General features: G+C 40.0%; 6 protein-coding genes and 2 long non-coding RNA genes across 42 annotated transcripts; 4 read left to right on the forward strand and 4 right to left on the reverse strand.

The window, feature by feature from the left end:
- Window positions 1-5,504: 5,504 nt before the first annotated feature.
- FKBP5 (FKBP prolyl isomerase 5) lies at window positions 5,505-98,830 on the reverse strand. 6 transcript variants are annotated; one of them, XM_074348548.1, is made up of 12 exons: window positions 98,675-98,828; window positions 98,129-98,304; window positions 57,672-57,796; window positions 51,926-52,070; window positions 41,620-41,762; window positions 40,564-40,678; window positions 24,509-24,665; window positions 19,655-19,745; window positions 17,256-17,339; window positions 11,415-11,600; window positions 8,560-8,799; window positions 5,505-7,842 (listed from the first exon to the last, which is right to left on the reverse strand). In XM_074348548.1, the coding sequence occupies exons 3-12, from the start codon at window positions 57,774-57,776 to the stop codon at window positions 7,735-7,737; spliced, it is 1,374 nt and encodes a 457-aa protein (XP_074204649.1). In that variant the 5' UTR covers window positions 57,777-57,796; window positions 98,129-98,304; window positions 98,675-98,828; the 3' UTR covers window positions 5,505-7,734. The 6 variants fall into 6 exon arrangements, with proteins under 6 accessions (XP_074204649.1, XP_074204650.1, XP_074204648.1 ...); XM_074348549.1 differs by having other exon boundaries at window positions 57,672-57,799; XM_074348547.1 differs by lacking the exon at window positions 98,129-98,304 and having other exon boundaries at window positions 98,675-98,830.
- Window positions 31,741-35,631, forward strand: LOC141574232 (uncharacterized). Its single transcript, XR_012501089.1, has 2 exons — window positions 31,741-32,472; window positions 32,623-35,631. It is a non-coding gene; the product is annotated as an uncharacterized LOC141574232 (long non-coding RNA).
- Window positions 98,831-124,872: 26,042 nt separating the features above from the next.
- ARMC12 (armadillo repeat containing 12) lies at window positions 124,873-138,631 on the forward strand. Of its 13 annotated transcripts, none has more exons than XM_074348562.1 (8): window positions 125,974-129,871; window positions 130,321-130,381; window positions 130,842-131,082; window positions 131,780-131,925; window positions 132,112-132,246; window positions 136,463-136,636; window positions 136,750-136,821; window positions 138,266-138,631. In XM_074348562.1, exons 3-8 carry the CDS (start codon window positions 130,923-130,925, stop codon window positions 138,593-138,595), a joined length of 1,017 nt encoding a protein of 338 aa, XP_074204663.1. In that variant the 5' UTR covers window positions 125,974-129,871; window positions 130,321-130,381; window positions 130,842-130,922; the 3' UTR covers window positions 138,596-138,631. The 13 variants fall into 13 exon arrangements, with proteins under 13 accessions (XP_074204666.1, XP_074204665.1, XP_074204657.1 ...); XM_074348563.1 differs by having other exon boundaries at window positions 125,974-129,235; XM_074348554.1 differs by lacking the exons at window positions 125,974-129,871; window positions 130,842-131,082 and adding an exon at window positions 124,891-125,967.
- Window positions 138,632-139,703: 1,072 nt separating this feature from the next.
- LOC123615076 (uncharacterized) lies at window positions 139,704-156,215 on the reverse strand. 18 transcript variants are annotated; one of them, XR_012501103.1, is made up of 6 exons: window positions 153,883-156,215; window positions 150,288-150,500; window positions 149,544-149,891; window positions 144,654-147,088; window positions 139,919-140,371; window positions 139,730-139,843 (listed from the first exon to the last, which is right to left on the reverse strand). It is a non-coding gene; the product is annotated as an uncharacterized LOC123615076 (long non-coding RNA). The 18 variants fall into 18 exon arrangements; XR_012501106.1 differs by lacking the exons at window positions 139,730-139,843; window positions 139,919-140,371 and having other exon boundaries at window positions 143,363-144,757; window positions 144,902-144,985; window positions 145,310-147,088; XR_012501101.1 differs by lacking the exons at window positions 139,730-139,843; window positions 139,919-140,371 and having other exon boundaries at window positions 143,364-144,757; window positions 144,902-144,985; window positions 145,139-147,088.
- On the forward strand, window positions 147,412-149,536 carry CLPSL2 (colipase like 2; the record flags this gene model as incomplete). Its single annotated transcript, XM_010949142.3, has 2 exons — window positions 147,412-147,645; window positions 148,916-149,536. Coding segments are annotated over 2 exons (330 nt in total), but the record flags the coding sequence as incomplete, so codon positions are not given.
- A 1,643-nt stretch (window positions 156,216-157,858) lies between the features above and the next one.
- On the reverse strand, window positions 157,859-159,970 carry CLPS (colipase). The gene is made up of 3 exons (XM_010949022.3): window positions 159,815-159,970; window positions 158,580-158,702; window positions 157,859-158,133 (listed from the first exon to the last, which is right to left on the reverse strand). Exons 1-3 carry the CDS (start codon window positions 159,896-159,898, stop codon window positions 158,002-158,004), a joined length of 339 nt encoding a protein of 112 aa, XP_010947324.2. The 5' UTR covers window positions 159,899-159,970; the 3' UTR covers window positions 157,859-158,001.
- Window positions 159,971-169,092: 9,122 nt separating this feature from the next.
- On the forward strand, window positions 169,093-178,685 carry LHFPL5 (LHFPL tetraspan subfamily member 5). The gene is made up of 4 exons (XM_010949020.3): window positions 169,093-169,788; window positions 174,666-174,902; window positions 175,271-175,297; window positions 176,756-178,685. Exons 1-3 carry the CDS (start codon window positions 169,377-169,379, stop codon window positions 175,279-175,281), a joined length of 660 nt encoding a protein of 219 aa, XP_010947322.1. The 5' UTR covers window positions 169,093-169,376; the 3' UTR covers window positions 175,282-175,297; window positions 176,756-178,685.
- A 2,515-nt stretch (window positions 178,686-181,200) lies between these two features.
- SRPK1 (SRSF protein kinase 1) lies at window positions 181,201-242,823 on the reverse strand. Its single transcript, XM_074349069.1, has 16 exons — window positions 242,806-242,823; window positions 234,868-235,097; window positions 213,002-213,120; window positions 211,822-211,930; window positions 210,840-210,927; window positions 209,646-209,733; window positions 205,085-205,191; window positions 203,941-204,106; window positions 202,338-202,363; window positions 201,702-201,915; window positions 200,901-201,320; window positions 200,028-200,128; window positions 193,367-193,474; window positions 188,678-188,747; window positions 185,246-185,338; window positions 181,201-183,702 (listed from the first exon to the last, which is right to left on the reverse strand). Exons 1-16 carry the CDS (start codon window positions 242,821-242,823, stop codon window positions 183,518-183,520), a joined length of 2,142 nt encoding a protein of 713 aa, XP_074205170.1. The 3' UTR covers window positions 181,201-183,517.
- Between the last annotated feature and the right edge of the window lie 10,627 nt (window positions 242,824-253,450).

Below are 253,450 nucleotides of genomic sequence, written 5' to 3' on the forward strand. Positions count from 1 at the left end.
TTGCTGTTTCTGATTGCTGTTAAGTGTATAAAAACATTTCTGTATATTAATTTTGTATCCTGCAACTTTACTGCATTCATTTATTAGTTCTAATAGTTTTTTTGTGACACATTTATAATTTTCTGTATATAGTATCATGTCATCTGCAAAAAGTGACAGTTTTACTTCTGTACTAATTTGGATTCCTTTTCTTTCTATCTGATTGCTGTGGCTGGGACTTCCCATACTATGTTGAATGAAAGTGGCTAGAGTGGGCATCCTGATCATAGAGGAAATACTTTAAGCTTTTCACTACTGAGTATGCTGTTGGCTGCCAGTTTGTCATATATGGCCTTGATTATAATGAAATGTGTTCCCTCTATATCCACTTTGTAAGAGTTTTGATCATAAATGGATGTTGAATTTTGTGAAAAGCTTGTTCTGTATCTATTGAGATTATTATATGATTTTATTCATTTTGTTAATGTGGTATTACATAGACTGATTTGTGGATATTGAACCATTCTTTCATCCCTGGGATAAATCTCACTTCATTGTGGTGTACGATCCTTTTAATGTGTGGTTGAATTTGGTTTGCTAATATTTTGTTGAGGATTTTTGCATCTATGTTCATCAGGGATATTGGCCTATAATTTTCTCTTTTTGTGGTATTTTTGTCTGGTTTTGGTATCAGGGTAATGCTGGCCTTGTACAATGAGTTCAGAAGCATTCCTTTCTCTGCAATTTTTTGAAATAGCTGAAGAAGGATAGGCATTAATTCTTCTTAAAATGTTATGTAGAATTCACCTCTGAAGCTATCTGGTCCTGGACTTTTCTTGTTTGTTGGAAATTTTATTACTGATTCAAGTTTTTACTGGTAGTTGGTCTGTTCATATTTTGTATTTCTTTCTGAGTCAGTCTTGGGAGATTGTACGTTTCTAGGAATTTATCCATTTCTTCTAGACTGTCCATTTTACTAGCAGATATATATACATATAGATATGTGCATGTATATAATATACTAGCATATATTGTTTGTAGTAATCTCTTATTATCCTTTGTATTTCCATGGTGTCAGTTGTAGCTTCTTTTTCATTTCTGGTTTTATTTGCTCCCTTTTTTTTTTTTTCTCATGAATTTGGATAAAAGTTTTATCAATTTATCTTTTCAAACAACCAGTTCTTAGTTTCATTGATCTTTTTTCTTTTTTTTGGTCTCTATTTCATTCATTTCTGCTCTGATCTTTACGATTTCTTTTCTTCTACTAACTTTGGGTTTTATTTATTCTTTTTCTAGTTCCTTTAGGTGTGAGGTTCGGTTGTTTGAGATTTTTCTTGTTTCCTGAGATGAGCTTGTATTGTTATAAACTTTCCTCTTAGATCTGCTTTTACAGCATGCCATTAGATTTTTGAATCATTGTGTTTCCATTTTCTATTTGTGGTCATGTATTTTCTGTTTCCTCTTTGATTACTTCAGTGACCAATTTGTTGTTTAATAGCATATTGAGTTAATCTTACTTGAAACTTGTTGAGATTCTTGGATGTTTACATTCATGTGTTTAATCAAATTTAGGAACTTTTCAGCCACTATGTCCTGTGATACTCTCTCTGGCCCCTTACTTTCTCCTTCCTCTGGACTCTCATGATGCATATGTTCGTCCACTTGAAAGTGTCCTACAGGTCCCTTAGGCTCTGTTCACTTTTCTTCAGCCTTTTTTCTTTCTGTTCTTCAGTCTCAATAATTTCCACTGTCCTGTCTTAACGTTCACTGGCTCTTTGCCTTCTCAAATCTGCCTCTGACCCTGTCTAGTGAATTTTTCATTGCAGTTATTGTGCTTTTCAGCTCCAGAATTTCTTTCTGGTTTCTCTTTAGTTGTTGTTGTTTTTTTTTTCTTTAATGTCTGTTGATATTTCCATCTTGTTTACACATTGGTTTTCTTGACCTTCCTCATATCTACCTTTAGTTCTCTGAGCGTATTTAAAGCAGTTATTTAAAAATTTTGGTAGTACATCTGTTACCAGGTCTTTTTCAGGGAAAGATTCTGTTGAATTCTTTTTCCCTTTGAATAGGGCATGCTTTCCTGTTTCTTTGTGTGTCTTGTGATTTTTTGTTGTTGAACGCTGGCCATTTGAATCTAATGTGGTATTAACTCTGGAAATCAGATTATCCTTCATCCTCATGTTTTGCTAGTTTGTGTTGCTATTCATTTTTTGAGTGTTGTAGGCTATCTCTGTGCTGAGAATCAGTCTGATGCTTTCTCAGGTCTTTTTGGGCCTTTCCCTGGGCATGTGTGGTCACTTTCTAATTTTCCCTGTTTAGGCAGTTGTTTTGGGATGTCTTAGTCTTTAATGTCTGGCTCCTGAAAGGGGAAAATGTACAACATGAAGGGTGGGGTGAAGGTTGTTAGTCCTTTAAATCCCCTTAGAAGTCACCTGAACCAATGATGGGAGTGTGTGTGTGTGTGTGTGTGTGTGTGTGTGTGTGTGTGTGTGTGTGTGTGTGTGAAACAATGGCTGCCTGCCTCTTTGCACCTCAGTAACCATGCAGCAATCAGTATTCAGAGCATGGATCCCTGATATTCAGGGAACAGAGTCCTTTTTGCCCACCCTAGCTCCCACAAGTCGCTCTAGAAAACTTGCAGAGCTGCCTGCCACATGGCTGCTGGTGGTAGATGGGTAGCCGCCATTGTGCTAGGGACTGAAATTGGCATTGTCTGCCATTTACCACCTATGCCTGGAAGTTGCAAAGCTTCAACAGACTCCAAAATTCCAAAATAGTTACATCAGGCAGATTCTGCCGGTGTAATTGTTGTCTAGGTGGAAGGGAGATTCCTGGTACTTCCTACTCTGCCATCTTCCCAGAATCTTCACACTCAGGCTGAAGAACTGTGATCAGTGTGAGTGGACAGATTTCAGATCAGTGTGGCCTGAAGGCCATTTTGTATTATGCCTCCCTACCCCATGTCAAGTTGTTGCTGGTTCCCAACGCCTCAAAGACCAAAATCAGGTTGCAGGGATTGCTAGAAAACCATGTGGTTCTGGCCTCCACATCTCAAAATGAGTAACAAGAATGAAGGGGCCACTGAGACAGAGATGCAAGGCTGCCTGTGAGTAAGGACAGGACGCTAATTTGTTGAGCGTCTACTACGTACTGGATTGGGTATATGTACTAGATGCTGAGAGGGTGATGAGGGTTCCTTGACCCCTCAGTGGGGGTCACATGAGTTTACTGTGTTTAGCCTGGCGTCACCTTTAGGAAGACTTAAGTATCTGAAGTGCGCAACATCTATGTGGGTTCATGGTTTTAGACTGAAAAGATCTGAAGTTCTCATGTGGCAATGTGGTTATGAGTGGACATCAGATCAGGCTGTAGAGTAACTGGAACTAGTCGTCCCATCGCCAAATACCAATCATCAGCTACTGGTTCTTCCACCTTATCTCCTTGGTAAGAAACTTTTAAGGAGGTAATTTCTTGCTGTAGGCATTGTTTTGGCTTTAAAGTTACTTTATGAAAGCACATTATCCAAAGCAGACCCAGGCCAGAAATATTTAATGCCTCAAGAAAGGCTTAGCTACCTGTCAACTAAGCCAGGTTTGAAATACATGCCCCAGAATTCCTTCCTTGCATTCTTTTGGGTTAGTAAGGACCAGATGATCTTATGTGAGATTTGGAAAGTGGAAACAATGCAGCAGCCATTCTTTTATCTGGAAGGTGAGTGTAAAGAGGGTTTGTCTGGCACGTAGTAAGCAGTTAGTAGTTATTACCAGCTTTAGCTGTGGCTGCAGGACAGCTTTTCCTAGTCACTTTTCTTAGCAGCTGGTACCTACCCTACCCTCATCAAAACCTGGCAAATGACTGAAGATTGTATTACTTGCCCTTGATTATGTTAAAAAGGTGGGGGTCCCTCCAGACATGGACACTGAAGTGTTGGCTCTAACAAGCAGAGTGTGGAGGAAAACCTTTTGCCTTTTCTTTCTCCAATCAGATTCCAAGGTGATGGGTGGGGAGGATCTCGTATCTAGAGAAAAGGATCTGAAAAAACAAACCAAACACAGAAATTCTTTTAGCTCAACCCAGAGCATATGTTAAAAAGCAAAACATCCTTATCCTTTACATACTGGTCAATTTCCCACGTTTCCTCCAAAGTAGAATATGAGGCCTATGGCGACGTTGCTGTTTCAGTTCCACCAAATACGTGCGGATTTTAAGGAACCACCAACATCTCATTCCATATGCCGAGAGAATCATGCTTTAGACTAGAAAAAGACTGATTTTAAAAGTGTATTCCCAGGTGACCTGGATGATGGGGGGCTGATCACTTCATTCTGGATCCTCCCCATCCTTGATTCTAGGGAACTCCTACTTTGTGGACTGTGCTTGAGTTGTTTCATCTGTAGGTAGCAGTTAACTCCAACAGGTGTGGCCAAAGGTTGTCTTGGGAGTTACATTGTGATGTCCCTTTTTTGCAATGTATCGTTAAGGTCACACATGTAGATTATATGTAACTGTATATTGAGATGAATTATATAAATAGCAGGGTCAAAATTATTGTGCCTTCTCTATAGCTTTCCTCTACCTCCGAAAGAAATGTCAGACACATAGGACAGAAAAATCTGAAAGGAAGCACCGAGGATTCCTCTTATGTACACTCTTGTCAGTCATTGCTATTCAAACACGTAAGTAGCCAGTTGATGGAAATGACATACAGCTAGGCTGGGGAATTCTGAGTTTTGGGATTTTGATGAAATCAGCTCAAATTCAATGCATTTTGTCACCAGTGTTGGTGACAGTTTCCTGGATACATTCTAATGCACCATGCTAAAAACCACAAATTTATAGCCAGGAAACTCTGTTCACCTTCAAGATCCCTAGTTAATCACTATTCATTTAGGAAAAACATGCAAATAAAGGGAATTATTCCATTACCAAATAATTTAGCAGCAAAAGGAGAGGAGTATAATTAAAATCCAGAGATGAAGCAAGGAATTCAGAGGGAATAAAAGATGCCTGGAGTCTGTGTTGACCTGTCTGTAGACCTCAGTGGTACAACTGGAGACAGGTGTGCCCCCAGCCCAGCCCCACACCCCCTTTTTTCTGCACAGGATTCAGTGTATGTAGTATCATCTCCTATATGCTACATAAGGGGAAATACATGTTTAACACAGAACATCACCTGACATATGCTTACTTCCACTTTACATATTTATTAAAGAGCAGAATTAAATAGATTTCCCAAAATGAACCTACCTTACAGTCAGTTAAAATGGTGAAGGGTCCACTGATTAATGAAAAAACAAAATTCTCGTTTCTCTGACTTTTTTGGTTCATTTGAACAAAGATGCATGATTCCACTGCCTTTAGCCCAGTGTTGACTTCAGGTTGTGCATCAGAGCCAGGAGCTGAACAGTACTGTCTCATGACAATTTTCTGATATCTCATTTCTTCAACTCGGCTCCCACCATAGTTTTCCAACCAAAACAACCTTTCTTGAAGACTATTTAAGCAAAACCAAGTACAATGGGAAATCATTTGTTTTTCTGAATTTATTTAAGAACACCAAAAAAAGTGCATCTGGATAATTTTTTTTAAAAAGCAATTTATGTTTTTAATTCATTATATGCTGCCTCACCACTCCAAATGCAATCTGAGAGCTGGTTCAAAGACATTTGTTGATTTCTAGACAAAACTGTTGAAAATGACTGAATTTGATACAAGAATGTGTGTGAAGTTTCTTTTTCTTGAGAGGTGATGGACACTTCATAATCTTTTGCTCAGAACCACTTGCCCACCCTTTCCGCCCCTCCTCCCCACATTTTTTCCTGCCTATTTCCATGACCCGTAACACACACTTGGGAGACAATGGGCTAAGATAATCTAAGTTTTAGAATTTTTTGTTACCTGCGAAGAGCTAACTGGCCTTCTGGATCTAATTTCAATCTTGGCCTTGTTGGAGTCATGCTCTAGTCAACAGAGCTACAAATACTACACAGTTAAGCAAATAAGCAAAAATCAGCTTCTGCTCTTCATATTCCCTAGGTGAGATTGGGGGCTTTTTAAAGAAGTATCTTATGAGAAAAGAGAAACATGTAAATGAGAAATTAAAAGGATTTTAGTTAAAGGAGAAACTCACAATTCCATTTGTTCCATGGAGACAGAAACTGATATAAAAGGAAATGACTATATTTTTAGGTTTTTAACATGGTCTTAACCTAATGATGAAAATGTTTTGTTAAAACCACCATAAAAATAAAAACTAACCTAAAATATAACTGCCAGTGTTCTTTAGGATTTAAGAAAGTGAGATGTTCCAGGTTGAAGCAAATGTTTTCTCGGGTTGCCAGATGCATTCCCGTGAGTGTTTCTTACTTCTCAGGCTGTGGGACTAGAAAGCCAGGCTTAATCTTGCTTACCCGTAAGGACTAAAATTCAGCTACACGTACATATTTAAGATTTGCCCTAGTTCAATGCCCAAGTACTGGAGATTTTAGGCTAGATGTACCTGCATGGGAAGCTGTTCTTACCTCTCTTTCACAACTCACACCAGAACAGAGCAGCTATCAGCACAGGGAAAGCAAGCTACCGCATGTCGGACTTGAAAGAAAATCCTTAAGGGCATTGAGTTCTTTTTCAACCTCAGATTTGTTTTTAAAAATTAAGTTACTTAGTAGTAAAAAGTCAATTTTTTGCATGATAGAGGAGTGTAAATAAACTTTCATACATCAGTATACATATGTTTATGACACAGCAATTTAAAAACGACAACAAAAAAAGCTGCATGGATCCTAGGCAGATATGTAAATAAATTCACTCCAGGTCAAAGGTATGACAAGAACAAGTCTCAAATTCTTAATAATTTGGGGATCAGAACAGAAGGAAGAAACTGAGCCGTAGCAATGTGAGCAGGCAAACTGGACTCAACATAACTTCCTGGAAGGGACAGGAGGGAAGGGAAAAAGCACAATTCTGATTGTTTTCTTCACATTTCAGCATCTCAGAACTTCATCCAAAACAGGGAAAGCTAATCCAGAAACCCTCTCTGCTCACTATCACTGAAGCGTGTTTTAGGAATGACAGAATGCCCCCTCCGGAGACAGCCTGGGCAGGAGCCCACGCTCACAGGCAGGCTGCTTAACAAGGGGGCGTTTGGGAGGCAGCTAAGTCAGCAAGTGAGTGGCCTCTGAGGTTCTGGCTTTCAAGTTTGTGACGCTGCTGTGGACCTGAGGGGATACCTGGCCCCTCTACTGTGGGTTCTGTTGGTTAGAAATGCAACAGCTTGCATTTGGAGCATTTGAGTCACTGAAAACCAAAACCTCCCCCTCCTCTCCCCTGCCCAATTGTAGGAAAGGAGAAACTCATTAAGCATTTATTGGTAGGTTTCTGCAGTGTATTAAAGTTCAATCAAATGGAAAACCTGACAGACAGCCCCCAATTGTTAGAATTATCTCAAGGGACCCTGAACTGGATATTGCAAGTTGACATAACTGAAATGAGCTGGACTAGGCTGTTGGCTCAATCTCTCCACACCAACAGCCACCGCTTTGTTCCACCTGGAGTGGTCCCATGCCACCCCCTCACGGAGAGCTCTGGGCAGCAGCAGGGTGGTGGTTTTTGGGAAGCTACTGGTTTTGCCGTTTGCTTCCAGAATCACATAGACTATAACAAACTTTACATTAAACACTGTTTAGTCCTGAGTTGGGGGCATGCCCATGGAGGAGGGGCCGAGTTCACAAGGACTCGTCCCTCCCTGGCGTGATGTCATACGTGGCCCTCAGCTTTCTCTTCTTCCATTGATTGACTTTCTGTTTCTTTTTCATCGGTGACCCCTTCTGAATTCTTCTTGCCCATTGCTTTACTGGCCTCTTCCTGAGGAAGAAATAAATCAAGAGGGTTAGAGAAAAAAGAGTGTCCAATTACTTCTTAGCTCCTCTAGACTGTCAGGTATGAAATAAGAGGACGTTACAGGGCTTTATTCAGGTGGCCCGGCTGGGTAAGTCATGGCTCTGCTGCCAATAGCTGAGAGGGAGCTTTCGCTGTTCTTGGGTTAAAATGACTAGCTTGCCACAGGGGTCACCAGGGGTTCTGAGTGGAGGGGGAGTGAGGGACCAGAATATAGCGTTGATGTAGGGAGGTGGACTTCTCCCATCACGTTTGCCAAGTTGGCTCCCGAACCTCAAAGTAAAGGCAAAATAGCTGGGCTTCCCCATCAATCCATTTCCTGGGAAATCTGAAGTCTCAAAAGCAGGTATTATCTGGAGGGAAAAAACCCTGATGTACTTGATTTTTTAAAAAAACAGTAAAAGTTTTAGGACATTTCTAGGGAACTGACTTCCCTCATCCCTTGCATGGACATGCCAGGGCCTCACACCTATGTGCCTGTGGTAAGTAGAGTATGGTGGAACAGCCTTACTCTACTCCTGGATCCAAACCAGCCTCAATCAGATCCGAAATCACTTCCCCTATCCTTGGTGCTCGCGAGTTGTCTACCTGCACCTGTGTCCTGTGCTTCACCCTCTCAGAACAAAAGTCAAAGGCGCAAGGTCAGGTCTTGGTCCTCCTGAAGGCGGGGGGCTGTGCACATACCTTTGCATCTTGCTCTGCAAACTTCTTGAACATGTTGGCATATATCCTGCGGTCCCGCTCATTGTGCTCCTTGGCTTTTTTCTGGCACATGGAGATCTGCAGTCTTGCGGCCTTATTTTGGGGGTTTACTTCCAACACTTTCTCAAAGTCGCCCTTGGCTGACTCAAACTCGTTCATGAGCAGCTGGGCTTCGCCCCTCCTGTACAAGCCCTTCTCATTGGCACTGTCCAGTCCAAGGGCCTAGGGACAGACGGACTACGTTTTAGAAAGGATGCATGTACCCTGTGGGCATTTGAAGAGAAAAAGGTCTCTGGCCAAGGGAATTGGAAAAGGCGTATTGAAAAGACTGGGCTCAAGGTAATTATATACTACTGATCAAAATTTACAAATTATAGAAAATTCATTAAATACAGAAAGTAAAGATCCCAAGGAGACTTGGGAAGGGGGCTTTTGAGAAGTTCATTTTAAAGTTCAATGGAAGAAGTAAATGCCTAAGAATGGCTGAGAAATTTCTGGAGAAAAAGATATACTATTAAACTACTGAAATTAAAAATTTGGTTAGTAGTCCATGGACAAATGGGTCCGTGGAACAAAACAGCATTCAGAAATAGATTCATGTGTATGTGTGCAAAAAGATTTAATAATCACAAAGATGGTAATGTAAATCATATAGAGAAAGTATTAACTTTGGAATAAATGGGGCTGAGGCAGTGACTATCCATGTAGAAAATTAGTTGAATTCTTACCTTATGTCATATAAACGCAAAAATAAATTCTAGACCAACTATATTTACATGTCAAAAAAACTCCCATAAAATTGTAATAGGGTTTTTTTCTTTTTAAGCAAACCTTGATGGAGTAGGTTTTGTAAGTATCGAACAGGGTTATTTTTTATACTGTCAGGGTGAGGAAGACCTTTCTATCTAGAAAGAAATAGATTTTACTAGGTAAATATTAAAACTTTCTTTTCAGAAAAAGCTACCATCATCAAAGACAAGTGAGAACAGAGTCCCTACTGTCAGGCAAAAAGTTAATGTGCAGACTACCTCAATCAATAGAACACAATAATTTGGTTGAAGGATATGAACAGGCAATTCAAAGATGAAATACAAATGGCCAATAAGTAATGAAAAGATGTGCAACTTCATTAGTAACCAAGAAATAAAAATAAGAATTTTTTGTTGCTAACAATATTGAGAATGAAAACCACTGACAATATTCAATAATGTATAAAGTATTAAAATTTAAATATATTAAAATAACATCTTTGACCCAATATTTGCACTTCCAGGAATCTATCCTATAGAAACAATCCCACACATATTCAAAGAGACACTATATATATAATTTGTAATATCAAAACCTGGAAATCTACCAAAAGGGATTGGTTAAACTATGATAGATCCATACAACGGATACTATATTGACTTTAAAAAAATGAATTAGATGATGAACTGGTAATATGGGGAAAGATGTCCTTATTTTATAAATCTATATATCCTCATTAAAAAAATTCATACATGTTACTCTTATATGGAAAAAACAAAAGGAATATTTTTTTAATGATTTTTTTTCTCTTTTTTTATGAGGGGGAGGTAATTGGGTATATTTATTTATATTTGGAGGAGGTACTGGGGATTGAACCCAGGACCTTGTGCATGCTAAGCATGCACTATGCTGCTTGAGCTATACCCTCCCTCCCCAAAAGGAATATATAGGAAATGAATGACTGTGGTCTTGGGAGAGGGTCAATGGGAATTTTATAAATGGGCTCACTTTCTTGCATGTTTCTGTAATGTCAAATTTGAACAAGAACAAAGTTAAAATGTAATTAATAATAACACTGTCTTCTCAGGCAAAATTTAGCATAACATGATAGGGAACACTGATCCACAAAACTTGAAGTCTTAAAACTCAAAAATAATCTTACAGCGGGGAGGGGATAGCTCAGTGTTAGAGTGCATGTTAGCATGCACAAGGTCCTGGGTTCAATCCCCAGTACTTTTGTTAAAATAAGTAAGTAAATAAATCTAATTACTTACCCCCTCCAAAAAAAAAAAATCTTACAAAGAATGTATGAAATAATTGGGTTTTTTTTTATCCCTTTGTCTGTCTTTAAGATATATCCAATTATTAGCTTTTATCCATAATAAAATATACACTGTTCACTCAGTCCAAGTCTCTGACATAACAGCATTAGCTAGTATATAAAATAGCACAGTCATACATCACTACTGTCACTGGCCTCTGGTACTTAGGTGCTCCGTAACAGCGTTAACAATGCACACGTAATAAGGGAGAGGGCTGCTGGTGCTCTGTGGCTCTTTCAAGTTATGTGTTTTCTGAGTGAATAAATACGATAAAAAGTGACTTGCCAAGGTCCTGGGTTCAATCCCCAGTACCTCCATTAAATAAGTAAATACAAACCTAACTATCTCCCCCATTTCAAAAAGGAAAAAAAAAAAAAACAAAACTACTTGAAAAAAATGACTTGCATATCCCTGTAGGAGCAGTCACAGTCTGTTCTTATTAAACTGAATCTGAAGAGTTCTATGTCTAATGTGATACCAAATGTCACAGACTTAAGGTCATGGATAAAACCTGCTTAATTTTATCTAAATCTTTGTTCATAATGTATTATTATAAATAGTCTAAGCATCAGGAAATTATGACTATAATAAAAAATGCTTCTGCGCTTCTCAATTCATCCTGAGAAACAAATAACCCCAAACAAACAAAACTAAGCAATGTGGAAAACCCAGCCCCTGGATGAAAGGCAGCAGAGGAAGACTCAGTATGAGGAAGGAGAAAAAGATCTGGAGGAGCTTAAGTCATCTCACAGGCAGACACTTCACCTTGTCACAGCACTCGACGGCTTTGGTGTACTCTCTGAGCTTCAGGTAGCACATGGCCAGGTTCAGGAAGGCAGCGAGCAGAAACGATTCAGAGGCTTTAGATTCCTTCTCCGATAAGCCATATTCCATCTCTAACCAGGACACTATCTTCCCATACTGAATCACCGCCTGCATGTACTTGCCTCCCTGAGAGAGAAAAGCTAGTGATTACTTGCTGGACAGGCTCTGGGGGTGGGAGTGGGAGGGGTACAAAAGTAGTGCAAGCTCAGCCCCCCCCCCCAAGAAAGCCAAATCCGCAAAAGGACCCCCCCCCCCCCATTCTAACCAAGCCATTTGATCATTTCTTCCTGTTTCCAGGAGGTGGCTATCCAGGCACTTTTCCCAAGTCCCCACGACCCCGGAGCTGGTTTAGGACCAGGCACTGTAACGCTGGTCTCCAGAGTCCACCATCTCACCCTATCCAGGGGGCATTTCTCTCAGCAGGTGGGTATCAAGGCTTCTGGGTTACAGTCTTTGGTGCTAGTATTTATTATCACTTTCAAAAGGCTGGTGAGTAGTTGTAGACTGTGTCACTAGTTTACTTTTCCCTCTTCTTCTGACCATTAGCTCGGCACGATAGGTAACTATATTCTGATAAGTGCCAGTCCCCAGCCCAGCAAATCTTAAGTTATCTAAGGGCTGGCAACCTTCTCCTATGAAGGTGCAGATAGTAAATATTTCAGGCTTTGCAGGCTAGTCTCTGTTGCAACTCTGTCCTTGGTGGTACAGAAGCAGCTCCAGACAATATATAAATAAATGGGTGTGGCTGCGTCCCAGTAGAACCTTACTGTCTACAAAAACAGACCGTGGTCTGCTGACCTCTCATCTATAGACCATGGGAAGACAGAGGTGAATAGCAGCAGTGACGTAAGTAACTAAAACATGAATCACGTAAGTGTCAGCTAACTACACGAGAAAAACCTTTCTCTTAGTTGCATTTTTGCTCTCTTACCTGATTAGAATTCTAACAACTGTATAATTAATTAACATGAATTATATATATGGTCTATACAGGAAATACCAGGGCTGAGACAATGTTTATTGCCATTTTAGGATGAATGAAAGGAGTAAGAGCAGGTAAGACGGAGTACAGGGGAGGGATCTCTTCTACAGGAGGTGATTATAAGCTTGAAAACATGACACATCCCGCCAGGTGACAGAATTGCAGCCACACCTCATGGGCATTAAACCCAATGTCTGACCGACAAACAGGGTTAAGATCATGTCACTAGGATTTACCAGTCAAAGTGCGTACACTTCTCAGTCTCCCCACACACACTGCAGGCCTCACCCAGTGAGTAAGGGGAGGAAGATCACAGAGCAGGTCTATGAGAATGTTCCAGTTTTACAGGACTTCAAGTGGTTGGTATAAAAATGTGTTCCACCTGGAGAAAGGAAGCCCCAACACTGATTTTTGGTGATGAGGACGGGGTAGACCAGTTCCAGGTAGAGGGCCTGGGTCAGAATGTACAGATCTTCCTCAAGTTACAAGGGGTCACCTCCCAATAAACCCACGGTAAGTCAAAAATGCACCTGATACACTTGATCTACTGAACAGCCAGGCCTACTTTAAAGGTGCTCAGAACACTTACCTTAGCCTACAGTTGGGCAAAATCATCTAACATGAAGCCTATTTGATAACAAAGTGTTTAATGTCTCACATAGTTTATTGAATACTATCCTGACAGAAGCAGAATGGCTACACCGGTGGTTTGCCCTTCTGACCGTGGGGCTGATAGGAACTGCGGGAGGGGGTCGTACTGTGTATCGCTAGCTGGGTAAAGTCAAAAACCCCCAATTCCAAGCACGGTTTCTACTGAATGTGGAGAGCTTTTGCATCACTGAAAAGTGGAAAGATTGTAAGTTGAATCATCGTAAGTCAGGGCTGTCTGCACTTAGGTTTTGCTGCAGCCTTAGGCCCACCACTCAAGAATAGGGTCCTCACCAGCACCAGGATTGGCATTTTCTGTCACCATCTTTTCTCCCGCTGGAGTGAGAGCTCATTGAGGACAGGAAGCATATCCTATCCCTTTCGGAATATCGAGGGTTTAGCACAAGGAGGCCCTTAATGAAGATCTGCTGAGTAAATAGTAAGGTCAAAGGAATATAACTGTGGAATCAAAAGTTTTTCAGTCATTGGGAGCAAAATGGAGATATGAATGGAAATGAAAAGTGTCATTTCATTTAGGCTAGGTGAGAAGGACAGGCACCTTCCCTGTTTGCCTAGCTGCTGCTTCCCCTCTCTTCTCCTCCACCATCTTTATCAAGTATACTGTCCTAGGGAAAGAAAAGAGCCAGGGAGGAGAAAAACCCAGATCCTACCACTTCAGTTGGTTCTGACTTTCAGAATAGTAGAAGGCTATGGTTTCTCAAAACAACAACAAACCAGAATAGACTTCATAATATACATAAATGTTCCTTCACATGCATTGAGCACTTTAATTTCTTAAAAGCAATTTCATATATAATGTGACTTATATCTCAACTTCTAATGAGCAAAGGTCTTTGTAGTATTTCTGCTTCTGATGTACTAAAGAGTTCTCCACTAGGGTGCTTTTGCCCCAGGGGACACTTGGCAATGTTTAGAGATGTGCTTTAGTTGTCACAAGTGGAGGGCATGCACCTAGTGGGTAGGGGCCAGGGATGCTGCTAGATGTCCTATAACGCACAGGACAACTTCCCGCCAAAACAGAGCTACACAGCCCCAAATATCAACTGTGCTGAGGCTGAGAAATCTTGTTCTAAAACAATGAAGAAAGAGAAAGAGAGGCAGGTTTTGAGTTTTTTTTTTAACCTAAAAACGTAGAGTCAAAGATGACTTGTTTCTAATCAATAACACTGGTTTCTTGGTTCAGCAAGGGTGGTCAAAATATATCAAAGCCTGGTTTGTCTGCAAAGGGTTCCATGGTTGAAGGATGATCCTTAACTAGCTTGCTTTAGAAATGCTTTTTTTTCCCGCCAAGGAGCACAAGAGGGCGCAAGAACCCCGTATCACTGCAGTGTCCGCAGCTGCCTTACCTCTGCCTCCAAGTCAGAAAAGTAGGTAATGCTGTTGTCCTGCACATGCTGTCAGTTATGAGGGCAAAAATCATGTCTATTTAACTGACTTGCACAATGCCTGGCATAACATCACGGTGTTAAATGTGCTAAATAATTATTTTCAGAGCCAAATGAAGAGAGTCCTCTCCTACCTTTCTTCTCTTTAGTGTTCAGAGGTTGATAGTTTACAGTCTGAACACCAGAATCATTCCCAGTAAAAAGCTTATTACAATTCTGCCCTACTAAGGGGAGAGATTTACCCATTTAGAGGTAAACCAAAGCAACAGGTCAATGAAAATAGAGCTCCATTTCATTGTACGAATGGGGTGAAATACAAACCTACACTTCACACCATCTCTGCTCTCCCCTACACATCTGGCCCCTGTGCATATGCACAACGCACGTGCCAAGTCAAACACCCTGGAAGGATGAGGCCCTGAAAGGCAGTGTGGCAGATTGAAACTTGCCCTGAAGTTTGTAAAGGGAAGGTGTGCAGGAACTTATCTACCACCCATTTTTAAAGTCTTACGGTTAAAACTAGGATCACTGCTGGGATCTTTTACCTATAATTATGAAGGTGCCTCCAGGGATGTTTTGAGTAGTACAAAATGTTCAGAGACATTCTGGGAGAAAAGTCTTAGGTCAGCGGTTTTGAACCTTTCATTAATTTTCCCCCAATAGACTAATGTTTTGAAAGATTTTTGTCTATCAAATTGCATGTTAAAAATAATATGTTCCATATGTGTGACTGCTGATCCAGATTTTATCCAAAGATCAGTAATTTTAAGAGGGTTCATAATATTATGAAATACACAAATCACTATTGCACCAGTGTGATGCTAAGAAGCAGCACAGTCAAGTAATTGCGTAGATACTCGAGCACTGCTTTCTGCTGCTGATCAAATTCTGGCCATCTCTCTGTATATACTGTGGGTACAGCTATATGACACGTGGCTCTGCAGCATTCATTATCAATACTGTTACCCAAAGTTCTGAGTCATCAGCAGCAACCAATTAGAGCTTCTGAATAGCTAAGCTGTTTATTACACTGAGTTGATATAATTCTAGTCAAATGCCAAAAGCCTCACCTCCCCCCATGTTAATATTCTATTTAGAAGTTTTGGGAAATATAAAAAATACACTTGAAGACTTTTATGGACTCGCAAGTAGGTAGGAAACACAGTTTAAGACCTATGGTCTTAAGTACAGAAAATTTTTTTATTCGTAGGGTATTATGTATTTGAGTCTTTGGATCTTATCTGAATAGTTAAAGAAGTAGCCAGTACCTCAATTAGAAATTAAGAAAAATCAAACTTGTTCTTGAGAACTTAGAAATGCATAGAAGTTTAGGGCTGGAAAGAAAACTTGGGGATCATCTAATTTAATTCCCTCACTTTTCACATGAAAAAATAACTTCTTTGGACCTTAAATGACTTTAAATCATTTGGAGCCACAAAGCCCAGTTTTCCCAATACAGAGCTCATTCCACCATACCCCAGTGCTTTCTGGTGACCTATACGTTATTTTAGTACATATAGTAAACATTTATAAATAATTATATATTATCTGTACCCAGAATAAGAAGTGTTTTCAATCATGATCCAGTACCCACTCACACACAACGGAACAAGTTTTATGAAACAAAATTTATCCTTACTACATAATGCAATACACTTCCACTAAATTGATTTCATGACCCAATAATGGGGCTCCTCTCAGTTTAGAAAACAATGACCATACATGTGGCCCTCTGGCTGTGTAATTCTGTGTTGGTGACGGTCTTATGTAATTCTCTCGCTGTTTTCTGTGGGTTAACGCTGCCTCCTCTCCCTCTAGACAAGCATGTTACCCCAAGGACGGGTCTTACAGAAGCTTCTCCATAAAGATGTGCTGACGTACACTGATGCATCTGCTTTAGACTATTAAAAACATCATCTAATTTTTCTCTTGTTCATGGATTGCAGTCGCAAGTTAAAAAAAGAAACCTTGACAAAACTCCCATTCTTTCTCTCACACTCTCCTGCACTAAGCCCTTTCTGCTCCATACAGAAAAGTTACATATTTGGGGTTGGGGAAGCAATGGCTGGAGCGTTCTGATTAGAATCAAAGTGCTGTTCTCTTTTTTTCTTTATCTGAGAGTTTAAAATCTAAGTGAGGAGATAAATTCCTAGATTGTAAGAAAGGGTTTGCAATAATCAAGAAATGACAAGTATCATTAAGGAATTTCTGAGGATTCCTCACAAAATCAAGTGTGGGAGGGATCATCTTGGCCATTAGACGAAATTAACACACTCCTCCTGTCAGTTCCTTTTAAAGTCTGTGCGTGATCTCTTTTTATCCCCAAGACAGTGGAAAAGAAAATGATGTGAAACTTACCCCTTTGAGTTCTATTACTTGCTAACAATTATTCTATTCATTCTTTGTTTCATTCCACAAACACATGTTGAGTGCCCACCATGTACCAAGCGAGCTGCTCTAGGCCTTGAGTGACACAGTGGTGGGTGGGCGAGCAGACCTGGTCTGCCTTTGTGAGGGTTACAGTCTAGAGCAGAATGTGTAAAAGAGGCATTTGTGTTCTTTTTGTCACATTAATTCATTCTGTCTCACCATTTCTTATACTAAAAATGACAGACCTGTAAAAATTCAGGCTAATGCTTATCCAGAATGGTATTCATAGAATTCAGAACAAGGTATATCAGCACAACTCACTGATACTTGACTAAATTCTTTGAGATGGAAAGGACTGTACAAAGACTCACACACCTTGAAGTACACAGTTCCCTTCTCTTTGACAATGGCAGCCTGTTCCAATTTTTCTTTGGTATCCATTTCCCAGGATTCTTTGGCCTGTCGTATAAATTTGTGACAATGGTTAGATGAACAGAGATGGAAAATGCACCAGCTGATGCCCGTAAGAACAAACAATAGCTCTTCCTAAAGGCAACCCATACTTCAGAAGCCCCTGGCTTTTAACACTGTCTGCCCTTGCCAGGGCACCAGGCTAGAACTCACTTTCTATGATGACAGGGTGCTTGACCCGTGCTGCTCAGCAGGGAGGAGTGGGCACAAACACTGAGGAACAAGAACTGTTGAGCACTGTTAGAGGGAATCTCTAGAATTATGAGGTGAGGCCACACAGGGAGAGCCAGGGTCCCTTATTTCCCTCCTGCAGACTTCTCCACTAAGCTGCTATTATAATTTAGGCAAGCTGTTTCTCTCAAGCCTCAGTTTTTCAACTCTAAAATGGGAATACTCTTATAGTCAAGTCACAGTTGTATATTCATACACAATTAAAAAATTCCAGAACATGTAGCTGTTTCGCCACTCTAAAACAACCATATATATTAAAACCTCCAAGCTGCAACAACCTGCAGATGTATACTTGGGGAAGCTCAAGGAAAACATAACTGGGAGGGTGAAGGTGATGCAAAGAAAACAAATGATTTCACGATCGTCTGCTAATTTGTATTATGTGTATCATTTCTCCCCACCATTACAGACATCCATCAGGGACACCTGCACTTTCAATATGAGTGTCTGGATCAGTCAATACAACACTGGGGTCCTTTAGGGAAGGTGACAATGGCTGTGTCTGTGCTATACTGCAGAAGAATTAGGAAGCTTAACTGTGTAACTGTAAAATTCTCTACTCAAAGGACAATTAGTGGTATATTCCTGGCGTCATACCAGTGCTCCCCGCCTTAAAAGAAGATAATGAGTTACTAGTCTTTTTGGCAACACTATGTGATTCCTAACAATTTAGCTCTATTATTTAAAAATCTACTTAGTAAGGGCCCTCTGCATTTTTTATATTGTGTTTAGGCTCTATGGAGTGTAAATCTATTATTACAAGTCAGAGAACTAAATCATGTTGCCTCCAACAACAACACACACCTTCACAAAGCTTCAAATACACCAAGCAGTGCTGCCCATGGGGGCCGTGACTAGGCGCAGGTGCATTGTGGGTCCCAGTGAGAAGGCTTCTGAGTGTGCAAGGTCCACTGGGCTGTGATGAGGGGTTACTTTATTAAAATGGAAATAGGAAAGCCAGAGGTCTAAATGACCATATGCTAAGGGTTATTTTCTCTCTTTAAAAATAAAAACCACTTTGTGCTATGAAGGCAGCTTTGGAGGATCAGTGCTGAGCTAGCGAGCCTTCAGATGACATTACCCGACAACAAGCGATGGTCGTGACAAGTGCATGTTTGTTTTGAGGAACATATTATTAGGAACATGACCATTAGGGGACGATCACAAAGCAGTCCTCCCCTGACCTTCTTAGCCCAAAGTGAGAGGCCTACAGGACCGTGATTTCCTCTCTGAGTCTAATAAAAGAAATAGTCACGTTTCCAGTCCAAAGCTTAAAGTACAGAACGTGAAGCTGGCACTGTGGGGATAAAAAAGATACACTAAACGCAGCTCTCGAGGCCCCTGGGGGAGGAGGGGCTGGACATGACAGCAGACCTGAACAGGCACGTGTTCTGTGCCTGCCCAGTGCAGCCGCTGCTGGGAGCCCCGGAGTGGGTCTGAGAGGGAACTGTGCTCAAAGAGGCGTGTCATTTCTGGACCCCGAGGCAAATGTTCTTTTTTCTACTTGGGCAGGTATGAAAAGAGAAGGCCTCAGGTTAACAGGTTTATTCCTTGTGTCCCTTGTCACAGAGCCTGATGGCCTACAGAGCCCTGCATTTTGGATAATAACTTGCAGCCCCAGTGAAGGCCTCTTCACGACTCCCGTGAAGGGTACGATCCGTTCAGCCCTGGAAACTGCACCCCACTCCCCCAAGGAGCTGCTTGGCAGAACGTGAACCTTTTTGTCTTCAACCCAAGAAAAAAGTACAAAAAGAACAAGTCTAAGAACAAATAAGGGAACAAGTCTTGGATTCTACCCAAAAAAGTTAAAAAAAAAAAAAAGGCTGACACATAGGAACAAAACAAGAACACTGAGCTCCCTGGGTGTGTATCAGCTGTGCTGTATCAGCTGTCCTGTACTCCAGCGGTAGCAACCTCGACAGGAGACACTTGGTCATGAAAAGCATAACACACACAACACACACACACAAATACCATCTATCTACACCACCTGGTACTATCAGACGCCAACTTATAGGAAGTGAATGGAAAAGAAATCTGCCATGATTTCAGAGAAGTTGGTATTTTCTCACCTTTTCGAAGTTCTTAAGTGTAACTTCATATATAAGTTCAGCATTAGGTTCAATGCCAAATTTAGGCTTCCCTGCCTCTCCAAAACCGTATCTGAAATGGAGAGTAAAAAAATAAAACTTTAAAGAATTGGTGTATGTCCAGGCACTTCCTTGGGTATCTTGAGGCATCACATTAGCACAGAGCTATCATGTGCAAACTACACACATCCGAGACCCTGAAGACAAAGCAGATGTTGATCAGAAGATAGGGTGCCAGACAACACTGCTATGGTGTTTTAAGAAACCAAGCTTGATTGAGTTTTCTTCTTCACATTGATACGTAATGTAACACCTGTACTCCTTGGAACAGCTTGCTTAATGTGATTCTAAATGTCACTGCCTTTCTCTGCTTGATTTTGTATCTAGTTCTTTTTATAGAAAAGCCATTATTTGACTATTAGGACTCTTCCTGATGCTTTATCAGAAGGACAGAAGACAACCACTGTAATTGTTACAATGCTGTTTGGTAGAGGTATGTTTTTAAAGTGAGAAGTGCTCTTCCTTTCCAAAAGCACCACTTCCAGTCAGATAAACTGAGAGAAAGGTTCACACCTCAGGAAGGAAATACACTCTCACAGTAAGTCTTCAAGACTTTTAGAAAGCACACTAGAAAACAGCAATGATATAACAAATATATAATCAAAAAGGAGAGTCCCAGCAAGCTCTAACACTTCATCAAGAGAAATACTGCATTGTGTTCTCACAGCTCTCTGGCTGTAAAACTAAAACACTAAACCTTTTAGCCAAAACTGACTGAATAAAATAACTGGGAATATATACGTAAATCTGTTTTTTCGAACCATTTAAGTTTTTTAACAAATCCAAGGCATTCGAGGGAGCACACGTCCACTGGAATGGAAATTCTGGTGGAGCCTCCGTCTGTCTGGGTTAGTGGTTTTCCAGATGCAGAACAATGCACAAAATATTAGGAAAATATTCACTGGAACGTATCCTGCTCCCGTGTGTTTTAAGCCACACTACTCTTTGACTTATAGAATAGTATTGCAAAAAACTTAGTAAACCCAAACTTTCAGGCTATAAGCTGAAAAGGTACCAAAACCAGGTTGAAATGAATACTTAATACCTTCAGTTTTCTCCAGGGCAAAAGGCCTAGAGCGGAACATTCATCTCTTGCCACTCGCACCTCTTCTTTACCCCTTGCCTGAATTTTTCAGGAAGAAAATGCTTACTCACTTACCTCCATTGTTACACAAGAACATGGAAGCTGGAGCCAGAGAGAGGCGTAAAGATACAGTGAGAGCTGGTAGGAACGGGGTGGGGTGGTTTTAATAGCAGGGCAAAGGGTATCTTCAGCAAAGAAATAAAAGAGGACATAATTACCAGTGGCCAGTTGCAGGAAGTGGTGACTAGTTTTCTACTTTGGGCTCTTAGACCAATATATCTCCTATTTTGTTTCTGCCAGCTGGTAAATAAAGAACATTCCTCAACTGCTGGGAATCAGGTAGGCAGGTGAGTCCCTACTGAGCATGTGTTTACTGACAGCATGTTATATTTGGAGCCCTGTGCTGACAGGTACAAACCCAACAGATGATCTGGCACTTGCCTTAGTCTGCTAGCTCTCAGCGGGTGACTTTAATTCCCCCTCTCCATCAGGGATATCTGGGGATGTCTAGAGATTTGGAATCTGTCATAACTAGGAGGGTGCTACTGAAATCTAGTGGGAAAAGGCCAGGGACACTACCAAACAGCCTACGATGCACAGGACAGCCCCCACAACCAAGAACTATCTAGCCCATCTGGACCAAAATGTCAGTAGTGCTGAGGATGGGAAAAGCTGCCCTAGAGTAGCTTACAGACAGGGGGCTCATGGCTGGGGGCAAGGAGTTTGGTGGATCTGGGTCAAAGGAGGCACCTAATTGTCCTGGTTATCATTGATGGGATTAAAGAAGACTAAAGGATTTATTTCTACAATCTCTCCTGGGTTCAAATGAAGAAATTCTGTGAGATGTATGTGGAGCACATAATCCTGGGGAGGTGTAAGCTCACCTCGAACTGTCTGGGAAGCATCTAACCTGACTTCCTATTACAAGGAAAGTTGGCTGACTTATGCTAGATCAGGCTGGGCAAGGAAGGACCCAGGACACACAAATTGATCTGACTGAAAGACAGCACACCACAAATGGAATTCCAGGACTTAACCAAAAGACAAGCTGGGCTACAGTAACAGAAGCAATCCAGAATTAATGTTTTTAAATTAAGAGCTGCCTGCAAAGAGTAGAGATACAAATAATGACTTATTAACGACCATTAAGCCTTTACGTGCATACGAGAAGCACTTGTATCCTAAGTTCTTACCAACTGCTCCCTTTTTACAGATGAAGAAACTGAGGCTCAGAAAGAAGTGCTTCCTGAGAGTCACACTAAGAGGCAGTGGTAGAGCTGGGATTTAAATCTGGACTCTGCCCCCAGAAAATTGTTTAGTTTTTGACCCACACTGCCTCATAATTAGACACTATGGCTCTTGACAGCCTGTGTTATTGTTTGGCGTTGGTGCAAGACAGAAGATAAGAAAAGGAAGAAAAAAGTTAAAATGAGCCATACTTTACCCAAAACAAAAAATATTAAGTCAAAGTATTTAAAATAATATAAAGGACACTTCCCGATGAGAGGCGAGAAAATGGGTTCTCTGGAAGTATGTTTTGAATTTATTGTGAAAACATCCTGCAAAAGTACCTATCAGAATCAAGAGGAGGTATATGCCCTGGAAATCTTTTAGAGAATGAAATACAGATGACATTAAGAATAACAACATATATTTGCAACAGCCATATTTATAGCAACACGCAGATGTAATGTCTCTGTAAGTGGGAATCTGAGTAAGTCAAGCAAATTCACTGCACAGGCTCACAACACACCTGTGGGCAGGGATGCTCTACATACATGGATAACCTTACGCAGTGCATGTGTGGACGGTCTCAGGTTGCAGACTTTATATAACTCCTCAACATATTAAGCAGAAGCCTTTCTAACTATGCTAAGTTATTTCCATAAAACGTATGAAAAAAACCTTTTATACCTAGAAATTCATGAAAACTTGTCAACTACATTTATGCCTCAAAAGATCTGAAAAATCTGCCATATGTTAAAACAGAGTTTCCTTTTTCTTATGGTCTCAAGGTAAAATGGAAGAGAAAAACAGTCATCACAACAGCAATAAGAGCTAGTACACTGAGGGTTAGGGTGTGCCAGGCACTTTGATAAGTTCTTTACCTGCATTATCTCACTTAGGCCTCCACAACTTTAGGAGGTAGACACCATTTATCCCCATTTTACAGAAAGGGAAACTGAGGCTTAGGAGAGTCAAGTGCACACAGATGGATAGTTGGGAGGGGTGTGTGTGGGGTTAACCACTAATCATACAACAAACAGTTTAAACTTGCAAAGAACTATTTGCATTAATAAATATAAGGATAATTCCTGTTTCTCTTTGCCATTAAACTTGGGCCATCTGCTCCCACAACTGGTTTGTCAGCTAGGTTAAAATATAATGAACTGATTCATACAATACCTGCTCACAATGTATGCAGAACTTCTCTTCAAGGAGCTTAAATCTGCAAACATACATGGGTCATAAAAATCACTCTCTTTATATGAGTTTAGAACTACTGCAATTTTGGAATGCTGGAATAAAAATAAATATTATTTGGACAGGGAGGAGATACCCTCCTCTATGCACCACCTCATTTAAAAAGTTCTGTATAAAAAGAGAGAAATAGGTTCATTTAGGAGTGAACTACAAATACAGAGTAAATGCAAATAAAACACACTGAGATGGGAATACACTAGTGGAATATAACAGAATAAAAGAAGGTATTAAGTAAAGGCTGCCTCAGTGAAGGCTCTAAAGGGTTTGAGGTGTAGAGCATTTTGCAAGAATTTTCAAGTGGGTAGTGGCATGGCTAAAATGTCACTTGAGAAATACGATTATGGCTCAAGTGTGAGGGCAGAGGTAAATATGCCGCTGGATTACTACCGAGGCCACACAAAGGCAAGCGACTGTACAAAAGGCACAGTATTACCGATCGGTAAGTGCAGGTCATCAAGATTCTCAGTAACTAAAAATCCTACTGACTGAAATCCAAGGAGCCAGAGAGGGAGGAGACACCAGATAAGCAGATGCACTTTCATGCAATCAGAATCAAAACACCCTGGTTTCTCAAGGGTCTATTTCTCAAGATAGAAGGGTTGGATTCATGGTATAATTTTGGATCTAAAAATAATACCAAACATGTTTTCACAAGAGAGACTGTCAGTGTCTGATAGTTCTAAGCTTGGAAGTGCTAATGGATATCCTTATGATGGGAAAATTTCAGGCAAAAATGAGTCATCTCCGCTGCTTTAGATCCAGGAAGAACACTCTTTTTTCAGGGACTTTGTATAAGAACAAGTGGCACAAATTCAAGTGGCAATAAATCATCCAAATGCTCTTTCTACTTCCAACCCCCGTGTTTCACTGCCTCCTGCCTAATTTACGGAAAAGGGGAGGGTGGGTGAGAGAATCAAGTGAGAAGGGCCAATAGCTTCCTGTCTTGGCAATATGGAAGGTGAAACAAGAAAAGCAAAACTTGCTGGTCAGTCTTATCCTAAACACACATCAATCACGTAAATAGGCTTATAAACCTCTGTAATATTATAAGGCCCATTAATTCACTTCATGACTAACTGCAGCCTGATTTAATTGTTTCCATTGTTCGCATTAACTTCACTGAAAATACCAAAACGCTGAGTGAAAAAGCAAGGGTACCCCTGTTCTTTAGATAACTTCACCGTATACTGAACTGGTACACTGCTTACCGTGGTCCAAGATATAAAATACATTGTTCCTCACGCTGCATTTTCTCCAGAGCTTTGTCAATTCCAATTGGAATGTCGTGGTCTTCTCCTTCACCAACGATGAACCCTACATCTCTGCAATCAAACATCCTTCCTCCACAGCGGCCTTCCAGGTGGACTGAGGGAGAGGAGACAGGATGGTCAACAGAGCTGCTCGTGACTAGATAATTTAGGGAAGTAATAAGTGAGGACTTCCCCTTATTTCATCTAGAGACATACATGGTCTCACGTGAAATCATATTTCTTTCTGTTTAAGTTTAAACTTATAATTACTGATAACGGTATCAATAAGATAGCTTAGTGGATAATTAAGTGGAAACATAGGTTTAATTTAAACCTACTGTATGACAGAGGTTTCCTCACCTATAATACAAGATCAAGAGATACTAGGTTATTTAATAGGTAATTATCAAAATGCCACATATTTAATGTCAAACATATAAAGGCTTAAATATTTGTGACTGCATCATAGCTTTAGATGCTTGGGTTGAAAACAGCTGAATGGCTGTGATATACAAAGGTTAACTGAATACAGAAACTTTTTTTTTTTTTTAAGAGTCTTAACCTCATTCACAAATATGTTTGCATAGAAATGGAAAACCCAAAGGCAGCATCATCAATAACTAACATAGCTATATCCCTTAGTGGAGTAATAAATGCAAAATGTGAAGGAATCAATAGTCTACTACAACTTTACAAATCAAATTACTCAACTACCTCCTCTGAAATGTTAAGTGAAGAGGTCAGTTTCTTGGGGCCTACTTCTTCCCCACTCCACTCAGACTCACTCAGCTCATTCCAGGGGTAATTTCATATTAGAAAAGGGCCTTTTATTTTTTTTTTTTTTAAAGACAAAATAGGAAAAACAAATATAGATATGTATTTTTTTCTTGATTGGTTAAGACTTTTTTTCTGGGATAAACAATTCTCTGAAACTTTTCAACTACTTTTAATATTAAGGATAATCATTCCTTTCCATTTAGGTCTTTGACTCAGTATGAAAAATGAATGACTTGTATGACTGCATGACAGTCAACAAGCAATATGATAATTTGTCTTTATTCCTACTTCTGTAATGTAATGGCCTTGATTTGAGTGTAACTATTTCCTAAAATGCTTCTTTTCTAAGACTGGTTGCTCTACTTTAGATCAATAACTTGCTTTTAGAGAGACTGCAAATCACTTGTTCTGTTACATTCATTCTATGAGACAATTATTCTCCAAATACAAATTCAATTCCAACTTACTTTACTTTTGAACTACTTGATCTCAAAGGTCCCCTAAAGCTCTAAAATTCTACAATTCTATGACCCAGTATCAGAACTCTTGACATAGGCCAGAAACCTGCTTCAAAACTAATTCCTGTAGTTAATCATTTGATCGGGTTACCTTTAGCCCAGGCCTGGGAAATGAGAGAAACCCTGAAGAGTAAACAGCAGTGGCACAGACACTAGGGGCCAAAATGTCACATAGACATTTATGCTTTGAAGTTCTCTCCCCTTTTCTAAATCACTTGGATTAATACCATACTGATTTGCTCCCATCGTGGCCATAGGCTGGAGTCAAAGAAGCTTGGGCCAAACTCACGAAGGCCTGACTCTTGAGTCAGATGCTCTAAACAGGTGCAAGAGCTAGATTGGCTTTCAGGGTGGAGCTGGCATACAGAGATTTTGTTCTTTGCCCCATTCTCATATATGCAGATGACACTCTATTATATTCACTTTTGGAATGTTCTAGATAAAATACAACTTAGCTTGCAATACAGTGAAAGTTCTTTTGAAATGGAAAATAGTTTCAAAATAAATTCCAATTTTATTATTTTCAAATATATACATTCTAGAGAGGGTCTGCAGGGAATCCAAGGCTTAAGATATTTTTACTACAGTAAAAGCTGATGTTTCTAAAGAATTTGAGAGTTCTGAAAAGTTTGTGTTCTTAAATATTTTAAAATCTGCCCCCAAAGTTTAATTTAGACTAATGTGATGATACTTTTCATGAAAAGAGATTTCATTCAAAGTGAATTTCAGCCCACATATTGTGGAGTATATCAAGTATTGAAATTTATTATCTTAGTAGCTCACAATTTAGTTGACAGATCTTTTTGTGTGAGGTTTATTGTTAGAAGTACTTTCCTCCCTGAAGGAGAGCACATTTAGTGGGGGAGGAAACTATCAGTACATTCGTTGTGGTTTTTGGTTGATCAAGTCTCAATGTGTTTTCAAAACAGGAAATCCAGAGACTCTGCAAAGGATTCCTGCCTGTGTGTCAGTTTCCTAAGCAGGTTTTCTGCCTGATGCATGTACTTGATATTGAAATTATAAAAATAATCTCAGGAATTCTCTTTACATGTGATAACTCTTCATATTTGGGAAAGAAAAGATTGGTTATTAATAAACATGCTAAGAAAGACAAGTGAAGCAAGCAAGCAAGCTTAAAACAAAAGCTCACTGCAGCCGGTCTTTGAGAGAGACAATAAATGACAGGCCCAATGTTTGTGGCCACCTATTAGGAAGGTAAAAATTTGTAATAACTTTTATAAATACTTACTACCTTATACAGGGACTAATCTTTTTTCCAATAAAATGTCTTTTAAGTTGACCCTGAACAAGCACTACCCACAGTACCATAAACTCTTAAATTGATAAAATAATATGCATGCACACACACACATCTATATGTGTATATATAAAACCATCACCTTTTAATAATGACATTATCTGCAATGTCAGTGTAAGAGGAGGTATCATAGCCTCAGGGAGAATAGAGCCCATGGATTCTTTACATCTACAAGTAGCAAAGGCTATCACTCAGTTAACTGGTTTCTAAACTTGGAACACTGGTGTGACAAATTCTACAGGACTGCTGACAAGAACTCACACACCACCTTGGAGCCACAGAAATGCTTGCCTATTGCCACAGCAGGGCCCCCATCATGGTGACAGATGCAGACACATCTAGTTCCTACAGATTCAGGTTTTTTTTTTTTTTTTTTTTTTTTGAAGGTCTCAACAATTGCTACCAAAGAAAACTGTAGCAGCCCTGGCTGTGGAAGACCTGTGGTTGCTTTTGACCTTGTATCTCTTAGTGCAAATACTCACTTAATAAATATTTAATAATAACCATCATGACTCACTGGGAGCTCGGCCTCCAGGGCTCAGGAGGTCTGTTGCTAATTCCAACCAGCATGATTTACGGGAAGTAAATGATCTATGACGTGCCCAAAGAGAATAAAAGTACATACAGGATGCTTCTACTTAGGGCTTTTTTGGGAGAGAAAGAAATATGCAAGTTAAAAAGGGACAACATTTTCTCTTGAGTTAAAGTCTACGTAACTTAAAGAGGGGAGGTTCTCCAAACCCCACGAAGTCAAACCAAACCAAATTACCCGAGCTTTGCTGCGCAATCTGAGTGTAACCACATCAAGTGAGCCCAGTCTGCTGCAAAACATCACTTAAACTGGAGCTCTGACTTATTGTTCTCTTACTGCCCTAGAGCAATTTTGTTTTGAAGAGCACAGAACACCCTGTTCTGAATGTGGCTGGCACATGAACTCGATGTGCTGACAGCAATTTGTACTCCGATTAAAATGGGGGGAAAAGGAAAGAGAGTGCACGGCAGTAAGGGAAAAAAAAAAAAACTGGAATGCAAGAAACCAAAAGCTGTATAATTTGTATTTTAGGAAGCAAAACTGAGAGAGGTTCCATAACCTTAAAAAAAAAAAAAAAAGTGCTGTAAATGCTCCAGCCTAAAAGACATTAGCTCTGGTAAGTGTTTTTCCCTTTTCTAATTATAGTAGTTGGTGTCTGATAGCTTTGCACTCATTCCTGAAACAATTACTAGGTCATGGGGATCTGAATGGGAATGTTGTAATGGCATTACTACTACACAAGATGGGTCATTTAGCCAGAGAAAACCAGGTTGTGACAGGTTACTCCCTCTCGGCAAGGGTTTTCTCTGCTGCCTAATTCATGCCAAGTGAGTTTCTCTCTGCCTGCCTAACAAAGCAGGAGCATCCAAGAGACAGTGGGATCTTAACGACCCCCTGAAAAGGCAAATGGGGAAGCAGAGGCAGATTTATAAAATCAGGAGGGGCATATTAATCACTGATTAGAAGACAAACTCCTCATCAGGCATGATGGTTAATTTCCCCAAAACTGCCTCCTGTCCTCCTCTGCACCATTCTGTACTCTTCGAGATGAACAAATATCTAAGACTGCTTATGGCACTGAGGGGCCAGATGCTGACTGAGAGCAGGCATGGAACCTGGCTCCTTGAAGAGAATAACATTTATGCAGATGATTACATCTTAGTCTACACGGGAAGCATACACAAAGCAATAAATTCTACACCAACCCAAATCCTCACCACTCTTCTCTTTACACCAGTATAGCGCTTTAGTTAGACCTGGATTCCAGGCCCATTCCGCCACTAACTATTGTGGCTTTGGGCAAGGCCATTTAAATTATCTGAAGCTCAGTTTCTACATCTCTAGAACAGGGGAAATAACATTAGCTACCTCATAACCATTGAGAGGATTAGATTAAGTACTGAATTAAAGCTTTTAGCCCAATAGCTGGCATGCATTCATTTATGCGTCAGAGCAGCAACTATATGAAAATACTTTGTCACGTGTGGATATAGAGATGGACCCAATGAATGTTAGCTATGATTATTTTCCTGCAATTAGTGGTAAATTATACCAGATCAACCATGTTTTAGAACGTGGTATAAGAAACTACTTAAAGTCTCCACAGAAAGAGGTGTCAAAGTATGAACAAAATTCAAAGTGGGCAGAAGCAGTATCTTCTTTTGGATCTCACAGGGCCCGACACACAGTTCAGGGCCAGAAAGTAAATATTTATTTAATGATTAATTTGAAAACAGGACGTTAAGGAAAATTGCAGTAATTTTCACTCATTTATAGGAATTTTCCTTTTTGAATATATTAGCATTTCTATTCTTTTTTTGCCTGATAATTTTTTCACTTATGAAATTTAAAAAATTTATACCATTTTAAAGGTTATTTTCCATTTATAGTTATTACAAAATAATGTAATTGGCTCTATTCCCCATGCTGTACAATATACCTTTGAGACAATCTTATACCCAACAGTGTGTACCTCCCACTCCTCCACCCCTACTGTTGCTCCTATTTTTAATAAATTCCAAGAACTATTTAAATTCTTTACTGATACACAGCTTTTGTTCTTTAATACCATTCTAAAATAAATGGTCCATTGGCTAGATTTTTTAAATAACAAAAGCTTATTTTCTATTAAGACTTTACCCAAAGACTTGAAGATCCCTTTTTGGAAGAAAGGAGCTATATAAATCCAACATATTTGAAAGAATAAACACTATCCATTTTAGACCAAGTACCATACTACATCATTTTGTGAAAAATGGTTTCAAGAATTTAATTTCTCTTATTGGACAAAATTTGCCAGGACATTGATAAACACTTCAAAAGTATGGGAAAAACAAAACAAAAAAGCCCTCATACCTCTATCAGATCTCAATATGGGCATACATGAAATCTTTCCTCTGTTTAAAATTTTTGGACCATTTTGTTTTTTAATGTAATAATAGCTGGATTTTGTTGTCATCATTGTTTTATCCTTATGAGGATTTCTGCCCTTAATAGGTGGCTTTTTCCCCATTCATATTTTTTGTAATCACTGGCATGACTGATTTTATTCTTACCATCTTATTTTAGGTTTCCTACATAATGTTTTCTTGTTATTTTTTCTTTTATTACTTTTTCTAGATTGAGCAAATTTTCCTTGTTCCTCTACTTTCCCACTCTTCCCTGGGTGGTCTCGGAGTTCTACATGCTATTCTTACTTGTATCTAACGTTAAATTTTAAACAAATCATTCAATGTTATACATACACATGTACATTCATGTTTATCTATATTAACTAATCAGCATAATATCCCCTGGAGTAAGAAAATCACTTTCCTCTTCATTTTCCATCTGCACGACATTTTGTTTAAATGACTCAGAACGTAGCTCCGTACTATTAAACTATTATTATTTTTAATGTTATAGTTCTACCATTTCAGGGATCTTTCAAGATAAATTTCTAACTTCATGGTCATGTTATGGAAGTTACTTTTACGCCCACTAATGTTTCTTATGCTTTGAATCTTCAGTTCTTGGCTTTATTTTTTTGTGATGTTTTAGTATATCCTATAGTATTATTTTTTTCAAAAAGGGCACAAGTCTACAAATTCCAAAGTTAATTTTGTTCTCATACTTAAATGGTAATTTGGCCGAGTATAGAATCCTAGGTTCAAAATACTCACAGTGCTCAAAGCATTGTCTTTTAGTGTTTAGTGTCACAAATTAGAAGTTTGATGTCATTTTGATTCTCATTCCTTTGCATCTAGCTTGATTCTCCCTCGAAGAGTTCAAAATTTTCTTTCAAGCTATGGAATTAAGAAATTTCACCAGATACACACACACACAAACACACACAATGAAATACTATTCAGCCATAAAAAAGAATGAAATCTGGCCATTTGCACCAACATGGATGGACTTAGTATTATGCTAAGTGAAATAAGTCAAAGACAAATACCATGCGATTTCACTTACTTGTGAATCTAAAAAACAAAGCAAATTAACAAATATAACAGAAACAGAGTTACAGACACACAAACAAACAGGTGGTTGCCAGAGCTGAGAGGGGTAGGGAGGCAGGGAAACCAGTGAGGGAGATAAAGAGGTATAAATTTCACTAGAAAATAAGTCAGGGAATATAATTACAGCATGTGGTCAATATATGTAGGAATACAGTTAATACTGTAATTTTGTATGGTGACAAATGGTAACTTGACTTATCATGGTTATCGTTTTGTTAATGTATAAAAATACTGAATCACTATGTTGTACACCTGAAACTAATATAATAAGTCAATTATACTTCAATTAAAAAAATAAACTTCATCAGGATGTATCTTTAAAATGAAAAAGCACTTCTTACTCCTGTATGCCACTATAAACTAAGACTTTCAATCTTAAGGCTCTCCTATCTTCTCTAGGAAGTTTTCTTCTATTATGCGTTTGGTTATATACAAACTGTCTATCTTTGACTTATTATTCCAGTCTTCTAATTTTTCTTTCATTTTTCATCTCTTGGGTGTTTTGTTTTTTTTTCTTTTTGCTCTGTGTTCTGAGATATTGTTGACTATCTTTCATATTACCAAGTCAGGATTCTGGGGCTGTCCATTTTGATTTTCAACCCTTCCTCTGGATTCCAATTTTGGTAATCATATTCTTAACTTCCAGAAACTTTCTTCTCTTTCCTTGTCCAGAGAAGCTGGTTTTTGACTTAGAATTTTAATATCCTGTTAAATATCTATTAAGATAGTAATTAGTATTTTGAAAATCTTCTATTTCTTCTTAGTTCACCTCAGTGCTTGTTTCATGGTATCTGCTGATAATTCTGTATTGTTTGGTCATATGATAAAGGAAAGATTCAGAAAGATCAAGTGATTATAGTTACCTGACACAGTTTTTCTAAGCATTTGGATATACTTCCATGCTAGGCCCGTTCCCAAAGGAGGTGGGCTGACTGTGGAGCTCTCTGGGTGAAGATTCCACAAGTACCTATTGTGCATTTACTACGTGCTGAGCATGATGTCCACAGGAAGGCTGGGGATACCATTTTCCACTGGTGATGCAGGAAAAAGTTGTACTTTAGGAACCAAACACTTCAGCATATTACTGAAAGAGCAGGGCTGCTCTTTCACTTGTTTCCCCTTCAAGTCTGTTTTCAAAGTTCAAAGCTACTTTATGCTTTCATGTTATAGTCCAAGTCCTAACATGTGGAGTCTTCTGAGGCCCATCTCTATTTTATTTAAAAAATCTGGCCTAACTCACTTTAGCCTGAGAGCGAAAGTCACAGCCAGAGCCTATAGTAATTTTCAAGCCTTGGCTGCAAACTAGAATTACCTGGGGAGTTTAAAAAAACATGCTTGTGCCTGGAGTACCACCCTTTGAGATTTGAGATTCTTATTTAACTGGTCTGGGCTGAGACGTAGGCATCAGGGTTTTAAAAGCTCCCCAGGTAATTCTAAATTCAACCAAAGTTGAGAACTACTACACTAGAGGTCTACTGGCCCAGCTGTTCCATATTGTTTTATAACAACCCTGATGATTGCCCCATAGTCTGCTTTGGCTCCCTTGCACCAGCTGACTGAGCTTGGAGTTCTGCCCAAGCTCACTGAGAAGAACGGCATGTACCTCTGCAGAGGTCTTCTCTACACCTGTTGTGGGTTGGGTTTCCTGAGTCTAGTTTCCATCAGTCCAATTTTATCTACTTTACATATTCCAGAAATTCTTCCTAATTTCTGATCCACTTCTTGTATTCTTCCTTTTTTCCAGCACTAATATGGATTTCTTCCTCTTTTTTGAAATCATTCTCCACCCCTCACCTCCCACCATCTCTCATTTCAGCAGGATTTGGAGAGGGAAAGGGGGTGAGAGGGAAGGGTACTCCAACGACTTCAATCCCTGCAGATCACTCTGCTGAAATGTTCACATTAGAAAATACTGCCAATTGCATGCATTCTTTGCATTCAAATGTGGTTGAAAGCACTGTGAAGCAAGAAGCAAGAGAGCCACACACAGCTGGCATTTTGATGTGCCTACTCCAAGCACTAAGTTAACAAATCAGAAGATGTGAAAGATGGGAGCTGGGGGAAGAGAAACTGGTAGCTATTCACAACCTTATGTCAGACAGATTGGATTTTCTAAGAAAGCAAAGCTTAAAAGTAACAATTTAGCCACTACTGGCACCTAAACTAAAGTATGATGACTAAAGTATCAGTTATCATGATAATGTCAATTAGAGTACCTTAGAACAGTGTGACTTTTTTTTTTAATAGAAAAAGGACAACACAATAAAAATTACAAGATGGTCATCTTAATTGACACAAAAAAAGCACACTGGAACAGAATCTAAAAATTGATTTGCAAGCATAAGGATCTTGATAGAGTAAAAATCACAATTTCTTTAAGAAATTATAAATCCTGTCAAATTAATGTTAAGTTCTCTCTACCACATAGAAACAAATTATTAAAAGGAAGCAAAAGATCACAGGGAACTATATTCAATATCTTGTAGTAACCTATAATGAAAAAGAATATGAAAATGAATATATGTATATGTATGTATGACTGAAACATTATGCTGTACACCAGAAACTGACACAACATTGTAAACTGACCACACTACAATAAAAAAGGAAGCAAAAGATCATAATTCAATAAAAGGCTTTTGATTCAGTCCATAACTTTATTCTTCAAAAAACAAAAATCCTAGAGAAATATGATTTAGGTAAAATTACTATTAAGAAGATATATAACCAATACCATGCTGTCTTGATGACTGTAGCTCTATAGTATTGCCTGAAGTCTGGGAGAGTTATTCCTCCAGCCTCTTTTTTTTTCTTCAGTAATGCTTTGGCAATTCTAGGTCTTTGATGGTTCCATATAAATTTTATTATTATCTGTTCTAGTTCTGTGAAATATGTCCTGGGTAATTTGATAGGGATTGCATTAAATCTGTAGATTGCCTTGGGCAGTGTGACCATTTTAACAATATTGATTCTTCCAATCCAAGAGCATGGGATATCTTTCCATTTTTTTAAGTCTTCTTTAATTTCCCTCATCAATGGTTTATAGTTTTCTGTGTATAATTCTTTCACCTCCTTGGTTAGATTTATTCCCAGATATTTTATTACTTTGGGTGCTATTTTAAAGGGGATTGTTTCTTTACTTTCTTTTTCTGTTGATTCATCATTAGTGTAAAGAAATGCCACTGATTTTTGAATGTTAATCTTGTAACCTGCTACCTTGCTGAATTCTTCGATTAGCTCTAGTAGTCTTTGTGTGGACCTTTTAGGGTCTTCTATATATAGTAACATGTCGACCAATGGAACAGAATAGAGAGCCCAGAAATGAAACCACAAACTTTTGGTCAACTAATCTTTGACAAAGGAGGCAAGAATATACAATGGAATAAAGACAGTCTCTTCAGCAAATGGTGTTGGGAAAACTGGACAGCAGCATGTAAAACAGTGAAGCTAGAACACTCCCTTACACCATATACAAAAATCAACTCAAGACGGATCAAAGACTTAAACATAAGACAAGATACAATAAACCTTCTAGAGGAAAATATAGGCAAAACATTATCTGACATTCATCTCAGAAATTTTCTCCTAGAAGAAATAAAAGCAAGAATAAACAAATGGGACCTAATGAAACTTACAAGCTTCTGCACAGCAAAGGAAACCATAAGTAAAACAAAAAGACAACCTACGGAATGGGAGAAAATTTTTGCAAATGAAACCGACAAAGGCTTGATCTCCAGAATATATAAGCAGCTCATACAACTTGGTAAGAAAAAAAATAACCCAATCCAAAAATGGGCAGAAGACCTAAACAAGCAGTTTTCCAAGGAAGACATACAAATGATCAATAAGCACATGAAAAAATGCTCAATATCACTAATTATCAGAGAAATGCAAATCAAAACTACAATGAGGTATCACCTCACACCAGTCAGAATGGCCATCATTCAAAAATCCACAAATGACAAATGCTGGAGAGGCTGTGGAGAAAAAGGAACCCTCCTTCACTGCTGGTAGGAATGCAGTTTGGTGCAGCCACTGTGGAAAACAGTATGGAGATTCCTCAAAAGACTAAGAACAGACTTACCATATGACCCAGGAATCCTGTTCCTGGGCATATATCCAGAAGGAACTCTACTTCAGGATGACACCTGCACCCCAATGTTCATAGCAGCATTATTTACAATAGCCAAGACATGGAGACAGCCTAAATGTCCATCAACAGATGACTGGATAAAGAAGATGTGGTATATTTATGCAATGGAATACTACTCAGCCATAAAAACCGACAACATAACGCCATTTGCGGCAACATGGATGCTCCTGGAGAATGTCATTCTAAGTAAGCCAGAAAGAGAAAGAAAAATACCATATGAGATCGCTCATATGTGGAATCTAAAAAAAAAAAAAAACAAAACAAAAACAAACAAACAAACAAAGCATAAATACAAAACAGAAATAGACTCACAGACATAGAATATAAACTTGTGGTTGCCAAGGGGGTAGAGGGTGGGAAGAGATAGACTGGGATTTCAAAATTGTAGAATAGATAAACAAGATTATACTGTATAGCACAGGGAAATATATACAAGATCTTATGGTAGCTCACAGAGAAAACAGTGTGACAATGAATATATATATATATGTTCATGTATAACTGAAAAATTGTGCTCTACACTGGAAATTTGACACAACATTGTAAAATGATTATAAATCAATAAAAAATGTTTTAAAAAAAGAAGATATATAAGTAATTTGAAGACTGTTATTAAAGACAAAGACAGACTGAACACTGTGTTCTAGGTCAGCCCCAGTAGAGCCAAAAGGATTTGCTGGTGAACTGGATGTAGAATGTAAGAGAAGTCAAGGATTTATTTCCTTTAAATCTATTTAAAGGAAGCAAAACAAAAGATATAAACATAATACAGAAGGTTAAAAAAAAAATAAATTAATTGTCTACCATGTACTAGGCACCTTTCTTCATTTAACTGTCACAACAATCTGGGGGGGTAAAAGATTATTATTACCATTTTACAGATGACGAAACTGGATGCTCAAGGTGATTAAGTGCCTTGTCTAAAGCAATAGAAAAATCAAGTAGTGATTCCAAGATTCAAAGCTCACGTCTATCACTTCCAAAGCCTATGTGTCCCCTCCCCTGACTACTCACTGCACCTTTATACAGAAGTGACAGAAACTTGGTGACTCTTGTGTATCTATAATTACGTTATAATGGATGATCACTGTGTTTAGTTCTCTTTCACTGTAGGACTGGCTTTAGTTCTAGGATTTCTACCTGGTTTTGAATCTAAGTCTAAGGGTGATACTACAAAAAAAGGCAAACCGGTAAAGACTGAGAAGACTTCAAAGAACAAGGTGACCTTGGCTTCTGGCAGGGTCCACTTTTAAGTCCACCTTCTGCCCTCCACCCACACATAGCCAACTGGTTTCAAAGAGGGAAAGCAGGACACCTTAACCTTGATAACTGACAATACAATACATTTTTATAAAACTGATTTGTTCCAAAAAACCAAAAAGGGCTTTTGGGAGAAGAAGTAAAAATAAGCCATTTACTCTAAAATTTCCCAGAGAAGTACAATCTAACAAGATGAGAGACGAAAAAAATCAGTCATTGCCCTTTCTTATTTCAAAACAGAAAAACTAAAATTATATAAAGGATTATTCAAATACATTTAAAAAATTCCATTCATAGTGTGTTATTCTTCATGCAAAAAGGAAGAGGATATAAGAAAAAATACATGTATCTGCTCATTTCTTAAAAAAAAAAAAAAAAAAAAAAAAAGAAGAAACCAGAATCTAATGAGATTAGTTACCTACAGGAAGTAGGAAGGAACAGAGTAGAAATAACCAGGAAATGGGAATTAGTTAGTAGCGGTAAGGGGGGGAATAACACTTCTGAGTATATCTTTTCGTATAGTTTAGAATCTATTTAGAATTTGTTTCATAAACCCAAGAAACAAAGAAATGAAACCAACCAGACCGTGGGGGGAACCCCAAAGGGAAGGCAAACACGACAAATGAATTGAACTATATTACAAATGAACAACATAACCATACTGAAGGGAATGAGGATGAAAGAACTAACCTAAGGTGGAAAACAGGGCTTTCAATGCATGCTATAGGCTATGACAAAAGAAACTATACACAGATACTTCCTATGTAGGAAATTTGTTTTTCACAGGGATATAGGTTAGCAATTCTGAAACTACTTTCTGTATATACTACAATGGAGCAAACAAACAAATATATTGTGGATGATGAGAGCCAGGTTTCTCGAGTTGGAGAAAGTAGAGTCAAAGAACCAAAGAGAGAAGGTTAAAACAAGTGGGTGGTGTTGAACTGGAACTGAAAGTGTCACTATGTACTCATAATTTTTAATATACATACACAGACTAATATCAAAGTACATATATAAGTATATGTATGCATCTTGAGGTACATGTATTTCCTAGCTCTGTTAAGAGGTTCTAGAAGCAATAACATTCCATAGCATGAGTATACCTACCACTCAGATCTTGGTTTCTAAATACCATTCTCCAGTAAAAGGAATCAGAGCTCCTTGGAGAAATGGCTGATTCTAGGCCTGGAGGAGGGAAATGACAAAAATGAGCCTAGAGCATCCCGTGGTGCCAAAAGTAAGAAAGTGCTCAAAAAACAATGTTGAAAGGACAGGGGGTTCCAATGGCCAAATCTGGGACAATCTGAGCAACAAAAAATAAATAAGAGCAGTAATGAATAATAACCTACAGAATACAGTAATATCCATGGGTCAGTACTGACACAGACAAACAGGAGAGAACAGGCAGCTCTTCCTTACAACAGAATTCCAATTATGTGTAGAAGGAACAGTAGAAATAGAAAAGTCACCATTAGACAAATACCAGAGTAATTACTGTTGTATGCAAAAATCATTCATGAATGCTAAAATTAGTGTGTGAAGATTTGATGTAAAAGAAGATATTTCCATAGTCTCCTATTATTTCTCTCCCAATGAGATACTGAGTAATTACAAAGAGAAAAACAGTTAACTTTACAGTGGAGAAACATGGCAGACTCCACCTTAACCAAGTGACCAGAGTTAGTACCACCAGTAACGAAAAGTCAGCATCATGTACCTCCTGATAATGAAGAACTGAGACGGGCACAGCATCACTTGTGTGGTATTTTTCCAAAAATGCGTTACCTCAGTCTAATCAGGGGAAAACATCAGACAAACCCAAATTGAGGGATAGTCTACAAAAAAATTGGCCAGTTATCTTCAAAAGTGTTAAGTCATGAAAAACACAGAAGACTGATGAACTGTCATAGACTGGAGGAGGCTAAGGAGACATGACAACTAAATTACAATGTTGGATCCTGAATTTGATTGCGTACCGGAAAAAGGACATCAGTGTGGCAACTGGTGAAATTCAAGTAAGATCTAAGAAATAGTTAATACCATTGAATCAATGTTAATTTTTCTGTACTGTGGTTAGGTAAGATGTCAACATTAGGGGAAGCTGGGTGAAGCATATAAGGAAATTCTCTGTACTAGTTTTGCAACTTTTCTGTAAGTGAGAAATTATTTCAAAACAAAAAGTTAAAAAAATTACTCCCATCGAAAGTATTACCACAAGCAAAATTTGATTTAATTTATTTAGCTTGCTCCAAAGTTAACTCTATGATGGTAGTTTTGTGGTACTGCCTATGACAGGGAAAAGGTTTCTTTCAATTTAGTTGACAAAAACTGCCAGTTTTAAAATATAGGTTATAAATTGTTGAATCTGGGGAGTCACTGTATCATAGGGGAAAAAACTCTCCTTTTGAATATGTTTGAAATTTTGCAATAAAAATTTAAAAACATGTTATGGACAAGATTTTTAAGTGCTTGTTAATACACTGAAGAGAATTTTCTATCATTCCTATAACATTCATAAACATTTAGAATTCTATCATGGAGTGTTTAGGGCTAGCAGGACCTTAGAAATCAAGATGTCTACCCTGCATCACTGTATAAAAAAGAAGCTAAAGCCAGAGGGGCAAGAGTCAGCCAAAGCCAGAATCCTATCTCCTGACTTCTGGTCTAGGTATTCCTCCAACATTATATACATAAGCTCTTCTTCATTTATTCTAAAACTTATCATGAATGACAACCATCTAAACACTTCAAATACAACAGCACAGTGATACTTTTTATAACTGTTTCCAATTAAAAAAAAAACAACAAAACAAAATTTGAACTAATTTGCCAGACTTGTGAAAATGAAATATGGGTTCAGAGTAATATACCCAACATTAAAGATGAGAAAATCAACTATTCTAGTTTACTGTTTAAAATGAACTCTTCACTCTAAATAGGCTTTTTATAATAGTTCATGTTGCCATCCTTCTTTAGTGATTTTTTTTTAATGGAAGTATTTATGTTTTCTCACAACTCTCTTTCGAAGTACTTCAGCTCAGTAAATGACATCTTTCAAACATTTATCCATGCAGAAAGCATTTACTGAATACTAAATGTGTGCAAGGCACTACAGGTGATGTTGGAAACAAAAAGAAGATGATTCTGGTCCTCCAGCACTCATTCACTCACTGGGGAAATGGGCAAGTGACAAGTAGTGTACACAGAGGCACACATGTACATACCCCTCCCTCTGGGAGGGAGGGAGGGTGATTAGTATTCTAGTCCTCAGTAGTGTCCTTACTTTCAACTTAGCAAATGAAAAATGCAGTAGCTTCAGGTCACTCAATAAATGACAAAACAGAACTTGCACAGAACATGTCTAGGTCTCCTGACATAGAACAGAATAAACACTATTACCCAGTTCTGTTCTAACTAAAATGATAAACTGATTTTATCTTGACGGCAACCAGTGGGATGGGTTTGAGAGCCCTGAAGTGCACTACAATCTACTGCTTTATGTAGTAACTCTATAACCTTGGGTGATTTATGTTAACTTCTCTGAACTCAGTTTTCTCACCTGGGGATAATTAATCATACCTCAAAAGTCTGTAAGAAATAAATTAATAAATATGTAAGGCAACTACTATAGCTGTTGGCACACCGAGGAGTCCTTGGACTAAGAATTCCTTGATGGATGGGGCAATCTTTTATTCATTTTTTGAGTTTGTAGAGGCTGGTACAGTACCTGGCACACACAGGGTGAATATGTATTTACTAAATGAAGTCATTATTAAATAAATGTTGAATTAAAGACTATTCTTTATATATATATATAATATAATATATATATATATATATATTTTCAATATATTTGTTTCTATAAACAGATTTTAAAAAATGAATCTCCATTTCATCTGCATAAATGGAACCCAACTTTTAAGGACCAGTTCCCTCTAGCAGCAATACTTACTTTCTACCGTCGCTCCTTCGTTTGGGTTTGAATACCCTTCTCCTTTCCGTTTAATTCTTCGGATAATACCTCCATCTTCAAATAAATCCTCTCCTTTGAAATCAAGGAGCTCAATCTAGAAAGAGAAAAGGGATTTGGCTGATAACTGATCAAAAAAGCCAATGTAACATACCTAAGGCAAGAGCAACCAATTCTTTCGTTTTACAAAGTAAAACTGTTTTATATTTATCTGTGCATCTTAGTTATTGGAAAAGGAGGAAAAAAAGAACACTGCACTTTTCAGTACCTGGAAAGAAACTTCACGTAACGATAATGTCTAGGACTGCATCCTGTGGGGCTGCAGTGCAAAGACAGACAGGAAGTACTAGGAAAACTGCCTTGTGGGCAAAAAGCCAGAGTGACACAGTGCTGGCCCAAAACTGTTTTGTCTGACTCTAGAGGCCACTACTTTTCCACCCTGGATTCATGAAATTCCCTTCTTAAAATGTAAGAGCAAATCTTATGAATCAGGCCTACAACAAACCAAAGGTACATTTTATCTTGTTACAATGTTTAGGCATTTGCCTTCTTAATTTATAAATTAGTTTTGGCCAAATATGTATAATTCAACACAGGATGAATAACATATTATCACCACCTACTGCTTCTAATGAGGAAGTGAGATCTGTGACATTTATAAACCTTTGTAATACAAAAATAGCTTTACAACTTGATTTAGATATATTTCAACATTTATCTCCCACATTTCCACCCTGTCTTCTGGTGAATTTTGAGTACGTCATAACTCACACCACTGACCAGAACCTTCATTTCTAAGCCTGGTGTCTTTTGTTTATTTGGTTATGACCGTTTTGTGCCAGAGACACGTTTCTAAGAAAGCACTGGCACACACCCCTTGGGTTTGTGGGAAACAATTCAAGAAGCCAAGCTCCAAAATAAGTAAGTTGGATCTGATTCTCAATAGCAAGCTTAGCTCCTTGTTCCACTGCCTATTGCTTCGGAGCCAGCACTATAGTGGAGCAGATGCTAACAAGGCAACATCACACACATACTTGCCTCAAAAAAGAGAGTTGCATTCGAGGGAATTTTGGGGAGACTGCCAGCAGAGCCATATGCATATTCTGGTTTGCAGAGTAAATGGCAGATCTCTCCTTTCTTCATGGTAGCCACACCAATGTCCCATGCCTTGATAACCTGGCCTATGAGAAAGGAAAAGGGGGTTGAAAGCTATAGGCCATATTTTAAAAAGATTTAACTGTCATGAAACAAAAATCAAACAAATCTCTAATTCTTTATGCTATATACTACTCAGCTAGGCTATGAAAGAACTCGGTAAAAGCTATACACTGAGAAATAAATTGTGATTTTTTTTTTGAGGGCTGTTAGAGAAGATTCTCTGCTGAGAAGGATGCAAGTAGTATCAATTTCTAAACTGCTCAAAGATTAAGTCTTTGAAAAATGGTAGTAACATAATCTTTGACATGTGGCTGGGTTGCAGTTGTTGCTTAATTTATAATTTCAACCGCAATAGTAAGTGCATGTTTTCTAGGCAGTGATGGAACAAAAATAGTATAGCAAATGGAATTTGTCCTAAGGAGGCTTATAATTTAGTTGGGTAGACAAAAACAACAAACAAGAAACAACCGGTAAAGTATAAATTGCATTAAAAGGCCTATGAAACAGATTTTCTTCCTCAAAATTTAGAGTACAAAAAAAGTGGTTTTGTCTTTTTAAAGAAAACAAAATGATGTGTCACAAGAACTACAAAATTCAGAAATTTTTTTTTTCGGCCTTCTTCCAGGAAACTAAAAGTTAACCTTACTGCTTAACTGCAGAACTGTATTAACCTATATAATTTTAATTGTATCTTACAGTAAGCAGTTCCAAATCCTTTGGGAAACAACAGAAAATGTACATAATTTCAAGGGATAATATACAAATTTGAGGTGCTGTGTCAATCAAAAACTTAAGTATTCAAAGTGAGATCAGGTAAACAATGAACTCCAGAGGAAGTGACTTTTGAAGAGAGCTGTTACTGTGAACTGATGGTAGGATTAGGTCAGGGTAATTAGGATAAGGGGGACCCTATACTAAGGTATGTAAGCAGGGATGGACAAAGCATTTGTGACTCATGACTTCAACTTAGTCTTCATTAATTGTTACATTTCAAAATATCAGATATACTTACTTAGTTAAAAGTGTATCTACATGCCTATTATTAAAACACACAAAAGAGAGAAAGATATAACTGAAAGGTAAAGGGTCATCCATTCCCTCCTTGTAAGAAGCCACTGTTACGTTTCTTTTGTATCCTTTCAGTGTGTGCTGTTGCTTTTAAAAGAATTTAAGACACAAATGACAGCATCCTATACATTCAGTTCTGAACTGTTTTTCTCTATCAGTAGAAAGGAGGACATCCATTTTGGGGGTTAGAAGTGCAGCCTGCTTTAACTTCAGACCGCCCAGATTAGATACCAGGTCTGCCCCTTATTAGTTGTGTGAACTTGTGCAAGTTTCCTCATCTGCAAAATGTAGATAATCATAGTTTCTGCCATATAGTTGTTATAAGAATTATTAGATAAAATATGTCAAACACCTGGCACAGTGCCTGGCATATAACATGTATTTAATAAAGGACAGTCATCATCATCATCGTAAATACATACTGATCTACCTCTTCTGCAATAGCTTCATAATATTCTAGTCACTCCCATACTGAAAAATATATTGCCAACAGTTCTCCAATAAGGCTCTTTGTCCATGTATGTTTGCCTGTTTTGTGCAAGTATATTTGGAGAGTAAATTCCTAGAAGTGCAAAGGTGATGTGCATTTTCAGTCTGACAGATATTGCCCAACTGCCCTTCCCAAAGGGCTACATCAATTTATATGCCCACACATGGTTCTAATGTGAAAACAGTCTAGAGTCCTCAGAAGAAATGTAAGGCCTGCTGCTGACAGGCTGCTTTACCGTCACTGATGCTCTTCAAAGGCTGCTGTGGTTTTTGTGTGGGCCATTGACAGCTTTTTTTTAACTCTCAACTCTGATAGTTTAAGACAAACACCTTAAACATTCTTTCAGGAAATCTCTATATTGTAGGGGAACTACTGTACATTTATTAAAGACATTTAGCCAACTACCGAGGAGCAAAGGTCTCTCTAGGGACTAAGAATACGAAGGTGGCTGTTCCCTTCTTCCTTCCAAGAAACATGCAATGTAGTATGGCCAGTGGAACAGAAAGATATATGCACTGTTTTTTTTTTCAAGTGTCGTGAACACTAAAATAGAAACATGGGGCTTTTGCCTGGGGGTAGAGATTGGTGCAATCAGCAAAAACTTAATTCACAGATGGTATCTATGCTAGGCCGTGGAAGTTGGAAATATCAGCCTGTCAAATCCCCAGGAGCCCCTCACTAAATAAATCATGCATTTGCTTTTCTTCTCATTCAGGAACATTACAGCTTCTCTAACATGGAGCTTCAGACACTGAGTGAAACACACTGAGCAAAGAGCCACACTGATATGAACACAGGTATGTTTCTAAAACTGCCCATCTTGGGCATCTTTTCTTAAAAAGCATTTCCCCCTCATTAAAAAAAAAAATACATACTCAATATAGAAAGTATATAAAAGCACAGAGAATACAATAAAAAAGAACTTCTGAAACTTTGGCATCTGGGGTAAACTGTCCATTTTTTGGTTCATTTCCTTCCAATTATGTATGTCCACTTTGCATATTAAATTTTGATATATACATTATTAAAATTCTGGCCATAGTTTATTTGGTTTTGTAGCCTAGCTCTATATTGTAGCACATTATATGAACATTTTTCTTGTTAAAAGATGATAGCTGAAAACATGACTTTTAGTAACTCTATGCTATTCTATCTTTTGAATATACTATAATTTCCTGTTAATAAACATTTAGATTGTTTCTATTTTTTTTTTACTATTATAAAGTTAAAATGAACTACTGTATACCTAAATCTTTACATGATTTTTTTTTGCATAATAAAAGCATTTTACCTGACACAATCAGGACTGTGGTTGTAGGTTAATTTAAAACGTTGCTTTAAGTGAGGAATCATAAAGAAGAATTTATACATGACCTCAAACATTTTTTTTTAACTTCAAATATATCAAAGCTATTAATTCACTAACTTTGTGTTAGAAGGCCAAGGCCTTGTCTCTGAGTGTGGCTCCAGTGATAAGAGTTCCATGTCCTTTGAGCTTATTCAGTATATGTTACCGGGATTCTTCTGTAAAATGGGTGTAATTTTCCCTAAATTACAGGTATGTGACAACTAGAGAAGTTGCCTGCATACCAATTCAAATCATTCTATATAAAAATGCTGTTAAAAAACAACAACCAAAAATAATTCCATGTCATCTTTACTGTATAAATCACACTTATGGTATATCATTTGCCATTTACAAGTAGATTTCTTTAAAGAGGAGTAGGAACCAGAAGATACTTGTAAAGCCATCAGCAAGCGAATACTTCTAGTAAAAATGTATTCTAATGGCCTACTTATTTTGCCTTTTACCCACGCCTAACTCAAAGCCATTTATAAAATGCTTTTAGCAATTAATCTTATTAAGTCTTTGCAAAGATGTTTAACTTAGTTTCCAAATAATTCTCCTTTCTTACTACACTAATTTCAGTGTTTTATATACTATCTAATTAAATTATATAATGACAAGAAGTTATAATCACAATTATACAATTAAAATGGATATAAGGAGGTTTAGACTGATTTTTTAAAAATATATTTTCTTTTTTCTTTTTTTTTTTTTTTTTTTTTGGTGGGGAGTAGATAATTAGGTTTATTTATTTTTAGAGGAGGTACTGGGGATTGAACCCAGGACCTCGTGCATGCTAAACATGCACTCCACTGCTTGAGCTATACCCTCCCCCCTTAGCCTGATTCTTAGCACTAGTCTGAGGAAGGAAGAAGCAGCACCTGACATCTGGAAACTGCCTGACACTTACAGAGGCCTTGGTGATGTCTGAAGCTGGCCTGGGGCACACAGCTAGGCCATGCTATTCTTCTGTTGGACACAACAATCTCATAAAACATCAACATCAGACAGGGTCACTCTGAGACCATGAGAAAGTGAGACAAAACAAGAACACTTCAAAATTTTGTCTTAGCATGGACAAAAAAACAAGGTCCCTGTGCAACCTACAAAATACCAAACATCCCCCTCTCCTGGTGACATGAGTGACTGCTGCTTCTCTACAGGTACAGCTTTAGTCTCACTCCAGGCAGCCCTCTTCCTAGGTAAGATTTACTAAGACACCCAAAGGATCATCCACATCCTAACAACACCCAATCCAGAGCAAATCCCTTCTTCCTTAAATCCTCCCCAAATCAAAATACAAGCCCAAATCCTATAAAAAGTCCTTTCCAACACTCTTACTGAGACACCCACAGTTTCCCATGGTGTGTGTTCTCCCTCCCTCCGAGTAATAAATCCAGCTTGTTGGACTACAGCTGCGTTCCTAGTGGTCTGTGGCTGGAGGGCACTGACAAGGCTCACTCAACTGGCTGAAGCAGAGTGTGGGACCACACCAAAGAAGAAGGAAACCAGTGGCATCATTCAGTATATTTACAAGCAGAATGGAGCCCATCAGTTAGTCTGGAGTTGGTTAAGCAGGCTTCTACCATATTTCCTCAGAATCAGTTCCTAGAAATAGAATTACTGGTCAAAGCATAAACATTTTTAAGATTCCTGTTCTTTGGGATCTTTTGATTTTTAAGGTGTTAACTGTAGCTTACAATACACCAAGAATTTATATATGCAATTTATTCTTCCACTTCAACTGGACTTCAGCTTTACTAGCTCAAACATAATTTATCGATTTCAGGAGTCCTATTCCATTTGTAACAAAATCTGAAATAAGAATATATACTTATACAAATTTATAATATATCTATCCATAGTTCAAATGCTTTTTATATATACCCAACTGTAGGCATTTGAAAAATTTTAAAGTGAACAAAGCTTAGTATAAAAGCAATACACTGTACTTTTTCCTTTCTACAGAGTATTATATAACTTTCTGATTTAGAAAGATCAAAATCAAATTTTATAGGTTCAGCGTAGGGTCATCAGTTATAACAAGTGTACCATTCTGGTGGGGGATATTAAGAGAGGGGAGTCTATGCACATGTGGGGGTTGGAAATATATGGGAAATCTCTGTATTTTCCACTCAATTTTGCTGTCAGCCTAAAACTGCTCTGAAAAATAAAATTTATTTAAAAAATCATACAATACATTTTAACATATAACATTTCTTTTAATCACTATTTTCACTTATAATAAAGACTATAGTGACCACTTTACAACATTGTGTAAATTTTTTTACACTAATTTTTTTCTTTAATGACTTAAAATTTTTTAATTGTGGGAAAATACATATAACACAAAATTAACCATTTCAACCATTTTTAAGTGGATAGTTAAGTACAGTCACACTGTTGTGCAACCAATCTCCAGAACTTTTTCATCTTGCAACACTACCACTCTACTCATTAAACAACACCTCATTTCCTCCTGCCCCAAATCCCTGACAAGTTAATTTTTGTATATGATGTAAAGTAAGGGTCTAACTTAATTCTTTTGTGTGTGAATATCTAGTGTTCCCAACATCACCTTGACTATGTAACTTTAACTTTTAAAATTTTTATTGAAGTATTTTGATTTTACAACATTGTGTTAGTTTCAGGTGCACAGCAAAGTGATTCAGTTGTACATATATATACACTATACAACTTTCAAATGTATGTTTGCATTTGAAATCACTGATAATACTGATGTTGTCTTTCTTTTTTTTCCTGTATATTTTTTCCTCTAATAAATTTTATTTGGTTGTCTTTTTAAATGTCTTATACAGGGCCCTGAAAATCATCCCTACTCCCTACCAAAAGTATCTGGTTATGAATAGAACAAATTAATTTTTATTTTAAGATTCTTTTAAAGTGTTCCATATGTCTTATGTTATATTTTATTTTTGCCACTTCTCTACTTAATTACTAAGAAAACTGATCAGAAGATAATGACCTCTCCTTATCCTCATGGCTTAAAGTTTCAAAAACAGGGAGGAAAAATAATCCGTCCTGGGACAGCCTTAATGATCAACTCTGTTAGGCTAAAGTGTTAGACATAGACCGGAAGGGAGAAGTCATGTCTTGATTATTTTTTATTTCCCAAAGAACTTAACACCACAATATTATACTCAATAAAGGAACACAGTCCACACTGCAATATCTAATTTAAATGGAGTTAGAAATTTGTTAGCTTCCTTCAGTCTACTCAGCCCTGCCTAAATCAGATTCTCCTTAATATCCATTCAGCAATGAAGCTGGAAGCATTCTGCCTCTATTGGAAAGGGCCAGGTAAAGCCAAAGAAAGTACTTCCTTAAAAATTTGCCATCTTTCTGGCTCACACTTTCGGGGAGGGTTAGGAAAATTAAATATTTGGCCTAAAAGCTTTCCTTCCAAATCCTGAATGCTCCTAAACTGCACATTAAGAAAAAAAAAGTAAACATGTTAAGAATACATTTAAGTAGGAGAAAAAAGAATATATTTAAGTGGGAACAAGAGTATCAATAGAAATACAAAGGGAGCATTTGGCTAAACCACAAACAACCCACAGGAAATTGGCTGTATGGTTACCCAGTACTAGTAAGTGTATGTCACTAGTAAGTGTTATGAATGTTGTCGAGGCTTAAAATACATGGGAAAAGATACTTCAAATAAAAATAAAACTGTAAAAATATGAATTAGGCCCATGTAACAGTAATATTTTTGCTTTTGATAAATGTCATTAACTGTATTACTCTTGTAAGAATGTCTGGTGTACAGTAAGCACTCAGTAAATTCTGCTGGACCAGGATCTCCTTTGATTCTGTACCTAGTTCTGGGGCTAGTTTTAAACCTTAAGATCTAACATAACTTGAAAGAGACTGCTTGGGTTTGAATTCTGGCTCTGCCACTTCCTGTATAACTTTGGGCTAATTACTTAACCTCTCTCTGTACCTTAGTTTCCTCTTATGTAAAAAAAAAAAAAAAAAAAAAAAAAAAAAAAAAAAAACCAAACAAAAACAAAAGTGGTTAATTATAGTAAGTACCATAAAAAATTTAGTAAAGTGGACTTCATCAGAATTAAAAACTTTTGTTCCCTGAAAGACTAGTTAAGAAAATGAAAAGGCAAGATAGAGACTGGGAGAACATACTTTCAAAATACGTATCTGATTAAGTGCTTGTCTTGCTGAGTACAACTCAATAAAAAGATACTACTGATTTTTAAACTGGGCAAAAGATTTGAACAGATATTTCACAAAAGAAAATATACAAATGTCCACTAAGCACAAGAAAATATACTCTCAACATCACTAGTTATCAGGGAAATGCAATTGAAAATCAAAATGCAATACCGTTTCACAACCGTATTAAAATGGCTAAAGTTTAATTAAAAGACTGATAATATTAAGGGCTGACAAGGATGTGAAAAACGACCTCTCAAGTATTACTGGTGAGAATGCAAAATGGTACAGCCACTGTGAAAAACAGTATGGTAGTATTTTATGAAGGTAAATGTATGTTTACCATATGACCAACAAGTCCAATCCCAGGTATTTACCCAAAAATAAATTTACCCAACACATCTACACAAAGACAAGTATGTGTATGCTCATTATGTTATTCATAATAGCCCCAAATTGGAAACAACCCCAATGTCCAGTTTTTTGAATGGATGAACAAATTGTGGTGTTTCCGTACTGTAATACTACTTGGCAACTCAGCATGCATGAATCTCAAAATCATTATGCTAAGTGAAAGAAGTCAAACACCAAAGATGACATCTGATTCCACTTATATGAAATTCTGGAAAACACAAACTATAGTAACAGAAACCAGATTAGCGACTGCATGGCCCAAGGTCCAGGAAGTGACAAAAGGACGTAAGAAAACTTTTTGGGGTGAGGAAATTGTTCTATATGTTGATTGTGGTGGTGGTTACCCTTAAAAGGGTAAATCTTGTTATATGTAAATAGTACCTCAAAAAAAAAAAAAAACCACCTCTAAGAGTCTTAGACACAAATGTTAATATGACTGTCACCTAATTATACTAAATAAATTGTACAAAGAGTCTAAAAAATAATAATAGGACTCGTGTGAGGATTAAATGTGATGACATATGTAAGGCCCTTAGCTTGGCATTCTAAATACTTCAAAAAGGTATTAGCTATTAGTCTTTCAAACATAAACTTTCCCCTTTTACCCCAATATGCTAACGACGGACTAAATTAACAGGTATTTTTACTAATAATCATGAGTCATCATGCATTTAATAAGGTTATATTAATGTTAAAGGTAGACTGCTGATATTTACTTCATTATGGTTTAATCTCAATAGTAAGAGATAAGTATAGGTATGTGAAAAATCTAAAATGACTGATTTGTTTCTCTTCTCAAATCTAGGGGAAGAATATAAGAAACAGGATTCTTATCTTCGTAATTCCCAACCATGTTAGTCACATACCAAGAGCACCAAAAACAACTTCTTTGAAGTAGCCTTTTATCAGAAATCACCAGACCTTTCCAAGGGTAGGTGGGGAAGGGGTGAGGCTTTAGTTTTCCTGGACTTATATTAACTCAGCCACTAACTTCTAACAAGCCATATGGTCCACAAAGTTCAATTTGATGTATGGGCTATTATTCTTCTTCCAAGATAAAAAAAAAATTATACTAAATTAACTGAAGACATTTAAAAGTATTTATAAAGATATCAGTAAAAATCACATTTAAGACTTGAAAATAGTGGTTCTCAACTTTTTTTCCTCAGGACCCCTTTATAGCTTAAAAATTAAAGACTGTAAGGAGCCTTTTTTTTTTTTTTTTGTATGTCTACTGATATTTACAATATTTAAAAAATTTAAGTTACTTAGAAATTTGTTTAAAAATAACAATAACCTCATTTTATGTAAACATAAATTATTTTTATGGAACTATATTTTCCAAAACAAAAAATTAGTGAGAAGAGTGGTGTTGTTTTACAATTTTACAAATGTAAAATGTGTCTGACTTAATAAAAAACAACCAGATTCTCATATCTACTTTTGAATTCATCTGTTGCAATTTTGGTTGAAGTATATGAAGATGAATAATTAGAAAAGGTAGGAGCATTTAAAAAAAAAAGGTAGGAGTATTTTAGTAGCCTAATATTCATAATTATCTGATACTACTTTGAAACTGGACAAGTGGTAGTTTCAATAAAGGGTAGCTGCAGTATGGAATGTGAAACCATATTAATGACCTTTTCATATTATATTACATTAAAATCCACTGGTCTAGCTTACACATCAAATGGATCTTTTTAGTCATGCATGATTTTGTAACATTTTGCATTGGTCACTGGGAAAATGTTGTTCACTGAGTTATATAATCTTCCAAATGTTACCACATTTCCTTGTATAATATTTAAAAAATTACATTCATTAATACCTACTGATCTCATCAGAAGTCTTAAGTTTTGGGAAGCTGTCAAGCTCTGAGTGGCAGATACAAATTTTCCAGAACTGAAACTTTCACTTGAAAACTCAATGGTAACAAATATTGTCAGTTGTTTTCCTTTAAGTGACAGGCTCACTTCATTCATTTGCAAGAAAGTATCTGCCAAATACGGAATAATCAAGTCTGAATAATCATAGCTTGCCCTTTCAAATAAAAATGGTGCTTCATGAAAAAATGTAGCTGGTTCAGCTCTCAACTCAAGCAAGTGCACAAGTGCCTTTCTTTGAGATGACCGCTGTACTTGGGTGTGCAGAAGTGCTCTATGTGTGCTTCCTGTTCTGCCACAAACATAAAAACAATGTGAAACTCAAGGATTAGGATTTAATAGCCCTAATGTTTTTTATACTTTATCAAGGACATTCTTAAGTGAAACTGGTCTTCCTTTTTTTTTTTCTTATTTAAACAGTGAGTGAGGGCAGTGAAGAATATACTACTGCTTGTATAATTTGGTGCCATTGCCTAGATCTGTGCTAAGGCAACAGCAATTTTTTTTTTTTTTAACCAAAGCAGCTTTGGTACCATCAGTGCAAATGTCAACATAATGAAAAAAATAGATAACATATTAGTATTATTATGAAAGTAATTTTGACATTATGGACCCCCTAAAATAATCTCAAGGACCCCCCCCCCCCAGGGATCCACAGACCATAGTGTGAGAACTACTGCTCTAAAATATGTTTACTTTTGTCAAGGATAGGATCCACTAGCTCCTATATAATACAAATAGCAATAAATTTAAGCAAATCACAACTCAAAAAAAAAAACAAAACCTTCTTACCTTTGCCAAGACTAAAGACAAATGGTTCGTTTCTATCATGACTGGAATCAAACTTCTTCCCATTTGACAATTTTCCTTTGTAATGGACATAAACTTTGTCTCCAATCATTGGTGTTTCCTCACTATTCCCCACTCTTCTGATAAGCTAGAAAAGACCAAATGTCAGGGAAAAGGAGGTGAAACATTTTACTTCTAATCAAGAGAATAAAAACGTCACACAGTCTATTCTACATCACCCAGGCAGATTTACAAACTTTTACCTGTCCTTTCTAAAGGCTTCACTCCCAGTTCTCTCAATAATCCTCATTGTTAGCAAACTGTCCTGTGCTACTCTAAATCTTTCATACTATATTTAATTTTATTGTTAATCACACTTTTCTCTCAAAATAATTAACTAACAGTTCCTGCTGCATTGGTTTAATGCCCCATGCTTTCACACTAAAATCTCTCAAAACTCCACGTACAAACTGAATTAGACCAAAAAGATTAGCTGACTTTCACAAACATTCAAAAAGAAGTCTGAAGCAAAGTTTCAAAGGTGAGATTTTTACTTCCCTCCTTTGCTAAAATCATTAGCTTTTGACTAGATTCCACTAGTTTGGTTTAATTTCAGAAAGCCCAATTTCCTGTTATAACAGGTTATTTCTTACTATCTGAAGAATATTCAATGTGTGAAAAAAAAGTATCACTGCACAGTTTGATATGATACCAAATAACTTGTTTTCTAGTAAAGGAAATGCCAAAAAAGCTCCAAGTTGAAAAATATTTAGCTATCTTAAAATCCAGCATACTTAATTTTTGTTTTTGGCAGAGCAAACCACTAATGCAGTTGGTCAGTTCTGGGAAAAAAATCAAATCCAGGCATATGGTGGTATAATTTATTCTGTCAATCACTTATGCCTAATTAATCATTTTGTTAGATAACAGAGATGGTACCTAAAGTCCAATAGACATCTTCTGAGGGGAGGGGTTTGAATTTTTTTCCGAAGAATTCAATTATTTACTTCTAAATTCTTTTTTTGAGCCATGTCCCCCCCTAGGCCCACCCTCATATCACCACATAAACACTGTGAACTTAGATTCTACAACTTTCTTCGTCTACAAAAACCCAGACATTCTTTAAAGGAAAAAAATGATTACTGCAACTCCATAAGAAATCTGTCTGAACTAACCAATGAACTCAGTAAAGTTGCAGGATTGCAAAATCAACACACAGAAACCATTTCTATATGCTGACAACAAAATATTCGATAAAAATATAAAGAAAACAATCCCAGAAATGCAAAGCAAAACCACAATGAGGTAAATACACATACACACAATGCAACATTATTCAGCTATAAAAAAGAATGAAATCTTGCCATTTGCTACAACATGGATGGACCTTAAGGGCATTATGCTAAGTGAAACAGATCAGATAAAGACAAATACTGTGTGATCTCACTTACATATGGACTCTAAAAAAAGAAAAGAAAAAAACAACTAAGTTCATAGATACAGAGAACATAAACAAATTGGTGATTACCAGAGACGAGAGTTTGAGAGGAGGGTGGGAAAAAATGGGTGGAGTCAGAAGATATAAACCTCCATTTGTAAAATAAGTCACGGATGTAATGTACAGTATGGTGCAATAGTCAATAATATTGTATTGCATATTTGAAAATTGCTAACAGATCTAAAAAGCTCCCATCACAAGAAAAAAAAATTACCTATGTATGGTGACAGATGTCAACTAGACTTATTGTGATGATCATTTCACAATATATGCAAATGTCAAATTGCTATGTTGTATACCTGAAACTAATATAACGTTATATGTCAATTATACCTCAATAAAAAAAAATTCCATTCAAAACAGCATCAACAGCTATCAAATAATTAGGAATAAATTTAACCAAGGAGGTTACAATGAAAACTATAAGATTCTTATGAAAGAAACTGAAAAAGGTAAAAATAAATGGAAACATATCCTATGTTCATGGATCAGAAGAATTAAAAACGTTAAAATGTCCATACTATGAAAGACATCTATAGATTTAATGCAATCCATATCAAAATTCACTATGGTATTTTTCACAGAAACAGAAAAAAATGCTAAAATGTGTACAGACCAAAAAGGCCCCCAAAAGCCAAGGCAATCCTGAGAAAGAACAAAGCTGGAGGCATCACATTTCCTGATTTCAAATTATATTATAAAACTATTGAAATTAAAACAGAATGGTACTGCCATGAAAACAGGCACATAGACCCATGCAATAGAACTGAGAGCCCAGAAATGAATCCGAGCATATACAGTCAACTAATATTTGATAAGGGAGCCAAGAATACTCAATGAGGAACAGATAATCTCTTCAATAAATGGTGCAGGGAAAACTGAATAATTACATGCAGAAGAATAAAACTGGACACCTATCTTACACCACTCATAAAAATTAACTCAAAATTGATTAAAGACTTAAATATGAGATCTGAAAATCTAAAACTCCTAGAAGAAAACAAGGGGAAAAAGCTTCTTGACATTGGTCTTGGCAAGAAATTTTTGGATATGACACCAAAAGCACAAGCAACAAAAGCAAAAATAAGTGGAACAGCAAACTAAAAAGCTTCTGCACAGCAAAAGAAACAATCACCACAGTAAAAAGGCATCCGGTGGAATGGGAGAAATCTGTGCAAAACATATCTGATAAGGGGTTAATATCCAAAATATACAAGAAACTCATACAAATCCATATATTTAAAAAATCCAATTAAAAATGGGCAGAGAAAATGAATAGACATTTTCCCAAAAGATATACAAATGGCCAACAGGTACATGAAAAGACACTCCACATCACTAACCATCAGGGAAATGCAAATCAAAACCACAATGAGACATCATCTCACATCTGTCAGAATGGCTGTTATCAAAAAGTGAAGAAATAACAAATGGTGGTGAGGATGTGGAAAAAAGGGAACCCCTGTGCACTGTTGGTAGGGATATAAATTGGGACAGCCACTATGGAAAACAATATGAAGAGTCCTCAAAAAATTAAAAATAGAACTACCATTTGATCCAGCAATTCCACTTCTGGGTTTAAATCCAAAGGAAATGAAGTTACTACCTTGAAGAGATATCTGCATTCCCATGTTCACTGTGGCATTATTCACAAAAGCCAAGCTATGAAAGCAAATGAAGTGTCCATCAATGGATGAGTGGATAAAGAAGATTGTGTGTGTGTGTGTGTGTGTGTGTGTGTGTGTGTGTATCACACTGGAAAATCATTCAGCCATGAGAAAGAAGGAAATCATATTTGTTACAGTACAGATGTACTCTGAGGGGATTATGCTAAGTGAAATAAGTCAGACTGAGAAAGACAAATGCTGTGTGACACTGCTTATGTGCGGAATCTAAAAAAGCTGAACTCACAGAGAGAGAATAATGGGTGCCAGGGGCTAGAGGATGGGAGAAATGGGGAGAGATTGGTCAAAGGGTATAAACTTCCAAGTTATAAGACAAATAAATTCTAGGGATCTAATGTACAGCATGGTGACTAAGTTAACAGCACTGTATTATATACCTGAGAGTTGCTAAAAAAATAGCTCTTAAATTTCTCACCACAAAAAAGAAATTATTATCTGAGGTGATGGAGGTGTTAACTAACTCTACTGTGGTAATCATTTCAAAACATACAAGTGTATCAAATCATCACATTGTACACCTTCAACTTACATAATATTTCAATTATATCACAATAAAGCTGGGAAAAATCATTATAATTTTAAAAATTAAATTAAGAGGTTTTAAAAAAAAAAAAAAGAATCACTACTGCCCTTCTATGACTCAAAGGGAAAAAAAGTTTCAAAAAAATTTAATCTGAAAGAAAGCACATGATATTCTAAAAGTTCTCATGTTCATGAACTGCATGCAGTATCTGGGAGCCTGAGCCTCACATGGAGATTCTGCTTTTCTAGGACTATAACCAAGTAACTGGGCATATGGGATGAATGGCTACCAGGGCATCAGAGAGCTGTTCACATCTGCACATGACACTACTGTATTACTTTAGGTTTCCCCAGCAAGGTGAATTTAGTGTCAAAATCTGGAGTTGTCCTGAGAATACAATCTAGTCTCAATTCATGTTAAAAATGTAAGCTCCACAAAGAAATTTTATCTTCCTAAGCTAGTTTCTGACTTCCCAGATCTGCCTTGGTCTTTAAAAAAAAACACACACACACATACATATAAAATGGTTAATAAGAGAGAGTACTACAGGCATGGCACTGTGCTAAATGCTTTATGTAATCCTGACAACTCTTCGAGGTAGGCAGTATTATTATTCTAATTTTACAAATGAGGAAACTTCATCTCAGATAGGTTACTAAATTGCCCTAGGTCACACAGTTAATAGACCTATTTAAAATAGACCAAAGCCTCATGGTGAAATCTGAGGCTCTAGGCACTGATAAATGACTTAAAGGGCTTATAACCTAAAAATGCTTCTTACAGGCCTAAAAATCTTGTTAGATTTACTCGCTAGAACAAAGCAGGACCTGAGGCAAGCTGGGGACTGTGTTCTCTGCACGGGTGCTCTGAAAAGATGAAAGAGAAGAACTTAAACAGAGGTGGGGAGATGCTGAGAACAGCCTACAGAATTTCCACTGTCTCAAGAGGCATCCTGGAGTCTGGGATGAGGAACTCACATAGCTACAAGGTTGAGAACACTCTGAATGAAGATATCATGATATATATATATCTATAGCACAGAGCCCTTTTTCTACAGGTATAAGTCTTCAAATGTTGGCTTGGCACATGGCAAGCAAACAGTAAAACATGTATATTCAGAAGAGATTTGGGTGCAGAAAACTTTCACATAAGCAAGGTTATCCAAAACAAACTAAAAACTTATTTGCTGATGACATGAGGCAATAGTAAAACTCAGTTTAGTGGTAATATTTAGAATTCGTGAGATGATCTTCAGCAAAAAAAATTAAGTCAACTGTACAAACCTTGAATGTATAACAGTGTAGAAGAAAGAACAACTTAACATGACCAAAGCCATTTAACCTTTCTTTATTACATGGAATAATAACACATATATGTCTTTCATATATAATTGGAAGAATCAAAAGGTGCTCTGATTGTTTCATAAGACAATTGTGAGATACAAATAAAAAACACACGTAAAAATGCTTAATTACAGAGTGAAAAAAGTGTTTTTAAGGAGGAAAGTTGATTCAAAAAGTGAGATATGTTCTCTCATGAAACCACACAAAAAAATCTTCACTGTATACACTAACACTGTTTGTATGTAAAAAACAAATTTTTTTGAACTTTAAATTAGCTTTTCTTTTTCCTTTAAAAAATTTTTGTTGAATTGTTATTAGCTAGCTTTAATATACTTAAATAACACCTGTTTGTACGTTCTGCAAATAGGGAGACACAGTCTTCTGGAGTCAGACATAACTAGGACCTGACCCCAGATCTGCATTTACTAAGAAATATGATTTGAGGCAAGTTAATTTACCTAGCCCGGTCTCTATTTTACCATCTATAACCTGGATTAAAAACAAACCTCAAATCTAAAAACAAAAACAAAAACAAAAACCCAAACCTCATTATGAAGATGAACTGAGTATCTGGCACTTAGTAAGCCTCAATAAACATTATCCATTGCCACCTTCAGCCAAAAAAGCAAAAAAAGATTTTTATAAACAATCTTTCCAGATAGCAGATTTCCCTACACATCATTCACCCTTGTGGTCTCACCTTTAATACTCCTCTATCTTTTTTGGAGGTAATATCCTCTCCCTGTTCAGCAACAGCTGCTGCTGGGTTTTCTCCATTGTTCTTGGCACCTTCATCAGTAGTCATTGTCTTTTACAAGTAGAAACCTGCTGAGAAGAAACATATTTTAGCTAGGAAAAAACCACTTCTCTATGCATCTTAAAATGCCCTCAGGAACTGAGCTTTACCTGACCCAGGATTTCTTAGATCCAATAAGGTTAAACACTGAAAACAAAAATAAAAACATTTGCTAGGAGCATGTACTGATGTCATGAGGCATGTAAATAAAACATCATCCAACTCTTCAATTTCCCCTCCAGCTCTGGTCCCAAATTAGAGAGCAGTACAAGTCAGGTTTGGTAGTGATTATATTCCTTAGCATGATTACACATTGAGAAGTAGTCCTTTCAAAACTCTGAAAACAACCTCTCCTTACAGCCATATTCTTGACAGAGAATTAAGAACTTATCAGGAAATATGATGAAGGAATGACAATATATCACAGTGGTAAACAGAACAGCCTTCAGAAACTGACAGACCCCAGACTGAGTCCTAGCTCCAGCAATAACCATTTGACATTTGCAGACTTACTTAACTTCACTGAGCCTCAGTTTCACGTCCATAAAATGGAAATAGTGTTTGTTCATAGTTACTGTGAGGCACTAATGACATTACAGATGTTAAGAGATTAGCAGAGTCCTAACTTAAAAATGTAAACACTTATCGTGATTATTATTGGGTCTTCTACAGAGCCACATTTTTCATTTTCTGCTCAAAAGACCTACAGAATGAGCTTCTCCTCTACAAAAGCACTCAAGGTCCTCCACAACACGATCCTAACCTATCTTTCAGGTCAAGCTTCCACTACTTTCTTTTACTACCTTTCATGCAGCTCATGCTCTAGCCAAACCAGACCAAGGTCCCATAACAAGCCCCGTGCTTTCCCATCTCCATGCTTTTGGTCACTCTTTTTCTTCCCCATTTGTCCCACTCAAATGCTACTTCCATCGTACCAACCTTGACCTTGTACTTGGCAGCTGACTGCCCTTTTCTGTACTTTCTTAGCTCTTCCTTGACTTTTTACCTATAATATATTCATAAGAAGACACACTTGGATTTTAAAGACCCTTGAGAACAGGGTCATGCTTTGTTCATATTTACATTCTCTAGAATGCCTCTACCTTTGAGACTAGTGAGACAGAAATGGCAAGGAATTTGGAGTTCCTACGGCATCTGATGTTGCCTACTTTAGCTTCTCAAAGCCTTTTTCCTCTACTTGTGTAATTAGAATAAAAATATATCTTTTCACAGAGTGATCTTCTAGCTTAAATGGTATAATTTGATGTTAAAAGTATACTACTGCAATGTTAGTGCTTATTAATATTATCATTCACCCAAATGACAGGCACTTTTTTTCATGCAAGGCAAATACCAACAGGCTAATCAACAGACAAAATAAAACACACCTCATTGGCTGCTACCATGATGAATTCTATCCTGCTCTCCTGGTGAGCAGGGAAAGTCCAGACTTAATCACTTCTACAGCTATTCAAATTAGGTTAATAATGGACATAAGGCTCCCTAAGTCACCTGCGGGACCCTCTGGCCTACACGGTCAAAAAGAGCTATTTTACAGCTGTGAAAAATGTCTTACTGATACAACTGATAATTAGACAACTAAATATAGTTGATATAGTTAATTTCCAAATGACCTAAATTTACTTCAGTGTAAACAAAGACACAAATGAAATTTTGCTGTGCCCAAAAATCTTCAAAGAGAACACTAAAAACCAGGGGCTAAGCCCCTTTGCTTTATCTTCTAGTACAGTTTATGCCAAACACAAAAGATCCAAATGCTTGGCTCAGGATAAGGGAAAGGCCAGAACAAAGCATTCTCAAACGAACAACTACAAAAGTTAGGTACGCAGTTGTTGTATGTGATTCCGGGCAAGACAATTAGGAAAAGCAGATGAACAGAGCTGGCTCCCAGCTTCTGGTAACCTACACTTAGACTTCTCTGATGCATAGAAACTTGCAGAAGGCACCTCAAAAACAGGAGAAAAAGATCTTTTAAATATTTTGGACATCATGGACCAATATATCCTTGGAAAAATATATGTACACAAAAAAATTTCCCGCGGCTTTACATATACACTGGCAACCATCAATAAACCCCTAGGGAAATCTTGGATTAAATCAACAAATTAAAACCACCAGGCGAAAGGTTATTAGGAAACAGGACAGTCACACAATGTCAAAGCATGAACCTACAGATTATTTATTATTAAAAAAAAGGGAAAAGGGCCTTCCAATGAAGTGATTTGACAAATCTCCCCTTAACACAAGTGATCTACATCATGACCAAACTCTGCATCACCTATATGAACACAAATTGGTATCACTGTGCCTCCTGATGTGATGTAAGGGGAGGTATGCATGTGGTATTCCTACCAAAAAAAAAAAATTAACCTGAAACCAATCAAGAAGAAAAGACAAAACTAAGTTGTGGAACATTCTACAAGACAAGTGGCCTAGACTCCTCAAAATAATAATGTTATGAAAGACCAAAAAAAAAAAAGAAAAAAGAAAAAAGAAAACAAAACAAAAGAAAATGGGCCTGCTCTGCTTTAAAAAAGACTAAAGAGACACAACAATCAACTGCAGTGTGTGATCCTTGGCTGGATCCTGGATTAGGGGGACAAATTTTATGGAAGTCCATTTTGGAGAGAATAGAAAAATCTGGAAAAACAGACTGCACATTACCTTATTATTACTGTAAAATGTTAGTTTTCTGGGGTGGGCTGTTGTATTGTGGTTTTATACACAATATCCTCATTCTTTGGAAACACAAGCTGAAGTATTTAGGGGTGAAGTGCCACGATGTCTGCCATTTAGTTTCAAACCATTTGAGAGCGTGCATGCATGAACACAAGTATCACAAAAAAACTAAAAACAAAGCATTCAGAAACCATGACTACAACACATCCAAAGGCAATGCCTTTCTTTTAAATGTTCATCATTTAAGGATCAACTAAATTTTTAAATGAAAATACTGTCAATCAAAAAACAAATTCTTTCGATTCCAACCCTCCCCACTGGAAACAATGGCTTGCTAAAATTCAAAAAAATAGGGAACTTGTATAAGTTGATTTGCAAGTTTTGTAAATCTCATTTGGTAAAGAATTTGCTCTTCATTTTTGGTTTCTACCACTTCAAGGGATATAAGTAATCTCTGTAATTTCTGAATGGTTCTGAATAGTATGAAGCCCATATAAGGTAGTATGAATAATTAAAACAAAAAATAAACATGACACAAACTTTTTGAACTTTCAAAGAAAGATAATCTAAAAGAATAAAGAAATAAACTGAACTTTCCAGGTATCTTCCTTTAATTCCACTTATGCCATCTGGGGTATAGATTTTTGTAAGCAGACAAAACAAATACGTTAAAGAAACTTCTTTCTTGATCTAGCATTAGTTAAAAAAAAAAAAAAAGGCAGTAAGAACAGACAATTCCTAAAAACCTATAAGACATTGAGAAAGTTTCACTTTTTTCATAAGAGCCTTTTCTTCTTTCCCAGTCTAGGTTTATTCTGGATTTAAAATCACTATGTAGCTATGGATATTAATCTATGATAAAGCTCACTGTTTCGAACTGTCCAAAGGGGGAAATTGTTGCCCAGTGCCTCAGAGAGGGAACACACAGTTCGTTCTGTTATGGACATGCCAGATAAGCATGCACTCTCCAAAGTGCTAGTCAGCAAACACCTGAGATGTCACAGAAAAATGAGACGCTTAAAATTTCATCAACAGTATACGGAAAACTTCAGTTAACATAACTAAGTTGTCATATTCCCCCAAATAAGAAGTCACTTTAAAGCTTTATCCACTAATTCTCCATGTATATTACTTACTGTGTAGTTGTTCCCTTTCTTAAAATACAGGTATCTTGTATCACAGATTATCCTACTTACAGGAGAGCTTCCAGAAAGGAGACAAAAAAGAATATAGGAACTGGCTACTTTGCTGGAAGCACAGGAAATTACAGCAGCATTCTTTCTAAGTATACACGTGCCTGGACCACAAAGGCTTTCAGTCTCCTAAAACTAAAACATGAAAGAAAACACAAGGAAGGAGGTATATCTAAGGCTTGTAACTTAATACAGGGTAAGTGCAAATAAATTTGAAAATACCCATGTAAGGATGAACTGGAAAGCTCTCATTAAATTTCTTTTTTAAATTTTTTATATTAAAAATTATTTATTTTATTTTGGGTTTTTTTTGGGGGGGGGTGGATTTGGTTTATTTATTTTTTAAATGGAGTTACTGGGGATTGAAGCCAGGACCTCCTACATGCTAAGCATGTGCTCTACCACTGAGCTATACCCTCTCCTTCATTTACTTTCAACCCTAGGCCTCCCTCAAACATTCAAGTCCAGTTAACACAAGAGCATCAGAAGTAGTTATCTACTTGTAGACAAGACATAATGTATGAGGGAGAGAAATACGCATGCAGAGGAAATGAGATCAAATATTGAGAGACAATACACCTATATGAAACTGCACACTATATTTATTCACCTGCTTTCCCCCAGTTAATTTCCCTCCTCCACACTGGAGCAGGGAACGGGGAGATGACGAACAATACTCTTATACATCTCATACATTTATTTTTTCTCCTTTAAAAAAAAGATACACAAATATCTCATGTGAGAGAAGATACACAAATAGCCAATAAGCACATGGAAATGTGTTTGACGTCATTAGTCATAAGGGAAATGCAAATCAAAATCACAATGAGATACCACTTCACACCCAGGAGGATGGCTGTTATCAAAAAAGGAAAAATGACAAGAGTTGGTGAAGACGTAGAGAAATGGAAACTTCATGCATTGCTGGTGGTCATGTGAAAGGGCACAGCCTCTGTGGAAAAGTTTACTGGTTCCTCAAAATATTAAACATAGAATTACCATATGGTCCAGCTAGTCCACTCCTAGGTATGTATCCAAAGAAGAGAAAGCAGAGATGCAAACAGATACCTGCATACCAATGTTCAAAGCAGTATTATTCACAATAGCCAAAAAATGGGGAAAAATCCAATTGTCAATAAACAAAATATGGTATGTGTGCATAGATGTATCATATATTATTAAAATGAGTATTATTCAGCCATAAAAAGGCATGAAATTCTGATACATGCTACAATGCAGATCAACTTAAAAACATCAGGCTAAGTGAAATAAGCAAGACACAAAAGGACAAGTATTGTATGATTCTACTTTTATGTGGTACCTAGAATAGGCAGGTTTATAGAGACAGAAAGTAGAAGACAGATTACCAGGGACTGGGGGGAAGGGGACTAGACAGTAGCTGTTTACTGGGTACAGAGTTTGTGTCTGAGAAGATGAAAAAGTTCTGGAGAAGAGTGGTGACAGCTACACAACAATGTGAATGTACTCACTGTCAGTGCACTGTACATTTAGATATGGTTAAAATAGCACATTTTATGTTATGTATATTTTACCACATTTTTTTTAAAAAAGAAAGAAAAGGAAATCTGAGGCCGAAGTAGACAGTAATTAACTTAACAGAATGGTCAGCCAGACTTAACTTCTCTCTCTTTAATCCTCCTACTTTCCCCTTAACTGAGGATGCCTTTCACATTTTGAGCACAATTCCAGAGTTGAGCCTTCCCAAGTGACTCCTGCATCAGTTCTTCAGGGACCAAAGGCTCTGGGATGTCCAATCATGAAGACAGGAGAGGAGAGAGGATACTAAATGGAACTACCACTTTATAGCTACAAATTATTTCCTCCTTTATTGTATCTCTTAGATACATACAATGCTTTGGTAAACTCACTTTTCTTCTCAATAAGTACTGAAGAAAGCAAAGTTCATAGACCATATTTATAATTACTCCTTCTCTGACTGCTTACTTGGAAGAATTACTGTTCTTAAATAAGTAGGAGGCCAAGCATTATATTAGTACTAAAACAACAACCAATAAATCTAGAAAATATTAGATCATCCAAATGCCAAAGGTTGAAAGACAGTACTAAGTTATCAACTTTCCCCCAAGATGACACTGGAGTGACAAAAATATTTGTAAAGCTCTCAGCTCGAAAACAAGAAAAGTTGTATCACTGAACTAGAACGCAGATGAGATTAGTCTGAAGGAGAGAACAAAGAAGAGCAAACTGCCTTCTAAACACCAACTGCAAGAACAGCTTTCCCTAGGGAGCCTGGTCAGCATCAAAAAGAGCAGGAGAAAGCCAGAGGAATTAAGCAGAGAGGCATACCTGGGGAAGAGAGCAGACGCTGTTCAGATCAGTTAGGCCAGGTAGATTTCTCTCCCTCCCCAATGCACAAGGTGGTTCCCATTTTTCTCTGTGGAAGATGTAAGAATTTTCTTTATTCTTGGAATTTGGATATATCTCCAGGATATATTGTGGAATCTATCTTCTTTCCTTAATTCCTGCAGGGGCCTTAACATCCTGGTGCATAATTGCTGAAGATAAGTCTTTGGGGATTTCAGGAAAGTTCCTACTGTGTTCTTCAGTGTCCATCCTCTGCTTCTAGAAGTCTTATTAGACAGACTTCGGGCATCTTGGTTCTATCCTTCAGGTCTCCTAAACATGTTTTTCTGGGATAAACATTAGAATCACCTGGGAATCTTTAAAAAGCCACCGATGCCTGGACCTATTCTCAGAGAGTCTAGATTTAACTGGTCTGTGGTCAGAACATCAGTGTTTTTAAAAAGCATCTCAGATGACTCTAAGGTGCACAGGGCTTAGAAATAATGATTTTTCTCTCGAATTCCATCTCCATCTTTTAGCTCTATATTCTAAGAAATTTCCTTTGATGGAATTTCTAGATCACCATTTGGTTGTCAGCTATGTCCAGTGTGTCATTTAACTTGTTCAAAGAATTTTTTTAAATGTTTATTTCCGTATACTCTTTTATTATCTGCTCACTTTTTCTTAGCATGTCCTTATTTTATGGATGCAATTACCTCTCAAATATTTCTGAAGATTCTATTTAGAATAAAATGGGACATCTCCTAAGAATAAGTATCAGGCTAAAGCTTTCTTAAGGAAAAAATGCTGATTTTATGTAGCCCCTGGCATCTCCCAAGGGCACTGGGCAGTGGTAAAGGTTGAGAAGTTAAGAACTAGAAATGAGAGAAAGGCAGCATATTGTAGTGTAAAAGTTAAGTAGAAGGGGAATGTATAAGATGTAAAAGTGACAGGTGAAAATTTTGATACTTGTTCTAGCCTTACAAAGAGAACAAGTAAAATGCTTTAGGTGAAAGGGGAGTGGAAAGTGAAGGCTTAAGAAGAAAGAACTAGTTACAAGCTTAAATACACAGGGGAGTCACAGGGAAATGAAAAGTAATGATTTAAGAGTAGGAAGAGCAAAAAAAAAAAAAAAAAAAAAAAGAGTAGGAAGAGCACAGGCATAGATCTGTTCATCAATTAAACACTTACAGACTGCTTAAGTTATAGCCGAATCAACTATAGCTAAATGAAAGTATTCTAAAGCTTCTCCTCAAGAGGAATGTTTAAATAAAAAACCAACAAATTCACACTATAAAAATACTATGCAGTCTTTGAAAAAGATGAGATGAATCCATAGGGAAATCACTGATCTAAGAGTCTAAATATTCCAAAAGCATCAAAACAACTGCACTGAGAAAGGGTTTTATAGATGTCCATCCACTAAAAAAGGAATCATTGTAAGACATGAAATGTATTATGATACATAGGGCCCAGTGATGATTTCGTTCTCCGGGCTGTTTAAACAACAACAACAAAAAAGTCAGTTGATGATGTCACAAAGGGATAATACATGTGGTACAGACAATGTGGTATAACGTAATTACTTGCAGCAACCAACCATGCCTCCTAGTTGTTTACAGATTTTGGTGCATACAATCATTTTAAAGCACTAGGTTACAATTACACAAATATTACCCATTACGTGCCACAATGTCTTTTTCACCATTGTTTTTCCTTCGTGTTAAGACAGCTGAACTCTGGAAACACTAATATGGAACATGCAAGGTCTTAAGCACTCCACATAAACAATCTTCTAATGATGACACAAAAAAATGGAAAGACATCAAGATGTATCAGTAAGTGAATGGTGAGCTGCAAAAAAATTTGTAGTATGACCCTATTTTTAGGAAGAAAATAATGTGTATTTGCTTATATATACAAGGAGGACATATTTAACCATCATTAAAAGTGTTACCTCTGGAGAAAGAGATTGTGGGGAGAGGGGACAAGAAGAAATTCCCATTTTTTAGATTTCATTTTGTATCACTTAAATAGTTTAACACGAAGCATATATTACTTCCATGATATTTTTTTTTAACTTAGGACAAAAAGATGAAACATTTCTCAGTTGCACTTATCAGGACTTTTTATTATTTTTGTTCAATTTAATTCTAACATTTTAGAGTGTCTTCTATGTAGAGGAAGCAAACTCTGATTGAGCAAGGGGTGCTTGTGAGATATCCAGAAGGCAGTCAGAGACGAGGCCTGGCTCAGGAGAGAAGTCTGGGTTGACAGTAGACATTGAGGAGTTATCAGATTCTACCAGGTACTTAAAAGCATAGCTGCAATTACTTCTAAGAAAATAAAATAGTGGTTCTCAAAAACTTTTAACATCCAAACCTCACTTCTGATTACTAGGACTTGTGGCAGTACAGCTGAACAGTTTTAAAAACTCAAACCATCGCTGAAGAAGTCAACAATATCACTAATGACAGATTAAAAAAACTCACAGCACTTTCAAAGTACTATTGCTCTCACTGTCCTTTAATATCACACCACCGTTCAAATAACACCATTTCTTTTGAGGCAAGCACTAGAATCCACCTCTGGTACTTTCTTGACTTTACACACTGCCTCTTACCTCTCACTCGTAGCCTGCTTCACACCAAGTCACGACATCCCTTAGCTCAAAGGTACATCTGTCGGAAATTGTATTACAGTTGTGACAGAGACTGCTAGTAATTCTCCATATCCTTTTCCCCGCTTCTTCCTTAGTAATAAAACCTCTACTTGTTAACTAGACATGGAGCTTTCCAGAATGAAGCCCGTTTCCTCCCGTGCAGCTAAGTGTGGCCATTTGACTAAATTCCAACCAGTGGGATCTAAGGAAAATATATCCATAAAGGAGCAGGCAGCCAGCTCAGGGGGAAGAATACTAACATACATCTTAGTTGAAAGCTGAAAGATAAGGACTCATTTTCCCATTTAGTCAACAAGTATCTATTGAGAACCTACTATGTACCAGGCTCTGTTCTAGGCAATGGAGATATAGCAGTAAACAACAGAAAATAATTTCTATCTCCATGGAACTTACATTCTGATAAGGGTAAAGACGATAGGAGTGAGCCTCTATTACTTATTCATGTTTCTGATAGAAAAATTAAATTTCTACCTGTGCCACAGTGGTAGATTAACTTGGGTTGATTCATTAGGGCCAAACAGCTTGATTCCAAGTCTGCTGATGATTTCTAAGAACAGGCCAACACAGTAACAGATGGCAAAGGTCTGTAAACACTGTATAGGCAGAGGATGTGTCCTGTTCATTTTTGAAACCCTCCTCCCCTAACCTAGTGTAAGTGGATGGCATAAAAGAGGCACTCAATAAACACTGGAATGAATTGTGATTTTCAAAAGCAATCAATATAAAGATGGTAAAATGTGAGACTGGAAGGAATCAGTACTGAAATATCATTTCCAGTTGACTATATTCCTTCTCTAAATCTACTCTGAAAAATCTAATCTGGAGAATTACATCATACCTTAGAGTTCAACCACAGGGCAAAAATAATACTCTATTCTAATCATAGTAGTAATCAAGAAAACTCGAGCATAATTAATACATCCTGGAAGTGCACTGTAAGCATATGTTTGTGCATACATACAATAACAGATTTACTAATTATATCAGTTTGACTTAAACCTGGGCAGTCAAAAGCACAGGACCACACCTCGCTGTCAATCTCTGAGTATACACTAAAGAGTAATTGGAGGAAGAGATGACTCAGAAAGCTGGAATGCAGAAGGAAGAAACCTAAGATAAAAATTCTGTATAATATCGCACCCTCCTAAAGTCTCATTAAAGCATTGTAATATAAATTAAGCAGACTTAAAACACGTTTTCACTATATGTTTCCAAGGGTCCATCATGTATGTCCAAGAGTAAAACTGTCCAAGAATAGCATTTTAGGTCTGCGAACAAAGCCTAAAACGTAGAAGGAACAAAACCCTTGACCACCTTAATTCCCCACCATGAAAATGTGGAAGGAAGACAGGGACTGAGGATAGAGGAGGGAAAGAGTGCTGCTCCCAAGCCTGATGACCAGAGGCCTCTGTCTGGGCACTGGGTTTTGAGAACAAATGAATGTTCCATAACAGGAGAGGCTTGGTATTTGCAGAGAAGTCTGGGGAAAAATGGAATCTTTAGGACTGTAACAGATTCTATGCAGGAAGAAGTAAGGCAACTTTATTTTTGATGTGGCCCTACCATCTCCCAAACCCTGAGTTGGTACCGCCTCTGCATGCAGATCTAGTTACTGACCAGTGAAGTTTGTTAATGTGACTTAATCCATCTCTTCAGGGTCAGGCTCCTCAGGGCCTTCCAAGGTGACAAGTTAATTAATTAATCCTGTCCAGCAGATAAAGATTTGTCTACCTCCCTAAGTAAACACCTTCTTTGGAGTGACTCATATATTCCACATTTCCAGGACAAATTTTTAATTAAAGGTATATATGAGAGAGGATTGAACCATGCCTGAATTTAAACTCAAATCCATTGGTAACTAGCTATGGAATCTTTGGTTGTCATTCAGTTTCTACACCTGTAAATTTCAAGAGGTTAGACAAAAATGGTATCTAAGGTTTATTTCAACTCTAATATTTAATATTTAGAATAACTTTTAAAGAATAAATAGATGCTTCACTTCACTTTATAGGAAAATGAGGTCTGATATGTGGAAGGGAAAACAATTCCCAAGGAATGGAAAAAGTTACTCCGGTATCAGAGAGTTCACTTTCCATTGCAGTCCTCTGGGAAAGCATGATTAATTCTGAGGTTTATCCCCTTAGATACTGTGTTAGTTTTCTAGAGCTGCCACAACAAATTATCACAAACTCAATGGCTTAAAAAAACACACAAATTATCTTATAGTTCTGGAGGGCAGACGTCAGAAGTAGGTCCACTGGGCTACAATCAAGGTGTTAGCAGGGCTGTGTTCCCTCTGGAGGCTCCAAGAGAGAATCCCTGTTTTTTCCAGCCTCTAGAGGCTGCCCACATTCCCAGGCTCATGGCCCCTTTCCTCCATCTTCAAAGCCAGCAATACTGTATTCTCTGATCATTCTTTTGGAGTCACATCTCCCTTTGGCCACAGCCAGGGAAGTTTTTCTTTCTTAAATTTCTTAAGAATCTATTTGATTGTGTTGGGCTCATCAGGATAATCTAGGATAATTTCCCCATCTCAAAGTCTTTAACCATAATCATATCTGCAAAGTCGCTTCTACTCTGTAAGATAACGTTAACAAATTCCAGGGATTAGGATGTGGACATCTCAAGGAAGCCATTATTCTACTACCTACTATAGATACCTAGTCATCCAAACAAGATCATAATAATTTCTCCCAAGCCTAGAATTCTGTTGATGTCCTCCATTTTACACTTAGGGTTCTTTCAACAATCTCTCCTTCCTCTCCCTTTACTTATCATCCAGTTGGATAACAATGTTCTAATCTGACAATATGATTAAATCTAACATTTGAGATTTTTATATATATATTTTATACATTTTATATATATATATATAAAATTCTGAAAATTCTTCAGAATTTCAGAAAGCCCAAACTGGAACATTTATTCAGTTTCTCAATTGTTTAATAAGTTAAAATTTTAAGTAAACTTGATATATGTAATACATGTTTTCTCAATTCATCAAACTTAATCACTGAAAAATTATTTAAAAAACTGAGTCATTTATGTGATTCTGAAATTTGAGCAGCTTGCTATAAATGCTGAAGGACACACAAATACATTTTTTAAAATCTAGTAACAGTAAATTGCACATAAGTATTTAATTTTTAAATTTTGACATATGTATATATACATATCCACTAAGCTATCACTACAATCAAGATTATGAATATACTTGTCACACACAAAAGTTTCCTTGTATCCCTTTATAGTTCACCTCTCTCTGGCTCATGTCTCCAGCAATCTCTGATATGCTTTCTAAATAGTCTGTATTTTATAGAATTTCATATAAATGGAATGTCTTTTTCCATTGCTTCTTTCTCTTAACTGTAATTATACTGAGAATAAAATACACTGTTGCATGTATCAATAGTTTGTTCCTTTTATTGCCTAGTAGTATTCCAGTGTATGGAGATATGCAAATTATTTGCCTGTTGATGCACATTTGGATTGCTTTCAATTTTTGTCTATTACAAATAAAGCTACTATGAATACTTGATTACAAATCTTTATGTGGTCATATGCATTCATTTCTCTTAGATAAATGCTTAGGAGTGGAATGGCTAAATCACAGAGTAGGTGTGTATTTTAGGTCTTTAAGAAAGTGGCAATCTGTTTCCAAAATGGATGAACCATTTTGTATTCCCACCAGAAGTATGTAACAGTTTCAACTGCTCCACATTCTCACTAACACTTGGTACTGTAAGCCTTTTTAACTGAAGACATTCTAACATGTATGTAGTGGTATCTAATTGTCATTTTAATCTGCATTTTCCTAATGACATGATATTGATCATCTTTTCATGGGCTGATCAGCCACCCAAGTAGTTTCTTTGGTGAAGTGTCTGTTCAAATCTTTTGCCTATTTTTGACTGGGTTGTTTCCTTATTATTAAGTTTTTAAATTATTATTCTTATTTTTTATTGAAGTGTAGTAAGGTTTGTTTCAGGCGCACAGCAAAGCAACTCAGTTATACATATATATTTTTTCAGTTTCTTTTCCACTACAGCTCATTTCAAGAAACTGAATATAGTTCCCTGTGCTATACAATAGGCTCTTGCTGCTTACCCACTGCACATATAGTAATGTGTATCCATCAATCCCAAACTCCCAATCTATCCTTCCACAACCCCTTTCCCACCTGGTAACCATAGCTTGTTTTCTATGTCCGTGAATCTATTTCTGGTTTGTAAATACAACTTGTATCTTTCTTTTTTAGATTCCACATATAAGCAACATCATATAATATTTGTCTTTGTCTGATTTACTTCCTTCTTATTAAGTTTTGAGAGTTCCTTATATATTTTGAGTACAAGCCTTTAATCAGATATTTTGTAAATATTTTCTCCCAGTCTGTGACTTGTCATTTTATTCTGTCAAAGGTGGCTTTCAAAAAAGATGTTCTTAATACTGATACAATCCAATTCATCTTTTTTTTCTTTTATAAATCATGCTTAGTGTTGTACCTTAGAAATCTTTACCAAACACAACATCACAAATATTTTCTTCTAGAAACATCACAGATTGGGGCTTTACATTTAGGTCTATGATCAATTTTCAATTAACTTTTATATATGATATAAGGTACAGATTAAGGTACGGATTTAGTTTTTTGTATATGAATATTAAATTGTTGCACTATCATTTGTTGAAAAGATTAACCTCTTTCCCATTTAATTGACTTGGCATTATATTCAAAAATTCATTGATCATATTTTCTGTTCCATGGGTCTATTTGCTTACTTTACACCAATACCATTGTTTTCATTATTATACACCAATATCATTGTTTTGATTATTATAGCTAAGTTTTAGAAATCAGATAGCACTAAATCCTCTCTGTTCTTCACTAAAACTGTTTTGGAGGAACTCTCCTACACTCTTGGTAGGAATGTACGTTGGTGCAGCCACTATGGAGAACAGTAAGGAAGTTCCTTAAAAAACTAAAAATAGAATTATCATATGATCCAGCAACCCATTCCTGAGCATATATCTGGACAAAACTCTAAATTCAAAAAGATACACACACCCCAATGTTCACAGCAGCACTATTTATAGTAGCCAAACATGGAAGTAATAATAAATAAATGTCCATCGACAGATAAATGGGTAAAGAAGATGTAATACACACACACACACACACACAGTGAAATATTACTCAGCAATAAAAAAAGAATGAAATAATGCCATCTGTAGCAACACAGATGGACCTAGAGATTATCATACTAAGAGAAGTCAGTCAGAGAAAGACAAGTATTATATGGTATCACTTCCATGTGGAACCTAAAAAAAGGATACAAATGAATTTATCTACAAAATAGAAATAGACTCAGAAAACAAACTTACGTCTACCAAAGGGCAAAAGGCGGGGAAGGGATAAATCAGGAGTTTGGGATTAACATATGCACACTTCTATATATAAAATAGATAAACAACAAGCACAGGGAACTATATTCAATGTCTTGTAATAACCTATAGCGGAAAAAAAATCTGAAAAAGAACAGATCTAGATAAATATATATGTGTATAACTGAATCACTTTGTATACCTGAAACTAACACAACAGTTGATTGTAACAGTTGATTGTAAATCAACTATACTTCAATAAAAAGATACACATACACACACACATTTTACAAAGTGAAAAAAATTGTTTTGTCTATTCTAGGACCTTTGCATTTCCATATAAATTTTTAAAACTTGTCACTTTCTACAAGTTGCCAGCTGGGATTCTGACTGAGATTGCACTGAATCAGTATCTTTAGAGAAAACTGACAACAATATTGAGTCTTACAATCCTTGAACACAATATATCTTCATTTATTTAGGTTTTCTTTAATTTCTCTTGGTATAATATTTTACAGCTTCCAGTGTAGAGGTCTTGTGTATCTTTTCAGGAAATTTATCCTTGGGTAATGAGTATTTTTTATTTTACTATAAATAGTATTCTTTTAAAATTTCAACTTCTGACTGTTCACTTGCTAGTATACAGAAATACAATTGATTTTTCTATGTTGATCTTGTATCCTGCAACTTTCCTAAGTGCATTTAATTGTTCTAGGAGCATTTTTTAAAATCATAGGCAATCATGACATCTGTGAATAAAGAGTTTTATTTCTTCTCCTTCAATCTAGATGTCTTTTATTTCTTTTTCTTGTCTGACTGCACTGGCTAGAACCTCAAGTACAATGAATAGAAGTGGTGACTCATAGTGGACATCTTGTCTTGTTCCTGATCTTAGAGGGAAAGGCCTCCGTCTTTCAGTATTAAGTATGATTTCAGCTATTGGTTTTTCATAGATGTTTATCAGATTGAGGAAGTTCCTGTCTATTCCTAGTTTGTTGAGAATTTTTGCAGTATTGCATGTTGGATTTTGTTAAATGCTCTTTCTGCATCTACTAGTTGATCATGTGGTTTTTTGCCTTTACTTTATTAAACACGGTATGTGACATTGATGTTCAACCTTGTATTCCTGGGACAAATCCCATTGGTCATTTTATCCTTTTTATAAGCTGTTGGAGTCAATTTGCTAAAATTTTGTTAAGAATTTTGTCTTTTAACTGAACTGGTTAGATCATTCATAGTTAATGTAATTATAGACCCAGTCTGGTATAAACCTTGCTATTTGTTTTCCGTTTGTCATCTATTCTTTGTTTCATTTTTTCTTTCTTTATTTCTTGGATCTCTGGGTTTATGGTTTTTATCAAATTTGGAAATTTTTTGGACATCATTTCTTCAAAAAACTTTTCTGTACCCCTCCTCTCCTCGAGACTACAATTACATGTATATTAGGCCACCTAAAGTTGTCTCACAGCTCACTGATGCCTTATTTTTTTTTTTCCCTAGTCTGACTATCTCCTCTCTGACTTTAATTCTGGATAGTATGTACTGCTATGGCTTCAGGATGACTAATCTTTTCTCTTGCACTGTCAAGTTTGCTGTTAATCCCACATAGTTTATTTTTCATCTCACATATTGTAGTTTTCATCTCTAGATGTTTAATTTGGATCTTTTAAATTTATCTTACATATGCATTTAACATTCTCAATCTTTTCTCTGCTTTATTGAACATATGGAATATAGCCATAATAACTTAATATTTTTGTCTACTAATTCTATCTTTGTCATTTCTGGGTCTGTTTCTAATTTTTATTTTTCTCCTCATGGATTATATTTCTCTTGCTTCACTGTAAGTCTGATGTTTTTGACTGGAGGTCAAATGTGAATTTTACTTTGGTGAGTGCTAGATACTTTTTTCCTCCAGTTTTACTGAGATATGATTGACATACAGCACTGTATAAGTTTAAGGTATACAGCATATCACAATAAGTCTAGTGAACACCCAACATCTCATACAGTTAAAAAATTATAGAGATAGAAAAAAATCTTTCCTTGTGTTGAGAACTCTCAGGATTTGCTCTCTTAACTTTTCTATATAGCATACAGCAGTGTTAATTATATTTATCATGCTGTACATTATACCTCTAGTACTTATTTATCTCATAACTAGGTGTTTATACTTTTTGACTGCCTTCATTGAATCCCCGCCCCCCCAACTCCTGCCCCCACCTCTGGTAACCACAAGTCTGGTCTCTTTTTCAATTGAGTTTGTTTTTGAAGTATAATTGAACTATAACACTATATTAGTGCCTGTTACACAACATAGTGATTCTGCTATTTCTATACATTTCAAAATGATCATCAGGATAAGTCTAGTTACAATATATGAAGACATTACATAGTTAACTGACTATATACCCCACACTGTACATTTCATATCCATGCCTCATTTAATTTGCAACTGGAAGTTTGTACCTCTTAACCTCGTTCACCTATTTCCTCCTTCAGCTCTCCTCCCCTCTGGCAACCACCTATTTGTTCTCTGCACCTGTAACTGTTTCTGTTGCTATGTTTGCTCATTTATTTTTTCAGATTGCACACATAAGTGAAATCATACAGTATTTGCCTTTCTCTGTCTGACTTATTTCACTTAGCATAATACCATCTATGTCCATTCATGCTGTTGCAGATGGCAAGATTTCATTCTTTTTTATGGCTAATATTCCATTGTGTGTGTGTCTGTGCATGCACACACACACATATATCTCACATTTTCGTTATCCATTCATCTACTGATGGGCACTTAGGTTGCTTCCATACCTTGGCCACTGTAAATAATGCTGCATATGGGTACATAGATCTTTTCTGATTAGTGTTTTTGTTTTCTTTGGATAAATACCCCGGAGTGGAATAACTGCATCATATAGTAGCTCTATTTTTAATTTTTTTGAGGAATCTCCATACTGTTGTCCATAGTGGCTATACCAATTTACATTTCCACCAACAGTGCACACGGGTTCCCTTTTCTCCACATCTTTGTTAGCATTTGTTATTTGTTATCCTGTTGATAATAGAGTGCTAGATATTTTTGTATAACTATACATATGAAACTTTGTTCTGGGATACAGTTAAATTACGTGGAAATAGTTGGATCTTTCTGACCCCTGTTTTTAAGCTTTGTTAGAAGAGATCAGAGCAGTCTATAGGTTAGAGCTACATCTGCATCACTGCTGAGGCAATACTCTTCTGAGTCCCCTACCCAATATCCTTTGACTTACAAGGATTTTCCCCTCAGGCTGGTGGGAACACAAACTATTCTTAACCCTGAAAAAGAATAAGGGATCGTTCCCTCTAATCCTCTTGGGTAGTCCTTGGCTTTGGGTAGCTTCCACACAACATATGCACTAATCAGTAGTTATCTGAAGATGTAAGGGGCACTCTGCAGACCTCTGGAGTTCCCTCCTCGTGCAGCTCTCTCTTTCTTCTCCTCCTTGGACTCCAGCCCTGCCTCCTCAACTCAGGGAGACTGCTGGGCTCTGCCTGGGTTTCCCCTCCTTATGCTGCAGCCTAGAAACTCTTTCCAGGCAGTAAGCTACGATAATTGTAGGGTTCATCTGTTTGTTTCTGCTTTCTTGGGGATCATTGTCCTGTGTGGCCAGTTGTTCGGTGTTTGAAACTTCACATGCTTTTTTCTGGGGTTTTGTTTGTTTGTTATGTGATTACAGCCAAAAGAGTAAGTCCCATCTCTGTTATTCCATCCTGGCCAGAAGCACAAGGCCACAAGTATATTTTTAAGCCAGAAAAAAGGGAGATAGTAAAAAGACACAAGTATTATGAATGGAGTTTCAAGTGGGGAAGAAGTGTCTTATAAAATAAACATTATTTAGAACTAATTTTGACCGTCTGAAATTTGAAGGATATAGTTTTTCCACGACACTACAAAAGTCAAAGCCTGTAACTGATGATAAAAAATCTCTCTCATAAAATTGCAGGTTTTGTGCACATTTATGGAAATCTGGATAACTGTGATATTATATTTTTTCTTTAACCTATATAAAAAAATAGGTTTAAACTTCAATAATTGAAAAAATTATGATTTCACATTTCTAAATGCCATTAGCAAACATGCCACAATTTTTAAAAAATCGAGCTAAAAAAACTTTTCGTTTCTTTTGATTAATTCAACTAAAGAATACAGTGGAAATTATCTTAATACTTAATAATTCAAAGTCATAATGCTACAAAAAAGTTTGCTTGTGGTTGACAATGGTATTAATTGTCTTTAAGGGGGGTCTGTAAAACTTGCTTTTATTTTGGAACAAACCTCAAATGGATACCTATTGTATCTAAAACCTATAAAAAGTATTTCAATATACTGAGATTTTAACACTGCTTAAACTCGAAAGAAAGCCCCCAAACTATTTCAACACACACAGTCTGCAGTGGCACTTGCGAACAACTAGGAACAGCAGTCTGTCACTGGCATCACATGGCCTGCTTCTCTGGGTACCTATCGAAACTTGTAACTAGCCACAGCAATACCTGCAGATCTCTGCCCTCAGCATATGATTTCATAAGAAAACAACATTAACAGATGCAAAGAAATGGAAAGAACACAACAAGGGCAAAGAAGGCAGTAAAGAGCTCTGCTTGGATGACTTTTTCCCCCTCTCAAAATCACTTTCCATCAAAGTGGCTTCTGTGGCTCAGACTGCATTATCTGGCTCCTGGCCCTCATGCTAGTCAATCACCATTCATTCCATTTATCAATGGCAATTATACAAACTAGCCAGACTCCCAAAATTTTACCTAAAGGTTCTGAGGAAAATCTTAGCTAGGATGTGAGGGAGGGTTTTTAGTGGAGAGTTGAGAAAGTGGGAAGAAACTGTAGGAAACTGGAGACAGAAAGGAGAATCCAAGGAGCTGAGTATTAAATCCGAGACCAGCTCATTCTAACCATAATCTTACGCTCCAGCTCTTCACCTTCATACACACTTCCTGGAAAGTTAGGTAACTCAGATTTTTATTTACAGAACTAAGAGTTGCCTCTTGAGTTAAAAAAAAAAAGTATTCTATTAGTTAAACTTGAAGTTAAAAATTTTAAATTATAAATATAGTCATATATTACTGAAAGTGTGGGAAATAAAGAAAGGAAAAAAGAATTCACCACAATCCCAACATTACAATTTAGGAGTACTTTTTAAAAAATAAACTTTATTTTTTAGAGCAGTTGTAGGTTCACAGCAAAACTGAGTAAAACAGCCAAAACAACTGAAAAAAAAAAAAAAAAACAAAGTTGGGAGGACACACACTTCATGATTCCAAAACTTTCTACAAAGTGACAGTAATCAAGACAGTGTGGTAGGGTAAGAAAAGGCACATAGATGAATGGACTAGAACTAAGAGCTGAGAAATAAACTCTTACAGTAATGGTCAATTGATATTCGAAAAGGGTGCCAAGATAATTCCATGGAGGAAAGTACGGTCTTTTCAACAAATGGTGCTGGAACAACTGGATCTCCACATGCAAAAGATTACAAAGTTGGACACCCTACCTCACACCATATACAAAAAGTAACTCAAAATGGATTAAAGAGCTCAGTGTAAGAGCTAAAACTATCAAACTCTTAGAAGACAACATAGGCATAAATCTTCACTGACCTTGGATTAGGCAATGTTTTCTTATGTGAAACTGAAAGCACAAGCAATAAAAAAAAAAAAGATAAATTAGACTTCATGAAAATTAAAAACTCCTGTGCTACAAATGACACCATCAAGAAAGTGAAAACAGCACAACAGGAGAGGAAAATTTTGCAGATCATATATCTGATAATGAGACTTATCTTAGAGTATATTAAGAACTCTTTCAATAATAGACAAATAACCCAGTTTAAAAAGGGGCCAAGGATACTAATTGACATTTCTCCAAATAAGATTTACAAACGGCCAATCAGCACTTGAAAAGATGATCAACATCATTAGTTATTAGGGAAATGCTAATCAATGCCTTACCACTCCATACCCACTAGGAAGGCTATTGGCAAAGAGACAGACAGTATCAGGTATTGATAAAGATGTGGAGAAAGTGGAATGCTCATGCTTGGCTAGTGGAAATGTAAAATGATGCAGCTCCTTTAGAAAATAGTCCAGTAGTTCCTCTGAAAGTTAAACAGTTATCATTTGATCAACAATTCCAGGAAAAGTGAAAACATGTCCACACAAAAACTTGTACGTGAATGTTCATAACAGCATTATTCATAATAGCAAAAGAGTAGAAACAACCTAAATGTCCATTAAGTAATGGATGGCTAAACAAAATGTGGTTTATCCATACAATGGAATATTAATTAGCAATGAGAAGCAAACAAGTACTGATAACATACTACAACATGGATGAACCTTGAAATATTATGCTAAATGAAAGCCAGACACAAAATGCCATATTTGTATGATTCTATTTATATGAAATGTCCAGAATAGGTGAATCTATAGAGATAGAAAATAGACTGGTGATTGTGCAGGGTAATGAGGGAAACAGGAAGTGACTGCTAACAGGTATGAGATTTCTTTTGGGGCGATAAAGTGTTCTGAAGTAAGATAATGGTAACAGCTGTAAAACTGAATAATACTGAAAACCACTGACTTACATACTTCAAAGGGGGTGAATATTTTGCTATGTGAATTTTATTTCAATAAAGCTATAATAAGGATTATTCTATTGAAGGATGGACCATATTTCTAGATACTCATTGCTTCCAATTTCTCTATTCTACATAACACGGCTGTGAAGTTCTGTGCCTAGGCTTTTATCATATCATATAATTAGGGGTATGAATTCCTGTTTCAATAGGAATCCTGGCTTGACAACAAAGCAGCTGTAAGGGCTCAGGCAAGTCAGCTGACTTCTTTGTGCCTCAATTTCCCCATATGTGACATGAAGCTAATGGTATCCACACCTCTTGGGATTCTGAGGGTTAAATTAAGTAATGTACATGAAGGGCTTTGCATGGTGCCTATAACAGTAAACCTTCAACATTAGCAGGAGAGGTAGCTATTATAATTGTCATTCTACTTTGTATTACTTTCTTAAGTTCATTTCCAGAAGTGATATCACTAGCTCAAAAAACATGGACATTTATGTGTCTGAATACATTTTGCCAAACTACATTTCAAAAGGGCACATTAATTTCTGGTGCTAGTAGTAAATGTGTGAGAGAAACAGAGTAACCATGCCATCATCAACATTATGTTAAAATAAATTTTTGTTACCTTAATAGATATCCCACTTTAATCGTTCATTTCTGCCACTTTTGATCCTTTACAGCTTGAAATCCAATAGTTTTGTAATTATCATATGAATCCTATATACCATGAATATCTACTGAACATGAAATCTGCACAAGGCCCCATACTGGGGGCTACAATTGAAAACAAAAATGAGTAAGGCCAAGGATTTTATGTGAGGTAAGGCAAAGAAACATTTTAATTCAAGATAACTATGATCAAGTACAAGAGAGCTAAGTATTTATGAAGGTAGGGAAAAGAAAAGTTTATAAAATAAAGAAAAGATGGCAGTGTTTGAAGGATGGGCATAATTTCAACTGGCAAGGGTGTGGCAAGAGTAAAATCAAGGCTGGTAAAAGAACACAGCACATTCCAAGACTACGTGGCTTGAGTACAAAGTGGCTGGGGAGGGAGCGGTGCGAGAACAAGGTACAGGGTGCTCTGGGAGCACAAAGAGGACCCTCTAAAACAGAGCCAATGACCATGTGAGCCGAGAAGGAGGGTTTCTCCCAGGACAAACAGTGTGCAGAAAAACATGAGGACACAAATCATCATGACCCATCCAGGGAACTGCACGTAATACAATTTGGCTAAAGTGAAGGGTACATGTGGGAAGGAGGCAGATGATGCTAAATAAATAGGCAGAGGCCTGACTGTGAAGGACCTTGTGTGCCAGAATAAAGCATTTGAACTTTACTCCAAAGGAAATAGAGAACTGAAGGATTTTTAAGAAAAGAAGTGACAATAAGACTGGCTTAAAAAAACTGACTCTGGCAATACTCCAGTGAATTCCCTTCTACACAGAATAAAATCCAGTCCTTCTTACACTTAAAAGCCCACAGGCCGGTCAGTGGCTATCTCTGAATTTCTTATTGCTCCTCCTCTCACTCACACTCCTTTTGTGACACTGGCCTTCTCCAATATGCACCCCCTCAGGGCTCAGAAGCAGACACTTGCGGTTGCCTCCACCTGGAACTCTTGCCCCAGACAGCCACATAGTTTGCTCCCTCATTCCCAGGTCTCTGTTGAAACACTTCCTTATCAGATAGGCCTCCCCTGTTACTGGAAAGAGCAAGAAGCGACAGCAGTCAGTCCTACCATTTTTTACCTCCACTTACCACCTGACACATATATTTATTTGCATATTTCCTGTCTCTCTGTACCAGAATGTAAGTTCCAGGATGGATCCTCTTAATAACCTTGATATAGGAACTGTCATCATTTCCAGATAGTGAAATTAAGGGACACAATATTGGCAGTGAACAGTGGAACCAAGTAGAATGACTCCTGAGCCTGCACTCTAACTATTTCACGTACTGACTCCCAGTAAAGTCAAAGGTTCCTGACTTTGATTCTAGAATATTTCCTGTGAATAGGCTCCACTCTGACAAGCTCTAATGTAGCTTGCTCTCATTTCACACTATGTCCTTCCAAAAAGATACGGATTCTCAACATTTATTAGCCAAATTTCAAATGCCAGGAAACAATTTTTTGATTGAAATATAGTCAATATACAATGTTGTGTTAGTTTCTGGTATACAGCATAGTGATTCAGTTTATATACATATTCCTTTTCATATTCTTTATAAGCTATTACCAGGAATTGAATATAGTTCCCTGTGCTATACAGTAGGACATTGTTGTTTATCTATTTTATATATAGTAGTTGGTATCTGCAAATTCTGAACTGTCAGTTTATCCCTCCCCACTCTCCTTCCCTCTGGTAACCATGTTTGTTTTCTATGTCTGTGAACCTGTTTCTATTTTCTAAGTAAGTTGATTTGTATTATTTTTTTAGATTCCGCATATGAATAGTATCACATATTATTGGTCTTTCTCTGCCTGACTTACTTCATCTAGTATGATAATCCCTAGGTATCCATGTTGCTGCAAATGGCATTATGTCATTCTTTTTTATGGCTGAGTAGTATTCCATTGTATAAATATACCACAACTTCTGTATCCAATCATCTGTCAATGGATGCCAGGAAACACTTTTTAAATGATCAATTAAAATGCACAAGGTATCTGGACTTTTATCTATTCAACAATAAGCTATATTTTTTTGGACCACAGGTATTAAAACAAGATGAAAAGACTATGAAACTAGAAGCAACATAGCATATGACACCAAAACTACTTTCCCCAGATCTTTTTCAAGTATAAGTCAACTTCAGGGATAAAACTAACTTCATCTTCAAAATATACATCAAAGTTTTCTAAGTATTACTACTAAAGGAAGAACACAGTATCTATCTGGAATACATCCAGTAAATACAGTGTCATATGTAGAGTAAGAGAATGAAAGTGAGATCTCCGTAACATTTCTCCCGACTCTTTTCCTGCTCCTCAGATTATTTATTTCTTCTCTCCTTGATTTCTCTTTCACCCCATCCCCTATTATTGCAAGTACCTCTTTTCAAAATGTAGTTCTCAATCAACAGCTTTTCCCCTGTCAACCACTTCATATCAGACCTCATCCACTCTTAATTTCAGCTATCACTTCCACTAAGATAACTTCTAGATCTAGTTATCATTTCTCCATCTTCCCTTCTCCAGTTTTTAATCTCTAACTGCCAGGCTGCAGATACTTCAGGACCCTTTTATATCCCTAGTTTTTAAAGAAAATGGACTCTTTCAAAATTGGTTCCTTCTCTATCTACCTCAGTATCTGTATCATCTGGTTATTCTCCTAGGTTTATAACTTTAATATAATTTTTCTCCCTTTAATCAATGGGACCTACAACTATTCATTGTGTTTCCTATTATCTTACTTTCCAATTCCACAGCTGTCACCACATTCTTGGCTTTCTTCCTTTCCTTCCTGAATCACCACAGTTCTCCAGCAGACCTGCCTATGTCCAGCCTACTCACTCACTTCTTTCTACTCATTCTATACATACTGCCAGTAAAGAGGGGAAAAAGTACATACTGCCAGTAAAAGGAGGGGGAAAAGTACATACTGCCAGTAAAAAGGGGGGGAAAGTAAGTTATAGAATGGAATGTAAATTACTATTCTATTTGTAGAAAGAAAATGCATATACACTTGTAAATGCAAGAAATTATCTAGGAAAAAATACACCAATTAATAGTAGCTAATTCTGGAGAATGGGATTCAGGAAAAGAAATAAAGGATTTTTACTTTTTGTTCTATATGTGTGTGCACGTACCTCTGTATTTTTTAAAAAAGTAATCAGTTTATTAAATGTTCATTTTAAAAAAAGAAAGAAAAGGCTGAGCCCAGCGAAGACTCTTAACTTTGAATGAATATAACTGATCGTGATTATCCACAGTGCAGGAAATATGAGCTACGCAGAGTGCTTAATGAGAAAACTCATCCATTCAGTCAACAACCATTTATGAAACACTTAACTATGTGTCAGACATCGTGCCTGATGATACTGACATAATGGCGAACAAGGAAGACCTAGTCCCTGCTCCATTTTTCCTGTTTCCCCTGTGAGAACCATTCTGACTTCCAGGTCTGTTTTCATTATGCCTATCACGCCTATGGTCTCCCATGAAATAGCTACAAATTAATACAATAATTATATCATACAAAAACAAAGGCTTTAAATGTTATTAACTCCTATTTCCTTCATAATTAATTTTAAAGGTTATCAGAAGCACAATTTGTGGAAAGAACAATTCAGTAAGCAACGTATCAAATAAACAAATAAAAAGTAACTTAGATGTTAAATGAAATAGAAGGGAAATTAGCTAAAAAATTCAAAAGGAAAAAAATTACAGGAAATTTTTATTTTTTTCACTGATTTATATATATTTACTACAATTTTCTACAATAAACATGTACTATACAATAAGAAGAAAGTAAAAGTTATTCTTAAAAAGAACCTTCTGTTCCAACAACAGATCAGCTACTGCCTAAAGCACAACTCCTTATCCCATTATACCAGGCCCTTTATGGTCTGGCCTTGTCAGGAATCCTTGTTTTGTCAGCCCACAGCCCATTTTGCCTTCTGCTGGAAGCAGCATTCTGGGACTTTCCACTGGGGAACCGCTGCCCCTCACCTCCTGGGGTGGGCCTAGTCCCCAGTCTCTGTTAGTCAGCACTTCCTATTCCTGGGCCACCCCAACAGTTTAGAGGTAAACACATTACCGTAATAGATCCAAGCCCAAATCAATCCTGAAAAGAGGCTAATTTTAATGAGGCTATTAAAATGACTGTAATTGCTTATACATAATACAGCTAAATTTCCTGAAAGAACTTTGTAATAAATAGAATTCTCAATAATGTGGCCCCTGAATGTTTTGTGTGACTATAATTTCAAGTCACAAAACTGGCAGTGAAATAGTCTTCATGACCTCTTTTGCTGAAACAGAACAGCAACAAAAATATCAGGAAAAGTCCCATTTCTAAGAAGCTATTAAAAGTTCATACTGTCTCAAAGAATAAGAATGTTGAATCCATATAAATTATATCCTGTTAAAATAGCTAACTATAGAAACGGTAAGAAAATACAGGTTACCAATCATAAATGTTAGTCACATGTCATCTGACAAAAATCTTTTTAAATAACTTAAAAAATAAGGTAGTGTTTCTTGAGGCATTTAAAATACCACAATACCTTAAAAAAAAAAAAACACTTGGGATATATTTAACTTTTCAAATAATTTTGATCCATTAATCATTTTCTTTGCAACACTAAGAAAACTACAGAGTATATTAATGAATTACAGGGAAACAAAGTTCAACCCAATATAAGAAAATAAAACTTAACCATTAGAATTTCCTAAGAGTGAAATGGACTATCTTGTAAAACAGGGACCTCTCTTTTCCTGAAACTAAAGCTAAAACTAAAACTCTGTAATTCTCTGAAAATAAGACATCCTTGAAGAATTCGATTGATGTGCCAGCTGTTTTATTTCTTTAGAGTATAGCTGAACACATATAATAATCCATTGCATTTTTTTTCTAGCATTGCACAATTTTCCTGGCCCACAATGCACATATTGTATTTATTATCATATTTAAGCATCTGACAGCATCATTATAAGAATCCATATTATTCTCTTAACTAAATGCATATATAAATATTTCAGTCTTCAAACTGCCATGGATTTCAGTAGTTAAATATCATATATATTTTTTCCACAAAGTCTAAATACATTTCCTGAACATTTTTAGCTTTCAGTTTCCTGTTCATCAATGGCTACAATTCTAGAGGTAATACATAAATACACCCTAGTCATGCGTTATTTCCACTTTTGACAGCAGTGGATGTGAACATAGTATGACCAAATGTAACTTGGTGCATATAAATGGTACATGGCAGCTAACACAGCAACAGAAGGAATTAAGTTACAAAAATGGAAATATAAATTATATTCCTTATATAAGAATTCATATTTAACAACGTACTTTTATAACTTAAGAACTCAGAAACTTTCTCTCTCATGAAAAACTGATTAGCTTTATCAGACAAAAACAATGAAACCCATCCTGTTTCCTTTTTTCTCTTGCTTGCCAGGAAGCTCAGAGCTAAATTTACTGTTTCAGTACAGAAACTACCTTGTATCAGATTACAGGTGTAAAGATTTCTTTCCACTCCCTCATCCTGCTCGTTACTTCTCAAATGATTCATGCTTGATTTTTTTTACTGTTTTTAATGGGATTTGCCTTTTTTCTCTTAATTACAAACCATCAGATATTTTCAATGAACAGACTAATATAAATAAAGGAACTTAAAAGATTATATCGACACATCACTGAATAATCTGTTAACGCATATAAAATATAGGTTGTAAAATATCTCATTTCCCCCTTTTAAAGTTAATTATTTCACGTAATTCATGATTCACTTTTAGAAAAGCATTGGCAAGTTTTTAAAATACAAGAATGATAGAATGACACAAAGATCAAAACTAGTTACCAAATTAGAGACACTAGATTAGGAAGATTAGTAATTTTTAAATGTTTTAAGTTTACTAACAAAATTTGTCAGGCAAAGCTAGACAGTTACAAAATATTAACTCATAAAATGTACTAAAATCTTACATATTGTTATCAGCACTTTGGATGCAAAATAGACATTAGGTCTAAAAATATTTAAATAGCTTAGGAATCTAAAAAAAAAAAAAGAGGGAAACAGTCACACTTGTTTAGAAACTATGACACACAAGTATACACACATTCAGCATACAGTAATACCAAAAAGTTTTAAGTGGAGAAAAGGAGATATTAATAAAATGAACAAAAACAGTATTAAGATGTAAAGAAACTATAACCCAAATTGACAAACTTGCCAAAAACTAAACAAAAATATATCATGAATTAAACAGAAAATCTAAATACAGTCATATTAAAAATGGAAAGAGAAATGAACACATTTTGTAACAGACTACAGTCTGTAAGAATACAATAACATAATATTAAAGCTCTCCACTTTAAGAAGCCACAAATAAAAAAATAGAAAATGATAATAAATGGAAGACAGCCAAAATAATTTACATAAAAGTTACAAAAACCAACTGTCCCTTTCTCTCTCAACATATGAGAATTGCAAGACTTATACCCAAAGAAGTTAAATTACAAAAAACTTAACATTCTAAAAATGAAGTTAATAGCAAAATGTATTATTATTATTTACTATATAAAGTATAGTATATAGTATTATATATTATGTAGTTTTAATGTTATAAATATATACTATGTTATATGTAGTATATACATAATACAGCATTATATATAGTATATATAATATAGCATTATATACAATATATAAAACAGCATCATATACAGTATACTTTATATAGTATTGTTATTATTATATAAATTTGGAAGGAAAGACTAGTGACCACTCATAAACGTATAGTTTCATAGATTTCTTTCAAACAACAAAACAGTTCAACATAAGAAAATATTTTAAAAACAGCAACAAAATCCTATACATTATTTGAAGGGGCAAAGAGAAACTTACACACACACATTCAGCCCTTAAAAAAAAAATCCAAAATCTAATTTTGAAGCATTTCTCTTCCTTCCTAATAGCATAAATAGGAGTTAAAATTTGTAATAAAGAGTAAATTACCCACATACAAAACAAGTCACAGATCATAAGAGAAAAAAATCCCTTCTCCCTTCAGAAAAATGAAGACAGGAAAAAGAAACCAAACCATGGGAAATACAAACACAATACAATCTGATACAGAAGCACTGAGGCATGGAAAAAATTCTCCTGTATAGATATCTGTGTACTATACAATTCAACTTTGTCATTCACTGAAAATGATAAAGAAAAATTAGTATTTCAGTAAAAATGAATCTAGTTAGAAGTCTTTTTTTTTTTTTTTTTTTTTTGAAGGAATATGTCAGCATGAGCAGAGAGGTCTGGGACATCTTTATGTAACCCATGCCACTTTTTCTTTCTTTAACCATAGGAAAGAATATAGAGCATGAAAAGACTACCAGCTGTGAAATTATGCTTACAGTGATTAAAACGTAGTATTTGTACATCATGCAAATTTTCAAAATGGAGGGAGAACATCTTGCCAAAGTTAAAACAAGACATTTCACAGGAAGAACACTGATGTGACAGTGATTTGGTGATTAGGAACCGATATTATTTATACATGAGAAAAAATTATGTGCTCTGTAAAAAGGGTAGGGAGGACTTCCTGAAAAACTAGAGTATCCAGACACTAAGCTTAGGGCTTTAGAAAAAAGATATTCCATCACAATGCATCTAGGTAGGAAAATAATACAGAAGAGAGCAATGCTTAAGTAAGTTTCTCACTGTTATGTGTGGCATATTGTAAAATGTAAGAGACTGGAGAAGATGTAAACTTAAGAGAGTACTTGTAATAGAAGTACTGGGGGATTGGGTATGGATAGAAGTACAATACTTTCTGACTTTCATAGTAATCTTACTGTTCTGTCAATCACTCTGTAAAAGAACCTGTGTCCCAGCACGATAGAAACAAAAAGTCCAGTTTTTTTTTGAGAATGTTATTTACATTTACAACACTATTACATTTATAATTTATAACTGAAAATGAAAGAAAGAAACCCTTTTCTCCCTACAGCAGATTCTGGAGCCTTGGTTTTAAATATTACTTTAAGAACAGTAATTCTTGTCCAAGAAATGTAATAATGGGCTTCTCATTGAGAACAGGGTGAATTATTATCACATTATCCCTGGTAGTAAAATTATTTCTTAACTTGATGTTTAATAGCTGTTAGTAGAAAAATTACTGGAAATACTACTGTAATTCCCACCCAGATGGCTGAGAATCACACTGATGACCGTAAAAGCAAGCCCTGGTTTAGCTCTGAAAGGGACAGGCCTGCTAATTAATTAGCTGTGGATCTAGAGCACGTGACTTTACTTCCTCTGGACCTCAATGTCCTCACCTGTAAAATAAAATCACTGGACTAGAGGATATTTCCTTACCTTCTTCCCCCTTTCTCCCTCTCCCTGGCCCTTTCTACTTTATGACTCTGGTGATTTAGGATCCAGACTGTGATTTTTGAGGACAGAGAAGAAAATAGTAGCAGAAATCCACTAAACTTTGGAGAAAAGGAACAAGAATTATGTAAACAACTAGAATATAGGGAGAAAAAGAGAAAGTTAGCCAAAAACACGTTTGCAAAAAGAAATGGACCAAGTAAAGAGGCATAATGGTTCCGGATAGAGGATCATGAGCTAATTGTCAAAATTAGTATGTATGTATGAACAGTAGTTTCAGTCATACTGAAATCAGGAACGATAATGAGAAATGCTAGAGATACAGACTTAGAAATGTTATTTATAACACACAATAATTTCACTAATAACTCCAGAAATCCTCTCAAGTTACCCCAGTTCATATGGAAAAGATGCCATACTCCCTGGCATAATCGTTCATAACCTTGCCCTGACATAATCACCCACTGTTTTCCAATAGGTTATTCCCTCCAGACAATTTGGCATCATCATTTCAAACAAACCTACAGTATTTCACCTTCACTGTCACTCAATGTTCTATCTGAAATGCATTCTCCCTTCTCTCAACTTATAACAATTTGTCATACTGTAACCATGTCTGAGGCACCATTTTAAGTGCTTGACATGTATTAACTCATTTAATTAGCTCAACAATGCTAGAAGGGAGTCTAAGTAACTTGCTTAAGATTAAACAGTAGCAGAGCCAGGATTCCAACACAGGCAGTCTGGCTCCAAATGGCCTGTCCTCTTAACTTGCTAACTGGTCCTCTAAAACTCAAGTTCTGTCATCTTCCTGTTTTCATTTGCTTAGCAATTATTCCTGACTCTTAAATCCTCAAGAAACCACTCATTTGTCACTTACCACAGGACCTAGCTTGTTATTTATCTTTTGTGCACATTTTCCTATCTTTTCTAAGAACAGGATCTTGTCTTATTTATTTTGTAACAACACGACTTAGAACTCAACAGAACTGAAGCACAAAACTGCTTATTAATGAAACTATAATGGCATTTAATATTTATTGACGACATATACCAGACCGTGGGCTAAGTACTTTATATGTATTGTCTCATTTAATCCTCACAACTCTTAGGTAGGTATTAACACTGCCTGTCCCTTCTCAGTATTATAGACGAGGAAAATGAGGCTTACTTAGAGAGAAGCTTAATATTTTGTCCAGTATCACAAAGTGGTGGTGACAGTCTTACTTAAGAGTCTAGCCAGACTCAATCTCCAGCCCACAAGACACTGTGAAGAAAGAATCAGTCCTAACAGCAATTCGGTTCAGCCTGCACTTACTGTACAGCATTATGATGAACACCAAGTATTAAGAATTAGGGGCACAGTTGCTGACCTCACAAAACTCAGTGCATTAAGACTTCAGGACCAAACTTTGATATCACTGGCACAGTCACCATCATCAAAACTTAAGAAAAATTTTAACTTATATTTTAAAGCAAAATATCAAATAATCCTTGGAAACTCTCCCACACCATTCCTTCCCCCTACAGCACCCCCAATCCCTCTATCCTAGGACTTATCTAATTTCTGTATTATGGAGTGGAAGGGTCCCATTAATCCAAACAATATTTAGAATATCTAAATTTGATTTACTGATGACTCAGACTCAAGGGTCTATTTGATGAATTCCATGCCTATAATGAAATATGGGCCATGGATAGCTAGAAGATACTAGTAGCAAGAAAAAACAGCAAAAAGAGGGCTACGAAAGTCATACTGTAAAGGGAAGATAAGAAAAAGCAAGAAAAGTAGGAGAGTAGGCACAAACAGTAGAGTCCAGAATAAATCCAGTAGAGATGTAGATAGATGAAAACACTAAATCTAATTCATTTTCCGAATGCCGACTCCTTTATTATTTCTTTTCCTAACTTCTAAAGGAAATGGAAATAAATGTATTTGAAACAGCCACTGAAAAATCACTAAGCTACTAAAAATCATTAACTAGTATATAAATTAGGAGGTCTTTTTTTTCCTGAAAAATCACTTGCTTTAGCTGCAAAAAGACCTTAAAACACTATCTAATCTAAGCCACTCATTTTACCATTAAAATAATGCTCAGAAAGGTTAAGTAACTTTAACTTGGCCAAGATCATGTACCTACTTAGTAGCAACACTCCTGAATCTCATCCCAATGTCTATTCCAACCATGCTAGGTTTCCTAGAAATGGTGTATTTTTCTCTTCCATTTTCCACTCTTGATAACCACTAAATTAATTTCTGCATAAGTATCTCAGAATCCCCATATTATTTCTCCTTCTCTTTAAAGAAAATAATCAGATATTCTGGATTCTCTAAAACAATATAGAGTTTCATTCTCTTATCCCCAAAGTCAGTAATCTTAACTTGGGTGTTGATTTCTACTAAGAGGAAATTTAAACATTTCCCAGAAGAGCAGAAAGAAGAAAGACCTCCATAAACTGACCAAAAGCAAGCCAAGTTGATAGGCTATAATCCACCTGGAAAGGACTCAAGCCCAAGACCACTGGAGGCTGGATGACTGCTAAAAGGAAGTAGAATGCATATCACTTATTTTTTTGTTTCTATTTTATATCCTACCAACTAACTTTAGGTTCCTAAGTTTCTGACAAATGTCAATTCCTGGAGCCTTCAGAGAAGGGAAAGTACTGAGATGGAGTCATGTCTAAATCACGACATTTTCGGCAAAACAGCTTTTTGACGAGAACTATACTGGCCAGGAAATATATGAGGAATAGAATTTTCAGGTAAAACCACAGATTTTTATTTTTAGCTATAAAAACACTAGAAAGCCTGAAAATGTGATATATACACGATTTCCCCCACTGCAAAGCACCTGCAGATATTCCAGGTGGGAAGGGACTCATCCCAGCCATTTTTGTGGTCCAAGAAAGTCCACTGCTTATAACCCTTGATAAACTGTGGTCCTGCCAGTCACCATTCACCAGATTGAATTGAGTGATTTGGAAATCATCTATATCACTTTGGCTTAAATATAATGATCATCTGGGCCTTAAAAATTGCGTTTGCTTGTAAAACTGACTGAAGACTTCTTTGGAAGGGAAGAAAATGCCCTATTTTACTTTAGGAACACATTTTAATTTTGATACACATAAGGTTCATTATAGACTAGGGATAAGTCCCTGCTTTAACATGTTACCCAAATTAGGGCAATTGGAGTGGAAATGAAAAGGACAAAAAGATAAAAAGACATTATAAATTTAGAAACAAAGTAATTTAGTGACTCACTGAGCTTAAGAAGTAAAGGAAGAGTAAGAAATGACCAGTAAGAATAATGGTGTCACAAACAGCTAAAGAGGAAAACTGGGAAAAAGAAGCATTTTGGCTGGGGGTGGAGAGAGGAGGTGCTGGGATGCAGTTGCTACAGAGATGGTATTTAAATATACTTAGTTTCAAGACACAGGTGAAAATTTGGGCCTCAATTTTGGAAGGCCTTGAGTTTAGAAAGATATAGATTTGGGGCCTAAGAAAAGCACAGCAATGATTGAGTTTTTAGAGAAACAGAAAGTAACAGAAAAACATTTAGACAATAGCACTCCTCAGATACTACGCTCTGAAGATAATCTAACTTTCCAGATGAACAGTACCTTATTCTGTATAGAATATTCGGACTAATTTATTATAAATGAAAAGCTCAAAAATTAATCTATCTTTTCCAGGCTATGAATTGACAGAAAGGAACTAAGGATAAAAATTGTTCCATAATTACTAACTGTCCAAACTTAAGTCTCTGAGCTAAAACACACTGCTTTTCAGGTTTCTCTATAACAAAACTTTCGGGAAAAAAACTGACAGAAAAGTCTGGTGCACTAACAATACTACAATTTTACAAGATTTACGAGAATTAAACAATTTTAAAAGCACATTAACCAAAATATTGATAATTAATGTCTGGAGAATAGGTACATGGAGGTTCATTACACTATTCTTTCCAGTTCTGTGTATGTTTGAAACTTCCATAATAAAAAATCTAAAAAAGGCTACCTACAGATATTTTAAAAAATTCATCTAGTTAAGGCTTGACAACTCAGAGCAAAATTCTAGCAGATAAAAACTTTTCAAATTATGTTTCATTCGTGCTCAATAGACCAATGAAATTTAGTGTGTATGATAGACAGAAATGACCCCAAACTGTCATTTCAGAGGAACATGAGTATGTTCATTACATGGAGAAAGTCCTTTTATCCACATTGGTTGAGTTGGACATTTGTTATTTTTCTCTTCAAAGAACTTATGTTTGTTAAAGAAAAATATACAGACCCCATAAATGTATAGTTTCAGTTAGTAAAGGCAATATAAATGTTTATCCCCAGTTATTAATGATTAATTTGTTGAACCTGCTGTTTAATCCTCCTGTTTCTTCAAAACATCTTCCATTCCAGGAAATAACCAAATTTTTATGTAGATACCAAAAAAAAAAAAAAAAACTAATAAAAAAATGAATACCCATCAATTACATCTAATCCTGAATTGTGAAGAACACATATTTAACATTATATAACAATAAGTCAAGGAAAAAAGTTGAAAGTTTTAAACAATTAACATAGTTTAAGCTATTATTTAAATAGAATTAATTTAAATAAAATAATTCTATTCAGACTACAGCAGCACTAAAATAGAGAATACCAAATTCACCACTTAGATTTACCACTTAACCTGTGATCAAGCTTAGTTTACATGGTTTACAAGCACCAAATTTTTTTATTATAAAACACCACCCAAAAATGACAGCCAGATTTGTTTGCCTCTTCTCTAGTAAGTTCTAGGACAGTAAAGACTGTACATGTCTGTACAAAACCTTGCACACCAAGGTGTGCAACTCTCTCAATAAGAATTATCACTACTTCAATTCCCAGGAAGCTATCACTAGGTATCAGGCTCATTCCCCAGGTGATTTACACAGGATAACAAAATAAAGCATTGTTTCCTTGCTGCCAGTTCTGCCTTGAATCATTTTTAGGATCCTGTTTCTTCTAACAGAAACAGATTATCATGAAACTTCAGAGAGCAGCAGCATAGGAATATATATAGGGACAAAAGACTGTCAGTGATTCTCTTTTTCTACATCATTATTAAAGTGCTGCTTAATTTCAAATCAAGGTATTTCACCTCGTGCAGATAATAAGATCATTCTCCTCATCTTCCACAAATTTTTATAGCTTTTTTCTTCATCAAAGTAAAAGTTACATACCGTAAAATGCACAGATCTTAAGTATTCAGCTCAGTAAATTTGAACAAATGTATACACAAAAATTGGTGAATCTCAAAATTCCTCATACTAGTCTTGCAACTGTTCTGTAAGTTAAAAATTCTATGAAAATTAAATTACCTCAAAAGTGTACACTTGAGTTCTATTACCCAAATCAAGCTGTAGAACATTTCCATCATCACCTTAAAAAGTTCCCTTTTGCCCCTTTCCAGTCAACCACAGCCCTTACCCAGAAACCACTGTCCTGATTTCTATCACCATACCTAAGTTTTGCCTGTTCTTGTATTTTTTATAAATGGCATCATCGAGTAAATATTTGTGTTTGGCTTCTCTTGCTTTGAATAATATTTCTGAGCTTCATCTACATTATTGTATGAATCATTAGTTCATTCCTATTGTGAAAAAAGCTGCCATGAACATTTTTATCAGTCATTTTGTGGACATATACTTTATTCCTCTTGGTGCAGAAAGATTTCATTAAAAAAAAAAGGTTTCATATATAAATAAGCCTGTGAAGTCACAAGGTATAACTAGATTGGATTGATTTATACATGTACATATACATATAGTAAACATACACATAGTTACGTAAGTATATAATGCAAATATATATAACACAGATAACTACCTGTGTGTATATATTTATGTGTGTATACATCTATATGTCTGTGTGTATCTATGTGTGTGTGTGTATATGTATGTGTGTGTATACAAATGGATTTGGAGAAGTCCACCTGGGACCAAAGATTTTTTAAAAAAACTTACAAAGTTCATAGTGAAAATAAATTTAAGATGGCAAAGATCTCAATTTTATTTAATAAGTATTAATGTTTTAACCTAAGAATAATTCAAAAAGAGAAACAAATTTCTCTCCATGTAAGTTATCCTGTTTCACTTCAATGGAATACCTTCTCAGAAAAAAATTCCTTTCCCAAACTAGAATTTCAAACCATTAAATGTTACTATCCATCATGTAATAATTTTTCATGCTGGGGCAAAATCCAAAATACGTGTTAAGACTACAAGATTTTGTTTCATTGTCATCTTTTTAAAAAGCTAAACATAGAAATAATTCCATTGGCTAATATTTAACTTGGGTAAAGACCATTCCATCCTCATTTAGAATACGCTATATTCTGAAAAGGACTAGAATGTTTTCTCCATTCCAAAAAGTAGCTTACCGCCCTATTAAGTCTGTGATAGAGACACTTTGACCTTCAAATTCCATGTGTAATATTCAGCAGACAATAGAGGAGGATCTTTAATTTCCAGGGATAGGAATATTAAGAAAAATACACACAAATCTGATTTTTGTCGAGATCAATTTGAAATTCCCAACCCTGTTTTTGATAATCAGATTATCATTTTCAGGGGACTAGGAGTGGCTCCTCATTTAACATCATCTTTAAATTACCAAGACTGAGGCTGAATGCTACAAATGGCTCTGGAAATTTACCTCTGCCTGCTTTAGGAAGGGTTTGCAAGCACAAAAGGGAAAAAATAACCCTCTTCTAGCCTTTGATCTGTTTTCATCCTTTGTTCCTCCTTCCAAAAAAATGAGCAATTTCAAAGCCATACAATTCAAATATACTACATTTTTAATCTCTTTTTAAAACTGTTGAACTAGGTTTAATTGAATACATTTTTAATCTTTGAAAAACACTCTTAGCATCTGGACGTTCCCTAACTTTCACAGATGTGTATCTGTTTACTTAAAAACCCATTATTTCATTCTGAAAATACATCATTTTCATTTTTTCTAATAATTGTACCTTTTTCTAAAAGAAAAAAAACAACCTTCATTAACTGGTACAAAAATGACAGCAGCTCCAAAGAGCTATAATCCCCCAACTTTCATATCTTTTATCTGATTATTTTAGAAAACTAAAATAAAATTTGATTCTTATTTTTAAAATGTTTTTCTTCCAGACCAACAGTAGAAAACAGGTATACCAAATGTGTAGACCCCATACTCCCTCTGGTGGTCCTTCACTCTCATTAACCAGATGTTTTCCAAAAGACCAGAAATACTAAAATAAGTATAAAATGAACTTGTCCTATTTAAGGATTATAGCCTTATACGCTTAAATTTCAGCTAAGTACAGTTCAATTCTGGTCATAACAATGAGGTACAAATTATTTTGAGTACTTGAATTTTAGTGTTTCAAATACTACTGAAACATCCTTAGTAACTTGTTAGCTATGTACATAAGGTCCTACTATAACTCATTTTAGCTTCATTTGGCAGAACTGTCTTTTATACAATAAACATCTTACTTGCAAAAAAAAAAAATTCACACGTAAGTGGCTACTGTTTTTAAATCAATAGTTATGTGATCTACATACCAACATCCACTAGTCTCTGATGAGTGTAGATTTATTTTCCTTACACTTTTGTGGGTATAATGTCAGAAGTTAACAACGCACTGTAAAAAAAATTCAGAATGTAAAATAATAAAAAAAAATCTAATTACTAATCAGCTAGGTTAGAAAGTTCAAATAGTTTAAGAATTATAAAATGCACATATTTAACTGTTCAGCATCAAATAATTACAGAATTTAGTGTGCCAAAATACATACAATATAGATTCTTTACTAGGAATTATGAATAATTATATTGAAGGCCTACAGAGGATATTATTAATGACAGACACAACATTCATTTTACTGTTAAATAAAGCAGTATTAATGTCTAACAGTATCATGTGATTTATCCTCAATTTAGCTGGTTTAATATGTCCCTATTTTTTGTGGCTTTATTCATCCAAAAATACTTACCCACGTCCAGACTCAAAAGGAGACACACCTGAGGGTAAGTGACTTAAAAACACTCCCAGGGAAGGGTATAGCTCAAGTGGTAGAGTGCATGCTTAGCATGCACAAGGTCCCAGGTTCAATCCCCAGTACCTTCTCTAAAAATAAACAAACCTAGTTACTTCCCCCCCAAAACAAAACACTCTGTTTATTGTGTAGATGCAAGAATTCAACTTATGCTTAATTTTGAAACTGTAATGTGGTTGATAATTTTATGATGTGGTCTACCCCAAGTTTAAAGTGAACAAAAATCAGTAATTAAAATATGTAAAAACTGAACTTAAAATAGACTTAATTAAAAGTTCCTAAAATATACTTTTGTGTAAAATAAGACTATGAAATATAACTAATTTATGATATGTGGTATATTTAAGCATAACCATAGGATAAAGATTATAATACTTCTAATCGTACACAGTAGTTAAATATATTCCTATACATTTTAAAGAACAATTATATAAGTCATCCATAACAATGAGAGCCTCAGTCTCATAAGACTCCTTAGAATCTTATATAAAATAAAACTCACACTACACCAGCCACTATTCAATCTACCTTCACTAAGCATCAAAAAACCAATTCAACTTTTAGTAGCAGTAACTTCTACAGCTATTGAAAGAGAATGTTCTTCCTTCTCTAGATTGACTCATTCTAAGCTAAGCCTCCTTCAGGAAACTAAATAACCTAAAATACGTATCCTTTTCCAATCCAAGAATAAACAGAAAATTGAAGATTTCATTAGTTGCCTAATCCAATATTTAAAAATTCTCATGTTGAACTAGTTAAAATTATGTTTTAAAAAAGAAATTCACCCCAAATTTCCATAACTAAAAAAAAAACTGTAATGATTCAGAAACGTATTTGCTTTGTTAAATATCGGAAAGACAAAGACCTCATAGCATATAAGCCTGTTGTTTTAGAGAAATGAAGCATTTTATAGAGACTCTGATTTTTTTTTTTAAATTCCAGATAGTCACAACTAGCCTACTGGTTTCAGTTCACCTTTAAATGGTGGTACTAATTAGCTAGGTAAATAACTAAAATTCCATTCAAAGAAACACTAATAAAGTAGCATAATTAAATCAAAATTATAACTTTGAAGAAGTTAAAACTTACATCTCTTAAGTATAAATCAGCACAGACATCAAAAAAGACACAAGTAAAAAATTGAGTAATCTAAATCAACTGCTTCTCACAAATGTTAATCTTCATAATATATTTTGAAATAATTATTATATATTATTTTAAAACATTTTTTTCTATAGATGCTCTAAATTGGTCATAACTGTAGACTGCTAAGCAGAGGCCAGTTGGGAGACAGAGAAACAAAAAAATGTTAAGTTAAAGTATAACAAACAAAAATTTCCCACAAGAATAAGAAGTTTTTCAAGTCTATCCCTGCATTTTGATTCAGACGCCAAGAGGAAAAGCTAGTATACTTCTCTAAAGCAAAAATTCTCACGTGGGATTGGGGGTGGGGGAGATTCCCATAGATTATTAAAAATACTGAATCAGAATACGCCGTAAGTTTTCCCTTGTCTACAATCTAACAAAACGAGAAGACAATGAAAATACACACTCCTGTCTACCCTCAGAGAGGCAAAGAAAGCTCCCATTCAATGCTAAGCTTTATTCTACTCCTGAAAAGTAAATCCAAAACCACGAGCTCAAACTTCATGCAGAATTTGCTGAATGGCGGCCAAACGTTGTACACGCTGTCCTGAACCACACTCAATGATACCTAGAGTTCTGCATTCTCCATTTACAACGTGTACCTTACTGTGCTTTCGCCAGCACTGCAGAAACTGAATTTTAAATTGGGACTAAGTGTTCCTCCCGGCTCGTCAATGGAAAGAGGGCAACCTACACGCTGACAACCCCCACCCCACCGCCGATTTAAAAAAAAAAAAATCACTACTGGTTTTGACTCCAGTACTGTGGCGGGCACACCTTTTTAGACATCATTAAAGGAGAAGGCGTTATAACGTCCCGGAGTAAATTGAATACCGAGCCCTGAGACAACTCTTCACTGGCTTTCACCTGGATTTAGAATCACCTGTTAGAACTGCGCTGCACGAGCACTCTCTAAGAGGGCCTCTAAGAGCGGCCGAAAGCGGGATGCTGTTCCCATTCACTGGTCCGAGAGGCAGGTGAAGGCGGTGAACGTACGCCCACAATCACCTCCCGGGGAGCGCAAACTGAAAACGAGCACAGCGGCAACGGGACAGTCCGTTATCCTCCCCTTTCTAGGGCCCCGCCAGGTGTGCGAAGCTCCATCGTGCCCGCGGCGTCCCGGCGCACGGCTCACCTCCGCTCCACTTCTCCGGCCGCCCTGGCCCCGGAAGGCGAAGTTTCCCTCCCGCCCGCGGCAGCTGCTGCTCACGAGCGCCCGGCTCTCCGCGGGTCCCGCCGCCTGCTCCGGGAGGTCATGGGGGCCGGGCCTTGGGCGAGTCGGGGGCCGCCGACGGGAGCCGGGGCTAGGACCTGTCACCCGGGCGGGAAACAAAAGCCGGGTGAGGAGTAGCGGCCGCGACCCGCCTCGCCTCCGCGACCGGGAGCGTGGTGGGGGCCGGGAGCGGCTCCTGTGGCAGCCCAGCTCTGCGCCTCCCGGAGGGAGCCCCGGCCCCGCGGCTCGGCGGGACGCAGAGGGGCCCCGCGGTGGGGCTGGGGGCCTCCGGCGCGCCCGCCTCGAGGCTTCTCCGGCCCCGCTCGCCCCGACGCTCCGTCCCCAGGCGGGGGAGCCGCGTGAGGGGGCGGGGAGGCGGCGTAGCGGCGGCCAGACCGCTAAGGAGGGAATTCTGCTCACGGGGCTCCGCAGCCGCCCGCCCTATCCTTGCGGCCATGGCGCGGGTACCTGTCGCCACGGTTGCTCTTCGGTTCTGTCTCTCTCCGCCTCACTACCGCGCCGCTTGCTCCTCAGCCCGCCCAGCAGGCCGCCCGCGCACAGGACTCCGCCGCCGGAGACTGGCAGCGCCCGCGAACTGGCCCGAATCCCCGGGGCAGCGCCCGGCGCCGTCCCGCCCCCGCCGGCCGCAGGACCCGCCTTCCATAGGGCCCCGGGGCTGTCAGTCCGCCCCCAAAAGGCGCGCGGGCTGTGGCTCGGCCTGTCCGGATTGGCGGCCGCGCAGGGTCCATGCAAATGACGCCCCTCCCCCATCTATTTGCACCTCCGCCTTAGTGTAACCTCAGCCTCTCCACGCCAGTCCACGTGTCTGGCCCTTGCCCTTTGTGGGGGCTGGAGGGAAGGGATGGAGGAAACTGACCTACACTCCCTCACACCATCCCTTACCTCCGGAGGAACTAATGCCTCAACAAGCTAGTTGACTTTACATAGGAACTGCCCCTCTGAAAGCTCTTCCCTCCTTTCTGCCCACCTGATCTGCCTGGAGGATGGAGAGGGGCAGACCAGGTTGTTTGTGTCAGGTAGGCAGGCTTGGTTAGCCCCAAGAAGCAACCCTAGAAACTCAAAGTTGTCAAGTTGGAACTGGGGGAAATCCCATCTGGGGATTTAGCATGTAGCATTTACCTCTAGACACTCAGTGTCTGTGAAGACTACACTTTCCCATGGCTTTCCACCTTTCAAACATGAGATCCCAGGTGATTGCGACAGCAAAAGGCCTTAAAAGATGTTTGTGTTCTCTGCCCTCTGAGCAAACTCACCTTCAAAAGGGGCTCAGGCTTCTCCAATGAAATGGCCACTCAGAGATTCAGATGAAGGGGCTGAACTAGCTACACCTGGGCCTCAGGGAGGAAACAGAAACCTAGCTTACGGGACTTAATAGTTACCTATGGAAACCTAATGTCTCGTAGCCAAATTAGAAGCCACCTCTCCTAGCTCCACATCTGCTCTCTATACCGTATCACGTTGGTCATTTAGGTATTCATGAAGAGCTTCTTCCACAAATCACCATCCCTGCCTTCAAGAGATGGAGAGTGTGCAGAAATGACCACTAGAGCTGACACTGAAACCTCTTTAATTGCAAGGGCCCTGTCTCCATGCCTAGAAGCTTCCCTTTTTACCAGATCCCAGGGAGAGTTACTGAAACAATTTATTCGTGCATTAATTCAGCAAGAGAATGGTGTTTTAAAACTACTCTGCATACTAACATGAATTGATTAAGTACCTACTATGCTTTTTAACAGGAAATATTAAGCACTATGCCATGTGCAGGGTATACAGACGTGAGAAGACATTGTCCCAGCCCTTAAGAGCTTCAGCCTAGGAGACACTGACATCCACATTACATGCCAGTGCTCCTCACATTACAGAGACTGTGAGAGACATCTGCATAGGGAGTGGCTGTGCATCGGCCAATGGAGGGCTCCAAGGAGGGGGAGAAACAGCTCTTCCTGGGAGAGTCAGGGAAGGCCTCATTGACAAGGTGACGTTAGAGCTGAGTCTTAAAAGATAAAGTATTAAAAGATGGTGTTTGCCAGACGGAAGGAAGTGGAAGAGGAAGGAAACGAACTCCCACAGTGGGGGTTGGTGGTGGTAGGAATAATGTGAGCAAAAAGAATGCGGACCTGGAAAAGCCTAGTAATTGAGGGAACAGCAAGGAGCAGTGTGGGCAGAGCTGCAGGGCTGTGTGGCCATGTCACATGCTCTGGGTCCAAGCCCTTCCAGGAGGAAGACAGACCCGGGAGGCTGCCAGGCTGTGTTGTAACACACCGCAGCAAACAACAACAGGCCCTGTAGATACAGCTGCAGGCTCTTTTTTTCTAGGCCAGAGTCTGTGGGGAACAGTCAGTTCCACAGTTCCGATGGCAGCCTGGCTGGCCCCACCCACTCTCTTAGAAAACCACTCCGGTCAGTGCACTTGCCTTTCTCAGCATTTGGAAACACGTGTGCTTGCAATTTCCCTAAACATTGCTGCCTGTCAGAATTCAAAGATAATGTGAGCTATGGCTGCAGACACCTGGGTGTGGGATGAGCAGCCCTTTTCTAAAGCAGAGAGCAATTCTTTGCAAGGCCTGTCACCAAGGCTGGCTTCATGGCCATGTGACCTGTGCTTGGTTTAGTGCTGTGTTGTCACAGTCTTGAAAGTCTTAATTTTTTTTCACAAGGGGTCCCACATTTTCATTTTGTGATGGGACCTGCAAATTATTTTCCAGTCCTACCCGTCACTGTGAGTGATCCTGCTCCAACCATATCTCATTTTTAATACACTTGGCAATCACCTGGTTTATTCACATGCATTGTATCACTTGATTCTCACAATGACAATGTAGGGTAGGCCAGTGTTACCAGCCCTATCTATTAGTCGAGAAAACTGAAGGTTGGCAACCTTCTCCAGGTGGCACAGCTAGGAAGTGCCAGTTTGTACTTGAACTCAGCCCACCCAAGCCCTATTCCACCTGCTGCAGAACTACCTCCATGTTGGTTGTAAAATCTTTTCAAAGGCAGATTTGTACATGAAGGATATACTGTTTTAAGGGCCAACACCAGATTCAATGGATATCTGTCATTTCATGGCTGCCTCTTTTAAGCAGTTTTTCGCCAGTTTTGAAAATTTTTCAGCCATTATACATTCAAGTACTGTTTCTGTATCTTTTCCTCTTTCCTTCTGGGCCCCCAGTTGAAACATATATGAGACTTTCTCACTATATTCTTATCGTCTGTATTTTCTATCTTTTGAACTTCTATGCATTGTTCTGAAAGTTTCTTCTGACTCTTTTTCAGTTCACTAATTCTCTCCAGCTTTTAAAAAAATTCTCCTCTGAAACCTATCCATTGAGCTATTAAATTTGGTTATTCTATTTTTTTTTTTAAGTTCTAGAATTTCTATTTGGTTCTTTTTCAGATCTGCTATATCACTTCTTATATCTCTTAGTGCCCTGCTATAAGTTTCAAGCTTGGCTTTGCTCTTTTTAAACACAGTAAGTATAGTTGTTTTATGGTCTGTGTCCCTGGAGAGGACACAATCTGGAGTCCCTGCTGGTCCACTTCCATTATCAGTTTTTACTACTGGTTCTTGCTCATGTTGTTTTATCTCCTCGTGTGCCTAGTTATGTTTTGGACATTGTATTTGAAAAATCATTTGAGGCAACGATGAAAATATCTTCCACTAGAAAGGATTTCCATTTGTTTCCATAGGCATCCTGGGACACTAGGAAGCTAGGATCTCCTTAAGCCAATTTCAGGGTTTCTGATTTTCTGAGCCTCTCTGAAGACTTGAAGCTAGACCAGGGTCTGTGGGAGGGTTTCTTTATTTTTGGATCCCCCTTACCAATGCTACAGTTCTTTGAGGTCCCTGTTGAAGATGGGGAGGTTTTTTTCAGTTATATATTGTTTCATAGCAAACTGTCCCCAAATTTAGCAGCTTAAAACAGATGTCAGCAGACTTTTTCTTAAAGGGACAGATGGTAAATATTTTAGGCCTGCAGGCCATATAGTGTCTGTCACAATGACTCAACTCTGTCATTGTAGTACAAAACAGTCATAGACAATGTGAAAATGAATGGCCTAGCTATATTACAATGAAACTTTATTTATAAAAACAGCCATCCTCAACCTGATAAAGGGCCACTACAAAAACCCCACAACTAATCCCATACCTAATGGTGAGAGACTGGATACTGCCCTCAGAAAATAAGACAAGGAACAAGATAAGGATGTCCACTCTTGCCACTTCTATTTAATATTGTACTGGAGGTTCTAGCCAAGGCAATTAATTAGTCAAGAAATAAAAGTTAAAAGGCATTATGGTGCAGCCACTGTGGGAAACAATATGGAGGTTCCTCAAAAAACTAAAAATAGAACTACAATATGATCCAACAATTCCACTCCCGAATATATATCTGAAGAAAATGAAGACACGAATTCAAAAAGATGCATGCACCCCAATGTTCATAGCAGCATTATTTACAATAGGCAAGATGTAGAAGCAATGTAAGTATCCATCAACAAATGAATGAAGATGTGGTATATATATACAATGGAACATTACTCAGCAATAAAAAAAGAATGAAATTCTGCCATTTGCAACAACATGGATGGACCTAGAGAGTATTATGCATAGTGAAATAAGTCAGTCAGAGAAAGACAAATACTCTACATTATCACTTATATGTGTAATCTAAAAAATGTAACAAGTGAATGTATATAACAGAACAGAAATAGACTCACAGACATGGAGAACAAACTAGTGGTTACCAGTGAGGAGAGGAAAGGGGAGAAGGGCACAACATGGGTATGGGACTAAGAGATACATACTACTATGTATAAAATAGGTAAGCAACAAGGATGTATAGTACAGCAGAGAGAAATATAGCCATTATTTTGTAATAACTTTAGATGGACTATAACCTATAAAAATATTTAATCACTATATTGTACACCTCAAATTAAAATTAACATAATATTGTAAATCAACTTACTTCAATCACACACACACACACAGAGGTATCAGATTAGAAAGGAAAAAGTAAAACTATATCTACTCACAGATAACATGATCTTGTCTATAGACTGTCCTAAAGAATCCACTAAAAAGCTGTTAAAACTAATTAATGAATTCAGCAAGGTTGCAAGATACAAGATCAATAACAAATATCAATTGTATTTTATATATTTGCAATGAACAATCCAAAAATAAAATTAAGAAAAATTTTCCATTCATAATAGCATCAAAAAGAATAAAATACTTGGGGATAAATTTAACAAAAGAAGTGCCAAACCTACACTCTGAAAACTGCGAAATTTTGCTGAAAGAAGTTAAAGACCTAAATAACTGGAAAAACATCCTATGTATCAAAAGACTTTAAACATTGTTAAGATGGTGATACTCCCCAAATTGATCTATACATTCAATGCAATCCCATCAAAGTTCCAGCTGACTTTATAGAAACTGACAAGCAGATTCTAAAATTCATATGGAATTTGCAAGGGACCCAGAATAACCAAAACAATATTTAAAAAGAAAAACAAAGTAGGAAGACTCACATTTTCTGATTCCAAAACTTACTGCAAAACAACAGTAATCAACATTTTGTACTGGTACAAAGATAGACACATCCTTGACAATGAAATATCTTAGATCAATGAAATAGAATTGAAAGTCCAGAAGTAAACCTGTACACCTGTAGTCAACTGATTTTCCACAAAGGTATGAAGTATTGGTAAGTATGCGGAGACATTGAAACCCCTGTGCATTGCTGGTGGGAATGTAAAATCATATGGCCTCTGCAGAAAATAGTTTGGCACTTCCTAAAATGTTAAAAAAAAATTACCATAAGACCCAGCAATTCCACCTGTAGTATATACCCAAAGGAACTGAAAGTAAGGACTCAAACAGGTATTAGTACACCAATATATATATCAGCATTATTCATAATAGACAAAAGGTGAAAATAACCCAAATGTCTATCAACTGATGAATAGATAAACTAGGATGTGGTATATCCATAAGATGGAACATTATTTGGCTATAAAAAGGAATGAAGTACTGACAGATGCTATAGTATGGATCAACCTCGAAAGCATTACACTAAATAAAAAAAGCCAGTGACAAAAGACTGCATATTATATGATTCCATTCATATGAAATGTCCAGATCAGGGAAGATAAGACAGGAAGTAGATTAGAGATTGCTTAGAACTGGGAGTGTAGGGGAAGGAAGGACAGGAAGATAATAGGTAAAGGGTATGGGTTTATTTCTGAGGTGATGAAAATGTTCTAAAGTTGGCTGTGGTGGTGGTTGCACACATCTGTGAATATATTAAACCACTCAGTTGCATGATTGGGCTTCTAAACATGGTGGCTGGCTTTCGCCAATGGGCAAATGTGGAGATTGTCAGTCCTTCTTAAGGTTTAGGCCTGGAAATGACAGTGTCATTTCCACCATGTTCTGCTGGTTAAAGCAGGTCACAGGCCAGCCCAGATTAAAAGGGAAGGGAACCAATCATAGTGTGACTATTGAGATACACAGTTCATTGGGGCCCACCAAAGTAACAATCTATCCTAATCTGCCCTCTATCCCCTAATAACCTACTTCCTCCCCCATGCAAAATACACTTACTACCCCTTAAAACCCCCCAAATCTCACCCAACTACAGTACCAGGATTGAGCTGGAAGTCCATAATTTCATCATCTAAACCAAGTCCAGGTAATGAGTAAGGTTTCTCAAGTGATACTTCTCTGAATCTGATGACTTTTGAACTAGAGACTAGTTATCTTCCCCCTATGGGAAATGGTGAAGCAGAGAAAGGGAAATCTCAGTAGATACTCCGGTTCAAAAAGGAGGAAATGGCCAACACACAGCAGCCACAGGCCCATGCAATTCTGAAATCTAGTTGTGCACATGTCACCAATTCCTTGGTTAGGTCCCAGTTCTTAGGGAAGTAGGACTTCTTTTGTGGCAACTGGCTTCCCCCAGAGCCAAAATATGGAAACTGCCTTCTTAAGGCTAGAACCAGGCCCGGTGCAACATCACTTCCACCACATTCTATTGGGTAAAGTGGATCACAGGGCCTGTCCAGGGTGAAGAGTAATACACAGGGCATGAATACCTATAGTCATGGTTCACTGAGGGTCATCAAAGTAATACTCTACCACAGGGTGGTTCATCAGCCTCCAACCCTGGTGGGCCCTGAGCTCCAATTGTGAACCCCTAGTCCTGAGAAACTTTCAAAAGCACAACTCAGCCTCTCCAATGCCTCAGACTGGCAAATGCCTTTGGGTCAAAGAGGCCCCAAGTGCTGGACTCACTTCTCTGGTAGAGTTGCCAGATTTAGCAAACAAAAATACAGGACACTAAGTTAAGTTTGACTTTCAAATAAACAACAAATTATTTCTTAGTATTACTATGCCCTAAATATTGCATGGGCGTACTTATGCTAAAAAATAATTTGTTATTCATCTGAAATTCAAATTGAACTGGGAGTCCTGTATTTTATCTGGCAACTCTAATCTCTCTGGATGCTTATCTTTTCATATGTCTTCGTCTAGTAACTCCTCACTACCTTGTTAGATTTTTTTGATGCTTTTAAGATTCAAAAATATTTGTCTAACATATATAGTTGTCTTTGATGAGAGGATTGGTCCAAGTTCTAAGTGGCCTTTCTATATTAGGAAAAATCCTTTATGAATTTTGCCTCTCAACCTGGAAGTCAGAATTCAAATTCCCAGCCTCCCTTGCAGCTAGATCATAGATATGTGACCAAGTTCTACCAATTTCACACCCAAGGGAGACTTCAATTTGAAAGTACAGGACAGGAGGTTTGGTGAGTGGCTCCCAGTTTTCATTGGGCAAGTGGCTATAAAAAATTCCATTTTTTTAAAATGAGGCAAATCTATATATACTATAGCAGAGATTGTTAGTCATCCCCCAATACCCATTCTCCTCTTTTCTGACTTTTGAACTGGGTATATGGCTATCTGGAACAAAGAATTTGTTTCCCAGCCTCCTTTGCAGCTAGATGTGTCCCTGTGTTCTGACCAATGGGAACTAAACAGAAATGTCACAGAAAGTGTCCTTGATGGGAAGAAAGAGGTCCCTCTCTTTTCTTTTCCTCTTTCTGTTGGCCAGATCCAGATGTAATGTCTGGAGCTCAGACAGCCATATTGGACCATGATGTAAAAGCCCCATATTGAGGATGGCATAGCGAAAGACAGAAGGAATCTGGGTCCTTGATAGTTGTGCAAGTATTGCCTGACTACTTATCTCTGGAATTCATTAATGAGAGAGAAATCAATGTCTTTTGCAAGGCACTGATATTTTTAATTTTCTGTCACTTGCAGCTGAGCTTACATTGTTAAATGAAAAAAGTAAGGTGCAAAGCAATGTGTAGAGTATAGTACTACTGTACCATAAATTTGGAAAGATTTTCAGATAGTTATATCTATATTTGTATATAAGTAGCCTTTTCCAATATGGTCTACTGTTTGAATTTTTTTCTATGTGCAAATATTACTTAATTAATACTAACTTTGAAAAATCAAAAAAATTTTTTCTTTTTATTTCCAGCTTTACTGAGGCATGATAAACAGGACACACTGAAAGTACACAATCTGATAAATCTTGACATATGTATACACCCATGAAACCAACACCACAGTTAGGATAATGAACACACCCATTACCCCAGAAGTTTCCTCAAGCACATTTATGTGCTCCTAATCTCTAGCCAATCACTGATCTGCTTTCTTTTTAAAAAATTAAAACTTAATTAATAATTTTAAATGATTTATATTTTTAAACCATAGTAGTTTGGTGAAACTATGGTTGATTTTCCTCCTTTTTCTACTTTTCCATATTTTTAGGTTTCTAACCATATTTACATGCAAAGTAAAATTGCCCCAGGCAATAAAAAATGTATGCTTTAAATATTTTTGCTTTGTAGATATGCTTATCCTTTAATCCCCAGGACCTCCAAGATCAATATACTGAACATCCACTTTGGACTACAAATCCACTCAACAATAGATATTGAATACCTACTATCTCTCAGGCACTGTTCTAGGTAAACAAGACAGACAAAATGCCTTTGTTAATGGAGCTGAGGTTCCTACAGGGTAGAGAGTCAACAAGTAGACAAACAAATAAAATACTTTCAGATGGGACTTGCTGCTATAAAGAAAAGTAAAACAGGTTAAGGAGATAAAAAGTATTGAGGTCATCAATAGAGAAGGTGGGGAGGAAAGACCTCTGAGGAGGTGACACAGTGCTGAGAACTGAATCATGAGAAGGAAACAGTTATGGAAATTTTGAGAGGACAAGAATTCCAGGAAAGAAGCCCAGAACATGCGGGAAACAGAGAGAGGGTCAGAGCGGCTGAGGAGAAGTGTGGGGGCGGGGGAGTGGTTCCAGAAGAGGTTGGAGAGGTGGGCATGTCTGTGCTGCAGTGAGAGACCACTACACACCTAAGCAGAACTGCTAAAATTAAAAAGACCAACAATACCAAGAGCCAGTAGAGATGTGAAACAACTGGAACTTTCATCCTTTCCCGGTGGGACCATACAGCCACTTTGGAATACAGTTTGGCAGTTTCTCTTGAAGTTAAACGTACACTTGCCGTACAGCTCAGCAATCCTGCTTCCAAGAGAAACCAAAATGTGTGTTGACAAAAAGAGTTGTACAGGAGTGTTCATAGCAACTTTTCATAATAGCCTGAAATTACAAACCACCAAAATCTCTATTAACAAGAGAAGGGATAAACAAATAGTGATATAGCCATATGATGGAATACAATACAGCAATAAAAAGGAAAACACTACTAATACATGCAAAAATGTGGACAAATCTCAAAATGATGATGTTGAGCAAAAGAAGCCAGATGCAGAAGAGTACATTCTGTGTGATTCCATGTATCTGAAATTCTAGGAAATACCAATCTAATCCAAAATGACAGAAAACAGATTAGGGGCTGTTCAGGCCAGGTGGGGATTGATTGCAAAAAAGAACAAGGAAATTTTCGAGGGAAGGAAATGATCTATATCGTCATAGAGGCTACGCAAGCAAACACATTTGTCAAAACCCATCAAACTGTACACTTAAATGGGTGCCTTGTATGGTTATGTAAATTATGCCTCAGCAAAGTTGATCGAAAACACACGCCATGTGTGTGCTTATTTACTAGTCTGGTACATTGTCTGTCTGTTTCTCCCTGTATCTTTTAGGAATTAGCTTGCAAATCATTTCTAATCAGCTTACTTGTTTTTCTCCCTCTACTCTTAACCCCAAAAATGAGTTAAATCTGTCACCCAGAATTTCTCTTTTAAGGCTGACTCCATCACTTTCAGCGCTCCACACAAAATGTTTATCCTCATTTTATAGAGAACAGAGATCCCACATGGTTAAGTCAGAGGGAGTGCTTTCCCTGGACGCTTCCTTGGTGGATTTGGGGGAGCCCCTTAAAGCCCCCTAAGTGTATCTTTCCTCTGCTGGATGATACCTGAAATTCATGAGTCCAAGTGTTATCCTTTTCACGTTGGGCTTCAGGCGCCTGCAATGGGAGATGGCACCAATCTTGCTGACTCGGTGAATGAAGAGGAACCCTTGCAGCTGAGTGTTCTGTTCAACAATCAGGCCCACAAGGACTGGGGACACAGAGAGGAGTGACAATGCAGTTGGAGCACTCACAGTCTCTGAAGACTCAGCCAGGAACTTGTTCTGAAACACAGACTCTCAGGTCCCTGGGGATTCTTATTTGGGTAGGGCATTGTTAACAAACTCCCAGGTGGTCCCCTGCAGACCATCTTCAAGACGCAATTGTTGGGATAGAAGGAAGACCGAAATCATTTAGAATAAGAAACAGCTGAAATTGTTCTGAATTTGATGATATACCCCAAGCAGGATAAACACAAGGGAACTCTCACCGAGGCCCATTGTCATCAAACTGTTAAAAAAAAAAAAATACGGCAATAAAGCGAAACTCTGGTTTAGAGAATTTACAAGAAAACTTTTGCAGGGTGGAGGTGGATGGATAAAGCCTCAGAAGTGAGTAAGATGAGGGGGGTGGGGCGTGGGAGATGAACCTGATAGTTTAAAGAGAATCATCGTCAAGATCTTCACCATTTGCTAAGGAGCAGCCTGTCGACCTGGCCCTGGGGAAGGGCCCTGGCTCTGTTTTGTAAGCTAAGTCCCTCCTCGCCTGCCCCTCCACTGTGAGAAGCCAGATTCGTATCCCATCCCAGGCTGGTTCTCAGGATCTGTGGGCTGTCATTGCATAGCTGGATGCTCTTATCCTGCGGGGCAAAGACCCAGCAGGTAGTTCCCAAGCCCGGCTACACGCAGTGATGTAAGCTAGTCATCCCCCAAGGGAGATGCTGAGGCACCAGTGCCTACTCTCCAGGGACTTAGCTCTGTTGTCTGGAACCTGACTGATCCTCAAACTGAAATTGGCCACATGCCCTGTGCACTCCCAGAAAGTGTTGACTCGGGTTTCCTCCCAGCTTTGCTTTCCCATCCAGGCCCTATGGGCACAAAGCAAAGTTAATCTAATCCCAAGAACCCAGTGTATCAGCATAGTAGGCATAAGTGGGCAGGGGCAAAAAGAGGGGGGACTGACTTGGGGCATTTATGGCTTAGGTCAACAGGAACCACAGCTGGGGCTGGAAAGAGGTGGCAGAGAAGGCTCAATCCTGTGGCCTAGAAGAGGGCTAACCTACTGAGATTGTGCATCATTGTGAAGACCTCTGACTACAGTGACCATATTAGCTCATGTCTATTGGGCACTTGTTGAAATCGGATGCTTGCAATGTTCTAGATGCTTTAAGTGCTTTAAGTAATTTAATCTTCAACAACAACCTAAGGAAACTATGGCACAGGGAGGTTAAAAGACCTTCCAAGCCAACAAGTGGCAGAGTCATGGCTTACCCTCTAAGCCACACCACCTTTCAGAAATGAACACAGGGGGACTGAAGCTGTTAGCTGGGTTCGATGGCGAGCCAAGTATGTTAGGTTGGAGGATCAGCAATCTCTCCTGCCCTGGGGATGTTCATCTGTGTTTTCTCTCAGGCTTAAGTGCTTTATTTGCATGTAGGCTAGCAGAAAAGTTTTAAATCAGCCAATTGTCCAAAACTGTGCAGCCACCCAAGATGGAGGTGAAGGTGATTGCTCACCAGCCACTCTGCCATGTGGCTGTTACCTACCTGGTCTCCCATCACATTCTGTTTCCCTTTGCTGTTCTCCTGTCCTGCCCTTCCTACCACCAAGTCCAATCTTTCAAGACTCAGCCCAAATCTCACCTCTTCCAGAAATCCCACACTGATATCCCTGGTGGGGACGACTCTGTCCCAGGCCTGTGCACTGAGATGGGATGTTTTTTCAGCATGAGCCACCATTCACCTTGCATTCGGTCACTTCTCAGTGGATCCATCTCCCTGGTGGCAGCAGGTCGTGATGAGCAGGTCATTAGAGTGTCCTGAGGACATCTCTCTTCATTGACTTGAAAAAACTGAGGCTTGGAAATTCTGTAAATTTTATATAAAAAAGCAGGAATATAAGATGAAAACATGATGGATGGGATTTTGCTCTCACAACATATTTTCTTTAAAATTTTCTACATTCCAGAAAAATAAAATAGCTTTAGCATGGCAGCTATCTTATAAATGAGGATGATTCCTACTTCTTCATTCCATTCAATTTTAATGAGTCACTCATTCATTTATTCATCAGACATTGACCCTGATTGCTCAAAAGCTGTAGAAGTTGGCAAATACAACAATGAGTGAGGCAGTGCTGGGCAGCAGTAACTGCACAGACACTTCAGCTGAACTGGCTGTGTGTAAATCCCACTCCACCACTTACTAGGCATGTCACCTTTAGTAAATAAGTTACTTAAATGCTCCGTGTATCAATTTCCCAACTATAAAATGGACATGATGATGGTAAAATCTACCAAGGTTGTTATGAGAATTAAACAGGCTAATATATAGAAAACCTAAAGCAGTCAGAATAGTGCCTGGTATGTGCATGTGAAAATGTTGGCTTTTAAATCATTATTGTCAGCACCATTAGAAAATGTGTTCTAATAGAGACCAATAAAGACCCCCTCAGTTTAGGAAGATGAGTAGGTCCTTGCCAGGTCAAGGAGGGGATGGGCATTACAGGCAACAGGAACAGCATGTACGAAGGCTCAGAGGTACACACCAGCTCAGCCAGTTGGGAGAACCAGAAGGCTAGGACATAATGTGCAGCTGGGGGCAGGCTGAGATGTGCAGGGTCCCTGCAGGTGGTGCAGATGGGGCACTTGGGCCTTCATTCTGATGGTAACGGGGAGCCAGGGGGGTTCTAAGCTACCCTCAGTAAATCAAAACAGGAAATACAGCAGGAGGAGCAGGCAGATGGTGGTGTTTTTGATGCTCTGGGGAGGGGTGGGCAGAGGTGATGGCTTCAGTGTGGAGCACAATGTGTTTAAGTTCCACTCGCAGGAATCTCTGCCTGTGTGATGTTCCTAGGCTCTCAATGTCATACACACACACACACACACACACACACACACACACACACACACTCACTCACTCTTAGAAGACAGTTACTGTGTCTTACTCATTTCTGTATCCACCCCGTCATCCTCCCCGCCCACCACAATACCACACCAGGCACATACTCTGTGCTCTGTGACTGTAGCTAAATTGGGTTTAATGGAATCCAAGCTTGCTCCCTGCCCAGCCCTCTAGATTGAGTAACTGTCACAAATACAACTATCCCACCTCACCTCTGGATCACTGCCGTGCTGCCCAGGAAGAGTCCAGGAGAAGCCCCCCTTCCACTTGAGGGAGTCAGGCCGCCTGGGACCCTGCTGTCAGACCCAGAGCTGCCACATCAACCTTGGGACTGAGCCCTCTTCAAAGCTTTCCCACTCCCCAGGAGGAGAACATGGGCCCGAGGCCCACAAATGGATGGAATGGAGAGCATGACAGTGAAAGCAAAGAGATCAGCCTCACACTTACAGGCCCCACAAAATGATGGCTCTTTGGAGACATTGTTCCCAGGAGAGAAGGATTCCTCCCTCACCCCCTTGACCCACTCCTGTCAACCACCCATACAAGATACAGCCCTGGAGTGAGCCCTGAGCTCTTGGCACTTTCTCTGCTTCCCATTGGGCCATCAGTAAGGGAAATTAAGACAAAAGAGCCCAGTTTGACATAAATCCAGAGGCAGCCAGACCCTGACAATGGACCACTCTCCTCATTCCAAGTCTGAGCTGGGCTTGCTCACCTGAGAGCTGAGGGTGGAGAGGAGAGTGTGTATATATGTGTTCCCTTGTGTGCAAATATGCACGCCTGTGTGCCCATGCACACATGTGTGTGAGTGTGTGCCACCAAGGTGCATGTGGGCCTGACTGCTGCCCGTGATGCATTCATGTTTGCACTTGTGTCTGTGTGCCTGTCTATGCCTCTGTGTGTGCCCATGTGTATATGGGCAAAGAATGTGTATGTGTGTGCAATGCCTGCCTGGGGAGGGGCAAGGGAGCAGAGGGAGCAGTGGGGGACATGTTTACAAAGTTGCTAGTCTGTTCGTGGGCAGGTAGTTAGGCATGGGTTTGGGTGTGGTTCTGGGAGCAGGAGCTGTGTGTTTAGTGTGAGGGAAGATTTCTGCTCAGGTGTTTGTGAATAAGGATGGGACAGGTGAGGCAGGGCAGCCACCCTTCTGGCTGAGGCCCTGCCTGTCCTTCTCATCCTTCCTGGGCTCACCTCCCAGGGCAGCCATCTTTGCCAAAAATGCCCAGGTTAGATGCCCTGGGTTGGGCTTGCCTGCCCAGCAGGAAGGCACTGTCTCTCAGAGGGCCTGAGGAAGGATGAGCTCATTCTCTGCAAGTTGAAAGGGGCACAGGAAAGTGTGGGGTGGGAGCAAGAATTCACTGCAACTCCTCCAGTGTGGCTGACAAAAGACACCTTCCCCATGGGAGGCCCTGCCCTAGAATAGGAGGGGCACATTGAGAGAGGTCTATTCTGGAGGTGGAGACCTAGGTGGCCCCATTCAACAGATCCCCCAAAGACTGTGGGGTTCACATGGAGTTGCACTGGAATTAGATAGCAAATGATTGGGAGGATGTCAGAGGAAGGAAGCAGGAGGCACAGGGAGCTTCCAGTAAGAGAAAAGCCAGAGCAAAGGTGCTGAAACAGGAAAATGTCTGATGCGCTTGAGAAAGTTAGCGCGAAAGGAACCTTAAAGCTCCTCTGGTGGCTGCATCATTGACGTACATGGGAGAAAACCAAGGCCCAGAGAGAGGAAGTGCTTTTGAGACCTAGAGGCAGAAATGATGGCTCCTGACTTTCAGGTCAGTGCTCTTTCTGCTGCTCCAGAGAGCCTGGGGGGAAGAAAGCCAGAGCATCTGGCTGTTGGTTGTGTTTCCTTTGCTTTCTTATCCCCAGTGAGGGAGGCTGAGTCAAGGGTCCCAGTTCTCCAACTCCCTCTGCCAGCAGCTAGCTGTGTAATACTGGAACAAGTCACTCTCCCTCTTTGAGCCCCTTATCCCATTTGAAGGAGGAATAAAGCCTTGCCTCACCTGGGAATGCTACCTTTGATTCCCTAGTGAGCCACAATTTGTCTTAGTCATCCTCCTATCCCCACAATAGCAGAAGCCACAGCACAAGGTAGGCGCTCAAATAAGAGTTTTTAAATGAAGGAAAGAGTGATGAGCTTCCTGATTCTCCCTCTACCACCCTCCTCTGAGAGCCTCAGCATCTCCCCTCCCCAGGCAGGACATAGGGTGAAGGAGGCCCAGAATCAGAAGGACCTTGAAAGCGAAGGCAGGAAAGATGAACAATCTAATTGCACAGAAGCCTTGACTTCTCCCTGTTTCTGGGAGGATGCCCTTGAAAGCACCCTTCCTTGCAGCCTTGGCCTTGCTGGAAACTGCTGTGCTGAGGGGGCTGGAGGAAGGGCCTGGATCTCTAGCAGAACATGGGGGCAGCTGGACCCAGCAGGAGCCCTGGCAGGCCTCTCCCCACTCACTGCCTCGGCTCCAAGCCCTCCTGTCCCAATCCTAAGGGGTTGGGCTGGCCCTAGAACCTCCTGTTTCCCATGCCAATGATTCCTTAGTTTTTTTCATATTCCAATTACTCTCCAAAGGCCCTCTTTCCACGTTAAAATTTTTATTGCCCATTTCCTTTTCTATGGTAGCAGCTGTATTTCTTTTAATCTTGTAAAACGCACACGTGTATACACACACGAAATTAATCTGTGGTGATAAGAATCAGATCTTGGTTGCCGCTGGGGTGGGGACTGATTGGGAGGGGGCATGAGGGAACTTAGGGATGCAGAAAATGTTCAGAGTTTTTATCTAGGTGATGGTTACACTCGTACATATATGTGTGTGTCAAAATTCATTGAGCTGTGCACTTAAGATTTGTGTATTTTACCATAGTAGATTATACGTCAATAAAGTACTGCTAGCATTTAAAAGACACACATACAGAGAAATACGTAGAACAGACACTCTCAGTTTAGGGAGTTATAAAGCAAGCTCCCACATAAACACTACCCAAAATGCCTGGTGCCCCTACGTCGTAGTCCACGGTGCTGGCTGTAACCAAGTGTCTCCCCTTGGACCCCAATACCCACAGATGGGGCCTCACCACTCCAGGCACCTCCTGCTCCCCAGAATTATGGGGACACAGAGATCAGGGATGGGGACAGCCCATAGGCTTTGGAACCTAGAATTTCCCATCAGTGTAACCCCAAGCTTGACTGCAACTCTTGTTCTGGTGAGTTGAAGGAACAGAAAACACACCCGTTTCCCTTTTCTGGGAGGGGGGTTTCCGTACTGGCCTCCCCCAGGCCGCGTCTTGCCCAGGGGGTGGGGGATGTCCCCAGTGAAAGTCCAGGAGCAATGTGCCTTCCCTGCATCCCTGCTAAAAATAATCCCGGGCAGCTCTGCTGCCACCGAGCCGCCGCCGCAGGAAGGACGGAATCATGTTTTGCTTTAAACGTAGAAACAGCTCAGCAGTTGGGGGCGAAGGAAGGGTGGGAGAGAGAGGCTAGTGATCTGAGAGCCCTGGCAGGACTCTCCCCACCCCCATCCTCAGCTGCAGCTGGTCCTCTCAGGGGTGCCTAGGAGGGGTGTGTGTGTGTGTGTGTGTGTGTGTGTGTGTGTGTGGTGACAGAGCAGGAAGCCCAGGGAAGTTTGGGGATGGTTGGAGAGGGGTCTCTGTCCTGCTAACTGGAGCATGCAGGCTTGGAGGGCCCGGAGTCACGTACTCCACGGGGTCCCCACCTCCTCTGAGAAGGGCTCTGTCTCAGCAGTCCACCCCAGACTCCCGCCGCGGCCCCCGCCCTCCTGCAGCGTGGCGGCCTTCCCCTCGGGGGCTCCTGGCACACACAGGGCTGAGGACCGTCACTTCACAGTCCCAAGCTCTGTCTGGCTTCCGCTCTGCCCAAAGAGATCGGGAGGTCCTCAAGGGCGGGTGCGGTCCAGCGGCGAGGAATTTCCCTGGAAACGGGAAGTACAAGATGTGTCAGTATGGGATCCCAGCGTGAGGAGTGAGCCGCTGAGTAAAGGGAAGAGGCCCTCCTAGCCACCGGCCCCTGCTGTCTCCTCCCACAGCTCCTCTGCCCCTCTCAGGCATCCGAGGCCTCACAGGGTGACAGGACCATCCTGCAACTGACCTCAGTTTTCAGAACTGCCATGAATTGAATGTGTCCCACGTTCTAGGCACTGTACTGACCTTACATAGATTATCTCATTTAATCCTCTTAGCAAGCCTATGACATTGGAATGAACACTCTCCCTGTTTACAGTTGATGAAACAGGCATACGGTGATGAAGTGCTCATCCTACCAACTTACTGGTAGTAAGTGACAGAGACAGGGCTTGAAGTCATGATTTGGGACACAGAAAATGCCCAGGATGGCTGTCCAGAGCACGATGAGACAGAACTTTGGAAATTGGACATCTGTAAATAATTTAGGATATATGGTTGGTGTACTTGATACTTCAGTAGAAAAAAGAGCAGTGGCTTCAGAGCCAAAGTTTGTACTACCAGTTACTGGCCAAGGAACTTAATCATTCCAAGTCTCAGTTTCCATCTCTAAAAAATGGATACAACAACCCTTGCCTAGAATTGCTGGGGAGTAATGAATGAACCCAGCATTTTTCTTAAGCCTGAAAAACGTCAAGCTCCATCCTGCCTCAGAACTTTTGCAAGTGCTATTTTCTATGCCCAGAACCCTACGGCCCCAGATGTTCACATACTGGTTTGTTCTTGTCATCTAGGTCTCAGCTCAAACATAAGTTGTCCTTAGAGCAGCCTTCCCTGACTGCTCAGCCCACCCCTTTACTTGCAATTGCTTCACTCTGTTTTATTTTTCTTTGCGCTTAGCACGATCTGAAATTATCCTTTTATTTGTTTTGTTTGTTTGTTTGTTCATGGCCTCTCCTCCCTCCCAAACATCCCTCCTAAGGATGTTAAGTTTCTTGAGAGCAGGGACCTCTGTGGGGTTCAATGACCCACTCCCCGTGCTCACATCAGGACCTGGCAAACATCAGAGCTCACCAAACATTTATGAGTGAATGAATGATTATGCTTTGGAAACAGCATTATATTTAAGTGCCTGACTCTTCCTCAGGCCTTGCTGACCCAAAGGGTGGTAAATGTGGGTTAGTGGAGACTTGAGAGAGTGTTTTGGGCCTGGCCTGGGCCCAGCCCTGGAGCTCCTAGGATATAGGGAGCAATAAGGCTGCTTGGACTTCCAGCTGCTCTAGGATAAAGGTCAACTCTTTTGCTGGAACATGAGGTTTTGTAGTATCTGCCTGCCTGCCTCTGGCCACATCTCCCTAGCTTCCTCAGCCTGCACTTCATGTCCAGGCCAGACCAAATAACTCAAAGCACCCGCCAGAGAACCCAGGGCTGCTTCACGCCTGTGTGCCTCCTGCCTGGCACACCCTGCACACTTGCTCTGCCTGGCCAGCTCCTCACAGACTTGAAGACTGGCCTCCTCAGAGCAGTCCTCCCAGATCCCTCCCTGAGCCCTCTGGCTACACCCAGTCCCTAACTTTCCAGGGCATTATAATGATCTGCTTTTGTGCAGCTTTTCAAGTAGCCCAGAGATCTCTTGAGGACAACGACCGGTTTTTTTGCCCCCAGGTTGAAGCACATGCCTGATGCACATGGTAGGTGCTTAATAGATGCCCCAGCACAGCTTTTGGACTTTGGATCCCCAGGCATTAACGCATTTCCTGGGACACACAGCAGGCACTCATTAAATGCACACTGAGTGCATGAACTGGAGCAGTCTGATGCTGGTAGAAGTTGGAATCAAGGACTGGGGGTGGGGTTAGGAATGGAAGATGCTTCCTCAAAAACAAGATGGTGTCAGAAGGAAGAAGGCAGAGGGGACCTCAGGAGACTCCCCAGGAGAATGGACATACAAAAAGCAAAGATAAAAATCAAACACAGATGGATAGAGACATATAACCAGGGCTCTCAGTGAGCAAGGACAGAAAAAGAGAGAAGGAAGGGTAAAAGAGGAAGAAAGAACTGGGCTCAGAGGGGACAAAATGTCCCCATGAGAGCCGCAGAGGACAGGAAGCCAGAAACCAGGCCAGGCCGACTAACTACAGGATGTCTGGTGCCCTTGCTTCAGCCCCTGGGGGTAGATGAGGGTGGCATGGGCAGTGTGGTGCTGCGGTCCCTTCCTGGGGTAACAGGGCTGGGTGAAAGGCCACGTGTCACCAGGTTTGGGCCATCTTGGGACACTCTTTCTCTCCTAGCTCAAGAGAGGCCCTGTGTTATGAAACAAAGCATCCCATGTCACAGTCACAAATCTAGTTTCTTGCCCTTGGCTGAGTAACTTAGCTGCTCTTGCCTCAGTTTTCCCATCAGGAAAGTGGGTACTGTTCTTACTTTAAAGGACTATGAAGATCATACTGTGTTAGGACATAGAGGTGAAATGTACCCCTCCCAATACAGCCAGGGAGTGACATAATGGTAGTGATTTCTCCCCAAGCCCTGCTGTAAATGGGTCCTAAGACAGGCCATGCCACCATGTCACTGGGTGCTACAGATAGACCTTAGTTGAGAGACTTGGAACCCAGGTTCAGTCCCTTGTTTTTAGTTCCCAGGGCCAGAGCGTTACAGTGAAGCCAGTTTATTCCCAGATGAGGGGGTGAGCAGCAGCAGGCATGCCAGTTGGCTGACAGACAACTGAGGCTGCCCACAGCCAGCAGGCCTGATCATACAACTCCACCATTGAGTGACTTCTGGGGCCTCTGCATTTCAGCCTGTCAAATGGGCTGAAAATGGCTTTCTGGCTGTCATAGTATTCCTCATGGTGTGCATGGGCTCTAAGTAGGCAGAGGTCCTAGAACCCCTTGAAGGGAGGAGGGACTGAGACTCTGAGGCTTGAGAAATGGAGGGTTTATGATTTCAGTACATGATCTAAGCCATCTAGCAGAACATTGAGAAGTGCTGGCTTTGATGTCAGACACACCTAAATGTGAATCACAGCCCTGTCACTTCTCTGAGCCTCAGTTTTCCAAACTGTTGCAGAGGCCTAACACAAGCACCCACCTCCTGGAGTTGCTGTGAAGAGTAAATAAGCTTGTGGATATAAAGCCCTGAGCCCAACACTTGGCCCTAGGAGGCAACCGATCTTAGTTATTATTGTGAATAATAATACCATGTGCTCCTGAAGGAAGAAGGCCAGATCATAAATGTATTGATATCTGAATATTGAAGCCACTTTGAAGCGATTAAGTTGGTCACAGCTCAGAAAATCATTATGTCACTGGTGTCAAATTCCATTTTGCACCTTCTATTAGGAATGTGTGACTCCTGGGGTTGGGGAGGATCAGATCCCCCTCCCCTAGCCCCCACCTCTGCCACATTCTCTGTGACTGATGGGGGAGGTCTGCCAAGCTTTTGGGAGTGGGGGAACAACTTAAATAGAGCCTTCAGCTCACTTCTTTAGCTGGGCTCAAGAATGCTGCTAAAGTGCTCAGGAAAACAAGGGTAGCAAGGAGTAGAAATCAATCTCAAAGGCCCAGAGAACCTTCAGACCCAACCTGGAGTGTCTATGGCTTTAGAGGGTGTTTTAGGGCCGGCTGATTGGAGAGAGGGCACTGGGGGCTTCAACCTTTCAGAGTCCAACTTCTCTCCTCCAGGGCTCTCTCTGCACTCCACCCTCACCTCTCACAAGAGTTTAGACCCCAAGAACTGACCCATGGGGGGGGGCCCAGGTGGGAGGGAGGCAGAAGAGAGCAGGGGTGACTGACAGCAGGATGCCACAGCTGAAGAAGGAAGTATAAATATAAAGCCGCCAGTGTAGGACTGGACAGAGGCCATATGAAACACACGGTACATTCCGGCCCCAGCGTAACAAACTGTACCAGCCTTTTTCAGAGCTGGGAGCACTGAGGGGAGGGAAGAGAGCAGAGGTTCCTTCGAGGTTGGCCCTGCCTCCTCCTCCCCCACTTCTCCCACAGCAGGGAAAGTCCCGATGTTCCTTTTGCAACCACAGGAAACCTACTATCCCTGCTCACACTCTGTACCCAGTGTTCCTTTCAGCAGCTCCAGACAGGGAGGGAGGGATGAGTGGGGGAGGGGCAGGGAGGGAGAGAGCCACAGCAGCCCAGGTAACATCTGGGGAGATGGGAAGCATCACTGGGGACGCTGAATCACTAAGACAGAGGTACAGATGACAGGGAGGTGCAGGGAAGGAAGTGCCTTGCCCAAGGTCACACAGCCAGTTGTTCACCAGGGTGGGTGGGACCAGAGTGCGTCCAGAGCCCGGCAGTGCTGGGCAACTCTCTTGGGTGTAGTATGTAGGAGTGGCACGCCAGGGAACAGGCAGTGCCCGGGGAGTGAGGGTGGGGAGCCCAGATCCAAGGCTGCATCTACACTCTAGTTGGCTCTGGGCAGGTCTGGCTTGGGCATGGTCCCCTCCCCACCCCCAAACTTCCCCCCACTCCCTTAAATATTAGAGATAATCCATGTGAAGTGCCTAGAACGGAGGCTGGTTTGCGATGATGTCAACTAGAATGAGTCACCCCCACGCCTTCTCTCTCATCCTCCACACACACAGCTCAAGGCCTAGAACCTCCTGGGATCTTTCTCCCACACCACCACCTTCTTGCTTTTGAGTCTCTATAGCTCGAACACTTGGTACTCACCACCTGTTGGCTTGGGTTATTATTTAACCTCCCATGCCATGTGTTTGTCTCTTCAACTGGTCTGCAAACTGCCCAAGGGCAGGAAATCATTTCAATACACCCAACATTTATTGAACATCAACTCCAGTGCCAACCTTGGCCTGTGGGGGATGAACTCAAGCCATGGGGGGGAGGCCTCAAAGCAGCAGACTTTGTTTCTGCCTCAAGAACTTTCTAATCTGGTTAGAAGAACAGAATTAGTAAACAGATCACTAGAATATGAGACAGGCCACATGCTGTGCCGTGAGAAAGGTACAGACTAAGTGTGCTGAGCTTTCAGAGGAGGAATCAGATTTGGCTGGTGCTGTTCCAAGCAGGCTTTATGAGCTGGAGCTTGAGAGATGGGTAGACATGGAGGACAGGCACTCCTGGCATGGGAAATGACAGAGTGAACTGTGGAGGTTGGAAGGAGGGAGAAGAAAGGACCTTAGGAATTGTGTCATAAACTTTTGAATGACATCTTTAGCAGGACCTAACAGAGTCTTCCATATGGTTGGTTCTCAGTCCTTTATTCCCTCCTTGGTTTAGGGAGAGTGGAATCTTCAGGACTAGCACTCAATGATGTCTTTCTGCAGAAGGATGGTTAAGGAAAAAAGGTGGCTCTGAATAAAACCGGGTTTTGATTGGACAAAGGGAGGGATCAGGCTTCGGTTTGGGGTCTTCCTCCACCCTGCCTCCCACTCCCACCGGCTAGTGTCCAGGCTCTTTCTACTCCTGGAGTCCTGCCAGGGGGTTCCCAAGCTATCCAACAGGGCTGTGCTTGGTTTGCCAGGCCCCTGGGAATCCCTGGAGTCTCCAGGCTTGTGTGAAGAAAGTGTTTCTTAGGGAAGGGGTCCGAGGAAAGGGGAAGCGCCTCCGGGAGATGGCTTGAATTGGCCCCTTCTAGCGGGCTTCCGTTGTCACGTGACAGCATCCCAGGTCTCCCAGGTCTGGGGCTGGCGCGCTCCCAGCTGTCTTCCTCCAGACTCCTGGACTGAGCACTATTGGGGCTCAGGCGGTAACCTCGGCGGCTCCTTCCTCTGCGTGGAGCTACCAACACCTGCCTCCCACTACTGTGCTGCTCCGGCGTCCCCCACACGCCTGGGGTTCCAAACCAGGGCTTAGGTGGGGGATGGATAGGTCTGGGTGCGCTAAGGCCCGTGACGGTTAGGGCTGCCAGGGCCACCCGGCTGGGGCGCCCATCCCAGGGGCTCCACACCAGCCCCTGGCCCTCTCTCTTGCCGTGCCCAGGCCTGGCGCGGCCCCAGCGCGCCCTCGCAAGGCTGCGGCGGCGGGGAGGCTGCGCGCCGAGCGCAAGCCGCGAGCACAAACAGGGCGAGGAGGCTGGTGTGAGCGCCTGGGCCCGGTGCCAGCGCGCCGGGGCTGGAACACAATGTCCCGAGCGAGCGGGCGGGCGGGCGAACGGGGAGCGAGAACAGCCTGACTCAGCAGCTGGGTAAGTGGGTGTGCTCGCTCACCAGATCAACCGCTCTCGCAGCCTGCGGTCAGCGACGACCCAACTCTCAGAGGCTCCCTCGAGCGGGAGGGGAGGGGGGAGCACAGGGCTCCTCGACTCCTGCCCTGCCTGTCGCCTGGGACCTCCACGTGGCGAGTTTGCGCATCCCCCTGCCTTCTCGCCGCTCCAGTAAAGGGTCTCGCAGCCCCTAGTGCGAGCAGAGCGGGCTCTGCCCACTTGGGAGGGGCACTCTCCTCACCCCACCACCCTAACCGGCAGGTGTGGCCGGCCATACAGCTGCCAGGTACACGTTGTCTCATTCCCCCACCACTATGGGAGGCCTCTGGAGGTCTTGGCGGGGCGGGGGGGGGGGGGTAGGTGATGGGAGGGGATGGGGGTGTAACTCTTAGATGCAGATGTAGGTAGAAATTTCTTCTAGGTTGGTGGGGAACAGAGGAAGAGGATGCTGGGAGAAATGGGATATAGGGCAAGAAGACCTTCCCCATCTCTGTCCTCAGCTGACCCAGAGTTCAGAGTCTCTTCCTGTCCCCTCCTCTCAAAACCACTAGGCCCCTGAAGATTTCCTCAGAGGGAAGGAGAAGCAGGTGGGGAGGTGCTTTGAAGCCTGAGACCCTGCTTTTCTGCCTTACCCACCCTCCCCCAAAAGCCACAACAAAGACCCACCAATCCTGCCACCCAGCCACAAAGCTTCTCCTTCCTCCTCTGCGCCTGCTGTCCCCTGTGGTCTGCTGAGGCCATTGTGAGGACGACAGCCCCAGGGCAGGGAGCTCAGATGTCAGCCCAGTGCAGGACTCTTCCTGGGGGGTGGGGACCTGTCCCATGCCCCAGCCTCCTGGGGTGTCTACAAGGTGCCCCAGGGGACATGCTGTGCCTGGAGTGTGCCAGGGTAGGCAGGGAGGGGCTCCAACCTCTGCCAAGCTCCAGGAAAGGCCCTGGCAGTCAGCACAGGCCTGGGCTCCAGGGCGTTCCAAGGTGGGGCTGCAGGAGGGATCCTGGGCCACTGAAGTGCCTCACCTGGGCCTCAACCCCTCTCCTCAACCCCAGACATCTCTGGCACCCTCAGTAGCCAGAGTTGAGAAGGATGCCTGCCACCTTCCCACACATACAGACATACCTCCCACCCATGTGCTCACCCAGCCAGTGCTCACCAGCTCTCAAGATGTACTTTCACTGTTGTTGACTCCAACCTCTACCTGATGGATGAAATCTGTTCACAATATCCTGGGTAAATGATTGTTCTGAAACTGCACACCCACAGTGACAGGGACACTCTTTCACAAGGCAGCCCACTGCCCCTCAGGACTTCCCTATCTCTAAGTCCAGTCACCTATAGGACACCTGCCCTCACATGGCCTAGAAGTGACTGAACTCACCCTTACATCCCTGTCCCTTTCACCAGCTCCTCCCCTCTGCCCACCATGACCCTCCTACTCCCCAAACTCACCATGAAGGTGGATTCATTCTTAACTTTTTTCTCTCCTTCACTATCCTAGATCTCATCTATTACCAAATTCTTCCCTCTGTTGCTTTTATTACAAGATATATTGTTCGTTACTTTCCTCACTTACTTCTTCATTTCCAAGCCCATAGATTCCACCTTTGGCCCCAATTCCCACCATCACTGCCACATTGTCCTTTCTGACCCAGGTTTTTTCCTTCCTCCTACACACCCTGCTGGAATAATCTTTCTCAAACACTGTTTATTGTGTATGTTATCAATTTCAGACTCTTCAACCAAGCACACTGGGTACACCAGCTGCTAACCCGTGTGTTCCATTTGAAGGGCCCTGGATTCATTCATGGTGTACCCAGACCACAGAGTCCAGCACAGGGCCTGGTGTGCAGCAGGAGGGCAGCCAATGTGCCTCAAGTGGCCAATCCACTTGCTTGTGCTCCTCTCTCATCCTCCCAGTTCTCTTTCCTGCTTGGTCTCCCCATTCCCATCAAGCCTGTGGCCTTCCTAATGCTCACACAGGCCCTTCTGTGGGAGTCACAGTTTTTTAATTTCCCAGATTCTTCAGAGAGGGGTGGGGAAGGGAGAAGCTGACATCCAAATTAACTTTAGGGGGTTGCACCAAATCCAAACTGCAAAGACCTGGATTGCAGAGTGGAAAGAGTGTAGCTGTCTGCAGAGAGCCTTTGCTCCAGCAAGAAACAAAACCGCTAAAGAAGGTGGGAGGCAGAAATGAGAGTAGGGGCAACCAGTGGCTTTGGGGTTTACAGAGGGACCTGGCCATTGGAGATTCCAGCCTACGTAGCTCTGGGCTGCTGGGTCTGATGTCCTTAGATTGCTCTCTTTCTTGGCACCACATCTCTCTCTCTCTCCCTCTCTGTCTCTGTCTCTCTCTCTCTCACACACACACACACACAGAGACACACACACTCATACATGTGCCCAGTGATCCTGGCCCATCACCACCTCGTAACCCAGCTCAAAAGCTCTGATAATCTCCACCCGACTTTGATCATTTTGTCATCAACTTCCCTCTGAGCCTTATAAACTGCCTTCCATCTTTTCTATATTTTATTGCTTCATTATGTCCTGTAGTATTTTCAACTGGATAGATTATAAGCTCCTTCATGGCAGGGACAGTTTTATTTATTTAATAGCATCTATTTATTTTGAGAAGGAAGCATAAGATAGGGCAGTTGGATTTTGGAGGCTACCCGGACTTGGGTCTGGATCCTGGTTCCAACCCTTAGCTTTTTGGCCTTAGGCAAGTCTCTTAACCTTTCTGAGCCCGTTTCTTCATCTATAAAAGGTGCGAGAGATATTTACCTTATAAAATAAGTGGCAACGTTTACAGAGACTACAAAGTGCCCCTTGCACAGTGAGCAGGTAATAGCTCGTCTTCCTTCCCTGCCCGGTAGGGGCCTTCCCTGAATTGGCGGACAGGGTTCCTTAACTACCCACCCCCATACTGGGATACGCCTAAGCTATTAATAATTACACTATTACTATTAATAATTACACCGGTAACACAGACTTAAGCCGGGATGCATGGCCACCCTACCCTAACTCACAATAACCGGTGAGAGCAGGGTTCGGATCCAGCGCCGTGGGAACCCAGTGCCTAAGTATGGTGCCAAGCATAGTTCAAGCTCAATCAGTGAACGTCTGTTGAATGAACGAGCGAGCGAACAGAACCCGTCCTTCCCTCAGCTTTTTGGAGCATCAGCGAGTGAAGAAGCAAAGATTGAAAAGGCCGCCAACGCCGCTTCCCCATCCCAACCCGGGTCCCAATGCCTCCAGCAGCCTCCTTTCTCTAAGGTCTCTCCTTCTCCAACCCGCGTCCCCGCCCCCTGGTTGCCTTGGAAACAGTGACGTATGCGCGAGGGGCGTGACCTCTCCCCATCTTCTGGAGACCCAGGCCCGTTTTTATCCCAACCTGGGGAGAGGGTGAGGTTGGGGGTTCTCTACCCTGCCATCCCCCACGGCCGGGCCTGGAGCTAACCCCACCCACCTGGCCTCCCCCTTCTGGTGCGAGGCCTGCCCGATTTAGGGCACCCCACCCGCAGCCCACCCAGCCGGGGTCCAGAGAAAGCCGGCTTCAGCCCCTAGGATCCGTCTCCATCCCTTCACCCCGATGGGCCGATGGATCTCGAGAACCAAGGCCCAGCGCTCAGTCCAGGCCGGTTTCTTCCCGGAAAGCCCTCGGGCTTGCTATGCGTTCTGCGGGTGGGCTGGAAGGGTGGGACCCCATGGCGCGCGGGTGCCGCAGAGCACGGGCGAGGAGGAGTTAAACAAGGTGTCGGCGCCGGGCGCGGCGGGAGCGGGGGAAGGGAGCGAAGGGAAAGTGAGAGCGGGGGCGGAGGAGGGGCGGGGGGACCGGAGCGAAAGAACATCCTGTGCCCGCCGCCGGATGCGCGCGGGGGGGCGGGGGAAGGCGGAGAGGTAGTCGGGGGAGGGAGGACCAGATGGGGGGAGGCCCGGGGCGGGGAAAGGCGCGGCCTCCGCCCCCGACCCGGTCCTCGTCCTTACGAGGTGCCGCTCCCTCCGCTCCCCGGACTTTTGCCGCCTTTCTTCCAGTCCCCGCGCCTACGTCGGCGTAAGGAGCTACCAAGAGGCCCCCGAATCCGGTCCTGGCCCGGGGTAAGCGCGAGCTGGGGAGGGGACAGTCTCGGAGAGTGTGAGATCCACGTCAGGGCAGGGGCGGCCCCCCACACTTTCATCTCTCCGCTTTTTTTCTGCGGGGGCAGCTCGCACGTGTTGAGCGTCCCTTGTTCGAGGGAGAGTCACAACGTACATTCTCATTCAGTTCTGACAGCGGCACTTCCCTGGAGTAGACAGGTATTAAAAGACACATTTCCCGGAGAAGGAAACTGAGACCCAGTTCGCTCAAACCCAAGCTCATCGGACCCCAACGGGCTTTTCATTAGAGTATAGATAGAGTAGGTTAATTTTCCCATAGCTTCTCCTGTGCATCCGGTTGCCGGGCCCCTCCTGGGTCGCCCTCCATAATGGCCTAGCACCCTTTTCCACACTAGGTACCCAGTTAGGCTCCTCTGATACATTAAGCTGAAACACCTATTATCAGAGTCCTGGTAGAGAGAATGCGGAGATAGTCTTAGGGTTTCACAGGTGGGAGGATGGTTTTTAGGAATAAAGGAGCTCAAGGGAATGGGCAATAGGCTGGATTTCCCTAGCCCTCATGATTTAAGTATTTGGGCGTGGCGGGGTTGGGGGGGGTGATTCAAAGAGGACTCCAGAGTTGCTCAAGGCAGTTAAATAGGTTTCAGGAGATGAGACTGATTAACCTGAAGAAGACCAGGGTGGGAGGGGTAGACAGTGAAATGGAAGGGGCTGAATAAGGTGCCTTTCAGGCCTCACAGAGGCCCGCCATCCGTATGCTCACTGCCTTCCCACACCCAACATTATTGTCTAGGTGAAACCTGCTTATAACAGGAATTATTCTAGTTACATTTGGGGAGCTCTGTGTGCTGGGCACTGTTCCAAGTACTTAATCCTCTCAAAAAACCCCAAGATGTAGGTATTGTTATTCTTCCCATTTTATAGGTGGGGAAAATGCGGCACAAAGAGATCACAAATCTAAGTCAGTGGCTGAGCTGGATTTGAACCCCAGCAGTCTGGGTTGAGCCCACACTCTCACTTGCTAAATAAACTGCAACTAACATGATGGGAACATCAACCTATAAGGTAGAAAGCTGGTGCAGGTGACAGAAAGGTGTGTCCTAGGGCAGCCTGTCAACTTTTGCATTGGGGAGGGTGGGTAAGAAACTGGGGCTTGGTTGTGTGTATATGGAATCCTAGACTTCTCCCTAACCAATATTCCAAACTTCTGGATTTTACAGAAAAAAAATGAAACAAGAAAACAAAAGCCAAGTTCTCACAAAGAGTTGCAGCCTCAATTTATGCTCCCTAGGAACCTTCAAAACACAACTACCATCTGTTATCACCATCATTTCATAAAAGCAAGTCCATTTTAATCCTCCTCAAAATAAGTCAGACATCATCTGAATCAAAAGCTGTTACTGCCAAGAAAGGACAGTCATTGACTTTCCACCACCAACTAGACATTCCTCCATATTTTTTCATCATGCTGTGGACTAGTGAAAATCTCACACTGGTGATGCCTCTGCTTTTAATCTCTCTGAATCATTTGAGGGCAGAACCAAAAGAAATGGGCTTAAGTGTAGCAGGAGGGATTTAGGTTAGAGCCAAGAAAGAATTTTCCTCTCCTGGAGATCTTTAAAGAGCAGGTGAGTACTGCATTTGCTTAGGTTGTGAGGGTTGCAGGATCAACACCATGGCCAGTAGCTCTGCGTCCCACCTCAGACAAGGGCAAGAACTTTGTTTTGAAGGACCTAGTCTCACATCCACCAGGGTAGCCTTGGAACCTGAAATAGTTCCATCAGGCAGCCATTTCCTGCCCAGAGTTCATGGGACTTGATAGGTGGTCCCCAGGCAGTGAGGCACCCACTGTTGGGTGGCACCCCCAGGCCTGTAAGCCCTGAAACTGAAGAGCGAGCCTGGGGACAGCAACAGACATCGATGATGCCAAATAGTGGAGAGGCAGTATAACCACAGACCTTAGTATGATGGTGCCTTTCTCCAGTCCGGGGCCCAGGTTAATTACCTTAGTAGTCTCAGGTGGGACCAGGTATAAAACAGGTGAAGTCTCTGAATCCCTTTCTAATCCTATTCCCCGCAGGATGGCAAACCCAAACCATCAGGACTTACCAGGCAGTCCCAGGACCATCTTATGTGTTCCCCTGGGGGTAGATCCTGTGGCAAGGGCAAAAGTGAATTATTGTCCTGACCAATAGTTGGCCACGGTCCTTTGGTAGTCAGGAATTGAACTCAGATTGCATTGACTAGTTGCCTGTGGATTAACATGGCACTGGGACAATTGCACCTGGGATGTTCAGCTATAGTTCATAGGGCTTGTGTTAGCCTCTGGTCCGCCTGTTGAGAGAGTGGGTTTCCATCTCAATTGTTTAAGTAGTCCATTGGTCCTTTCCATTAGCCTAGCAGCAGTGGGGTCGAAAGGCAGGTGGAAATGCCACTGTATATCCTTTTTATCAGCCTATTCCTGAACTTCGTGGCCAGTAGAGTGGATTCCTTGGTCACTGTCAGTGTCCACAGGGGTTCTATATGTCACACACAAGCGGTTCTAGACCCAAAACAGAGTTTATTTGCGTTGTTAGATGACTGAAGTGGGCCTTTTGTAATGTCTTCCACTTGTCGTAGCACATTGTAGACTGCATACAGCTGTAGTTCCATCACACTGTGTCATTGCTTTGCCCTTTTCCATAGCTGGGACCAGAAGCCCAAGGGCACTCTTATTTTGTCGTTGCCCCAGGCCCCAACCAAACCCTTCCAGGTAACTGGCAACGTTCAATTCACAAGCCTGTCCCTGAGTTAATATCCCCAAAAGCCTGTGTCTAATTGTTTAGGGGTGAGGAGTTGGGGTTATCCTTGTCTTTTGTAGATAATCCTGGTCCTTGGATTTTGTCTGTATTCACCAGCCATCCCTATACAGTCAGATGAGCCATGAGTGTGGAGCAGCTACTTTTAAGTTATAAAGAGACCCTGAGGTTCAGAGGATATCAAAGTAATGGAAGAGAAAGACATCATTCATGGTAGTCAGCTACCACGGGGCCCCAGCTGCTAGTGGACGGTCACAGTCACTCCTGCGACTCTCCGTTCTCCGTCCTCACTTCCTGACATCTTGGTGCTTGCAGGAGTTTCCTCGGCCTCTTGGCTGGCTTGCCAACTGTTGGGCTGCAACCCATGGACCTGCAGGAGATAGCGACAGAGACATCAGTGGTTTATGGGCAGGGGATCTTAAGCAAAAGGTCCTGGAGTGATAACCTCCACCGCGTATGGCAGAAAGAAGGTGGGATAGCAGCCCTTTTCACTACTCGGGGGAGAAGGAGGCTACCATTTATAGCGGGAATTGATGTCACCTTGGCTCCTCAGGTACCAGGGAAACCAGCAGCTTGGGCATATCCCTCACAGCCATCATAGATTAATTACCATCACTGGGGTAGATGTTTCCTTTTAATAAACTTGCAGGTGGAGCCGTTCTGGCCTAGGGATTAGATCAGGGCAAACACATTCACGTGAGTGGGTGCAGGTGAAGAAAGGACTGGTGGAGCAGGGGATGTACAGAGAGCAAGAGAACAGCCATCTTGAATGGCCTGACCACTCACCTTAGGGCTGTGTAGAGGGCTAGGAACCACCTAGGAATGACCCTTGAGGAGACCTAAGGCTGGAAGAGAGGAAAGGAAGAGAATGGCCCCCTCAGAATGTTGCCTGGAGTCTGGGGTGAGATAGATGAAGGCTCAGTGGACAGACCTGGCTGACTGCGGCATCCTTGGGAACAATTTTTTCCTATTTCCCCACTGCCTTCAAGCCCAGGTGCAGCCCAGGGCCCAGAGCCTTCCAACAGCAGCTCAAAGCCAGGCAGGTGAAGCCCTGTGCTGGCTTGGACTGAGCCTGGCTTAGGCTCCTCCCTGCTCTGTACCAGAAGGTGAGGCCAGAGGGTGTGGGGACACTAGGGGCAGTGGGGAAGAGAAGGAGGGAAGGGTCTAGTCTCACCTGCTCCAGCCTAGTGGTAGAGACCAAGGCCTCCAAAGTTGGGTTCTCATCCTCCAGGATTTTCTGACTCCAGAGGAAGCCTCCAGCTTCATCCTACCCTGTGTGTATGTTGTGGGGGCAATGGGGTGTGATACTTCCAGATTTAGACCTCCGTGGTTTAGTAGCACAGACCTACCCACAGTTTAATCCTGGAGTTTTAGAATGCTAAATCTGGATCCTCTTAAGTTACAGTTGCAGAAACAGACTCAGGCAAGGGCAATCCCTCCTGCTCCAGAATCACACTGGTTACATGGGCCTGGAGCCCCTGCATCCAGATTCTCTGATCTTGTTCTGTCCTCAAAGAATGACAGAAGCTATAACTTTAGCATCTACTAAGTGCAGGACTCTGTGCTGGCTGTTGGAGATGCAGAGACAGCTGCCTTCAGGAGCTTTTGGTTAGCAGGTACGTATACACTGCTTTTTATCCTCCAAAGGAAGGATAAAATGTTCTACCTACAGAAACACCCCAGGCCCTGAAGTGGATCTATGGTAAAGAGATCAAAGATGGCAGGGCCAGGCAGGCAAGTGAGGGAACAGGACTGTCAGTGGTCACCCCCCTCCCTCCTCCAACTTCAATGGCCCCAGCCCAGAAATTGGGCCTCTGCTGCCCTCTAATGGAAGAAAGGCAGCCCGTGGAGCTGCCTGCTGGGGCCCGACCAACCTGGTCCACTAAAGAAAAGGGGATGAGGACATTCCTGCTCCCAAATTTTTTATTCTACTAGAGTCTTGAGCTTTGTTTCCAACAGCCTCTGAAGCTCCCTGGCTGCCCTGGGTCCCCACCACCACCCTCCATCCCACCATTTCCCCCGTTTCCTTTGTTGCCCGGGTTCTGATTCTGGTACCCTGGTTCCTGGCCCTGCCAGAGTTCTAGTTCCGGAAGGCCTTTGCCAGATGCCTCAGGCCTAGCTCCCACCTGGGCGCAAAGCTGCACTGAAGACTCGGGCATGTGCTGCATCCCCCAGCGCCTGGGGCAAATGGACATCTACAAAGGTGTAGTGAGCCTGGCCACAGGTGCTGGGGCCATCTACCTGCTCTACAAGGCCATCAAGGCTGGCATCAAATGCCAGCCACCCCTCTGCACTACCTCGCCCATCTGTATCGCCCGTGAGTGCCCCCGCCCTGGGGAGAGGGCTTAGCCCCAGGAGGTACCTGTTCCTGAGGCCTCCAGTGTGGGAGGGCCAAAGGTGACTCCTCCACGTTCCCTCTCTCTCCTCTTCTCCATCTTCCTCAGACCCACCCTAGAGATGCTAGCTCAGGGTCCCCAGGTGGTGGGTGGCACTCAAGTACATCCTCAGGAGTCATCTGGCAGGTTTCTAAATTCTACACTTATTCTAGCTTCCAGGGTGCCACTGCTTGGAAACTTGGCATTAGCAGTTCTCCCCAAGGGAAGGTTGGGGGACCTACATGCCCAGAGCCTCTGCTAGTCCAAATGACAACTTTGTGCAAAGTAGAGAAAGGCCCCCCTTCTGCAAGACTTTTTTATTGCCATCTGCTGGAATATCATTGCCGTATACTGATTACGATGAAATACTACATGTTACTGCCATATGCTAGCAAGTTGTTATAGTAAATATTCAAAATGTTTTTGTTTATTATATGAACAATACGGCATTAGATGTGGTGCCCTTGTGCAATACACACCCTGTTCAACTGTACATGGTGGTCCTGCATATAGCAAGAAGTATTCTCTTCAGAAAAGGCAAGGCAGCCTTGCCCCCAGGTCCCTCTCCCCAACTTCCCAACCCCATTCTTTAATCACTTCTGAGTCCACAGCCTGAACTGGGCTGCGGTGGCTATCTAGGCCTGGCAATCGAGCGAGAGCGGCACGGGCGGGACTCAGGTGAGCTCCGGAGGCTCCTCAACTCTTTGGAGTGCAAACAGGATGCGTACGCCAAGAGCATGATCCTGCACAGTATCACGCGCTGTGTGTACTTGCTGGAGTCCGAGGTGAGGGAAGGGAAGCAGGAGGTCCCTCCCAGCCAGCCTGGCCCCTGACGTGTCAGACTGTGTCATCAGACCTGCCTCCATTGGCGGGAGGGGTTGTGTCGAGGGGTCTTGGTGACATGGGGGCCTGGGACCAGGACACCTGCTTCTGCCTCTCCCATCTCTCCCGTCTCTGCCGGCACTCTCTAGGCCTCTGCTTGTACTAATGATGACATCGCATTGGTGGGCTCCATGCTGGATGACAAGGACAACAGTGTCAAAATCCAAGCTCTGAACACGCTTAAAGCTTTCTCTGGCATCAGAAAATTTAGGCTTAAAATCCAGGTGAGTCCAGCAACAAGCAGTGGGGCAGAGCACACAGAATGTCCATAGTCCATAGGTCTTTAATGGGAATGGGCTGAAGCAATCATTCCTCTGCATTTTGTTCACCAGTTCCTTGATTTTCTTTGTAGTTCGACCACATTCGCATGTGTCTTCTTCTGTTCTTACAGGGTGAGACAGACAATAAACGAATAGGTCACATATAGCTGGAATGTTTTAAGCTTCATGTATGTGGAAGTGTGCAGTTTGTATTCTGTAGTTTTCCTTATTCTCTCTAACACTTTTATGGACGTGGACAGCTCTGTTTCCTTCTCCCCTGCTGTATAGTATTCCAGTTCATGAATACCCTGCAATATTTTTTATCCAGTTGTTTCCATGTTGTGCCATGAGCATTCTTATACACAGCTCCCTCATGGACATGGGTGAACTCCCCCTGGGCTATGTAAGCAGGAGTGGAATGGCTGGATGACAGGTATGCCTGACTTTTCAACCAGGGTTGTACCCATTCACACCCTCCCCCAACCCTGCATGAGTGTTCCTGGTGCATCACCTCTTTCCCAGCACTTCGTGTTTTCACACTTTCAATTTCTTGCATCACAACTTTTTTGGGGAAAAAGAGGGTGTCTTGGTCTCCACTTGCTGGCTGCCTCTACCTCATCCCTCGGTAATCTCAGTTGTCCTAAGGCTATGATTCTCAAGCAGATCAGAATTGCCTGGAGAGCTGGTTAAAAATGAACATTTCAAGGCCCCACACTCCGAGAATCCAGTTCAACAGGAGAGCTGTTTTTCACAAGCCTCCCCTTGCCCAGAAGATTCTGATGCAGGTGGCCTGGGCACCATAGTTCCTTCTTTCTGCAGAGTCTGTATCCCGAGGACCTGACCCTGTTCTCCCCTCTCTGGGGGGAAAGCGGCCACTCCCTGGCCTCAGCTTTCATGGGTTCTCCTGTGTCTCTGTCTGCAGCCTGGGGTCTCCCTTGACCTCCAGACCCTGGGCCAGCTGCTCCACTCAGACAAACTAGTGGCCCTCTAACCACACAGGTCTGAAATGGAGCTCGCCTGCATCCCCTGAGTCAGACCACCCTCTTCAGAGGGATCTGATTGCATCGGCCCCTGCTTGGTCTTCCTCAAGGCTCATCAGAAAGTGCACCCTCAACTTCACCACCTTGCCCCAACCCTAGCCATTTACCTTGTCGGTTTCATACTCTCTCCCCTCCCCAGTTATATTTGCAGTTCCCTCTGCCTGAAACCCCACCTCAGACATGCTAACTCCTACCAGTGCTTCAGGTCTCAGCAGACAGTGAGGGGCGAGGGCAGGGAGGAGCAGGGTGCCAATGGGGATGCTGTGTTCCCTACTCCAGGACCTGTGCTTCCTTCTTACGTGGCTTACAGGGGTACAGCTTGTAAGGGTACCTGCCTTTGGTAATACCTTTTGGCCCAAGTATCTTGCATCTTAGAAGCCAAAGTCCTTTTATTCATTCAACAAATGTATATCAATTGAGCACTTACCTTGTGCCACAGCTCTGTGCTAGCTAGGCACTGGAGCTATAGCAGTGAACAGAACAGGAAAGATCCCTGTCCCAGTAGAGCTTATATTTAGCAGAGTAAGGCAGGCAATTACATAAATAAGTAAAATATAGAGTGTGTTTCATGTGATAAGTGTTATGGAGAAAAATAAAGAAGGGTGGTAAGGAAGGCTGGTGTGGGCGTGGTGTTGCACTTTCAAAGGAGAAAATCTCTGGGACTAGGGCTTGATGAAGAGTCATAGAAATAACACCAAAAGCACAAACTATGAAAGAAAAAAATTGATAAATTGGAATTCATCAAAATTTAAAAGAAAATTGGTTTTGTGAAAGACCCTGTTGAAAGGATGAAAAGACAATCTTCAGACTGGAAGAAAATATTTGCAAACCACATATGTGTCACATATCTGACAAGGTACTCACAGCTGGATTATATAAAGAGCTCTCAAAACTCAATATTAAAAAAAAATAATCCAACTCGAAAATGGGCAGAAGACATGGAAATGTTTCACTGAACAGGATATACGAAATGCAAATAAGCACATGAAAAAGTATTTAGCATCACTAGCCATTAGGGAAATGCAAATTAAGACCACAATGAAATATTACTATCCACCTATTAGATGATTTAAACTCCAAATTAGTGACAATACCAAGTGCTGGTGAAGATACAGAGAAACCAGATCTCTCATATGTTGCCGGTGGGAATGTAGAACAGTACAGCAGCCACTCTGCAAAACAGTTTAGCACTTAAAAAAAAAAAGATCTCTACATTTACCATACAAACCAGCAGTTGCACTCCTGGGCATTTATCCTGGAGAAATAAACAACTTAACATCTGTATACAATTGTTCATAGCAGTTTCATTTGTAATAGTCAAAAACTGGAAACCACCAAAATGTCTCTCAACTGATTAAGCAAACTGGGGTCATCCCCATCATGGAACACTACTCAGTGATAAAAGGGAGAGAACTGTTGATATACAACAACTTGGATGGATCTCAAGGGCATTATACTGAGTGAAAAAAAAAAATCTCAGAAGGTCATAAAGTATGATTCCGTTTATATAATATTCTCAAAATGACAAAACTATAGAGATGGAAAACAGGTTGGTTGTTGCCACTGGTTAGGGCTGGTTTTGGTGGGGAGGGGTAAGCATGAGTAACAAGGGAGCCCCACAAGGGAGATCTGTGGTGGTGGAGCAGTTCTGATGGAATACTCTGCTGATACACATTGTACTAATACCATTTTCCTAGTTTTGATATTATACTACAATCATGTAAGATGTAACCATTGAGGGAAACTGGGTGGAGGGCACACGGAACCTCTACTATTTTTGCAACTTCCCATGAATTTATAGTTATTTGAAAATAAAATGCTTAAAAACAAAAAGTGTGTTACATGTGATAGTGCTATGGGGAAAAAATAAAGGGGGAGGATAAGGAAGGCAGGGATGGGAGTGGTGTTGCCGTCTTAAAGGAGGGGGTGGTCAGGGAGGCCTCACTGAGAAGGTGACATTAAGACCAAGTCTTGAAGGAGGTGAGCTCTGAATAGCTGGAGGGAGAGCATTCGAAGTAGAGGCAACAGCCTGTGCAAAAACCTTGAGATAGGTGTGTACCTGGCATGTTCAGGGAATAGCTAAGAAGCCATCGTTATGGGAACTATGGGGAGCAAAGGAGAGAATAAGAGATGAAGTCAAAGAAATAATGGTGGTGGAGGGGCAGGGTATAGCTCAGTGGTAGAGCACATGCTTAGCATGCACAAAGTCCTGGGTTCAATCCCCAGTACCTCTGTTAATAAATAAATAAACCTCATTATCTACCCCTGCCACCAGAAGAAAAAAGAAAAAGAATGTGAGGAGAGGGGCAGATCAAATTGGACTTTGTAAGCCACGGTAAGAACTTTAGCTTTTACCCTGAATGAGCTAGGGACTCTTGAGCAGAGCAGTGACATGTCTAACACATCTTCTGTTCTGCACATAGATGCAGAGGGGTAAGGATGGAAGCCAGGAGAAGGAGGTTATTGCAGAAATCTGGGGGAGAGGTGACGGTCGCTTGGAACAGGGTGGTAGAAGGGGGAAGGTGAGAAGGGACTTGATTGTTGATCAATTCTGAAGGTAGAGCCAACAGGATTTTCCAAAAAGGGGTATGAGAGAAAGAAGGGAATCAAGGAAGACCACAGATTTTCATTCTGAGTAACTGAAAGGAAGGTGTAACCAACAATGGAGGCAGAAAATGTGGTGGGATGGGCAGGTCTGGGGGCTGGGAAAGCGTGAACTCTGAGAGCCTTAATAAGCATTCCGGAAAGGTAGTGAAAATTGCATTTATGAATCTGGAGTTGAGGGAGTGGTCTGGGCTGGAGACAGAAACTGGAAAGGCATCAGCAGATGGTTAGTATTTAACACAGAGTCTGTGAGTAACACTGCGTCACTAAGGGAGCGATGAAGACAGAGGAGGTTGGGCAGAAGAACCAGGAAAGAAGTCTATGACGGAGAAGCCAAGTGAGGAAAGAATGTTGGGGAGGTAGGAGTGGTCAACTAAGTCAAATAATGTTGATCTTTTAAGTGAGAGGGAGCTGTCTACTGGGTTTGACTCAGTTGTCATGAGTTGGGGCGGTGGAGTGAAGGCAGAGGCTGGAACAGTGTTGGGGATCATTGTGTAAAAGAAAACTCTTCTCTCTTCCTACCCTCTCTGCCCTAGGAACACTCCATCAAGGTCCTGGAACTGATCTCCACCATCTGGGACTCAGAACTGCACATTGCAGGCCTCAGACTCCTCAACAACATGCCGCTGCCTGACTTTGTACATCCACAGCTGCGCCGGGTGATGCCTGCCTTGATGGAGATCCTGCAGTCAGACTATATCCTGGCACAGGTCCCTGAGGACCATGGCCCAGCCCTGGCCCAGCACCCAGAGGGAGGAGTGGAGATTTGTGCTCAGGCACAGACTCACCCGCCTCCTCGTGCTTTACTCTTTCTGTTACTCAGGTGCAAGCCATACGACTGCTGAGCAACCTGGCACAGAAGAACGACCTGCTCTATGATATTCTCAACTGCCAGGTGAGAAAGGAACTGAAGACGGGCTAGGATGCCAACTTAGATATTGGGAAAGGATCAGGGATTCTCCAGACAGATGTAGCCCTAACAAGATCATCTTGTTCCTCTACCTGCCTCTGCACTAGCTGCCTTGCAAACCATCCCCTGTTGTCCTCCCAAAAGAATCAGATTCTCCTTGGAGGGGCTTTCTGAACTCTGAGGGTCAGGGACACAGGTAACCAAAGTTAATGTAGGTATTTTAATATTAGGGGAAAATTACTTATAACAAAAATAATTAGGAGTAGACAGGGTCACTACATAATAGTTCGGAAGGATAAAGCAAACTCTAAACTTATATGAACCTAATAGTCTCAAAATACACATGGCAAAATTTGATAGAATTATAAGGAAATTGTTTTTTCTCCTTTTTCAGTTTTATTGAGGTATAATTGATAGAGTATAATTTGTAAGATATTTAAAGTATACTACATTGTGGTGATTTGGAATACATACCCACTGAGAAAGGATTCCCACCATCCAGTTAATTAACACATAATTGTTTTTGGTGAGAACATTTAAATTCTATTCTCTTAGCATATTTCAATTATATAATACAGTGTTATCAACTATAGTCACCATGTTTTGCATTAGATCCTCAGATTTTATTCATCTTTTATTTTGGGGATGGTAATTAGGTTTATTTATTTACTTATTTTTTTTAACAGAGGTACTGGGGACTGAACCCAGGACCTTGTGCATGCTAAGTGTGCACTCTACCACTGAGCTGTATCCCCCCTTATTCATCTTTTAGTTTAAAGTATATACCCTTTTACCAACCTCTTCTTATTTCCCCCACCTCCCAGCCCCTGGCAACCACTTTTCTACTCTGTTTCTATAAGTTTGACTTTTTTTTTTTTTTTTTAAAGATTCCACGTGTCAGTGATACCATGCAGTATTTGTCTTTCTCTGGCTTATCTCACTTAGCATCATGGCCTCAGGGTCCATCTATGTTGTCACAAATGGCAGGATTTCCTTCTTTCTCACATCTGTCACTACAGTGGAAGATTTGGAAGATTAATTGTTCTTTCAACAATTAATAGAAAAATACCTGAAATGAGTAAGGTTTTACTTGCTGCAAATAACACAAATAAGCTTGAGCCATCAGACATGCCTAGAACACTCCACAGTTAGTGAGTGCACATTCCTCTCAAGTACACAAAAGATTTATAAAAATCAACCACATGCTAAGCTTAAATTTTGTTTCAACATATTTCCCCAAATCAGTATTATTATATCACTCATATTTTATGACACAATGAAATTATGATAATGAAAGGAAAACAAAAACATCCCCAACAGTTGAATCTGAAACCTTGACTCTACTGGGGAGTTCAGGCAATAAGAGAATAGAAGAACTTGAGAACTTGCCTTGGATTTCACTCCCACGCTTGCTTCATCCCCATCACAGGTGCAGTCCAACTTCCTGAACCTGTTCCAGTCCACACAGCCTGGGAGTCTGCTGTTCGAGGTGCTGGTGTTTGCAGAGCGGCTGAGCGAGGGCCGGAGTTCACCCCACTACCGGGCCGTGAAATGGCATTACAACGAGCAGTCTGTGCATGAAGCTCTCTTTGGCGATGATTCACGGCTGGCAGACCGGCTGCTCGCCTTGGTCATCCACCCTGAGGAGGATGTTCAGATCCAGGCCTGCAAGGTCATAGTCAGCCTGCAGTGCCCGCCGGAAGTGGGAGTCCGGCCCTCCTGCCCACCCAGTCATTCCTGCTTTAATAATGGAGAATAAAATTACGGAGAGCCAATAAATGAGTATGGGAGAGAAGCTTGAGGGGCAGTGTCTGTCCACAGCCCTCCAGGGCTGGGTGTACATTTCATACAGCATAACCTGTACCCCAGAGCACAGCATAGCATGGGCGCATCTCCCTGGACACAACCCTGCTCCCCTGTTTAGGGGACAGACTCCCTTCTTCTCTTGTTGCTTTTCAGATCTGAATGTGGAACCAATGCTTTCAGGGAGTTTCAGGGAGAAGGCAGGTTTGGAGATTGAGGCCAAAGATAAGCAACAGGAAACAATATAGCATTGGATTACTCAGGATGGGCCAGACTACGCCACAGTAACAGCCACTTTAGTGGCTTAGAAATGACCAAGGTTATTTCTTTTTCACACTACATGCTCCTGACTGGTCAGCGTGGCGGGAGGGGCGGAAAGAGTGACTTGCCCAAGGGCATGTGACTGGTCTGGGGCAGAAATACGATTAGAACCTCCTAATTTTTACTGAGCTTTTTACTTTCATATTCCTTGGCCCACGCCCCTTGAGAGGGCACCATGGATTATAAGCCAGAATCTGTGGCAGTTGAGAAAGATCTCAGATAGAGAGGGTAAAGTGTATCAGTCTGGGCCCAATCAGGAGAGAAACCACACAGTAATTTGAACAGGGAAATTTTAAAATAATTATTTGTTATAACTGGGAATTGGAGTAACAAAGAATTGGTTAGTAAGGAATAAAGAGTACTCTAAAGGGTACATAAGTAGCAGACATAGACGCAGCCTGAGCAGGACTGAGGCTGAGATGGAACACCCAATGAAGAGAAACCCACCTCCTAACCCACGGCTGAAATCCAGACTTTGTTGAAGAGAACACAGCCTGTGGCTTACCAGAGGGCAGAAAAGTCACTGTGGTGTCATGCCAATGTAACTGGCAGAAATCTGCCCTCTCAGATGCCAGGGAAAGCTCTTCACAGGAAGGTGTCAAACCAAAGCAACTCCACTACAGAACTGCCTGGGCTGGGTACAGTAGTTCTCCCTGGACCGCAGGCTCCCAGTGCTGGAGAAGCTGTGAGTGCTGCAGGGGCTTCATGCTGGAGAAGCCACATGCACAGCAGGTGCTGGAGAAACTGCAAAAGCTGCAAGAGGTGGAGGCACTCTGCTGACACTATTGCCCAGTGTGTAGTGCCAGGAGGATCTGTTAGACACGGGGTGTTGCTGGCCATTCCAGGAACTGGGCACTGGTGAAGCTGTCTGCACTGCAGAAGCCTGCCAATCAAGCACACAAGAACCAGGAAGCAAAAGCCTTCTCCTGCAATCTCTCTCCAGCTCCCTTCCTCTTACCAATTTAGAGGATCAGTAAGCCTGGGTTGCCTCTCTTAGGAATTTGGAAGCATCTTGGCTTGGTGGTTCTGGTTCAGTCAAGCTGTGCTTGCGGTTAAGCTATATTGGCCAGGGCTGCAGTCATCTGAAGACTTGACTGGGGCTGCAGGATCACTTCCAAGGTGGCTCACTTGTGTGGCTGGCAAGTTGGTGCTGGCAGTTGGCAGGAGGCCTCAGTTTCTGTATATATGGGTATCTCCACGGGGATGCTTGAGCGTCCTCATGACGAAGCAGGTGGCTTCTCCTAGAGTGAATCCTCCCAGAGAGAGAGCAGGGCAGAAGCTGCTTTGCCTTTTCTGACCTAACTTCAGAAGTCATACATTATCACTTCCACCACGTTTGTTAGAAGTGAGTCACTAAGTCCAGCCCACATTCCAGGTAAGGGAAGTGAGGCTCTGCCTTTACAAGAGAAGCCTGTCAAAGAATTTGTGAATGTTTAAAAACCACAGGTGGCATCAATCAACAAGGATTAATGTGTGCTCAGCACCTATGCCATCTGTCTTCCCCTTAGAGAGGTTCTGGGCCAAGAAGAGAAAGTTTATGACCAATAGTTGCCACCTGATCCCTTCCCTCAGGCTTCATTCCAGCTGGTTAGCTTGTTTCCTTACCTGCAGACTTCTTTTACCTTCAGACAATTATATTTCCAAAGAAACATCTCTTTCCAGCTTTTTATTTGATTCTAAGAAGGCTTCATTGAAGAGATGGGCTTGAATTAGATCTTGAGAAAGGGAAGAGATTTCCAGGGTGGGAAACTACCTGGACTTTACCAAAAGGGAAACCAATCAGAGTTTCCCTCTGACAGGGTTATGGGAGGGGCTAGGGTGCTGGTAGACGGTCTTTGGCCAGGCAGACTGCCAGTTACTCCTGTAACTGATTTCCTGAAGGAGAGACGTTAGAGACAGAGAACACCAAGCCACATGGATCTGTTTCCAACAGGACCCCAACATAGGGTTCTGGAGCAAACAAGGCTGGAGTCCCTGGCTTTGTCTTAAGACTTAAAGCAGAGCCTCTCCTTCTCTCTAAACTCACATTACCACCAATTGCTCTCTGAGCTCAGAGCAGTAAGATCTCTAGACTGGCCTTATGAGCAAAGAAACAAAGAGAAAAGGCGGAAGAGAGAGAAGAGAGATTGATTTATTTTTTACAAAATAGGAATCCTTTTATCATCAGCAAATACAACTTTTATCCATCTCCAATAATCATAGATGGCAAATGTGGTAGATAGCCTTCTAAAATGACCCCGGGATCCCCACTTCCTAAGTATGCCCTTGCGTAACTGGTGCCCTTGAATGTGAACCAGATCCAGTGACTTGCTTCTAACCAATAGAATATGGCTGTTGGGCTGCACCTTGCAGGCTTGCAAGCCTTGTAATTGCCCAGCCTTGAGATCGAAGAGCCTGAGACAGTGACAGAGAGATAGGGGATCTTACAAGTTGAAACAAAAGGTCCTGGAGCAACACCCCCACAGTGTTTGGCAGACAGCAGGCAGGATGCAGCAGCCATCTCCACTACTCAGAGAAGGAGGTTACCATTTATGAGGGGATTGATGCCATGTTGGCTCATCAGTTACCAGGGAAACCAGCAGCTGGGGCATGTCCCTTACAGCCCCCCCAGATTAACAACTATCAGGAGGGCAGATGCTTCCCTTTAAAAACTAGCAGGTGGAGGTGGGAAGGGTACAGCTTGGTGGTAGGGTGAGTGCTTAGCATGCATGAGGTCCTGGGTTCAATCCCCAGTACCTCTGTTAAAAAAAAAAAAAAACTAGCAGGTGGAGATATTCTGGCTGAAAGACTGGAACCATCACCAGCTGGCGCAGGGGGCAGACACGTTCATGTGAGGAGGGGGTAGGTGAAGCAAGGACTGGTTGAGTAGGGAATGTACAAAGAGCAAGAGAACAGCCATCCTGGGTGGCCTGACCATACAACGGTCAAGTTAGGGAGAGTTACTTTAAAGGCTAGATTACAAAACACTGTGACTTCCATCTTGCTTCCATTCTCCCTTTTCTTTCACTTGCTTGTGCTGATGAAGCCAGTGGACATGTTGTGAGCTATCCTGTGGAGAGGCTTATGCGGCAAGGAAACTGGGGAGGACTCAAGCCAATGGCCTATGAAGAACTGAGGTTGTCAGTCCAACACCCTGCGAGGAACTGAAATCTGCCAACCACCACCTGAGTAAACCTGGAAGCAGATCCACCCCTAGTTGAGCCTGAAGGTGACCGCAGCCCCAGCCGACACCTCGATTGCAGCCCGTGACTCAGCTAAGCCAGAGGACCCAGCTAAGCTGTGACTGGATTCCCGACACACACAACCTATGAAGTAATATATGATGTGTTGAGCCACTGAGCTTTGGGGTAATTCATTACACAACAATAGTTAGCTAATACAACAGGTGACTCTTCCAAGGGTCTAGCCACCGAGTCAGTTCTTCCACTCAAGGACAAGAACAAAAATCCCCAACACTATACTCAAGTGTGGGACCTTTAATGCCTGTGACCCTGCCCACAAGTAACTATGGCCATTCGAATGGCCTGGAACACAGCATGGTTTTCTTTGAGAGAAACAAGAAGTGGGTGGGGAGAGCTTTCCGCCTCCAAGACAACTTCTTCCACCGAATCAAAGGATGAGTCAAAACCCCACCCTGGAAGGCTCCCCTTCTCCTCTCAACTATTTTCCCTTCCTCTAAACCCTCTCATGACCTCAGAGATTCTCAGTCATTGCCACATTAGAACACCTCTTTCCCCGAGCTGGGCAAAGGAGTTCCACAGCCAAAATGAAGGAATGCTTAGCTTTCTTTAAGTGAGAGGAAGAAGTTAAGTGAATAGAAATTTTCCCCCTAAACATCTGGCACCTGCTACAGCTTGTCTGCTAATAAGGAACAGATTTCAAAATGAATGGGCAAGGGGGCAAACAAATAGCAATAGAAAAACATAGAAATGTGATTCTTAAAATAGTTTATGTGTTATTGTTTGAGATGCAGTGACCTAGATACATACAATGGAGTAAAAAGTGGGAAGGAAGGCAGAGAAAGAGAGCTGAGTTCATGAACTTGGATTCCATCTCTGGCTGTTCCCTGGTGTTCTATAGCGAGCACCAGGAGGTCCAGGCCGCCAGAGCAAGTGTGAGAACCTCACCTCCTTCCAAGGGAGTGAATTGATTCCCAAGATTTGACCCCTGGATGGAACCTCAGGGAAAATTCCCTGAGGCTGGAGGTACCCCAGGTCACATCACTGGAAAGCGAGGGAGAAGGCACTGTGTAATAGATCCTGTCTCCTAAGGCTGGAAACCAGCAAGGTTAATGGCTGAGCCCCACTGAAATTCTCTGGGCATGTGGCTGGCGAATTTTTGTTGTGTCCAAGGGACACAAATCATGAGCCACTGTGTCTGGCCCAGCCCTGTCAGTCTGGACTGACAAAGAATGACAAAGGGAAATGAATCCTCACTGTAGGGACTCTCCATTATCATATCACCCTGGGTTCTTGCATTCTGGGAAGTGCTAGAATCCAATGTGAGTCCAGGAGACAGAAAGGACATGGAATGGAGATTGCATGGTTAGGAAGATTAAAGACAGGACTCTTGGGCACACATGGGAGTGTAACTTGTGGAATTAGAAAGCATAACCCCAATACCTTGTAATAACCTATAATAGAAAAGAATCTGAAAAAGAATATATATATATATATGAATCACTTTGCTGTACACCTGAAACTAACAAAACATTGTAAATCAACTATACTTCAATTTAAAAAATTAAAATTAAAAGAAGAAAGTATACCCCCGGTGCGTGCACACACACACACGCTTTAGACCACCAGACTGTGCTGCTTTTTATCTGGGCACATAGCTGCCTAGAATAGAAACTACGTTTCCCAGTTTTTCTTGCAGCTAGGCTTAGTCATGTGACTATGACTGGCCAATAGAATGGAAGAGTCTTTAAAGCAAAGTCAAGCCCCTCCCCCACATCCCTCATTCCACTGCCTGAAATATGAACAGGTTACAAGGCAATCTTGAATCATGCTGATGAAGGCAATGCTTATAGACGCCAGAGCAATGAAATTAAAGCAGCCTTCACCACTGAGACTGTGGAGATCCCATATCAGCCCTGGACTGCATACGCTTGGAATGTTATGTGAAAGGGAAATAAACTTCTATCTCATATGAAGCCATTTGTTCTGTGGTTTCTTTTACTGCAGCTGAACCTATTTGTATATCCTACATCCCTGTCTTGATAAATGAAATTCCACTATTAGTGATTTATCTGTTTTACAATTTATTAGACAGATATTTATTAAGCTTTGAGTGCTCTTTTCATATTCTCTTAAATAGGAGCTGGCAGATGAGCACAGAGGCTGGGTACCAGGGAAGGGAGTGAGTTTGGTCCATCACAGGACTCAGAAAGGGCAGGTGAACTCTGCTATCTGCCCCTCTTTCCCAGGACTGTCTCTTGCCTTCGTTTCCACATATGGCACTGATCATCTGTCTGTGAAGCAACTGTTTTTAGAGAGGGCAACTAGGATTACTATGCAAGGCTAGAAGAAAAACAAATTCAAGTTACCAGTGACTGAAAGAGGACAGAACTCTGTAACAGCACCCCGGGCATTCATTCAGCAAAGACTGATGATGGCACAGAGCAGAGGGAACATTCTTTTTTGATTGTTGCTAGCAGACAGTAACACAGGAGTAGGTGAGTGGAGGCTCACCTTCCAGAGTGGACCAGGGTGGGTGTGTAGGTGCCATGTGGTCGGTAAGGGGAAAGTTGTGGACCGTGGGGCTTTCCCACTAAATCCCGGAGGAAGGAGACACCCTGAATATTGGAAACATGATTTTTAAAAGAACATGTTAAATCCATATAAAAGAGAAACACAGAGATAAAAAGCATAGGTTGATATTCAAAGTGATCTGCAACTGTAAAAATGGAAACGTTCTCAGACAGGAAGTAGAAACCTACCTCATTCAGATAACCTGTGCCACGTTCAGACATTTTGTCCCTGGAGCCCCTCTCCAGTTCACAGTGAGATTCCTGGATGGGTGACTAATAATGACAGAAATCACTTTAGGGGACAAAGCCTTCAGCCACCCACAGCAGTGTAGGGTAGTGGGAAGAGTTTGGGCTTAGTAGGTAGAATGCCATGGATTTATATCTGGCTCTGAGACTTAATTGTGTTATTTGGGCAAGTTATTTTACCTTGAGCCTTCGGGTTCCTCATCTGTAAAACGGGGATAAGGGTTACGAGCAGAAACCATAGTAGATGCTATATATTCTAGGACTTGAACCTCCCAGGCTCCCTTGCAGAAGGCTGAGGTCGTGTGACTAGTTGTGGACAATGTCCGTAAGTGGAAGAGGCCTGTGTCACACCTGGCCGAGGCAGTTAGGTGTCCATGTGCTTCCTCCACCCCTCTCCTCCACCTTCCACAATGACCTCGGAGCACAGTCTTCCAGATGGTGTGGCTACAAGACTGAAGAAAGGTCTCTTGTCCCATATGAAAATTTACATGACTGATAAAGCATTGTGCCAAGCCACCGAAATTTCGAGAGTTCTCTGTTGTGACAGCCCGCATTAATTACCCTCATACAGGGAGGGCTAACAGAGGTCATTGGCACAAAAGCCTCTGGGTACAGTGAGGGCTGTTATCCTTAGAGAAAAGATATGAGTCCCCTATTAGTCGGCTCGCTTTGCCATAACAAAACACCATAAACTGGGTGACCTAAACAACAGACATTTATTTCTCATGGTTTTGGAGGCTGGAAATCAGAGATGAGGGTGCTAGCATGGCCCAGTTCCAGTGAGAGCCCTCTTTCTGGCTTACAGACAGCCACCTTCTAACAGTGTCCTCACCTGGCAGAGAGAAAGACACAGCTCTCTGGTGTCCCTTCTTATGAGGACACTAATCCCATCATGAGGGGACCCTCATGACCTCATCTAAACCTGTTACTTCCCAAAGGCCCCATCTCCAAATGTCATCACACTGGGGGACAGGGTTCCAACATATGAACAAGGGGCACAGTTCAGTCTATAGCACCCTTCAGCCCCTACTGCCCCCACTCCTGCTCAAGACAGGGCTCCTCAGATCTTTTCTTAAGAGCAAAATTTTAAAAGCAGAAGCAGGCTAGGGCAGAATGAGGTGGGAGTTTCATCCAGAGGGAGATGGTGAGAGAGACCTGCCTCCCCCTCTTTCCACTGATTGTGACCCACAGCCCTCCCTCAACCCTCCTCTTCCCTCTGAGTCTTCCCCTCTTCACTGAATCTTAACCTCTACACCAAGATGGGTGAATTCCATGCAATTCACAGACAAATTCTTAGACAATTAATCAGCTCGTTAGAACTGTAAGACTTAGAGGCCATCTTGTCTTCCTTCCTGATACTTACAGATGCAAGTCCGGGCCTGGAGACGGCATGAGAAGCACTAGAGGTCGAGGCTGGCTGGTCCTAAAGACAAGGGTTGGGGTGGGGCAGTTTGGTGCAGCCAGGGCAGAGAGAACATCAGAATATCAAGAAGGAAGCTCTTTTCATTTCAGCATGTAAACTTCCACTAATTTTTAAAAATAAAGTTTAATTTTACAGTTTAAAGTTTTTATTTGGAAGTAGTACCTATTGAAGCCCCTAGGGCCCCTAAAATCTAGCGTCTGGCCTGTCCAAGCTTCAAATAGGGTCTCACGAGAACACCTTTCCTTATCCCATCCTTTCCCGGGGCCCGGGAGCTGAGGTCACGGTTTGGCCTCTGCTGCAGAGCAGCCTGTGACCATTAACTTCTTGACCCTCCACCCCCAGCCTTGGGGGCGCCGGATCACGTGGCAGCGAAGGGCTTTATACACGCAGCCTCTCAGAGCCCGCCGGACCTGTGACGCCCAAGCCCACGGCCAGGCTCCTCGTGGGAATCCTGCTCCCCTGCTGGGGCACGTTTCCCGCCCTTTAAAAAGAGGTTTACGAAGGTGAGCCAAGAGAGCATTTGGAATCTTACACTCTAGCAGAAGGTGGTAGCCGAGGCATCATAGTTTAGCCAGAAGGTGCCAGCTCGGTTTGGAGAGAGAAGTGGGGGTTTGGGGGAACCACCCCAAACGAGATTTCTTCTCAGGCTGGAAGCTTGATGTGTTCCCAAAAGGACTTCAAAGCCCTTCTTCACCTCCCTGGTGGCTCTGGAGGTGAAAGAAAGAGGCCCATAACCTGCAACATCCCTGCCCTCCCCCAACCCAGCACCCTCTCCCAGCATCTCAGTCCCCACGCCCACCGGCGTCTTAGACCCCCTCCCTGCCCTTCTAGGCAAAACAGCTCTTTCCTTCCCCATCTTTCTTTCCACCTCATTCTCTGCCCACCCCCCAATTAAAGTGTGATTGGGGAATAATTGCTTCCCCAACACAGGACACCCTTTGGGGCCTACAGAGGTAAGGGGGTACCCAGGAAAGGAGAGGCAGAGGGAAAAGTACTAAACCCCTACCCTTTCTCACTCCTGCTCCTCTGAGTGCTGCTGAGGGGTACAAAGGGGGTAGGATCTGGGGGTGACCATCTCAGGGACCCTCCTCCACCTTCCCCCGTTGCCAGAGAGCTGGTGACTCAGGGGTTGTCCCCACAGACGACCGGAGCTAGGTGCTTCCATCACTCTGAGTGCTTCAGTGACTGCTGCCTCATCAGCTTGAATCATGGAGGTGCCTTCTGTGCCCCTAAGGCCAGAGTAGCCATGATGTGCTTGCCCCAGGCGTGGCGGGGCAGCCCCTTCCAGTATGTAGGGTGGGGAAGGTTTAAAAACCTCACATGGCTGCACCCGCTTTTTTCACCCTTTGCTTGTAGTGCCCTTCCCCGCTCCTCTGTCAAACTCCTACTGGTCCTGCAGTACAATTGCAGCCACCTCTGAGAAGCTTTCACTCCTTGGAGCTCCCACACCCTTGACTCATACCTTCAGCAGATCATGAATTTCCCTGATTTGCACTGCTTTCTGTCTGCTTCTGCCCCCTACCTCCCAGCTTAGTGCTGCCCCAGAGCAGTTGCTCAACAAATATCTGTCAAATGAATGAATATCTCTCCCTTAGCATCACTGCAGCAAAGCAGGTGGGGAAGACCTCCTGATCAATTCCCGACTCCCTGCCACAACGAGTCGATCTCTTGAGAGGAGCATGGTGCTGCAGTGGCAGGATCACAGCTTTGGGGCTGGACCTGAGTGTCAGCCCTGGCTTTTCCACTCTCTATTGTCTTTTTTTGTTTTGTTTTGTTTTTCTTTTCATAAATAGAGGTACTGAGGATTGAACCCAGGACCTTGCACCTGCTAAGCATGCCCTCTACCACTGAGCTGTACCCATCCCCCTCCACCCTCTGTCTCTGTGATCTCAGACAGATCACTTCTGCTCTTAGTTTCCTCACCTGCAAAATAGGGCTAAAGCACCCCCCTTCACCAGGTTGTCAGGAAGAGTACATAGTCCTGGTCCTGGCAATGACAGTGCTCAATGGAGCATGGTTGTTACTAGCTGGTGGAAATGCAGGGAGCAGAATGCACAGTACATCTTGTTCTTGCTTGTCTTTTCTCCTCTGGCCCTGGTCCCAAACCTCTGGGGAGGATGGGCTCAGCCTCTCTGTCCCTATCTGGGGAGCTGCCAATGCTCAGGGAACCAGCCAGGCCCCTCCTGTGGCCTGACTCTACAGCTGAAGTGGTGAGAAGATCTTTTCATTATGGGCACTTGATCTACTTTATTCTGTTTAATCCTCACAATAACTAATGGGGTTAATATTTTATATATATATAATTATATATATATGTATAAATATAAATTATTAGCCCCATTCAACAGAAACTGAGACAAAGAAGCTCATTAACTTGCCTAAGGCCATGAAGTTGTAAGCTGTAGAACTGACAGACCTCAAGTCCATCCCACGCCATCACTTGTGCTCTTGTTCCTGCACCCTGAGAAGTTTAAACCCCCTTCTTCCCTGCACCTTGGTGACTGACTCTCAACTCTCTGACCCATTTTTTGCAGACCAGGGGAAACATCAACATCATATGCCCTTGCCAGAGAGGCTTGAGTTGCACATCCAAGGACTCAGGCTGTGCCCGCCGGTGCCATTTGATTTAGAGGAGGATGCAAACTGGTCGCTGCAACCCCTTCCTCCCTGCCTTGGAACCAGAGGCCTCGGGGGGTGGGGTCCCCTCTTGCTCAAAAGACATTAAAGTCATTTCCTGGCTCTGGACCTTGTCTGCACTTCCTGGGAGAAGGGACTTGGTAAAGATTGTTCCAGTCTGTGGGCAGCTGAAAGGGGAGACTGGAGGCACGATAGAGCTTCCCATGGGGTTTGGTTCTGTCTGGAGGCTTAGTGGCCCAAGGGCAGACCGGCAGGAAGGGAGTAGGGTGTGTGTGCGTGTGTGTGGAGTGGGTCGTGAGAGGAGGCTGGTCCAGGAAGAGCCAAGTCTTCGGTCCCAGGGCTGTGTGGAGGGGCAGGGTTGAGGAATGTGCCTGGAGAGAGTATGTTGGGCTGCCCATGGATGGATGTGTGTAGGAGGACCGAGAGCAGTTATCTGAATGCCTTTCAAGGGGAGTAAGGGGTGGAGGTCACTGAGAGGGTGCTTATGAGAATGTGTGTGAAGTATAAATGCAAAAATATTCCTACCTGTGGTGAGAAAGGTGCATTGATGCATTGATGCATTGGTGCCTTGATGTTATAGCAGGCAGGTAGCTCGATATGAGCAGAGAAAGGGTGAGCCAAATGGCAGGAAGCCATACATCTTGTGAACAGGGGTCCTTGGGCAGAGAAAAGCTGGAACCTCCAGACTGATAAGAAATCACACATTTTGGAGTGACAGGTATCCTGGAGGTAGGCAAAGAAAGATGGGAAAAGGCAGGAATCTTCCACATTCGAATGTAACCTTTTGCTGATTATGCCGTCATTACAATAAAATTAGCCTTGCAGATAAGAAGCACCAATCTTGCTCCAACGCCATGATACTTCCGATCAAGACTAAATAAGGACAGAAAAAAAAAAAAAAAAGATTAAATAAGGATAAAAATTCCTCCTCCCCTCAGGAAGGTGGAGCTGGGATGGAAATTAGGGAACATGACTCCAAACCCCTCCCTCTCTAATGAATATTCCACCCATTTATTTTTACACCCTATGTAACCAGCTTGCCAAAGAAACAGTGCAGCTGTTCGCCTGAGCCGGGCTGCTCTCCCCTTGAAAGTGTATCATCTATTGCTTAATAAATCCTCACTTTACTTTCTTGACCTCTGTGTCTCATCTCTGAATTCTTTCTGTGATGAGACAAGAACCTTATCTCCAGCAACATTGATACCTCCATGATCTCAGATATTATCATTTCCATTTTATGGAAAAAGAAACTGAGGCCCAGAGACTTGCCCAAGGTCATATGGTGAGGGTGTCACTGAGGACTCTTTCTGCTGCAAGTATCCAAAAAAGCCAACCCAAACTGGTCTAGATGATGAGGGAATTCATTGGTGGTCAGAACTGGAAGTCCAGGAGCAGGGAGACCTCAGGTCTGGCTGAATCCAGTAGCTCCACAGCCCTCAGGCTGGATTCCTTCCCAGTAGCTGCAGAAGTTCCAGGTGTCACCTAATAATAACAGCTAGGATTTATTAAGCACTTATTATGTTCCAGACACTGTGCAAAGCACTTTCTTATCTGTATTAACTCATCTTATTGTCACAACAAATTTATAATAGGTACTATAATTATTCTTATTTTACAAATAAGGTGTTGAGCCTTAAAGCACCCATGCCAAGGATTCAGAGTAGGGGTGGGGCTGGGATTTGAACCCAGGCTGTCTTGCTTTAGAGGGCAGGCTCTTGACCACAAATCCACCTCACATATATGAACCGTATATAACATATATAAACATCTCAGTCTCAATTCTTAGCAAACATCCTAAGATAGATTCTGATTGGATTTGCTTAGTCTGCACACTCAATGCTGAACCAATCATTGCAGTGGAATTCGCTGACTGACTTAGCCTGGGTTACGCGCAGGGGTGCAAGAGTGGAGTCAGCCTCCAGGGAATATTCCCATGGAGGTGGGTACAGGTTTTACGTGGTGTCCCCACAGCCATGAGACCACCAACACAGTCAGGACTCAGAACGCCACCCCCTTTCCTGGCCAGATCCTGATGAAGATGCCAGGCCTCAGCTCTGATGTCTGGACTCACTCCCGTGGGTCAGACTGCAACGCTGAGACTCCACCTCACCTCCAGTTCACTCTTCCCTGGGGGTCACCTTGCCTTGGGGCCCTCGCCAATCCTCGTTTGACATAACCACTGTGTAACTCAGAGATCCTTTTTCTCACTGAGAAATCAGAAATTGCTTTTTCTTCTATATCATTATATCTCAATATTTCCCTCATGTCACCGAAGTATTTTTTAGAACAGTAATGACTGCCTAATTTTATTATATATGTGGACCATATTTGCTTAACTGTTTCCTTATGGGTAAACAATAAGATCATTTCCAAATCCAAACCATCCATGTTCTTTAGGATACAACTTGAGAGCTGCAGAAGCGAAAACCTACTCTCATGATGGCTTAAGCAAGTGGATGATTTCTCTCTCACCAGGTAGCTGGGGGGAACCTGGATGGAGGCTCTGCTGGGTGATTGTCCATGGCCCCCACTTCCTTCCACCCTCTTGCTCAGCCATCTGCTGCTCTGCTTCCTTCTTTTTTTCTTTTCTTTTCTTTCTTTCTTTTTTTCTTTTTTACAACACAGCGCATCTAGAAGCACCTTATCTGTTTAGCACCTTGGGGTAAGAGCAGAAGGACTTTGGGGCCCTAAAGAGGCTCTCCAGGGGGCGGATGGCATCAACATCTCCAGACACACTCCTCCGGAAGCTCTGCCCCAGGATGTTTCTTTCCTTCACATAGTAGAAGATGGCTCATCATCATATCTGTTGGATCCACATTCCAGTTAGAAGAAAGAGGGCACAGGGACAGCAAATAGCTCACTCTCTTTAAAAGGGCAGCATGGGTTATTTTCACTAAACATCCCATTAGGCAAAACTTAGTTATGCGGCTGCAGCTAGCTGCAAAGGAGACTGGAAAATGTAGTTTTCATCTGGGTATCCATGTGCCCAGCTAAAGCCTGGGGGTTCTATTATTAAAGGACAAAGGGAAAATAGTGGGAGAAATTTGCTGCCACAAAACCCCTTATTATTACTGTAATAAGCCAAGGGATCTTAGATCCCAGGACCTAGAGTTAATGATGTACTGTTAGGCAGCTCTAATCGGGTTTTTTTCCCCATTGTTGTTGGTTTGTGTAAGTTCTTTATGTATTTCAGATATTAGCACCTTATTGTATATACCGTTGCAAATAACTTCTCCCATTTGGTAGGCTGTCTTTTCATTTTGTTGATGGTTTCCTTTGCTGTGCAGAAGCTCTTTAGTTGATGTAGTTCCATTTGTTTATTTTTGCTTTTGTTTCCCTTGCCTGAAGAGTCACATCTATAAAGATATTGCTAAGACTGATGCAAAGACCTGCCTATGTTTTCTTTGAGGAGTTTCCTGGTTTCGGGTTGGAAGACTCCATTTTTGATGATTGGCTGGTGACAGCTTTCAAGCCCTCACTCCCCCTTTGCCTCCTCCATCTAGGCAAACCAGTAAGAAGAGCAAACGCTCCCTCCCTTGGTGCTGGTGGGGAGTGGAAACCACACAAACCCCAGCCTGCCCACAGGAACCCTCACCCTGGCCCCGCCTCTCAGCCACAGTAAAAATCAAAGCTAACTACCCCTTCATCCTTGCCACTCACACCTCCTCACACCTACCCTGGTGGCCCCAGAAATTTCCATTACTTGAGTAATAAACCTTTCCTTATTGTCTTGGTATGTGTGGCACCATCAGTCCCAACATCCAAACCAATTTTGGGTGGGGGTTGATTTCACTCTCGTGAGGCACTCAGAAAACCTGTGAGTTCTCCTATTCTCTCTCCTTGCCACAGCTGGGTGGTGAGGCAGGGATCTATGGAGGGGAGGTGCCTGGGTCACCCAGTCACCACATGGAGAACAGCCACCCTGGAGAGCATCCTGAGTGACAATTGACTTTACAGGAGCAAGAAATCCACTTCTGTTGTGTTACGCCTCTGTGATTCCTGGGTAGTTTGTTCCCATGGCATTTTCTTGCCTGCTGGGACTAATGTTTATAAAAATGTCTTCTGCTGTGCTGCCCTTAGTATTATCACCTGTTCCCACTCTCAAGACTGGTTTTGATGACATGCCACCACAACCCACTCATGGCTGTGCATCCTGGGCTTGTAATTCTCATGCTTGCCAAAAAGACCTACAGAAATGCATTCAGGAGTAGTGCATTTTCTTAAGAGAGGGAGTTACTGAAATACTAACTGAAGGCCTCTAGAGGGAGTGGAAAGATGAAAACTGAGTCTAATCGTCTATTACTTGATAGCTTTGTGACTTTGGGGAGGTTTGGCAACCTCTCTGAGCCTTAGTTACCTCATCTGAGAAAAAAATATTCACAATGCTGTTTTTTTTAAACAATAATATACATTTAGATTGGATGAGGGAGTCTTTTGGAATCCTAACTCTGAGACCTTTTAACTGTAAAGGTAATGATAACAGCTTCTATTTATTGGGTGCCTTTTTATGTGAAGCCCAGTTCTTGTTATTTAATTTAAGCACTAACTCATCCCTGTGATGCACTATTATGCCCCATTTTGCAGATGGGAAAACTGAAGCTCAAAGAAGTTAAGACGTTTGCCCACGATCACATAACCATTAGGCAGCAGACATGAGATTGAATCAGATCTTGTTGGAGCCAGAGCCCAAGCACACAGACTAGATGTTACTGGCGGCGATGAGCACAGCTAAGGGTCCAAGAAGCAGCAGCCGTTCTTGGGGACATCTACCACAACTGCTTGTTCCTCTGTCCCTTTGGTCTGGGGGCTGGCACTGCCAACCTCTCCCCGTCAACCCCAGGACTGGGCATTCACACCTCATTACCTCCCCTCCAGGCCTTGGTCATGTGGCAGTTGCATGGCAGATGCAGGGTCTTTAGCTGGACCTTAGAAGCTCCGCCACCACCTCTGGGCCATGATGCGGCAACTACTGCTCCTGGTTCTCCTCTCCCTCCTCTCTTTTTCTTCCTCCTCATTGGGGGCTCATTTTTCCAGGGAGAAAGCAAAATTTTGGTAAGGAACGTAGAAGGCACACCATCTACCACCATCCTAAGACCCATACTATTTGGGGAGGGAAGGTGGGCACAGAGGCTGATGTGGGTGAAAGCCAGAAGTGGGGGGCAGCACAGAGTGCTGGGTGGAGGATGCCTGAGGGGACAAAGGAGGCTCATCTGAGTCCTGGGGGCTGCCAGGGCCCTGCCAGTTGCTGCCACTGCAGAGGTGACTATGACCCAGCAATCCTGCCCCAGGCTCATAGCTGGTCTGACAGACATTCATTCCTTCAACACGTTTTATTAAGCACCTACTATATGTAAATTATTTTTCTAGGGCTGTGAAAAAGACACAAAAATCCTTGCCCTGATAGAGCTGGCACTCTACTGTAGGAGGCAATTAAGCAAAATATTAATATATTCCAGGTGATCAAGACCTGAGGCTAAAGAAAATAAGGAAGGGGCTTCCGGAGTAGTGGTGTGAGGAGTGGGTACTCAGGGAAGACCTTACTGAAAACGTGAAATTTCAGAGCAAAGACCTAAAGGGAGTGAGGTCTTTCCTAAAGGGAGCCAGGCAGGCAGGGCAAAGAGCAGTCCCGGTGGAGGGAACAGGCAGCAGATGAGGGACTTTGCCTGGCATATTCAAGAAATAGCAAGAAAAAAAAAAAAAAAAAGAGAGAGAGAGAGAGAGATTGGAAATAATAGGAGATGAGGTCAGAGAGATCAAAGGAACCGAGTATTAGAATATCCTCATTTATTCAGCAGTTCTGCATTCAGCACTTACTGTGTGTGAGGACTTCAGTCCTAGGAGCTAGGAAAGACAGTAGTGAACAAGACAGCAGGTCCTATAAAGAGTTTCTAGATCGAGATGCCCTGGGAAGTCCTTGGAGGCTTTGAAGCATGGGAATGACAAGGTGGGATTTATCTTTTTAAAAAAAGATTCCTCTAGTTGTTCTGGGAAGAAATGATGGGAGGAGGGGGGAAGGTAGGACTGTGTGGCCAGTTGAGGGGGTGGGTGGAGAAGGTGGGCAGACCAGGGTGGGTTACTGGCCAGAGTGGATTCAGGGAGACCAGGAAGAGGCTACTGCCAATCCTGTCTTCCTTTCCTGCTCTATTTTCTTTATAGCACTTAACAGCATACGTAATAGGTGATTATATGTATATAATATAAATCATAATTGTTAATTAATAATACTTACCGTATACATGTTAAGTAAAAAATTGCATACAGTAAAATGCTCCTATCTTGATTTTACATTAAAATCAATTAATTTTTTAACTTTTGAAAACACCCCCATAGCCACCACCCAGATCAAGATACAGAGCATTTCCAGCTCCCCAGGAGGCTCCCTTTTGCTTGCTGCCAGTCAGTTGCTCCAAAGGTAACACTCTCCTGACCTCTACAGTTATAAAATTAGTTTTGTCTGTTTTTAAAAATTCATATAATGGAATCACACAGTATTTTTTTAAACTAGCTTTTTTTGCTCAACACTTTGTCTGTGACACCCTATCTATTTCACTTATGTATTTATTATGTGTCTTCTCCCCTAGAGCTGTCCTTGTCCAATAGTGTAATAACTAGTCACATGCAGTTACTTAAATTAAAATTAATTAAAGTTAAACAATATGTAAAATTCAGTTCCTTGGTCATACCAGCCACATTTCAAGTGCTCAGTGGCTACATGTGGCTAGGTGAATGGGACAATGCAGAAAAGGCACACTTTCATCATTGCAGAAAGTTCTACTGGACTGCTGCTCTGGATTGTTGGCTCCATTTCTCTAGGTTTTTGTTTCCAGCTGTATCCCCAGGACCTGGACACAGTAGGTACTCAGTATTTTGCTTGTTAAAAGATTATTGAAATTGTCTGACAGAGGGATGATGAGTGGCAGTGGTGGATAATGTAATGTCATAAGCCCCAGCATTGGGGCCATTGATGTATGTGTGTGGGAGGGGAGAGAGGTGACAATCTAGCTCGGCCAAAAGGGGAAGTAGGAGTTTTCAGAAGAGGAGACTGTGCAGTGGAAGGCAGGAAGGTCTGGCTCACTCTGGTGTGTACCAGAGGAGTAGTAACCTATTTGGGGAACACTAAGGGCAAACCTTCAACATCTATTTAGTCCCTTCTAGGTACAAGTCAGGTCCTGCGTGCCCTCTGGCCCCCACCCTCATTTGTACAGATGCCGCGGTGGAGCTGGCGGGCTGTCTCTCTGCAGAACACCAGGGAGCTTTGCGCCCAGAGCAAGAAGTGCAAGAGCGGATGCTGCTGCAGGGCAGCTAAGAACTGCCAGTTGCACTGCTCCTTAAAGGGGTCCAAGGGCATTGCCTGTCACAGGCAGGTGGATGTCCAGGGGAGCTGAGGAAGCGGGACCCACGGAAGGTGGAGCCAGGATGGACACAGAGCCCGGGGGAAGGAGGGAAAGGTAGGTGAGCAGAAATGACCTGGGAATTCTCTACTGGAACAGCATCTACAAGCAACCTTGGGTAGCCTGTGGACAGACCCAAACAGGGTCCCCACCCCAAGGGTTTGGAATCCTGGATGGGGGACCGGGCATGGGGTGTAGTGATGCTTCTATTTCTAATATGGGTTCCCTTTCTTCAGGAGACATCTCAGCAAACCCCAAAATTAGCACCGTAAAATGGGAACGGCTAGGTCTGGCCCTAACCCAGGTTCTACCTCTGCCTCAAGCCACTCTCATCCCAAGTCCAGGAGTTTGGCTGTGGCCCCAGGGTACTCCTGGGGGGGAGGTGGGCTGAGGGAGCCTCTGAGCTGAGTGTGTAGGAGAAAGGAGTTGATTTGCCAATGAAAGGATTTAGGAAGAAGAGATAGGGCCCCCTGTCAGTGTTCATCCACTTAGGACAAGCAGATGGATTAACAGGGGAACAGTGATGCCAGGGATGGAGTTAGGAGGGCATGAGCAACCCTAGGGGTCAGCCTGGAGGAGGTGACCAGAGGCACAGACTCTGAGCAGCTGGATGAGGAGGTCCTTTACACCCAGGCTATTCTGCTGTGTGCAAGCAGATGGGCCCCAGAGCTGGGCTGCGGTGGGAGTGGAGGCTGCCTCCTCAGGGCTGAGGGCAGAGCAGGCCCCAAGGTCAAGGTCAATGTCTTGCCTTTCCCAGACCTTCTTCAGCCTGTATAATGAGTGTCCCTGCCAGCTGGACCTGATTTGTGTATTTCCAAAGAATGAGAAATCATTTAAAATCATCTACAGCCACTGTAAAAAAAAAAAAAAAATTGAAAAAAAGAAGCCAGCCAAGAAAGCTTTCTTTTAATGCTCTCTCTTCCTTGTCTCCCCCCACTTTTTCTCCACCCACTCCCACTCAGAACTGTGTGTTCCTGACCCTGGCCCCCAGTGCCTCCCCTGACAGGGGAGGAGTGAGGAGAGAGGGATGATGCATAAAACAAAGAGCTTTCAATGTTTGCTGGTAGCTATTGCCCCTCTCCTTGCTGAGCCCCAATATTGTTTGGGCAGTAATGTGACCAGCCCTGGGAGAGGGATCATAATCAGTCTAAGCCAGTCATGACAATCCCATTCCCTCTAGATGTGGTCAGACAGGTGCCTGCCTGTCTGAGAACAGGCAAGGGGCAAGGAAGGCATCCCAGGGAGGTGTGATTGCTCCCCAGAAATGGAGAGGTTCCCAGCCTGGCTGGGCCGTTTTACAACCTTGTCTCCAGCCTGTCAGCCTCATCCTGCCTGGCCCCAGATCCATTCCTCATTTCTGGACATGTCTGATGCCTGCCCTGATGGGTCAAAGGCTCGATGTAACATCAAGGAAGACGCTCACTCAGCAAGAACATCCAGGGGCCTGGGAAAGGTTTGCAGGAGTGGCTTTAATTGCTAAGAACCCACTTAGAAGATGAGGTACTGGTCAAGGGGTGGCCAGCCCCAGAGCGGGGGTGGAGGAGGAGTGTCCTTCTGCGCGCTGGGCTAGATGCGGGGCTGGGTGAGTGCTTTCACTCACTGGAACTTCCAACATCGAGGCAGATGCCAAAGTTGGTGTTGGTGATGGAGCCCACGATGGTCTTGTCCACCTCACAGGTCAGGCCCCTCTCACAGGGACACTTGTAGTAAACCCCATAGAGTGTCTGCGGAGACACGGAGCCAGTGGAGTCTCAGGCTCTGGGGGCTGCTTTGGGCATCACTCGCCCCTGCCTGAATAGTCTCTTTTCAGATGGTGCTTCTCCTGACTGCCTCCCTATGGGGCGCAGTGGGCCTGGAGGACCTAGGTCTTGGTCCCCACTCTGTGGCTCACTTGTTCTTACTTGATCTCTCTGGGGAGCCTCTCTTTACCCATCCATGAAATAGGGGTGACAGATTGCAGCCCCACCCAACTCACTGGATGGTTGTGAGGGTCAAGAGAGGTGATGAGATGGGAAAGGGAAAGCCTGTTGACCTCCCTCTCTTTGTCTCATCAACAATGTCCAGGCTGACGCTCCTCCCAGACCCCACCCCTAAGCCTCAAGGGCCCTCTCCTCTGAGCTGTCCTCCCTGCCGCCCCCTCGCCCCGCCCTGGCCCATGCCCGGGGCTCACCCAAGAGGAGCACTCGCTGTTCTCGCTGGCCTTGGGTGCACAGCGGGCCAGGCTCAGGCCGGTTTCACGGTGGCAGCACTTGCTCTTGCACTGGACACTGTTCAGGCAGAGTTCGCCTGCATCCTGCCAAGGGCAGCCAGTCAGCCCAGGATTCCCACCCTCGGGCCTCTTTTCCACCCAGACCTGTACTCCACCACCCACTACTGCTTACAGTGCCTCCCCTGCTGAGGGGCACGTGTGAAGGAATCCAACCCCTGGGGCTGGGGGCCTCTCTGTCCACCCCGACCCCCCACCCACGTGAGAAGCAGGCAGTCCGGTGCCAGAGAAGCAGCCCAGGGTGGGGATAGGACACCTGGGTTCTAGTACTGGCTGAGCTACCAGCTCCCCGGTGAGCCTGGGCGAGTCGCTCAGTATTCCCATCTGGAACGTGCACATGTGGGCCCCAAACAGGGTCTCCAAACCTTTCTGGGTCTCCCAATCCTTCGAGAAGCCTGTGAAAGTTGAGGACCATCTCCCTGGAAAACCCCTCCCTCCCCCTCCTCAAACTCTTACAAATAATCCCAGGAGGATCCTGGACCCTCCCAGCATGACCCTGAGTTAAGAACCTTTGAACTGAGTTCTTATCCCAAAGAGCTTTCCTGGTTCTGCCCTTGGCAGAGAGGCAGTCGGGGGGAAGAGGGGGCAGTGGTGAGAGCAAGGCTCTAGGGCCCACAGGCCCGGGCGCCAGTCCCTACTCAAGACTTTCCAGCTGTGTGACCTCAGGCAGGTTACTTAACCTTTCTCTGTGTCAGCTTTTCCTTTGAAAGTGGGGTTGATAATAAGAGTACCTATGCCACGTGGTTCTTATGAGGACCAAATAAGTATTACTGAGGAATTTAGTAATTCCTGTACCTGGTCTCTCTAGGACAGAAACCAGAATCACTGGGGGAGATTTTTAAATGACTGGACTTTCTGAGCCAGGGTTTCCAGGGTGGAAACCCAGGGTTCTGGATTTTTATAGTTTCCTTAGCCAGGTGGAACCACTGCTCTGAGCATGCTCCATGTTGCTCAGCCTTTTCTAGGGCCCGCAGGGGAAGGGGTGCAGCACAGGCAGTAAGGGAAGAGATGTCTCACCTCCCAGCCCCCTGGGGCAGCCCCAGGTGGGGACATCTTGACCTACCCAGAGGTCAAGATCCACACTTAAAAAAATCCCCACCTGGGGGTTCAGGTAACTCCTCCCCTGAGGACCCTCTTACCAGGTTGATAATGATTCCCCGGGGGTCGGGAACCGCATAGGCTACTGTGAGGGTGACCAGCAGAAGAACAAGGACCTTCTCCATGATGAATGGGCACTGCTGGTGTAGGTAGCAGCCGGCAGGTCAGGTGGCAATAGGCAGAACCAGAGAGGGTGGTGGGGCTATAAAAGAGATCTGACCCACTTTCCCAATCCCACAGGGCCTGCCGTGAGCAGAGGCCCAGCTGTGGCCAATCTGCTGGGGCTGGGGTCCTGATAAGGTAGCTGGGAGACAGACACCTGGCACCTTTGTATGTGTGTGTGTGTGTTGGGGGGTGGTGGTGATACGGCAGCATGGTTAAGAGTGGGGACTCTGGAACACTTTTCCCTGTACAAGTTATTAGCTAGGCAAGTTATCTGCCTGAATCTCAGTTTCCTTATCTGTCAACTGATAAGAGTTGTGAGGGTTGAGTGAATTTATGATTGTTATATGTATTATATATCTAGCCTAGAACAGGACTTGGCACCCGTGGACAGTATGTAAGTGTTGATAATAATAGTACCTATCTCACATGGTTCTTACGAGGGACAAGTATTTCTGAGGCATTTAGAACTGTGTCTGGTCACTCTAGATCAGAAGCCAGAATCACTGGGGAGGCTTAAACTTTAAAAACTCTTAGACCATCTGCTACGATTGTTGTTATTCGCCTCCAGTGCCCTGAGCTCTGTGGCAGGGTTGGGACTGGGGTGAGGTAAGAGACACACCTAGGCTGTGAGTACCTCCTTCAGTTTTGCATCCTAGACTCGTCTCTTGCCTTACCCCAGCCTGGGCCCTGCTTTTGACCCCACCCAAACCCAGGTGAGGTGTATCAGGCAGTATCAGGCTTAGGTGAGGGGGGGTCCCAGCCTCCCCACTCCTCAATCTTCCCAGGCCCCCTTGGAGATTTGAGAGCAGGCCCAGGTCCCTGTGGGCTGACTACCTCTGTGACCCTTGGCCAGGGGATGGGTGTTCTCACCCTGGGAGTGCCTCCCTCCCACCCTCCCACCAGGGGGTGCCTGCCAGAGTGGTTTAGGGGCCCCTAGGAGTGACTTCTCCAAGGATTCTCTCCCATTTTCTTTCTACTTGACTTAATATCTGTAATTCCAGTCTTAAAGATTCATCCCTTTAGTTAAGGCTTCCACTGACCCTACCCAAAGCCACGTGTGAGCATGAGCAGTTGTTAGTCCTGGCTGAGAATGAGGAGGTCTAGTGAGCCTCAGAAGATCCCAGGGGCTGAAGGCTGGGAAGGGCGCAGCTGCCTGCGTGTGCTCAGGTGTGGGACCAGCACAGCTGTCCCTAAGGACAGGTCATTGCAGCAAAGGACTCCTTCCCCCTCCCAGGAGGTGGAGGATGGTGGATGGAGGCCCCAGACTGGGTTGCCTTGATCCAGACAAAACTGAACTCAAAACTCCCCATAATCAGATATATGACCTTGTATAAATTTGTAAGCTCTGTGGGCTTCAATTTCTTCATCTACCCAAGGAGGCTGATGGCTCCTGCTTTGTAAGGTCAGAATTGAATAAGACAATGTATATGAAACCTCATAGAAGTGTTGCTAAGCCCATGTACTCCCACCCCCTGCCACTCCCCCTTACACCGCTGGAGGGGAGCAGCTGGAGGGGAGGGGAGGGGAGCAGTTGGAGGAACCAGCCAGGAGACTCTCAAAATGAGAGAAACCTACCCAATTCCAGAGACATAGAAATGCTGTTGATTAAAGGAACACTATCCTCTCTTATTTTTATGGAACTCAGTGTTTAAAACCACTTTTGCCCATGAGCCTGTCCTGGCCCCTCCTTCTCTCCCTACCCCGACTCCAGCCCAGTACTCCTGTGAGCAGAGCCACAGGGAGGGTAATTACGGTTCTCTTCTCCCAAGCCAAGGCCAGGAGGCCAGGGAGGCATTGGAACCGCAGGAGCTGTTTCTATCTGTGAATGAAGCTATGAAAAATGCTTTGATCCTACTATCTCCAGCTGGTCACAGCTAACCTCCCAGAGGAGAAAGAATGGAGATTTTCCCCTTACAAATGAAGAGTAAAGCAAAGAGAACTTTGCCATTGTTTGTGCTTCCAAAATGTAAGCAGCGGGTAATTATTAAGGACTTTTTGTGCCCAAACCTTGTAAGATCTAACCACCCCTTCTCCCGTCTAAAGCATCTTTTGCTTTGGGTTTTTCCCCCTCAAAAAAGAACCGAGTTCTGGTTCCCACATGCAATCATATAGGTTAATCTCACAAGCATAATGTTGAGCGAGAAAAGCCACAGGCAAAAGAATGCAGACTGCGTGATTCCATCTACATGAAGTTCAAGATGAGGTAAAACTAATCTATGGTGGTAAAAATGTGCAGGGTTTAACCCTGGGAGGAATACTCACTGGGAGGGGGCAGGAAGGAGGGAGCCTTCCAGTGTGTTGGGATTGTTCTAAATCTTGATCTGGGGTGTTAGTAACACATATGTAAAAAATCCATCTAGCCGTGCACTTAAGATCTGAGTATTTTACCATATGTAATATAGGTACTGTACCTCAATTAAAAAACAAAAATGGAGCAAAATTCTCCCTGGTCAAGTCCTACCACCTGGGATGGTGGGGGTTGGGTGGTGTCATGCCTCCTAGTGACACAGTAGCTGTAGACCCAGAGACGTGGCAAACTCCTCTTGGGTGTCCCCCAGACTACGTTCTCCAAGATCTACCCCAGACACAAGGGTGTGCCTCTGGCAGCCACATTAGTAAATGAGGCTGTCTTTGCTCCCCAACTCAATGGACTGGACAATGGATGGGAATGACCCAAAGCCCTCTCTTGGGATGTAGGCTTGTGCCCAGAAGCTCACCTTCAAGCTGATCTGAAACATGAAACTATAGAAGCCCAGGAAGGCAGTTTTCTGATGTGCTGATGAAGAACTGGAGAAAGCTGGTCTGCAGAGGGGAGAAAGAATCGATTAGCCTTTTAGGAAGAAGCAGCAGCAGCCATGCTCTGACTTCTGATGGATTTCCAGGTCCTGGTTACACACACACCCTACACACCCTTCCCATGACTGCTGCATTCCTGCCCCTGTGGTACCTGAAACTCCTCTATAACACATTCCTTTTGCTTAAGCCTCAGACACAGGCATCTCAGTTCTGGGAAGGGGCCCACAGCTCTGGGTCAAGGTCAGGTGTGTGACAACCCTGGAGTCAGCTCAGGGAGCAGACAGGGAGTCACTCAAGATTCAAATTCCCCATCAAGAGACTCAGGTTCTCTTAGTTTGGGTTCCCCAGCCCCTACCCATGATCCACACTGGGTAGAGCCCTAAGGAGACAGCCTCACCTGGGCCTTGTGGAAAGGGGAGGGGCAGTTGACCAAGTAGAGAGAAGGTTTTTGTCACAAAAGAAAGCAGAAGGATTCTGGGCAATCAAGAACCATAGATACCCCCTCCATTCCACTGTGGCTGCCCAGCCCACAGATAACCTTTATTCCCCAAGAAGTAGGCTCAAATTACAATTGAGATGTGCAATAACTGTAACTTTAAAATTTTCTCTGACTGTCTAGTTTATGTGGCAGTTGAAATTGAGACATACAGTGACTTTCAGGTTACCCAGTCTTTTTTAATTCAATACTCAGCCTTTAGGATCCCTCTCACCACCCCATTCTCCTGACCAAGATTGGATTGAGTGTAGGATGAAGCTTATGTGTCTTCAGGAAGGAGGGGAGAGGTCTCTGTGACCCTCTGGGCCCTCGATGGCTGCTGTGAGGACACCTCTTGTCCCACTGCATCCTTCTGGTCCTGGTGAAATTTGGGCTCTGTCCTCTTAGTCCCTCCCTTCAGCTGGTCAACAACCACATGAACTCTTCTTCTTTCATATTTATAATCCCTACTCCTTGCCAGTGTTCCCTTCAAACACATCACAACTATCCTTTAAGATCAAAACCCTAGGGAGATGGTCCAAAGTCAGCTATCACCCCAGCGTTAAGTTCTGGATATCTGTATGATGTCACTCCTCTTTTAGTTTGGTCACGATCACATCTCAGTATTCTGCAGCTTAGGGGCTAACTTGTAAAGTTAGCCACCATCAAAGAAGAAAGAAAAGAGTAAGGTATACAAATGTATACACGACATGGCAAGGATGAATATCCAGGTAGATAATAGAGTCCTTCTTTCTGCAGACACCACTTGGCTGCAGATAGTTCTTAGGACTTTAACCCTTCATTCCCATCCTGCTCCTTTTGCTCTCAGCCAGCATCCCTGCTGATCAGGGCTCTTTATGCTGTACAGTGACCCAGACTTCCTATTCCTGAGATATCTAGGTCCTTCATGTGTCTGCCCTTGTGTTGGATTACTGAAGCCTTAATTTGTTTCTTCCTTTCATTAATTTTTACACTGGGCATGGCAGTAGCAAGAAGCAGCCCAGGCATTTCCTAACTACTACATATACTTCTCTGCTCCCTCTGTATGTTAGAGGAGAGAACCCCCTGGACAGTCAGGATTTGGCATCCTATCAACATGAGTAATTCCTCCTTTGAAAAATCAAATTATAATTGACAGAGAAAAGTTTACCCTTTATAGTATACAGTTCCATGAGTTTTGACAAATGTATATGTCATGGAACCACCACTCCAACCAAGATACAGAATGCTTCCATCACCCTAAAAAACTTCCTATACAGCTTCTTTGTAATCAACCCCACCACTAGATCCTAGCAACCACAAATCTGGGTTGTTTCCCTATAATTTTGCCTTTTCCATATGTAATATAGATGAAATCACACAGCATGTACTTTTTCTTTTTGGATGGGGTATCTGGCTTCTATTACCTAGCATAACACCTTTGAGATTCATGCACATTGTTGCAGGATTCAATAGCTACTTACTTTTCATTGCTGAGTGGTTGTCTGTTGTCGGGGTGGAAGCACAGTGTGTTTATCCATTCTCTACCTGAAGGACATCTGGGTTATTTCTGAAAAGTTTTGGGCAGTTATGGATAAAGCTGCCACACATGTTCGTGTACAAGTTTTTTTGTGTGGGAAATCACAAGTTTTCATTTCTCCGAGACAAACACCCAGGAGTGTGATGGCTGAGTCTCATGGCAAATGTGTGTTTTGATTTCGATGATATATCAAACTGTTTTCCAAAGTGGCTGAACCAAAATGCATTTCTACCAGCAATGTATAAAAGTTTCAGTTGCTGCACATCCTCACCAGTACTTGACATTGTCAGTTTTTTGGGTTTTTCATTTTTTAACTGAGCCTTTCCAACAGGTGTGTAATGGTATGTCCTTGTGGTTTAATTTGCATTTCCTCCTCACTGGTGATGTTGAGCTTTTCTCTGCTTGCTTAATTACCATCCATATATCTTCTTTGCTGAAGCGTTTGTTTGAATCTTTTGCCATCCAATCTTTAATTGGGTTTTTTGTTTTCTTATTATTGAGTTTCGAGAGTTATAGATGTCATACCAGGGAGCTCAAAGATGGTTGATATTGTTGGGAGCCAGTAATGACTGGCTGTATAAGCTTGGATGGAAGATCCATCCACAGTGTCCATCTGTCCCACCATGGACATCTTGTTATGGGTCTTTGAGCCAATGCACGGTGGGATTGGGGTGGATGTGCAGAGGAAGGAGTCTGGCTAGCATTCATAGAGTGAGTCATCATCTCCAACGGATGTTAAAAGCCTCTGCAGCAGCAAGTCTCTGGAATACATTCTCATCAAACCCAAATACTCTCTGGTTTTGCCCCTATTCTGAGGGCTCCCCTTCCCCAAACTCTTACTAACTCTCCATATTTACTCTGTCCAAGATGATGACCACCTGGCTGGTCCATTAGCTGCTGCCCATGAAGTGGCGTTCATCTGTACTGTAGGCCCTCTCTCCTTACAGGAGAGGTACTATACGTCCTGAGGATGCCATAACAAATTATTACAAACATAGTGGCTTGAAACAACAGAAATTTGTTCTCTTACAATACTGGTGGCCAGAAGTTGAAATCAAGGTGTCAGCAGGGCTGCACTCCCTACAGAGGCTCTAGGGGAGAATCTGTTCCCCACCTTTTTTTAGCCTCTGGTTGTTGCCAGCTTCCTTGGCTGTGGCCATATCATTCCAGTCTCTGCCTCCATGATCACATCACATTTTCTTCTTGTCTTCTCTTCTGTGTGTCTCTTAGAGGGACACTTGTCATTGGATTTTAGGACCTGCCCAGATAATCTGGTAGGATCTCCTTTTCTCAAAATCCTCAATTTAATTACATATGCAAAGAACCCTTTTCCAAATCAGACAATATTCACAGGTTCTGGGGCTTGGGATGCAGATCTTTTTGGGGTAGATAGTTATAGCACCTGAAGTTCTACCTTTCATGAAAATTTCCCCTCTCTGCTGTCCTCAGAGCCATCCTGAGTTGAGGTGTCATGACTACAGCAGTCCACTGACACTTGGTGCCTTGAGAATTCTCTGTAGAGCAGGTAGAGGAAGGGGCTTCTCTTCCACAGTGAGACAAGAGGCCCAACTTCCCCTCAGGAAATCACACAGCTGGGTATTAGCCCACAAGTTAGGATGTTGGTCAGCTAAAAACAAAAACAAACAAAGTGGCAAATGTCCACTAGAGACAGGAATCACAACCCCTGCATCTTTCAAATCATTGATAGTGACTTATTTCTACTGCTCCCCTGGGGATATAATACTGATTTTGATTTATTTTTTGGAGAATGAGAGGGAGAACCAGGGGCACTGACTTAGCTCTTACAGTTTATTAATCTTTAGCTCAAGGTCAGGGGGCAAACGTGAGGGATTCTACCAGTTCCTGAGGTGATTTGGTCTAACCATTCAGGAACATGGGATGGGTTCAAAGCCTTGCAGTTCAGTCCTCTTGTATTCCCTTAATCTTATTTTAATGGACTTATGTTCTCTAGCAACAAGATTTAACAGATTTTTTGAACCATAGCACGTAAAGGTCTTGAAATTCATTTTATTCCTTGATTCCATAGACAATTGAGCTTGTCTTGCTTGACTTTATTCACTGCTGTTATAAGCAGCCACCCTACACTGTGTTCTTGATTTCTTCATTCTCTTTCAATCTGTCTGTGACCAAAGCTACTCAGTTCCCCTAGAACTTGACTTTCAGAGGGCACGTGATCCATAGTGTTCGAAGATGATCATTTGACTAGCTGTTTCTCTTCTATGTATCATGGGCTGCTGTTTTCCCAATTCCAGACACAATCAGGAATCTAGAGCCTTTTCCCTGAAGCCTGGGCCTGAAACCCTCTTTCTGGTGCTAATATTTAGATCAGGTTAGGGCTCTTTGGTGCCAAGAGCCAAAACCTACTCAGGCTAATGAAAGCAAAAAGGAAGGAAATGGAAAAATACTGAGTGGATCACCAGCTGAAGAAGGAACAGGACCATCTGTCTTAGGTAGGGCAGGAATTAGGGTGGCTCTGAAGCTCCTTGTTCACAAATTGTCTCCTAAGGATGTTGCCAAGGCCTGACAAAACAACACCTTTTTACCTCATGTCAATCCACCACCCCCCAGATTCCTTAGGGAGGACTGATGGCCTACCTTGGGCCACCCACCCAGCCCTGTCTCTAGGGTCTGTGTCCCCTGTGATTAGCTGTTCCCACTAGAACCTCAGAAAGCAGGAAGGGTTGCTCTCAGAGATGAGGGAAGCTCTGCTGTTCAGGCCAACAAAGGGTGTCCACCAGCCCCTAAGAGTTTGATCCCAGGTTAGGGCCTTTTCTGAATGTGGAAACATATAGCCCCTGCTTTGGGGAAGCTCCCAGTCTGATGGTGGAGACACAGGCCATGCCTTAATGAACTTCCAGTCTGATCGTGAAGACTGGTCACAAAATCAAAGAAATTTAAGAAAAAAGGAACCATAAGTAACAGCACAAGTATGTTCAAGGCAGGTTTTTTTTTTTTTAAATAGTGAAAAACTGGAAACTGTCAAAATACCCCCAAAGGGAACTATGATTAAACAATTATTACACAAATATTAAAATCATGTTTTTGAAAAAAGCTAGTAATGGGAAAAAATTTTAGTGGTGTGATGCTAAGTAAAAAAAATTGGATACTAAATATATATATATTATTATCCAACTGTATAAAGCTGTATTTCCAGAAGGAGGGAAATACTTCCAAATGTTAACAGAGGTACTAATAATAAATAACAGTAACAATAACAAATACACGTTTTTGAGCACTTTTTAATGTGAGGCCATGGGCTAAACATTTTACATACTTTATTTTACCTAACCCTTATATGATAGATACTATTATCTCCATTTTATAGATGAATAAACTGAGGCTCAGGAAGGTTAAATCCTTAGCTAATAAGTGGCCGACTCAAATCCAGATCTGCCTAAATCCAAAGTCCATGTTTTTAGAATGATTTTGTTTCTCCTTAGCTCCCAGTTTGGTGTTATGAGTGATTTTTATTCTTTTATGTAACTTTCTTGAATTTTCCTATATATCTACACTAGTCATGTGTTTACCTATAAATTCAGGAAAAATATAGACATTTTGAAAAAGGGGAAAATATGCAACAAAAATATAAAGAGGAGAAAGACATTGTATTGAACAAAAAGGATAGTAAGGTCTGAGAAGTCTCATAAGGAATGCTCCTTACTGTTTGCAGCTGCTTCTATTATCACACCATCAGTCTTCATTGCAAATTATCTATCTATCTATCTATCTATCTATCTATCTATCTACCTACCTACCTACCTACCTACCTACCTATCCATCCATTCAGCCATCCATCCATCCATCCACCCATCCATCCATTTATGTAAATATCTCACTGTCCTTGAGAGCAGGGGCCCTGCCCTTTTTGTTCTGTGGTTCTTGCTTAAGGGAGTTATCCTCCAACATAGTGCGTAGTACATAGTAGCCTCTTAGTAATTGTTGACTGAATGATCAGGACAAGAAACCAGTGACCCGGATGACTGTGCAGGATTGGAGGTTCCGGGAGGGCGACCAAGGATCCAGGGACGGGTGGGATGGAATAGGGACTGCACTCAGGACGTGGTTTTGCCGCAGGAACTGAGCGGGAGGAATGTAAGCGCCGCAGCCCCATCCTTCCAATTCTTGTTATCCCCGCTCAGGAGGGTGAAGAGGGGTCTCGAGTCCCAGTGGCAGGGGTGTGTGTTGAGTGGGTTGGCTGCTTGTCATACTCCTCCGCCAGAGTCCCGGGGCGCTGGCCGCGGTGCTGAAATCAGCGCTCTCGGAGGAGGGAGGGAGGAGGAGCCAGGCCGGGCGAAGGGGGCGGAGCTCTCTGATGCTCTGAGCTGGAAGAGGGGAGGGGCAGGGCGGCGCCAGCAGGCCCGAGACCCTGGCTGGCTTGAGAGGAGGCAGGAGACGGGAGATAGCAGGGCTAGAGCAGAAGTACCTGAGCAAGCTTCCCCTGAAGAAGCCAAGGTCATCTTCCTTGTCCTATCAGTCCTCTTTTCTCTACCTTAGAGCTTCACCTTGTGCCCTGACCTCGGCCTCCTCTCCAAACCTAGCTGAGGGGTGACCTATTTCTGGGCCTCAATTCATCTGCAAAGCAATTTCCAGCCCACCAGCCCCCAGTCCGGGATCCAGCGCCCTCACCATGGTGAAGTTGCTGCCTGCCCAGGAGGCAGCCAAGATCTACCATACCAACTACGTGCGGAACTCAAGGGCTGTGGGTGTGATGTGGGGCACGCTCACCATCTGCTTCTCCGTGCTGGTCATGGCGCTCTTCATCCAACCCTACTGGATTGGTGACAGCGTCAACACACCACAGGCAGGCTACTTTGGCCTTTTCTCCTACTGCGTGGGCAACGTGCTGTCCTCTGAGCTTATCTGCAAGGGCGGACCGCTGGACTTCTCCTCCATCCCCTCTAGAGCCTTCAAGACTGCCATGTTCTTTGTGGCCTTGGCCATGTTCCTCATCATTGGCTCCATCATCTGCTTCAGCCTGTTCTTTGTCTGCAACACGGCCACTGTCTACAAGATCTGTGCATGGATGCAGCTGGCTGCAGGTGAGCAAGGATACTGGGAGGGCAGGCAAGGGCCCATCCCAGGCCACAGGGCAGCTGCACTGTCCCATCCTCTGTCTAGGAGGCTGAGTCTCCTATTCATTTGTCCTCCTTTACCCCAGCCCTACTCAATTCTCAGCAGATGCTTCTGAGAAGTAGAATTGCTGAGACCAAAAAAACCTTAAAGATCAAATTGTTCCACCCCCTCATCTTGCTAACAAGGAACTGGGGTCCAGAAAAGGGAAGTGACTTGCTTAGGAGCACATTCCAGCTGGTAGAAGAAATCAGGAGTCCTGACTCCCAGGACACCACACCAGAGATTGTTGTTGCTCTGAGAGGGAGAAGGAAGGAAGTTTCTGTTTTGGCCATGTGGGAATAGGACACTCCTCCCCATCCCAGGGCAAAATAGTCATGCCAGCCAGTCAAGTACATTTTACATGACCCCATCTCCTACTTCTTGGCATTATTTCTCCTTCATGTATCCCCAGATCTTCCCTCCCACCCCAGCCTGTTCTCAGAGAGATTCTAAAGTCCATCACTGATTTGGACTATTATGCTGGGTGTGACCTCTCCCATGGTAACTTGCATGTTTCCTGTTTCATAGTGGACTGAAAGTCTTTGTTCCCTAATTATAGGATTCCATGCTTGAGGCAGCAAATGGGAGTGATATTTTGTGATGGGGGGGTGGGGGGAGGGATTAGGACCTTTTAAAACTGTGGGGTAAGTGCCTACCTGTGGTGTCCAGGGGCAAAGTCTTCCTGCCCCTGTCCCAGGCAGGCCTCTCAGTCCTTGAGCCAGCTGGTCCTGCTCTCCTCTAAAGCCCAGAAAGAGATGCCTAAGACTGTCTTGCAGCCCTTGGTCCCTCCCCACCCCAAGAACCACACATAAACTGTTCATACTAGGGAGATGTCTAGGAGCAGTTCTGAGGACTGCAGACTAGCATGAAACCATCTGGACATCATTAGTCAGAATGAGAAGCAGTGTCATATTTAACAGGGGGAATGGAACAGAGATCAGAATCCCAGACAACCAAACACATAAACTCAAGACTGCCAGAGATGGAGGGGACCCCAGAGAGCTGTAGGGTTCCTGCCAACTATAGATGAGGAATCTGGGACCGAGAGAGAAGAAAAGACTTTGTCAAGACTATAGCAGATCAACAGGCAATTGAGGAACTGGGAAAATCAAGGCAGTGGGTTCCAGGAAACTAGATGTGTTCCAAAGACCTTTTACACTGAGGCACACATTTACATAAGTATGATGATTTGGAAAGTACTTCCCATGTATCATCTGGCAGAGCCTCATCATGACCCAGTGAGGTGGGTATTCCTCCCATTTTATATATAAGGCTCCTAGTGGGTAACCTGTTTTTTAACACACAGGTAGTGAAGAACAGAACCTTTGACTCCAAATCTTGTACTCAGGCTACTCACCTGGCTCTAGAGATGCTGCTTCCCCAATTTCCTGTCCATCTCTCTTCCTCTGTAGTCTCTCTATATGATGATGGAGAGGCTGAGGTAGGGATGAGGCAAGTCTTGGCGGGCAGTGGGGAGAAAGAAGGGAGAATGAAGATTTAGCAGTTTTGTGACAAAGAGGGAGTAGAATGAACCCTGGTATGCTTGCTAGCTGGTCCTCCATATCAGAGCTATGGGATACTGGAAATACAACCCACCCTCTTTCATTCTCTACACTGTCACACTCCCCCAACCTTCTGCAACAGGTGCCATTTGCTGAACAGGTGGTGCTGGGAGGGTTTGAGTGGGGGAGGGGTCACCGGGCCATTTGAGTCAGATCCTTTCTGGGTCATGGAGCTGAAGACACCGATAGCAGAGGTGGTCAGTTGCCATCCCATGAAACATTTATGTTGGGAGAGAGCAAAGGTGGTGTCATGTTCCATTCTTAGGTGCTGGGAAAGGGAAGATGAGCCAAAGGGAGGGCTTAAGTCAGGGGTGTGTCCTACAGCCAGCAGCTGGGAGATGCATCCATTTGAAAAGACCTAAATCAGTTAGCTCAACCTTGACAAGAAACCTGGGACCAGGGAAGGGAGCAGAAGGGAAAGAGGACTGATGAATGGGACAGTGTGGGGCTGTGGCTTAACAATGTTAACTGCTTCTGGATGTCAAGTGTAGGCTGAGTGGGGTCCCAGCTCCTAGAAACACAGGTGGGGCAAGTTGCTTGTCTCTCTGAATCTTCATAACCTCATTTGTAGAAGGTAGCAATAGTACTCCCATCACAGCGTTCTCGTGAAAATGAGGTGATATAATGCATAAAAAACACCTCGCACGGTACCTGACACATGGTAGGTGCTTAGTAAACGTGAAAAACACAAAACATCTTTATCAGTCAGGATGGATGCGGTGATGTCATACTAACAATTCCCAAATCTTAGTGGCTTAAGCAAGGTTTATTTCTTGTTCATGGCACATGCTTGCTGAGGATCAGAGTGGGGCTCTGCGCTCACTGTTCTCATCTAGACGCCAGGCCGATGGAGCATCAGCTGTCATCTGGCTGCCATCATTGCAGAGGGAAAGAGAGCTCTGGAACATCTCCAACAGCAGTTAAATGCTCTGGCCTGGAAATGCACATGGCATTTCTGTTAACATTTTATTGGCCGAAGGAAGTCTTATGGCCTTGCCTAACATCAAGGGAGGGAGTCTAGGAAGTATAATTCTACTATGTACCTGGAATATTTGTGAACAGCTGTAATGACATCCACATCCACTGAGGTTGCTTCCACCTGACTTCACTGCCAATAGTAATAGCAACAACTAACGTTAACTGGCCACTTACCATGTACCAGACATTGCAGTGACCATTTTCTATACATGATCACACTTAATCCTCATAACTTTGCTATGAGCCAGATATTATCCTTATCTTCCAGATGAGAGTATGGAAGTCAGAAAGGGTAAGTATACTCGCCTGATTATACCATGCTGGCCTCTACTTAGAGCCCTGGGACACCACAATGGGGTTGTCCCCTGCTGTGCCCAAGTGGATGGGTGGGGGCTGTGGCACCCACAGTAACAACCCAAATCAGAGGCCCTGGGCTCTTTCCTGGAGCCCTGTAGGGAGATGCTGTGGAAGGTGAAGAGGGCCATGCCAGGCACCAGAGGACTTGTCATACACCAAGTGGAAAAGACCACATGATTTACGAAAGAGCTCTGGGAGGTTCTCCCTCCTCCACCCTAAGTAGCTTCCTGAAACGCTTCTCAGTTTCACTAAGTCAGAAATGTCATTATTAAATACATTCAGTTTTTTGGAGAGATGTCAGTCTGGGAATCTGGGGGAATTAACTTTGAAGTCAAGAAACTCAGGAGCTTTCAGTGCAGGTCTTGATTCTGCTGTAGTTGGATGACTAGGCAACTCACTTGGTTTATCTGAGTCCTCGGTTTTCTAACCTGTAAAATGAGATATTAATACATGGCCTACTTCACAGAACTATAGTCAGAATCCTGAGAAAAACGGTACATGAAGTATTTTGTGATCTATAAGAAAAGTATGTAAATGAGTTCCTCCTAGAAAAAACCAAAGAAGACTTGACCCACATTTAGGTGGGGAGGTGGGAACCTGATCTTTACACTTTGCTGTGCTTTTCTTGGTCTGCTGATCTTCCTTGCAAGAACAAGCTGAGTCCCAGGTAAGTGACTTTGGGTCCTGCGAGGTGCTTCTCCACAGGGCTCCTTGGTAAGACACAGCCTTGGGACTAAAGAGCCTCTGGAGGGAGGGCTGGGGGTGGAAAGCCACACAGATGCCTGCCTGGTGGTTGTCCTTGGGGTTGCCCTGGTCACATCCCAGGATTATATCACCTGTCTGGGCAGCTAAGGTGAGATGGTGGTTTGGTGGGAGGGCATGGGTGAAGTGGGGGCAAGGTGAGGAAATTTTTGGCTGGAAATACTAAATCAGTGAAAGCACAGTGTGGGATAATAGCTAACACTCATGCAGTGCCAAATGTGTGCCAGTCATTGTTCTGAGCACTTTTCCAGTATTAACTCACTTGAAACTCACCGCAGTCCAAAACGGTAGATACTATTATCCCTTTTTTACAGATGAAGAAACTGAAGAAAAAAAAAGGCTTAAGCAGCTTGCTCTGAGTCACACAGCTAGTTAGCAAAAAGCTGGGCTTCAGATCCAGGCAGCCTACTCCAGTGGTCTCAGCTTCTCTTATTGAGAAAATCACCCAGAGGAGTGCTTTTAAAAACAGGGATACCTGAGCCCAACCCTGACCTGGGAATCAGCACTTTAAACAAATCCAGTGACGTTTGGGCAACTGTACTGTGCTGTAATGGGTAGGGGTGAGAACTGTTTGCCTGAATGGAAGGTTCATGAAAGCAGCAGCCAGAGGTGGGGCTGGAAAACTTCCTGTATTCACTGAATCTAAGATACCTGAGTTGTAGGACACACCATTATTCTATGTACTATAAAAAGGAAAAATACTTCTAATCAAATTGTAGCCTAAAGCTTTGTTATTACACTTATTTCAGAGATGCTGGAGTATGAACGAATGTCCATGTTAGAAGTGATGAGTCCTCTGGTCTTTGGGAGGGCTTTGAAGCCAGGTTAGGCAGTGCCTTGTCAAGTCCAAAGTGAGGGGCATGGCTGAGGGCCTAGTAGGTGCCATGACAGATCCTTTCCTGGCCTGAGGAGCTCTGGTCTCTGACTCTACCCCTGACCACCGGCTCCCGGGGCAAGTCACTTTAGTTCTTAGAGCCTCAGTCTTCCCCTGTGTTCAACAAGCAGAGCAGGAGCTACCCCTTGTAACTCTCAAGGCTGTTAACACAAGAAGCAGGGAGGTGACAAGATAACATCAGTGCGAGGTGGGAAGTAGCAGGCTAAGCACGTCCAGCCCGATACCATCTGTACCCCACCTGCTCCCTCAGCCACAGGCCTGATGATTGGCTGCCTGGTCTACCCGGATGGTTGGGACTCAAGTGAAGTGCGGCGCATGTGTGGGGAACAGACCGGCAAGTACACACTAGGCCACTGCACCATCCGCTGGGCCTTCATGCTGGCCATCCTCAGCATCGGAGATGCCCTCATCCTCTCCTTCCTGGCCTTCGTGCTGGGCTACCGGCAGGACAAGCTGCTCCCTGATGACTATAAGGCCGATGGGAAAGGTAAATCTCTCCCCTAGGGAGGTGGGGCTTCCTCACAGCCAGTCTTGAGGTTTGGGCCCTGGCCCAGGGGTGGGGACACCAAGACCAATCAGATGCAGCATTAAAAAAGAACAACAACAACAACAAAAAACCTGCTTCACAAGATTGTACTCAGGAATAAGGATGTCTGCTCTTGTCACTTCTGTTGAAGAACATACTGGACATTACAGCCAGGGAAGTTAGGCAAGAGAAAGAAAGAAAAGATCTACTTTGGAGAGGAAGAAGTACAACTATCTCTATTAGCAGATGACATGATTTAGTATATGGAAAATCCTAAATAATTCACTAAAAAACTATTAAAGCTAATACATGTCTTTTTCTCATTGCAGAGGAAGTATGAAGCAGCTGTAGTGTTGGTGAGTAATTTCATTGGAGGGTGATTTGCATGCTTTTGGAAGGGCTGTGGCCTCTCTGCTTCCTTATTGAATCGTCAGGCAGAAGGACTCATGGGGCTGGACTGTAGGGGCCAGAAAGAGGAGCAATGAGAGGGGCGGGCAGGAGCTAGCTGGCATCTGAGACTTTTACTGAGGGGCAAACAGGAACCCTTTAGTTTTACTTGTGTTTTGGGAAGTGGAAAAAGCACAGGGACAGAAGAAAAAATTTAAAACAAGAAGGTGGTTTCATAAACTCATCTTTTTGTGGAGCCTGGCAAACGAGAACAGACTGTTTTTAGAAGTCATTATTGTAATTTGGACCCTTATTTTCAGGAAGAATTTTAAGTGATTCGTAAGAAACATACTAGAAAACCTAATAACATAGAAAATAAAAGTCATAGAGAAGAATACAAATATTTCAGAAAGCTAGGCTAATAGAATTAGTGTATTGAGTATTAAATTTAGCTCCTTGTTTTCTGATAGCTGAAGTAAAAAGCAAAATACGTTTTAACCAGTTTTAAGGTCTGGTTGAAAAGGAAACACGACATATTAATTTCCTTATTGTCTTTTAAGTTTCCAAAATGTGATTTAAGAGGAACATGAACACATTTAGGAAGAAAGGAAGGAAGGAAGGAAGGGAGAGAAAAAGAAGGAAAAAGAAAATCCCGCAACAGTAACACCTCCCTATTAGCTGCCACTTACTAGGACTTAACAGCAGGCTAGGCACTTTGTGTGGGTAGGCAGGGGTATCTCCATCTAAACTATCTTAATTTTTGCTAAGTACCTCCCAGTCCTTAACCATATAGACATACTTTTTTGATAATTTTAAATTAGTACTGCCCCTCCACACACTTATTAGATGATTCTCAAGCTTTAATATGCACAATCACCTGTGGATCTTGTTAAAATTCATACTGATTCAGTTGGAGTGGGGCTAGACCTGTGTTTCTAACCAGCTCCTAGGTGATGGGCTGCTGGACAGGGGTTACACTTTGAGTAGCAAACTATTAGAGTATAAACATTTTCTCATGTTTTTGCAATGTTCATTATTAAAGTTTTTTAAAGCCACAAACTCCACAGCACTCGTGTACCATTTCATGACCAAATCAGACCTTGGTTATTACAGCCATTTAGGACTGCCATCCTAGATAATGACTTTTTGCTTTCTGTTGATAAATTCTGGAGTAGAATTACTGAATCAAAGGTAATTATACATCTATCTGCTTTTTTCTTTTTCTTGCACTACATTTTATCTACATCTTAAAAGACATTTAAGAGTTTTTACTTAAGGGATATTGATACTACCTTATACACTAATGAGGAATTTGCATGTCTGGATTAGAACTGAATCAAAATGTGAGCGTTCATGGGGGTGTTCTTATTGTCTTAAAAAGTATCAAATTCTATTATCTTGCAATTTTTTTTTTTTAAATACCACAGGTCATCTAGTTCCCTGACAATGGAAAGTGAGGGAATCATATTCTTCAGAAATAAAAAATTTGTTCCTTCCAAGCTTCCCTGTGTCTGCTACTGTAGGCTGGACATCCTGAAGCCTTTCATTATAGGATTAGAACCTGATAGTCCCCTGAGATAAGACCTCATACTGTATCTGGAAAACTTCAGTGAAGCAGAACTGCAGTGACCACATCCATGATGTTCAGAGACATGGATGTAACTCTCCTAATTGGGGATCCATGTTCTCTTCTTATCCCTCCACAGCGGGAAATCGCTTTAGCCTCTTGAGGCCTCTTTGTAAAATGAGAGCGGAATGAATCTGAATCCAGCGGCCTCCCAGGTCTGAGTTCCCGATAGCCTAACTCACCAAGAATACCCAGAAACTGCCACTCAGCTCTATGAGGGCAGTGAAGAAGAGGTGGCTGTAAGTGTGCTGGATCATTTAAGGTTGAGGTTTAGGGGGTCTTTTCTTTCTCATGTTTTGTTTTCTTATTGATGCTCAGAAGCAGGTAAGGAATGGAGAGGCCACCAGAACCTGAACCCATCAGGAAGTCTTATAAAGATTGGGTGAATATGGGATCTAAAAACTTACCAGACTAAATTGACCTCTTTACCCTTTGGAACCAAAAATCACATCTCTTCATGTGCCCACTCTGACCCAATCACAACTGGCTACCAACTTCAGAAAGTTGTTACTTATGGCCAAGCAATTTGTTATAGTAACTGATGATGTTTTTTGTAAAAAAAAAAAAATGGATTTGGTACATTAAATGGTGAACCTTTCACTAGCCTACAGAGTGGAACTCAATTTAGGTAATATTTCATTATAGTAAATGCCAAGACAAAGATAAGTTCCTCAGGCTGTTCTCTGCCTGGAGGTTGGTGCCTAGAAACAAGGTTTTGTTGATTATCTGCAGTGAATGATCCAGGAAGAATAGGTGTTTTTTCCTGATCTTTGTCCATTTCTTCAGTAAAGAGATGTGGGTGCTGTGCTCTCACAGGTGGAAAGTGGGTAAATACTGAACAAAACTAATGGACCTTGTCATTGCTTCATCAAGCAGCAGCGACATGGGGAACAGTTTTCTTCTGGGCTGCAGGGTATGCTTTTTAACCAATGCATGCTGACAACCTGCCCAGTCAGTGCAGTGTTTCTTCTCCAGTTCAGATGGGCTAGGAATGAGCATCTGAGCATTTGTCCCAGTTGTTGGTAATGGGAAATATTAGAATGGGATTTAAGAATGATCACATTCATATTTTCTTGTACTGATATTTTAATCAGGCACCTACTTTATGCAAGCTTGATGAACAACAGAATTTGGCAAATTCCATAGCTTAGTGATTTTTCTAGCTATATTTGTTTAGTTATTTCTCTTAATTTTACTTCTTATAAAAGACAAAAGAAAAATTTCTTAAAGTCTCCTTACCTTCAAAGTATTTCTCACTGAAATGGCAACCATGGTGATCCACAGAAGCTTTTAGGGGGCTTAAAATGCATCTGCCAATAGCTCACACCTTGTTCTTGCCAAGAACAGCGAGTTTCATCAAAGCAGTTGATGTTTACCAACGACCAGTGCTGGGAAAGATCCGCAAACCTGTTTGAATCACATGGCTCAGCATTTCATCTTATGCTTCATCTTTAAGGAAACTCAGAACTCAACCTCTCCAATAAATGATTTTTGGTTGATACTTAGTAACTGTTTATCAGCTCTTTTCAAGTGGCTCTATCTTTAAATTCTTAAAGGCACCTCAAATCTCATCTTTGAAAGTATACAGAAAATCAATAAAATCAGCACTCCTCTAACCAAGTTGACTTAATCCTTCTGCCTTGGGCTGGGGCATAGGGATGGTTGTGATGCTTAAACTTCACCAACAATGACTAGCCCTGAGCAGGTTGAGAGGAAGGTCTTATCATTCATTTTACGCAAACTGGAAGGACATCCTAATTGCTTTCATTATCTTACATCTCTGTATTAGTTACCTGTTGCTGCATAACAAATTACTCCAGAACTCAGTGGCTTAAAACAGCATTTCAGTTTCTGTGGGTTAGGAATTGGCAAAGATCAGCTAAGTGTCCTTGCCTCAAGGTTTCTCACAGGGCTGCAGTTAATGTGTTTGGATCTGCTTCCAAACTCAGTGGTTGTCTGCAGGATTCAACTTCTCACAGGTTGTTGGAACAAAGGCCCGAGTTCCTTGCTGGCTGAGGGCCTCTCAGGGCTACTCACACGGCAGCTCACTTCCTCAGAGCAAGGGTTCCAAGACAGAGCAAGAGAGGGTGCACAGACAGAAGCCACAGCCCCTTTGTAACCCCATCTCAGAAGTGGTATTCTGTTACTTTTGCCTTCATCTGATTATTAGAACAGTCACAAAGTCCAGCCCACATTCAAGGTGATGGAATTGTACAAGTATGTGAATACCAGGAGATGGGAACTATTAGGGTCCTCAAAGTTGTTTCTCACAGTTATTCATAATTAATTTTCTGCTGAAATGGGCATTTACCAGAATGCTTTACTGAAACAAAGATTAGATTCTAGTAAGTGTACATGCTGATGGATACATGTTTTGTAATAACGCTGCCAAAGATGAAGGGCCCAAACCCTCAAGCTCATCCTGCTTCTGCTATTTAACCTCAGTGATCTATATAGTAGGGTCCATTAATTTCCAACCCTGACCATACTCTCCCCTACATTTAGTAAATCCAAAGCAACCACTGCAATGTCTTAAGGATACAACTTCTAAGAATATAGCTCAAAAAGCAGGCAGCTGATGTAGTTTTGTAACACAGTCCAGCTCTGCCAACTGGAGGGCAAGCCTTGTTACTGTATTAAAATAGGCAAAACCAGGATCTGGAATAAGGACAAAAGAGAAGATTATGACAGAAAGGATATAAAATCAGATATAAAAGGATATAAAAGGATATAAAATCAGACTGATTATCTATGTATTAGAAACCCTCACCCCTTTATAAGAAAGTCAGTAATAGAACTAGGCACTAATGTAAACTTGCTCAGTTAAAACTTGTAAACACAACATGATCTCAAATTTTGTTTTTTTTTTTTTAAACTATTTCTAACATCACAAGGACTTGGATTAATATTTGTGCAACTTAAAAGATAAATGTGTATCATTCAGGTAGTTTTAAAATTCCAACCTGAAATCAATCTTCTGTGATATAGTAGCCTAAGAGCTACTGGAAGACTACAGGCTTCATAAATAAAAGAATGAGCAGTAATGGAGCCGATTTATAACCTGGGCCTACTCTGGAGCAGTTAATTAATTAAGGGTTTCCCTGTGGACATTTAGGGCAAATGAAAACTTAAAAGGTAGAGCTGTAACTCCACCTCAGTTTGATGGTTCTTTTGACATAGCTACAAGCTCTTCTAGAATTTAAGTTTTCCAAAACCTTCAGAGTTCTAGGTCAATACATTTACCACCACAGCTTAGAAGGACTGGCTAGATTGGTTAATCTGAAGTTGATGAACTTCAATTTTCTTTTTTTTTAAAACAGGTTAGATCCTGGTCAACACTACCATATGAACACACTACGTATGTTTTAAGAACAGCTCAATTAAAACAAAACAGTTTACAGTTTATATAGTTCAGGGGTGGGGAAGGACTTTCAATGAGTAACATTAAAAATACCATAAATAAAAATGAAAGACAAATTAAAAACTGGAAAAGTATGTGATGGAAAAATGACAAAAATGCCTTACCTTTAATATGTAACACATGCTTACCAAATCATCAAATAAAGAAGCTTGCCAAAAGCAAGCTGGGTAATGTAAGCAAATAACCAAAAAATACAAATGGCCAATTTCAAAACCCATGAAACAAGTTTCTGACTTCACTAGTCATCCAATATGCAAATTAAAACAAGACACTCCCTTTTTTGGGCAATCAAACTGGCTACTAGGAACAAGCAGCCCATTCAAACACTTGGTCACAGGAAAACAGTCCAACTGTTCTCCACATAAGTTACACAACATTGATTAAAAAGCCTTAAAAATGTGCTTACTCTCTGGCTCAGACATTCTATTTTTAAGAATTTATCCTAAGAAGTGAATCAGGCAAGTATATGAAAACCTGTGTATAAGAGAAGTCATCATGCCAGCGCCTTAGAGTTCACAAATTTTTGACATTTTGTACTTTGTGGGGAGGTAAAAACAAAAAACAAAAAACTCTACTACAAATATTCAGGGACAATGGTATTGAATGTAGGGAATGTTTTCCAAAATGTACTTTTGTTAATCCCACCGCACCACAAGTTTAAAGAGAAGCAAAGCTGCAAACCCCACAAAATGGCACATGTTTAAGTTACACACTTTTATGGCATATTTAAATTCAAAAAGCAACTCAACTAATCCTTTCCTCCATTTTAAAGCTGGGTCAGATCAACTTGGGCAACAAATGAACAGAAATCTTCTGGAAACATGTAGGTTATTAAATAATTTGTTTATTGTACTGCATTTACAAAGAAAACAGACAATGCATCCAGTAGAAAGAATAAAAATGTATTGGGGGTTATTTTTTACTGACAGCAAGTAGAAATCCTTTAGTGTGATCATGGCAATTTGACAATATTATTAAGTTCAGTAAAGGTACATGGAAGATCAAATTCTACAGCTGCCTTTTCTACAGCTTCTAATTCATCTGACTCCTTAAGTGATAGCGGAAAAAGCCCTTATTTGGTGTCCAAAAGGAAGTTACAGGTTCTCTCTTATTAAAATTTCTTGTCAGTTGTTAAAATGAGGCCTTCTATTTGTATGTGTTTTGGTTATTTCACCTTAATATCATTGCCAGAATTCCTGTAATTCCACAATTGTGATTTTACAGTGTAGAAAATAATTCAGTTCTAGTCTGCTATTGCTTTAGGTGTATATACCGCTGAAAACCCAACTTTTGGGTTTAGATGGATGGATTGGAATTGCTGAAGGATTTTCCCTGCCGTTGTTTGATACAATCTATTCTATTTATTCTTGATAGGTGCATAGACAGCCTCATTTAAAATTCTTTCTACAGGAACATGTCTGATTTCAGGACTACTCATCAAGGATCCGGTGAATGGCTGGCCAGTTATTCAGGGCAATATGTTTATGAATTGAATGGATTGCATAATTGCAGCACTTTTTCCTTTGCCATTGTTGGTAAATAAATGACAGAATCTAGATCCAATTTCCTGTGTGGAAAGTTGGCTACCCAACAGTCTCATTGGTGCTTTGCAAGTAGAGCCTCAAGTTGCACTTCCTTGGCTTTCTGTAAATCAGAGTCCTGTAGCCGCTTCCGGAGAACACTGTAATCCCCAAGGCCCACTTGGTCCGTGCTGAACAAGCAGCTGTGACCCCAATCCTGCCCCTCTTTTGCTTTTCAATATGACTTGAGGAATATGTAATGTCTAGGGCAAGTCTAGGAGAGGCCCATCCTAAAATAAAATTCACAAAGTCTTTCCTCATTAAAAAAAAAAAAAGCCTCAAATACATTTCAATCATTTCAAAATTACAGTTAAAAACTTACATTATATAAGGAAATAGCAGCAGAGAATGGCTAATCCTAAACCAATTTAAAAAAAGAAAAGAAAAGAAAAAAGAAAAAACCCCTCAAGATAAACAACAATGAAAAAAGTGCCATCCCATCCCTCCCCCTGGTTCTTACGTCCTGGGATTTCATTTATGACCTGAAGCCTCTGAGAAAATGAGAATGGCAAAGCCACAGGGGAAAACGGCTTCAAGGCTAAATTCTGGACAAGGCAAAGAAAAAGCTGTAAATAAAACTTGGGGATTGTTTGGAAAAGAATCAAGAACACTAGGACAGTTTCTCCTCAAATGGGAAATCTCTGAAACCCAGATCTCCTTTCTAGAGACATCCTGAACTCTTTAGTTAGAGGGCAATAAACTCAAGTGCAATGAGTAAAGTGCCAGCCAGGGATTAAAAAACCAAAAAACAAAACAAACAGCCAATCAAAGTAACTTTGTTGCTGGGCTATAGAAGACATGTAGGAAAGGGCAGTTTGCAGAATATATGTGGTTCTGAAGAAATTACTAGCCAATGGTTCCATTTTTGTTTCCATCAAAACTCAGACTGAAGATTCGAGGATCTTAGAGTGATTAAAGGATGAAAGAAATTTGACAGTGCTTTGAACGTTCAGTGATAAAAGGGTACCCAAAATTGGTGTTTATATAGCTCATTTATAAACGAGAGTAGCTTAAAAGTCGCAGGAAAAAATGTGAACATACAGAACAACAGAAACAATCCAGGAAGATGATGCAGCCTGGATACAGCAAGTTTAATGTCTCTGCTGAAGTAACATCCTTTCCCCTTCTCATCCTCATGCTGGCAACAGGAAATGCACTAGAAAATTTGACTCTTAGAGTCAGTGAATAAAAGGATGCGCTCATACATCTTCATAGCTCTTTTTAAATAGGATGCTTATAATTTAAAGGATGTCCTAATGGAAAGACAAGGGTACTGGGCAAGAGGCTGTTTCACATTTTAGTCCATTAGTCTTTGGCAGATCCCAATCAAGGCCAAATTCACCTATGATGCCCAATAGCTGTGTGGATCTCCACAGGGTCAAGCAAGCAAACCCAAATGAACATGTTGGATTAAAAAAAAAAACCAAAAAACACAAACAAAAAAACCAACCCTAGAAACCCTTGAACGAAGAGCGTCACCCTGAAAAGGGAAGAGGGAAATGCTTGAAGGGGAGGGGCGGAGGGCCAGCATATCATCTCTGCTGTGGTGCTGGGCTGGGGCTTAGGAATTGAGCCAAGGGTGCCGGAGACAATCGGCAGCAGTGGCTCTCTTCTCGGGGATCAGCTCCAACATTGGCAGTAAGAAATCCGTGAAGCCAGCTGCCTCTTCCTGAGACCATTCATATTTCTCCACTAGAACCTCAAAAAGGCCCCAGGGTTTCAGCTTCGTGATGTGTTTCAGGTCACCTAGGGTAAAGACAGTACAAAAGAAACTGACCAACATTGACAAGTGACAAGACCCTTTTGTAGAAATCCAGGAACTAATCCAGGGAGTCTATAAAGAATCAAATTTTGCCATCAGAATCTAATCCTTCTCCATTCACAAAAGACCTCTCTTCTCTAATGCATTCCTTGGAACAAAGTGTCTCTATTTTTCATAAGGGCCAAAAAATTTTAAATAATTTTTTGCCCCACCATTCCAGGATTTTTTTGTCCCAATCAAATTGGGCAGGTGTATCAGGAACTAGGTATTCACTGAAATGAGTATTAAATGCCTATAAACTCAGCATGGCCTCATACAGTGTTCAGGGGCAATTTATCACTACATACCAAGAATAATTTGCTTGTACTCTTTTTTGGTGCTTGATCATCTAATAAATACTGCTTCAAAATAAAGCAGTAATTTAAAAATAAAGAGCTAAAACCACATGGAACACGTATAAAAGCAAGAAAACTAAAAGAACAAATAAGCTTTTGGATACAGCTGCAATCACACTTTAGTATTCTGGAATGTCAGCCTAATTTTTGCCTTCCTGAAGTGATAATTTAAAAAAAAAAACACACTTATCAATGACTTATTAAAGTAAATGCTGCTTTAAAATTTTTTTCTTACATGACACTTATTTGAAGTCTCTTCTGTGGGCAGTGAGTGCCTATTTAATTACCTATTTGGTACACACACGCCATTACTCTGACTTTGCACAAAAGAAAGAACTTTTATGAAACACTTCACCATTTTCCTGCTCCAAACAGAAACATTAACAAATGTTTCTGAGGATGGTTGCTATCAAGTGTTGAGAAAAACGATTTTTCTCAGCAGTAGTGTAGAGGTTGTGAGGAAAAAGGGAACCACAGCAAAAAAAGGCTAGTTTTCTAGACCCTTCTAGGTAAAGCTTTCACATTTCATCTTTTAAATTTCATTTGGTATGCATAAGAAAAACATATCTAAATATGTCAAAGTATATTACCACGTCAAAAATTTGAGGTGAGAGTTTTATCTTTGTTTTCTTCACTAATAAAATAGTAACGTAAACTTATGAAACTGAAAGTTAATTCACATGACAGATGTGTTAAAGTGACTGTGTTAGGTATCACAAGGTGACAAGGTGAGTGAGATGTAGTTCTCCCCTTAAAAAGCTTAAACTAAACCACTTGCCCTTTGCTAGAACTGCCTCAGCAAAATTTGCCCATTTTTCAAAAGTGCTTAGTAGGAGTCAAACTGTGCCAGCTACTATAAACATACTAATTTAATATAAAGCAGTTCTCATTTAGAAATCAGCAACCTGAGATTGTGCAAAGACCACATGAATAGTGGGTTTGAACACAGACAGTCTGGTTCCAGTCTCTGCTCTTAACCACGTTATTTACCTCTCTGCTGTATCACAGCTCAGCATTTAAGGTAGGACCATCCTTCTATAGGTGTTGGAAAAGTGTACCCAGCTGTACTTACCTCTTCATTGTTAAACACTTTTGTTCCCTTAATGTCCAGGAACAAATACATTTATTTTACCTTTTTTGGTGAAAAATTCCTTGGAATATTTTCCTGCCACAATGAGCTTGCGAGGCACCTTTCCCAGAAGTTCTATGATCAACGCAATGTGATCTGCATGTTTCAAACATTTCAAGAGGGGGAAAAAAGACATACATAACAGGAGTAACAAATGCAGTTCTAGACATTGGCAGAAAGAGTAGCATGCACACCTCCTTGTTAAGCATTTCAGCTTGCTTTCTGTCCTAAATGGTGAGAAGAGGACTCTATCCATCTAATGGAGAATCCATAAAACCATTAAAAGTCAGGTTGCCACTCCAGTGGGACTTGAGTGATAACTGAAAACAATCTTGGTGTGAATGCTCTGCTTCCTGAAGTTGCATCCCTGGGGCCTAGATGAAAACTCATTTTAACAATACTACCTCTGCGATTGAAGAAGTCCTGTGAATATTTCCCACTGAGGGCAAAGAGTCTTGGAATTCTGCCTATCAGCTCTATAATGTGCGCAATGTGGTCTAAAATAGAAGGGTAAGAAGAACAGGATCAAGGACAAGCTGTAAAAGAGGTTTTTCTATCAATAGCTTTTTCCAGGACTAGCTGTTTAACAGTAATTACAAATAAAACCAAGTATGCTCAAGGGGAGACTGGGAAAATCAAGAATTATTTCAGGTGGTTGGTTACCTGATAGTAGCTGGCAAGTCCCATTCTGGTGTTTGGAGGCTTATCGACATTTTAATTTCTATTTTGTCTATATACCTAGGTTCAGGTGGGTTTTTCAGGTAAGGTTAAAAAAAAAAATTGTACCAATATGCTTTAGACATTCTAGGACAGTTATTTATTTATAATACTGCTCTGGGCTTCAAGCAGTAATAATATCAGTTTATTTCAGAATGTTTATGACAATTAAAGCACTCATTTATGATCAAGTTTTCACAATCACCTTGTAAAAGAGGCCAAAGATGAATACCCCATTTTACAGGTGAGAAAATGGAACTTCAGAGACACTGGCCTACTTAAAGCTACAGGGCTAATAAGAGCTACAACTCAAACAAAAACCTGTATCTCATCATGTCTAGTCCAGAGTTTTTTTAAATTTAATAAGTCACACTTTTAAATAGCACAAATATTTAAAAATACAGTCACTTGACTATCTGTAGGCCACTAAAATGTCATGTAGTGCCTTGTAACGGTCACAGCATTAATATGGACTGTGAGCACTGCCAGGGAGGTGTGCAGTCTGTCACCAGATGAGTTTGGGACCAGCCAGCATCCACACTTAAAGGCAGATCTACTACTTTTTCTGCAGGTGACAGAAACTAAGAATACAAAGAGGTTTTAAAAAGCGATGTCTCTTAGGCACAAAAAAGCTTTTAAAAAATGACTTTAGTCCTGTAGTTATAGAATCATCAAGGTCAAAAGGAATCACTTAAAAACTTCCAATAATGTATCATATAAGGGAATAATATGCTAGAGACATCCATACATCTGAGAATTTGTGAAGGTTTCAGGTCACATCTATTTCTCATGAAAAGGACTCAGTGGTATCATTTTAAAGGGACTTTATGTTCATGAATTCACTATAACCTTTGGGCAGTTTTGACTGAATTTATAGTTTGGTAACAAGCATTTGGCTGCCAAAAAATTTCTGTCAACTTTAGGCAGGACTTGCAAATAAACATCTTTGTATAAATTAATTATAAATGAGACTATAATTTGTCTTACTGTAAACTTCCAAGTGAAGTACTGGTTCTTTTAATATTTTCCCTATACTAAGGAATTATTTTTCCCTTGAAAATGTTATTTTACACTTAATTCCAGCAACCTATCTTTGACTTATCGATTAATCACAGGATTAATATACCTGTTAGGCAAAATTATCAAGTATTATTCCAAGATTTAGGGCTGTGGAATGTCACTAATAACAGAGGACATGCTACTTAGGCCCTAGTCCTACCATGACTTGTAACATAGTATGTGTACACTAGACAGGGAAAAGGGTTTGCCTTTTTCTGCTCTTTAGGGCCAAATAGTGGAAGTTTGAGGTTTTATTAGTATATTGACCAGCATAGGAAGGAATAAATTAGGATCTAAATATTTAGGGTAGAAATGGTTCTCCCTTGTCCCTTCCTTGGGACTTTTCATACTGATTTCAATTTTCAGATTGGTAGCATAAGATCCCACTCAATATAATCAAATCAGAAAGGTCAATATAATTCTAGCCACTACATGAGTTCTGTACTATACACTATTTATAGTGAGTCTAGGGGAATAAAGAGAAAAAAATTAATTACCCTCACAAAAGGATATAGTAGGGCATTTCTAAAACAATGTAAGTCTATAGCCCCAAACTTATAACCCAGAAAAAAAAAGAAAGCAGATAATAGGAAAAATCAAGTGTGTACCTAGGTACTAATTATAGTATATTCTTAAAAGGGGCTTATGTACAGAAAATGTGTCCAAACTGTACCCAATAAAATAGGCGTTTGGCTATGGGAGTTAGTTAGCAGAGCATTTTTCAAACAGTACTTATTAGGAATATCAGCAGGCCCTACTAACATTGCCTATAACATCCCAGAGGACCAGTCTGAGAGCTAGCACAAAACTTGATGTCCCAAAGAATCAAGTGAAGTAAAGGACATATTTTCCACACTGGGAGGGTACACTGCTAATGCTCTCTCAAAGTAATTCCCACTAATCCTGAAAACAAAAGTGCCAAAACTGTATAAAAAAAGAAGGTAAGACATTTCTTTAGTAAAGTTTTTTTCTTTCACATTATCTCATCTAGTTATTTGGATGCCAGCATGATTAAAAAAAAAAAATCATCACATATTTAGTGCCTGCTTTTACAGCCTCTCGGATAGAGCAACTGACAGCTTGGGCTTTTCCCACTGGCTACTCCAAATTGTAAATCAGTAATATTTTGTTTTTAAAATGGGATTCCAAATGTTAGTATCATTTAAAAAGAAAAATATATGTAACTTAAATTTTTAAAGAAAGGAGAAAAAATAACGTTAAATGTTGGAATTTATATAGACAAATAAGATACAGTCTCTGCATTCAAGTAGTGTGTTAATATATTAAAGTTACTGACTTTCAAATAAAGTTGGAGGCATAACTGAGCAACAAGTTGATGAACAGGCAGATCCAAACTGGGTAAAGAATGAATCACTGATTTATATAAGGAAGATAACTAGATGTTTTAGGAAAAAATACCTGGCAAATACAGGTTTTAGTTTAACTAACTGTTAAACTTTTCTCTAATCCTTATATAGGATTCTTTAACATCTATTTAAAAAATATCTAGTATATCTAATACTTAATCTAAAATACCTTGTATTTCTATCTTTTCTGGGATTTATATACACTTATGACACTAAAAAGACTAAGGCTCTTCAGTACTAATAAGCTGACGTTATCCACGGAACACAGACATCCTTAGTTGAGGGTACTTACCTTCATCTCGAGTGTACTCTTCCCCTGAATGAGGTTCAAATAAATAGTCCCCTGTGGCCAGTTCAAAGGCCTAAGAAAAAGAGGAAAGCTCATGAAAGAAAAAAAAAAAAAAAAAAAAGCCTTTGGGAAGTTTATTGCTATGTGGCTAAATATTCAGTTATTTTTTCTTCTTGGAAAAACCTGCAAATGATCATTAAAAAAATTGTCTTAAGATTATTCCCAAAGAGCATTCCTTTCACACTTGTACATGAATAAAAAAGAGCAAGAAAACTGCAGAACCTCAGTTAATATCAATATGTGGATTATCCCAAGCCCCTCCCCCAGCCCCTCAACGAGCAATTCAACTCTCTTGAGTTTCTCTTTTTGCTCAGAGAGGGGCATATCTAAGGTGATTCTAAGTTATTAAATTATTCATGAGATGAGCAGATCTTTTTTTTTCTTATGTTATAATTTCACATGGCTAGATACTAAGATTCTGTCCCCAAAATCAAAACCAAAAAAAAAATTCAGATACTTTTCCACCTATGACTCTTTAGTATTTGGCAAAAAGTACATTTTTAAGTTTTGCTTTGGAAAGCACTCCCTGAACTGTCCCAGATAGAGTTCCCAACTCCTAGGTCTATAGAAAATCAGAAAAAGATTGAGTATAAATGGAGTCAGGAGCCATTCATATTGACTAGCAGGTTAGCATTCACCAACCAGAAAAAGACACGTATCTCCTACAAAAAGAAAACCTCTTGTAAACAGTGTTTGAGAAGGTCTGAAAAAGTGATTTCCTTAGGAATAAGTGTCATTCAGTATGGAAGAACAGCATCTGAGTGATGGCTCTATATTAATTTTTCATGGATTAAAAACAGATTTCAAAAAAAGCAAGTAATCTAACAGCAGTTTTAAAAAGGACCTTACTGATACAAAAAGTACAGTTACAAGTCAAGTACTGGCCATGGATCAATTCTGGTGAGTCAATGGTACTAAGTAGCCCAGACAATCTCAAGGACTGTATAGTGTATTTCGTTGGGGCACATTCTCAGTTTAGACCCAGGTTTCCATCTTGGTGGCTTACCAATGTCACTTCCTGCAGTTTCATGACAGAATGGTCTGTCTCAAAACTGTATTACCTGGGCTGTACTACTGCCCAGAGCAAGGCCACAGAAGCAGAAGTTTTAGGACTGTCTCTAAAATGTCAGGGATGCTATGGCTTCTTGCTAGGTAGGCACAGCTTATTTTACATGACAGCAGTTTGTTACGAAACTGGACCACACTGATAGAGCAGATGCTTATTTTACCCTCTAATTATCCTGACGTTTACAGTCCCAAAGCAGAACAGAAACAAATTGTGATTCCTATTCATCAAAGTCTGTCAATCTTTTCTGAAATCAGTACTTTAATTTTTCAGTCTCATAGTGGGGGTTCAGTGAAAATATTGAAATTAAAGTTAAAAAGTAGAAAATTTTCTAAAATTTTGAAATATTCTAAATTTTCCCACCTAGATACTTACAACCAGTTAAAGTTCTCCAAGAGAACTTTATTTTTGGAACATAAAGTAGTTGCTAGTATTTATAATTTTACAAATAAGGTAACAGCAAAAACAAAACAAAACAAAACAAAAAACCACGAAAGACAAAAACAAACAAACCAAAATCAAACCAAACCAAAAGACCACAACATCAGAACTGAGAACTAACAGGAACTCTAGATTACAAAACACCTAGTTGAACACCCTTCCTTTACAGATGAGAAAAATTATCAAAATGGAAAGGCAAAGTCCATTCTAGAATCTAGAATCCAGGACTCCTAATGCCCACTCCTGTGCTTGTCTCACACTGACCGAAGAGCCTATTCTATGTCAGTTAGGGTCATGCTAACAGACACAGGCAACATCAGTTATTAAATCCAGATAATGGAATGTTAGTGCTAAAAAGAAATGACCTATCAAGTCATGAAACGGCCACATACTGTATGATTCCAACTATATGACATTCTGGAAAACGCAAAACTATGGAGACAATAAAAAGATCACTGGTGGCCAGGTAACGGTTAGGAAGAGGGAGGGAGAGATGAAGAGGCAGAGCATAGAGGATCCTTAGGGCAGTCAAACTGTTCTGTATGACACTATGATGGTAGATACGTGTCATCACACATTTGTCAAAATTCATAGGGTATGTGGAGAATTTAAAAACACCTTTTTGAAAATTAATTCTTAATATTCACAAAACATTCCATTCTTGTAACTGCCCTTCTAATTTTGTAGTCTCAATCACTAATGTGGCACGCAATCTCACAACATGTGAGACTGAAAGGGTCCCAATCTTTCCATCAATTAATTACACTGGATGAAGAATGATCCATCTCGCCAGGCACTTCTGATGTTACAAGATTTATTTTTACTGGCCAAATTTAAAGTAACATTTCTATGTCTATTAGAAAAATTGGGGGGAACAAATGTGGCTCAAGTTTTCATGATATTGTTTCAAGTCAAATAAGTGCTTTCCCTTCCTGATCAAGAAAATTCCCGCACATGAGCTGGTCCAAACAGGGGACAAGGTTAATTTTCCCCCCTTTCATCTTTTTGCCTTACTTCTTAAGTCTGATATTGTAAACACTATGTTAAATGTCAAGCAGAACCTACCTGCCTTCAAGCAATTAACCCACTAATAATCACACCTTAATAAATCAGATGCCACCTACAAATGAGCTATTTTGTACTTGGTGGCATCAGTTATTTTCTCTAGCAAATCAGTTCAAATCAAGTTAACACATAACTTTAAAGTATAGCAAGAAAGAAATGAGTTTATTCCAATGTTCTTTTATCTTGTGCACACAATACCAGACCATAATCACTTTGGACAGTCCTCCATCTTAAAAAACCACTTATATGCCATAAGAAAATGATCTGTAAGGTCATGCCATGTTAACAGCATGGTTTTAATTTTATTACCTTTGGAAGACAGAATTTTTCAGGAATGTGAGAGTCAAGAAATCTATGACTCAAAACAGGATGGGGCTTCTAGTCTGTTCTTTCTCTCTCAAGTTTTCCCCAAAGTTGACTGTAAATATTAAATGTTAATTAAAATGCCAGTTTAACATGTTTCTGGTTTAGTTCACTCATTTGATGGTCCACAAATATTTATTAAGCACTATTGTTTAATAAAGAATTTGTTTGATCTGGTTCCCGTTTCCTGGGAGGGAGCCTCCTGGCTCTTGGAATTTTCAAGTGATAAAAGTGCCTTTTGTTATCCACGGTGGGCCCCTCTGGACCACACTAAAGTCTATAGTAAAGAGGCGACTCATAGTGGACCCCTAGATTGTTTCAACAGGGAGATTAGATGTGCCCCCAAGATGGACAAGACCAACTGCACAATCAGAGGGTTGAAGCTTTGGTCAAGAGTTATCATCCTGACTTCCCAACCTCCCAGGAAGGGAAGGAGGCTGTAGATCGAGTTCAACCACATGACCAACAATTCCATCAATCATGCCTAAGTAATGAATTCTCAATAAAAACTTTGGGCACCTAAAGCTTGGATAAACTTCCCTGGTTGGTGATACACACTGATGTGCTGGGAAAGAGATGTGTCCTGACACAGAAGCTTCACCTCTGGCACCCTTTCAGGTCTTACTGTATTCATGTCTTCATCTGGCTCATCCCAGTTTGTATCCTTTATAACAAAATTATAGTATTTTAACCCTTTCCTGAAGTCTGTAAGTCATTCTAGCAAACTACTAAATATGGAAGGATAGTGGAAACCTCCAATTTGTAGCCAGTTGGTCAGAAGTGCAGGTGCCCTGTAGACCCCAGAGCTTGCAGCTGGTGTCTGATGTGAGGGTAGTTAGTCTTGCAGGAATGTATGTGTTTAACCTGAAGTCTGTGTTAACTCTGGAAGTTAGCATCAGAAGTGCATTGTAAGGGGCGAGGGCATAGCTCAGTGGTATAGTGCAGGCTCAGCATGCATGAGGTCCTAGGTTCAATTCCTAGTACCTCCGTTAAGAAAAAAAAAAGTGCACTGTAAGCACCCACTCAAAATGTTGCAGGCCCTAAATGAGACACTCAGCTATACATAATAAACATGGTTCCTGCCAGTACGGCACTTATAACCAATAGATGAGAAAAAAGTAAACACACAATTACAAATTGAAGAATACACTCTACTTCAGAAAACAGTAAGTTCCAACATGAGGCTATCTGTGGGAAGCATTTAATATCAGCTGAATGACCACTGAGTAGCTGCTTGCCAGAGACAAAACAGCAACTTATGAACCCAAGGGTGATTCAGTTTCACATCTTGTGAGGTACAAAGATGTCTGAGGAACTGCTGAACTGTACAAAATGAGGCAGTTTCCAGGGGTTCCCCTAATCTGAAAATAGGTAAGAGCTAAAAGGGCAAGGGTACCTGTAACCTCCTGATCAAAAGCAACACCACCTTTGAGCAGTCTTTTTCGATTTCCCCACCCCTGCCCCCCAAATCTGTAGTAAGAAACACTTGGTTCCTTCACCTAACAGGAATTTGGCAGGAACTAAATGAATCCTAGATGTTTATAACTGAGTTTTTGCATTCAGACCTCTCTAGACACAGGATTCAGAGGGCCAGTGATAAGTTACAAAAAAAATTCCTTTTCTGTTTGTTAATTTGCTGGTCTACTGAAATTAACAAACAGGGCAAAACAAGTGAAAGTCAAGGGGAAAAACTTTACCATGCACGCTGTGCTCCAAATGTCAGCAGGGGTATTATAGCCAGATCCTATAAGAACTTCCAAGGAACGATACTGCCTTGTTTGAATATCTTCAGTGAAATGTTTGTGCTGAGTAAATGAAGAAGGAAACAGTTATTTTAAAATTCATTTATTCTAAAAAGTAATAATTATTATTGCTTAATAATGGAGATTAAAATGAATTTGTGGAAGTTTTCCCCAAAGTTTTCATTCAGCCAATTTCTTAAGTATCATTCTGATGCTATTAGTGCCAAATAGCATTTTTCTTAACACACTGTCTACTCCGTATTATTTCTGCAAACATATGAGTCTAAACTTAATATAGATAAACACATTAGGGAATAACAACTTTTTAAGAAATTGAAAATGATTACCCCAAACAACATTAAGTTGTTCGTTTTTCTAAAATTAATAACTTGTATTTCAACAAATAAATGACATCAATTTAGGTCCCATTCAAACTTTTCCTTGCTGTGTGTACATTATGAGCAAATAAAAGACGTAGGCTTCATGTCTTTTTAAGAACCTTACAAACACCACCTATAAAGATTTCTTGCCCTTATTCTCTGCTTCCCTCACCCCTCTAAGAACATCAAACATGAATCTTGGAGAAACAATAGATCATGTTAAGCACCATGTGGATGCAATCAGCAAAACAGCTGGAGTTTTTTTAACACATAAACTGTATGGGGGAAAAATCTCTACATAAAAGCATCTTAAGAGACACAGTGGACATAGTACCCAGTTTTGCATTCATGGATTTTATTTGGATCTTGTTTCAAACAAACAAAATGAGAAGAATGTTTATGAGAGAACTGGCAAAACTGACTAAATATTTGATATTAGTGAATTGCCAACTTTTTTAGGTGTAGCAATGGCGTCATGGCTACCTAAAAATATACTTCAAAATAACGCGCAGCGATAATAGAGTGGGGATATAGGTGAAAATACACAGGCAATGAGTTGATAATTGCTGGGTAACATTAGTATAATGGCATGGGAGTTCATTCTGTTTTACTTTTGTATAGGTTTGAAATTTTCCATAATAAAAAACAATACAGAAAAAAGAAGCTTCAAATGAGTCATACATAAGAAACAAAATTCAGATAACATTAAAACATGTACAAATATGAAGGATGATTTTCTAACCCTATTAAAATTCAAAAACACGGAACAGCATTTGTGAACAGGGGAAATTAGGTAGAGAAAGCTTCATGTAGAAAACCAGCATTGACCAGAGGTCTGAAGTGTACTGGACTAAGTCTGACCCCAAAAGAGCAAAAACACATCACAAATAAGGTACAGAAAGGCATCTGCTAGAGCCAAACACAGGTAATTGCTAGGTTGAAGAGTTCAGATTTTATCTGGCAGGTAAGAGTGAAGAGGAGAGTGTGCTGTAAGAAGACTGATAGGACAATGAGATCACCATTCCAGCCATCTTCTTCTGGTTGGTGGCCAGATTTAGGCTTCATATTGAACATATGAACAATGGTTATGAAATAGGAAAGAGTTAAAACGAAGGACAGTCAAAGAAGCAATAAGCACAATTTAAAAACTTAATGGCTAGAAGTGGGAAGACAGTAGGAAGAGTCAAAAGAACTTTGTGGTAGAGGCTGTCAACAAAAACAGGGATGGAGAGATGTAGAGAGGTAGGTGGTTTTAAAGGAAAACAATGGGTTCAGATACCAAGCTTGAAGTGGAAATGTACTGCAGGTGATACATTTAGAAAAATGGACATGCTATTCGAGGGAGTTGTCTTTACTCATTGTGCCTCACTACTGCCTTACAAAGATGCTGTAAATGATAAATGAGATCAAGAATCAGCTAAAGGTAGATTGGATATATACACATCCACTAACTCCTGAAACTCTACTTTAGCAGAGGATCCAGTGCTAACTTTTAAAGCATAAACTGACAAACACAAAGAATGACAAAGAAGTCAGAGCAACAAAATTTAGAAGCTGGAAAGCAGAGATCACTGGTAAGTGTCTTAACGGATCCAAGACAGCTGAATAAGCCACTGGTGAAAGCTGGTAAGTAGCGTGATGTACACCACAGTCCTCCTCCTCCCAAGGCTCAGGATCTGGTGGTATCAGGTATCTCTGGAAGCAGGGAGGGTGGGGTTCAACAAAAGAATACTGCTTTAAATATTTTTTAAAGAAACAGAGCTCCAGAATACAGGACATGATGCAGTCTAATAGCCCTTCTCTGGCCTAACAAAACAATGGGAGGTTTTCTCCGGAGTGGGTAAAACAGAGTCTCTGGAGGATGATCCCCACCGATGAGAGGAGAAAACTACTTTGAAAAGAGGGAAATTAAGTGACTATGTGTAATTATATGTTGAACCCCCCAGTTTTCTTGCTTAACTCAGCCCCCAGAACACTAGCAACCAAGCATTTATTCCCTGGGTATGAGATTTGACGAAGACTTCTATGGGAAATATAACCAATCCAAGAGGAAAGACCCAAAGATTCTGACATCTGAGGATGAAATGAAACAGCTCAGACAGATCATTCTATAGTGAGTAACAGTCAGCAAGACCCACCCAGGCACAGAACTTCCAAACAGCTTTCTGGTAACCCATTCATATGGTCACAGAGTCTTTTGTTTAGTGATCCTAACAAAGAAGGCAAGAAACACCACATAAGAAGGAAATGTTAAAAATGAAAAAAATATATCCTCTGAGAGCTTATCAGGGAACTAAAGAACTCTTGGAAAGTGAGACTACAATAAGAGAAGTAAGAAAAAATAAAGTTTAAAAGAACAAGCTGACAGATCTCCCAGAAAATAAAGCAAAAATAAAATGTAGAAAATAGGAGACAAAGGTAAAAAAAAGTAAGAGGACCTGCATAGGAGGGCTAACATTTGAATAATGAGATTTTAGAGCTGGAGAACAGAGATCAAGAAGAAGAGAATTAAAGAAACAAGAAAAATCAAGACTGCATCAACAGGAAAGAACCAGAGTTTCAATACTGGAAGTATTCACTGCATCTTTAGCTGATGGGTGAAAATAGATCTAGTGAGGCATATGGCTGTGAAATGACGATCACACAGACTTCCATAGGGGAAACAGATTCACACAAAGATCCAAGAGGCAGAATGATTTTGGTCTTTTAGCAACAACAAAATGGGAAACTGGAAGATGATGGAGTAATGACAAACACTCTGAAGGAAAATGACTTTCAACCTAGAATTCTACACGCAGTCCACTGAGTGTGAAAGCAGAATAAAGACATTATTAGACATGCAAGAACCCCCCTCTGCCCCAATTACACACACCATTTCTGAGGAAGCTAAGAAAGAAGATCAGAGAGACAGAAAATGGGATATAAAGAGAGAGTAAACAATAATCTCTAGGATGATGAGGAAAGGAAATCTCAAACGGCAGTGATGCAGCAGGCCTACAGAGGAACTCAACAGATGAACACAGATGAGAAGACTACAGGTTCCAGGACAGAGATCTTCAGGAAGAAAAGCTAAAGGAATGAACACCCAAGGTGTCTGTGTGTACTAAAGTGTGTGTACCTACAGCACTGGGTACAAGAGTGGGGCTGAGCAAGTTCCAAGTACTACAAAGATGACTAAGTAAGTGGAACACGGTGTTAGGCAGAAAGGAAAAAGGAATCGTAGCAGAACATATGCTCGGTTCAGCTGAGGACAGTATCAGAGCCCTAATAATGTAAAGGGGGAGTGATTACTTAGCCAAAAATCCTATCAAATTGACAAGAAGGGGATAAATCCTACTTTTTAGGAGGAAGAAATAATACCTAAAGTTGAAAAACAGAATTGGGGGCAATCCAGTTAGGTTACTTGATAATGATATGAAGGTAAATACCATTATGTGAGGAGTGAAAAACTGGCAAAGGGGATAGATTTTTGAATCAAAATCTACGTAACTGTCTCCAAACTATACATGCACGTGAGTAAGTGATGAGGTATTTTTAAAAATTCAGCTCTTTGAAAATCATGTGAAATTCTATTACTGAACACCAGATGCTGCTGTGAAGAGACCCACAAGATGTGAAATTTGACCAGGATCCAGCAGGACAAGGCGCCCGTACCTAGTTCACCACTGTGTTCTAGTGCCCAGGTCAGAACATGTGCCAATGTTTGCTGAATGAGTACAATGGATGACAAAAATGTGAAGTCATTTATCATAGAGATACATTAGAAAAAGAAAAAAAGATGCACATGTAATAGTTGAAGAAAAGGCGAGAGAGATTAATTCTGTTGTAGTAAAAATGACAGGAAAGACTACCCGTATAAAGTGGAGTATGCCCAATGCTTAAGGAAGGTATGATGGAAGGTATTCCAGGGGCAAATGAGCTTGAAACATGGTGTGGGCAGAAAACTGACAAGCATCTGAAGTTTATACCATGTGATATTAGAGTCAATAATTTTCTCCATAATTTATTTACATAAATATTTAATAAGCACCTCCTATGTACTAGGAATTGTTCTACGTACCACAGATAAAGCAGTGAATGAAAAAAAATCTCTGCTATGATGGGACATACATTTCAGAGAGAGGGATATTAAGCAAAAAATATACAGTATCGAATTGGGTTAAGTGCTGTGGAAAAAAAAATTGAGGGGGGAGAGGAAGAGAGAGAAAATATATGAATGAATATAATCAAGGTACATGGGTTTGGAGAGCGGCAGTTTGCTAATTAAGTTAGGTGTTCAGGGGAAGATCTCCCTGGTAAGGTGATGTCTGAATGGTAACATGAAGAAAATGAAGGAGTGAGTTGTATACACTATCTCAGTAAGAGAATTCCAGGCGGAAGAAATAGTGTTTTTTGCTTGGTGGTGTGTGGGCCATGGTAAGGACTTCGGCATTCATTCTGAGGTTTTGAGAATGTCTCACTTAACTTGCATTTTAAAGGATCACGCTGTTGGCTTGATGGGTTGAGGACAGTCTGCAAGGGGCAAGGCAACAGAAGAGAGAAAGTAAGGAAGTTACTGTAGTCACCCAGGTGAAAACATGTGGTGGCCTGGACCATCTTGTGGTGTGGTGGAATAATTAATTACCTGAAAAACTTTTCCACATTTCTATCAGTCAGTGCTAAGCTCTGACTTCATTTTTTTTCCTAAAAAGTTACCAAAGTATTCTAGAATGAATATTGAAAGCGAGATCCTTCTAAGTTCTGAACCATAATATATAGGATGTCATGTGGAATAGGGAATCTGAAGTACAAAAATAAACACAAGAATGTTCACAGCAGCACTATTTACAACAGCCAAGACATGGAAACAACCTAAATGTCCACCGACAGATGACTGGATAAAGAAGTTGTGGTATATTTATACAATGGAATACTACTCAGCCATAAAAAATGCCATTTGCAGCATCATGGATGGACCTGGAGATTGTCATTCTAAGTGAAGTAAGCCAGAAAGAGAAAGAAAAATACCATATGGTATCACTTATATATGGAATCTTAAAAAAAAAAAAAGAGACAAATGAACTAATTTAGAAAACAGAAACAGATTCACAGACATAGAAAACAAACTTATCGTTACCAGCGGGGCAAAGGGGTGGGAAGGGGTAAATTGGGAGTTCAAGATTTACAGATACTAATATATATAAAGTAGATAACCAAGTTTATACTGTATAGCACAGGGAACTATATTCAATATTTTGTAGTAACTTATGGTTAAAAAAGAATATGAACACGAATATATGTATGTTCATGTATGTTATACACCAGAAATGGACACATTATAAACGGATTATACTTCGATTAAGAAAAAATACACAAAAACCCCAAAACCTATATTTACTGATATAAATGCAAAAACAAAAAAATAAAATAAAAAATAAACATAAGACCTATTAAAGTGGGTTTTGCCTCAATAATCTCCAACATCCCTGTTTACAAAGCGTACGGCTCTTTGAGCAGTATCATTTCATGCAAATAATTCTATTGTAAATTTTTAAAAGATGTTCATTAAAAATAACACAAAAACATCCTTAACTAAGTAAACAACAGTATTAATATGATACTATAAATAAAAAAATCCCCTTTAACAAAGCACCCAACTTTTGACTTAGCAATTTCATGCCTAGGACATGTCCTAAGAACAAATACAGAAAGCCTCATGAGCAAAGATGCTAATCACAAAGAACTGTCAAAAATGTGTGAAGATTACAGTATATTGGGGAATACCACATAACCAGTTGAATTTGAATTTTGGGTTAACAAAGAAAAGTGTTCAAAATTGGCTGACAAAGAAAAGTGTCCAAAATATATTAAATGAATTAAAAGGTTACAATTAATAAGTTAGATGCCAATTTTAAAAACAAGAGGGAAAGTATCAATGTGGGCACTGAGAGCATGAAAGTCAATGAAGATACAGATAAAAAAGACTGGCCATGAGCTGACAGTACTGAATCTGGGTGACAGGTACCTGGAGTGGGGCAGGGTGGGGGATTGCTTCATATACCACTCTCTCTACTTGTGTAAATATTTGAACTTTTCCATAATAAAAGGCTAAAATTAAAAAAAAAAATTCACTAAAATTTTAACTGGCATTTTGGGTATAGAACTGCAGATGTTTTCTTCTTTTAGCACAATAAAGCCCAAATTCTCATTCATTTCCAGTTACTTCAAAACACAGAACTGAGACAAGTTTAACTTACCACCCAACAGGCATTTCCAAGATCAGCAATCTTCACTTGAAGCTTTTCTGCATTTTTTGGCTCAAGGGGGTTAACAAGAAAATTGCCAGCAGTGGATTTTCCTGTAGACAACAGGCATCGTCAATAAGACTGTTCAATAAACACAGAAATACCCAAAGGTTAATAAAACTCTACAAGGTAATACACTGAGGCCCCCAATTGGCAACCTACAATAAATTTTCTAAGATAAAATGAGTATAGCAACACACTGAATTTCCAGAATTAAAACCTCTGCTTTCACAGCAACAAGTGAAATGCTGTGCACTCACTATATAACCAAAAAAATTTAAAATGAACCACAGATTTACATACTGGAAGTAATATGGACAACTGCTATAAAGCTGTATTTATAAAAACAATGGTAATTTAGTCTACAAATTTATGAATATGTAATTTTTTTCTATGTGGTGATTTTTTAAAAAAATTGAAGTGTAATCGATTTACAACATACTAGTTTCAGATGTACAACACGGGGACTCAATATTTTTATAGCTTATACTCCATTTGAAGTCACCACAAAATAATGGCTTTATTTCCCTGTGGTGTGCAGTACATCCCTGTAGCCTATCCATTTTATTATACATAGTAGTTTGTACCTCTCAGTCCCCTACCCCCATCCTGCCATTCCCTGACTCCCTCTCCCCACTGGTAGCCACCTGTCTGTTCTCTACACCTGTGAGTCTGTTTCTGTTTTGCTATATTTTTTCATTTAACTTTTTAAGTTTCACATGTAAATGATAACATGTATTACTTGTCTGTCTGTCTGACTTATGAGAAATTCATGAATATCTTAGGCAGGGAAGGTGTACTGGGGAAGTACGTCTGCATGGGTACCTTTGTTGTCCAGTGGTCCATTATGTTCTTGCTCTTGCTCGTCTTCACAGGGCATATCTGCCCGAATACTTTCTTGAAGTTGGCTGATGTCCTGCTCATTAAATGACTGCTCTACATTTGATGAAGACTGGCACATCACAGTATCTGACACCTCAGAAGTTACAGGTGTACAAGAGTCTGTTTCTTGAGATGTGCTGCTGTCTCCATTTTGGGAATTTAGGAAACTAGGTTCCTGCTTCAAATTTTGGACATCACAGTCATTAGCATTATGTAGATCCTCTTTAAGCCTCAATGTTTCTTTATTACTGTTCTCAGTATAATTAACGATTTCAATTACTCCATTGCAATTAATTTCTGCTGCACCACCCTCTATACCACGTTCCGTAAGTGTTTGATCCTGGTGAATGGTACTTGATTCTTCTAGGGAACAAACAGACAAAAAGGATGTGTATGTATGCGTATGCGTGAAAGAACAAAAAAATTTCTCCACAAGGTTAAAACATTCTGTAGAACTTATAAAGGGCGACATAAAACATGACTGAACATCTAAAACCTATTTATGGAAGGACAAAGATCTTCTTATCTTTACCCAATTGCTAAATGAAGTCTATGTTGCATTTCCTGAGAAAAGTGAGAAATTACATTTGAATATTACCTACCTATCATTTATGACAAGTTCTGAATTCTTATTGTATAAGGACAATAGATGTGTTGTATGCATGAAACCACTATGTTATATAACAACGATAAATTAATGTTAAAGTTTGCTATAAAGTAATTTTTGTGATGTTCTATTTATACCAAGTTTTTCTTGGGTCATTTTATTAGGTGGGTTCTCTTTCAAGGGTCTTTCAACAGGACTCTCTGATTCTTCTTGCTTGTTTGGTCTTTTTTGCCCAGGGCCCGACTCTTTCTCCATTTCCTCAATTTCCTGCATTCGCTTCTCTAGTAATTCTGCCTGGCGCTTCTGCTTCTTCTTCAATTTCTTCTTCTTATTCTTTGACATTTTGTCAGCCTGGGCGGAGATTACAAACAGATAAAGCCTTCAGGTGGCTAATCCATTACCCCCAGTTGGAGATAACTGTTAATTTTAATTACTTCCTTATTCCACTCTTTCCCTAAAACAGCACTTAACGTTTTTCATTAACTTTAAAAACGTGGATACTCTTATGAAACCAAATAAAAAACAAAATTAACAACAATTCTTGGTCCTCTGAGCAGTCTGTGGGGCTGGTCTACTTTCAGACACACTCAAATTTACAGAAGCCTCACCGGTACAAACTTGCTGAAGATGCATGAGATTCACTGGAGAAATTATAGAAGCACAGGTATATTTTTCCTTTGGTTTCTAAACACTACAAACTGTGATCCATAACAGAAGAACCCCTGTTTATTGCCCAAGGATCAAAATTAAATACAGAAACACCTTATACTTACTGGTTTAGGCTGGGGTGCAGTACTGACTGAAAAGGAAAAAGAAAAGAAAAGTAAGAATCTTGGCATTCAGCAGGCAATATAAACTAAGACTCATAAAAGACACTCTACCAGAACAAAAAGCCTTTCTTGTACAGTTTATACTGTAGAGAAAACTACCGTTTTAAAGCAATTTTGGTAGAAACAACATTATTTTTCTTTTTAAAGAAAGAACAAACAGTGCATACAAAAGCTGACAAACTTAATGTAAGTTTAAATAAATTCTTCCCCAGAAAGCATCGATATGCAAAGAGCCAAGCCCCCGTTTCTGATTTCCACTATTAATGCTGCTAAAATCTCATTTCCATGTACTGTTTAAAGTAGAAAATGACAGGCAACAACACCCTCATTCCCACCTAGGACTAATTCTTCCTCTTGACACTTGTCAGTTTTAAAAGAGTGGCATCAAGAGCTACAGCAATTTGTTATGTACCATATTATGGATGTTAGGTTAGCTTAGGTAGGAGGTAGAACCTTCAGTTTTCCTTTTAAAAAAATCCTCATAATACAAAATTTCCATCTTAATCATTCTTAAGCGTACAGTTCAGTAGTTTTAATTTCACATAGTTGTATAACATTTCTAGAACTTTTTCATTTTGCAAAAATGAAACTCTTGTGCCCACTGAACAACTTTCCTTTTCCCCTTTCTTCAGTCTTCCTTTTTAAAAAAAAAAATCTACAGATAATTGATATTTAAACTTGAAAATCAAGAGAAATATAATTAAATTACCAAAATTAAAATCTGTGCCACACCAAACTACCATATACAGAATGTATAAACAACAAGGTACTACTATATAGCACAGGGAACTATAGTCAATAACTTGTAATAACATAAAGTGAAGAAGAACATATATACTATACACACACACACACACACACACATATATATAACTAGATCACGGTGCTGTACACCAGAAACTAATACAACATTGTAAATCAACTATACTTCAATTTAAAAAAATACTTAAAAAAAAATCTGTGCCACAAATGGAAAAAAAAATCATCATAACCACAGCAGCCACCATTTATTTAGCACATAATAATGTGTGGCAGACTACTAACTGCTTTAACATGAAACTGATCCAAATGATGAACTCAAGTCACTCGCCCAAGGTCACTCAGCCAATGAAGCAAGGATATGTCCACTCCAGTGATTAAATCTAAGCTCTTAATCAGCAATGTTATCTTGATACTGCACAAGGATCACTGATCCACATACGTGAATGTGTACTATCATGCTAAGAGGTATACACATCGAATATGACCATCAAGTCACAAGAGAACACATTTTAACAACAACACGAATCAGCTTTTATAATATATAACATATGTTTACTTAAAAGACACAGTCTTCTTCCCCTATGGGAACAATACTGAGAATAAAAAGTCTTTTTAAGGCTAGGACTATTTCCTTATAGATAAGTACTTACAGATAAGAATCTTATAGATAAGAATCTTATTGTTAAATGAATTACTGGTGCTTTAGTTAACTGCCAGGTAATAGAATAAAAATAGGAACTTCTCTTAACTTCTAATGAAAGTAAAGTCCCCAAAGAAAATTTACCTGCAGATCCGGAAGGTGGAGGAGCTCCAGATCGCTGCCATTCTGTTGCTTCTGCAGCCAGCCTCCGGATGTACTGTTCATTCACTGACAACAAGATGTTTTCTGGTTTAATGTCAGTGTGGATGATACGGCACTTGGTGTGTAAATAATCCAGACCCTGTAACACCTGAATGGAAATAGAGCAATAGACTTGCGAATATAGAATACCGAGACTTTCCGGAGAAGGAAGAAATCACAATACAACATTTAAAAAAATAAAAATATAAAAACGATATGGTTATTTTCTACAGAGAAGCTTTTTTCCTTTTTTCTTTTTCCTTTCAAAGCACAAGAAACTTTCCCGGAAAGATTAATTATAAACTATGAACAAAACTAAGAGTTTATTTATAATAAAAAATTCTTCCAAGTTTTACAAAGCTAATTTTATTTGGAAATATTCTTTAACTAATTATAGAGACCATGAATAAAGAGTCAATATGTCCTTTAACTGTTGAAATGTAGATGATCAAAGAGATTTAGATATCTTTTAATTCAAATTTCCTTGTTGATGAAGAACTGAAGTCTCTTGCTTCCCAGTTTAGAGCTCTGTCCAACAAAACATACTACCTAAACAAATTACTTGCCCTGTGAAGTACTACTATTTTCTCCTATTTAGAATATGAGAAAACGCCAATGAATAATAATACTATATAAAGAGATGGTAATAATTTGACAAAGCAGTTCTCTATTAATTTATAATCAGTCTTTGCAACCAGAACTTCTGGGTAAGGGCTCTAAATTTCCAAAATCAGGCACTACAAATAGCTTCCCAGCTAATAATTATTAACAGAAAATGAACCTGGGGAAAAAATGGTTATGTTAAAACATTTAAAAACAGAATAAATACAATAAACCCTATGGGCTGAATGAACAATTTCAGCAATTAAAAAATCCTAGTTTTAAAAACAAAAATCCTATTTGAAATAGGAAACCCCTGACACTTTAAGAATCTAAAAGAAATCATCACATACAAACTATTATGTATAAAATAAATAAGCTATGAGGATACATTGCACAATACTGGGAGTATAGCCAATATTTTATAATATCTATAAATGGAGTATAACTTTAAAAATCACCACATAGAAAATATTAAGATACATACTTGCTGAATAATTTTTTTGACACAAGGCAGAGGAAGCCCTTGATAATTGGATTTGATGATCCACTTGAGCAGATGATGCCCCAAAACTTCAAACACCATGCAGATATCTAGAAGTATGTTAAGGAGGAAAAGAGAGACACAAGAAAGGGGCAAGACAAGCTGTTTCACTCCAATGAAATCGTTATTATATTCTCTCAGTATAAAAAGTTATAGAGCTTGAATGAAAAAAAATCTAGCTGTTAATATTCTGAAATTCCAAAGGTTAACTAATGCTTTAGTCATTGCATATAACCCCCCAAATGGAAAACTGAGGGGTTGGCTTATTGATAAAATTATACACATTAAAATACTCAGTGATAAAAGGAAAAGTGAAAGACGTGCACGCAATTAGTGAATGCACTAGGCTTAAGTTATTGATTAGTCAAGTCTCTTCCCTGATGTCAAAACTAACGTCTAGGGTAACAACTCCTACTCTCATAGTATCAAAACAAGGACAAATCAATTCCACTTTAGCTATAGAAGACAACGTACCAAAACTTAACCTAAAAAATGCAAATGCCAACATTAAAAAAATATATATAGGGAACTGATTTGCTCTATGCTCTGTAGTTTACAAAACTAATCTTGATTCTACTGCCACCATGTGTTCTCTCTATGTATGAATGTTCCAACCACACCACCACTCTTTGGGCCTAGTAGTGCTAGGGCTAGGGTACTGCAGGGATTTTAGTAGGAAGATACAGATACTTTCAACCTCTAGGAGCTTTACATAAAATTGGAAAGTTTAGACATACATAGGTAATAATGATCTAGTGCTCAGACTTTTGTTTTAGATAAGATTCTCCACTAAAGGAAAACTTGGGCTCCTTAAAAAATGGCCAAATACAGGGCAAGCTTAGAATATACCATGCTGTGTCAACAGTAAGGAACATGTCAAGGAGTAAACAGGAACTGGCCTAAAGAAGATGCCATGGTTCGAAGTTGAGAACATTTTAGAGTAAAATTATGAATTAGCTTATAAATTAAAAATAGAATGAGTCCAAATGGATACTAAAATAAGTTTGTGCTGGGGGGAGGAAAATGTCTTCTTCAGAGGAAGAATCAAGCAATAAATATACAAAGCATGACAGAAATAAAAAATCACCATTTTACAATCACTTTAGTAATAACTGATTCAAGTAAGAATCAATGAATACTAAAACTGAGTAAAAGATGGCTGGGAAAAATAACCGTCACAGTGTCACACTATCACCCCACAGATTGCTTATTAATTATAAAAGGAAAGCCATAGATTATATTATTGCTTATTAATTATAAAAGGAATTTAAACAGGGAAATCTAGAAGATACTGCCTTAACCAAGTGAATAAACTTATCACCACCAATGATAAGCATGAACTCATGTCATGTGCCCTCTGATGCAACACACTGAGAATAAAATATCATGCATGTAGTATACTTGACAAAATTTAATGAACTTAATCATGAGGAAACAGAAGAATCCAAATTAAGGAACAAAACAACTGGCCTGGATTCTTTGGAGGGGAAGAAAAAAACGAATGCCATGAAAGGAACCGTTACAAATTAAAGAAGATTAAAGAGATGTGACTACCTCAGAAAATACAAATCAAAATTACAATAAAATACCATTTCAAAGTCACTAGAATGACTTAAGTAAAAATACTAACGTGACCAAATGCATGTGAGTATGTGGAGCAACTGGAACTCATATTATGCTAGCAGAAGTGTAAATGAATGAAGGTATCTGCTTTTTGCAATGGATCAACAAATCATAAAAGTGACACCAATAATCAACCTAATGCCAATAATCAATAAACGTACTACCCTTAGTGCTTAGGTTCTGTGCACCATTTCCCACTAAAAGGAATTAGGGCTTCCAGGTTTGGACAGGAAATGTACAAGATGAGCCTGGAACATCTTGATGTGCCAAATAACAAAGGAACTGTCAAAGACCTAATGTGGCTCCCGACTGAAATAATAAAAAAAAAAAAAAAAAAAAAGAAAAAAAAGTACGAGACATTTGTAAAGACTGAAACAATGACTAGATACAGAGACTAAGGAAATGGTCCTCAATTTTTTAGGATTAATAATTGCATTGGGGCTGTACTTTAAAAGAATCCATGTCTTTTGGAGATACATTCTAAAATAATTATGGATGAAATAATATATCTAAGATTAGCCACAAAATTGTCAAGAGCCATAGACAAGATTGGTTACGAGGTGCTATCTCCTGAAATGGATAATGGACGTGTGAGGATTCATCAAATTATTATTCTACTTCTGCACATACGAAATGTACCAAAACAAGGTATTTCAGAATGCAGACTGCTTAAACAAACAACCCCCTCCACCAGAAAACAGAATTTTAAAGTTATTCTCATGTTCCTAGCTTCAATATTAACTTTTACTTGTTGAGAAGCATTACAATTTGACAACAATGTTGTTTTAATTTGTAAACAGTGATATAAAAATGACCAAACATTTAGTAGCTTAAAAAACAAAAAGAATTGGGTAAAATACTAAAAGGATACATGCAAAAAAATTTTGTGGGAGATCATGTTAAAAAAAAAAAGAAATCAAAGGGCTGAAAACTAATTAAGAGCCACATTTAGAGTGACTTACAAACAAGAAGCGCTAGCAAATGTATCCTAAAGACATAGCAGGTCACACAAGCAGCCAATGACACTCACTGGCTAATGTCAGTATCATATATAGACCAGCTGTCTTTCTTAATCCTTCCTCTCTCCTTACCACTCACAGAGGCAGAATGAACCAATTTAAACTGAAGTCTATGTATGGAACTCTCTAGTTCAGGGTCCTTCTGATACTTCAATGTGAGAAAGGACAGTGCTCTAGAGAAATGGTAGTATGCCTAGATACAAAGAAAAATACAGACATAAAAAAATAAATAAATCAACAACAACAACAACAAAAACAAAAAGAAAAATATGGACACACAGCTCCAAGCAGCTATGCCTGTGTTGTGAAAAGAGGTGAGGGGCAGGAGAATAACATAACCCACTGAACCTTAACTCAGTGCTCTGAGTTTTATCCTTTTCAATCTCTAGTAGCAACAAATACTGCAGGAGCCAAGATAGCTAGGAGACATGTAGGAGGAAGGCCAGAGAGAAATGGCTAAGGACAAAGGGACAAATGAATAAAACAGGACCTCAGTGGATAGAAACTACAGAAAAACCACCTGGTAACGTCTGGAGAATATCCTGGAACTTGAAATTCAAATCTACTAAGGTATTTTAATAGTTAAAAGGAAAAAAAAAAGCCTTCTTGCTTAGGGTCAAATAAAGGTACTCAGCATTACTGAGGAGACTATTCAGAATATTTCTACAGTTTTATTATAACCTTCTCAAATTAATACAGAAATTTGGCACAATGACAAACATTAAAAGATCAAGTAATAGAGAAACAGAACCTAATGGCCATCATGATACGCCAAACGTTTTCATTTCTTGGTTAGCCTTACTCTCTTAATACTTTGAAAACATGTGCACACACGCCCTCCCCCCAACAGAGTAAGTCATCTATGAAATGACCACAACAGAGAGAAAATGATCGTTTATAATGCAATGATTCTTATACAAATCTTCCTTAGAGATCAGGGATATATGATTTGTATCTCTCCCACAAAATAACTCACAACTAACTTCAGAATGATAGAAGCTTCATGTTATTACCTGTTCTGTCTCCTCTCTCATCCTCTCTCCTTGCTTCTCTGTTCAAATCTCTTACCATAGTCCATATGACACTAAAGAGCCCTGTGGAGCCTGCCTCCCTAAAAGAAGATCATCACTGGCAATTCAGAATGTGTGTTAAGAGAAGTGAAACATGCAGAGAAAGTAAAATCATATACGAAATGCCTTTCTTTATACTTTTTAAAATAGTTTATGAACAGGTAGTTTTAGAGTCTCTAATTCAAGTGGGAGTCATCTTCATCTTTTATTCTGAAAAAATCTGATAGGCCTTATTTATAAGCACAGCTGTTCCAATGCATATCACTCTGATACTAACTTGTGGGGGGAAAAAAGCTAACATTCCTTCCAATTTTAAAATTCTAAAATTCTACATCAAAACACAAAACAAGTCAGTTTTTTCATTATGACAGAATATGAGTAATCATACCTGTTTAGATTCTAAGCAAAACCTACACGCACAACCTCTTCAGAGTTGAAATAATAAAATGCATTAAATTCTTGTTTACCCAGTATTTATTACAAAAAATTAATTCAATTAAAATTTCTGTGCTAATTGATAAAAATCAGTAGAAACTTCACTTAATACAAGGCTATTTTCTAAAAGTTTCTTTTGACTTTGGTTTTAATTAGCCTGAAAAGGGGAAAAGTCTAAAGCCACAGCCTGAAAAATCACAACAAAGACAGACATCTGTGTTCAAAAGTTTACAATAAAAGTAATTTGATTATAGTTTATCTTGAGAAAAGAGACCAAAGCTATCTGCACAAATCTAATTGCTTTCTTTGAGATAGTTATTTCATGATTTGTTTTCAAATAGGTTCTTAAAAGGATACGTGTTCCATTAACTCCTGATATTTTAAAGTCATCTAGTAGTTGAACAACCATTTCTCTATTTGGATCATTAGGATCTGAATTGCGAACCTGTAATAGGGATGAGAAAGTATTTAGCAAAAGAGAAAGCATAGAAATAAACCAAGTGGTGGGGGAGGGGACACCTGCAGCAAATATAACAAAGGATTACTCCAAGAAAGAGCTAATACAAATCTATGAGAAAAACATAAAAACACTTCATAGCTCAAATACGCAAAGAACTTAATATAAGCAGTTCACAAAATAAAATACAATCAACAAAGACTATTGTTCTAATTCCATCATTTTGCTGCTCAAAGTGACTCCCAAATTAACTAACTGTGAGTTACGAGGCTAGGAGGAATTAAGGAGCTTTAGCAGGATGCAAGTCAACTACAGCACTAACCACACTGTTTATTCAGCCCAAACTGAACTTTTGGTGAAGGTTTTTCATAGAAAAACTTTCTCAGTGAAGGAAGTACACTGATTTACTTTTGGGCATAAGCTCCTTATCCTGTCACAGTCTGGCACTTTGAAAAGTACTTCCTTGGAGCTCTCCTGGTCTAATATCCTCACTTTACAAATGGAAAGTTTAAGGCTCAGAAAAAATAAAATGATGAGTTGAAGGATATATTGGGATAGAGCTGGTCCTAAAACTCATGTTTTTTAACTCTGAGTTTAAGCTCCTTCTACTACACTGACATCTCCTAATTTATAGTAAAACTGAAAAGTTTTTGATAAAATTTACTGAAGTTTCTAGGTAATAAAGGGAATTAATAAAGTACTTATTTTTATATTATATATTTTACAACATTAAAAAAAGCAAAACAGATGTTATGTATTTATTCACACAATTTTTCTTTTAACCACAGCAGGAAAGAAAATCATTCTTTTTGCTGTCTGGCACATAAACATACTTGATAAACATTTTTATTTATTTGCAAGGTTTTTTTTAGTGTGTGTAGGGAGAATTCCCATCACAGCATATTCCACCAGGTCCCTACCACATGCACAGAATGTGTAAGTATTGCCATCTTCTACCTCTTTAAGGATATTGGAGCTTCACAGTAAAAACTAGACATGCAACAGAATGTTTACTTGATATGTCTTAATTTTAACAATAAAACTTTAATCTTCATATAAAGCTTTGCAGTTCACACATACAATCTAATACTTACTGATTTCAGCAACCGGATTTCATCTAGTGCTGTTTCGGTATAATGCTCAGCACTTTTAACTACTTTCATTGCCACAAACTTCTTCCCCCTAGGAAACAAACATAGGAAATTAAGATTAAGTGTCCTACCCTTACTTTAGGAAGCTAAGATTTAACTATAACTGGTAGACGATGACAAAAGTACAAATATTAATTTCATGTTTCCCTGTACCCAAACACAAACTGCTTCTGTGGGATCACCTGTACCTGTTAATGGCACTAACTGCCCAAATTTTATTTACAGGAAGAAGAAAATCTGTTCTTGGGTAAAGTCACTCACCAAACACTTTCTCTAAGTTAAAATCTACCTTTGGAATGTCTCCCTGAATCCAAGTAAAACCATGAAATGGGGATAAATAAAGGGGGTAAACGCTACCAAACCACAAGTATCCTGTATATTTGTATGGCAAAAGCTAAAAGATTAAAAGCTATAATACTTTCTTCTAAGAAGCCAGAAGAAATACTTGTTGAAAACTGATAAAAAAAATTTAGTGCAAAGGAAGCAATTGCTGTCTCATCAAAGATAGTAGGTAAATGTCCAACATTAACTGCCTGTGGTTTTTATGTAAAGAAAAGTTTTAGACTATATGGCTGAGCAAATCTGTTGGGGAGGGGAGGGGGACAAGAAAATAATTTCACCTAGGTTGGTCTAGGATATCAGCTAAAAATTTAACTCTACTCCATGAGAAAAAACTATGAATGCACATACCATACGTTCTGTAACGTTTTGAACTTGGGAGTTCCAAACACCTTACCGATATTAATTTAATCAGCCTCGTGTCTCTAAAGTGTTTCTTCATGAAAGTCATTTGCCCAAGAACATAAAGATTATCAACAAACAAGATTCTAATCAAGAAATCAGTCTAGATCTAGACTGAAGGTGGAAAATCAGACACAAACATTAAGGAATCACCTAATTCTCTTGCAGGACCACTAAAACTTACTGAATATCCCATGATAACCACACTGTTGAAAAGTGTCCCCAGCCCAACTTTCGGATCACATGGTATCTCCCATTGAATAGATCTCCAATTTTCACAAGATGATAACCTCCTGGAAGAAACAACAGGAGGGAAATAGTTACTTAATTAGAAAGAAAAGGTATCTCACATCCCATTTTTCAGTATCAATACACCTTTTATCAAGTAAAAATGGTTTCTTCTAATACAATCAATTCAACAAAATAAAATTTTCAGTCAGCAACACAGTACTATTGAGCTCATATTATAAAATAATACCTTAAGAGAATAAGATTAATGATTTAGAGTGAAGCAAGTGATGCTTTGTAGAACCTAACACTTACTGAGAACAGTAAGTCATCCTCAAACAAAAATAAGGTTATATATCATAATATTTTTGCCCCTCAATAATCCAACAGGTTAATCTAGATACAGAAATCTATTTATAGTTGTAGTTTCAGGATGTTTTTTAGGAGGGAGATTAATGAATTCCATTTATTTAACTTTTAAAAAAAGAAAAAAAAAGGAACTGCTTTTCTAAAACACAACCCAACAAAACAAAAACCACAAAGGTCTAAAAAGGCTGCCAACAGTGGCAGAAATCAAAGGATTTTAACATCCATCTTTGCCTACTGAGAAGAAGAACCAGGTTCTCCTTCATAGTTAAAATACATTGTTATAGTATCCTACCCAAGAATCCCAGAAAGTTTCACAAAGAAACAGAAAAGATACCAGGCAACCTTATGACACAGTTTAAGTATCTGTAATTTCAGTTCAGTATGTCTTAGCAATCATCACTTTGAGAAAATTCAAGTAATGAAAAGGTGTTTTTCAAAAGCCTACCATACCAAATCTTACTGGTTACTTCTGTGTGATAGTGTTACAGATGGCCTTCATATTCTTTTTGCTTAATATATTTCTGAAATTTTCTAATGTAAATATGCACTATCATTTTTTAAGGAGAAAAGGGGTTAAAAACAGATTTAATATAAAACTAAGCTTTAATTAAGTCAAACAAAAAGGAAATACTAATTCCTATATTTAGAGAAAATGACACGATAAGCAGAAAGCATTATAACTGGTTACACTGGTAGATCAAACATTCAAATGAAAAACTGCATATACATGAATGTCTTACTTAGCATCTCCTTATTGAAAACCTTACCTTTACAATAATCATTGGGATCTTCTTGCTCATCATCATCAGATCCCAGAATTTCCTCTTCCTGCTCTGGTAGATCACTCTCAGAGTGGGGAGCAGAGCCTCGGTGCTGAGTTTCAGATCTAAGAAATAAGAGAAACATGTTCATTCCACATGGACAGAAGAAAACAGGAACAAGTAACAGATAATATAAACAGAATGTTATTAGTGGTAGACTAGCAAAACATTAACTACCACTTTATCTCAGGTAGGAAAATATCAGTTTTTAAAAAGTCAGTACACGATTAAATAAAATCCAGAAAATACATAAAAGAACAAAGGGAAAAAATTACTGGAATCTCAGTATCCAAACAAAACTGCTGATAAAACTATTACAACTTCCTCCAGTATTTTGCCGTGTTTTTATAAAACTATATATTGGTAAACACATACTTCATAAACAAATCTGTATCCTGTTTTTCTTATTATATTACAAACTTTTCCCCTCATCCTTATGCAGTCTCTTAAATTTTACATGTTCCCTTTGAAGTATCACCACTTACTCTGGTACATTCTACTAAGTTATACATTTAATTTGTTTCTAATTTTTCACAACTGAAAAATAAAGCTGCCGAGTATTTTTGGAGAATCTTTGGTCTGGACTTAGAATTATTTCCCTAAAGTTAAACTACCAGATAAAGATAGAAATATTTTCTCTACTTATAAAAATAACATGTGAAATGTAGGAAATTTGGAAAATAATTATTTTGTTTTAAAATACCTCTATTCTGAACATATTAACAATTTGGACTATTTCCTTCCAGTCTGTGTCCATGAATAGTTTTTAGGACTATTATGTATGACTTTTCTGAAAGGGTTGTGGTGAATTTCATCTCCAGCCACATACAGGCTTCTGGTATTTAAGTATTACTAAGTTCAGAAAACTTAAGCTTATTTGATAGGTAAAAATGCTATCTCATTTTATAATGCATTAAAAACTTTTAAATTAATTTCCTTTCTCTTCACACCTTATACCAAATATTTGAGCACTAAGAAGTTCATTCAGGAGGCAGAAAGACTTAGATTTGCATTCAGGCTCTGACATTTATTAGCTGCCTGCTTCATAAAGCTTTAAGCAAAGGAAGAAAAGTACGCAGCACTCAAAAGAATTTTGATTCCCATTTTTCAGTACTGTATTTGCGTTTTCTTCAACCTGTTTCATCAGATTGTTTTTCAAAAGATTCAATTTAACAGAAAAAATTTTAATAGTAAAACCAGTTACATGGGCTACTGAGACATAAGAAATACCTTGGAAAGCATTAACTAATGACTCAGATTTAGATTTCTGGTGGCCATTCCAACCTGCCTCAATTCTTGGTACTTTTTTGTCCCCCAGAGGAGACCAAAGGAGCTACAAAACTGCCTGATTCAATGTGTTCATTCTTAGTGAAAACATGTCTTTGGTAAACTTATTTACTATGGAACTACCTGGCCTACTTTTCTAAGTGGAAATAATGAGTCTGAATGAATATTCCCAAATTTATGATTAAGACAGGTTTCTAAAACAAAGGCTGATTTCAAACTTGTTGCCTTTTACAATTAAAATTGATTGTAAGAACTAGAATTCTGAAAAATTTGAAAAGTAGTGAAATATAAGTAGCAAAAACCAGACATGAAAATGCTGGATTACAATTCCACAAGTACCATAAGAGTAGTAAAGTTAAAAATTTATTTTTTAAAGATTCAAAATATATTTGGAAGCAAATATATTTGTAAAGAGTTGTTTTTAGTTATAAAACTGAACATTATAAGTATCATTCCCAGTTCAAGGATTCAAAACTGAATTATAAATTGCAAGTCACAATGTAAGATAAAAGTCTTCACCTTGACTATGACTGGTAAAGAAGAAAATCTCATCTTATTCTACACTGATAGAGAAATAGATCATGTAAGGGGGAAAAATCCTACTTTTTAACTTTCAAATTTCATTTAAACATATACTTAATTTATATTTAAGTATCAATTTTAAATACACATATGTCTTAAGTGTTCTGTCATCTCTGTGTTAGATGGCCTGTTTCCTCAAACCCACAGTCTTCCTCCATCTTGATTTACTCCATTTACTTCATTTTCAGAGTGCACATTTATCAGTAACTTCTGGAGAATGAGTGCATGGGAGGTATCCTTGACTGCTAGCCTGCATATAAAATAAACTGCTCTCTTGCCTTCTAGCTTTCAGTGGTGCTGTTGACAAGTCCATCAACAGCTTCTGAGCCTTAAAACAGGGCTCGCTTTTCTACCTGGAAGGTGCTTTTTTGTTTTTTATTTTTTATTTTGACCCTCATGTCCTTTAATTTTCTGAGTGGTGTTTATAAAATTCACCTTGCTAAGTGTTTTCTGTGTTCTTGCAAACTAGAGATTCATTCAGTTCTGAATTTCCTGTATTTCACTGAAAATTTAATCCCCTTCATATTCTCTCCTCTACTCTCTCTAGAACTATTTTTTTTTAAAGATACTGGATCTACTGGCTTACTTCATTAATTTTCTCATATTTTCTCTTATTTTATGACTCTAGTTTTTTGTTCTACATTCTAGATGTATCTTCCTAACTTGTGTTGTCTTTTAAATTTTGTATTTTAATTTCCCACATTTTGTATTTTATTTTTGCTCTTGAACAATTCCTTTTCTACACACTCCTGCAATGTTTCAATGATGCACTGTCTTCTTTTCTCTTAAGGATACGATTTATAGTTTTAAGTTTCCTTCTGATCTTTGTATTGTCTTGACTTTCTCAAACTGCCCATGTTTTACTAATGCCATACTTTTACACATGATGTTCCTCAACAAACTTCAGACAAATTAAAAAAGCCCGTGTCAGAAAAAGATAAAAATCCAAAACAAAAAGAAAAGAGAAATTTTGAGGAAAGAGAGACAGTTACTATTAGATAATGAGGATAAGATGAACACGATTAAAGAGCTCAAAAATCACTGTAACTGTGATTGATGGGTGTTATAAGAAAACAGTATAAAAAATGTGAAGAAATGCTACAGAAAGGAATTTCAGCTTATTGACATTTGAAACTAAAAACCTTCTTCCTAGGACAAAAAAGAGTTATAAAATATAGTCTGTTCTTTTACACTCTTCATATCTATTTCATGCCTTAAGTATTTGCTATTCACGTTAGAAGAAAAAAAACTATGTCAGTACTTTAAAGCTCTCAAAGCACATCAAGTTTAACCCAGTACGTCTACAAATCACTTAATATAAACGGAAATGGACAACAGATCAAATTTTAATAGCAGTATGCTTTTAAAGGAGTTAAATAATTTATAACCTGATCAAAACACCAGTAATGCTAGAAACAGAAATATAGCTGGCTGTGGTACAGAACAGAGCCAAAGCAAAATTCTGGGAGGAAGGCAAAAAGTAGTGGAAAACTTGACAGTTTTGCTCTTGCTTATATTTCCAAGCTAGACTTGACACAGAAACTCGAGTGTGAACAGAGATGATAAAAGCCCAAGAGCATTTTCTCTTCTAAGGATCCTTTCAGCTCAAGATTCCATTTCTGGTAAATCATCACTAACCACCCAAATAAATAGTAAAACCAAAGTACCAAGCAAAATTTACTGAGTCTTTTGTAGCCAAATACTATATATTCATAATCACCATAAAGAATATGCTATTTATGAGTTTTCACTTAACATTTCATGAATTTATAAATTCAAATTAGCCACATGTGCTCCCCTGCTCCCTTGTTTTCTAAATAATAAGTAATGAAGAAATTCTTGTAGTTCAAAACAAAAACAAAAACAAAAGCACTACTACAAAGTCTATTACTGACTCACCAAATTGTTTTATAACCTACTAGGGTTTGAAGAACACTATCCTAGAAATTAACTTCTTTACTGAGATTTAATTCACATCCATAAGTTCACCAATCTAAAGTGTACAGTTCAGTTGTTTTAGTGTATTCGCAGAGTTGTGTAATCTCATCACAATTTAAATTTAGAATATTTTAATCCCTCACAGCCCTCCCAAATCCAAACCCATTAGCAGTCACTCACCATCACAGTCTTCCCCCAGACTCTAGAAACCACTAATCTACTTTCTGTCTCTGTGAATTTGCTTATTCTGGACCCTTCGTATAAATGGAATCATATACTATGTGGTCTTTCGTGACTGACTTCTTTCACTTGGCATAACGTTATTAAGGTTCATCCATGTTGTAGGATGTATGCATACTTCCTCACTTTTTATGGGTGAATAATATTCCATTGTATGGATATACCACATTTAAATTTATCCATTGGTCAGCTGATGGCCATTTGGGTTGTTTCTACTCTTTGACTATTATGAATCTTGCTGATATGAATGCCCTAGAAAAAGTATGTGCAAGCATGTTCACAGCAGCACTGTTTGTAATAACAAAAAGCAGGAAACAACTAAATGTCCATCAAGAGAAGAACAGGTAACCAAATTATGGTGTTCTGATACAATAAAATATATCTAACAGTGAAAACAAATAAGCTACACACATCAGCATGAATGAACTGCACAAACTTATATGGAGTACAAATAGCAAGCTGCAGAATATATACAATGCATCACTTTCAATCAAATGTTTAAAACATACAAAATAGCCAATACATAGTTAAAATGTAAAGAATTACAGAACAGCAACTAGTAGGTAAATAATTCCCAGAGATCTAACACACAGCACAGTGATTACAGACAAAAAAGCTGTTGTGTAACAAACATAAAACTTTCTAAGAGACTAGATCTTAACTGTTCCCACCACTAGAAATAATAACTATGATATGCAACAAAAGTGTTAGCTGACACTACACTGGCAATCATACTGAAATATAAATTTATCAAATCAATGTATTGTACAATTTAAACTTAAACAATATTTTAATTATACCTCAGTTTTTTAAAAAGCTGAGAAGAAAGAATGAAAAAAGGAACAACAACACAAAAGAAATATAGTTGGAAAAGTTTTCCAATTAATTTGAGAGCACTAGCATAACCCTGACATTCAAAGCAGAAAAGATTAACACACATGTATCCATGCACACACAAGTAGAAAACTACTGGTCAATCTCACCAATGAACTTCACACACAACTACTGAATACTCAATATTCACAAGCAGACAAAAAAGTATCATTCAAACAGGAAACTTATTGTTATTCACTATTTAATACACATACAGAAGAAAAATACAAAAACTACAAAGACATTTGATAAAATTCAAGATGAATTTGAGATTGAAACACTTAACTAGGAATAAACTGGAGAGAAACTCAACTCAGTTAAAGATGTCTATTAGAAAATAATAGAAACATTATACAAGTGTTCCACATTATACAAGATCTTCATTACAATTACACAATTTTATGGATACTTTTCAAAGTTGTACTGGCAATCTTAGATGATAATTTAAGGCAAGAAAAAGAACCAAAACTGTCCTCATTACAAAGTGTCTATTTACCTAGGAAATTGGAGAAAAGTCACTGAAAAATCAGTACATCCAATAAAGGGTTTTAGGGAAGGAGAAAACAAATTATAATACAAATTACAAAAGCAACAGTATTTCTACATGCCAGCAATAACCAATAAAAAATGTAACAGATAAAAAGCAATGTATTTACAAAAGCAATAGCAACAGCTCTAAAATCTAGAAACACACATGTCTGAAGGATATATGATGCCTTAACAAACAAACAAAAACAAACTACAGAATATTTCTAGATGGGAAGACTCAAAATTGTAAACATGTTAATTTTCCAGAAAGTAATCTATAAATTCAAAACAATTCCAATAGAAAGCAACATGGTATTTTGAAGAGTGTGATTTTGTAGAGCGTGACTGTAAAATCTTGAAAAAGGAAATAAGCAAAAATAGCCAAAAATTTTTCAAAAAGGAGAAATGATATGGGAACTTGTTCTCCAGATAACAAAATATAATAAACAGCTATAGTAATTAATCCTGGGAGCACTGGTACTGATTAGAATGAAATCTAGTCACGGACTCAAGTAAATATGGGAATTTAATATTAGATAAATATGGCATTTCAAAACAATGAAAAAAACATTAACTATTTATTATAATCACTGGGAAAACCAGCTATTTGGGAAAGCTGATCCTTCTAAGAGGGAGGCAGGAATATCAGAGTGAGGAGATATGATGACAGTGCGAGGAAGGAGCCATGAGCCAAGGAATGCTGGGGACCTCTAGAAGCTGGAAAAGACAAGGAAATGGATTCTTCCCTAGAGCCTCCAGAAGGAACACTGTCCTGCTGACCCATTTTAGACTTACAACCTTAGAACTGTAAGATAATAACTTTGCATTGCTTTAAGCTACTAAATTCACAGCAGCTGTAGGAAACTAATACAGCAGTCTAGCATTACTCAAACTAGTAACATGCCAGTTCAAGAAAGCATTCAAATGCTCTATAAATATGTGAAAAGATTTCAAAACCAATAGTAACAGGAAAAAATTAAAAGATAATTTTTTTGCCCACTGACTTGGCAGAAATTAAAAAGCATAATTTCGTATGACAAGGATTTGGAGGGAGTGAATAGGCATTCTTTTATACTGTTGATGGGATTAAAACTGGTAAAGCCTTTTTGGAAGGTAATTTGGCAGTTTATATATCCTTCGACAAACTAAGTCTACTTCTGGGAGGTAATAATTATGGAATAGTTAAGAGCACAGATACTATTGAGGGGTGGCTGCTTGAATATGAATCTCTTTCCTGCCATCCACAAAATGTTTGATTAGGAGTCACTTAACACCCCAAGCTTCTCTAATGATTTATCTACAAAATGAGGATAGTAGTTGCTGTGAAATTTTGACATTTAATGTAATTAGCATAATGCTTATTAGTCCATAGGTAGTGCTTGATATACATTACCTATTGTTAACGCATTATAAAGTACACGTACACATCTAAAATAACTGTGTTCACACGAATGTGGGGAAATTGGAAACTCTGTGCATTTTTGGTGAGAAAGTAATGATGCAGCTGTTATGAAAAAGAGTATGGTGGGTCCTCAAAACATTAAAAATAGAGTCACCATATTCACCAATTCTACTTCTGGGTATATACCTAAAGAATTGAAAGCAAGAACTCAAAATTTTAAAGGATAAAGAGTTTCAGTTCTACAAGATGGAAAGTGTCATGGGGATGGATGAGGTGATGGTTGTATAACAATGTAAATGTATTTAATACCACTGAACTGTACACTTAAAAATGGTTAAGATGGGAAATTTTGTTATGTGTATTTTACCACAATTTGGAAAAAAAAAATCAACATAGAAAAAAAAAAACCCCAAAACACTATGACTGAACTTGTAACAGTGCCTTGGCATGCTGCTGTGATGTCACACAATATCTAGATTCTAGGATCTTATAATTAAGCAGGAAATAAAGCAAGCAAACAAACAAAAAGATGGTCATCATGTTATTGTTAGTATAAAATAAATGAACACAATTTGTAATAAGTAGCAGGAGTTGAGTAATTCATGGCATATCCATATAATGGAGAAGTGCTATCAAAGAAAACTAAGACACACCGTAAGACTGTATCAATTTTGTAACTTAAAAAGCTGCCTGGGGGTCAAGCTTCCAAACAGCCTGAATGGAGGTGCTGAGATCCTCCCCTTAGGGACAGAGACAGAACTTGGTACCTCCTCAACTACTGGGAGCCATTTAAAAAATCTAATAGGCTGCTTGAACAACCACAAAGGTTTGAAACACGACAAAGAGTTGAGGCACAGTTAAAAGACAAGGTTCAACTATGTAGGCTCCAAGATTGGGACAGGAGTTTGTTTTCAACCAACCAACAGAGAGTAAAGCAGAATGAAGAAACAGGAATATGTTCCAAATGAAAGAATAAGATAAGAGCTCAGAAAAAAACCTTAATGAAATGAAGGTAAGTAATTTATCTGATAAAGAGTTCAAAGTAATGGTCATAAAGATACTCACTGAGCTGCAATGGATGAACACAGTGGGAACTTCAACAAAGAAGAGAAATGGGAGAGATAAAAAAGTACCAAACAGAAGTCACAGAGCTGAAGAACTGAATGGAAGAAGAGACTAGAGGGGTTCAACAGCAGACTAGAGTAAGCAGAATAATCAGTTATTTCAAAGCAAGTAGTGGAACTCACCCAAATCAGAGTAGCAAAAATTAAAAAGAGTAAGAAGTGCAGATAGCTTCCGGGGCTTACGGGACATCAAACAGACTAACATCACACTTCATTACAGGGATACCAGAAGAAAGAAAGGCAGAAATCTTGTTTGGAGAAACAATGGCTGAAAATTTCCCTAACCTCAGGAGGAAACAGACATCCACAACAATAAATTAAAAGGGTCATATCCCATGATCAAGTGAGGTTTGTTTCCAGGGATGCAAGAATTGTTCAACATCTGCAAATCAGTCAATATGATACACCACATTAACAAAATGAAGGATAAAAGTAATAATCTCAGTTGATGGGAAAAAGCATTTGACAAAATTCAACATCCATTTATGATTGAAAACTCCCAACAAAGTGGATACAGAGGAAATGTATTTCAACATAATTAAGGCCATATATGACAAGCCCACAATGACCATCATACTCAACAGTGAAAAGCTGAAAGCATTTCCTCTAAGATCAGGGATGAGACAAGGATGTCCATTCTTACCACCTGTGTTCAATATAATATTAAAGTCCTAGTCAGGGCAATTAGGCAAGAAAAAAAAAAAAAAGAAAGAAAGAAAACGCATCCTAACTGGAAAGGAATAAGTGTAATTGTTGCTATCTTGATAGATCACAAAACTACAGAATGGCACAGAATGGTTCATGCTCTACTACCATCTGTTTTAGGAAGGATTACCTCTTTTTAAAAAGCAACATGCTTTTTACTTACTAACATAACTCACTGAGTAGTTAGGGGAGCGACACTTTCAATAAAGAGACAAGCTTGACAATATGCTGAATTTTAAAGAAACTCTTTTAGATAATTTTGCAGGATCTGGGAAAAACTAGCTCTGATCTGCTGATCAAGTTCCTATTTTAGTTTTAAAGTATATGTACTTTGTGGGAAATATGTATGTATTTTATACCATGAATAGAGTCCTAAAATTGTGTAAAATAAGTTGATAACATGAATTATTATATGCATACAGTGAGGCTGCTTATTCTTTCATAGAATTAATGAATCTTAGAGTTAACAAAAATCTTTAGAACTCTATCCTAAGCCCCATTTCACAGATGAACATTCAGACTCAGAACTAAGTTAAGGAAGTATCCCAGGTGTAGGAAGTCATAGACTAGAACCTAGAAAATGAAATTTTGCATTTCAGCCAAATGCTTTTTCCATTGTGCTACCAAGAAAACAAATAAATAAACAAATCTTTATAGTTAAAAAAGCCCCTATAGGTAAAACACAAAATAATTATGGTTATAGGATAGAATGTAAGGTAATCATCCTAAGATGGTAAAGACAGAGGCAAAGGACAGAGGTGAAACAGAAGAGGCAAAGAAAAGGTCTACCAGCATTCTTATTTAACAAAGTGGGAAGTTAAAGCTTGCCTAGAGTTGATGAAACCAAAAATAGAGGCTGAGGTACCTCGAAGTTATGAAGTAATCAAAAGTGGGTCTAGACAGAAAATAAAAAATAAGGATGTGGAAAAACAGGAACCCTCATACATTGCTGGTGGAAATGTGAAATGGTATAACTACTTTAAAAAACAGTTTGTCAGTTCCTCAAAATGTTGAATAGATTTACCATATGACTAAGCTCTTCTACTTCCAGGTATTTATCCAAGAGAAATAAAAACATGTGCCCACACAAAAAATTTCCCATGAATGTTCATGACAGTATTATTCATAATAGCCAAAAGTGGAAACAACTCAAAAATCCATCGACTGATGAATGGCTTCCAAGTGGTCTCCTTGCTCCCAAACGTGTCATCTCTAATTTAACCTCTAGATCAGGGGGTCATAAAGACCTTAAAGGTTCATTACACACAGTGCTCTATGGAAAGAACTGTCAATGCTATGGAAGAGAACCTCGAAAGAGAGAACATCATGAAAGTCTAGAAGGATTAGGCCACTGAAGATGCCATCATTGTTATTTAAAAAAAAAAAAAAAGCCATGAAAAAAAATCAAACCTGAACAATAAATTTCTGTTGGAGAAAATTGTGTTCAGTTGTTGTGCATGAGTTCACAGGATTTATGACAGAGCCAATCAAGGAAATCATGAAAGACTGTGGATATGGCAGCAAAGTAAGGGGGTGAAGGGTTTTAAGACATGGATTTTGGAGAAATTCAACAGCTAGTAGACATAACAGAGGAATTAACAAAAGATGACTTGATGGAGATGAGTGCTTCCAAAAAAGTGGCAGATGATGAGGAAGAAGACATAGAAGAAGCAGTACCAGAAAACAAATTGACATTAGATCATCTGGCAGAAGGGTTCTGATTATTCAAGACTACTTTTGACTTTTTATGACATGGATTCCTCTATGTATCACTGAAACCAAAACTAAAGCAAACGGTGGAAAAAAGATTGGTACCATATAGAAACCACATTTAGAGAAATGAAAAATCAAAAAAGTTAGACAGAAATGGCCAGGTATTTCTATAAAGTTAGACCAAGCATGCATTCCCCTCCTGCCTCCTCTTTCCACCTCCTCCACCTCTGCCACCTGAGACAGCAAGACCAACCTCTCCTCTGCCTCAGCCTATTCAGTGTGAAGACAAGGATGAAGACCTTTATGATATTGCACTTCCACTTAATTAGTAAGTATCATGCTGTACAGTTAAACTTATCTGTTGTGTATGTGTGTATCTGTGTGAAAATCTAATAGTTGTACAGCAAGAACCATATGGGATATTTTTTGTCATCATCACCAAAGTATTCACTGTGTAGACATTGTGTGCAAGACTTGAAGTGGATAGCCTATCCTTACATAGGCATAAGAATTACACTACCCTACAGTATGCAGCTGCCCTCTTAATTGGAGAAAACTGTGTATCATCTATTACAAGTAAATTTTTTAATGCAACAATGTTTCCAATACCATGTTATGAATGTGACTATAATGTAATACTGTAAGTCATTAAAATTTTATAACAATTCATTCATTAGTGTATAGGCCAGGCTACCACTAAGCAACTGTATTGACTACACTAGGCTACCATAAAGCAATCATATTATTTTGTTATCAATACATGAAACATTATACCTGTAAATACACATGAACTTCTTTTTCACATTTTTTCCACTTTTGATGTAAATGTTAGTAATATGTACAACATCTACAGTGTTGTGTATCATATAATACTGGTATAGGTATGACAGACAATTCATTTCATAAATGGATGATGTAAACTTATGGTATCGATAAATATAGTACAGTACTGTAAATGTCTTTTCTGTTCCTTATGATTTTAATAACAGTTTCTCTCTCAATAACATTTTTCTTTTCTCTTAGCTTACTTTAAGAATACAGTATATAATACATATAACATACAAAATACATGTTAATCAACTGTTTGTCTTATCAGTAAGGCTTCCAGTCAACAGTAGGCTATCAGTAGTTAAGTTTTTGAGGAGTCATAAGTTAAAGCATTCATAGCAGCACTATTTACAATAGCCAAGACATGGAAAACAACCTAAATGTCCATCAACAGATGACCTGATAAGGAAATTGTGATGTATTTATACAATGAAATACTACTCAGCCATAAAAATGATAACATGCCATTTGCAGCAACATGGAAGTCCCTGGAGAATGTCATTCTAAGTGAAGTAAGCCAGAAAGAGAACGAAGAATACCATATGATATCATTCATATGTGGAATCTAAAAAAAAAAAAAGACGAACTTACATATAAAACAGAAACAGACTAACAGACATAGAATACAGACTTGTGGTTGCCAGTGGGGAAGGGTGTGGGAAGGGATAAACTGGGAGTTCAAGATTTGCAGACATTGACTGGTATGTATAAAATAGATATACAAGTTTATACTGTATAACACAGGGAAATATATTCAATATCTTATAGTAGCTCATGGTGGAAAAGAATATGAAAATGAATATATGTATATCCATATATGACTGAAGAATTGTGCTGTATACCAGAAACTGACACATTGTAAACCGACTACAACTCAATTTAAAAAAAAAAGTTAAAGCAAATTTTCAACTGGCAGGGAAGGAGGGGTGGATTCTTATTCCTAACCCTGACACTGTTCAAGCGTCAACTGTACATAGAAAGTACACAATGTCTGTTAGCCAATCTGTGGTTTCTCAAGGGAGTGCAGATGGGGTTGAAGATTTTAAAAATATCTTTATATACGTCCCTGTATTTTTATGGAGGAAGAAAAAAAAGACATATTACTCCCCTCTCTTGCCCCAGAACTAAATGTGAGTATCTTCTCACCCTTAGTGTAGGCAATTACTTCCTAAAACACTCAAAACACAAATGAAAAATTTGGCAGTTTCACATAAAATTAAACAGATATTAACTGTATTTCAGCAATTCAAATACTAAGAGAAATGAAAAGATACATCTACTCAAAAATTTGTACATGAATTTATAGAAACTTTACATAATAGCTCCAAACAGAAAATAACATAAATGTCCATCAGTGCAGAAGAGATGAACAAACTGAGGTGTATTCACACAACAGATTAGTATTCAGCAATAAAAAGGAACAAACTACTAATACATGCAAGAAACACGGAGGAAACTTAAAAGCATTATGCTGAGCAGAAGCTTGACACTAAAGGGTACACACTACATGATTCCGTTTATATGAAACTGTTGATCAGCCAAACTAATCTATAGTGACAGAAAGAAGCCTGGTGTTGCCTAAGGCCAGGATTAGGAGGGAGCGATTGAACCAACACACTGAAGTTTCTGCAATGATGAAAATGTTCTAGTCTTGACTGGTTCTTGCCTTTGTCAAAATATACTGAACTATACTCTTAGAATGAGCTCATTTTATTATTTGTAAATTGTACCTCAATAGGGTGATTTTAAAATATAGGCAGAGTATTCCCTCCTTTCCATTTCTAACATAAATTAAAGCTATCCCTAGGTTAACCCAAAACCAAGGAATTAAGATTCTCCTTGCTTACTGAGAGTTCTTGCCATCTGGTCACTGGCAGCCAACTCATAGCTTTTCACAAAGAAAGGTCTTGGTGTGGAGTGATAATAGACACCAGCAGCAATGGAGACAAAGCACAGTAACAGCAGCAGATCAGGAGCCCCTTAATTTGCAAGGGGCCCCACAAAAAACGGGGTGCTAACTACAAGAGCAAAAACGTGGGTCATCTTGGGTCATCTTAAGACCCTACAAAACATACACTTTCAGGAGGATACATCACAGAACAATTTTCCATACTATAGTTTTGAAAAATTCCTAAGTCTGAAATTCTACTGAATTTCTATGACCTCAGGGGTTCCTTTTAATAACACCTAACTGAAAAATTTTCTACACTTAACACTTTTTTAAAATTTAGTTTAATGTCTCGTGGTCACTTGAAATCCCTTGTGATCTCAGATGAATTCAAACAGCAGTAAATCAAAGAAACTAATTTATTTCTTGATTTTTAAGGTAAACTAAGCTTTATTATACTATTTTACTACTAAAATGCATTGTGCCACCTGGCTTACTTAAATACTATGGTAACTTTTTACTTATATTTGTTAACACATGTGATGTATACCAGAGTAACATTCCTGGAAGAGGAAATGCCAGGTCTAAGTGTATGTGCAACTTATTTTGTGATACATACTGCTAAATTCATCACCCTTCATAGATGGTGTGTCAAATTTATTAGACTGCTATTAGCAATTTAGCCTGCTTTGTCATTTCCTTTCCAATATTATGTATCATTAACTTTTTGTTCTGTACTCACCCTATGGGGAAACACAGAATCTCAAAAAATGTTGAAAACTCTGTAATTCAAGGTGCTCACACTGGTAGTTTTTCAAGTGAAAAAGCTGGGTAAAACAGAAAAATACATACACTGGCATACACACACATACACTCAAGTAGTTACTATAACCTAAAACATAGAAGTGAAGAGGCCACTTCTTTGCATATGGATATACTAACTCATGTTCCCAGTCACCTTTCTTGTAGCAACTACACCCTTATGTATACCCATATGTATCAACTATAATTTCTGGCTGGGGTTTCTTTAAGTGAAGTAAGAACTTGAAAATATCTGGGAATCCATAAAAAGAATGCAAAGGATCTCTAAGAAGTGATATGGAATGATTTCTAAGATACAGTATTTGGGGGAAAATGTACAGTGCAAAAGAACGTATACTTTTGTTATTTTACACATGTGTTAAGACAGATGGAGAAACAAATAATACATATATATTTTCTCATTTTTACAAAAAAGGATACATCAGAAATGAGTGAAATGGTTACATTCAGGCAGTGGATGGGAACAGGGTAAAGGGAAGAAGAACAGGAACAAACTTCCTGAAACATGTACAATGTTTTAATGACTAAAATGAGAGGGAAAAATGGTAAGGAGTTTGGCCAAGATGGCGAAGTAGGAAGACACTGACTCACCTCCTCTTATAGGTAAACCAAAATTACAACTATTTACAGAGCAAATATTGATGAGAAAGACTAGAATCAAGCAGAAAAGATCATCTACAACTAAAGGTATAAAGAAGGAACCACACCAAATTGAGTAGGAGGGGCAGAGCTGTGGTATTGTCAAGACCTATACCCCTGGATGGGCAACCCACAAACAGGAGGATAAATACAACTGCAAACGTTTTCTCCAAGGAGCAATGCGTCTGAGCCCCACACTGGGCTCCTCAACCCAGGAGGTCCAGCATTAGAAAGACCAGTCCCCAGAATGTTTAGCTTTGAAGGCCAGTGGAGGCTTACTTTCAGGAGACCCAGAAGGTTTCAGGAAATAGAGACTCCACTCTTAAAATGGCATACACAAAATTTCATGTTCTCTGGGACTCAGGGCAAAAGCAGTAATTTGAAAGGAGCCTGGGTCAGACCCATCTGCTGATTTTGGAGAGTCTCCTGGAGAGGCAGGAGGTAACTGAAGCTCACCCTGGGAACAAAGACACTGGCAGCTGCCATTTTTGGGAGCTCATTCTACCACGTGGACACTGGTGTTGGCAAGCACCATTTTATTTTTATTTATTTTTATTTTTATTGAATTATAGTCAGTTTACAATGTTGTGTCAATTTCTGGCATACAGCAGTTTTTCAGTCAAACATGAATATACATATATTTGTTTTCATATTCTTTTTCACTGTGAGTTACTGCAAGATCTTGAAAATATTTCCCTGTGCTATACAGTATAAACTTGTTTATCTATTCTATATATACCCGTCAGTATCTATAAATCTCAAACTCCCAGTCTGTCCCTACCCACCTTCCTCCCACTGGCAATCACAAGTTTGTATTCTATGTCTGTGAGTCTGTTTCTGTTTTATATTCAATTTGTGGGCTTTTTTTTGGAGGGGGGGGTTAGGTTTATATATTTTCAGAGGAGGCCCTGGCGATTGAACCCAGGTCCTTGTGCATGCTAAGCATGCACTCTACCACTTGAGCTATACCTGCCTCTGGGCTTTTTTTTTTTTTTTTTAATATTCCACATATGAGTGATATATGGTATTTTTCTTTCTCTTTCTGGCTAACTTCACTTAGAATGACGTTCTCCAGGGACATCCATGTTGCTGCTAATGGCATTATGTTGTCATTTTTATGGCTGAATAGTATTCCATTGTATAAATATATTACCATTTCTTTATCCAGTCATCTGTTGATGGACATTTAGGTTGTTTCCATGTCCTGGCTATTGTAAATAGTGCTGCTATGAACACTGGGGTACAGGTGTCTTTTTGAATTAGGGTTCCTTCTGGATATATGTCCAGGAGTGGGATTGCTGGGTCATATGGCAAGTCTATTTTTAGTCTTTTGAGGAATCTCCATACTGTTTTCCACAATGGCTACACCAAACTGCATTCCCACCAACAGGGCAACCACCACTTTAGAATCTTACCTCTAGCTTATTAGCAGGGGACCTAGCCCCACCCACAAGTCTCCAGTACTAGGCGGCTTTAACCAAGCAATCTAGCTGGGTAAGGACACGGACTCACCCACCAGCAGGTAGGCTGCCTTAAGACCCTTTGAGTCCACAGCCATCCTGGACATGGCCCTGTCCACCAGAGGGCCCAGGATCTGGCCCCACACACCAGTGCAAAAGCATTAACCCCCAGAACCCCAGTATCCTGTAGCCAGAACTCAGCTCTGCCCACCAGGGGGCCGACACCAGCCTCAGGACCACCACAGCCCCAGAGCCTGCCGTGGCAAGATTCAACACACCCACTGGCAGGCCAACATCAGCTCTGAGACACCTTGGGACCCTCAGGCAGCTGCCCTGGGCCCCAGCCCCACTCACCAGCAGGCTAACACCAGTTCCAAGATACCCTAGACTCCCCAGCCAACTACCTCAGGATCCAGCCCCATGCACCAGAGGGCCAGGACCAGCTTTAGAATACCCCAGAACCCATAGCCAGCCATGTCAGAAACTGGCCCCACCCACCAGCAGACTGACACTAGATCAGTGAACCCTACCCCCTAACCCCAGAACCTGACTCTGCCCACAGTAAGCCAGCATTAGCCCTGGGACTCCCGGGGCTCTGCAGCCAGCCACCTTATGACCCAGCCCCACCAACCAGACTGCCCACAGTAGTCAGCCTGCCACAACAGAAGGACCTATACAGCCCACATAGGGGGAACCCCTAGAAGACATACTCCGGTGACCAGAGGGGAGAGAGCACTGCTGGGGCACATAAGACATCTCCTATAAAATGCTACTTCTCCAAGGTTGGGAAACATAAACAAGCTACCAGATACATAGAAAAACAGCAAGTTAGATAAAATGAGGCAACAGAGGAACAACTTCCAAATGAAGAACAAGATAAAACCCCGGAAGAACTAAGTGAAGTAGAGTTGGGCAATCTACCCAATAAAGAATTCAAGGTAATGAATATAATGATTGAGGAACTCAGGAGAAGAATGAACAGAATGAGAAATTAGAACTTTGTAATAGAGAATTAGAAAATATAAAAAAGAACCTAACAGTGATGAAAAATACAGCTGAAATTAAAAAGTACACTAGGAGGAATTAATACTAAACTAGATGAGACCTCTAAGACAACATCAAGCATACTAACACATGATAGGGATCCCAGAAGGAGGAGAGAGAAAGGGGCAGAGAATGTGTTTGAAGGCATAATAGCTGTAAATTTCCCTAAACTGGGAAAGGAAACAGACATCCAGGTCCAAGAAGCACAGAGTCCCAAGCAGGATCAACCCAAAGAAGACCACTCCAAGAAACACTATAATTAAAATGGCAAAAATCTAAAGATAAAGAGAATATTAAAAGTAGTAAGGTAAAAACAAGTTAAATACAAGTGAACTCCCGTAAGGCTGCCAACTAACTTTTCAGCAGAAACTCTGCAGGCCAAAAGGGAGTGGCACCATATATTTAAAGTGATGAAAGGGAAAAACCTACAACCAAGAATACTCTACCTAGCAAGGCTGTTATTCAGATTTGAAGGAGAGATCAAAAGTTTTAAAGACAAGCAAAAGCTAAAAGGGTTCACCACCATGAAACCAGCTTTGTAAGAAATGTCAAATGAACTTCTCCATGTAGAAATAAAAAAAGCCACAACTAGAAGTATGAAAATTATGGAAGGGAAAAATCTCACTGGTAAAAGCAAATATACACTAAAGGTAGTAAATCAACCAAATACAAAGCTAGTAGGAAGGTTAAAAGACAAAGTAATAAACACAACAGGTAGTTAAGGGATACACAAAACAAAAAGAAGTAAAAAATGTCAAAAATTGTAATCATGGGGGGAGGGAGTACAAAAATATATATGGATTGCTATATGCAAACCTATGGTAACCACAAACAAAAATTTATAATAGATACACACACACAAAAAGAAAAAGGAGTCCAAATAACACTAAAGACAGTCATCAAAGCGTAAGGGAAGAGAACAAAAGAAGAAAAGAACAAAACTGAAAAACAATTAACAAAATGGCAGTAAGTTCATATCTAACAATAATTACTTTGAATGTAAATGGACTAACTATCCCAGTCAAAAGACACAGAAGAGCTGAATGAATATAAAAACAAGGTTCACGTATATGCTGCCAAATGAACTAAATAGATCTATATAGAACATTTCATCCAAAAGTAGAATACACGTTCTCTTCAGGTGCACATGGAACAGTTATCAGGATAGATCACACACTACACCACAGAACAAGTCAGCAAATTTGAGAAAATTGATGTACTATCAAGCATCTTTTCTAGCCACAATGCTGAGACCAGAAATCAACTATAAGAAAAAGACTGCAAAAACCACAAACATGTGGAAGCTAAGCAATACGCTACTAAACAATCAATGGATCACTGAAGAAATCAAAGCAGAAATTAAAAATACCTGGAGATAAATGAAAATGAAAACACCACAATCCAAAATATATGGTATGCAGTAAAAGTAGTTCTAAGAGGGAAGTTTACTGTGAAAAAAGCCTACTTCAGGAAACAAGAAAAATCTCAAATAAACAACCTTATCTTATACCTAAAAGGAACTAGAAAAACAAAAAAGTAATCAAACCCAAAGTTAATAGAAGGAAATAAATCATAAATATTAGAGCAGAAATAAATGAAATAGACTTAAAAACAATAAAAAAAAAAGATCAATAAAACTAAGAGCTCTTGGGAGGGGGGAAGATAAACAAAATTCATAAACCTGTAGCCAGACTTATCAAGAAAAAAAGAGGGGCCAAATCAATAAAATCAGAAATGAAAAAGGGAGTTACAACCAACACCACAGAAATACAAAGGATCATAAGAGACTACTACAAACAATTAAACGCCAATAAAACAGACAACTTAGCAGACATGGACAAGTTCCTAGAAATGTACAATTTCCCAAGCCTGAATCCGGATGAAATAGAAAATATAAACAGACCAATTACCAGTAAAGAAACCAAATCAGCAATTAAAAAAAAAAACCCACAAAAACCAAAAAAACCCAACAAACAAAAGTCCAGGACCAAATGGCTTCACAGGTAAATTCTACCAAATGTTTAGAGAAGAGTTAATACCTATTCTTGTCAAACAATTCCAAAAAATTTCAGAGGAAGGATGCTTCGAAACTCATTCTATGAGGCCAGCATCAACCTGATATCAAAACCAAAGATATCACACAAAAAAGTAAACTACAGGCCAATATCACTGATGAATACAGATTCAAAAATTCTCAACAAAAAATTAGCAAACCAAATTCAATAATACATTAAAAGGATCATACACCATGACCAAGCAGAATTCATCTCAGGGATGAAAGGACAGTTCAATATCCACAAATCAACAGATGTGATACACCACATTAACACACTGAAGAATAAAAACCGTATGATCATCTCAATAGATGCATAAAAAGCTTCTGACAAAAAACTCAACATCCATTTATGACACAAACTCCACAGAGCGGGCATAAAGGGAACATACCTCAACATAAATAAATACCATAAATAATAAACCCACAGTTAACATCATACTCAACAGTGGAAACTTGAATGTATGTCCTCTAAAATCAGAAACAAGCCAAGGATGCCCATTCTCACCACTTTTATTCAACATAGTATTTGAAGTCCTAGCCACAGCAATCAGACAATAAAAAGAAAGAAAAAGGATCCAAATCCTAAAGAAAGAAGTAAAACAGTCATTGTTTGCAGATGACACTACACATGCAAAATCCTAAAGACACCACCAAAAAACTACTGGAGTTCATCAATGAATTTGGTAAAGCTGCAGGATACAAAATTAATATACAGAAATCTATTGCATTCTATACACTAATAATGAACTATCAGAAAAATTAAAAAACGATCCAACTGACCATCATATCAAAAAGAATAAAATGGGGGAGGGGGCTGGGAAGGGACAGACTGGGAGCTCAAAATCTGTAGATACTGACAGGTACATATAGAATAGATAAACAAGATTATATTGTATAGCACAGGGAAATACATACAAGATCTTGTGGTAGCTCGCCGTGAAAAAGAATGCAACAATGAATATACGTATGTTCATGTATAACTAAAACATTGTGCTCTACACTGGAAATTGACACAACATTGTAAACTGACCATAACTCAATAAAATAAAATTTTAAAAAAAAGAATAAAATACCTAAGAGTAAATTTAACTAAGGAGGTAGAAGATCTGTACTCAGACAATACACTGATGAAAGAAACTGAAGACAACACAGATGGAAAAATATATACTATGTTCACAGATTAGAAGACTTAATATTGTTCAAATTACCATATTATCCAAGGCAATCTACAGATTCAATGTAATCCCTATTAAAACCCCAATGGCATTTTTCACAGAACTAAAACAAGTAATTCTAAAATGTGTATGAACACACACACACAAAAAACCCTGAGTTGCTAAAACAATCTTGAGAAAGAAGAGAGCTAGAGGTATCACATTTCCTGACTTCACACTACTACAAAGGTACAGTAATCGAAACAGTATGGTAGAAATTGACACAACATTGTAAACTGACTATACGTCAATAAAAAATATATATATACAAACATTAAAAACAAACGAAGTATGGTACTGGCACAAAAACAAACACATAAATAAAGAGCCCAGAAATAAACCCATGCACTTACGGTTAATTAATCCATGACAAAGGAGGCAAGAATACACAATGGAAAAGACAGCCTCTTCCATAAGTGGTGCTAGAAAAATTGGACAGCTACGTATAGAAGAATTAAATTAGAACATTTTCTCATACCATATTAAAAAAAACTCAAAATGGATTACACTTTTCTGGATTTTTTTTTTATTATTCTTACATTTATATTTTCCATAAAGTTTGGAACTGGCTTTAGTTCTTAACAGAATATTGTTTAGTTCTTAACAGGAGTAGAAAATTTATATATTAATTTAGGAAGAACTAATTATTATTTAAATCTGAGTCTTCTAAACTAATACATGTCTTCATGTATTCAGTATTTGAGATTACTTATTAATCACGCATTCTAAAATGGTATTATTTAAAAAGTGGAAATATGGAGCTTTAATTACAGTATTAATTATCATTGTTCCAGTAGCCTTAGTATATGGCAATGTCAAAGAATGCACCCAAGAATAATAATAATCACTGGTTCTGCCATGTAAGATTTTCAACAGAAATAAAGGACAGTGATGTCACAGAAACCTACTATGCCAACATACTGTCCAATATAAAAATTTTTAAGAACTTATAATCATAGCCAAGTCTTGTTTCCTAAATAAGTATCACTATAAGGAACCAGAGTTCCTCAAAATTGAGTGACACCAGGGTTGGGGCAGGAAAAGTACAAGATGAATCTAGAATATCTCGTGCCATAAAGTATAAAACTGCTCAAATTATAAAGGAAACACGTCAAAGGACAAGAAGCCAGCTTTAAGGGGCTCCCAACGGCTAAATATGAAAGAATTTGAAATAATGAGAGTAATGTATTAAAACTCACTGAATAAAAGGGACTTCATATGTTCATGCCAAGATGATGACTATGACAATGAACAAATCAATGATAAGCGCATTTTCTAATAACAGTATGCTGACCAATAACTACAGAAGGAAATGGTAGAATTAGATAATTACCATTTTGTAACCATTATATTAATAACTGATCTAGAGAGAGACGAAGATGGCGGAGTAGAAGGACGCTCGCAGGTCACCCTCTCCCACAAATACACCAAGACCCACATCTACAGACCCACTCAGCCAACCAGAGCACCTGTGGAACTCCGACAGCACATCGCCCTCTTCAAAAGATAAAGACGCCAAAAATCTGGTAGGAGAAAAGGAAAAAAGAAAGAACAAAAGGCAAAGCAGCGCGGGACGGGTCCCGCGGGGAGGGAGCGGCAAAGGAGGACTGGCGCTCGCTCGCTGGGTCTCCCCTCTCCAACTGAGAGGCCAGCGGGACGGAGGGGGAACCTCCGAGGCTCGGATCTGTACAGAGCAGCCCTTGACTCACAGAACTAAGTTAAACGGGCACAGAGCGTCCCCCCGACACGCAGCCTGAGACACGGGGCCGGCAGCGGCGGGCAGGGCCAGGCTGCACAAGCCGGGCGGAGGACGGAAGTGGCTGCACGTAGGCAGCCCCGGGGGAACGCAAGGGGCTGTGCGCCGTGGCTGTGGGTGCACAGGGCAGAACAAACTGGGCCCTCCATAAAACAGCGAGGTTGATGTGCTCTCGGGGGAAGGGTGCACACCCCCATCTCTGAAAACCCGCGGAAAGTTTTCCGGGGAAGAGAGGCGGGGCTCAGGCACAGCCGCCATATCCTCCGCGCTTAGCACTCAGGCGGGGGCGGGGGCGGGGGCGAAACCTGCATCCGCACCGAAGGGCTTAGCAGCCTCAAAAGCCAGACTGAGACTGGCCTGCAGCCCGGGGCAGATAGGATCCTTCCATCCTGGTCCCTCAGAGAACCTGCTCCACAAAGACAAACAAGGAGCTGGGTTTTGGCTCGGAGCAGGGACAGGGCTGTCCCTCGGTCTTCCCCGAGCCCACCTGCGGAGCGCAGACCAGGGCGGAGCGCGCAGCCGCACAGAGAGCGGAGCTACCGGCGCAGGTAGAGGGAGAGCGCCCCCCCCCCCTCCGCCTTTCGGGCAGGAACACAGCCCCTGACCGAGGTGCTGGGAGGGGGCACGACCCGCCCTCCTACCTGGCCAGTCTGCAACATCTGACTGCGGCATCCGGAGGGGCAGCGACCCGCCCGCCCGCAGCAGAGAGCTGCACCTGACCCAGTGTTAGGAGGAGGCGCGATCTGCTTGCCGACAGGTGCTGGAAGCAGCACAGAAGAGGGCGCCAACGGAGGGCCTCTGAAAACAGCAAGCTGAGCTTCCAAAACAGGACGAAGACAGAAAGACTTCACATTAAAAGCACACAGACTCCAGGAGAACACCAACAACACCCCCCCCCTTTTTTTTAAATCTGTTTTTACCTGTTCTATTTTCTATTACTCTCTTAATTTTTACTTCTTAATTCATTTCTATTTCTCTCGGGTTTTGATGTCCTTTTATTGATTAGACACAGGTTTCGAATACATCTATTCATCTCCCCCCCCCCTTTTTTGTAAAGGTTTTAAAAGGACGTCTCAACCAGATTAATACTCTGCTTCAACTCACTCTTCTATTATTCATTATACACTGTTTTCAAACCCTTTCTCCCTTCTTTTAAAATTCTTTCTCTCTCTCTATTTTTTTTCTTCTCTTCCTAAGTTCTATTCCTAAATAGGCATTAGATAATAAAATCCTTAAGGACCAAAATAAACAACTGATACTCCATAAACCACAGTGCCAAAGAGGTATGAGCAAGATGAAGAAGCAGAAAAACCTTTCCCAATTAAAAGAACAAGAGAAATCCCCTGAAAGAAAGATCAACGAAATAGACATCTATAGCCTACTAGATCAAGATTTCAAAAAAGGAGTGATCGAATTGCTGAAGGAATTAAAAGAGATAGTGTTTAGAGATATAAAATATGTCAAAAATGAAATTGAAGCTATAAAGAAGAGCCAAGTAGAATGGATAAACTCATTGACAGAGATGAGGAAAGATCTAATAGCTGTGCAAAGCCTACTAGATAATGCAGAGAAACGAATTAGTGATCTAGAAGACAGGGCAATAGAAAGCACCCATTCAGAAGAACTACAAGAGAAGCAAATAAAAAATAATGAAAATAGCATAAGGGACCTATGGGATAATATAAAGCGTCCCAATCTTCGCATAATAGGGGTCCCAGAAGAAGAAAGATCAAAGGGGATTGAAAAGGTTTTTGAAGAAATCATGACTGAAAACTTCCCAAACTTAAAGAAGGAATCAGATATCCAAGTACAGGAAGCTCAGAGGGTCCCAAACAGGAAGAACCCAAATAGACCCACACCAAGACATATCATAATCAAGATGGCCAGAGTCAAGGATAAAGAAATGATTCTAAAGGCAGCAAGAGAAAAGCAAAGAGTAAGTTACAAGGGAACCCCCATAAGGCTCTCAGCTGATTTCTCTACACAAACACTACAGGCCAGAAGGGAGTGGCAAGATATATTCAAAGCCCTGAATGAAAAAAAGATGCAGCCTAGGATCCTTTATCCAGCAAGGCTATCCTTGAGGATAGAAGGAGAAATAAAGAGTTTCACAGACAAAAAAAAAGCTGCAGGAGTTTAGTAACACTAAACCCATGCTAAAAGAAATATTGAAAGGGCTATTCTAAATAGAAAAGCAGCAGGATGCTACAGAAATGAGAAACACACAACTGGAAAGGCGATAACTCATGAATTACAAATAAAGTAAACATGAAATTATAAAAGGAGACATACAAATCACTGAGAGTGGGAGAGGGAGGCAGGGAAATATAGAATTTTTTTTCTTTCTTTTTTAAATTTTTTTAACAGTAGGATGGGTTTGAGATCATGTTACTATCAGTTTAATAAAAACAGTTATAGTAATGGGTTGATAGATTTACAAAAAAGGGTAACCACAAGCCAAAAATTTACAAAGGAGTCACAAAAATTAAATAAAATCCTCGATAATACAAAGGAAAATTACCAAACCACAAAAGGAAGAAGAAAGGAACAAAGAGGATATACCAATTCAACTGCAAAGGTAAGTTCAAAATGGCAATAAACACACATCTATCATTAATTACTGTAAATGTTAATGGACTAAATGCTCCAGTCAAAAGACACAGAGTGGCAGACTGGATAATAAAGCAAGAACCTTCAATATGCTGCATACAAGAGACCCACTTTAGGGAGAAGGACACATATAGATTGAGAGTGAAAGGATGGAAAAGGATATTCCATGCAAATGGAAAAGCCAAAAAAGCAGGTGTTGCAGTACTGATTTCAGACAAAATAGACTTTAAAAAAAGGCCATAAAGAAAGATAAAGAAGGACATTTTATAATGATTAAAGGAGTGATACAAGATGAGGATATTACACTCGTTAATATATATGCACCCAATATAGGAGCACCTAACTACATACAAGAATTACTAACAGAGATAAAGGGGGATATTGATGGGAATACAATCATAGTTGGAGATTTTAACACTGCATTAACATCACTAGACAGATCTTCCAGACAGAAAATAAACAAGGCAACAGAGAAATTAAATACTACAATAGAAAAACTAGATTTGGTGGATATTTTCAGAGCATTAGACCCCCCAAAAATAGGATACACATTCTTTTCAAGTGCACATGGAACATTTTCCAGGATCGATCATGTACTTGGGCACAAAAGAAACCTCAACAATTTTAAGAAGATAGAAATTATCTCAAGCATCTTTACTGACCACAATGCCATGAAACTGGAAATCAACAACAGAGAAACAAAGGAGAAAAAAAGGAAAGCATGGAGATTAAACAATATGTTATTGAAAAAACAATGGATCAATGAGGAAATCAAAGCTGAAATTAAAAAATACCTTGAGACAAATGATAATGAAAGCACAACCACTCAAAACCTATGGGACACAGCAAAGGCAGTCCTAAGAGGGAAGTTTACAGCGATACAGGCCTTCCTCAAAAAAGAAGAACAATCTCAAACAAACAATTTAACCCACCACCTGAATGAATTAGAAAAAGAAGAACAAAAAGCCCCAAAAAGCAGCAAAAGGAAGGAAATAATAAAGATCAGAGAGGAATTAAATACAATAGAGATTAACAAGACCATAGAAAAAATCAACCAAACCAAAAGCTGGTTTTTTGAAAAAGTAAATAAAATCGACAAACCTCTGGCCAAACTCACAAAGAAGAAAAAACAGAGAGCACAAATTAGCAAAATAAGAAAGGAAAATGGAGAAATTACAACAAACAAAATAGAAATACAGAATATCATACGAGAATATTATGAAAAACTATATGGAACCAAACTGGATAACCTAGAGGAGATGGACAAGTTTCTGGAAACATACTGTCCACCAAAACTGAATCAAGAAGAATCTGAACACTTGAACAATCCGATCACTAGAAAGGAAATAGAAATAGCCATTAAAAACCTCCCTACAAATAAAAGTCCAGGACCGGACGGCTTCACCGGGGAATTCTACCAAACATACAAAGAAGAACTCATACCAGTCCTTCTCAAACTCTTCCAGACGATTGAAAAGGAGGGAATACTCCCAAACTCATTCTATGAAGCCACCATCACCCTGATACCAAAACCAGGCAAAGACACTACAAACAAAGAGAATTATAGGCCAATATCACTGATGAACATAGACGCCAAAATCCTCACCAAAATTTTAGCAAATAGAATCCAACAACACATAAAAAAGATTATACATCATGACCAAGTGGGGTTCATCCCAGGGACACAAGGCTGGTTCAACATACGCAAATCAATCAGTGTAATACATCACATCAACAAGAGAAAGGACAAAAACCACATGATCATCTCAATCGATGCAGAAAAAGCATTTGATAAAATTCAACACCCATTTATGATAAAAACTCTCGCCAAAGTGGGTATAGAGGGAACATATCTCAACATAATAAAAGCTATATATGACAAACCTACAGCCAGCATAGTACTCAACGGTGAAAAACTCAAAAGCTTCCCACTAAAATCTGGGACAAGACAAGGATGCCCACTATCACCACTCCTATTCAACATAGTCCTGGAAGTCCTAGCCACAGCAGTCAGGCAAGAGAAAGAAATAAAAGGGATCCAAATTGGAAAAGAAGAGGTAAAAGTGTCATTATATGCTTTTGACATGTTACTATATATAGAAAACCCTAAAAGGTCCACACAAAAGCTACTAGAGCTGATTGAAGAATTCAGCAAGGTAGCAGGTTACAAAATTAACGTTCAAAAATCAGTTGCATTTCTTTACACTAACGATAAATCAACAGAAGAAGAAAGTAAAGAAACAATCCCCTTTAAAATAGCACCCAAAGTAATAAAATATCTGGGAATAAATCTAACCAAAGAGGTGAAAGAATTATACACAGAAAACTATAAACCATTGATGAAGGAAATTAAAGAAGACTTCAAAAAATGGAAAGATATTCCATGCTCTTGGATTGGAAGAATCAATATTGTTAAAATGGTCACACTGCCCAAGGCAATCTACAGATTTAATGCAATCCCTATCCAATTACCCAGGACATATTTCACAGAACTAGAAAAAATCATAATAAAATTCATATGGAACCATCAAAGACCTAGAATTGCCAAAGCATTACTGAAGAGAAAGAAAGAGGCTGGAGGAATAACTCTCCCAGACTTCAGACAATACTATAGAGCTACAGTCATCAAGACAGCATGGTATTGGTACCAAAACAGACATATAGACCAATGGAACAGAATAGAGAGCCCAGAAATGAACCCACAAACTTTTGGTCAACTCATCTTTGACAAAGGAGGCAAGAATATACATTGGAATAAAGACAGTCTCTTCAGCAAATGGTGTTGGGAAAACTGGACAGCAGCATGTAAAACAATGAAGCTAGAACACTCCCTTACACCATATACAAAAATCAACTCAAAATGGATTAAAGACTTAAACATAAGACAAGATACAATAAACCTCCTAGAGGAAAACATAGGCAAAACATTATCTGACATACATCTCAAAAATTTTCTCCTAGAAGAAATAAAAGCAAGAATAAACAAATGGGACCTAATGAAACTTACAAGCTTCTGCACAGCAAAGGAAACCAGAAGTAAAACAAGAAGAAAACGTACGGAATGGGAGAAAATTTTTGCAAGTGAAACCGACAAAGGCTTGATCTCCAGAATATATAAGCAGCTCATACGACTCAATAAGAAAAAAATAAACAACCCAATCCAAAAATGGGCAGAAGACCTAAACAAGCAATTCTCCAAGGAAGAAATACAAATGATCAACAGGCACATGAAAAAATGCTCAATATCACTAATTATCAGAGAAATGCAAATCAAAACTACAATGAGGTATCACCTCACACCAGTCAGAATGGCCGTCATTCAAAAATCCACAAATGACAAATGCTGGAGAGGCTGTGGAGAAAGGGGAGCCCTCCTACACTGCTGGTGGGAATGCAGTTTGGTGTAGCTACTATGGAAAACAGTGTGGAGATTCCTCAAAAGACTAGGAATAGACTTACCATATGACCCAGGAATCCCACTCCTGGGCTTGTATCCAGAAGGAAATCTACTTCAGGATGACACCTGCACCCCAATGTTCATTGCAGCACTATTTACAATAGCCAAAACATGGAAACAGCCTAAATGTCCATCAACAGGTGACTGGATAAAGAAGATGTGGTATATTTATACAATGGAATACTACTCAGCCATAAAAACAGACAACATAATGCCATTTGCAGCAACATGGATGCTCCTGGAGAATGTCATTCTAAGTGAAGTAAGCCAGAAAGAGAAAGAAAAATACCATATGAGATCGCTCATATGTGGAATCTAAAAAACAAAAACAAGCAACAAACAAACAAAAACAAAGCATAAATAAAGGACAGAAATAGACTCACAGACAGAGAATACAGACTTGTGGTTACCAGGGGGGTGGAGGGTGGGAAGAGATAGACTGGGGTTTCAAAATTGTAGAATAGACTACACTGTATAGCACAGGGAAATATACACAAAATGTTATGATAACTCACAGAGAAAAAAATGTGACAATGAGTGTGTATATGTCCATGAATAACTGAAAAATTGTGCTGAACACTGGAATTTGACACAACATTGTAAAATGATTATAAATTAATAAAAAATGTTTAAAAAAAAATAACTGATCTAGGTAAGAATCAGTGATGAATGCTAAAATAGTGAAATTTCAAAGAGGAAAGTTATTTACATAGGTCAAAGTATCTCCCCACAAATAACTTATGAATTGCAAAGGGAAAAAGAAAAGTCACAGTTTTATGGTAGAGAAATTTGGCAGTCACTACCTTAACTAAGCAGTCAAAGGTAACATTACCAATATTGGGATGCATATAATGAGTCTCTTGATGTGATGCACCAAGGAAGATATATTTCACTTACACAGTACCAACATGCATAACCTGAATCATGAGGAAACAGAAAAATTTAAACTGAGAGACTTTCTAGAAAATTAATGGCTTGAATTCTTAATATTAATGTCAGGAAAGACAAAGGTAGGCAAGGAACTGTTCTAGATTTAAGAGACACAAAAACTAAATGCAATGCATGATCCTGGGTTAGATACTAGACTAGAAAAAAACTTTTTTTTCTAGAAAGGACACTGGGACAACTGGCAAAATTTGAATAAGATCTAAATTAAATATTTTATAAATGTTTTATTTTCTATTTTGATAATTCTACTGTGATTATGTAAGTGAAAGTCCTTTTCCTAAAGGAATGTGAAGTATTGAGGGGTAAAGGTGTACAATGTCTGTAACTTACTCTCAAATTATTCATAAATAAAGGCTTGTTTCAGGCATCCACACTTTGTACTCTAAGACTAAGCTGGCAACACAAACTTCTGTAAAGATTATGATTATTTTCTAGAAGGCTTATCCACATTTATAAATAGCCACTAGATGGCAATCTGTGATCTCCTAACTCCTGCAGCCTTGGTTTCCACAGACAATATTTTAGACTCAACTATAGTGGCAATCTTTAATAAACCATTAATATATAATAACATTATTTATTAAGCAACCACTACACTCAAAATAGATGCTTTCACAATAGCCTATAAGGCCTTACATGATCTAACTTTTTCATTGCCCGTCCCCACCCCATCTCTGACTTTGTCTCCTTAGGTCTATGTGAAAGTGTTGCCTTTTCAGAGAACCTCCTTGACTCTCCTATATAAAACAGCAGTCAGAGGCATGCCCTCCCCTACCTCTTTACCCTGCTTTATTCTTCTTCAGCACCTGACACTTCTTCCTTCCCACACTCCCAGAACGTAAGTTTCATGAGGACAGACTTTATTTTGCTCACTGCCTGTATTCCAAATGCCTAGAAAAGAGATACATACAAACAAGTATCTTCTCTTTCATTTTCAGCTGTTACTCACCATTCTTCAATTGAAGACCATTATACCCCACCCAATTCCCTAATGGAACTAGACTCTGGAGCTGTGAAGAGCATTGTATGTCAAGTGTTGAAGTATCTCATGTGGAAGGAAATCATCAAGAAATTTAAGCAGCAGAGTGACTCTACAAAAGCAGTGTTTTAGGAAAATTCCTTTAGCAAGAAGGTGGTAAAAATGTAGGAGGACTGGAAAGCAAAGATGCAGGAGATACGGCAGAGGTATTAGTTACAGCCAAAGTCTCTGGTGTCAGGAGACTTAAGCTTGACCCCAAACTCTATAGTTTACCAGGGCTCCATGACTTCGGATAAACTGCCAATTCAAGAAGCTCTTTGTGCCCTTCTAAGAGGAAGAAAGCAGGAGGATGGGAGTAGTCACCAAAGCACTTTACTCCAGCTCAGTACTGGGCTAGGCACTAATACACAATTTCATCATCAGAACCTTGCCATAGACAAGGCAACTCAGACTCAACGAACTCAAAAAATACATTGTCCAAGTTCATCCAACAACTTTGTTAGAGGCAAGGTGGAACCTAGGACTAAGTGATTCAAAAAGACAAGCTCTTTTTGGTAAACAGTATATGAGCATATACCTATATGATCCTTCCACCTAGAAACATGAGCATAAGTTACCTAATTTATCTTATTATATTCTTAATACTAGTAAAGAAAGAAATAGGCAAAATACAATTCCTGCAAAATCTATTCTCAAAGGCACAGGCAGTCATAGAAGAGAAAAAGAGTATCAAGGGAGCTTGCCACCAAGCTCATGTGTAGACAGAACCTGACATCTCTGACAAACTGCTTGGTTGAAATGACATTCACAGGCAGAAGGGCAGTACCACAACAAGAGCAAAGTGAGTAAGATACAGTTGTCCCTAAATTACACTTATAATTAGTTACAAAATAGGACTATCTTAGTATTTCAGGAGACAAAAATTCATAAGGCCACGCCCAAAAGGACAGTTAGCCTTGTTTAAAATGCCTACTCACTCAGAACAAAGAATTTAGAATTTGAGTAAATTTCATACATATAGGTTATCAACATGACACATAATACCAAGACCAAACTTCATGCCATTGATAACTGTTCACCACTACTAGTGACAAGTCTCATATGCTGATTAACACATATATTAAATGTTCTCAAACTTTTTGATAAGCTATCCTAAAATACCTATAAAAACTGCCCAAGGCATTTAAGCCACCAATAAACTTGTCACCCAACAGCAATGAATTACATCTGGCCTTAATCTTCATCTATATAACCAAAGGTACAACATGGTACAAATGAATATGATTTTTATTTATCTAGCTCTTGCCAATTAACTTTTGTATCCAGTGCTTCTATACTTTCCTGAAAACGAACAAAGTATATTTAACTTATTCTGTGGTTTCTGACAACTTTCTGAAACCATTCCTTGTTAAAGTTGTTGAAAAACTAGATACTCCGGTCTTCATAGCTAATCTCATGGATCTTTTCCAAATTCCCAAAGTTAATCCTCCAGTAAGAGGCACACAGACCACAGGGCTCCTCCGCAACTGTACTTACTATAACTTTAGGAGACAGTGCTGGAGACAGTATTAAGCCTATTAATTAGGCCAATTGACGACTAACCTTCACCCTGAAGATTCTATGGCAGAGATTACAAACTGCAGGCTGTAAGCCAAATCCTGCCCTGAAACCTTTGTTTATCAAGTTAGGAAAAAAAATCAAAATAGTTTGAGAATCACAATTTAAAAAAAGATTTTCAGGGTCTCTTGAAAAATCTGAAGGACTGGTAATACGACTGATCTTTTTACAGGACAAAGAAGAAAGCCTACTCCATACATTCTGACAATCACCATTACCCTTTGGCTTATGACAGTATGCTTCAGAAACCACACTCTAAATAAACATAACCACAAATTACTGTACATAATATTCATTTTAAACTAAGAACACAATGACCCAAGTTCTACAAGACTTAAAAAAGCCAAAGATGATGTAAAATGAAAGCAAAAATGAAACAAATTAATCTGTGTACCAAGTGGTAACATAATCACACAGCAAAGAACTAGCCCACTTAACTTTAAAACTCAGTAATTTGACTCTATATCTCTAGTGAAATACTATACCCAAAGAATAACATCAAAAAGAAATCATTAACTTTCTTCATTAATCATATTGGTGATGGTAGTGTTGACACTGTCATTCTGAAAGTATTTTGTATTTACACTGTGGGAAAAGAAAGTGAATAATCATGTTGATACTGTTGAGAACTGGGGTTTTCAGTGTGGGATAAAGGAGGCAGAGATGTAAAATCAAAGAAGGAAAGGAAAAGCCCCTGGGTCATTTAATTTGATTTTTAAGTATAACTCATTTTTTTTTTAAAGAGAAAAAACACAACTTATTTCCTAACTCTAACCACAGAAAAGGCCTAGAAACAATGACTAACTCAGTAGAAATAAGCACCTTAAGTGCCCAGATTGTGATCTACAAACGCCATTTCCCACTAAAGGGATTCTTAGAGGAAGGGCTATTTCCTGTCTGGGGCATAAAATGTACAAGTCTGGACAAACTGTTACACCAGAAAGCAAAAAGCTATCAAAGATGCTTCAGGCTGAGTCAAAAGGACTCAGGGACCATCATGAAGGGACTCTGATTGGCCAAAGATAGGACTATCAATAAAAATAACTATACATGCTATAAAATGCATGAACTTTGAAAACATTCTAAGTTAAAGAAGCCAGTCACAAAGACCATATACTGTATGATTCCATGTATATGAAATGTCCAGCCTAGGAAAATCCATGGAGACAGAAAGATTAGTGGTTGCCTATGACTGGAGGTCAGGTAGCATGGGGGGTAAGGAAGAGTCACTGCTAATGGGTACAGAGTTTCTTTCTGAGGTAATGGAAACATTTCAAAATTACTAGATCGTGGTAATGCAAGATGCAAGACTCTGTGACCATACTGAAAACCACTGAATTGTACACTTTAAACAGGTGAATTTTATGGTGTATAAATTATACTTCTATAAAGCTATACAAAACAAAAACTATGCAAGCTGCACATAACAAAACCAAACCGGATTGAACCAAAAATATGTTTAAATCTGTGAGTTCATAATCAAGTAAATCTTTATCAGTCATTTTGGAGGATGGTAGGAATCCAGCTTATTATTCTGAAAACTGGAAAGAATTTATCCAGTCTGTCATATATATGAAGTGTCTCTCTGGTTAACCAAAGAGATGAGGTGAAGTATCTCTTTATAAAAGTATAACAATTAATAAATTAAAGGATAGTAGAACATTACCACTTTGAAGACCTAAATAAAATGGATCCAGGCAATGATTAAAGGCCACTAACATCACACACACAAGAGTCAACAAGACAGCAGGTGCCATCATATAGAAGTATACACCACCACCAATGAAGCAGTATAGCAAAAACAAATTTGCAAAGAAAAAAAAAAAGGAGAACCTATAAATAAAAAGACCAGAGAGACTTTTAAAACAATGGCAAGGTAAGGACTCAAACAAACTTAAAATTAGCAGGGAAATTTGAATACTTGTTGGATATTTGAACTTGTTTTTAAAAAATGTTATGTGTGATAACAGTACTGTAGTCGTCTTTTAAAAAATTAAGAGTCCATATCTCACAAAACAATATGATGTCTGGGATTTGCTTTAAAATAAGATAGAGGAGAGCAGAAGATGTAGATGAAACATTAGCCACAGCTGACAATCGTTAAAGTTGAGAGGGATATACGAAAGTTTATTTTGCCATCTTCTCTCATTTTATATATATTTGAAATTTTCCACAAAAAAGCTTTAAAAAAGACAATCATGCTGTCAATTCTGCACATCCTCAGAATTACTGCATTTCACAAATTCAAACATGAAAATGTCTCCCACCATTTCACACCTCTGAAAAGAAGACACATCTTACAGTGAATGGTGTATCAGGTTAATTGGCAGTATTTTTTCCTTAGTGGTACATAAAATGGTGAACTAAGAGAATGATAACATCTTAAATCCAATAAAAATAACTGTAAGAGTATAAATATATTCCTATTTCTTCTTACCCATACCATTATTTACATTGCTCCTGGGAAGGAAGAGTTCAAAAAACACTCCTGGCTATCAGAATTTTCTTACTTGCTTGGGATTAATTCAGTTACAGTGAGAGAAGCATTAAAATAATACTTTAGCCAATACAAAAATGATCTTAGTCCCCAAACCAACATTAGTAGTAGACAGGATCTGGGGAACATTAGGGAAAAGCCTACCTAAGGCGGAAAACAAAGAAAAAAGTTTATTACTGCAGTTATTCTACCAAGTCTAAAAAATATAGTAAAAATGGATTCTAGTTGACCAATCTGTCTTTCCTTCACTTTTAATAAAGGAATCCCTAAGCACCCATCAGTTTAAGCACTTCAACAAGTTGCTGGTTTCAAGTAATCTAAAGGAACATGGTAAACCTGGCAAGCCTCTGGGCCTCACCGTAGTAGATACACTTACGCGAACAAAATTTACTAACATATATAAACTTACTGAGGAAGAAAAGAGGACAAGAAAATATTTCTAACAAGAGCGATTCCAGAAGTGCAGTTTGGCAAGTACATACTTCAACGAAATCACACAATTAAAAATGCAACTGTTTTTTAAACATATGATATTTGACACTGAAAACTCAAAGATAAAAAGCAAAGAAAAATATGGATTAGCCATTTTTTAAAAAATCACTTAATGTCAAAAACACTATAAATGAAATCTAAAAGGCTAACAACAAGCTGAGAAATACAAATCTTTGACATAACAAAAGATATATTCGTAATAAATGGCTTTTAAGATCAAGAAAATAATCAACAGTCAAATATAAAAATGGACAAAAGATAAGAGTAGGCCAATAAAAATATCCTCCAAAAGGTCAATCTTGTTAGTAATTAAAGAAATTAAAACAAGATACCTTACAGATGACCAGCTTTGGGGAGTTTTTTTAAATACTGTCCAGTTCTGGTAGCTTAGCAGGAGCTAGAAGAATATTCCTACTCCTAATACTGTGACTTGAGCAGACTTCTTTCACTCACCTCCTTCAAGTGTCACCTTCTAAACGTAGCCTCCATCAGATCACTCTATTTAAAACTATACCCCCAATCTCCACTTCTGAATATCCCTTATCTTTCTTTATTTTTCCACCTTATCACCTAATATACTTTGTAACTTACCTATGATGTCTATTGTTTATTCTATCTCCATTAAAATAAAAAACTGCTTCTCAGTGTTTAACAAATAGGAGTTAAACTGGCTAACTTTTTCTGAAGAAAACTGTGACAATATGAATTAAAAATCTTTAAAATGTGCATACAAGTAATATCACTTCTAAGAATTTATCCTGAGGAAATAATCACTGATGTGAGCAATGGTTATCCAAAAGATTACTCACCTTAGCTGTGAATTGTGAAAAACTGTAAACAGCCTACAGTGGAACATTTAAAACGATGTGAAATATTTAATGCTATGGAAAATGTTCCTGGTAACATTAACTCGGGAAAAGCACCAATGATTCTATTTTTGTCTTAAAAAGTATATACATACTTATTAATAGGAACCAAAATAAATTATGGTACATTCATTTAATGGAATGCTAGATGAAGCTACTCTGTATCTTGCTATGGAAGCATTTCTAAGATACAGTGAAAAAGGCAGACCTTAAAAAAATATTGAGGCTGCCCTCTATGGAACTGATAAAGAACCAATTTCCAAGGTACACTGTTAAGTGTAAAAAGCATCCAATGTAATTTTTTAAAATGGTTTCAAGTTTATGTACTCTACTCTTCACTGGAAAAAAATGTTGGAAATTTTTAAGTATTGTCCCTTCAAAGTTTTCAATCTAACAACTACATTTTTGGAAAATTAAGAAATAAAACCATCTCCCCTCTGACTCCATAGATGAATGAGTGCTAGAAAGAACAAAAGCACTTCACCACCTCAAATAATTTTACTACCAAATTTATACTAACTCCATAAAGTTCTTTAATAGCATAAAAATGAAAATTACTCTTCAAACTAACTTCCTAAGATAACTAATGAAATTATTAGAAATGAAATCCATTCTGGAATTATAGTCCATGGAAACAATTTCAAAAGCAGACATAAATTGCGTCAAATTATAAAAGCTTATAATAAACAGATAAAGGTACACAGCTATTGATACATATATTGAAAACTGAATACTGAAAGGGAGACAGAACATTGTATCCTTTTACAGCCATACCCCAGTGGGCCACGAATGTGTCCCTAAACACCCAGCATCCTGAGGTCCCTTAATCGGAAGCCTCTGTTCACTCAGCCTCTACCTCATTTGTCCTCAGAAAGACCAAAAGGAATTGTCACTTGGAGATAGCAATGGTTAGTAACCAGGCTTTGGAGTGTGTCAGATCTGGGTTAGAATCATAGCTTTAAATCTTCTAGGGGAGTAATTTGACAAATCTCAAATCCCTTATCTGTAAAGCAAAATAGAGATGATCACCAACTAGTTAATGTTAGTAAGTAAAAGTACAGTGTCTGAAAAGTAAAATGGAGAGGGAATTCTTCAAATAAGATAACTAAAAATCCCCAAAGTCAGATCTTCCAGCCACAGAAAAAGAACCCAAAGGAAACAAATCCTAAAGAGTACTGAGCTGGAAAGCAGGTTGCTGGATTCTAGGTTTGACCCTGCTATAAACAGCTCCATGGGCATATTATTTAAAATATGTAGGTTCTAGTTTTAAGATCTACAAAATCAGAGGACTAAAAATCCTTTCCACCTGTACCACATCATGACTAAATTACTAGGATGCTGTTTACTGTTATACCTCCAAAAGTTTCTAACATTTTTCATTTAAATGTTTGGGTTTTTTTAAACTTCAAATCCTGATCAGTTTTCATTATGACTGATTAACCAGTCATAACATGTAAGACAGTTTAGTTAACTAAGTCATCCAAGGTCAGATTGCAAAAAAGTGGTAAAATTAGAATTCAAACCAGATCTGACTCACTCCAAAGACCAAACTACAGCATGCTTCTTCCTCAGACCTTCTCCCTGACTAATCAATCTCCTGTACCTAGCAGCTTGGCTTTGCAAAATGACTGGAAGTCAGGAGTGCAGTTAGCAGTCATGGAACAGAGTCAAGTTACCTGAGTCAGGTGGAGCCTGAACTTCTGACACAGGACTCTAACCAAGTTAATTAATTAGACATATCATCTACTTAAAAGAAGGCTGGAGAAACAAAAAAAAAAAAAAAGGGGGGGGTAAAATTATTAAGAAAAACCATTAATTGAAGATAAAAATGAAAATAAAGCACCTCTGAAAACTACAAGTAAATGAGGAGTGATTCAAGGAGTCAAAGTTGTACAAGATGAAATAGTCAGTAAAATAACAGCTAATTATCCGTACTATTCTCTTACTTTTGTACAAGTACAGAAAAAATTAAGAATACAAATAACTCTACCCACAGTAGTGAATGGAGGAGTCACAGATAATCCAAAATACACACACTTGGCTTTAGAAATAAAGTATATGGCCTAAAAGGATAATCCAAAGTAATGAATATCTGAAGTTACAAATAAATTATACGATTATCCATACATATTTACCTCCCAATTTCTAGGTTTATTTAGGCTAATATGGAGGTTCATTTCCACGTGGAGACATGGAGAGATCAGGACAGATGAATTCTAAACAGTAAAAATAAAATCACCACCTCCTTATATCAGCAGAAAATGTATCTTTTTATAACACATTCATATCAGCTCAACAGGGAATAATGACACTAAGGTGCACACGCGCGCGCGCGCGCACACGCGCACACACACTAGTAAGATTTAAATTTCATTTCCACTGCACAGAGGAACCGGGTTAGCTCCTTGTTGTTTCCATTAAACCCAACCGGGAGTAAAAACTGGTTTTCGAATCATCCACACAAAGATAAACAAGAGGCAAATAAATACACACCCAAACATTTACTGATAAAATCACATTTAAATGCCTTGGTTATCAAGCACATTACAAAATAAAAAATTTCTTAAGACAGTTAATAGAAAGGAATCAAGACGTGTGGTCACACCACTTCAGCTCTATTGACAGAAGTCCTTATGGCTCTCCTGAAACATTAGGTAGTCACCAAAAGCCATACACACATACAAGACCCTACCTGGTACTGTCATTCAGAAAGGAAACCTAGGAAAGCCTCTGAAATGTGTTTTATCAGCTCAGAAGGGCTTAGATGGTATACAATTCCACAGAACACCAAGTAAATGGGGAAGTGTCCAAAAATGCACTTTTCTTCTGAACACAAATTGTCTAAAAGAATTTCCAAGACCCTTTGCAATTAAAAGTGAGTACAAGATAAAAGTTCTTCAGACTAAGCCTCACTTGCAGAAGCCCTCTACTGGACGTGTTTGTGAAGCTGTGACCAACTTTTGTGTTTCCCACAATAGCGCTAACACCACGATTATGCATCCTGCTGATAAAAACGGACATGTGGCACTTAATACACCAAACCAGAATCACCAACTGCGCTGGCTAAAGAACTTCCTCGTCACCGTGATGCCCACTCCAGAAGTTATCTATCAGCATTCAGGGCAAGGACTTGAGAAGAAGAGAAGCAGTAACAGAAACTGGCTGTATACCCAGTGGTCTGCCTGCACACTGTAAGGAAGGCGATGAGCCCTGCAGGCTCAGGAAGCTGCCTAACCCAGAGGAAAGCTCCCTGCCATCCCGTATAAAAGGGAGCGTGTGGCTAGCAGACAAAAACAAGGAAAATTCAATTCTGTGACCGCCTACCCTGCAGACGTAGGAGGCAAGTTAAGAAGCTGAGAAGTAGGTATGGGAAAGACAGCAGAGTTCACAAACTGATAATGATCTACCAGTTCGGTGGGGAGGCCCAAACTCGGGGAGCGTGTGCCTCCTCTCTGGAGTTGGGAAGGTAATGTACCGGTAGAGCTCGGCTCCTCCCCCAACGGCCCTTTCCAGCAGGCGCGGGGCTGCTAAGACCCAGACTCGGCCTTCAGCAACAGAAGCTCCCTTGCACAAGGTTCAGGGGAGCTACCCTCTTCGGCCGCCCGGAGGCCATGTGGCTGAGGCCGCAAGAAGCCCAAACCCGGTACACGATGATGGCGTGAAACCAGCGCAGAGGAGGTGCGGGAAGAAATCCAAAGAATGAAATGTTGGGGTGCGAGACTCACTTCCTTTGGGCTTTGTCCTTCTTGGCCTTGGTCCTTTTCTTTCGGGCCTGGAGCGCAAGCACTGCAGGAGAGAGGGATGGATGAAGGGCGAGGAGGAAAGAAGGCGACCAAGGTGAGGGTGGAGACCCAGCAGGGACGCGAGGCACGGGTTCGGGGCCTGCCTGACGGGCGGCTCCCGGGCGAGCGCCGCGGCTTCGGCGAGGCGGCGGCTCATGGGGCTGGCGGCCCACGGGGCGCAGAGCAGCGCCCAGGCGGGGCGCGCCGGAGGGGGCTCGGGCCGGGTCAGGGGGCCGGCGGGCGAGGGTCAGCCTCGCCCGCCGAGGGCCGGGCCCTGGAGCGGCCCCAAGGCGCGGGCCTGCCTGGCAGGGAACAAGGGGCGATGACTGCCGGCGCGTAAGGACTCCCGGACTGAGGGGCGCGGACCCGCAGCCCAGAGGCGGGGGGTGAGGGGCAGCGCCACCTCAGTGGAGGGCGCCGCACGCCCGGGGACCGGACGGCGGCGGTTAGGCGAAGCTCCCGGCGTTGACCTGGGCCTCGCCCTGGCGGCCGTTGCCCCTCGTGGCTGAGGCCGCTCCACCGCTCACCTTTCCGCTCCATGGCGAGACCGGTAACCGCCAGGCGCCTGCGCACTCGAGTGGCGGTGACTCCCGCTCCCGCCGCGGCCCCAATCCAAGCCCGCGCACTCCCCGCCCCCCGGTTCCCGCCCCGCCCCCGTCCGCGACGGCGCGCGCCTGCGCGTTGGGCTCGGAGCCTACCACCTGCTCCCGAGGTGCGGGGGCAGTAAAGAATGCGGGAGTAGGGGGAAATGTTCGAGTGTGAAAATTGAAGGGGTGTTTGAGAACCAAGGTTGGAAGCCTGGCAGGGTCATCTTTGTTCTGTTTGCCGGGCGGTTACCCATGAGGAATAACGAAGAGCGTGGCATTGAAGGTTCCCTGCTTGATGAATCAGAGCTCCGCAGCCAACTGTAATCTGCCTCAGTTTCCTGGTCTGTAAAATGGGAGAGTCAGTTGTGTTCCAGTTCCTTCACTGAGTTATTGAGGGCCAAATGAGATACTATATATAAAGTGGAGATGGGGGAGGATTACAAGTGAGAAAGAAAAGAAGT

This window comes from Camelus bactrianus, chromosome 20 (genome assembly GCF_048773025.1).
Source record: "Camelus bactrianus isolate YW-2024 breed Bactrian camel chromosome 20, ASM4877302v1, whole genome shotgun sequence".
Lineage (NCBI taxonomy): Eukaryota > Metazoa > Chordata > Mammalia > Artiodactyla > Camelidae > Camelus > Camelus bactrianus.

Bases quoted from the DNA above. Each gene is read 5' to 3' on its own strand.
- SRPK1 (XM_074349069.1), bottom strand. The intron at 193,475-200,027 runs GTAAGTTAAACT...TCATTTACTCAG, and splicing joins TTGGAAATGCCTGTTGGGTG to CACAAACATTTCACTGAAGA. The intron at 183,703-185,245 runs GTAAAATAAATG...TCTTTACCCTAG, and splicing joins GGAATTTTTCACCAAAAAAG to GTGACCTGAAACACATCACG.
- LHFPL5 (XM_010949020.3), top strand. From the start codon at position 169,377: ATGGTGAAGTTGCTGCCTGCCCAGGAGGCAGCCAAGATCTACCATACC. The intron at 169,789-174,665 runs GTGAGCAAGGAT...CTGCTCCCTCAG, and splicing joins ATGGATGCAGCTGGCTGCAG to CCACAGGCCTGATGATTGGC.
- ARMC12 (XM_074348554.1), top strand. From the start codon at position 125,470: ATGGATCTCGAGAACCAAGGCCCAGCGCTCAGTCCAGGCCGGTTTCTT. The intron at 130,382-131,779 runs GTACGTATACAC...GTGGCTATCTAG, and splicing joins CAGGAGCTTTTGGTTAGCAG to GCCTGGCAATCGAGCGAGAG. The intron at 132,247-136,462 runs GTGAGTCCAGCA...TCTCTGCCCTAG, and splicing joins AATTTAGGCTTAAAATCCAG to GAACACTCCATCAAGGTCCT.
- CLPS (XM_010949022.3), bottom strand. From the start codon at position 159,898: ATGGAGAAGGTCCTTGTTCTTCTGCTGGTCACCCTCACAGTAGCCTAT. The intron at 158,703-159,814 runs GTAAGAGGGTCC...TGCCCTTGGCAG, and splicing joins GGGGAATCATTATCAACCTG to GATGCAGGCGAACTCTGCCT. The intron at 158,134-158,579 runs GTGAGCCCCGGG...GTGTCTCCGCAG, and splicing joins ACAGCGAGTGCTCCTCTTGG to ACACTCTATGGGGTTTACTA.
- FKBP5 (XM_074348547.1), bottom strand. From the start codon at position 57,776: ATGACTACTGATGAAGGTGCCAAGAACAATGGAGAAAACCCAGCAGCA. The intron at 40,679-41,619 runs GCAAGTATGTGT...TTCTCTTTCTAG, and splicing joins ATGCAACTCTCTTTTTTGAG to ATTGAGCTCCTTGATTTCAA. The intron at 17,340-19,654 runs GTGAGAAAATAC...TTTATACGACAG, and splicing joins CACTTAAGAACTTCGAAAAG to GCCAAAGAATCCTGGGAAAT.